The 214811-nt window shown below is 50.7% G+C and overlaps 4 protein-coding genes across 6 annotated transcripts; all 4 read right to left on the bottom strand.

Annotated features, from left to right (window-relative positions):
* Positions 1-2234: 2234 nt before the first annotated feature.
* LOC127462777 (tubulin alpha-8 chain) lies at positions 2235-13275 on the bottom strand. Its single transcript, XM_051771686.1, has 5 exons — positions 13118-13275; positions 8366-8588; positions 4878-5026; positions 2871-3551; positions 2235-2625 (listed from the first exon to the last, which is right to left on the bottom strand). The coding sequence occupies exons 1-5, from the start codon at positions 13241-13243 to the stop codon at positions 2332-2334; spliced, it is 1473 nt and encodes a 490-aa protein (XP_051627646.1). The 5' UTR covers positions 13244-13275; the 3' UTR covers positions 2235-2331.
* A 13020-nt stretch (positions 13276-26295) lies between these two features.
* On the bottom strand, positions 26296-28909 carry RABIF (RAB interacting factor). The gene is made up of 2 exons (XM_051771699.1): positions 28718-28909; positions 26296-28640 (listed from the first exon to the last, which is right to left on the bottom strand). The coding sequence occupies exons 1-2, from the start codon at positions 28901-28903 to the stop codon at positions 28395-28397; spliced, it is 432 nt and encodes a 143-aa protein (XP_051627659.1). The 5' UTR covers positions 28904-28909; the 3' UTR covers positions 26296-28394.
* Positions 28910-30909: 2000 nt separating this feature from the next.
* Positions 30910-55984, bottom strand: KLHL12 (kelch like family member 12). Of its 2 annotated transcripts, XM_051771676.1 has the most exons (12): positions 55892-55984; positions 55482-55679; positions 48226-48379; positions 47225-47442; positions 44140-44289; positions 42259-42373; positions 39633-39739; positions 38528-38723; positions 37646-37804; positions 35967-36065; positions 32866-33052; positions 30910-32492 (listed from the first exon to the last, which is right to left on the bottom strand). In XM_051771676.1, the coding sequence occupies exons 2-12, from the start codon at positions 55665-55667 to the stop codon at positions 32366-32368; spliced, it is 1698 nt and encodes a 565-aa protein (XP_051627636.1). In that variant the 5' UTR covers positions 55668-55679; positions 55892-55984; the 3' UTR covers positions 30910-32365. The 2 variants fall into 2 exon arrangements, with proteins under 2 accessions (XP_051627636.1, XP_051627635.1); XM_051771675.1 differs by lacking the exon at positions 55892-55984 and having other exon boundaries at positions 55482-55731.
* Positions 55985-73487: 17503 nt separating this feature from the next.
* On the bottom strand, positions 73488-207301 carry LGR6 (leucine rich repeat containing G protein-coupled receptor 6). Of its 2 annotated transcripts, none has more exons than XM_051771656.1 (18): positions 206947-207301; positions 162033-162104; positions 150994-151065; positions 140478-140549; positions 118816-119031; positions 110064-110135; positions 97779-97847; positions 96265-96336; positions 95041-95112; positions 93940-94008; positions 92925-92996; positions 89739-89804; positions 87454-87525; positions 85898-85969; positions 85090-85215; positions 82434-82594; positions 76795-76875; positions 73488-75521 (listed from the first exon to the last, which is right to left on the bottom strand). In XM_051771656.1, the coding sequence occupies exons 1-18, from the start codon at positions 207282-207284 to the stop codon at positions 74284-74286; spliced, it is 3012 nt and encodes a 1003-aa protein (XP_051627616.1). In that variant the 5' UTR covers positions 207285-207301; the 3' UTR covers positions 73488-74283. The 2 variants fall into 2 exon arrangements, with proteins under 2 accessions (XP_051627616.1, XP_051627617.1); XM_051771657.1 differs by lacking the exon at positions 206947-207301 and adding an exon at positions 162567-162641.
* Between the last annotated feature and the right edge of the window lie 7510 nt (positions 207302-214811).

Here is a 214811-nt window from a genome sequence, read left to right as displayed (position 1 = left end):
TTACATCTTCTCTAAGTAGCATTACATGTTACTTTTAAAAATTAAAAGCATAATGCATCTCATCTGCCTACACAAAGCAAGATTCCCAGCTTTCCAGAGCTCAGCATTCCATGAGCACAAGGGTTTCACAGAGCTGCTCAGTGCCATGCCCTGCACAGACTCATCACTGTCCATGCCTGGATAAAACACACAGACACACCACAAGCCAATTCCCACTGCATTGGCAGTGTCCTAAATATGGGTAATCCACGTGTGCAGTAATACCCAGACACTTCTGCAGGAGACAGAGCAAGCCAAGCCTCAGTGAAACCAAATTCCTCACAGAAGAGCCAAATCACTACTAAGAGATTACAATGAAGGCCAGTTCAGAAATCCACAACCCCGAAACACTGAACTTCCAGAGGAAATCATGGTGCTGGCACTTGTGGCACAGAGCCCTCTCCATGATCTGCTAGCCATACAGGATCTTCAGTGTGAAAACCTGACACCTGCAAGGCATGAAACAGCCCTTTGCACACTCCTCTCGTGGGCACTGCCATCCCACTAAAACCTGAATCTGTGCCGAAATGGAGCTGTTCTGACTGGAAGGAATGTGCTTGTCCCCTGCCAAACATTTGCTTAATCAACCAGTAAGCAGGAAAATAAGTTAATCAACAGGACTTGAAATTCTTGATGGTTATTTCTACCCTGAAACATAAAACCGCAAGGAAAAGCAAAACAAGAAACTCAGTGAAACATTGGCCACACTCAGCTGTGCTGAATGGCAGGAGGTATGACTGACACACATCCTGCACAGGAACGTGGCTGACACTGAGCCACTCACTGAAGTGGTAAAGCCCTGAGACTGCTCTCCCTATCTATGTAAAATTGGCAGCTTCCAGTTCCGAGAAGTTCAAATCAGATTGACTCAACCCAATGGCTGCAAAAACCAACAGAGAGGCAGGACAACAGGTTTTCAGCCCAAGGAATTCCTGGTCAGCCCTCACAGACCAGGCTGTTCCATGAACAGCAGCAGCCTGTTACTCTAAATTAGAGGTGATACCCTCGGTCTAGAACAAGTCCACCCAACTGGGACCAGGGAAAGGGCCCCACTTTGTGAGGAGATGGCAGATACTGCAGCATTACCTGAGCACTGAGGCTTCCAAGCAGAAGGGAGTTCAGGAATTTCACATACCCCAGCTGAGACTCCCTCCAAGCAGGTGTGCACATCTGCAGCTAACATGCTGCAAGGCTTGGCTTCAATCACATTCTGCTATTAAATCAGAAGCAATATAAATAAGGTTGAAATAGGACAGCAGGGAATTCTCCAGCCCAAATCTCATCTTTGGTATCCTGTAATCACATTCAGTATTCAATCATCATCTTGACAATTGACTATTCCACCTTTGGGGGAGATTCCTCAGTCATCCAACTCCACAGCAGTGAAGTTATTTGGTCTGTGGTTCACTGTGTGCCCAGGCCCCCACTCAGTCCATGCAGAAGGTTTCAGACAGAGGCTGTCCACATCTGAAGATAAACCTGATTAGCCAAATCCCCTCCTGTTCCACCAGCTTACACAGAAGGATGGTAATGTTCATATCTGAACCCGTGGACTAATTACTTCTACAAAACAATTAGATTTAGGGAAAACTAGTGTTTAACCCTGGCCAGCCAACCCTGAGACTTTGCTTCAGGCAAACGTTGATTCCTAAGAGCTGCAGACAGGGATTCCAGTTCCTTCTGTGGGAGGACACAGCAACACAAGGGCAACCACCACATAGGTTCTGGCTGAGGTGGGACTTTCCTCGTGCTGTGACACACCCTTCCTGGGCATCTTTCCCTTCCAGGTTCCTCATGCTATGGCACATCTTTCCAGGTTACTGCATCTCTAAGTTACTGGCTCCCATTAAATCTAAAAATAGAAGAAAACTAACCCAAATAGCCTTTGGTTTTGAAGGTGTTGCATTTTTTACAGGTAACACAAGGTTAGTACCTGTTGCCTCTTGTGACACCAGCTTTGGAGTCTCAGAGCTGATCTAACCCATCTTGCAGCAAAAGCTCCAGCTCATTTTAGTCTCATTCTGGAGGATAAGACACTAATATGTCTTCAAATAGCAATGTCTTACGGACAAGAACTCATTGAACTACAGCATGGTTATTTTATTCAGCTACCTTCCTTAAAAAGAAATTCCATCTCCTGGACTGCTGACTGCATACACTTAATGAGTATACATAGTGCTTGGACACTACCAAAGTTCTTGATTAAAGAAGTTTATTCCAATCAGTTGACATGATTTACATTGCTACTAAAGAGGCAGTAAAATGGCAAAGACTCGCAATTCTCTGTTGGATTTAATACTCTTCACCTGCATCTTCTCCATCCATTGAGTCTGTGCCCACTTCTTCATAATCTTTTTCAAGAGCAGCCAAATCTTCCCGGGCCTCTGAGAACTCCCCCTCCTCCATCCCTTCTCCAACATACCAGTGGACAAAGGCACGCTTGGCATACATCAGGTCAAACTTGTGGTCCAGGCGAGCCCAGGCCTCGGCGATGGCCGTGGTGTTGCTCAGCATGCAGACTGCCCGCTGGACTTTGGCCAGGTCTCCCCCAGGAACCACTGTAGGGGGCTGGTAATTGATGCCAACCTACAGGAGATGCAGAAGAGACCATGAGTTTCTTTGTGGTGTTTGACAGAGACTATAATCAAAGTCAGACAACAAGAGCTGAATAAAATGTGTCACTCACAAAGCTGCTCTGTATGAGAGCCCAAACCTCCACTTCCTAAAATACAACCCAGGTACCTACAGAACAGCTCAATGAGCAAATACACTCCACGGGCCCAGGACAGCGAATGAGAAGCCTGAAAAGCCATGACAGGGCTGAGACTTGCCTTAAAACCAGTGGGACACCAGTCCACGAACTGGATGGTGCGCTTGGTTTTGATGGCGGCGATGGCGGCGTTGACGTCCTTGGGCACCACGTCCCCGCGGTACAACATGCAACAGGCCATGTACTTGCCGTGGCGGGGGTCACACTTCACCATCTGGTTGGAGGGCTCGAAGCAGGCGTTGGTGATCTCTGACACAGAGAGCTGCTCGTGGTAGGCCTTCTCTGCTGAAATAATCGGTGAGTACGTCACCAGGGGGAAGTGGATCCGAGGGTAAGGCACCAAGTTAGTCTGAAACTCAGTAAGATCCACATTTAAGGCACCGTCAAACCTGAGGGAAGCAGTGATGGACGACACTATCTGACCAATGAGGCGATTGAGATTGGTGTAGGTTGGGCGTTCAATGTCCAGGTTTCTACGGCAAATGTCATAAATGGCCTCGTTGTCGACCATGAAGGCACAGTCGGAGTGTTCCAGCGTGGTGTGGGTGGTCAGGATGGAGTTGTACGGCTCCACGACAGCTGTCGAGACCTGAGGTGCGGGATAGATGGCGAATTCCAGCTTGGATTTTTTCCCATAGTCAACCGAGAGCCGTTCCATCAGCAGAGAGGTGAAACCAGATCCAGTGCCTCCCCCAAAGCTGTGGAAAATCAGGAAACCCTGCAAGCCAGTGCACTGATCTGACTGAAAGAGAAAACACAGGTGTTCGAGTCGTTGTGTGGACACCAAGCATCCCAAATCCAGCTCAAGAAAGACAGCTCTGAATTCTAACGCATACCAACTGTTCAAGCTTCAGAAGTACTGAATCTGATTTATCCACCAATAACCAAGAAAGTATCCCGTGAAAAACACTGTATTCTTGGCTGTTTTAAACCTCTTCAAATTGCTACCTCAAAATCCTCCTTACTCCCAATTCTCAGCCAAGGGCATTAACAATAACCAAGAGAATGTTGAAAGACCTACACACCATCTATGCCTTACACTGATTTGACATTCTCCACCTGCACAGAAGTGGAGCAATCCCCATCCCAGAGCTCCTGGTTCTAAACCTGCACAAGTGCCAAGCATGTATCTCTTCAGGGGAGTGAGCTGTCACAGTGTATTACAGAGCCAGTCCAGTTCAGGCTTCGCAGATGACAAAATGAGACAGCTCTGTCCTCACAAAGAGGTGCCACACAATGCTCAGCTCAATTCCCAGGACTGACAGGGACTCCCAACAGCTTGTAAAAAGAAATTACAACCATGTTTTTCAGGTCAAAGTACAGCCTGCTGCAAACTTATCTTGGCTTTAATTAGAGACTGTGGTAGCCAAGTGCTGAGAATAATTCCAGTTGTGATCTGCAAAAGGTGAACTTTTCACAAAGACACACTTAGCATTCCATATCAAAGCACCAGAGGTATACCTGGGTTGTTTTCTGCAATGAGAATTCCCACCTTTGTGACACAGATTGGGTAATGTACATGCTTAGCAGCCCTAAAAAGGGAACTCAGACCTCCTAAGCTGCCATCTGTGTAAGTCTGCCACATGATCAAAGCACTGGGGAGCCACTTACTGAGATTTGTTTCTTTTCTACTGTTATTACCATAAAATTAACCCAGAAATCATAACAGCAGGAAATGGAAACAGTCTAAACCATGGAAGGAAACACTCCTGTTTAAACTTCCTTGAAAGAGTCACAGCCAGAGACCAACCCTTTTCCAGCAGGAACCATGCGAATCATAATTTGTCCCGGCTTTCTGAAGTTGAACAAGAAACTACATATGAAGTTTTAGGTGCCTCATCAGCATTTTAGGCCACTTGAAAGCTGTATCTGACAGGAATAATCCAGCCATTCTCAGCTGGCTAAGAATGAAAGCAGATGTAGGCTAAGTCCACAAATTCTCCTACCACAAAAAACATAAAGTACAGCTTATGTATTGAATAACTATGTACTGAATAACCTAATTTCCAAATCCTGTAAAACAGGGTAAAAAAGATGTTTAAGAGCTTTCAGTAAAGAAGAATCTTACCAGTTTCCTGATACGCTCTAGAACTAGATCGATTATCTCTTTCCCAACTGTGTAATGACCTCGAGCATAGTTATTTGCAGCATCTTCTTTACCAGATATCAGTTGTTCAGGATGAAAGAGTTGCCTGTATGTCCCATTCCTAACTTCATCTGGGGAGAGACAAGATAATTATTATTACATAATATATAAATACTATTTAAAATTAATTTTCTATGTCCACCAGGTTTTTCAGACTTCTGAGGGTGTCCAGAATAAGGTACCTAAACCCTTAGAGATAAAAAGCAACCTGATATCTACCAATCAGTAGGTGACAATACTTTCTACAGCCTGAATATTGAATCACTAAGAAAAGTTAAGTTACTCCTTATAAAACTGTTCCATTTTACACCTGAGTTAAAAATTGGCCTGCCAGAGCAATTTAAAACTGGACTGTGGCAGCAGAATCATTTAAGTTTAAGACAACTTAAGGCCCATTTTGCAGCTTAGCAGCTGAAATCCTGCTTTTCCCCCTTACTTCCCAAGCTCTTCATGATGCTGCCTTGTTGCTTCTGCAGCTGTGGGCTTGCTTGTCTTCTCCTTTCCCTTCACTGTGCTTTCTGCCAAAGGCAGAGAAGGGTTCAAAAGAAACAGGAGATGCTCTTGGAGAGTTCTGCAATCATCCAAACCCTGAGCTGCAAGCTCCAGCACACACAGCTGTGTTAAAGAAACAGTGCAGATGCACACACAGCATCCCCCAGCAGTTACACATTTGGAGACTGATTTAGAGTTACAATCTCCACTAGTCCCAGAAATACACACTTATATCTAGCAGGCTAAAGCTCTGTCCTATGAGGTACAAAGACACTCAGCAGAGCTTTGTCTCTGGTTTAGCTCAAGCCATTCTTGAGTCGTGTGCTAATGCAGTATTGCATCCTTTAATTAAAGTCAGGTGGACAGCAGAGAGCTTTATGAACTACAGCTGAAGTTGCCTGTTTGCCTATATTCATTAATCTGAAAAAGAGCTAGCAAGACAAAGATAAGTAAAATTCAAGATGCAAAAATACTATTCAAACCAGTTTAGGCTGAGCAGCTCCCACTGCAGTCTGCAATCCAATATTCTAAAGTATTTGTAAGATAGCATCAAAACAAACAATTTGGAGAAGTTTACCATCCCAAATACTCATGTGTCCAGGACTTCCTGCATTACCACTCCAAATTATAAAGGATAAATATGGGTAATAAGGGAAAACATAGAAATAAAGAAAAAGGCAGCTGATAGGTGCAGTATGAGTTAGGATGGTTCTGGGGAAGTAACAAAACTAGTAGAGTTCAGAGGATCAGTCACTGGACTATGAAAGTGTGCTGGAACAAAGAATTTAGAGTTGAGGGAACAGCTAAACCAGACATGCTGTGCTTCATCTTTTTAAGTCTAGCTGGGTTAGACTTTTCAGGACACTTGTGTTGAATTCTCAGATGTCACTGCCCTATTTTGTGGTGGAAAGTTTGATGGTGCACATGTCCAGCATCCTGCTGCTTTCTCCAAGAGCAACACCGCTCTGGAAGGACAGAAATCCCTTGTGCACACATGTGGCAGCTGCAGAGCTGCCACATGCACAGGAGATGGGTTTTCATAAACTCAGTGCAGAGGGACACTCTGCATGAATGGGGAGTCCCATCCTAGCCCTGCCCAGGAAACAGGAGCAGTAATTTTCACATTAGCCAGGCAGGAATGAAGAAGGGCAGCTACCCCCCAGAAAGGCACATGATGTAACCTTGAGTATTACCAAGCTTTAAGACAACCTCTTGTCCCTCTCCCCATACTACACCTGCATCATTAACAAGCACTGAACACTCACTGCCTTTAATTTGTCCCAAGACTCCCCAGCTCCCCTTCCCCCAAGGCCAGGTGAGAGCTTTGCTACCTGCCCTCCCTCACCTCATGACTCAGCTGTTCCTGGTTGCTCAGAGCCCCCACCTGGCCAGCAGCAGAGGAGACAACAGCCACAAGGCAACAGCTCCTGGGAATATTAGTGTATGGCTGAGGGTGCTTGGGCTCATTTCAAAGTTACCAGCCTAGCACTCCCACCTTTGACCAGCCCCACAGCCCTCTGCTCCCCTCCCAGGTTCCTTCTGCTGTGTTAGCCACAGTGTGTTACACTGAACAGAAGCTACAGGAGATCCACAGTTTGAGTACACAGGAATAGCCTGAGCACATCCACACATTTCCCCCAACTCTTGTAGTGCAGAATGATAAACACAGCAACTGCACAAGCACAGACAGCACAGATCCCTGCTATGAGAGCCTCAAGTCACTACTCTAGGCAAGGCAGCCATAAACCAGCTCCAGCAGAATTACTTCCAGCACACACTGGCAAGAGCAAAACCAGGATTTGTGACCCAGGGAATAAGGGTTTTGTGAACTGGAAGCTCACATTGAGCTGGCAGTGCAGCTACTGCCCGAGGATGGGAGACTGTCAGTGGCTGATGTGTGGGATGACACCTGAACACCAAGAGCCAGCATTGCCAGAGTTTGGAATACAACTGATTTTCAGGAGTGGATTGTTATTCAAAGATAAGGTAATAGGAAGTTGAAGTGCATACTCAGAAGTCCCTGAATTTAGGCTAGTGATGAAGACCCATTTCTGCAAGCTCTACTAAAGGTACACAGAGCAGAAGAGTGCTTTGGGAAAGCACCATGTACAATAAGAAATCTGCTTAACGATACTTTCACATCTTTTAAAGAGGTTCTGCAGCACACATTATGCCATACTGTTCCAAGGGGTTATAACTGCTCCTTGCATAGCAAAAGTATGCAGCGTGTTCACAAGACCCTTTTAACTCCACAGCAGAAGATAATACTGAAATTCTTGAGAGTTCATAGTGCACATTTGCATTGCAATGAACATAAAGCCAAGCCTTTTCCATCACTAGGAAGGTGCAAGCAAGTAAAAATTTGCAGCCCCAAAGCATTTTTTCAGGGCTAGAGAAATTAATTCACAGAATCATAGAATCAGCTGGGTTGGAAGGGACCTCAGAGATCATCAAGTCCAACCCTTGATCCACTACCACTGTGGTTCCCAGACCATGGCACTGATGCCACATCCAGTCTCTTTTTAAAAATCTCCAGGGACAGAGAATCCACCACTTCCCTGGGCAGCCCATTCCAATGGCTTATCACCCTCTCTGGAAAGAAACTCTTCCTAATACCCAACCTAAACCTCCCCTGGCACAACTTGAGACCCAGCCCTCTTGTCTTGCTGATGGTTGGGAAAAGAGACCAACCCCACCCCGGCTCCCCCCTCCTGTCAGGGAGTTGTAGAGAGTGAGGAGGTCTCCCCTGAGCCTCCTCTTCTCCAGGCTGAACAGCCCCAGCTCCCTCAGCCTCTCCTCATAGGACTTGTGCTTGAGTCCCTTCCCCAGCCCCTCCATGTCCTTCCTGAGCTGAGGGCCCAGAACTGGACACAGTTCCTTAGTCAAAAGATGTGCCAGGGACTGCAGGACACTCTTACCTATGACTGCAGGTTCCAGGTCCACAAACACAGCCCGAGGGACGTGCTTGCCCGCGCCGGTCTCGCTGAAGAAGGTGTTGAAGGAGTCGTCCCCCCCGCCGATGGTCTTGTCGCTGGGCATGGTGCCGTCGGGCTGGATGCCGTGCTCCAGGCAGTACAGCTCCCAGCAGGCATTGCCGATCTGCACGCCCGCCTGGCCCACGTGGATGGAGATGCACTCGCGCTGCGGGACAGAAAGGCATCGCTCAGCACAAACAGCACTGCCCTTGCTTAGCCAACCTCCTGCACACCCACCCCCAACTCCCAGCCTGCAAAGCCATTGAAACATTGGCCTTGTTGTCTTGGTGTTGGGGGGTACTTGGCACAAAGCACAACAGAACACAAAAGCCCCCTTCGGTCATCAACAGCTCCACCCAGACAGACCCTTTTGGACATTATCATTTTTACAAGCTCGTTCCTCCTTGTTGTTCTTCAATCAGACAGGAAGAGTCTGATCAACTCTTCCAAATCCTTCAGCCACTGAATATGTAGAAAAGCTGGTGATTGCACCTGTCACTGGCCTAAGTGTCCAGAACAGCACAACCCAGACTCCAGCCCCAGGAGCACAGCCACCAGAGGCAGCAAAACTCTCCCCAAGATCCAGGGTCACCTCATTTAATGTACATAAAATCAGAATATTCTCCTGATCCCTTTAGGAAGCTTTGCCACTCTGCAAGAAAGTCTTTGTCTAACAAACCCCTTTGTATCCCTCCACTAATAAAGACCATCAGGTCTCACACCACACTGCTGCACACAAAGTGCTCAATTCCTTAACACCACACAAAACTATCTCATGGAAGCTATGGCAGCAAAAGGATCTATTCCTACCCATTTACAGATCCCCAGGTTCCCTCTGGTGTCCAGAGCATAATCCCAGCTTCTTTAATATTTCATCATAGGGCTTTGAATGGTAAAAAACAAACCACATTGGAAACATCTCGAAACTCCTGGTCCATCTGGGGCATTTTACATTCAAGTTCTGTTTTTGAGTGACAGTTGAACATGTTCTAGAAGAGCCTGCATATAGGGCAGTTCAATGTGACTGTTACCCAAAGTTATGTTCGGACCCTATGATTGGGCAAGGCAATTTTGTCCCCTGGAATTCCAGGATAAGCAGTACAGGCCAGGCAGCGAGTGGACTGAGAGCAGCCCTGAGGGGAAGGACTTGGGGGTGCTGGTGGATAACAGGCTGGACATGGCCCCAGCCACGTGTGCTGGGACCCAGAAACCCCCCCTGTGCCCTGGGCTGATCCCACAGTGTGGGCAGCAGGGGAGGGGGGGATTCTGCCCCTCTGTCCCCTCAGGTGAGACCCCCCTGCAGAGCTGCCCCCAGCTCTGGGGTCCCAACATCAGAAGGACATGGAGCTGCTGGAGTGAGCCCAGAGGAGGCCACAGAGATGCTCCAAAGGCTGGAGTCCCCCTGCTCTGGAGCCAGGCTGGGAGAGCTGGGGGTGCTCAGCCTGGAGATGAGAAGGCTCCAGGGAGATCTAGTTCCACACCCATAAGTAATGCAGAAAAGCAGGAGCATGGTCCTTTCAAATTCATTGGGAACCCCACAACATTAAAATCTGTATTCGCAAAACAAAACCAAAAAATAAATCACCTGTTCTCAACCACAGCACTGTACAGCTGAACTGCTGTTTTTAAGCTCCCATCCATCCAAGCTGTATATTCAGATATCCAGTCCACATCCTCTCTGTGACCAGCCTTACTCAGAGCTGCTGCCACATTACTCCTCTTCGAGGCCATCACTTCCCAGGCTGAAGCACTGGGCTGGTAAGGTGCTGTGATGGCAGAGGACACACAGCCCACCTACACGGTGTAAAACAGGTGACAAGAAAACCAGCTGCAGTGCCACAGAGAGGCCAGGCCATGGCAATGAATGAGGAATCATCCCTTCAGGAGAGCAGGACAGCCTGAAACTCTTCTACAGGAGGAGGAGAACATAGACCACCACAGATCCTCATTTGACTGAGGTCCTACCAGTGGCCCAAGTCTTGCTGGTGGAGCTCCTAAGCAGTTGGGGAAGGTCACTGAAAGGGTGTGTAAGGACTACACTGCACCACAGAGATGGTGGAGATGGTGAAGGGTGTAAAGGAGAAGGATATGAGAAGCAGCTGAGGTCACTTGGCTTGTTTAGCCTGGAGGAGAGATTTGATCATGGCCTATATCTTCCTCATAAGAGGAAGCAGAGGGTTCTCTGCTGACCAGGGACAGGACCCAAGGGAATGGCATGAAGCTGTGTCAGGACAGGGTTAGGCTGGATATTAGGAAAAGGTTCTTCCCCCAGAGGGTGGCTTGGCACTGAACAGGCTCCCCAGGGCAGTGGGCACAGCACCAAGGCTGACAGAGCTCAAGGAGTGTTTGAACAACACTCTCAGGGACAGGGTGGGATTATTGGGGTGTCCTGTGAGGGGTCAAGGGTTGGACTCAATGGCCCTTGTGGGTCCCTTCCAACTCAGAGGATTCCATGATTCCATGACTAGCATGCCCAAGCCAGGTAAATGCATGTCACAAGCTTTCCAACATCTCAGGAACAAGCACTACATTAAGACTACACAAAGCAACAGCAATGACTTGTGTTCCAAAGAAAATGTATGTCTGAAAGTACAACTTGGCAACACAGGCACAGACCAGGTGCTACAGATGGGACATTAAACCTTGGCATGTTTACTTTGACAAAGTACAAAGTTCAGCACATGGGGCAGTGACTCCCTGCACCAGTACAAACAGCAATAACTGAGAATCAGCCCTGCTGCAAAGATCCCGGGGATCACCACAAAAACCAGCCTGGATGTCCCACAGGGTATTCTCATCCTCAAACCATGGTAAGGCAAACCATTTGCCAGGCTACAAAAGGAGGTACACGGCCAGTGCAGGAGAAGCCTTCCCTCTGCACTGCAGGTGGGTCCAGGTTGGAAGCTCAGAGGCTGCTGTGAGGTTTAGGTTCATGTTAGGAAAAGCCTCACAAGTAGTGTGGCCCTGGAACAGGTCACCAGAGAGGTGGAAAGGGAGCTCCATCCTTGGAGGTTTTCAAAACTTGTCTAGACAAGGTCAGTCACAAAGCCTGGCCTGCTGCTACTGTTCATCCTGCTTCAAGAGTTCCTTCAACTGCTTCCCTGCAACTCTACCAAGGACTTCTAAGTAGGACATAGCTATTTAATTAAACACAAATCTTTGTCAGACACTAAAATACTCTCTGCCCATTTTGCTCTGCATGGCCTTTTCAGCATCAAGAATACTAAAAAACAGAACAAAATCCAAGCCTTGAAAGTATCATCTCCAAGTTGCAATGACAAGCAAGAGAGCTGTCACACTCATTACAGCTCAGGGCCTTCACATATCACTGAGGGGAGCTTTGTAATTACTACAGTTTAAATGTGTACTACAGACAGTGCTGGTAAGTGCTGCATTCAAGCCATAGAAGGCCACAGAATGCCTTTTTTTACTGAAGTAATGCTCTCCCTACACTTACATACATTATTTGCAAGCACAGAAACAGTTTCAGTGAAAATTCAGGTAGAATTTCTCCAGCCCAGTCTCTATCTCTGCCTCCTTTCCCTATGGGATGTGGCTCCAGCTGAAGGGCACTGGCCTGTCCTCTGTCATTGCCCTCCCAGCAGCTGCAGACCCAGCCCCCTGCACTCACTGCTGGGTTAAAGCCCCCCAGCTCCCTCCATCACACCACTGGGTCAGGCTGTAGGTCCCCTGCACTCCCCAGCATAGTATTTAAGGTCCAGCTCAGCCTGTGTGAGGTTGATGGAAAGCCAGATTTCCTAAGAACAGCTGTGCCAGCTCAGACCAAGCTCAACAGCACATCATATAGAGGAACGTGGTTTCCCTGGGATGGGACTCCAGGGAACCTGTATCCTTGGCAGAGACCAGGGGCTGTATTCAGACTCCCGATTTGACTTTATTTAAAAAGCGTGACCAGAAACAGCCCCCCAGGGAAGGGCAAGGACATCAACACACCCCATCGGTACCCTAACTTGTAACCATTTCCAGTTCAATACATATTTCCCACGCATTCGCAAGCCTACAGAAGCGGTCTTGCAACATTTTGTTAAGCTCATGTAACCTTCTGACGGTCTCTTTCCAGGGAGATGTAGAAGGCCAACACCCCCATCCCCGACTCCGGCTGTGCTGCCCAGCTCAGCACCTGAACCTTGTCCTGTGGGACTCTGGTCGCACCTTCCCGATCCCCCTTCAAGGTGACTCACAACCTGCCAGGTCATTCACCCCTGCCAGTCCTCCAGGAATTCTCCACATCAGCTCATTCCCGGCGCTCCCAACGCCTCACGCCACAGCGGGCGCCGGCAGCGAGCGGCACCTGGGGAACACTCGGGGCGGGGGAACAGAGGAGTTCCCCTGCTCTGCCTCTGCGGGTCTCCCCGGAGCTTCCCCGGGGTCACACCCAGCGGGTCTCCGGCAGCTCCCGCAGGGACCCGCGACCACGGGGGATGGCCGTGCCCGGGGCTGAGGGTCCCGCGGGCCGCCATGTTCTCGGCGGGGTCGCCACCATTTTGGGACGAGACGGCGGGAGCGACACGGGAACGACATTCCGGGGCGAGGCACGGCTCGGGGCCCGCCGGGGGCGACCCCGCCAGCCCATTTCGCCCTGCCGCCAGGGAGGGCGGACCCGCGCGTCCCGCCCCCCTCCCTCTCTTTCCCGCAGCGCACGGGACCCCCCTGCGCCCCCCACCCCGCGCTCACCATGGCTCGGGAGCGCCGGGACAGACGCGCAACGTGTCTGAGCAGCACCGCGACAGCGGGAGCCCTGCCCGGGCTCAGCCTTATATAGGGCGGGGCGGGGCGATGGGCTGCCTGCACTGCGCTCATTAGCGCGGCGTGCGCTCAGCTGGGCACCATTGGGTGGCAAGGATGTCTGTCACCTTTCTGCGAGAGCCATTGGTGGATTCGTAACCAGGGGCGGGGAGGGGGCGGGGTTTAGTCTTCCCGCCAACGAAGGCCGGAGCCACCCTCCTCAGGCTCGCGCGCGGATCCAGGATGGGATCGCTGTCCCTGGGTTGGAATGGCTGTCCCTGAGGTGGAATGGCTGTCCCTAGGCTGGAATGGCTGTCCCTGAGGTGGAATGGCTGTCCCTGAGGTGGAATGGCTGTCCCTAGGCTGGAATGGCTGTCCCTGAGGTGGAATGGCTGTCCCTGGGCTGGAATGGCTGTCCCTGGGTTGGAATGGCTGTCCCTGAGGTGGAATGGCTGTCCCTGGGCTGGAATGGCTGTCCCTGAGCTGGAATGGCTGTCCCTGAGGTGGAATGGCTGTCCCTGGGCTGGAATGGCTGTCCTGGGCTGGGATCGCTGTCCCTGAGGTGGGATCACTGTCCTGGGGCTAGGATCGCTGTCCCTGGGCTGGAATGGCTGTCCTAGGGCTGGGAACGCTGTCCCTGGGCTGGAATGGCTGTCCCTGGACTGGGACGACTGTTCTAGGGCTGGGATCGCTGTCCGTGAGCAGGGATCACTGTCCTGAGCTGGGATCGCTGTCCCTGGGCTGGAATGGCTGTCCCGGGCTGGGATCGCTGTCCCTATACCCAGAAGTTGCCTGGAGACACCCTGCGAGCCCCAGCCCTGCCGGGTGGGCACCCAGAGGCCCCGGTCCTGCAGTGCTGTCTCTGGGGTGAAAGAGTGAGATATGGGCAAACCCCTCTACAAGGAGCCTGGAGGCAGCTCCATAACAGTGCCTGTGGCAATTGCTGCTGGGATAAAGAGTCACACAGTGGAAAAGACTCAAAGGGCCAGACCTGGAGAGCCACGTAGATGCTACTAAAATCACCTTTGGCGTTTAAATGCCCCAGTTTAAGTTGGGTGTTTAGGTGGAAAGTGTAAAACCTCTGTGGTATGTCCTAATGGTTATATTAACAGAAATATTACTGAGATTGCCAAACCCACTCCCTGGGTGAGAGCAGCTGTTGCGTGTGCGGGTCTGATCTTTGGTACCTGGAGTTCTGTCCATCCTTCAGGGGCTCAGCACCAGCATCCCTTCCAGGAAATTGCTTCTTCCCCTGCTGAGCTGAGCTTCTGTGGCCTGAGAGGAATGTGAAACAATTTTAAACAATAACAAAGTAGATAATTTTTTCTCTTCATGTGCGGATCTCCACTCCTGAGAGCAGCCTGGACAAAGGTGATACTTTTGATGTGAGTGGGATGAAATCGTGTCAGGCTGGGTCTGTACTTGGCTGGAACTAGTGGTGGGAAGGGATGAACCCCGTCTCTCCAGCTGATCCCAAGGGCAGGGAACTGATGCCTGCTGAGGATGCTTCTACTGCTGTTATCAACCCCATTGTGATCATTTCAGCCCAGGGTGTGGAGTGAAACCTGTGTGGGTGCACCCTGAAAGAAAAGAAGGGCAAAAACACTCTGGAAAGCAAGGATCAGAGGATCAAGAGAGAAGGACAGAGGTGGAGGAAGGTGAAAAAAACCCCAGATAATACTGATACAATTGTTCTTCCAAAGAACAATGCCAAGTGTAATGAGTGACAAAAATGTGTGGGATATAAGAGAGCACTACACTGTCTGTATTTAACTCTCCCCACACCAGAGGGTGGCTGGGAGTGATCACACATATGAGTACCTGTGTCAAGGAATAAGCAGGCTCCAGTTCGTTCTCCTCGACAAGCACTGTGAGTGTGAAACAAATCTGCTTTTGCCCCATGAGCTGGGTGGTGGGCATCAGGGGAGAGTGTACAGCTGTGCAATTGGTTTTTGAAAGATAAGTCTTCTCTGCTTTTATGTAACCTAATCCTCAACAAGCCCAAGCTCTTTGCTTAGTGCTGGTATATATTTGAAAGATTCAATCAATATTCAACTTCTAATAACCCCCAGCCTCTTTCCAGCTAACCTCTCCCTATGCTCCAGTCAGCTCTGAGACCTGACAGAACTTATCTTTCTGGGGTTTTTTCCTGATTTGTTTTATACTGATTGCTTGGCCTAACTTCACTGGGGCATGACCTTGGCTGCAAAGTGCCTTTAGCTCTGACCATCTCCTTAGTGGAGCAGTTCTGTAAAGAAGACCAGGATAGTCCTGGTTGTCTGAGACAGAACTAAAAGCATAGAACCATGGAATGGTTTGGGTTGGAAGGGGCCTTAAAGCTTGTCTCATTCCATCCCCCTCTCATGGGCAGGGACACCTCCCACTGTCCCAGGTTGCTCCAAGCCCCGTCCAACCTGGCCTTGGACACTTCCAGGGATGGGGCAGCCACAGCTTCTCTGGGCAACCTGTGCCAGGGCTTCAGCACCCTCACAGGGAAGAATTCCTTCCCAACATCTAAATCTCTCCTCTTTTAGTTTAAAACCATCCCCCCCTTGTCCTGTCACTGTAGGTGTCCATGCCCAGATTAGAGGGATTGCAGCTGCAGTGACCATGAACCATCACAGTAAGTACTAATGAAAGATGAAAGAGGAAAACAGTTAACATATTTTAGTTTCTTTTGTTCTTTTTTATTTGAGAAAAATAGGGCAGTCAGATAATCTTTCCCCCCTCCTTTTTTTATCATCTGTTGTGCTTTTCTCAGTTGGAAAAAAAAATATCAGCACCACATGACTGATGGGATCTTCGCAAACCCAGATTTGGGAATCCCCTTCCTGCAGGTTAAAAGAGGAAATAGGCCAAACTGAATTCAATTCTTCCACGTTGCTATTGTCTTACAAATATTTCAGTGTTGTCTTTTTCTTCTTTCTCAAAGCCTCCCATTCTAGGCACCAGGACACCTGTGAGAATTTCATGTGTTCATTCAGAACAATACATTTGGTTCTGTTGTCGTGAATTACTAAGGAAATCTTCAACCTGTGAGCAAAGTTTAACCTAAACTGTATAATGCATGGAAAATAAGTGCCCACATTGATTTTTTTTCTTTTAAATCTCATTATTTTTAAACTAGTTATAGGACTTTGAAAGATTTGATTTATGCTTTTCAAATGCTCTGACCTGAAATAACACTCACACTGCTCCAACTGTCCTTTCAATTCTGCCAGTGCAGTTCAGCAGTGGGGCAAACCCTGGACTGCCAGTGGTACAGTCACACTGTGAGATTTTAGTCCTCTTTAGAAACATTACAGCACCATGACAGGAGATGGGTCAGACCCCTTGCCAAAGCAGAAATGCAGATGGTATCACTCTGTGAGTGCAGTGAGCATTCTTTTCAACTTAGCTGACAAATAAAATCAGAGATTAGGCTGGGCTGCACTGTTACAGTGTGCCCTGGTCCAGCTCCAGCTGAGCTTTTCACATGTTTATCTGCTGTACTCACTACCTGCTCTGATTTGTGTTAACAGCCAGTGGGAAATGGATTTTTGACCTGTCCCCCAGCTCTGAAAGCAGTGTTGTCCTGCTTCTCTGGATTTACTGAGACTACTCCACTGCACCAAGTATGGGTCGGACTTTAGTGAGAAAACCATGGTTTGGTGTTACTTTGTCAAATTTCACAGGGGCACTTGGGCAGCTGCAGCCTGTCCTGGCACTGCCTCAGCTCCACTCCCAGGGCTGCAACGGGTGTCTCGTGTGGCATCGTGGCCTCAAGCTGTGTCAGGGAAGGGTCAGGTTGGACATCAGAAGGAATTTCTCCACAGAAAGGGTTGTCAGGCATTGGACAGGACTGCCCAGGGAGGTGGGGGTGTCACTGTCCAAGGAGGTGTCCAAGGGATGACTGGCTGTGGCACTCAGTGCTCTGGGCTGGTTGACAAGATGGGGACTGGTCATAGGTTGGACTCGATGATCTTGGAGGTCTTTTCCAACCTGAATGATTCCATGATTCTGTGGTTCTGTTAAAGGGGATCATGGCAGCAGGACCACACGGTTGGCACTTGGGGCTGAGTGTGCCTCAGTTTCCCTCAGTGTGCCCTCCCAGAGTTGCTACACTGACAAGAAGTCCCCCAGTCCTACAGAAGCTGGTGGAGTTGCACACCTAGAAAAACATTTCTTGGGAAATGCATTTGATTTAGTCTGACTAAGCAGTAATGTCAAGCCCAAGGGGCCATCATGGATTAATTGAGCACATTCTCTTTTCCAGCTGGAGATCAGTTCTACATGCAGCATGAGAAGTTTTTATGTTTCCCCAGGATTTCTCTGTGCCTGGTCATGCTGTCATGGCCCCAGGGCACAGACTTTGGCTGCAACCCATGTGCTCAGTGGATATGATACCTTCAGAAAATGCTGGATGTGCTGTGTCTCTGTGATACAGCCTCTGTGGCTGCACTGTGGATCTGGGGCTTCTCCAGGAATTTGGATGAAACTTCCTTGAATCTGCAACTCTGCAACTCTTGCTTTCTGTCCTTTCTCAGAAGCACTTGACAAACAATGTGTGCACATTCACTTCTATCAGTGAAGTCCTGAAAATGTGACAGCCATAACCCTGTGCCTGTCTGCTGTAGCTACCTGTCTGTGCCAGGTTTGGGATGACCTGGCATTTCTGTGTCCATTTCCCAGCACTCAGACTGGCAATGGCAGGGTGCTGCATGGATTTTAGTGAGGTGCTGACTAAGGTACTGGCCCCTCCTCATCCCCAGCTCACAGGACACTCTGTGAGTGGGAGGATTGCTGAGGGCACGTGTAAAGTGAGAGTGAAACAGTCAGATTTCATCACTGAGGGGACAATGCTTCACCAAGACTTCATTATTTCAGTACCCGGGTTCATCTCCTCCTCCTCTGAGTGCAAATTCATCCCGTTTCACACATCCATCCTCAGTCCTGTGTGCTCACCCTGCCTCTAGATCTGGCTTCTTCCAGAAGTGTAGGGCCCCTCTGACTGTCCCACGAGGCAGAGACACTCCCTCCCAAATGCCTCCTTTATGGAGGCCAGAAAACCCAACCCAGACTCCAATCTGGACAATTCTTGCACAGGAACAGGGCAGACAAGGGTGGGGACTGGCAGTGAGTTCTCCTGCTCTGCTTTAAGCCATACCCTGTGACCACCAGTCCTACACAGCCCATTCCAGGCTGGGTCAGGGGGTGCCTCAGCAGCATGGGGGCCTTGCTCCTCAGTGACAGGTTTTATTCTGTGGCTCTGGATGACTCTTTCTGTCTCTAATATAATTGATTTTATTAATTACTTTATATTCTAGATGCGGGATCTGGAGCTGGTCTTGGGCATTGGCTGGGAGCTGGTGAAGGGAGGGGGTGTGCTGGCAGCAGCTGGCAGCAGGAAGGAGCAGCCAGTTCCTTAACATGGATTTCACTTTCTCCTACAGTGAATTGCACAACCAGGTGAGCAGGGACAGATCTGTCCCTCCTCTCACCTCTGACATGGCTGTGCCAGCTGCAGCCTTTATGGTCACCTGCTCATGACTATCTGGGTCGTTTGCCATCTAAAATCTTCATTAGCTACAGACACCAGTGTTACCCCAGGTATTCTATCCTTTACTTCCATTCTTTCCTCATTGCTTTCCCCAAAATGAGCACCCAGGATTCCTCTTGGTCAGGTCAGATGAAACAGCACCAGGAACACCCATGGCTGGGATCAGGGCCAGGGCTAAGTGTCAGAGGGAGGGATGGCATGACACAGTTAATTATTCACAAACATGGCCCCTTCCCTCCCTTCCTGGTGCAGGGGATGGGATTGATTTGGCAGCTCAGGGTTCTCCTGAGGGAGAGGTGGGGAGGTGCCTCCCAAAGAGGGAATGATTCCCTGACCTCTACACAACCTGGGGCTGTGGCAAATGAGGGCCCAGGGATACCTGTCACAGGAACTGGGCTGAATGTTGGTGTTGTTGTGCTGGTGCAGGTCCCCCTTTGCATTGGTGATGTCTGCTGGCTGTTTTGGTGCCGTGGGAGAGGGTGAGAGGCTGGTCTGTGTTTTAATCCTGGCATGACTGTACACAGGAGGAAACTGCTGAGGACATAAGAGTCACCCTGGCTCAGCTATTGCCTCTGAGCTCTCTCGTGGTGGCCCACAGGAAATGCCTTGGGAAGTGTGGAGGAAGGGCCTGTAGAACAGCACCACTACCCTGGGATATTCTTCCCCACCTTCAATGATTCCTGCCTTAGAGGATTCCTGAACCACCAGCCTGTATTTTCTGATCCCAGACTATGGTCAGCTGTGGGTTTTTGCTTGTCTGTTTGCTCCTGCCCCATTCCCCACGGGTAGCTCAATGCCTCGCCAGTGCCAGGAAGGTAACACAGGATCAGGAGTCCTGTATTGTTACAGGAACAAGTGGGTTTTGTGTTGGCAAGGAATTACTTCCAAATTGTCTTGACAGGGATCATGTGCTTTGGTTTTGGTGTAATCTTCCTTGTGACACTGGGTGCAGTTCACTTGGGGTCACTGGACATGGTGTAACCCTTCTCCTTGAGCCGACAGGTCTGACACCCAGCCCAGGGCTGCTGGACTTTTCCAGGGCCTCCTATTGCACAGCCCTGACCTTTGGCTGGTGCAAAATGCACTGTCAGCTCTGCAGAGGCTGGGGAGAGACAAGGTTCATGACATCAGGTAAAGCAGCACCTTCATTAGTCTTTTGAAGAGGTGGATGGGGAAGAGAAACAGGGGATTTGTTCTTTTTTTTTTTCCTCTGTAGCCTGGGAAGGGAATAGCAGGTAAGAAAAACTGTTCTATAAAATAGAGCTGGCAAGAATGAGGAAAACCAGTCCTTTCCTGTGCTGTGTGCTGAGATTTTTGTTGGTTTAGTCCTGACTGTGGTCATGTTCTGCCCAGACAGGCTCATCTGGCCATTCAGGTCTGGTTGTCATGGGCTGTGTTGTCACTAGTCCACAGCTGCAGGAACAGCCAGCACCATGTCCTTTCCTGCCTGAATGTATTGATGTGAACTAAACATATCATGGGAACAGTAGAAGACATCCAGAGTGGAACTGGGTTCACTAGACCAGGTTAAAATCAGAAACCACTGCAGCTCTCCCTGCCCCATGTCCAGGGAACAGAGGGTCACCCTGGAGCAGAAGGGGGATACTCAGCCCATTTCTATTTCCTGGGCAAGCCGAAGATCCACAAGCCCTGCCGGGAAAGGGAGGCAAACCCTGCTCTGTCCCAGGGTGGTGGAGCAGGTCGTGGAGGTGGAAGTGCAGGTGAACCGGGATGCACAGGGGAGTGGGAACAGCTCAGTGCACCTCGCTGGGCTTGAATGGCAGAGCGAGGCATTCATCTCCCCACCCGGACCTGAACATTCTCCCTGGGTTTGGCCAGGACAGGGGGATTTTTTTTTCGCAGTACTTGTGAGGGGGCAGAGCCTGGAGCCACGGGAGCACGGCCAGGTTATTCTGCACCACCCACATCATCACCGAGGGCAGGGGAGGGGACCCTCCCTCGGTGGCAGATGGGCACGGTCTGGGGGGGAAGAGCCAGTCAGAATGTTTGTTGTCCTGGTTTTCTGTGTAAATCGTTTCTTTGTCTCGTATCTTTTGTTATTAATATTGTTGCTGCTACTGGTCGTTTTCTTATCTCGTTGTTTTCAGGAAACTGTTCTTATCTTAACCCGTGATTTTAACCTTTTGTACCCCCAGTTCTCAACCCCATCCCCAGAGCAGAGCAAGAAGAGGAGGGAAAGGGAGGGGAGCGGATGGCATCTGGTTTGGGAGAATCTTGGTGGGGGCACTGAACTGGGGAGTACCATTCCTAAACCACGACAACCTTGGATCTCATCACACAGACCTGCACATTTTATCTCCAGTGCTGCACTCAGCAAACAGAGCAATAATTTGGGGAGAATGTTCCCAGGTGGAAGTGGTTAATCCACTGATTTCAGGCCAAACCTCCACGGATTCTCCATGGGGCTTTTGGAAGGTTTACTGGGTGCCAAGAAATATCTTTCATTTAGAGTTGAAAACGATCCAACTAGACAGGGATGAATTAATTCCTGATCTAAACACTCCCTGACCCAGATGGGCTGGGAATTCTTAAATATGGGAATGGTGAGTGCAGAAGACATAGCCAGAGTAGTTTTAAAAGGGAAGGCATCGCTGCCTTCCAGAACGCTGAACGTGTGCAATGGGCGTATCTCTAATGAGATGATTAAATCCTGTTTATACCTGGTCCTTCCCCCGCAGGGAGTGTCCAAATAAGTGCAGGATGTGCCTGAGTGGCCAGAGTGGAACCCCAAAGGGCTGGGCTCTGCTTTTGTTTAGCGAGGCTCCCTCTGTGACAGTCGGAGCACTTGCAGCAGTGTCTGTGCACAGATTAGCATTTCACGAGCAAGTTTAATGTCAGCATTCTCTGCCTTGATCACTTGTCTTTGTAACCACACTGTGCTATTAGCCTGGCTTCTTGGAAGTAATCCTTAAGTAAGAGTTTGGTTTAATGGCCTTCAATACATTCTCTGGTTTCAAATCTTACATGATTTGTTCATCCAACTGTTTTAATCCTGCTCCTGCAAGCACGGACTTGACTACCTGCCCTACTTTTTTTGCTCTCTGCAAGCCCACATTACCGAGGCTGCTCCCGCCCCTGCACGCTTTAAATGCTGCTTCAGCCCAGACTCTCCCAGTGCTGCTTCCTGCCCTTCCCTGCTGCTCTGCGGTACCAAACCTCCCCCTGACCTTTGTCAAAGCTGAAACAGCCTCTCCATCAACTGCACTTGTTTTTTCTTTACACTTCAAAGGTCTCCTGAATCACTCACCTACTGGCCGTGCCCTCTCTGTATTGGGGTGCTGTGTGTCTGTGCTGGATGGTGCCCCTGTTTCAAATGATGCCAGACTTTGGTACCTGTGTTGGTTAAACTGCTTGGCCCAGGTTCACTTTGTTACCTGGGATTAAACTGTCCCTAGCCTATAAATTTTGTGTTCTCCATCACCAACTTCTGGTTTAGGTACTGAAAACACATCTTGTCCTGCACTGCTACAGTAATTGGCCTCTTTTTTAGGGTCATGAATTGGCCTTTTTTTATTTTTGGGCACAAACATGCTCTGATGGCTAGAGCCCCTGTGCTCTGGAGACAGGTGGGAGAGCTGGGGGTGTTCAGCCTGGAGAAGGTTGAGCATTGGCACCAGAGCCAAACTGCACCTGTGGCTGCAGCAGAGATCGAGCTGCCATGGACATGGAGCCCCCAAATTGCTGCTGACTCCTGCAGCTACAGCCCTCCCTCTCGAGTATTCCTGATCGAGGGAGGTTCCTCCCTCCAGAGCCTGAAGCTGCTCCTCTCTCCAGGCATCCTTTCTCCTTGGCAGTTGGGTTCTGTTTGCTGAGTCCTGGCATTTTTGGCTTCCTGCCCTTTTTGGTGCCAGTCCCTTGGACCTGCCACGGCCTGGCAAGGAGGACTGAGTCGTCCTGCCTGTTTTAGAGCACACGGGGCACAGGCTGCTCCCTTCCCAGGAAAGCACGAGGCAACAAGTTCTTGAAGCCACGTCCTCATGTTCCACTGCCAGATATTCCAAATTAACCAGTGATTCTGCACGAGCTGCAGTTCTGGATGTTTGCCATGGAAAGAGCCTGCTGTTCACAGCATTCCAGGCAGTGTGCAGAGCCAGCTGTTCTGGGAGGGGAAGGATACCTGTGCTGACATGGCTTTGCCCATTTTCCCTTGCTCTCAGGGCATCTCTTCCAGCTGGGTTGGAACAATGGCAGAGGGGACTCTGGCAGCAGCAGAGAGGAGTGCTCTGCCTCTGCACTCACAGCATCAACCATCTCCCTTCCTCCAGGGAATTCAGAGCCTCCTGGAAGATAAGGAACATGAAAGGGGGAGCAGAAGCCCAGCTGAGCATACACACGCACACTCCCTGCTGCTTCCCCAGCAAGGGGAGGTGGGGGATGGGGACGAACACATCCAGGAGGGAACTCTCCCAGCAGCAGCCTCTTGCCCCAAGGATCCCATCAACTCACAAATTGCCCTGGAAGACTTGTGAAGGACAGACCCTGCCTGCAGCTCTGCCCTGTCCTGCCAGACACACCCAGGGCTGCTGGAAACACATGGCTCTGGCTCTTTGCCTTGGCCTCCTCTGCCTGGGCAGCACATGCCCCACGCCAGGCCCAACTGCATTTCCAGGCTACCAGCCTGCCCAGGGCTGTGCCCTCCAGCCCAGCCCACGGCTGACAGAGCTCTGCCAAGGAGGGAAGGGCAACTGTGTCTTTCTCCAGGCAGAAGCTGTATCTGGACAGTTCATATCTGAACCCAAACCAAAGCTGAAGCCCGCAGGAAGTGCCCCTGTGATGCTGAAGGGACAGATCCTTTGCCACAGGCTGTTTGCACCCCTGTAGCTCTCCCACTGCTGATGTGCAGGATTTCAAAAGTCGAATTGCAGCAACCGCTGGGTTGGACTGTGCCACGCTGGATTCGGTTTTAGGAAAAATGCAAGAAATGTTTTTTCCAGAACCATTTCCCTCTCTCAGGGGATGGAAGTGTTATGTCAGCAACCCCAGAACCTGATCACTCTTCCTCAGGGATTGGACGTGGGGAGCAAAGCACTTGATTTTCACCCAGTGCACGGTAAAGTCGTTTTCAGACGCCGGTGCACTCACTCCAGAGCACAGTCCAACACTCCTGCAAAAACTGGCTTCTCTCCCCCACCCAGGGGCACAGCCCCGCAGCTCAGCACCTCTCACCTGGATTGCTGGGCTGCCATCCCCCCTTCCCTCCCCTCCCCAGCACTGAGGGGCCCCGCTGTGCTCTACCAAAGCTGCCCCGTACAGACCTGGCTGCCTCACAACTCAGCACACAAGTATTTATGCTGAAATGCATAAAAGTGTTGGTTGAAAGGAGAACAAAGCTGGCTTTTATCAAAGCCCTCGTGTACTCTCTGCACTTTTATGGCAAGTTCCACTCATCTGCTGTGGTTTCCTTCCATGTCCCCAAGCAGCTGCAAAATACTCGGTGGTTTTTGGCAAAATACTCGGTGGTTTAGTGTTTCTTTGATTTTAGAGTTTGGCCTGTATTAACCTGACTCTGCAGGAGGCAGGGAAGCTTTCCCTGCACCAGTTGTCCAAGGACCCCAAAGCTATTTCCTCTCCATTGTTTCCTTTCCTCCTACTTTTGTTCCTGTAATGTCAGACACGTAAAATAGCCTTCAGAGGAATTCATAATACATTTCAGAGATCCCTGTTGCCCCAAACACTCCCCCTGCAGCACTGCCTGTGCTGATGGGGTGGCCCCTGTTCACACAGAGGTTTTAGGGAAAGCAGCAAGGTGAGCTGTGCAGGACAGGGAACACCACAACCACCCCTCCTGGCCAAGCTGGCCCTGCTTTATCAACTCACAGCTCTTCTCTGAACTCTGCTGAGCCCCTCCCCTCTGTACCTGCAGGCAGCAGGTTCCACAGAGCGAGTGCAGGTGTTGCAAGGATCACACTTTAACCCCTCCTGGCTGCCTCTATGCAGACCAGCTGGATGAAAGAGCCCTGGAACACAGCAGGGAGGCAGAACAGCAAAGTCTTCCAAGCTACTCCTTCAAAATCCATATTGTCATCACTGCTCTGCCACAGATTTCCTCAGCAAGAGGTGAGGAATCAGGAGAGACCTCAGGTGTTGGCAGGCCCAGACACCAAGGCCTTTTGCTGACTTGCAGAGCTGGGGAAAGAGGGAGCATTGAATTCCAGTCCCTGCTCCAAGCACCCCTTACCTGATCAGTGAAATGCACTTCATTTAGGGAAGAGTGTGATTGTGAGTCTGTGCAAGGCATGACTTGTGGCAGGTCTCCAGGACAGCTCAGATGATCTCACAGCCTCTGGCTGCTGAAAGGGGGAAGAACCTTCATCCTACCATTGCCTCTGGATTATCTCACAGGCTGCAAAGCTCAAACTCCCATGGGTCAGCCCACCAGCCCAAGAAAAGAAGCTTTAGCCTATGTTATCAAACTGAACATGCAAAGGGTTCAGCAGCTGCTCGGGGAAGGGGCTTGGGTGGGAATGGGAGCAGAGGGGTGAAGCTACACAGGGTGCCACTGTCAGCCAAGCCCAGACCACGGCTCTGGGGCTGTGAACCCATCTCAATACCAGAGCCAGAGCAGAGCAAGGTCTGCTTTTAACCATACTGAACACATTTATGCCATATAAACACCCGACCCATACAAACAGGCATGCCTTAAATCCACACTGGGAAGCAGTTAGACAAAATTGTTATTATTTGTTCCCCCTCCCCAAGGGGCACAGGTTTATTACTGTTCCCTGTCGTGGCACTGCTACAGCTCAACACAGAGTGGTCTTAGGAGTCAAGTCTATGCAGCCATTAAATAGAAGAACCCATTTTCAAATTAATTTAAAGTGACTTGCACATGGAAATAAGGGTTTCTGCTCTGTCTTGGTGTTGATGCAGAAAAATGGGCTGCAAGAGATGAGCCTTTCCAGGTCTTTATGTAAGTGCTTCCTGTGCCTGAGGGTTGTCTATCCTTTTTTTCCTAGGAGTTACTGCAGGTAACCAGAAAACAGTGTTTCAACATGCTGGATAAAAAGCAGTGAAAAGATTATGTTTATTTGTAAGTCTCTCTGAATTTTTATTAGCTCTCACTGACACAGGAACAGCGCAGCACTTCAGCAGCTCCCCAGCCTGGTGGTGTGTCCAGTGCAGGAGCAGCAGCTCTTCCCCCATGTCTGCTGACCAGGACATTCATCCCCCAAAGCTCCACTAACAGCACAAGAGGCTGAAAAGATCCCAAGATCTCATGGCACAAAAGCTTCGTCTCAAGAATTCCCATCAGACTTTTCACTTCTTCTTAGCACTTCCACAGCCTGTGAGCTCCTGTTCTATATTTAGGAGTCAGCAGGAAGCACACCTGGATTCCATGGAGGGCTCACCTCCCCTCTCGCACCACAGGGCAGCAGGAGCTCCCAGCACTCATCACTGAGCAGTGCTGCACTGAGGTGGATTCAAATCACTGCCATTCTGATGTGAAGGCCTTTGACCTGAGGTCTCCCACCCATCCAGAAGTGTTCTACTAACTGGGAAAGCTGCCACCACCCCCCAGCTCCGTCCCAGTGCCACCCACTACTCCCCAGTATCAGCATACATGTACTATTTTTTGAAGGTCATTTACTCAGTGTTAGCCAAGCTGATTTCCACAACCTGTTCTGCACAGTGGTGCCTTCAAAATGAAGCTTGTGCAGCACGTTATATTTAAGTAACACAGACTATAACTGGGGCATTACAGGTCAAAACATGTTCCCCAACAGACAACAATCCAAGTGAAAGTGTGAAATTAGTGACATGATCCCACCACTTTGCTGTGCCTGTGCAGAACCCAAGTGAAGCTCTCCTGCCTTCTGAGGTACATCCCCTTGATGAACCTGTTGAGTCACTGGGCTAGGACTAAGAGACAGGAAGGGCAGGAGGGAAGCAGCAGTTTTCATGTCAAATGTGCATCTGACACATTTAACAAGGGCACAGCACAGGATTCACCTCCTGCTCCAGCAAGAGCCTCAGCCCCCAGCCTACAGTTCTGCTCCTCTCCCTCCTCTGAAAAATCCTGACTGCCCACAGCAGAGGTTCCTGATGGAGCAGCCCCAGCACAGCCAGCACCTTGGTTGTTCTACATTAAGGCAGAGTCTCCAAATCTTAAAAGTGCAGGTGCTCAAATCCTGCAGGGAGAAGAGGCTTGTTTCTCCCTCTCCCGCTGTCAGGAGGCCTTTCCGGGAGCCTTGCCCAAGGCTGTGCCTGCCTTAGAGACTCCTGCCAACAAAACTGCTTCATTAGAGGAGAGAGGGAAAGGTCCCTCGCACAGCCTTGAGGCAGAAATGTCCTCGATCTGCAGGTAAAACCCACCTGGAGTTTGGTGGCCCAAACAACTCCATCATCCCAGCACGGTGACAGCTGCGCCTTCACAGCTGGGTCAGCACCCAAGTGCTCATGAGCAGAGGCACAGCACCAGGGACTCCAGAGCATCCCTGGAGAGCTGCTCTGTCACTCAGTCTGGAGTCTGCAATGGAGGATGAACTGGGCCACGATAAATGCAGGGAACAGCTGCTGCAGCCTCCTTCCATTTTCAGTCAGCTTTGTGCCCAGCTTTTAAAAGGCAGAGACTAAAACTGGTCACAACATACCAGATTGCTCTTCTCAGGTGCTTTTACAGAAGAGAAACTCTTTCCTGACTTCTTTAAAACATACACAAGTGGCTACTCTGACATGCTTCAGCATTGGTACATACAGTCACTGCACACTGCCTGTCCAACGATTCAGATCCTTTTCAGGCTGGAATCTCTTCACTCTTGCTGCCTGAAAACACTATGATCTGGCACATTTTCTTTATTTGCTGCTCTCTCAGCTGCTTTACCTGTACTGTGTTTGGTTTCCAGGTACTCAGTTCATGGAACTGCACACGTTAGCTGGAATGCCTTACACTCACTTCAGGTGCCACACACTCCCACAGTGTACAGCTGTCAGGTGGGATGAGATTCTGGAGAATGTAAATGTTAGGCCTTGGGGCAGGGAACATTCCTTCTGAAAATCAGCAGAAGATTCAGCCTTAAACCCCGCAACTGCTCTGGCTGTAGGTCAGACAATTTTAGCTGCCACGACAACTCAGTGCAGCAGTCGTGTCCTCCCCTCGCCCCTTCCCAGTGCCCACGTTCACACGGTGTCACAGAGCCAGCAGCCTGAGAGGCATCCCAGCACCTTGGAGCAACAGCAGCCACGGGGGAAGTGACAGAGCAGACAGTGGCAGATCGGGTTATTTGGCAAAACTGTCATGGTGAGATGTCCCTGCAGGTCACAGGGGACCCTCCCACCACCACCATCCCTCCTGTGTGGGAGAGGAGTTGGCTGTGCCAGGGCTGCGCTTCCTGGCGCTGCTCAGCCTATGGACCCGGCACGTGAGGCGACCAGTCAGGCTGTGGGTCAGTCACACCACAGGGCAGGCAGGCTGTGGTCAGTCAGACACTGGGGTGGTCAGTCAGACACTGGGCTGCCCAGCCAGGCCGTGGTCAGTCACACACTGGGCTGCCCAGCCGGGCCGTGGTCAGTCACACACTGGGCTGCCCAGCCGGGCCGTGGTCAGTCACACACTGGGCTGCCCAGCCGCGGGCAGTGCCCCGGGCCCCAGCCCGGGCTGTGGCTCTCAGGGCTGTCGGGGCTCCCGGCGGCCGAGCCCAGCTGCCAGCCCGGTGCCCGGGGCCGCGCTCACTCGTGGGCCACGCGTTCCAGAGCCACGTAGAAGCTGTCCTTGTCGTCCAGGCAGTGCCAGCCGATGGGCCCCGCCTCGCAGTCGGCGCACACCAGGAACTTCACGTTGCCCACGTCGCGGGTGAACCCCACGTTCTCGAAGGAGAACATGTCGCGCACCAGCCAGTGCTCCCGCAGCACATCCCCGCCGCCTCCCGCCGCCGCCGCCGCCGCCGCCTTCTTCCTCATGGCGGGCAGGAGGAGCTGCGGAGACACCACGGGGCCGTCACCGCCCGCCCGGCACCGCCCGCCCCCCCGCTCCCCTCAGCACCCCCCGGTACCTCACGGCGGGCGAAGGTGGCGGCGCCGGGCAGCAGCACCCGGGAGCCGCAGCGCTGGCACAGAACCGCCCGCAGGTTGCGGCCCTGCGCGCACACGAGCCCGGCCGAGCCCGGCGCGGCGGCGGGAGCGGGAGGAGGGGACGGAGGAGGCGCCGCCGGCTCCATCTCCGCGCAGGGCGCCGCCATGGCCGACGGGCGGGGCGAGGCGGTGACGTCAGGACACAGGCGCAGCTGACGTCACAGCCATGGCCCCGCCCCTCGCTCAGTGCGCGGGTTGTGACGTCACGCCACGGGCTACGCTGACGTCACGGCCCTGCCCCCCGTCCTCGGGCGGTCCCACCCGGCTCCTCCATCCCTGGGAGTGTCCACGGGGCTGGGGGTGAACTGGTCCGGTGGAAGGTGTCCCTGCCCATGAAGGGTCCCTTTCCACCCGAACCAGTCTGGGATTCTGATCCCCCCGACCTGATCCCGGGATGTGCCACCAGCCAGCAGCGAGGGTCTGTCTGTCGTGTGCAGCCCCGCAGGGACCATCAGGGACCGTCACTTACCGGAATGGGAGTCTGGAGACACCTGACTTTGTCACAGAGGTAGAAGAAGGAGCTCAGTTGATGCTGGACAAAGGGAAATTGTCTCCCTTCAAAGTCTCCCTCACTGGAGATATTCAAGAGCTGTCTGGACACAGTCCTGTGCCGTGTGCTCAGGGATGACCCTGCTTGGGGGAGGTTGGGCCACATGACCCACTGTGGTCCTTTCCAACCTCACCCATTCTGGGATTCTGTGAAGCTGCTGCCCGTATTTTGCGTGCAGTGGTCGCGTCAGCGTTCGGGAGAGCCCGGGTACACTCTTGCTGCTGCACACAGCAGCTCACATGGCTGCTTTTTACAGAGAGACCCCCCTCCAAACTGGGGGAGCACAGAGGGCACTGAAAGGGGCAGGGGGCTGACACTGGGAGCAATGTGTTTCCCAGGAGAGGGAAGCACAGACCAGCCTGACCCCAAAGAGCCCGGGCAAAGCAGGAGGCAGTGCCAGTGTTTACAGGCAGCAGTGCTGGAGAAGTCCAGGGGCACAGGCGACTGTGCTGCTCTTCACTGAGCACCTTTGAGCCCCTGTGGCTGTGTGCTGGTCTTGGGACCTGCTGCCAATGGCCCACTGTTGTTAGTATGGTTGAAAAGACTGAAAGAGACCTTTCAGTTGAACCACTGCTTCTTTAGGGAGTAAACCAGATCCCAGAAGAGCTCCAATTCTTGCTTTTTTTTCTGGCCATTTAGTATAAATATGCACCATCTTCCTGCTGCCTCACTGTCTCCTCACTGTCTGCTGCCAAGAACTCTCAGGAGAAGCCAGAAATGGGAACTGATGTTGAAGTATTACATAAAGGTACAGGATTTCATCAGCAATCCAGCTGCTCATCTCAGACTCCAGCCTAGGCAGTCCTGCCATGGGATGGGGGGTGAGTGTAGATTGCAGACATAACCCCATTCCCCTGTGACTTGTGCCAGTATTTCTAAGGCAGGAACAGTGCCTGGGAGCTCCTGAACCACCTGTGTGTGTGTGGAGCCAGCTTGGGCCTCGCCGAGCTGAGAGGGGAGTGGGTGCAGGAGGGTGGTGAGAAGCTCAGCAGCACCCCTGCACAGAGCCCTCCTTTTCTCCAGGCTGAGCCCCCCCAGCTCCCTCAGCTGCTCCTGCTGCTCCAGACCCTTCCCCAGCTCCGTTCCCTTCTCGGGACACGCTCCAGCCCCTCAGTGTCTTTCTTGTTGTGAGAGTCTCAGAACTGACTCCAGGATTCAAGAGGCCTCAGCAGTGCCCAGCGCAGGTCACTGCCCTGGTCCTGCTGCCTGGTACAAGCCAGGTGCCACTGGCCTTCTTGGCCACCTGGGCACACCTGGGCTCTTGTTCAGCCCCTGAGGACTAATTATTGCTGTCGACTGTAATCACAGCCTTTCCCTTATCTCTGCTGCTGTGCTCTTCTCCAACGGACCTTGCAACAAATCCCCCCGTTAGCGAGTCCTCCAGGCCTGGCTGGTCTCTGTGCTGTGGATCTCACAGCTGGAGCAGCTGTTTTTCACCACCAGGCTGAAACTGCAGGGCAGAGACACAGCTGAAGGTGGCTGCCTGGTCTAACACAGGGTTTGCACAAACCCTCTACATGGTAGTTAGGCAAAGGTCTGGAAGGCAGAGAACAGAAGCTAAACTCCCACTGGCTCAGGAAATATTTTATTCTTTATACTTTCATTAGAAAATAAACATAGGAAACAAAACCACAGAACACTTGTGTGATAGAAACAAACGCAGAAGGTTCAGAGCGTTGGCTGAAAGTGCTTAAGTCATGCTACCACGTCCCTGATCCCACCCTGTCCCCAAGCAAGGAGTCAGCAGGAAGCTCAACGAGCAGCACTACACAGAGCCCAGGCACTGTGGGGCCAAGCTGATGGCAGAGGGGAGCCTGTGCTCCCAGGAACACAACGAGGCAGGACACATGCTGAGCAGGGAGTGCTCCAGGGAGCCAGCGATGGAGCCCAAGTGTGGGGCAGGTGAGGGATAGCAAGTGTCAGAGGATGCGGGCAGGGGAATAAACAGCTGAGAACAAAGGGCAAAACGGAATCGTGGATGTTACTCCAGAACAGCCCCGGAAGCAGAAAAATCCTAGATAAAAGGAAAACCAACACAATAAACTTGAGTGAAAGGCTGCCATGGGTGTGCTGGACTCAGGTGTGTCCAGGGATGAACCCCAGTCACTCTCCAGCAAGACCGTGGTGGGCAGCAGCCACTGTGTCCCTGCTCTCATGGCCTCAGCTCAGGTGACCTCCCTGCAGGGTGGGAGCAAAGGCACGGCCGCAGCACAGCAGGGAGGGCTCCTGGTGCCACAGGTGGCAGCGCTTTGCAGCTGGGCCTCTCAAGCTTCTTGAGGGAAGTACGATGTGAAGAACCTTGCTGAGCACCTGATCAAGAGCACAAACACTGCAGCCCTGCTTCTGCAGCAGGCAGTGAGCTTCCCCCCTGCCCTCTGCCCCTGCGGCCTCAGGCTTCTGGGTCTCAGTAGTTGACAGCTTTAACCTGTGACTCCTTTTGTGTGCAGCCCTGGGAGGAACCTGCAGACACAGTGACACTGCAGCCCCCCCTCACACACACTCACCCAATCTGGCTCTGTACCCACGTGTGCTCAAGGAGCACGTTTGAACATTCATATGTACATGATGATTTGAAGCTGGAACACAAGAGCAGCTGGATTCACCCTCACACATCCACGTGGCTGAGAGTGACCCGAGGACCCACGGGGTCCTGTGGTGGCTGAAGAGGTGACCCAGTGGTATGTACATGTCCTTGGGAGGGCTCACCAGGCTGGCTGAGGCCAGGCTGGGGCATCTCTGCTCTGCCCATAGACTAAGCCACAGGAACAGCAGAGAGTGCAGCTTCTCATGACCCACTCACCCCCTTCCTCCAGCTTCCCATAGAGCCCCTGATTTCAAATGACTGCTGAGATCACACGGTTATGCACATGCTCTAGTCACAAGCAGCACAGAAAGCTGCTCTTCTGGTGCCTATTCCCACAGCATCCACAACTCTCAAGAACAGTCACTGCAAATCACTTGGGACTCTTCCTCCAGCCGAGACTTTTTAGAATGTTCTTCTCTGTGAGTTCCCTCCCGATCACTTCTCCCGAAGGACGCAGACTCCTGCGTCGCAGCGCTGCATGCCCAGGGAGGTGACCACTTCCCAGCTGTCAATGATGGGATCGTAGCACTCGATGCTGCTCAGCAGTGAGTTGCCATCGTATCTGCCAGGACAGAAAGTTACAGGTGAAGGATGGCGTTGGAGGAAGAGGCTGAGGCATTCAGAGCCCTTCCTGGGAGGCCGGACAGCCGCGCAGAGCAGGAACGGCCCAGAACGGAACGCCTGCATGAGGCTGCCCTTGCTGTCTGCTGCTGCTCTCCCGCCTGCCTGGGCCCTGGGTGGGCACGGCGACCCTGTGGGCCGTCCCCTCTTGAAATATCAGTGTGAGGAGCGGCCAGCTGAGATGGGGCGGCCGCTGTGTCCCCTCAGCTGCCCCGTTCCAGCGCACTGAGATGGGGCGGCTGCTGTGTCCCCTCAGCTGCCCCGTTCCAGCGCACAGAGCCGCGGGCCGGGCCGTGCAGGCCAGCAGTGCTTACCCAGCGATGGCGTAGAGCCGGCCCCGCAGCACCGTGGCCCCCACGTAGCAGCGGGGCGTGGTCATGCTCGTTACCGTTGTCCAGGAATCGGTGCGGATGTTGTAGGCTTCCACGGAGGAGAGATGGGCTGTCCCGTCGAACCCACCCACCACGTAAATGTGGTCGTTGAGCAGAGCCACTCCAGCCCCTGGGGAGAGAGGTGGTGGCACAGTCACGCCCAGGAGTGACACCGGCAGCACCGCCCCGGGCTCGCTCTAACAGGCTGAATAGTCGGCTGGTCAGCTCCTCCCTCTTCACAGGACATTTTGTTATCCTCATACCTCCCCCAAAAGAGCTGATAACTGTGTCTTCTGTTGTTGTTGCCGCCCTCCAATATGATAGGTGAAAACATGTCACTCCACCAAACACTGCTGACTCTCTGGCATGCGGTCACGGGGCAGCACGAGAAGTTCCCCTGGGCTGACACCTGACACAGGTGTGTGAACAGAGCAGCACCAGGCTCGCTCTGCTGGCAGGCAGCCAGCTAGGACGATTGGCACAGACACAGGTTCCTCTGGTGTTTCTGGCTCCCTGGTATCACCCAGCTCCAGGCCACAGCCAGGAGAGTGACACTGCTCCGTGTGAAGCTGGAGGAGGGATTTGCCTGACACTGCTCCTCTGGAAGGCAAGGAAATGCAAACTGGTTTCTACACCGTCGCCGAGGCAGAGGTGGCCAGAGCATCTGTCTGAACAGCTGTTCTCACAGCAAAAGCAGCCTGGCCTAACAGGAACTTATGAAACCAGCAGGAAATAACCCCCTGCCAGCCTCGGTTCCTCCTCAGCAGCCCTGTTCAGGTAAAGGACACAGTGAGGGTACAATGCCCTTGGTGGCCTTGGGAGCTCCTGCCAAGGGCTGCTGCTGTTCTGAGCTCCACCTTGGAGCAGAGTCAGCCCTGCCAGGCTGTTACCACCAACATGGAACTACTGCACTAATGAGCATCCTCAAGGAAACCAGCCAGCCACCCTGCAGCTCTAGGGCACCGATCTGCTTCTTTACAAACAGGGTATAAGAGACTTTCTGTTCCACTAAATGTACCCTCACTTTCCCTGTCCTTGCTGAGAGCACCGGGACAGCTGGGAGTGACCAGGCTGGCCCAGTGGGTTCTCTGAGAGCTTTGGTGAGAAGAACTTTGGCTAAAGGGACCAAACCAAGGTCTAATCAGGGAAGTCAGGTTCAGCAATGCAATATGGCCAGGAATCTGAGGGGTGGCCTCCCTCCAGAATCTGTTCTGAGAGGTGAAGAGAAAAAAGGAGGAGACAATCTCTGTGTAAAGCCAAGATTACTTTTAGTCCTGGTTTTGGAATTCAAAGACCTGCTCACAGAAAACTCTAGAAAGTTTTTTTGGGGGGCAAAAGAAGTCTTACAGGGTCCAAGGTCACCAGGATGGACTGACCTGATACTAGGATGAAGGTTGCAAGCACAACTAGTACCTAAGCTACTAGTAATTAGGAGTGTTAGTTCCAGAGTGGCAGCACAAAAACCTGGGCTAAAAAAGGTCTGTGGGCATACCCCCACTTCAGAGATCTTGGTGCTCCAGGTGACAGCATCAAGGAAGGAAGCAGCTGAGCCAGTGCTGGGGTCAAGAGCCTCACCATGTTCCTGCTCAGTCACGGCACCAAGGAGCTCATGCTGCAGGCCAAGGCACTGCTGCCAAAGCCTCCAAATCCTGTGGGAGCAAGCATGGACCTGGGAAATGCCTATTGTGGAAGGCTTTTCCCTTGAACTCTGCTTTTGGTCTTGCCCAAAGTCAATCTTCTCTGGTGTCCAGAGCAGACCCCCTGGGGAAAGCATCTCATCCTCAAGCTTCCTAGAGACCTCTGGGTCAGCCTCACATGGTGCCTCTGATGCAGGGAAATCTGCAGATTTTATCCCGTGTTTTATGTGGGGTCTTCCTGGGTGTGGAAAAGTGCCCAACTCCTAAATCAAAACCGTTCTTGGCAGATAAACCCACACCTAACAGGAATAGCCCTGTCACAGGAGTAAATATTTAAAGCTTGGGGTTTTGGTGAATGCCACTGCAGGCACAAGAAAGCTGAAATGTTTTTGGAGCAGAGCCCAGTTTTAGTGAGTACCCAGCACTTGTCCCTAAGCAGGAACACTGCACAGAGATCACATGGAGCCAGTGCTGCCCAGGCTGACTGAGGGGCAGTAACTGGAAGAAGCTGAGAAAAAGCAGCTTCAAAAAGGGATTTGAAAGAGGGTCTGTAAGCACAGAACTACCACACTGGGAACCGCCCAGCTGTGGAGGCACTGAGCATCCTGTCCCTGCACACAGGGCTGTGCAGGGCCAGGGTTGTTCACCTGCACGGTGTGGAGGGCAGTGCAGGAGGCCTGAGGCACAGGGTGAGAGCAGAGAGCCAGGACCTGAGCACAGAGGAGCTGCAGGAACCCCACTGGAACTCCTCTGAGAAATGAAGGAGAGCTTAGACAGAAAGATACTCCAAAAGTAGGATTTAAACTATATTTTTTCTCCTAGATACAACTGCCAACCTAAAGGTCAGATAGAACTCCAAGCAGAAGAGGCAAGTGAAGAGTTGGTGGGGGATAATTACTGTGTGACAGCATCATGTTTCAAGTCAACACCACTGGAGGGTAACACTGCTCTGGCAGTGCTGCTCTCTGTGTTCCTGCTGCACCAGGAGCTGAGGCCTTGCATGTCCCAGAGCAGAGCAGAGGTGAAGGAGCAGCCTGAGAGGGCACTCCTGCCTTCACCATGTTCTGTGCAGCTGAGGAGCACTGATCTCATACTACAGTCTGTAGTTTGTGCCTTCTGGGCTCTTCTCCAAGCCAAGCTCCTAGTTTTGGAAGTCACACAGGACTTCCTCTCCTTCCCTGTAACCTATAACCTCCTCCCCATATTCCTCATACATACCTTAGCCTGGGAGGGAGGCTGTGAAAATTAGTATTTGTTTTGGGAATTCAGCACCTAAAACCATTCCTTCTCAAAGCCAAACCACCCACTGAGGCCAGAGCATCCTCCAGGGCAGCAGAACACACCAGCAGTGACAGCTACCTCAGTGCAGCAGGACACACACTGACTCAAGGCATTGTGGGCTCTTACCTGAGCGCTTAGTGGCCATTGGAGTGACATTTGTCCAGTGTCCAGTGTGGGGGTCATACCTCTCTACAGAATTCAGGATATTCAGCCCATCATAGCCACCTGAAAGAAAAGCACAGGAGCAAACCCTGGGGCTGAGAATGTGGTGCTGCCATCAGCACAGCTCACCCTGGCGGGACAGAGGCTCCTGCAGCCAGCTCTGCCCCTGCTCTGCATGAGGCCACGTGGGAGGGCATCACATCCTCAAACCAGCACAACCAGGCAGCCCCGTGCTGCCCTGAGCTGCCTCTGAGCACACAGGCCACTGCTGCACTGCTCTGCAGATGTGCAGCTCCCAGCAGTGCACTGGCTCAGGTCTGAACAGGGAAGGCTGGGATGTCTCAAGAGCTGTTTCACAAGATACTAAAAAACCTCTGTGCAGCTTCAGCAAAGGAGCAGCATGCTGCCATCTGCCCAGGGGAACAGCATGTGGAAGAGGAATTTGTGGGGGGGAAGTGAAACCCATAAACTAGGTGGGTTTATGGTCAGGTTCAAGGCCAGGCTGGAGAGGGCTTGGAACAACCTGGTCTAAGGGAAGGTGACCCTGCCCATAGCAGGGAGCTGGGACGAGGTGAGCTGTAAGGTTCCTTCCAACCCAAACCATTCAGTGGGTCTATGAAAACAGTGTCTGGTGTATGAAATCTGTGAGTCCCCAGGATGGGACTACAACAGATGTGGGTGCAACGCTGGGTCTGCCTTTTCTGGGGCCCAGAAGGTGACCTACAGAACAAATTCCAGAGTGCTTTGCCCTCTGGCACTCTCATTATATTCACAGCTGGTGTGGGGCTCTGAAACTGAAATGAGTGCAACAGAAAGGAGCTGGAGAACACACAGCTCACATTTCTGGAGCACTACAGCCACCATTGTTTTGGGTGGTGCAGGTGCACCCTCTGTCCCTTGGCTACCTGCTGCATCTCTGGGCATTTAGCCACTGCTTAGGCCATGCAAGCCTCAGGTGGCACTGCTCATCCTCCACACTTCAGCCATCCCTCAAAGGTAGTGTGTACAGTCTGTATAGAATCATAGAATCATAGAATCAGCTGGGTTGGAAGGGACCTCAGAGATCATCAAGTCCAACCCTTGATCCAACCCCGCTGTGGTTCCCAGCCCATGGCACTGATGCCACATCCAGTCTCTTCTTAAAAACCTCCAGGGATGGAGAATCCACCACTTCCCTGGGCAGCCCATTCTAATGTCTGATTACCCTCTCTGTAAAGAAATTCTTCCTAATATCCAACCTAAACCTCCCCTGGCACAGCTTAAGACTGAGCCCTCTTGTCTTGCTGATCGTTGCCTGGAAAAAGAGACCAATCCCCCCTGGCTCCCCCCTCCTGTCAGGGAGTTGTAGAGAGTGAGGAGGTCTCCCCTGAGCCTCCTCTTCTCCAGGCTGAACAGCCCCAGCTGTATAATTTGCACCTTGCAGCATTTCCTGCAGTTATATGGCAGCTCCAGTCCAAGCCATTGTGATGGGAACAGTGAGAACAGGCAGCATTCACTGACACAGCTGGGAGTGCCCAGGGCAGTGAGGTTACACCTCTTCTAACCTGGACGTGACAGGTTGGTGCTCCCCAGGCAGCACCTGCGTGGTCACTTTGGTAAAAAGCCAGGATTTGCAGACCTCCCAGAGGTCCTGAGGTACCTACCGAGGCAGTAGATCACTCCATTGGCTACCACAAGCCCCGCTCCCTCCCGTGCTGTCTGCATGTCTCCCAGCATACTCCACTGGTCGATGTTGGGGTCGTAGCGCTCCATACTGGTGTGACGGCGGCTCCCGTCGAACCCGCCCGAAACGTAGATCATGTCTGCAATGAGAGAGGGAGGTGGGACCCAGCAAGTCAAGAGTCAGCCATGCACATGGAGCACGAGGGCCCTCACAGATTAAGAAAAACTACAGCATGGACTGCAAACCCCAGAACAACAGACCTTGGCACACTGGGAGCCAAGATGAACCCAGGCTCCTCAGCCTGGCTCACTGCACCCTGGCTCACTGTTGGGCTCACAGGCCCAACAAACAAACACAAAACCCATCTGGCCCTTAAATCTGCTTCTTGCTGTTGGATGAAAGAGAACACGCAAACCCAGTTATTTTTTTCGTGCTGCAGAACCACTGAAACACTGCCATGCCCAAACCCAAACCCTGCCCGTCATGAGCCTCAAGTCACATTTCCCCAAGGCCCTCACTCCTTCCCTGCACATGCTCCAGTCTCTCCAGTGCTGGATGACCACAGCTGTACTTGGTGCCCTGTGCTCAGTGTTGCCCAACACTGTCAACACCCTCAGAACTTCCCACTGCAGAATCCCTCACAGAGCCTCCTTCCCTCAGTGCACAGACACATGCCGTAGGAATGCAGCGGAGGCAGAGCTCCTCTCAGGATATGTGGGCAAGTTTTCCATTTCTGCACCCCAGTGGTGAGAAGGCAGAGTCTCCAGCTCCCCTCCTCCCCCAGAGCCAGCCCACTCTGCACACACCAGCTCAGGGCAAGAGCTGAACGGGCTGTTCTGCCCTGGCAGCTACCAGGACGCACCTCCAAGGGTCGTGGCTCCCGCCAGCCCTCGCCGCACGTTCATGGGAGCCACGGAGTACCAGATGCCGTCCTCGTCCGACGTGTAATCCAGGCACTCCACGGAGCTGAGCCGGGAGCGCCCGTCGTAGCCCCCGATCACGTAGATCCGGTCGTGGAGGGACACGGTGGCCACGTACCGCCTCTTACGGGTGATGCTCTGGGACAGAAGGGGAAAGGAGAGGTCAAAGGCAGGAAACAACACTGGTGCACAGAGATCAACGCTGCTCTCCCACCCTCTAATGCTGCTCCTTTGAGAAATGGCCCACTGCCCCAGAGCAGGCAGCACTATGGATTTAAAGGACTGTGTCTGCCTTCCCTTGCCCGTACTCTCTCTGCCGTGCTCTTTCCTCAGGGCCACATCTCTTTGCACTCAAATATTTAGCATTAAAAGTCATTTATCTTATGCTGCTACAGAATCTTTGATGCATCTGGGACTTTTGTGTGCCTCCCACTGGCTCCTGCAGGCACTGGTAATGGGAAAATGTGGAGACTCAGAATATCTGATGAAGCTTTTAGCCTCCAAAAAAGATCAGAATTTTGGGACACCGGGTGGTACTCGGTCTGCCCTGATCAATGATATTAAAGAAGAACCAGTTCTCCACCATTTCACACAGATAAAGGTGATTTTAATTTGGGTTGAAATACTCCTCAGTGCAGAGATTCTCTCTTTATGCTCCAAAACACTGCAAGGAGCAGGATCATGCAGCAGCCTGAAGGCTGCACTGATTACACTGTTCCTATTGACATTCCAATTATCATCACTAACCTTAAAGCTTAACACCCCCCCTTCACTAAGAAACACGATAGTTCTCACTCCCACAACCAAGATGTGGGTCTCTGCAGGCTCAGCTGATCAGGACTACGACAACCCCCTCTCACTCAGTCACTCTGCAAGCTGAAGTGGTTTCAGCATTCACCACGTAAATCCCTATAAAGAATTTCTGTCAGAAATCCTCAGGAGATTGCACAGGACAGCCCAAAGAGGATTGTCATCCAGCTGATGCTGCAGAATCAGTGTTCCCTCACAGCCTGGTCAGCCCAGTGGTGGTCAAACCCAGTCCCTTACCGGCAGGAAACTCCACTCCTGGGTCTTGGGGTCGTATTTCTCCACCACATCGATGGGGGACTGCTGGCTGCCGAAGCCGCCGATCACCAGCAGCACTTCGTTAGCTCCTGGGGCAGAGCGGGAGAGCAAGGCCAAGTCAGTCCCTGCACAGCCAAAGGGTCACCTCAGGGGAACAACCTCAAGAAACACTGAGCCTTCCCTGGTGCAAAGCTGCATCTAAATCCCTGTTTTCCTCACGGCTCTGGAGCAGGGACCTAACCTGGCTCCAGGCACTGGACTCCTCTGTGTCAGTGGGGAGGAGGAGGGAGAAACTCTTCAGGGTGCGTGGCCGGATGGCTGACGGAGGGGTCAGGAGCTGGCTGCTGGAGACCTGTTCCTCCTAACATCAGAGGCACTTTGAGAAGACAAGCCAGCTCAATTAGGTGCTGAAGCTGGCTCCTTTCTATCTCCTTTTGTGTTCTTTCCACTGTTTTTCCCAAACCTCTCACCACCCCCCAGAATCTGGAGGAGAATGCCCGCTTCCCTGCAGCCACCTCACAACACAAGGTCTCCCCTAAGCTGCAAGTAACATCCCCACCTCATTTCAGGGATTTTGTTCACCACTTAACTGAGAAACAAGTCAGGTTGTCTGAAGCTTGGAAAATTAAGTATTTTCTCAGGAATTGTTTCTTAAATCTTGTGTATCTTATTTCAAAGTTGCCTTCCCTCTACTTTCTTTTCTCTCAGATGGTCTCTGAATTTTTCTTATTTCCTCCATGGTTGTTAAATAACAGCTGTGACCTGGAGGGTTTTAACCTCCCTTGTACCTACTGCCTGGAAGGAGGGTAGAACAGAGTGTCCCCTGGGCCCCTCGGGCCCTTTCTGGAACAGGACTTTATCACTAGAGTTTAGGACTGTCCAGCTTTTCATTGCAGAAGGACTGAGCACCAAGCAACAAACATTTAACAAGACCCTCTCTGTCACAAAGCAAAAGATGAAGAATAATATAAAAAATAACTGGGAAGGATTCACAAAAGAGCTTCAACACCTTGGAAAGCCTCCTGTCCAGTAAGACAGCTAAAAGTGCAATTACTTCAGTTCCTCCCATGCAAAGTTAATACACAACTTGATCACAGTTTATAAGTGACACATTGTTGCTATCAGATGGTTTGGAATAATTTAAAACAGGTAGGGCTGAACCTTTGGTTCAGTTTTAACCTGTACAATTAAACAATAAAACAGTTTTGTGATGTCTTTTTATCAGGTGAAGCATTTCAACTAAGAGCAAAAGGAAATGTGTCTTTCTATAATCATAGAATCACAGAATGGCTTGGGTTGGAAGGAACCTTAAAGCTCATCTCATCTCATCTCATCCCACCCCCTGCCATGGGCAGGGACACCTTCCACTGTCCCAGGTTGCTCCAAGCCCCGTCCAACCTGGCCTTGGACACTCCCAGGGATGGGGCAGCCACAGCTTCTCTGGGCACCCTGTGCCAGGGCCTTGCCACCTTCCTGGGGAAGAATTTCTTCTGTATTCCCCTCTTTCAGTGTGAAGCCATTCCCCATTGTCCTATCACTACAGTTCCTGATGAAGAGTCCCTCCCTGGCTTCCTTGTAGGCCCCATCAGATATTGGAAAGCTGATGCAAATGACAGGCTGAGCTGAAGTGCAGGTCACTGAAACTGGTGTAGGAATTCCCACAAAAATGTGCTGTGGCCTGGACTATGCTGGAGCAGCATAACAACATTCCCTGTAGGCCAGAAAAGTTTGATCAATGTGTCTCTGACAAACCCAGTTTGCCTTCTTCCTTTCACGGGTAAACTGCTTTCTGTCCCCTAAAACAGGTCACGAGGGGATTTTGGGGTCCCCCTCCACCACACCTGCAGCAGCACTGGAGAGCACCCAGGGAGGGTTCCTTGCAGGAAAAGTGGTCCATGCTGGCACTGATGTGAGTGCACTGGGATACAGGCATGGCACAGACAGTCTGACAGATGCCAGTAAAATATTTTTCCTTCTTCTGTAGGTCATTCCTACTGTTTATATTGCTCTTGAGCACTCACAGCCCTAAGCCAAGCATTTTCCCAACAATTCAGTGACTGTGCTTGGTAGGAGTTACTGAAATAAAGGAAGAAATCATCATTTATTGTCTTAGCAAGGCTAAGGAGAAAACAAAAAAGCACCTATGAAGGGAAAGAGGGCCCTCTCCATTTCCCTCTTTGTGCCTTCCCCTCTCCAATTCCCTGTGGAAACTTGCTGGCACTGTAAGGCAGCTGTCACTCATCTCACAGCTCTCTCTGGACACTGATAGCTGTGTTTTCAGACAGGAAGAAACTCTTCCCACACTTCTTGGACAGCTGCATACAGGTCAAACATATCTGCAGGAACCAGCAACTCAGGAAACTGGTTTTATGGTCAGAGCAAGGGCCTGGGATTAAAGGCAATCAACTGGCACTAAGCAATCATGCTCTGAAAAAAAAGGCCCCTCTGTCCTCTGCTCCAGTCACCTCTCTGTCCCACTGGGGACCATGGGATGACGAGTTGCTACTCGTGCCCATCAGCACAATTATGAGGCACTAGACAAGGTGTCTAACACAACACCTGCCAGTGCCCTGGCCCCCCTCTCAGTGTCCTTTCCTCTGCTGCTCACCCAGACGTGCTCGTGTCCTGGGTCCTTGCATCTGGCTCCGGAGCTCGGGCCGAAGGTGGAATTTCTTGGCTTCATCTACGAGGTCTCTGCACTGGAGGCTGCAGCGGATAAAAGGCTGGGGGGAAACATGAGTCACTGGTACATGCACTGTATTTTAGGAAACCTCAGAAGAAGTGTCCTAAAGCCAACTCTTACCAGCTCAGACAGCATGAAAAGGACTTGTGTGCAGGCTGCAGTGTCCTGATGCAAACACTGCATGCAGGGAAATGCAAAGGCAACTGAAGACCAGAGTGCAGCTGAGAAGATGTGGCTTGATTCTCACAGTCTGGCACTGCAGGTTCCATAAGGAAAATGACAGCAGTGAAAAACTCTGGAAAAGCCACTTCTGCTGCATTTAAGCCAGTAGAAGTATGTCTGAGAAGGGGAACTGGCAGAGAAATCACACTGGAAAGCAGTTTGCCTCGATCTGCCCCACATGACTCAGCCTGCACCTGCCATCAGAGAAGAAACGGGGAGCACAGCACGATGAAGCATCCTAGCTGACCTACTGCCCTGACCTGTGCACAGGGAACATGGAGTTGTGGAGAGGCAGCAGAAGCAGTGAGGTCTTGTTTAAGAGTGGGGGGCACTTCACCCAAAGAACAGCCTCATCTCCTTGCACAGTGCCTTGTAATTCCCCTCCCTGACTGAGGGCCTGGACCAACCTCCCCTGAATGCTCAGGTTGCCCTTGGGTGTTTGGTGTATATGCTGCTTCCATAAGCTCAGATTTATTTGTACAGGTTCTTGGTCTTTGTGCAAGGCAGCCAGAGTGTTCAAAACCCACAAAGGGCCAATACTCCACTTTCCACACCACCCTAGGCTGAGGATGTCCCACCAGCATGTGGCACTGCCAGACTGGAGAGGGCACCCTCTGCATTCACTCTCAGGGAGCTGAGAGCCTGCACACACCATCTCAGGCTGGACTGGGAACAGACCCTTTTGGTACCAGTTTTGGTACCAGACCCTTTTCCATTAACTTCAGTTTCAGTTTGAAGTAGACCAATCCCTTCAGCTCTGGCACAACCTAATTGCCCATTGGCTGCCCTGGTTTAAGAACATCCATAATCTATCCCATCCAAGATGACTGCTGCTAAACCAGTCTTTTCTTGACGTAGAGAAATGTCCATTATTCACCACTCAGCACCTGTCAGGTGACAAGGGCCAGTAACCCCTGAGTACCTCCCATCACTGTCTAAGCTGAAGGCTGGTTTGAACTTCTCTGTGCCTTCCTTTCAAACCTTGCCTGGGGTCAGCATCCCTTCGTGTTTGGAATTAAACTTCCACTGAAAAACTTAATTATCTGTTATCATCATCCCCATTTTGGGTTGCCACTGCAGCATCCCAGCACACAAAGCAGCAGTGTTAGCCATGGCTCTCGGCCGTGTGGTGGTCCTGGGTCCACACAGCTGCTGTCCTCAGAGGTACATGCTGGCCATCTGTACCTCAGACACCTTCTGAGGAGCCATGTGTTCTCTCAGATCAATGCCAGCAACCTTCAGCCTCGGGAAGGGGAGCTGCCAGTGCTTAGGAATGAAGGCAGAAAGCACTTGGAGGTTCTAACAGATGACAACAGAAAGGTGCTGCATATATCAGCAGAGACAGCTGACTAATGGCTCTGGACGGGGCACCCTCTGGCTGCAGAGTGGGATGCTGTGGCTGCTGGCACAGCAAACCACTGCTCGGTGTGACAGTGGCACTGCGCCTGAGCAGGGACAGCTCCACAGCGTCAGCATCGAACAGCATCCACAGAGAAAGAGCTTTGCACATGTTCTGGTGGACAGCAGGAGCCCAAGCAGGGCCATGCCCTGGCAGGCAGGCCCTGCTGCCAGCCGTGCCCGTACCTCGGTGTCAATGACGTCGGTGATGTAGCGGGGGGTGAGCAGCGGCATCCGCACGTACTGCAGCAGCTCCGGCAGCGACGCCTCCCGGTCCTTCTTGGAGTGCTTCACCCAGTTTATGACTGCCTCGAACACTGGCTCTTCAGAGTCCACCTGGAAAGAGGAGGAACATCCTGAGAGACTGCAGGATAACACGGGAGCTACCACCACAGAGCAGAGAACACCCAGGCTGCTGACACTGCTCCACAGCGACCAAGGGAGTGGGAAACTGCAGCTAAGAGTCTGTCAGGGAAATCCCCATGAGCTGTAATTACAAGCACCATGAAATTCCCTCACTTTCTTTTCCTTGAACCTGCATCTGGTTATTTCCCTACAGCTGAGATCAACAATGGGCAGTTCAAGTGCCAGAGCAGTGAGTGGTACGGCAGAGCCTGGAGCTGCCACTCACTGACCTGCAGGAACTCACAGGGCAGCTCCCCAAATTCTCTGTGGAGCAGGAGCTGCAGTCCTGCAAAACACAAAGAGTCATTATAGAGAATACATATCAGAATCCTGTTTCCTTTGCACAGAGCAGTGACTGGCTTAGTCCCCAGCAGCCCTGTGCCCATGCACTGCCCTTTGAACACCCCAGCCAGACCAGCTACATTTAAGGGATTTTTTTATTTCAATCCACCTTTCAGAAACTACAAACAATTGGATTTCAGACTGGAGAACCCCAGGGCATGAATGTTACTGTTTATTTCTACTGTTTATTTTATTTTATCAGGAGTTTATTTCTGTCTCCATTTAGGACCAGCACATGCTGATGCTAACACCACTCTCAGAGATTACACTGACTAAACCATCTAAATTTGATACTGTTAGAGAACCTCAGGTGCTGTGGATATCTATGATTACCAAAAGCAAAAGAACTGTAAAAATCTCTGTAATATATAATTTAGGCTTGGTTTTGTTTTAGCACATCTATCAGACCATCCAACATAAAAGCAAATCAGATATGAATTTATTATCACAAAATCTGTTAACTGAGACTAAATATGAAGATAAAAGGAGAGCCTGTGACGAGAGGACTGAGCCTTCCCACCAGTCTATGACTGGTCCCCTTTGAAGTCCAGTTTGAAGCTGTCAGGCAGAATGTTCTGAAGCAGGGAGTCACAGAGGTTAATTATGTAAGGCCACTCTTCCACGCCATTGATTTATATTTGTTACAGTGTAATTTGGAACAGCCTCTTCCTATTGGAAATACAGGGAAAGGACAATTACAGCTCACAAAAGGAGAGCAGAGCACTGTATTGTTTTCAATTCCCCCACCTCCTCCTTAAATGCAATAATCCTGCATCGATTTATTCCCTCCTGAACTGAATGTCCTCAAATATATTTAACAGTTTTGTTGTTCATTAAATAATTTGTCCTCTGATAAATGATGAATAACACTAAATGCAGCACCACAGTGAGGACCTGCCATGGTACTTCTTGAACGACCTGGGGATTTTCTGAGGGTGCTCCCTCAGCACACTCTCATTCCACACAGCACCTCTATGCTGGCACAGCAAGAGAGATTTGAGATTTGTTCCTTATTCCAGAAGGATTTCAGTTGGAAGGGACCTTAAAGCTCATCTTGTTCCACCCCTGCCATGGGCAGGGACACCTTCCATTAGACCAGGTTGCTCCAAGCCCTGTCCAGCCTGGCCTTGAAAAAGTTACTCTTCCTTCTTCTTATAAGCCCCCTTCAGACACTGGAAGGGGCTCTAAGGTCTCCGTGGAGTCTTCCCTTCTCCAGGCTGAACACCCCCAGCCCTCCCACCCTGTCTCAAGAGCAGAAGGGCTCCATCCCTCAGAACATCTCCATGGTCCCCTCTGGACCTGCTCTAACAGGTACTTTCTTGTGCTGAGGATCTCAGACCTGGACACAGTGCTCCAGCTGAGGTTTCACAAGGACAGAGAAGAGGGGCAGGATCCCCTCCCTCACCCTGCTGGTCACATCTTCTTAAGGTCTGACAGTGTATGCACACCCCACTGCCTCCTGCAAGGCCTGAACCAGCCCTTCCAATCCACAAGGAATGTTACTCCGCAGGCCTGGCTCATTCTGCAATTCCTCATTATTTCCCGGTTCCTGCCTGAAGCTGCTGTCAGGATCACCACAGTCCACACCAGCTCAGCCCCCACAGCATTAAGCTGCAGCTTGTCAAACACCAAACACACCCAGCCTTCTCCGCTGCTGACCCCACTGCTGACCCCACTGCTGACCCCACTGCTGATCCCAGCTGGAGCCCAGTTGTTCACTGCTGTCTCACGTGCTCTTTCTCAAGCAGCCTCATTAGCAAGAGGATGTCAGTGTGGCTGAAGGCCACTTTCAATGTATGCATCAACAATTCTCCTGTGGCTACCCCCGTACTGGCTTTTCAGGAATCCCAGCAAAGGTAATCCTTACATTGGTTTGTCTCCCAGAGTTCCTGTTCCTCTGAACACTGAGTAGCGATTACTTCAAGCCCATCAACTACAGTGAACATCAGCTCTCGACAAAATCCACCTCAATAAATAATCATGCCCCGCCCTCATTACCAGGGAATGTTGAACTTATTCATAGAGAAGTTGGAAAAACATATTTGATGTGTTCCAGTCAAAAAGCAAATCCTCCAGAAACCCACCTTGATGGAACTTAAATTTGGGAACTAACTCCCTGCAGAGTCAGACCTCCCTGCACCATCCTGGGGATGACACAGGCATTCCTTGTGCTGCTGAGCAGCAGGCAAACACAAGTTAAAGCTCGGGGGTATTTCTAAAATGTAGGGATTGAGACAACTTGTCTTCTTCAGGGAAAGGAGGGAACAATGTACCAAGAACTCTGCAGAGGGAACTCACTGTGATTAACTTGCAAGAAACACTTGTGTGACAATAAATTCTTACAGAGAAACTACATGTTATTGATCAATTACAAATTAGCAAAAGAAATTAGAACTTCTTGAGAATTTTATTTCAAATTAGGAACTGTGTGAGAAGCCCATCCCAGGAGTATGGACTAACTACTGACTGGTTTCAACGTTTTACTTCAACGCTTTGCACAGTAATGGTACTTTTCAGGTTTTACCTGAATTTCATCACACTTGATGAGCTTTTCAACCTCTTCTTGATTTAAAAGGATAAACTCTTCATGCTGAACCACCTCTGGAAAATGTTTCTGGCTGAAGACCTCTGCAGCTTGCATTAGATCCACACAATTGTGTGTCTCAGCAAAATCCCGAATGCCCAAACAATTTGATGGATCCAGCTGGCTTTCTAGAAACTCACAGCAAGCTTGTTTCACACCTACGGAAAATTGGAGGGGTGAATGAGCGCTGCAGGCTTACTGTCAATCCACTGCTTTGGAAAGGGCTTCAAAGAAGAAACTTCTAAACAATAATGAAAAACCCAACTCAAATAACAAGTAGAAATACTACAGAAACACAGACATGCAGGTATTGCTTTGGAGCAGGTGAGGACACTCAGTGGCAGCCAGACAGACCATGTGCCTGGGCTGGTTTGGGCTCTGGCTGTCCTATTTAAATGAAAAAATAACATCAATCTGATACTAGGAAAAGACTCCAATGCGAGTTGTACTCACTTTCACAGATTATAAACCATAAATGTATCTGCTAGTGGATATGACTACCAAATTTCTAGGTTTTCTATGATAATTTTTGGGTAAGCTGCCTGGGATTTGGGATAGTTGCCCAGAATAGCTCCACAGGTGCACATGCAATGACATCAACCAGTTTGTTATTGACCTGTGATGGCAGGTCAAATGACATCTAGGATTTGCCTAGTATAATAATTTGACTGAGCTGTAACATTTATGTGCTACAGCCCACAATGCCTCTTTGGAATACTCCTATACAGCAGCCCAAAGCATGGAACAATAACCTGTTTTATCATCTTTTTTTGCACCCAAGTCAGTTCCTCTACCAACGAGACCACAGAGCACAAGGAAACAGGAGTTTGACGTAACTACTTATAATTCCTCCCCCAATTTCTCTTCCATTCACAGAGGGTCACACAAACCAAATACCTAAACAGCAGCAACTATGCAATATGTGCTGCTCCTTGAATTACCTTTCAGCTGAAGCAGACATGCTGCTGGGAGCAGTTCTTGGACGTTTTCTACTGTCACATGCACAGTTTCTGTATATACAAAGTCCAGCAGGATTTCCATGGTGGAGGCTGTCAGGCCCTGGATATCCACACAGGGTTTATCTTTCTCCGAGAGCTGCAAATTAGAAGGGACACACAGCTATATTTTTTAGTAATGTGATCAGAAATCCCACAACACTCAGCAGGTTTGAAAATGAGACCTGTCAGAGAGGTTTCAATAGAGATTTGTCCTTTCTCTTTTTGGGCTCACTGAAAGAATAAGAAGAAGGAGGGAATTTCCCTACAGAATTCACTTACAGGATGAGTAAGATAAAGTTCATTATGGATCAGGAGGACAGTCACACTGCACTGTAAAACCTGCCAGCTGAGATCAGAGTGAGCAGAGATTACATGTGTCATCTGTGTAAGACAACTAAACCCTCTCCTCCAAGCAGTAACTCCAGCCTTTACTCCAAAGAACAGTCCAGGGGAATTCCTCTCTGGGCTGGATGTGTGTAACACCCTGCAGTTCTCATGGGCTCCCCTCCTCACTGTTATCCCCAAACAGGTTCTGTCACCCAGTGTGCAAGAGGCCAATCCACATCCAGAGTTGAGGTATTTGATTTATTTCAGTTCTGTGCAGAAAGGGGAGCCAGGTGGCCAATCCCCAGTGCCAGCACAGGACTGGCAAAACTGTTCACTGTTTATACATTTTAGCAAACAAAGGCAATTATGCTCATTGGCTACAAATTGCCTAGTTCTCTTATTAATTAGCATTGTATCTTCTATTGGTTAATGATTCCCTTGTTTCTTATGCTAAGAAGTCCCATTCTCAGTCTTTCTCTTCCTTTGAGGTGGGAGAACAGGGTAGAGGGGAGATGGGAGGTGGTGTTTCTGGAGTTGGTGGTCCATGGGTTGGTAGTCAGGATCTGCCCCTGCCAAAATTACCTCCTACCCACTTGGAGCTGATTTCAGTACAGTTACTGAGTTGGCTTTCTTAGTTTCTTCCTTATCTTGGGGGTTCTGCCAAGTGTCCTTGTGGCCTGGAAATTTGGCATCTCTGTGCCCACTATCAGTAGCACATCCTTCTGCCCAAGTTTTGGTAACCTCCCCCAGGTCTGAGATCACTGAAGCACATCCAGCTCTAAAAGTTGACAAGGCAATTCTACCAACATGTAATTTTCCTTTCTAACACCTGGACATCATCACCACTCTGCTCTAAAATCAAACCAAACCAAACCAAAAAGCTTTCTACACTGGTCAATTCCTCATCCATTCTGCAAGCTTATGGTGAAGGTTCCTAAAAAGAATGACCATAGGCCAGAAAGTTAAGGTTAAATGTGGGTTTATCTTAAATATTTGAAAGTAAAATGACAATATATGCACTTACACAATACAGACTTTGTCCCCTGACTATTTTATCACCTCTATGATTCACTTTGGAAAACTATTTTTTCCAAGGAATGTTATCCTCTCAACGGTCAATCTTTGGGAACAGCAAATTCTGTGAATCCACCAAATTTGCACAAAACTGAGATTATATTTCACAGAGCATCAGCTTTGTGATTCAGTGCCTCCACCACAGAGCTGCAGGCACAGCACCTGATGGTTCCTGAGCAGCGGAACAGCAGGTGGGCTCAGCAATCACAGCCTGCACATCGCTGCCAGCTCGGCAGCACGGCTGGACCTCAGCAGACAACGATCTCCCTGCCACATGCTGCAAAACCAACCTGACTTCTGGAGCACCAGAGTGAGCAGATGAAAGCCCATGGCTTCTCTTGCCAGGAATGAGCCCAAAGCTGGTACAGCCAGTTGGGCAGAGACTCAGGAAGCAGAAAGCATGATCGCTGGGCTTCGAATTTGCCACAGCTGGGGAAAAAGGAGGTGATACAGAAGTACAGAAAAGAGCAGTGAAAGCTGCTCCTGCAGAGGCACTCGCTGGCACAGCAGAGAAGGGAAGGGATGTCTGCTGGGACTGAGCCCTGCCTGTGATGCAGAGATACACTTGCAGCAGAGAAGAGAAGTGCAGGAGGTAATGGTGAACCTAGAAGTAATTTGAGGGAAGAGGCCTTTCAAGCCTGTTGACTCAGTGAATAAACTTTATGACTTTCAGAGTCAGGAGGGAAACAGCAAATTACCTTGTCTGACCTGCTGTGTGACAGGCCAGGCATTGCATTCAGAAGCTAAAACCAATTCCTGCTTTGGGTCAGAGAAAACATTCTGAAAACAAGACTAAGCTGTTTGGTAGCACAAAGGACACAGATGTCACCAAAGGTCAGAACTGATCAGACAAGATGTTCAGATGATTCCAATAAGCAAATAGAGACACAGACCAAGCATATTTAGAAAAAAAGAAGTTACAAACTTCTGTTGACAGGAGGTTACAAGACCACCAGACCTCCTGGTACTTGTAAGCATCAGTTCTTCACACATCAGCCTGGAACTGGTAAAGAAGCTCCTGACCCACAACCAGTATTCAGTAATCAGGCATGCACATACTCTCTATTCTGCTGACCACGACACAAACCATGGGGACAACACTAAACCACAGAGATGATCACTTCCTGCTTCCTTTATATTTCTGCTGCGTTCCACTACTGGGTTGTTATTTTGCTCACAGTTTACTCACATGCTAAGGATGCCTGGAAGGAAGGAAGGAAGGAAGGAAGTATTTCAAGTAACTTCACATAATGTATGTGATGCAGAATTGGGATCCTAACATCATACCTTAAAGAAGGATCTCAGGGTGGAGACAACTTGATTCTGAATATAGAATTGTGAAATGGTTTGGGTTGGAAGGGACCTCCCATGGACCTTCTGTCAGTGGGAAGCCATCCCCCCTTGTCCTGTCACTCCAGACCCTTGGAAACAGTCTCTCTCCATCTTTCTTGTCAGCTCCCTTCAGGTACTGAAAGGTCACAATTAGGACACTCTGGTGCCTTCTTTTCTCCAGACTGAACAACCCCAATTCTCTCAGCCTTGGAGACTTTTCATCCCACGAGGACCCTGAGCTGAGCTCAAGCCTGTGTGTGCAGCATTAGAGAACTGCCTGCAGTGCTCAGTGCTGGGCTGCTGGGACACAGTCCTTGTTCATCAATGCTGCCCCATATTTGGACTCAGAACGCAAAATTATGGTCATACAGTGCTAATCAACACCCAGGCTTTCCTCTCTCAGGTGTTCAGTGTTTCCTTTCCTGGGTGTTCAGTGGCACCAGGCACATCTCTGTTGTTGGAATTTCAGAGCAGTTTCCCCCCTTGTTTAATATCAGAGCTCTGCTCACCAGCAGGGAGTAGAGCAGTGAGGGATTGAGCCTCCCTCCTACAAGCACATTTCTAACATTATAAAAAGCGTGCAGCAGTACAGATCTCGAAATCAACTGCAGCATCCAGGAAGACACATTTCCACAATCAAGGAGAGTCACTTCGAGGAGTTTTATCCCAGGATGACCAAGTTGCTGAAAGCCTTAAGGCAGGGGCTGCAGATCAAAGCTGTGTTGTGAAACACAATGTTGCTGTCTCTTCTATTCCATCCACAAATCACTGTGCTGGGTTTGGGTGGGGCAGAGTTAATGTCCTTCCCAGGGGCTGGCATGGGGCTGTGTTTTGGATTTGTGCTGAACACAGGGATGATAATGGAGATGGTTTTGTTATTGCTGAGCAGTGATCACAGAGAGCCAAGGCCTTTTCTGCTTTTCATACTGGTGAGGGGGCTGGGGGTGCATGGGAGGTTGGGAGGAGACAGAGCCAGGACAGATGGCCCAAACTGACCAAAGGGATATTCCAGACCACAGGACATCGTACTCAGTGTATTAAATGGGGGGAAGAAGAACTCGGGGGGTATGTTTGGGGTGATGGTGTTTGTCTTCCCAAGTCACCATCACACATGATGGGGCCCTGCTCTCCTGGAGGTGGCTGAACACCTGCCTGCCCATGGGAAGCAGGGAGTGGATTCCTGGGTTTGCTGTGCTTCCGTGTGCTGCCTTTGCTTTCCATGTTAAATTGTCTTTATCTCAACCCATCCATTTTCCAGCTTTTACCCTTCCCACTCCCTCCCTGGTCCCGCTGGTGGGGGAGTGAGTGGCTGTGAGGGGCTTGGGTGCTGCTGGGGCTCAACCACGACAATCATGCAACTCACTCTGCAGGACAAAAGGCCTACAATTTAGGAACTACGTTCTTACCCAAGGCCACTTCTCGTTTTTGCCTATACTAATGCAGATACACAAAAGTACACTGGAACAAACCCCAATTTCTTCTTACTTGCAGGGGAAGTGAAATGCTGGCACGACAGTTCTAAGATGTGGCTCACTTCGCTCCAGAGTGCAGTGACATTGACCATGTAAGAACCTGGAAACAGCAGTTGTTTATTTTCAGAATAGTATTTCTCCACCTTCTAGGGGACAAGAACCCTTCAGTTTCTAGAACACAGCCAACAAGAGAAGACAGAATAGTTTCTTTCTGAGGTGGAGACAACAATCAGCTCTTAAGAGATCCCAAGCTATGTTAACTTGACCAAACACAGACAAATGTCAGTGCACAACCGGGGTCCAGGGGAGCTAAAAATGCTCTGCAATTTTTACTACAAGAACAACTCTGTAGGTAAAACTGATGGTGTTTCAGTTCTCCCACACTGCTCAGCACAGGGGCAAAGGAAAGTGTTGTAAAGAGCCTGAGTTCATCAGGTGATCAGTGGCTTCTTGTTCTGGAAAACGGGAACTGAAAATGGGATGAAATTAATACCAAGCAAGACTGATAAGTTTTTAAAATGTTAAAGTCAGAAGTGAGAGAAGGAAGGAAACTAGAGAGACAGGGATGGGCAAAGGCAGCTCTTTATGACAATGTCTTCTGACAGTCTCAGTGCTGTCCTGCCATGCACAGATGTGGCACCAGGAATGCCACGGCATAAACCTGGGACATAACACCAGGAATGCCACGGCATAACCCTGGGACCAGTTTTGAACAAAGCCTTGTGCAGCCCCAATCTGGTACATCAGCGCAGCCAAGCAGTCCCCAGACTGGCAGGAGGGGAGCGATGAAGTGCCATGGACTGTTAGCCCATGACACCACATGGCACTCTGAGCTCCCTCGAGTCCCAGCCACGGCCAAACTGCACCCACAAGTGCCTGGAGAGTGCCCAAGCACTGTCCCATCACACCCCCCAGGACACACAGGAAGCAGGTCCACTCTGAGGCTTACCAAACTGCCCTTTCCTGGAAGGAAGCTCTCCCACAAACACTTCATAATCGCGTGCCCCTTGGCAGGCTGGTCACTTTAGTGTTTCCATGCAGAAAAACCCCAAATTTGGAAGAAATACAAACTAAGCAAAAGAAGCAAAACCCTTAAAGCAAAGGCAGTTTGCAGTGGAAGAGAGCAAGTGATCCTGTCTATTGTCCACTTTCCAAGGAAGAATTTCATTCCTAGGAAGAACTACATCTCTCAATGAAGATGTTACAATTAACACGAGGAATTAACGAAGGAACAATTAACGAAGGAAGGAGACACAGCTCAGCTCAGATTCAAAGCACATCAACCCTCAGCCTTTGTGAGCAGCCACAAAGAATGTTCTGGAGCACATGGAGTGACTGGATCTCTGCACACTGCCTAGAGGAAGTCCAGAAGTCAAAAGCATTGACAGGAATGCGGAGGCAGACCCAAAGAAGCAGAGACACTCTGCTGTACTGCTGTGCACCTGGAGCTACTGGAGAACAGAGAACTTCAGCCTCCAGGGATTGAATTTGCTTTGTGTAATTTTTGCTTTAAATTACATTTCCTTTATGCAGAGAAAGAGCATAAACCTGATGAATTTACAAATTTCACGAAGACGTGGACCAAAAAATATATTGGTATGTGATCAGGCCACACGTCTTCTTTTGGTTGCTTTGCACAGGACTGTAAAAACTGAAACACCTGCTTCCCTGACAGCACTGAGAGCAGTGGGCACACAGAGAGCTGTGCCACAGCCTTCTTTGCTGGGTAAAACAAAGAACAAAATAATTCTCTGCTGCAAGGACTCCTGGGCTAGCAGGGAGGGCTTTAGGACCTATGAGCTACTTGTTAATGTTTCTCCCTGCTAATAGGAAAGGTGGTAGGATAAGGAAAGCATCTTCTGCAAGAAAAAGCCACAAAAAATTGATTCAAACTTATAAAAGACAAAGCCAGGCAAAGCATCTGATGTTTAACAGCACAAACGAGTGCCAGTTTTAGCTCAAACAGCACCTGCCAGTGACTCAGGGAAACAGCACAAAGGTAGTGCGAGTCTCCCAGGAAGAGCCAAGGTGCTCTCAGGTGGGATCTGCTGGGTGGAGCAGATCTGGGGCTCAGTCACCCCAGCCCCAGTGCTGGAGGTGACACCTCCACAGCACGAGCAACAGCAGGCACCAGCTGCTCAGCCAGTGCCAAGGGGAGCTGTCAAACCCCCTCCTCCCTTGCACTCCCCAGGCACTGCTCGCACAGCTCCACACCAGGGCTGCTGCCCTTGGCAGGAAAGATGCCCAGAACCACAGAAACCACAAATCACCACTAGAAAAATAAGTAAATGTATCAGAACCCCCTGGTTTGGCAGCTCAGTCTGCCAGCTCGCTGGACACAGGGTGGTCCCAGCACACCAAGATTCAGGACCACAGTCCCAGGTACAACCTCCAGCTCCACACCAGGCCACAATAAAGGGCTCTGGGGCCACCATGAGGGGACCCAGAATCGCCACGAGGGGCTCCAGGGCCAGCAGGGGGGGATCCAGCAAGACCCAAGGCCACCATGGGGGGACCTGGAGCCACCATAGGGAAATCCAGGGTCACTGTGGGAGAATCCAGAGATACCCAGGGCCACCATGGAGGAATCCAGGGCCACCATGGGGGGATCCAGAAAGACCCAGAGCCACCACGGAGGGACCCTGGGGCACCATGGGGGAAACCAGAGAGACCCAGGGCCACCATGGAGGGACCTTGGGGCACCATGGGGGAAACCAAAGAGACCCAGGGCCACCATGGGGGGACCTTGGGGCACCATGGAGGAATCCAGGGCCACCATGAGGGGATCAAGATCCACTATGGGAGCATCCTGGGCCACCACGGGGAGTACCCAGGGGACTCCCAAGACCACCACAAGGGAATCCTGGGCCACCACGAGGGGGATCCTGGCCCAGCTGCTGAGCAGCTCGCCAGAGGGCAGCCCCGAGCGTCGGGCGGCCCTGCCTCCTCCACCCACGGAGCACCCAGGGGGCCGGCGGCGGCGGCAGCACCGACCTCGCTGGTGAACATGGCGCAGAAATAGTCGCTGCAGGCGGCCAGGACGATGCGGTGGGCCGGGAAGTCCTTGTGCTCCACGCGGAGGGTGACGTCGCAGAGCGTGTTGCTCTTGCGCAGGGCGTTCATGGCGTTGAGGATGGACTTGGCGTGGGAGTTGGTCATGATGTCCTTGGGGGGGGCCATGGCGCGCGGCACCTGCGGGCACAGCCAGCACGGCCACATGGCACGGGCGCCCCGCCGCCGCCAGGGGGCGCTGCCGCCCCGCCCTGCCCGCCCCTCAGCGCCCGCCCCGCCCCGCCACCGCCCACCGCGACCCCGCGGCGGCCACACCCGCCTGGGGGGGGCAGCCCGGCTCGGCTCGACCCAGCCCAGCCAAGCCCAGCCCAACGCGGCCCGGCCGCACTCACCGTCGCAGGGAGAGGTCCCGGCCCGCACACCTCGCCTGCCCCCCCCCCGCTCCGCCCTTCCCCTCTCCCCGCGCGGCGCGCCCTGATGGCGTCATCGCGCCGCGCCGCGAGCCCGCCCCCCGGAGTGCCGGGTGGTTGCCGGGCAACGGGCGCCCGCAGCGCCCCCTAGCGGCCCCCGCGGGGCCCCGCAGAGACAGGGATGGGCTGGAGCGTGTCCAGCGGTGGGAATGGGGCTGGGGAGGGGCTGGGAAGGGGCTGGAGCACCGGAGCGGCTCAGGGAGCTGGGGGAAAGCTTTCTCAGCCTGGAGAAAAGGAGGCTCGGGGGGACCTTCTCGCTCTCTGCAACGCCCTGACAGGAAGGGGGAGCCAGGGGAGGGTCGGGCTGTGCTCCCAGGGAACAAGAGGAAACGCCCTCAAGTTGCAGCCCGGGAGGTTTAGGTTGGATGTTGGGGAAAATTTCTTCCCTGAAAGGGCGATCAGGCCCTGGCCCAGGCTGCCGAGGGCAGTGGTGGAGCCACCATGCCTGGAAGCGCTCAAAAAACCTGTGGATGTGACACTTTTGGGACACGGGTTAGTGGTGAACAGCATGGCAGTGCTGGGGGAAGGGTTGGACTCAGTGATCTTACAGGGCTTTTCCAAACTTAAGGATCCTGTGATTCCATGAGTCTCAATTCTCTGTTGCAGCAGAGCCCTCACAGAGCTCCAGGCATGGGCTGTGTGGTGCCCCCCACCCCCATGTGCCGCTCCTGCAGGATGAACCCCCTGGAACTGGCTCTCTGAGGGCTGCTGGAGCCAAGCTGGGAGAGAGGCAGCGGGAGACTGCTTTAGTATCCCAGGATTTTTAAATGAACGCTATTTTTGATCTCTTCCCACACACGCATCTCAACATCTCCAGCAGATCACCTCCAGCTGACAGCCCTGAGCCACCCCCGCTCCCCCCTGCCCTCGAGCTCGCTTCCATCCTGCCTGGGGATGGATTTAAAAACCTGAATCTGTACATACGGTCCTTGTCAGCAACCTGAGATAAATTCCCAGCTAAATGTAGAACAAATTACAACTTAAGAAAATCTGTACATGGAGTTTAAGACCTTATCCTGGCCTGGGGGCAGGGTCAGTCTGTTTGGAGGCTGTATGTGGAATGAGAGTTTGGGGGATTTGTTTGACCTCAGCCATGCTAAGCAAGCAAAGCATTGGCAATACCCAGCAGCTGGAGGTGAGAATTCAGTGTTTAGCAAGGAGGACAGTTTACCACTGCCTTCAGAGCTGGCAGATGCTTGGCCACAGGGGATCTTTAAATCAGCAGTGCCTCGTTCTGTAGACCCAATTCAAGCAGAAATTATTGTGCTGGAGGCAGGTACCAGTATGTTTGTCAGACTGCATCATCATCTGGTTCTCCTGGAGCTTGAAGTCAGTAGGGATGTGTGACCAGAGTGGCAGAGCACACTGTCAGTGCATGAGAGATACAGCCTGGAGTAACGGAGCAAAGAGCCATAATATGCCTGCCCACTGCTCGTCTCCACATGCTCCTTGTTTCCCAACAGACACATTAAATTAGCCTCTGTATCCACCTCATGCTGATTTTTCAAGGATATAGATGAAATTTCTGAGAGTGTTGAAGGCCTGTTTGAAACAATCCATGGCTCCCCTACCACCTGAGCTGGTGTGGCCTCACCTTGAGTCCTGGGGGCAGTTTTGGGCACCTCAATGTGAGAAGGATCTGAAGCTATTGGAGAGTGTCCAAAGGAGGGACACAGGGATGGGGAAGGATCTAGAGGGGCCATACGAGGAGTAGCTGAGGTCACTTAGTCTGTTCAGCCTGGAGGAGCCTGAGGTCAAACCTCCTCAGGATCTGCAGCTTCCTCAGGAGGGGGAGCGGAGGGACAGCACCGATCTCTGCTCTGTGTGAGCAGTGACAGGACCTGAGGGAACAGCTGGAGCTGTGTCAGGGGAGGTTTAGGCTGGATATCAGGAAAAGGTTCTTCCCTCAGAGGCTGTTTGGGCACTGAACAGGCTCCCCAGGGCAGTGGTCACAGCCCCAAGGCTGCCAGAGCTCAGGGAGTGTTTGGACAATGCTCTCAGGGACAGGGTTGGATTGAAGAGTTGGAATGTGGTGGAATGACCTTTGGGGTAGATGGTGCTGAGTCTCACGTGCAGCAGAGCTGTTCAGGCCAGCTCTTGTTCCCCCAGGACTTCCTGCAGAATGGCCTGAGCAAAATACAGCTCTCCTGGTGACTCAAGTATTCTCCCAGCCCTGTGCTGGGACATCAGGGGCACAGTTCCCCAGCAGGTGCTCTGGCTTGGCTCTCCAAGGCTGCAATGTGTCCTGGCTCAGTATTTCCTGCACAAGGCAGGCTGGGGAAGCTGCTCTCCCACTGCCAAGCAAACCTGGTTTTCTGCAAATCCGAATGAATACACAGGGTCTGTGTCTGCAGGTCCTGTAGGTTGAGTACACTGAGATGAGGTTCCCAGTGGCCCAACCCCAGGGAACAGATAGACGGATTTGGGAATAGCTGAGGGTTCATCTGAGACAGACAGGACAGAGCCAGGCCAGGCCTGTCTGCCTTCACACCCCCCAGGGACTCCCAGAGTCAGCGTGAGCCAGGCAGTGCTCTGTGCTGTCAGAGGAATGAAGGTGTGCAAGAACTCTGGAAACACAAACCAGACGTGCCCAGGACAGAGCTTTAGCCTGAATACAGGCAAGACCATTACAAACAATTCTGATTTATGAAAAAAAAATTATTTTAAATACTTTAGTTATAAAAAGTTTTTTGGAGGCTCATGTATTTCTAGACACAAAACTGATGTGTTTTATTGTTAATTATCAAAGAAAGTATTTTATGTTGAAGATTCTGTTCTTAGAAGTTTCCTTTTTTTTCAGGACTCTCATCCCTTTGGTCTCACACCAGACATGTTCTCCATGCTTGCAGGTGTTACGGGAGGAGGGATGATTTGGAGAAGGAAGAGGAGGAAACATTGGAACTGGGTTGACTGTGAGTCACTTAGGTCAAAATTGACAAAAGCCATCACAGGATTTGGGAATATCCTTTAGAGAATGTTCATCCTCTAGAGCATAATCCTCTAGCAGCCAGAGGCACTCAAAGGCTACTACCAAGTGCCTCCTGGCTTCAGCTCCTGCATGGAGCTGCTTATCTGAGGACATGAGTCTGTTGCCAATCTTTGTGCTGCAGTTTCCAGGAGAAAAATACAATTACTGAAAAATTTCTGCTCCTGTTGCAAGCCCTGGATTAAGAAATACCTTTATTCTCTTCCCGTCCAGCTGCCCACTGGATGTTCTTCAGTTGAAAAGAAGGAAGATGTGATTTCTTAGGTCAGAGAAACTGATATTCCTGGAAAAACAGGCCAGGGTCTGCACACTCAGACTCTCCTTCGAGCCTGAGCAGCAACAGGCAGCTCCCGATTCTTCTTCAGTGCTGGTTTACCAGTTTGGGATGGGCAAGATTATTGTGGCTGTGATCATGGAAGAACCCAGACTCTTTGATCCTCCACTTCTCACACGGTAGTTTAGAGTCTGGCTGCACTGTGGAGCAAGTCAGCTGGAGACCTGGGTGAGAAACTTGTGCTCATTGTCAAGGGAGTGGTAGAAGAGGGAACGAGCCTGGGCTCCATCCTTGAGAGGTACAGGGGTTGTGACTGTCACAGTTGTGGTTCATGTTCACCCATAGCTCTCCTGAAATATTCCACAATACCTTCAACTCTTCCTTTTCCACTTTCTCTGGTTCAATACCCCTCTACAAAATCTGTGAAGAAAACACAACATCCCCCCCTGCTTTTCTGCTTTGCAGGGAAGCACTTTTATCCCTGTTTCTCATGGCTGGAAGAGGTTTGCTGGAGCTGTGAAGAGAACTGGGAGCCATCCAGCTGATACAGCAGCACAAGGTCCCTTCCCAGGCTATTGGCAAGGCTGCAGACACCTGATGATGATGATAATCATGACAATAAAACCCACCAACAACTCAGGTGAGTAACAAGACTGCAGCTGTCCATCTAGGGCAGCATTTCTCTGTGACTGCTATGTGAAATTTGTGGAAGGGAGTTTCCAATGAACCTCTGGTGGTATTTCCTAAGTGTAGAGCCAGGACAGATTGTGAGGGGATAAGGAGGAATCTCAGGCATGGGTCTTAAAAGTTATTAGTGCTTTAGACTTGGGAGTCAAACAGGAGCCTCCTCCTAGCCAGACATAAGGCCTTTGTCAAGGCTTGGGTGGTTTCCATGATCTGAACTTTTCAGATATCCATGAGGACATGCTCAAGTCTGGGAGGAGTGGCCATGTGTGTGGGCACCAACAGCATGAACAGGGAGGGTAGAGGACAAGGAGACATGACTCAGTTTGGGGCAGGAATGCTGCTGGAGGTGATGGTCACTGCCTGCAGCCCAGGGAGGGAGTCAGAACATCCCCTGCCTGAGCAGATATCCCCACGCTGTCATCTCACAGCTGTGCCTTCTCTGGTCAGAGAAGCAATGATTCTGGGCAGGGCTCTCATGTCAGGGGCACTTCTTTTAGAAGGGCCAACCATACAAAACTGGCTGCAGTTTCAGTTTAGTAACAAGATGCATCACCTGGAGGGCCTTGGCTGCTTTACCAGATTGTGATCAGCTGAACCCTGACTCCTCATGGCTGTTAGTCTTCCAGGGCCACCCCACTCTTCCTCCTTTGCTGATTTTGTCTGTAGGGGAGTCAGTATTGCCCTGGATCACCGATGGACCATCTCAAGTGATCCATTTGGAATTGTTGCAGTCATGGATGGAAATATTCATGGCAGATTCAGTTTGTTCCCCTGGGAACTGTGGGGTGATGCCACCTTCAGCTGTCTGCAATGTGGCTGTTGTACCCTTCCCTGCAACTGGAGTCAGAGTGGGAACCCTGTGATTACCATTGTCTCCTCTTTGTTCTTTATGGCATAAAATGGGTCCCATGAATGAGACTTAACAGGGAAAATACTCGCAAGTCCAACATCACTGAGACACTTTAAATCACATCTCTGATCCTCCCCCAAGACACCATTACATAACCATTATGTAAACTGTCTCCAAAAAATCTAAGAAATGCCTCTTGTAAAAATACCCCTCCTCCATTATGGAGCTATTGTGAAAACACACTGAGGAGACCAAAAATACTGCCAAGGAGCTATCAAGAGTAAGCCCAAATTCCCACAGGGGAGCCATTGTAAGTAGAACCATAAAAAATGGAAGGATCATTGTACAAATCCCTTCAAAAGGCCCCCATGAGAATACTTCCAAAAATCACACAAAAGATTTTTAATACTGGATGCTTTGTGGGATTTTTTGGTTGGTTTTGTTTTTATGGTCCTTTTAATGGGGTGTTTATTGCTATGCTTTGACATTACAGATCACTTCCAAAATGGCTTCTATGCAGTGTTATTTGGGGCAATTTTAGAATCACCGAGATGTTCCCACTAAATCCATATGGTTTGACTCTTTACAACTGCCTTGATGATTTTCACAATTGTTTCATCAGTGATGCCCTAAGGGCGTTTTCTAAATGTCTCTTCAATGGGGTCACTGAGACTTTTGATAAATTGCTTTGCTGGGGCCTTAGATCTATATATTTTCATAACTGCCTTTGGCTGTGGTTTCTGGTGTGCTGGGTCTGTAGTCCAGGATTTTTTCCAGCTTTCAGAGGAGTCACAAAATGGTTCCTGGGCTGGGACTTGGGATAATTTTTCGAATTCTTATTGGTTCTGTCCTTTAGGTGAGGGCTTAGAGTCAGATCGAGGTTCTGGATTTAGGGGATGTCTTCAGTAATATTGTAAGAGATGTCTCACAAGGGTGATCTGGGAAGCGCTTAAAACAGCCTCCGAGGATGAACTGCCCTCCAGGATGGCCCGTGTCTGTGGGGGTGATGTGGGTGTTCGCTGGATCGGATCTGTCAGGCACAATCGGAATGGCCCGAAGGAGCACAGCATCTTGCCCAGCCTCTGCTGAGGGCGCTGCAGTGACACGTGTCTGGGATGTGGCTCAGCCACAGCAGAGCTGCAGCAGTGCCCGAGCGCCACGCGAGGGCAGGGGAGCTCTGAGGCTGCTCCTGCAGCGCCACAGGGAAAGGCTCTTCCCAGCCCCGGTGTTGTAAGAACTGCATAAACTCTGTGTGTGTGTGTGTGTGTGACAGTGGCTGGAAAGACCCCTGGGGTTTCCTCTGACACCTCCAAACAGAATATAATGAATGGTCCCTCTAAGCTTCCCAGGGCAGTATTTGAGTATCAGAACCACAGAATGGCCTGGGTTGGAAGGGACCTTAAAGAACATCTTGTTCTACACCTTTATCACGGGTAGGGATACCTTCCTCTAGCCCAGGTTGCTCCAAGCCCTGTCCAACCTGGCCTTGAACACATCCACGGATGGGGCAGCCACAGCTTCTCTGGGCAACCTGTGCCAGGGCCTCCCCACCCTCACAGGGAAGAATTTCTCCCCAAAATCCCATCCAACCCTGCCCTCTGGCAGTGGGAAGCCATTCCCTCTTGTCCTGTCATTCCGTCCCTTGTCCAAAGTCCCTCTCCAGCTCTCCTGGAGCCCCTTTAGGCACTGGAAGGGGCTCTAAGGTCTCCCTGGAGTCTTCCCTTCTGCAGGCTGAACAGCCCAAACTCTCCCAGCCTGACTCCAGAGCAGAGGGGCTCCAGCCCTCAGAGCATCTCCTTGGCCTCCTCTGGAATTGCTCCAGCAGGTCCATGTTCTTCCTGTACTGAGGACCTCAGAGCTGGAGGCAGCACTGCCTGACGCAGGTGAGGTCTCACCTGAGCAGAGCAGAGGGACAGAATCCCCCCCTCAGATGCTGCCCACAGCTCGTTTGATGCAGCCCCAGACATGGAGGGTTTCTGGGCTGAAACATGAGTATGTTGTGTCCAGTACAACACTGAGCAGGATCTGGGAATTGTTCCTGTGCCCAGGCCCTGGCATGGGGCTGTGTTGCTCTCTGCAGAAGCCACCTGCTGGCTGCCACAGGGACCAGTGGCTGGAGCTGCTGCCACTGGGATCAGTCTCTTATCACTTTAACTGACTGTGCTCCCAATGGCCATGTACCTTAGGGACATCTACTCACCTCTGCACTCGTGGTGATTGTGCACCAAAGGGAGACCATGTCCCTGATATCTTGTGAGGAAGTAACTGTGGGACCCACCATGTCTCTGCCTCCCCTTCACCCTTATGGAGTGGGTTTTCACCCAGATCAAGACCTTCCATTTCACTCACAACCAAGTGACCCATAGAGGATGTCAGTGTAACCTGGGAAGGGTCATACAGTGTGTTTTGCTGTCATATCCACTGTGCTGACACAAGAAGTATGGGATGGACAGTCTGGGGCACAGGACTCGACAGCAGTGGGCCTGTGGGGCAGTTTGAAGGTTTTCTGGTTGGAGAGAGGCAGAACCACGCTGGAGAAGACAGAGAGTCATTGCCCCAAGCCTGTTGGGAACAGTGTGTGTGTCCAGCCTCTTCTACCTGGGCACCTTGAGTTAGCCAAGGTCCAATTTCTTTTTTTCTTTCCCTTTCAAATCTAGAAACTCTACAGCCTGCACTGGAACAGCCCAGACTCACTAAGGCTGGCAGGATGAATCCCATCCAGCTCAGAACCATTAGTTAACCCTCTTTGTTCTGTTTCTAGTGAGCTCTAACTTCTGGTAGATTCTGGGGTTTTTTTTCCCCCTTTTAAGAAGTTTTCATTGGAGCAAAACTGTCATTTGAAAAAAAAGGCATTTTCAGCTTGGAAGGATTTGTTTCTGGAAGGTGAATGGCATCTCACCCTATGGTGTGCACATGGTGAGGCAGCTGCAATTTCTGCTGTCGTTTTGAGCATGTGGGAGGCATTAAGAGGTGAGAGCTGGTTCCCTGGACATGGTGTTTGGAACTCAGACCCTCAGTTTAGGATGAAGGACTTTATATGCTGATTTTTTTCTCTTTCACTTGGTTGATAAAATTAACTTCACTATAAGCTCCCCTAGGCTTTGTTAACAGCAGTCATTAGGGACTGCTAGGAAGGACAAAAAGGACTTCCAGGATGTGTCTGTATTCCTGATCACAGCTGAGGCAATGGCAGAGCAGGTATTTCAGGGGGAGGAAGCTGCTGCTAAGAGTTGGAGAAAAGATCCCTGTGGAAGTGAAATGTCAGAAGCCAGGGGCAGGTGTTTGAGGAAGGTAAGTAAGAGGCTTCAGTTAAGTTAGAGAAGGAAATACCTCTTGCCAGAGCTGCTGTGTAGAGAGGGGAAAGGTTCTGTGAGTGACCTGGGGTGGGGGATTTAGCATCTGTTACTTGTGATCCAGAACACAGACCTCAAGGGGTCTGCTTCTGCAGCACCTCTTCCTGTGACATGCCTCTCCAGACTTCTGTGTAGATGATTTTTAAGGTCTCTTCCAGCACAAACCATTCCATGATTCCATGCTTTTCTCTCTGCCCCCTCTCCTTATACCAACTGCTAAAGGTATCTGCAGCTGCCTGAGGAGATACAGAACGGCCTGTGTGGTACAACTTCTCTGATGCAAAACCTTTTTGGTGTTTCTTGCTCACATGGAGGACAAGGAAGGTGGTGGTGCAGCATGTGCAGTGTCTGACTGTGGCTTCTTGACTGTGTGTTCTGCTTTGTTGTTTGAAGACTGGGATTTTCAGATAAACCTGCAGGAGAAGGGGCTCTCCAAATATCCTGAGCTCAATGCGCTTGTTCTGTGGAGATCTGGAGGGCAGGTGAGGGCTCCTGCTGTGGCATAGGAGTAAAATCCAAAGGACCAGTGCTCCACTTCAGCCACAGGAACAGCCAGCACTGCAGTGACAGGGTTGGCCTGTTAAAGAATCCATTCAGTGCTGGTGGCTTGGGGTCCATGTGCAGTGAGAGCGGCAGGTTGAGCTCTGGTGAACAGGGGAAAGGAGGCTGTGAACTGCTGACCCTTTGCATCACAAAGGTCCGGGGACCTGTGGCCCAGCAAGGGGACCCATCACTCAGAGACACAGCAGGAGCCAATGACCCCCAGAGTTTCCCACCCTTAGACTGTGAGGTGATAAAAGCCCAGGGGTTCCTTTGTTCGGGTTCCTCCTCAGATGCACCAGCTCGAGCTCTTACTTTTTTATTTAGTTATTGCACCATGATTAAATTATTTTAAGGCTCTGGAGGTCTGAGGCTCTGCTATGGGAAACCTGTGGCCAAGCAGGTGAGGAAACCTGGTCTGACTGTGTCAGTGTGGGGGGGAGCAGCTGCGCAGGGACCTTGGTCACAGCTCAGATGGTGGGAGAGTGACTTCCAGAGTGGCTCCTGGATGGGCAGACAGGGAAGTTTCCTTAACAGGCCCAACCTCTGTGTGATGGGCATGTGCTCCCCTGGGAATTGCCATTTCCTTCACACTGGCCTAGGTGCAGCCTTGTCAGTGCATCCCCACCACTGCTTGTGCTCTCTCTGCAGAGTGTGCAGGGCTTCAGCCTGGCTGTCATGGCACAGATCTCCTCAGCCTATTCCACTAATGCTTCATGTCTCAGAAAGGCTCTAGCAGGACAGGCCTTGCAGTCAGGTCAAACCTCTCATCCCCCACAAGCCTCTGGGGCTCTGGGATGTTCCTTATTCACAGAATCACGGAATCGATTAGGTTGGAAAAGAACTTCAAGACCATTGAGTCCAACCTGTGACTGAGCCCCACCTTGACAACTAGACCAGAGCACTGATGCCACATCCAGTCGTTCCTTGAACACCTTCAGGGGTGGGGACTCCACCACTGCCCTGGGCAGCCCCTTCCAATGCCTTAAAACCCTTTCAGTGAAGAAATTCTTCCTGATGTCCAACCTGAACCTCCCCTGGTGCTCCAGCACTTCAATGTCTTTCTTGAAGTGAGCCCCCAGCACTTGTTAAAAGAGAGAATTGGACTCTTCAAAGCTTTGCTCACTTGGCTCACACCTGACACCTTCAGATCTGTGGTGCAGTTTTATTTCTCTTATAAGTGATTTTATTCTGCGCGGGGTGATGAGGGGTGTCTGTAACAGAAATGGACTCACAGAAACAAGACTGTGAAGCAAGAGGAAGAAGTGGTGCAGCAAAGACGGAAAGATGGGGATGGATGGAGAATTTGAACAGCCAGGCAGTCACAGCAAGGCAAATAAGGCCAGCCAAGCCATGGAAACTGGACTGGAACCTGCTTTGCCTTTTTGTCTCTTTTTCCTTTGCCCCTAATGTAACTGAACATGTGTGTGTCCATTGTGACATTCCCCTCACTGTGCTCCTCAAATGTCTTCAATGTGGTGACAAAAGGAAATGTGAAACTCCAGCTGTGGAACTTTTCCAAACCAGAAGTATAAAAAAAAGAAAACAGAGGAGGGGAGAAGGAAATTAAGATCTAAATGTGAGAGTGGGAGAAGAAGGAAGAGAAGAGGTGGATTAGAGGGGTTGGGAGAGGAAAATAATCCAGTTATTTTAATTGATTGATTAAATTGGCAAAATTGCAGGAGAAAAACAGAAAATTAAAAGCATAAAAGGCTTTTTTTCCTGAGGGCTTGGAGCTAAAAGCACTGCAGATTTTTTGGTGCAATTGTTTTTCTGTTTGTTAATTGGCTCTGTGGGGCAGCACAGCAAAGGGGAGGAAGAGCCCAGCTGTGTAGGGCTGGGCTCCCTCTGGGCACCCCTTGAACCTCAATGGCAAATTGGGACCCAGCTTACCATCTGCTTTTTCCTTGAGGATCAGGGTCACTTTAGCTGTGTTGCTGAAGGCTGTAGTTTCCTGAACAGATGATATTAGGAAAAGTTGTCATTGCCACCAAAATGCCTCATCTGGCTCCATCCTCTGCTCCTCTCCTGGTCCAGGAAATCACCCATAAAGAAAGTGACCTTTTGTTGTTGTTGTTGTTGAGAATTAACCTCAAACCATTCCTAGGTGGTGTGGAGCAGCTGCTGGATTTTATCCCTGAACTGGCAGCAACTCAGGATCAGCTCTTCCCACACACCATGGTACAAACATGGATATAGAATGATGTTTTTAAGAGGAGGAGTCCGTTTTTGCCGCTACTCACAACATTCCTGGTCCTTTGCTTTCTCCTACATCTTGGCTGTGAAAGTCATAGCAGTAAGTGTAAACTCCCCATTATTATTATTATTATTATTATTATTATTATTGTTATTATTATTATTATTATTTCCAGTGTTTGTGGTCAACTGTATGTTTGGATGAGACCAACTGTGCCTCTCCCTCTGCTTCCTTCCTGTGCCTCACAGTGTGCTGGGAAAACTGTACTGGAGGCTGGGAGTGTGTTGGACAATGGAAGAATCAGGACCATGGGTCATGTTCTACAGGCTGAAAGTTTTCTTTGTCTCTAAGGCTGTCCCAGAGTGCTGGACAAGGAAGGGAGACAATACCCCAAAGAATATAGACTCTCCCTAAGCAAAGAAAATGCTGTCATCAGGAGTAGGAGAAAATGTGAGATTAGTTTGTAGATGGCTTTGCTGTCAACTTGATTTATGCTTTAGGAAATCAGCTAATCGGTGTAAAGAAAAAGATCTTAGAATATGTCTGTGTGATGTGACTGGTTGGCCAGTCTCCTCTGGGTTTAGGTTGTTGTTGATGTGGTGTCACTCATTACTTTGAAACACAGAGCTGTGTTCCTTGTGATGACGGCATCTCCCATGTCCCCTGGCGGGTCCTGCTCTTTATTTTGCTTTTTCTTTCAGAACACTTTGAAAAGGAATAAATAAAAAATGGATTCTGACTGTCCTGATGTTCGCAGTCCCTGTGTGATGATAGTCATAAATGAATGAACAGTTCCTTAACATTGTTGAAGTACTTTGGCAGCTTGGCATTCTGCCCTTTTACTTTTGGGTGATGGAAACTGCACTGAGTAATGAAAGAGCAGGTTTGATTTTTTAGTGGTGAAAAGGTGTCCTTTTACTCTCCATGTTTTAGTCACCAAAAGGTTCTGTCTACAGCATGTCTTCTTTCCCACTTTGGAGTTCAAACATTCTAATTAATAATGTATCAGGGGAGGTGCCACAGAAGTGGTCAAGGTGTTTAACTCTGTTTATCACTGACCAGTATTTGAGTGGGATTCTTCTTCCTCACAAATTGCAGGGAAGCTACTCCAGTTTTGAGCCATTCAGGAAGCTGGAGCTTTTTCCTGTTTTCCAGGTTAGCTTTTCACTCAGCTTTTCTTGTGATTTTTCCCAAGGATCAGCTTGACAGTTGTGTGTACAATGACATCCTCGATACATCTGAAGAGAAGATGCAAGATCTGGACTTTGCTGTGTACCTGGGAACATAGCTGGAGAGATTTTGCACATACTTCACTTTCATCCAGGGTTTAAGAAATCTCTGAGCAGGATATTTCCCAGAAAACTTCTGCTTCCCAACAGAATACTTCCCAGAATAGGAGGAAAGTGTACTGGCCAGAGAAATGAGAACAAACTGTTAACTCTTCAGCCCCTTGCAGTTCTGCCTCCTCTGCACCATGTCTATCACCTTTCAAAGTGGTTCCTCTCCCTCCTCTGGGCATGGGAAGCACCCAGGTGGAAGCAAGGCACATTTCAGATGGATCTGTGGCTTTATTCCTGGGATCCCCAGTCACCATGCTCATACCTGAAGGCTCTGAGGACAGCCAGCTCTTGGCTGCATGAGGCAGCACGGCCTTACCCAGCACAGGATGCCATGAGGTGGATGCTCCCTGCTCTGCCCTGGCTCCCTGCTCTCTTTGGGGTCCAACCCAATGTCTCTTGGAGCTGAGGACTCTGTGAGGTCATCTACAACTGCCTTGTGAGGGGAAGAAGGGGGGCAGGCCCTGATCTCTTCTCTGTGGAGACCAGTGACAGAAGCCAAGGCAATGGGCCTGAAGTTGTGTCAGGGGAGGTTTAAGTTGGAGATTAGAAAAAGGTTCTTCCCCCAGAGGGTGGCCGGTCACTGAACAGGCTCCCCACGGCAGTGGGCACAGCACCAAGGCTGCCAGAGCTCAGGGAGTGTTTGGATGATCCTCTCAGGCACATGGTGTGACTCTTGGGGATGGGCCTGTGCAGGGCCAGGAGCTGGACTCGATGATCCTTGTGGGTCCCTTCCAATTTGGCATCTTCTGTGATTCTGTGATCCATCAGTTCTCACCTTTTTCTGTACCAGTTTGCCCACTGTTTACTGTTCCACCTGGAAACTCTGACAGAGACCATGGAATGCAGCAGATACAAGGGAAACCTCCACCATGGGCAGTGGAGATTGAAGATCACAGTCTTTCACTTGGAGAACAAAGGCCAATACATTTGGTCCTCTTGATACTCCTGCTCTGGACTACACCAACCAGCACCCCCTTCCTGTGATGGAAGGAAGCAGTGTATGGGGATTCAGGTCTGGAAGCACTGTGGCCATATGGAGAAACATTGGGTCTGGATGGTAGGGAAAAGATCTCAGCAGGAATTACAGCTAACAAAATATTCACAGACAAAAAGCTAAGATGAAGTGCCTCAGTTTTGCTTCCAGGAGTCCAAACCAGCAAACCTGTTGTGAATGAGAGAGTCTGGAAGTTCCCATTCATGTCTGGGACAGTAATGGTTCTTGGGGTGTGCTTGGAAGAGATTTCCTGAAAATGTGAAAACTGCTGAGGTCACCTGCCAGACCTGATGTGTGGTCCATCCCAGTCTCAAAGATGGGTTTTCATCCTCCAAAATGTGTTTTCCTTTGGCCTCCAAGGAGGCTGGTACCAGATATTGCCATCCCATGCACGGTTTGCTCCTTGGCAGTGCTGCCATCCCAAGCATTCCCAATCATGGCCCAGTCTTCCAGAAATCACAATGTTGGTGGAAAACACAATAAGATTGAAAAAACAACACTGTAGGGTGCTTGTTCCACTGGCTTTGTTTCAGAGGAGCTGCACATCTACAGCCAGGAGGGCTGAATGAGTGAAAAATGGACATTTGAGTGTGCCTACAAACTGCCTCCACATTGTCCTGTTAGACAATGCTTCCGGGTCCCTCAGGGCCAACATCCTCCTGAAACATGCCATCTCTGCCCTTCAGGGTGTCCTGGCAGTGCCTTGCTGACGTGCAGGGGAAACCTCAAAGGTGCCCAGCCCTGACAATGGCTTCCAGAGCAGCTCTGCCTGTCACCCAGCCACCCCCAAGGCCTCTGTCTCCAATAAGCCTCCTCAGCCAAAATGCAGCCCACAAGGCAGTGTGGCCTCATCCTCCTCCCTTTCAACGTGTCCCACCACTCCTGTGCCTGTTGCTCACTCAGACTGTTGCAGTGTGTGCCCATCAGCTCAGAACTGTGACCTTATTGCACTGGGACTCCCAACCCAGCTTCACTTAAAAACCATAGAAGCTGAACAATTTGGGCCAGAAGGGACATTAAAGTTCATCTTGTTCCAGTCCCTGCCATGGGCAGGGACCCCTTTCACTATCCCAGGCTGCTCCAAGCCCCATCCAACCTGGCCTTGGACACTTCCAGGGATGGGGCAGCCACAGCTTCTCTGGGCAACCTGTGCCAGGGCCTCCCCACCCTCACAGGGAAGAATTTTTCCCCAATATCTAATCAAATCTACTCTTTGGCAGTGGGAAGCCATTCCCCCTTGTCCTGTCACTCCAGGCCCTTGTCCAAAGTCCTTCTCCAGCTCTCTTGGAGCCCCTTTAGGCACTGGAAGGGGCTCTAAGGTCTTCCTGGAGTCTTTCCTTCTCCAGGCTGAACACTTCCCAGCTCTCCCAGCCTGTCTCAATAGCAGAGGGGCTCCAGTCCTGTGATCAACTTAGTGGCCTGCTCTGGACAGGTCCACATCTGTCTTGTGTTGGTGGCCTGAGAACTGGAGGCAGCACTGCAGGTGAGGTCTCACAAGAGCAGAGCAGAGGGGGAGAACGCCCTCTCTAACCTACTGGTCACAGCCAACTTGTCCAACCATGACGTGCAGCTCACTGGCTGCTGCCTGGGGCTCTTTGGCAGCCAGACCTCTTCCAACCGGGAGCAATCCTGCTACAGGGAGGGGCCCGTTCATAAACTTCTCTCTCCCTCCCTTTTTGGCACACATCCCCTTCCAAAGGTTGGAATCCAAGGGAGCCCTGTCTCCAGTGAAAAGGCTCACAATGCCTCAAGGACATCTAGTTGCTTTTGGGAGGCTCATGCTAACATCTGGTGGCCTTGAAGAGGATCATATGGAAGGGAGGTATCCAGGCAGCTAAAGCTCAGTCTAGGAGGCAGAAGAGCAGCCTCATGAATTCTTGCTGGTGGAGGATGGGGAACGAGAACTTCTCTCTGTTCTGGGCCTGCTGAGGTTGTTTCACACTTCCCTTGGTGATCAGAAGTGGGTAACACAGTTTGACTCCTGCTTGCCTGAAGGTGGGAAGCCTGGCACCAGTATGGGCAGAACCACCTGCTAAGAAGGGAGATGGAGTGGTGTAGGTTTGCTTTTTCTTTTTTATTTTAATAATTATTGAATTTAGTGTTTGGTAGGGTGGAAAGCCATGTGTTCACTGTTAGAGATGTGGTGAAAGGCACTTTAATGAACATTTGCCAGAGAGTTTGTACTTTGGATTTATGGCCTGCAGCGGCAATGGGAGGATGCTGGTTTCTGTTTCCTGCACCTCTACAGTTCCATAAACTTTTACTGTTTCTCAGGCACCTCTTTGGTGAGCACAGAACATGCTCTGTGTTTATGCTCCCTCCTTTCCCCTGAGTAATCCTGCATGGAATACATCTCAGAGAGGGCTTCAGGGTGTGTTTGCTCTAAATGGTCTCCGATGGGCTCCTGTGGCCTTGGGGGAGCAGAGGGAACAAGTTTCATTCCTGCTCCCTGACAAGCTTGTGCTCAGTTAAGCAGGGGACTGTGACTTGTGTCAATGACAGTGGGGTTTATTTTAGAGTCTCTTCTAATTAGAGGTTTCCTTATGGAGTAAGGATATGTGCTAGGGAATTCAGGTTTATGCTGGGGATCACAGAATCATAGAATGGCCTGGGTTGGAAGGGACCTTAAAGCTCATCTCATTCCACCCCCTGCCACAGGGAGGGACAACTTCCACTATTCCAGGTTGCTCCAAGCCCTGTCCAACCTGGCCTTGGACACTTCCAGGGATGGGCAGCCACACTTCTCTGGGCAACCTGTGCCAGGGCCTCCCCACCCTCACAGGGAAGAATTTTTCCCCAATATCTAATCAAATCTACTCTTTGGCAGTGTGAAGCCATTCCCCCTTGTCCTGTCACTCCAGGCCCCTTCAGGTACTGAAAGGCCTCAATTAAGTCACCCTGGAGCCTTCTCTTCTCCAGGCTGAACAGTCCCAGTTGTCTCAGCCTTTCCCTGCAGGAGAGGTGCTCCATCTCTCTAATGAACTTGGAAGCCCTCCCCTGGACTTGCTCCAACAGGCTGATCCCACTTCTGAAGGAACATTCAGAAGAGAATTGACCTAGGATGAGTCTTTCCCAGTCCTGTGCACATGAGCAGCCCTAAGAACATGGAAGAAAATGGCTCACTGTTTTTAATGAGAACGGATTTTGAGCATCTGTAGCATATTACAAGTCTGGATCAGGATTCAAGTCTCACAACAGGCCATGTTTTTCACAATTCCCACCTAAAGACCATAGCAAAGCTTTGGATTTTGTCACTACATTTGGGGTTCCCACCCTCTTCTCTAATCCTTGGATCCCTTTCCTCTGATTTTCTGCTGATCTCTCAAGTTTTTCTTCTTGAGAAAAGACTACATGGCTCATCTGCAGAGGAGGGAAGCAGAGCCAGGCTCTGTCTGGGTAGTGTGGCTTTGCATGGGAGACCCTGTTATATGATGTCCTTAAACTTTCATGCAGCAGACTCTGTCCTGCTCATGAACTCAACCCCCTGAGCAGCAGATCATGGGGTACAGCAGGTAGCTCTGGTCCACAGGATCTGGAGAAGGACCCTGCTGGTGCAGTTCTGTTGCATAAAGGTGGGTGATTTGGCTCTTCCCTCTGGAGAAGAAGGGGGGGGAGGATGGTGCTAGCTCATGTGGACACAAGGCAATTTCCCTGCCCTCACTCAGGGAATGCACCCAGACAGCACCCGAGGCACGGCAGCCCAGCTGGGCTGGGAGAGGCAGCTGCCCAGAGAACCACCAAGGTGCTCCTCAAATGCAAGAGGACAGAAACCAGCCACTGGTCAGCAACGAGGCTCATTTATTATCTCACAAGAACGAGTGACAAACAGCTGCAGTAACGTCAGCAGAACCAAAGCTTTGCCCAGGGCCTGAGCTCTGACCGTGGGGCTCCCTGCTGCACCGGGTGGCACTGGGAGGGTTTGTGATGGAGAGGATGGATCTGGGAGATCCCTGAGCTGCAGGGAGTGAATTTGAGGCTGTTCCCAATGGCCTATGTCCTCCTGATGCCATCATCCCACAATGCTGATTTCTGTTCCCTCCTTCTACACAAGCTGCCTGCCCTTAAAATAGGAGAAGGCAAGTGCAGTCCCCGGAACAGCTGTGCTGTGTCTGGGACATGTATCCAGAACCAGCAGCCTCTTCCAGAAAGGAGGTCTGGGGGCAGTGAAGGAGCCAGACCCCATTTTCACCACACCTGAGCAGGAACCAGGTGACTACAGACAGGAGTGCCCCCCCAGCTGTGCTGTGGTGTGTGAAGCGGGGACAGAGGGAGCCCGGTGTGCCCCAGGGTGCCTCAGGCACAGCATGTGGGTTTTTCCGGGAAACTGTTTGGGTTTGGCTGCTGTGGGTTTCAGAGACCCCTTGTGAGACACTGTGGGTCAGATTGAAAGATGGGCTGAGCATCCCCAGCTCCTGGTATCTGCTGCAAGTGAGGGTCCTGCCCAACCCATAAGGCTCCCAGTGAATGAGTGGAGACTCCCAAAAATAGAGGCAGTCCAAACCTTAAGTGCACACATGGATATGCTGCTTTTAACCCACTTCTGCTCTTCCAGTTGATGGCATGGGGCAGACACCAGCCCATTTCCAGGGGTGTGTGGGACCTGCAGAGAACCCTGGAGGACAAGGTCTGAGGTCCCTGTGGGTGGCCATGTCACCGCAGTCGGACATTTCCATGTGTTGCCACAGAGCAATGGTTTTTGCTAAGATGTCTCTGCCTCAGAAGACACACTTGGCTTCACTCCTCCTGGCTGGCGATGCTGCAGGACGAGGAGGAGGAGGGGGGGTCTCCCTAACCCACTTCCTGAGCTGGTGGGGCTCTCTCCCAGGTGGTTCCCAGCAGGAGTGACCCAGGCAGGGGTTATCTCCTCCCATGGGCAGCCCTGAGTGTCTGGAGCTCAGTCAGAGCCCTTCCAAGCGAGGGGCAGCTGGCAGAGTGGTGCCTGTTGCCCAGGCAGGTATGACGGGGTTGAGGGTAGACAGGTTGTACTGGTACTTTACAGGGGGCAGCCTGTGTCACCTCGCTGGCTCCCCGGCGCTGGGGCTGGCCCTCGGCGTGGGCTGTGGGGCTGTTCCGCACGGCTGCGCCCAGGAGGGTTATAAGTGAGACGTGTAGGGTGTTGTGGGCGGGGAGGGGAAGAAGGTTATCCGGAGGCTGCTGCTGGATGGGTCTCGGCTCTCTGAAGTGATCAGTACCTCACTGTCATTGAGGCAGGGACAACGCTCAGAGAAGCCCCTCTCCTTCCCCCTGGTGCCCACTCTTTGCTGGCAGGGGATGAGCGTCATGGAGGGGAAGCTGTAGCTGTCAAGGATGGGGCGCACTCCCAGGGAATCAGGTGTCTCAAACATGTGGTCGATGTCAGAAAAGCTCACCAGAGCCTGTGTGGAGTCATAGGAACTTTTCTCCATGTCATCAGCCCCGCAGGACTGGGGGAAGCTCCCCTTGTCCTGCCCCTTCTGCCTCAGCAGGCGGAAGTCATCTCTGAAGTGGGGGTTGAAGAGCAGGTAGAGCAAGGGGTTGAGGCAGGCAGGCAGGGGCAGGACCACAAGAAGGACGGATTTGATGACCTCTGGGGTGATAAGGAAGAGGTTGAGGGTAGAGGATAAGGTGAGGAAGGCCACTGGGCAGTAGAGGAGGCAGTTGGTGAAGATCAGCCAGGCCACATGCTTAACCATGGCGCAGTCCCAGACAGCGCTGAACTCCCCCTTCAGCAGGTTGCAGTAGAGTCGGATGTAGGTGCCGGTGATAGTCAGGAAGCAGAGCATGTTTGTCATCACCAAGGCCACAGTGAAGCCCAGGGTGGCAGGTTTCCCATCTGGCATGGGATGTGGGAGGCAGAGAGGGGACGCTCCATATTCTCCAATGGAGAAGAGAGGCAGAACGGCAGCCACAGCGGACAGAAACAGGCAGCAACAGGCAGCAGCCTTGACCTTGCCTAGGGAGGGTGATTTTCCGTAGCCCCGCACGCAGGAGGCTGAGATGCTGCAGTGCACAGCAGCCAAGGTCAGCAGGAAGATGGCAGCCTGGGAGGCAAACACGGACAGGAACCCCGTCACCCTGCAGCCCGCGCCCGTCTCCCATCTGGCGCCGTACTTGGCGAAGTGGCCGTAGGTGAGGGCGTCAACGAGGGCCATCATGCTGCAGGAGACGCCGGTCAGCATGTTGGCCCCAGCTATGGAGCCAATGACGAACTTAACGGGAGAGAGGTAGCTGGGGGAGGCAAAGACAGCCAGAATGACCAGGCCGTTGCAGAGCACTGAGACCAGGACGATGACCCAAACTCCCAGGCGGATGATCCAGCTCTCAAACAGGTGATCACAAGGCTTGAAGGGACCTGGAAGACAAACCCCAAAGTTATACCCAGCAGACACCACTTGGCTCCAGTGGTGCTGCTCGGGGCGGTGGCCAGGTCCCAGCCCCCTCCTGGCCCCACCAGCCCCACGAGTGCTGAGGGCTCGCAAGGAGAATTGTCTGCTCTCTTCTGCAGCTGCCTCTTGGCTCTCTCCCTCTCATCCCCACACTGGGGAGCCTCTGGCATCCTCTCAGATCTTGTCTGGGGCAGAAACAAGGTGCAGGGAGAGGTCAAAGTGAAATGTGAGAAACCACGAACTTATCAGAGCTCCTAAAACACAAAAAAGGTCATGACTCCAGACTCACCGACACTCCTGGTGTCAGCCTGGCATTTGGGCTCCTCTGCCATTACCTGCTCCTTCTCATGTACCCCCTGGGATCAGGGAGTTAGTGCTGTGGAGATGTGTGAGGTTGCCTGGGAGGGATTGGGATGTTATAGTGAGGGGCTCAGCAAAAACAAAAACAGGATGGCAGAAGTTTTAGGTGGTGCAGAGCAAACAAAATTAGAGGAAATGGAGAAATCTTGCTCATCTCAAAGGGGATAAAGCTCAGAGCACCATCACCTTTGTTCCCAGGCAGCAGGACATGCCCTCAGTTATTGTTCCTTCATGTCTCTTTTGCAACAAACTCAGTGGGATAATTGGTGAAAACTCTGTCCCTGCCAGTGTCCCACAGCTGGCTGGATGGAACCAGGCCTGTCCAGCCTCCAGCTGTGCTTGTGTAGGACCCCACTGAACCATGAACGGGGACAAAATCAGAAGGACAAAATCAGAGTCCCAGCCTCATGTGCCCACTGGTGTGTGTGTGATGGGAGTCAGGAGAACGTGACTGGGTGCAGTCCAGCATCTCCCTGATCTCCTTTTCTCAGGAAAACAGAGCAAAGTACCCTACAGTCTGCAGTGCTGCAGGTATGATCAGGAAATCAAGGACAAGGTCTTGCCATGCAATGTTCTGGGCTGGCTGAGACAAAGTCTAAGTCATGCAAGGGAGCAGGGACTTCTGGAGAGCCAGAGTGCAGCAGGTCAGTGGATGGAGGAGCTGGTGACACCTGGGATTCCTGATCAGGCATACCCTGACCTCGTCCCCTCCTCAGGGAGGGCAGCTGCATCCAGCTGGGAGAAGGAAGCTCCTCACCTGTCCCCAGTTTGGCCAAAGCCTAACTAGGCTTCTGATCTGAAAGGTCGTGGGGGATCCTGGGGATTTAGAGAAGCTCAAAGGATCCCAGCTCTGTTCAAGGGGTTTCCCTGGCTGCTCACCGGGGCTTGGCGTGCACTGAATAGTGGGGTGAAGCTTTGATTCCTCAAGGTCCAGCTGAAGGTCGTCTGCATCTAGGTCATCTGGGGAGAAAAGAACAAGAAATGGTGCTCAGAGAGGAACAAGCACCTTCAGGGTTAACTGGGCCAGGAGCTTTTCCCACTGCCTGTCCTCCACACAGACCTTCCCAGCCAGTTCCTAGCCCACAAGTTCAAAGTAGCTGCTGGTGTCCAGTTTGTCCCCTGCAGTCACTGCTGTAGAGGGAGAAGGTCTTGTAAACGTTGGTGGGTTGCAGTGTAGCCAACCCCTCTGTTTTTAGGTTGCTCTCAACATCTGAAGTGTAAGAGCCCCAGCTCCCAGATCTGTGTGGCTGTGGTTCCCTCCTCCCAGCAAGCGTTATTAAAAGTAAATAAATACTCTAGCTTATGTGGTTACAGAACACAAAGCCTTCAAATACAACATCTCCATGGGAGCTTTCTGGGCAGGGCTTGTCCAGTGTGTTCATCAACAGGGATTTTGGAGCTTTGTTCAGAGGAGCCATTAGCCTCTTCTTGCAGAACAAATTCTTCATCAGCATCCACCACCACCAAGCAGCTCAGCGGCAAACATACAAGGGAACCCAACATTTATTGCTTAATTTTATGTCGTGTGAATTCTTGGGACTGTGGCGGCCTGCTTTAGTCATGGAAGTTCCCAGGATTTGCTGAAGGCAGGCTGGTTGCCCGTGGCTGCAGCCTCTGCATTCGTGGGGTTTGTGCAGCCAGACTGAAGAGCCCTGGGCCAGCACTGGCAGCTGCACCCTGAGCCAGGCTTGGGCTCACTGAGGCTCAGGCAGAGACCCCCTGACTGAAAGAGAAGCTTCTGGAAGGGAATGGGGCTGAGACCTCAGCCACGTTTTCAGTGTAGGACATCACCAAGGCAAATGGCATCCTCTCAGTCTAATCCCAGATGTGATTTTCTGCTTTGTTCCTTGTTCCTCTTCCCAAACTCCCGCTGACTGATAGCACTGGGACACAGTGAGGACAGCTGCTGTCCCGCAGCCCTGTCCCCACCCACGGCACCAGCACGGCCTTCAGCTCCCAGTGGGGATCTTGGGAGGGTTTTCTGCCAGCAGGAGGAAAGGGAAAGGATGTGGTTTTCTGCTTGCTGCAGCCTGGTAGCCAGGGAGCTGGATCTGTGGCTGTGGGATGAACTTCCCCTTGGATGAATGGCCTGATGCTGGTGTGCACCTGGCAGCTCAGACACTGGCCAGGAAGGTGAGTTTCCACAGTGCTGAAGATGCAGCTGAACTGAGTGGGGTTTACTTGTCTAATCTGTTTAGAAGTGGTGTCTCTCATGAGCTCTGCTCCCTGCCCGTGTTTGAGAATGTGACTGGGATTACTTGATTAAAGAATGATGACAAATAACGTGCTATCTTTAGTGCCTCCTGACAAGCTTTGTGGCTTTCTCGTCTTCAGGGAGCTTTGGAAAAAAAGCCATTTTTTAAAATCTGTCTGTATAAGAGTTGAAATATTACTGCTGCTTTGGAGCCTGGCAAGGAAACACTCACAGTGGGATGGAAAAATATTTCATCCTTGTATTTTATAGTCTTATAAATCTCCAGTGTCTTTTCCAGCCACAGTGCGGAGGCTGTGATGTGCAGTCACGATACCCAAATAACACAGACACAGACTTGCACTTTCTGTGCCCTGATGAGACCCAACCCTTGGGAAAGTGTAACCTGCCCCATCCCTTTTCTCCTCAAAGGGCTGGGTTTAAGCCCAGGTTAAACATTTTCATGAAGTGAAGGAAGATCCTTTGTTTTGCCTGGACTACTGAGCCTTTTGGGAATCGCAAAGCAATCCTTAGACAGCACAGCAAGATTAAAAGTGAAAAATGTACCTCTCTGCTGGAAACCAGTATTTCTCCAGCCTGGGAACTGTGGAGAAAGGAAAATGACTGTTGTGTCCCAGCAAGGCAGACTGCATTGGTTTGGAAGAAGCTGCTGTTTATTTGAATTTTGCTAAGGCACCTTCACTTTCTGAAGTTTTATGGAAAAAACCCACCTTGCCAGTAGTGCCCTTTCCATGGAAAACAAAGTGGCTGTACCAAAAGCAAAGTGGGAGGAAGAGGAGAAGAATTGCTGGAGAAGGGGCCTCGGTAGGTGCTTTTTTGGGACTCGAGTAGCCTTCTGAAATGACAGAAGCAAGAAAAGTGTAGCTCTAAGGACCCTCCACGGTTTGCGAGGTAGTTGCAGAAGTTCCTTAGTAACTTTACAAGTTATTGGAGGTGCTGGGCTGGGGAAAGCAGTGTCCTTATTGCCAAGGATAACTGTCCACGTGTGCTCTCTTTTCGCTTTCCAAAGCTCTGTTCCATTATTGCAAACACATGCTTGTAAGTGAATTTGCCCCTTTCTACCCTCAAACCAGTGGTCCCCAAGGGAGGTGCTGGGAGGGTGATGGAAGTGCCCCATGGTAGCATTTGCACTTTTCCTGCCCTCCCTCTGCAGCCAGTGTTGGGAGATGCCAGGGTTTGCTGGGGGATGTCCTGTGTGACAGGACCCCAAGTCACCTTTGGGCTCCTGCCCAGCCACAGGGGACAGACTTGGGGCAGGGGGTGTCTGCTAAACACTGCCAACTGGAATCCAAGGAGGCTGAGACAGTTGGGATTGTCCAGCCTGGAGAAGAGAAGGCTCTAGGGAGACCCTAGAGACCCTTCCAGTGCCTAAAGGAGCTCCAAGGAAGCTGGAGAGGAACTTTGGACAAGGGTCTGGAGTGACAGGACAAGGGGGAATGGCTTCCCACTGCCAGAGGGCAGGGTTAGATGTGATATTAGGAAGAAATCCTTCCCTATGGGGATGAGGGCCTGGCACAGGTTGCCTGGAGAAGCTGTGGCTGCCCCATCCCTGGAAGTGTTCAAGGCCAGGTTGGATGGGGCTTGGAGCAACCTGGGCTAGTGGAAGGCGTCCCTGCCCATGGCAGGGGATTGGAACGAGATGAACTTTAAGGTCCCTTCCAACCCAAACCATTCTACAATTCTATGATATCCCAAGCACCAAAAATGTTGGAAATGGGACCTTAAAAATCTGTTGTCACAAGGTAACAGAGTGATGAGTCATTCACTGACCACACTACTTTGGGCCTCAGGTGGCCATTAATCAGATGTGAATGGACACACTTGGGTGGTTGTCTGGTGTGTTCCCAGGCATCTGGGGCCCTGGGAGGATGAGAGAGAGATGAGATGGCCCTGCTCTGTGGCTGGAGTGGGATGGACCCTTGGGTGCTGGGCTTGGCTGAGGGTTGAGTGCTGGATGCAGGAGCAGGACAGGGGGCAGGAGCAACTGCCTGGCTGCTGGAGCAGGGATGTGCCATTGGGGATCCATTTCTTGTCCCTGCATGGCTGCCTGGGACAGGCTGCCTTTCACCACCCGACTGTGAGGTTCTGTGGACTCCTTTGGGAAGGCCTGGAAGTGCTGCACAAGGCTGAGAGCAAAGGGCTGGCTGGAAGCAGTGCCTGTCCCTCTCACAAGTTCTCCCAGAGCATCTGAGTGCCCTGATGAGCCTGGCTGTACATTGCCAGGACAGAGCCACAAGTTATTTTCTCTTAACTAGACCACTTTCCCTCTTGCGTGAAAGGAATGTTTGGGAGCTTTTGTCCTTTTTAATGAGGAAGTGTTACAAGGTTCATATAACCCAGCTAAATACCACCAGTGGCCATCAGAGAGGAAGAACTGGGAACAGAAATAAAGCAATGATTAATTAAGTAAAACAGCAATACCACAAACCCCTCATGACCAAGAACAGACCCGGTTGCTGAGTGGTGCAGAGGGTCATCTGCAGAAGCTGCACATCATAGGAACATGTTCTTGTGCATGTCACACTCACACCTGTGTGCTTTGGTATTTCAAGACAAATCCAGTGCTTTAACATCTGAAAATGGGAGCCTTTACAAGCTGCTAATAGTCTCATCTGGCACATCTTAGAAACAGTCAACATTCCCCTCCGGTCCCAAAAGCTCATGAAAACAGCATCCATGAGGCTGAGACTGGCTTGGAGGCCTGGGAGCCTGTGGTAGGTTTTGGCCTGCTGACAGGGCCCGGAGAGAGCATCCTTTGGGACATCAAAGGCTTTGGTACCCAGCAAGAGCAGGTCTGTGAGCAGTGCTGTGGACTCTGTTCACAAAACAGATCTTTTCACAGATGCTGTAATTTGCTGGGCAACCCCCACAGCCATCTGCACCAGGACTGTTACAGCATGGGCTGCATTAATGATGGAAAAACTGACCCGGCCGAGAAGAAATTCCTGCAGCAATGACCATGACATATGGCTCCTCTGGTCTGTCTGCCCAGTGTTACCACCAAGTCTACCATGCTTCCCAGAGCCACATCAGGCCAGTAGGAACCACAGTTCAGCCCCTGGCTGGACTTTTTACATGTCTAAAGCCTATTCTTAGTCTGTGAAGGATCAGGGCAGGAGCAGAACAGGGGGCTGGTGAGTCACCCGCTGGCTGTGTCATAAAGGGTCTTGGTCATCCTGCCTGTAACACAGAGTCCAGCAGCTCTGGATCAATATCTGTCTCCACATCCAGTCCTGCCTGCTCAGGATGTGGGAGGAGACAGCAGAGCCCCTGGCTATGGCTGGGTGCTCAGTGAATCAGGGGCTCTCCAGGGTCTCAGCCCTCTCAGACCTCAGAAATGCACTGTAGCCACTGTATTTACACAAACATATAAACAAATACAGCATCCAAGCTGTGTTCTGAAATGCTGTTTCCACTCTCCAGCAGTTACAGAGGAAGGAAGCAAAGGGGCTCGTGCTTTTCGTCACATTACTCTGAGATTCCCTTGCAGCAGGATCACACCAGCTTTGTGCTGGAGCTGCTGCTGTGCTGTGGGGCTGTGAGTGCAGGTGTGCCTTGCACTGTCCTCTGCTGGCCTCCTGGAACTGGCTTCATGGAGGTCTGTGCAGTACTGAGCTCTGGAGCACTGAATAAACTGAGTCTTGGACAGAAAATTCTGCTCAACTCTGGAGGCCTTTCTGCCCTGCTTCAGCCAGCACCTGTACTGAGCTCATTGTGTTCCCCAAATGTGTCCTGTTGTCATACCTAACCCAGACCTTTGCTGTAGCATCAGGGGATGTGCCCAAAAGTAGCACATACACAGGTCTCCCTACCTCCAGCCAGCTGCACACTCCAGGTCTTTGACTTCATTCTATTCCTTGGATTAATCCTGAAGCCCTTCCCCTAGATGTTGTAAAGAGAAATACTGATGTCCTGCCAAAGGCTCCACACTGCCCAAAAAGCAGTTGACCAAGCCCAGAAGTTGCCCCAGGTAGCCTCAGCCACGTTCCAGTGCCTTGGGCAGCCTCCCTCCATAGCCAGCAAGGCCAAACTGGCAAATGTGTCTGTGCTGTGGGGGACTGCCAGGTCCTTTGGTTACCCTGTGAAGGTTTGGATGTGCCAGATCAGCTTTTTTTCCCCTACAGGGTCACCAGCTGAAGCCCATTCACAGCAATTGGCCACCTGCATTGGAGAAGGCTCAGTCTGCCTGCCCTGGGGCAGGTGTCACTCCGTGGCTGGTGGTGGGAGCACTCCTGCAGATGCAGGACTGCACCCAAGCTCGCAGCCCTGCCTGTGCACTGATCACTGCTCAGCCCACTTTACTCACAGTGATTATCGGCGTGACCTGGAAACAATTCCATGGTCCTCTTGTGGGGATCCTCCTCCTCAGGAGTCGTGTCTTCTCCCTCCCATTGGCTGGACACCTTGAAGAAGCTGCTGCAGCTGCCATAGGCACAGCACTGGTAGGCGTATGGGACCTCCAGGACTCTGCAGAGGGAGAGCAGAACTTAAAGGTGTGTCCCCTCCACAATCTGAGTCTCCATTGCTTTGCCCTTTTTGCTCAGTTCCACATGTGACAAAGGCTGGTCTGTCTGGTGACCTTTACACTGGCGAGGGTCTGTGCTGTGGCAGAGGACTCCACGTAGGACAGAGTGTGCGCCCAAGGCACCCCATGGTGTCTCTGCCCTGCCCCACTTCTGCTGGTTTGAGCAGGAGTACTGAAGTGGAGAATACCATTCCTAAATCAAGACATTCCTAAAAACCTGTCTGCAGTTTTCCCCAGACTAAATTAGCCCCTCTTTCCCAAGACATGCACAGTCTTCAATTTTTACCACGAGGCCATGTTTTGCTGGGCATCCTTTCTTTCCTTCGAGGTGAGAAGCTTCCCAAAAGCAAGGTTCCCCTTGCTTGTTGTTGAGGGTCAGAAAGACACCTTCAAACTTCAGTTCCAGGAGCGTGGCTCCCTCCTGCCAGCTCAGGAAGGGATTTCTCAGGTCTCTCAAGTGAAACAAGTTGTTTGAATATGTCTGATTTCGACTTGAGAGTCAAACTGTTAGTTGCTAATTATAGCATGTATTACAAGGTTAATTCAAGAGCAGCTGAGCATCATCTGGACACAATACCAGGCTGTCTGTCAGCAGCTGCATTTTTGGCTTTGCTGGAAGTCAGGGAGACTGCTGATGAAGGCAAAGGAACCTCAGGTTTTCCAGACAATTAAGGTCTTCTGACAAGATCAGTAAATATGGTGAAACTCTATATTCTAAAAATATGCTTTTGTTTTATGTTCCCAAACATTTCTGCCTGAGCCCCATGAGGCTGTGGAAACTCTGTATACAAGCTTGTTTCCTGTTATAAGCTCCAAATTAGAGCCTATTATTGAAAGGTGGTAGGGAGGTGCTGATCCTCCCAGGAAGGGTAAGAATTGTTCTCAGATGATTCCTCCAGACATATGCCCCAAGAGTAAGACTACTTAATGGCAGTACCCCAAAGTTTAGGGAATGTTAATGGGTCCATCGCCTGGCACGGTTCAATGAACCACTGCTGCAGGCTCAGTTTCTCTGGTACAAATCCAAACCAGCTCCACAGCTGCCAATGGAACTAGTTTAGAGGAGAAACACCCTGGAAGTGCTGAACTTGACCCACCCTGCACAAGGGAGTGCCTGTTGGAGTGGGTCTGGAGAGGCCACGGAGATGCTCCGAGGGCTGGAGCCCCTCTGCTCCAAAGACAGGCTGGGAGAGCTGGGGGTGTTCACCTGGAGAAGGGAAGGCTCTGGAGAGATCTTAAAGATCCTTCCAGTGCCTAAAGGAGCTCCAAGAGAGCTGGAGAGGGACTTGAGACAAGGGTCTGGAGTGACAGGACAAGGGGGAATGGCTTCACACTAACAGAGGGCAGGGTTAGATGGGATATTGGGAAGAAACTCTTTCCTATGAGGGTGGTGAGGTTGCCCAGAGTTGCTGTGGCTGCCCCATCCTTGGAAGTGTCCAAGGCCAGGTTGGACAGGGCTAGGAGCAACCTGGGCTAGTGGAAGGTGTCCCTGCCAATTAGAGGGGGTTGGAATGAGATGAGCTTTAATGTTTTGTTTCAACCCAGATCATTCTGTGATTCTATGATCTTGGGTGTAGGAAACCCTCCAAAAGCTTCTGGAATCCCCTGCCATTTGGAAACCAGTCATGCAGTACATCCCAGCTATGATGAGCCAAAAAAGTCAGAAGAGAAAGCCCTTCAGACACCACTGCTGAGGCAGACTGATGTGAGAGCTCCATACTTTTCCTCAGACCTGAGCTATTAATCCCAGTGTTGGTGCAGTGGCTCATGGTCCCTTCACTAGGCGCCTGAACTGGAGAAGCTCCAGCCTTGGGAACTCATACTGGATGAGTGGAAGCATCAATTTATGCATACTTGGCTTGAAGGGAACTCCTCATGAGACCCAAGGAACAGATGACTTTGCCTGAGGGGAATTTGTGTTCTTTGGACCACGGACACCTCAGCCTGAGGGCAGGTGCCAGGCTGAGACCCACCTGTAAAGGAGGGTCAGGAGAGCCCGAGCCTGCAGCACAGCACTGTGTTCTGAGCCTTTCACAGCCTCATCTTGCTCAGTTTGACCCCTCCAGGCTCCTCATTAATCCATAGCAGACAAGACACGGCCACACAAACAGAGTTTACAGAAGGAAACCTGGATGTCATTAGCTGGGACTGCTTCTGGGAATGTTTTCCATTGAGAGGAGCCCTGAGCTGGGCTCGCTGCATGTTTGTGTGTGTGTGTGTTTGGGGTGGGGGTGATGGGCTGGGGAGCACAGCACCACTCTCCTGTGGAAGCTGTTAAAAGATGAGATGCATTAGCAGCAGATGAAGCTTCCTCTACCCATTGGCCTGGAAGGATGGAGAAAGCATGAGAGAGACAAGGAGAGCAGGAAGCTGAGTGCTTTAGGCAAATACAGGCTGTGCTGAGTGCCAGAAGTGAAAGAGCCAACACCCCAAGTACCTCATTTTGGGGAAACTCTCCTTGGTGAAGGGCTCAGAGAGAGCTGGGTTGCCTTGGAGCTTCAGATGGGTCAGTCCAGCCAAGCCATCCAGAGGCAGCGTGACCAGCTGGTTGTCAGTTAAGTCCCTGGTGAAGGGAAAGCAGAGAGGGAGACCATGGTCAGGGTTCTGCTGCCAGTGGTACCTCAGCCAAACCCTCAGCTGCCTGTCTCAATTGCTCCCTCAGTGTGATGCTGAGATGGGGCTGGGTGCTGCATGGGAGCCAGAAACCTCTGGAGATAAACAGATTGAGATTGCAATCCCTGGGAGAATGAGAGGGTGGGATTAGTGCCCGTGCTGAAAGCTCTGCCTGGTATCTTCATCTCTGTACACATACACTCCATGATAGTTTGGGTATGACTGCAGATCCCAGCCCATAAAATACCCAAAGTCTTAGTGAGGGGCTGAGGACTGAGGACCCTCCAGAGCCAGAGCAGATGGTCTGCAGTGACTCTTGCTGAAACAGTCCATCATGCTGATCTTCCCTAAAGACATCTAAAGCAGGTATGAAAGCATCATGAAATGGAAGTTTAAGTGTTCAGGGTGAGAGCAGCTTAAAGATGGCCACTCCTGCACTTCATCATCCCTTTGGTACTGATAGGAAACCTTGGGATTTGGTCTGTCCACATCAGTGCTGAGACATGCACCTCAGCACATCAGCCTTCCAGCATCTAAATCCCAGGTGTCCTGCTTGCCCAGGGAGTCAGTCTGAGGTCCTCAGATACCTCCCATCCATGGACCACTGTGAAAGAAATATCCCTGTGACTTACAACTTGGTGAGTGAGTGCAGGGTCACAAAGGCCTCCGGATGAATAAACTGGATGTAATTCCAACTCAGGTCTCTGCAAGGCAAGGACACACCAGTAAATAGTGAGCAGAGCAGGGCAGTGAAGCTGCTGACACCAGCCTGGCCAAGGGGCTCAGTGGGATCAAATGTGGGATCTTGTAGCCCCTTGGTCAGCAGCAAGTTCTGTCCCATTGCAGCTCCCTGGAGACAAGAATGTTTGGGTTTGCAAGAGCAGAAGAGTTTGCCTTGCAGGAGCTCCTCCACTGAGACCAATGGGAAAGGTTCCTTTCTGGGTTCATTTTCTGTAAATTTGGGGATTTTATGCTGACATGCTAAACCTCAGAGCAGTAGACAGGTCATGCCTTAGTGCCAGACCATTCCCAACACAGTCACAGTGCTGGGTGTAGCAAGCACAGATAGGGCCAGGGGGCTGTGGAAGGTGAACCAAGATGATTTTAGAATGTCTCCTGCCAAGTTTGGATTCACTGAGTGCCATCAGTAAGCTCTGCTTCCATCCCAGTGACTGGGCTCTGCTCCTTCTGTCATCAGGGAGAGGAACCAGCATATCAGGATGCATTTCTTCTCCTAAGGCTGACTATGTGAGCAATCTCATACCATATATTCATCTCTCCTGCTCTAGGGGAGTCAGGGGTACCTGCTCAAATGTGTGGGAAGTCGGGTGAGATGAATCCTTCCCACAGGGACCAGAATATACCCCAAAGTCATGGCTGACCTTGCACACTCAGCTGTGTGTGTGTGATTGTAGGGTGGCAGCAGAATGCTCGTGTTTCCATGTATGTCTGCAGTGTCACACAGAACATGTAAGTGTTCCTGTGCAGTTGTAAACACGGTGTATGTGACACTCATGGATCCTCGGGATGCTGGGCTATTAAATGACACACAGATTGCTGCACCACGGGAAAAGCTTTCATGTGATTTTAGTTCACTTCCTAACAGAACATCAAATAAAGACCATCAGGGCTCTTTCCAGATGTCACAGGGACAGTAGTGCCCTGCGGGGCCTTACTAGCTGTCAAAGGTGCCAAGCACTTAGGAGGTCGCTCTCTCTCACACATGCTTGGGTGCACTTAGTGCGTCGAACATGAGCTTGTGGGAAGGAAGTCTCAAACCAAATAGGATGCTCTGCATGGATGTTCCAGGACTGCATGGCCCAGGATCAGCCTGTGTATGGCAAGGGGGGCAGGAGCTCAGGTACACCGTGGTAAATCCCTGACATGAGTCCCTGGCTGAATTTAGGAGGCATGTCCACAATGTGGGCTGTGCCGTGCCAGAGCTGCAGCGTGTGGTGTGTGGGCAGGGAATGGGGGCAGTTACAGCAGGGTCTGCAGGCACAGGGGAAGCCAGAAGGGTGGTTTGTGCCCTCTTCTTTTCTAAAGGGGAGTGGCAGAGGGACTCCATAGCAAAGCCTCCCAGCAGAGACAGAGGGAGCAGGGTTGGAACTCCCCACAGCCTGACGGGGTTCACGGTTCCCCTTCCCCTGGCAAGACTCCAGCCAGTCCCCTGCCAGACAATACTTGCATGGAGCGCAGGGCCATCAGCTGCACAAAGGTGTCTGCTCTGATCTCGTGGATCCTGTTGTGCTGGAGACCACTGGAAAAACAGAAACTGGTTTGAGAAGACAGCTGAAGGCAGCGTTCCTGCTTTGTAGGGATCTTTGTCCCAGTGCAGCAGATGCAGATTGTCACAGTGGAAGTTGTTATTTGCACTTAGGAGACCTACTCTTATTTTAAGAGTTAAATGGGATGAGTAGCAAAACATCTCAGAGCCATTCTCTCATACAGGCAGCTCCAGGGCTCAGGCAGCCTCTGCTTTTGATGCCATTATGGCTCAGCAAAGCACTGTTGATATGCAGTGTTTAAAGGTGCCCTGTTATCACCAAAGACATGCTGGCTTCCCACTCTGCTCTGCCCTAAGGCTGCAAACTGCTTCATCCAGAGCAAAAGTGGAGAGCTTGGAGCCAGGGAACAGCAACGAGCTCTGTGTGACCCTTCAGGAAGGACCATGTGCTGCTGCCCTTTGCCTTTGTGAGGGTGAAGGGGGTTTGAGGGCTGAAGGCATCTCAGTGTTGCATGAAGAAAAATCCCAATGTCTTGTTGAACCCACCATCCACAACTACACATGAAGTACCTCATCCCTTCACATCTCCTTTCCAGCAGCCTCCTGCACCCCCTGGGGAAGGGGAAGGAGCAGGGTGGGGGCTCACACAGACTTTGCTGACTGACCTACATGCTTCCCACATCCCCAAGAGACATCTCCAACCACGCACCCCATGGGAAACATTCAGTGTTTCAGTTTTCTCTAGTGTGGAACAAAGATGAATAATTATTAAGATTCCTACAAGATGCCCACCATGAATTCCCAGACCTGTGGAATTAGTGTCCCCATCTGTGATCTTCTAGAAGGGGAGATGGCCACTGCCTAGTGCTCTACCTACAGCAGCTCCCCTGGGCATTTTTCGGGTAGTTAACTTGCCTTTAGACTCAGAAATAACCTTGACTTATCTCACGCAGGGACCTGCATATGGTGGCTGTAATATCTCAGCTGGTATTTGGCCACATGTTCCTGTTCCAAAGGTGGGCACTTGAGGCTCTCCTACCTGCTCTGCTGCTGGTCCCTTGGTGCCCCAACACAGCCAGGTTGGCATCGCTCCTACCTCTAGCTAAGATTTCAGCTGGGGGCCACTGGAAGCTCTGGGCACAAATTTGGGGGTGACTGAGTGGGAGAGGTGGAGTTTGGACAGAAGGGGTACTGGAACAAGGTAGAGAAAAATAATTTAGGGATGTTAAGCTGTGAGGGATCGCCTGTGTGGTGCAGGTAAAAACCTGCACACTGGCAGTTACAGCAGAGCAAAGGCACACCTGAGTTGTTTATGTGCCAGGCTGTACCACCACGCACCATCAGACTGGTTTCCAATGTATTTACCAGTGGGAATGTTGATGCCTGGTGGGAGTGGGGCTTACAGGACAATAATTTTGGGGTTAAGGGACCGAATATTAATTTTCAAGAAAATATTAATTTAAAGCATAATCCTTCTGAGTTCAGTAGCCTGAAAGAGATTTATTGTGATTTTATATTATTGTAAAGTCTGAATTTGGCATATTGTAACATTTTGTAAGAAGAAATTTTAGCAGAATGCATGAAACTACAGGTTTGGAATTCTGAACATTTGTCTTTTTTTTGTTGGACTTCCTATTTTTTCCAAACGTTTTCCTGGGGGTACTTTAGATAAAAATATGGCCAGCTCTATCTCTGTCCTCACAGCTCCCATAAAAGGCAGCAGGGTCTGTGTAACTCTCATTTTCATGTGATTTCACAGTACCCTAGTATCCAGTTTGCTAAGGCTGGATGAGCTGGTCTGGCCATCCAGGCTGGGATGCTGCAGGGTCAATCTCTCCTGCATTTTTTTTTTAAATGGAGATTCTGCTCCTATACATCTATTTTTCCAGGTTGCAGAAGATATTTATGGTAGAGATAAACCCCATTCTTGATTAGCTCTTAGTGGGACTGAAGTCAGTGAAGTGAATTCTGCGCTGTCTCATCCTTCTTCTGTTTGCTGTGGCTGGGACCTGTGAAAGGACTTGGGTGAATTAAGCTCCTAGGCACAGGGAACACATTTTATTCTGTATTTGCACAGGGGCAAAGAGTGGAGCTCTGGTCTGTTTGCAGTCCAAACAGTGAGTTATAATGCCCAGCTTTCCCAGTGCTTAGTGAAGGTTGATTTTTGTGTGTGGGAACTGCCTCTCTCCTCAAAACAGCCCTTTTGCCCCAGAGCATGGTGCAAGCGAGGACATCTCTGTACTCACAGCTCCTCCAGCCGCTGGCACTGGTGGAAACTGGGCAGCTCTTCAATTTGGTTGTGTGACAGCTCTCTGCAGGGGAAGGACAGGACAGGAATGTTAGGAATCAAAAACCAGTGCCCCTGAGCCCTCCCAAAGCAGGTACTGTTGGAGGGTAGGATGACTTCACTTCATTCTGCACAGCTGCAGAGCACTGTAACCCCAGGTGAGGGGAATCTCCACTTTTGGGCAACTCCAGGTGAGGGGGATCTCCACTCTGCACACACCTGGTGCTGGCTCTGAGTGTCTCTGTGCAAGGTAAGGGTTGCCCCGTGGTTTCCCCACTCGTCCAGCCCCAGCCCAGCTCCCTCCAGCCCAGGCTGTGGATGGATGGAGCCGGGGTGGGCTTGTCCTCCCCAGCCCCAAGTCAGCTGGGAAACCCAACTGTGCCACCTTCTGCCATGCACAGCCCCACTTTCTGTGGGTGAAGAAGAGAGAGATTTGTGCCAGAGCTCCTGTCCTGCTGCCGTGGATGGAAGCTCACAGAAGCTGCAGATGTGCCTGCAGAGCCAGGGAGGTTTTGGCCAGCCAGCTGCTCAGCTCCCTCCTGGCATCCAAACCAACTGCCTGCTCCCCATTCAACCTTTCCTGGCTTTCTCCCAAGGCTACGGAAGGGGTTGTGGCATTGGCAGGGTTTGATTCAGGACATTACAGACTGTGAAAATGTCTGGTCCCTTGGTCCCTATTCTTTTAAATGCTGTCAGTTGAAAGTAGTTCCCAACAAACTCCTCTCCCACTGGTTCATGGACAAGTGTCACATCAGCATCCAGAGTAGAGTGACTTGATAGTCAGAGGAAAACCCATCCTGACATAACTTAATGAGAATTTATTGAAGCTGAAACAGGCTGGGCAAGGAATAATGTTTAAACCCAGCTCTTTCCCCCACCAGCAGAGACTGGATTTGTGGTTGTTCAAGGGAAATTTGCCCCAGGGTAAAGTTTTGTATGTGGCTTCTCTGCCGACTTTCCAAACTTGGTTTCCATCTTTCTGCCAATAAGTTGCTGCTAAAATATTTCAATTATTTTTTTTTTTTTGCCAACCCCCTCACCAGCAGTTTTCCATGGTGGAGAGGAGGAGGGAGGGAAAAGCAAACAAAAGGTTTGTACTTGGCTCTGGAGGCTTCACCTGGTGTGAAGAAAGAGCCTTAGCTTCAGTCACTTTTCCCTGGTCCCTGTGTCAGTACATTAGGCTTGACAGGGCTGTGGCTTAGCTAACAGTGCTGGGGGGAGAACCAGCCCCAGGAGTTATTTTGGGTTCCTCCAGAGTGAGGGTAACCAGATGAAGCCCAGTATCTACGAGCAGAGCAGCCTCAGGCACTGAGGCTCTGCTGGGGACACACCAGGATGGAGGTGCTGATGGCATCGAGGGACTTCAGCTCTGCTCAGGGGAGTTTCACCTATTTCTGCTTGAGAAGAAAGACAAATCCTCCAGAGCTCAAAGAGTGTTTGGACCATGCTCTGAGGCACAGGGTGGGACTGTTGGAGTGTCCTGTGCAGGGCCAGGAGTTGGACTCCGTAATCCTTGTCGGTTCCTCCCGGCTCAGGATGTTCCATGATCCTCTGAAATCTGTGCCCTGAGCAGAAGCTCTGGATGAAAGCAGCAGGATGGTGTTGGGCTGACGACAGAGGTGACCCTGCCTGTGCTTGCTGGGTTCAGTGCCCACCCTCTGCCCCTGCTCCTAGAGCCCCCACACAGGATCTCTGCAGAGAACCCACACCATGGTGGGAGGGCAGAAATGCAGCATTAACTGTGTTGTCTGTGACCAGGTGTGTCACAGTCATAATGCCAACCTGATGGACTGTCAAGGGGCTGGCACAGCACCACGGGGTCTGTGGGGACAGGAGACCAACACATTTCAAGGGCAAGAGAGATGTAAACACGCACAAACATTGGCCCACATGCTCTCTCTCTCCAAGCTCTGAAAGCAATGCAATTAACGTCAGGAAAGTTCACTAGGGAAGAGGAACAAGGAAAAAGGTGGGGTGTCCCAATAAAACTCTCCCACGGGGAGCAGGCAGCCACAAAAAACAGGCTCTGCTGTGAGGGTTTACAGTCTGATAACTTGCAAACTTAAACAGAGGTCTGGGACTAAACAGCCTGGGCCAGTCCAAAGGCTGTGCTTTTGTGGCAAGTTATCCATTGAATTGGTCCAGGTGTCTAAAGCTGAGAGATTTTCCCTACAAGGACAGCTGGAGCCAAAAGGCTGTAATCTCCTAAGTTACAAGTTGTGTTCTTTTATTTTTATTTTTATGTTTCACTCTTGTTTCCAATTTCTGTGATCAAGAATTCACTCCTGTTGCTTTCCTGGAACAAACTTGGGTTTTTTTCAGCTTGCTTGTATAAAGACTCTTGAAAGGCAAGCCTCCTGTTGCCCTAAGGCTGCAAACTTGTATAAATCTGGCTCATGACTCATTTCCTGAGGATGTCTTTGACTGCAAAGTTGGGGATCTCAGGAACCAGGGGTGTGATTCCTGGGAATCACATCACAGTCTTTCTGAGATGTTGATTGTATCGTGTACCAAGTTAAAGAAGAAAGCACACCCTCCTCTCAGCATCATTCAGTGCCCAGCTAAGCAGGCAGAGCCAAGGACACGTGGAATCTCTGAGCAAAACCCTGATCAGGCTCTGCTGCACCATGTGAGGAGATATGACCTACTGGCCTTCCAGGTCTCTATCAGGTCAGACCTGATCCCTCACTGGATGTGAACAGGATCCTTCCTCCAGATGATGGCACTTGCTGGAGCTCCAAGTGCAATAAGCCAGTGCTGGGGCAGAGGGTTGTGTAAATGTGATGTCCTGCTGGGTTTGGGGCTAAGAGCTTCGGCATAGGTGGGAGCTCTGAAATGCTGTAGCCATTCTTACCCACCTCCCTTTGCACCCTCTCTACCCTCCTTGCATGGGGCAGACAGTCCTCACTGGTGCAGAGCAAGAAGGATGTGCCTGATTGCAGCCCTGGGACCAGAGCATCATGCTGGGATGAAGCAGCAAGTTCAAGAACAAGAACGAGCTCAAGGTGGTGATTTCTGCATGGAAAAGATAATGGGAACAAGAACCACAGGGTGGTCTTTCATAAATTGTCCTCTCCCTGATCTAGACCAGTTCCTGACAGCATTTTTCTAAGGACCAGGCAGAACAGAGACACAGGTTACTCACAGGATTCGGAGGCTGGGCAGCTGCTGGCACATCCCTCTGGGAAGGAAATGGATGCCTGCCCGGGTCAAGGTCCTAGAGGGGCGGAGGAGAGAGAAGAAATGGTGTTGCTGAGAGCCAGCACACAGACTCTGTGACCCACAAGCCCAGCTACCAGTCTCAAATAGTGGCAGGAGAGACAATATCAATGGGGCAATGAAAGGCCTGGAGAAGATAAAAAACTGGCTGGCAGTTTTGGAAACAGGTCCTGCTGCTGGACCTGGCAAAGGTGAATGTGCTTCTAGGAAGTTCTGGGGCGCTGCTGAATACTGAATTAACATGTCCTTGGCTGTGTTGAGGGCAGATGGCAGTGCCCTCTGTGGCACGCTCTGCCATCCCAGTTCCCCATTGTCCAGAGTGGTGATTTGCCTGGAGCCAGGACTGCCTCAGAAACCTGTGTGTAGGGGATGGATGGTGTGTCCCTGTGTCCCTGAGACAAGGCATGGCCAGGTCACACCCTGGGCTGGGGTGCTCCCACTTTGGGCACTGCGTGGGGACCAGTGCCCTAGGGAGGGGCCTCCAAGTGTCCTCTGAGTCCCTGCTCTCCAGAGCTTGATGGGTTAAGGAGGGGATCAGAAAGGTTGCAGGAGCCCCAGCTTGGGTGGCAGATATTTCCTGTCCTGGTCTGCAGTGCTGGCCCCAGTATGGGCAGAGACACTGGGTCTCAGCAGACCATGCTGAAGCACTGCCCTCAGAGGCTCATTCCTTCACAAGTGCAGGAGGGAAGGAAGAAAAAAAAAAAAACCAACAAAAAAAAGATTGGAGCACACTCAAGAGTACTGAGAGAGCAACTCACGGAGAGGAAAGCTGCGTTCAGGAGCCACAGGGGTGAAACGAAGCAGAAGGGTGAGTGACCAGGGAGAGGCAGAGCTGAATACTGCACAGCACTGTGAAAGTTGTCCTCACTGAAACAGCCTGGACCGCCTTGAAGGAGGAAGAGCACAGCTAGCAGGGTAAAAGGGAGAGAGGTGCCACTCACAAAACTTCTAGGCTGGTGGTGCCTTTAAGGTCCGGGAATTCTCTGATGTCCGTTGCACCATTGAGTGACCTGCAGGGAAACGCAGGGGGAGTGAGGTGGGCAGAGGACCTGGAGGCAAATGCAGCTGCCCAAGGTGCCAGACCCATCGGCCATGGCAGCAAATCTGCTTCCTCACACCCAGACATGGCATTGGAGGCCCAGCCCCAGAGTCTGGGAGCAGTCCCCGGAGCAGGCGCCTCGTGCAGTGCAGGCGCAGTGAGATGGAGCTGGGCACTTCTATGCAAGGAGACTTGGCAAGCTCAGAGCCTCTCCCAGCCACTGACATTCTTGGCACGATCTCTACCCAAATTAAATAAAAAATCCTCAAACAATTACTATGGGGAATGTAAGCAGGGCATCCCACCCAACCCTCGCTGAGTCTGTGCATTTGGATCTAAAGAATGCAGGGCTATTTGAATGATTTATTTTATTTGCCTGCGTGTGTTCCTGCAGTGAGAGGCTGGGTGAGGTTTATAAATAGAGATTTTGAGGTTGCCTCTGCCTCAGTATTTAGTGCTGTGCCACAACAGGTTGGCTGAAAAGCCAACGTGGAGCACTTGTTTTGGTCCGGGTGGTGCCCATCCCATGGTGGTGGCCCCAGACCAGGCTTAAGGTCAAACATGTGAAGGAAGCTCTGTCACTGCTGGCTGCCCAGTGTTCCTCCACTTCTCTATCTTGTGGATGAAGGCAGATGCATTCAGTGTCCTTCTGTTTGGGAAACTACACAACAGTAGCAGAAGTTGTGGTACTTGTGTGTGAGGTCTTTGCTGGTCCCGAGGCACCTGTGGAGACCTTAGAAGGCTCCAGTGCCTGTCAGCTGGGTGGGCAGGAGGAATTAATTTCTGCTTCCTTTTCAAATTTATTCTTCCTCAGAAGAAAACATCTGCAGTGTCTACTCCTTGGATCATCACCTTTGGGGCTGGCCAACAGAGTGGCTTCATGGTCCTTTATTGACACAGAGGCTCTTGAGAACAGGAAGGGAGGAGGCCCCAAAGATGCCCAATCCAACAAGGTTGGAGCTTGGATGTGTTACAGCTTTGAAGATGTGCTTGGTGAACTTACAGAGTGTGGAGCTTTGGCAAGTACTGGAAAGCAGACTGTCCAACAAACTGGATGGGATTGTCATAAAAATGGCTGCAATGGGAAAGAGGAACCAGTCAGAGTCTGCTGCACACAAAGAGAAGATGCTATTACAGGTCAAGAGCCTTGAAGCTACCAGCAGTAAGCTATGCAGGAGGTGCTGTGAGGTAGCCTTGTTCCCAGAAAACCCCAGGCTCTCCCACTAGCCTGTTTTGGCTGGACATTGGTACAGTTGAGGTCTCCTGCTGCTCTGAATGAGCCCTTTGGGGTTCTGCTGAACCAGGCAGGCTAGAAAGATGTAAAGCCCTCCTTCGACCCTGCTGGAAAACACCTTGCACTGGAGGACACCTCTTCTGACCACACATACCCACAGCACCAGCACCTTCCCTACTTGTCACAGTCACTGGAGAGAAGTGAGCTCTCCTTGTACCCAACAGGTTTTTGAGTCACCTCCTACAAGAAACACTTCCCCCCACTGACTGAGAAAGACTTCAGATGGGCAGATCCAATGGAGAGATGAATATTCTGGATGTCTGTGCCCCCATTGTTACTCCGGGGATGTGTCCAAGGGAGATGGGGATGAGGCTGGTTGTTTTGAGTGGAGCAGTGAGTATTTTCACCCAGTGTCACCATGGCTTTCTTTCCAGGTGTTGTTATTTCTGTAATTTAAGTCCAGATTGGACAAGCAGAGCTTTTGTCACTTGCCATAATTTCCAGTATCCATGTGGTTCAGAGAAGAATTACCCAAAAATCTCTACCTGTGTCTGGGCCAGAAGGGAAACGAGCTGGCAACTGGGTGTATGTGTCTGCAGAACTTTGTGTCCACAGGTCTGGGCAGACACACAATGATCTGGTGTCCCAGCTCCCTGACACGTGTAGTTGCTGCTGTAGCTGGCCAGCAGCTTTTCTAAACACAAGGAATAAACACCAGCAGATGTCCTCCAGGGCTTAGAAGGTTTCCATGCAGAGCACCCATATTTTGTTCCTTCATTGCTGCAGCAAAGTTCAGCTGCAGGGAAAGGAGAACTCACCCAATAACCTGGGGTGTAGCTGAAAAGGAGCTATTTCAGCTTGTGCTACCCCATGGATAACAAATGTCAGACTGTGGTCATGCTGACCACTGTCAGAAATCCCAACCAAAGACATCAGGAAATGCCCCTTTCTGGGTAATATAAAGATGTAGGAAACATTATTTAATTTTCTTACATTGTTTGGAGGAGGGGATTCCCAACAAATGCGTTCTCTGGAATAGCTTTGATGTTGTTGTTATGAAAACCGCTGGTGGGAGAAAAAATATCTTGTTATTAATTACTTAAATTAACCTTCTTTCCTCAACACTTTTAAAGCCAGAGAGCCTTCAAAAAAACACACAAAGCAGAAGGTGTCCCAGCTGTAGCATCATCCCAGCAAGTGAACAAGGTCTGTGGTTTGGCAGGACAAAGCCACATTTACTCTGCTTATAGCTGGGTGCTCCATATGTGACTCCACAGAACCCACCAAGGATACCAAGACTTAGGGTTTAACACTTTACAGGTCAGGAAACAGGAGCAAACCAAGTACAAACTTTTCTACCCCCCAGGAATGCTAATTTTTATGGATGGTCTCCACTGCAGCTCCACAGCTGCCAACCAGAGTGCAGTAGGAATTATCAGCCCTTGTGACTTCAAAGGATTTGTAGTTCTAGCTGGGATATTTTTGGTTAAGCTTGAGAACATTGCTATCAGCAAACTTTTGCAGGGGAAGAGAGCTCTGGGACCACAGTGTGACCTCCTGTATACCAAAGGCAGCCACAGGTGTCTGTGTCAGGGGCTAAGACCAGGCTCTGGGTGAAGCCCAGCTTGTTTAATAACACAGGAGTCTCAGTAGGTGAATAGTTGATGACTGTTTGAAATTTGCCTCTTCTTTAGTGATGGCCATTTCAAAAGCTCTCTCAAAGTGGATTAGGGACCTTATCTCATTTTAAAGGTGAGAATAACGATGATATCTGGGCTGAACAGGGAAATCTTGTGAGAATTCTTCCAGTAAAGAAAAAAGTAGTGTCAGATTTTTACTCTGAGAGTCCCAGAAACAACAGCAGCTGCTTTTGTCCCACCCCTGCCTGGCACCAGTGTGATGCAGGAGCTGTGGATCCACATCAACTTGACCCCACCTTGGGGCTTCTACCTTCATGTTTTGGGATGTTTTCTCATTTTCAGTGTCTCCTAGGCTGACCAGTTAGAGGAGGGAGAGCTATCCACTAAAAAGGTCATAAACTTTTGTAATTCCCTGTTATAAATTCATCCTAAGGGAGTTAAAACAGTTTCTGCACATCAGAGAAGGTGATACAGGGCCTGCAGAAGCTTTGCCCTCACAATAACACTGATAACTCCAGTTTGTGGTCCCAAGCTGGGGAATGGACATCAGAAGTAGCCAGAGAATAGATGGAATTTGAGTCCTCAGATGCCAGAGGAGAGCAAAGAGCTGCAGGAGGAACCTGCTCCAAGGCTGACAGGGATCTCCCACTCTCCTCCACCAGTCATGATGTGAAGGCTGATGGGGATGTGATCAGAGCTGATGGAAATCAAGGGGATAAACTGCTTTGATGTGCATGGTGGAGAGGGCTGTGAAGGAAAAGAAAAACTTGGACTGAGTGCTGTCCTCAAGTCAGAGCATGCATGATGCTTTATTGGTCACCCTCCACTGGGGAATAGTTTTGAAAAGGAATAAATAGGAAATCTCACAGCTCCTGCAGTCGGCCCAGTGTCCTGATAGCCCCGGGGAATTCCAGCAGCTCATTGTAGTTTAGATCCCTGGAAGACACAGAAGGGAAAAACATTCATTGACGCTGCTGCAGGAACTCAACCGTGTGTGTCTGTGCTGTGCAGCCACGGAAACTTGGGCCTTAAGCATGAGAGACAGGTTTTTCCTACTGTGCTGATCCAGCCACTGCCTGGAAACGCAATCTCACGTTCCTGCGGCAGGAATATTCTCTGCCTGTCAGGCAAAAGTCAGTCCAAGCCATGGCTGCTGCAGTTGGGACTCTTTCCCCCCCCCCCCCGTCCCCCCTATGCCCAGCATGGGGCAGAGCTGCTGCTTCATGTCTCCAAAGCACCCTGTCCCCTTCTGCCAGGAGCTCACCCCCGGGGGCTTTGGCTCTGAGTAATTTTTCACACCTTTCCAGGTCAAAGTGGGATTCTCTGAAGGACAAGAAACACAACAGCAACTTCAAGCTGTGTGAGCCCCATAAAGGGCTTCTCTGGGCCCCCCCTCCCTGTGGTGCAGAGGGGATCAGGAGACTATTCCCTCAGTGTTTGTCCTGGGGACACGACTGGATCTCCCTGCCCCTGGGACAGCTGTGACTGGGAATAGTGGGAACAGTGGGCTGTGGGAAGACAGGTCTCCTTCTGATGGGTGGGGTCAACTCCACATTGGAGTCTGTGAGCCAAAGCTGGAAGGCATGTGCAGGAGGTACTGACACTGTTGAGCATTAAGTCTTATTTGCCATATAGTAAAATTAGTAAAATATAATATGTTGGTTGTAATGACAAGTGTAGAGTTTACCTGCCCTGACCTGGCAACCAAAAGAGACATCTGAGTCTGAATGAAACCTCATGGGCTGTATTTGTTCTCCAAGAATGGGTTTCACCTCAGGAAAAGGATTTATTTGAGCTATGGGGCACTGCTGGCAACCTGAGAGCAGCAGCCCTCTGAAGGCACCAATCCTGCTGCTGGCCCATGGAGACTGACTGGGCTTTGGATGTGCAGCACTTCTCCTCTAGCATTCCCAGTGCTCTCCTTGGAAGGCAATTCCAGCTGTCACAGTAACATTTGACCCTGTCCTGGCCATCCCACTTACCAATTCCCTGAAGTCTGACTGCTCCCTACCTGCATGACACTCACTGAGTTTTAAGAGGTAGATACCTTGGAACATGAGAGTAATTACTGGCTCCTGGAGATTACTGTATAATAACACTTAATGAACCTCAAAGTAATTACCATGTAACCTGGATTGTGGTTTATGGAACAGAAATAACCGAGCATTTACACAGCAATGAGCTGCTGCCCAATTACCCTGTAATTCTCATCCCCTGGGCCTGGTCATTACGTTATGATCTCTCTCAGCCCCCTTCTCTCTTACATATTCTCTTACTACCAGTGCCCCTGCTTGGGAATGACTCTGGCACCACCCTGACTTTGCCCTGAAGGTGTTTACACAGGAAATGAACCCAGAGAGTCTCTCCAAATTGGTTCTTGTTCTTCCAGGACTCCTCACTTGTATGACTTATGTCTTAGGGAACACTTATCAGGGAATTACAAGATAGGGCACCAAACCAGAAGAAAATTATGGAATGAGGCTGTCTTGGGCGGATTTTGTCTTTTTGCTGGATTCCCTGTGAAGCTCAGGGGATGTGGTGGGTCCTGATCTGGCAGGGATTGTCCCCTGACACTGAGGGCAGTTTTCTCTCCTCCAGTTACGGAGGGATCTTGCTGCTGATACTTTGAGTATGGATTTGAGCAAATGAATCCTGCTCCTGTAGGGCATGGAAAGGGTTTTCACATTGTCTAATAATTGGCAGTGCTGGCAATCAGTGGGGAAGGAGCATGGGGCTCGTGATGAGACCATGAGCTCTACCTGCCCACTGTGTCCTGTCTGCCCTCTGCCCACTGTCCATCACTCTGTGATGTGGTGGCTGCTGTGCCTGTCCCCAGGACCCAGAAGTGGAACGGGAGTGATGTGTCCCCTCCTCTCACCAGCTCACATCTCTTAGATACGAGAGCTCTGTCTCTCCCAGAGAGCTCACTCTGACACACTCGGTTCTCTCCTGGGTCCAAGCAGATCAGTGGTTTTCCTCAGTCTTCTCTGCTTGATCCCAAATGGGTCTGTTTCAGAATAAATAGCCCAAGACATGACTGCTCACAGCCTCACTCTTTGCTTGTGGCTCATTATCAGCTGCTTGGATGCTCTTGGCCAGTGTCTATGGAGGCATCATGGCCTGGCTGAAGGCTCACACTGCACAGCCTCAGTTACCTGAGGGCAGGACTGTTAATGCACATCCTCTCTCTGCAGCTCAGGAAGGTACAGGGGTGGACTTCCAAAGAGAACAAGCAATGAGAAGTGCAAGCAGGGCACCACTGGGCATTTTCAAAGCGTCAGTCAAATCTAATTAACCTCCAGATCACTGCACTGGTGAAATCAGAGGGGCATTAGCAGCCAAAGTTGACCCACGGCCCCAAATCTCTGCACATAAGGTGCATAATACCTTTAACAGGCTCACCCTGCAGTGACTCCCTGAAGTTACAGGGAGGTTCCACAGAGAGCAGGAATCTGTAGAGGTCGTTCAAAGCTGGGTGTCTGCCTGCAGCACTTCCCTCCCTCGCTCCACAAACGGGCTGGGATGAGCCTGTCTGATGCCAAGGGACAGTCCTTGGAAGGGAGGGGCTGTGAACCTCATCCCCAGGTGACACTGCTGCTGTGTCACCACTGCTGTGGGATGCTTTGTGTGATGGCACGAGGCTGAGTTTCTCCCCAGCGACACCCGATGTGTCTGTGAGCTGCTGACAGATGGAAGACATTGCCCAAGAGAGAGGAGGCTTGGCTCACCTGTGATTCACTAACAGAACAAGGGATCTTAGATCTGCAACCAGTATTACTTACAAGGAGTAATTCACTGTGCTGTAATATTTGCTCCTGTCTTTCTCTAAAAATGCGTTTCCTTTCCAGCCTGCATCTGTTCCGGGCAGGCAGGTCTTTCATCAGCAGATGAAGGTTCTGTCTGTACCTCCGTGCGTGTGCAAGTACGTACAGGACCAGTCCTTCCTGAGCGAACACACACCGTTCCCAGCCCTGGCAGCATCCTGGGGCCTCCCTCCCTTCTGCACTTAGATACAAAGAGCATTCATTGTGTTCAGCAGCTCCTGCTGGGTAAAGCCCATCTCGGAATGCTGGCAGACACCGGGCTTGTTGGAAAGTGGAAATGCAACCAGGTGTAGCCGAGACGCTCCGGCCCGGCTGCCAGCAGAGACAATGTGCCCCTGCTCGCTCCTGCCAGTGCTTCCTCGGTTTGGAGGAGGTGAACCTCCCTCCTGGAAAACAAACCCAGCTCTTCTGGGGAACAACTCCCCAAGAGGTGCTTGCAGCCATCTCCCCTGGATCGTGTGCCACTCGCACCGCCCGGACTTGTCTCCAGCGCTGCCCCCTGCCCGGCTCTGCCCATTTCATGGGGTTCAGCTGGTTGGAGGAGGCTTCAAGAAGCCAGTGCCTGAGATGGTCCTCAGGTGTCATCCCTTCCCTGCAGTGGGGCCAGCCTTCCCAAAGCCCAGACCCAGACCAGGACACAAAGTTGGCTTCTCTTTCCCTTCTCCTTCTTTCCCAGAATCTGAGTCAAGCTCTGGTCCAAGAATGACCCAAACTCAGCATCCAACCCCCACTGTGGTGTCCCTGGGGAACAAGGGGAAGTTTCTGCTCCTTTAGTGTAATTCAGTTCTTGGGTCTTTCCACAGGTACCAGCAGGGCTCCATCCATCCTAGACATGGCTCCTCTGCCTGCTCTCCCGTGGTGCATCTGGCCCAGCCTGGGTGGCCAGTGGTGGGTCTCCCAAACCACCTCTAGAGCAACAGAATTTCCTCCACAGAGCACATCAGTGAACTGCCATTGTTCACAAACTGCTGGATATAGGAAATGGACCTGCTGTAGCAAACATCTCCAAGGGTCCCCTTTCTCTCCCTGCCTTATCTGAGGTGCTTGGGCAATGCTTTGTTGCTCTCAGCTCCACACTCTGACTCTTTCCCACTGCTTCCAGATTTGGGACGATGCTGGGAAAGCTGCAAAAAGCTACTGCACTGTCCCCACTGCACTGCTGTGGCACATGGGCTGGGGTGCCCAGGGAGGCCTCTTGGCCCAGCCTGGCACTGCTGGGCTCTCAGCTGCCCCAGCTCTGGGGTCTGCCCCAAGGCTTTGTGTGCCACACATGGGGTTCTCTGGCTGTGGGGTGCCACCCTTTTTGACACAAAGCAAATACAAGGGCAGCATTACCTGGTGGAAGGATGGCAATGCCACGGCCATGGCTGTGCCAAACAATAGGGAAGCCTCATAACAAACAAACAGGAACAATGAACATGGCAAAAGGGAGTTCTCCCTGTTATCAAGGGCTTTTGAAAGCATAGTCATCCAGCCAAGAGGTTCAGAACCGATGTGCAAGAGCAATGACTACAAATAATCACTGTCCTCAGCTGGGCTCAAAGTTACCAACTCTAGCACGAAAGTGGGATGTCAAGAGGAGCCTTGTCTGTTCTTCTAGTTGAAATGAAAACCTCTGAAAGGTCACCAAGTTTGCCCAAGACAGAATGAACTGGCTGGCTTTCCATTATTGTTATTGCTAGAGGGAGCCTATAGCTTCGTATTTGGAAGATCTTAACCAACCCTGTTGTTTATTTAGAAATAAAAGCAAATTGACATCAAAGGCGCAGTTATTTTGGGGTTTAATTGCCAGGGTGATTTGAAGCTGACAACATGCAGCCTGGAACTATTAATATCTTCAGTCGGGCCAAAAGGAGAGAAAGAGGGGAAAGAGTCTCAGGTCAATTTTCTGCCTGTTAGGGACTATTAGTGGTTCCACACAGGAAGCCAAAGAAAAAAAAAAAGAAAATTATATAGTACTATAAATTCTTCCATAAGCCACAAAACACCACAAATTTGCAGCTAATAAACCTGAAGATGCAGTGAGATTAGGAACTGGAGATGGGACATTTACTGACTGTTTCAGTCCCAGTGGAGTTGGAGATGTTACCATGGTGCCTGGGGGGGACTCTGTGCAGCCTCTCCTGAGGACCTGCATTTCCACCTGTCCTGTGCTGGCGTCTCATCAAGCTGCCAGTAAATGTAATTACAACTGCTGCTAGTCCTGCTGGTTACTGTGGCCAAATCAAGCACTAGGAATGATTTAATTGGTAGTCTGGAAGCCCAAGGGGGCTGTTGTGACCATGTAGTTTGACCTCCTGCCCTGCACGGGCCAGACAGCTTTACCCAGAAGCCTTACATCCAGGTCATGGCTTGTGGCTGAGCTTGAGCTGGGAAGAGCTGTCAGATTAGTCCAGAATAGGAAAAGTGCACAATCAGGTGCCATATTTTATAGAATCACAGAATCATTAAGGTTGGAAAAGTCACTTCCCATTTACACAATGATCAGAGCAGACAATGAACTTCACAGCTCTGTTCTTGGACCAGGCACAGGGATCCATGCAACCAGGGCCCTGAGCTGTGGTCCCTGTTTCCCAAAAACCACCTGTCCCCTTCTTTTCTCCATCCCCTCAACCTAGATACCAAAGCCTCTCCTGAGGTCCCTCCCATCCTCTGACAAGACAGTTTGGGATCTGATGAGGTGCCTGGGGACCCACGCTGACACTGCAGGGCTGGAGCATCAGGATGCTGAGGAAGTACCAGAGCAGTTCAGTGCAGCAAACAGGGAATCCTTGGGGAGTCAAACCCATCACATGCTTTGGGAATTGCACAGGCTGGGGTTAGCATCAGGAGACTGCACAAAAGGTTTCAAATCAAACATGCTGATGGAGAGTTGAGGTGTTAGGTAGCACTTGACAGACAATTTTCCAGGCGAACAGCAAAGCCTGCCTGGCCCTAAAAGGGTTAAACAACCCTTGTATGAGCTGTGCTGGAGATATTTCCCATTTCCTTCTTCCTGCCTTCATTGCCTAAGGTGTGCTTCATATTAATTTTCTTTCTTTTTTTTTTAATCTTCTCTCTGAAAGAGAATCCAACTCTCTGGAGGAGTTGGTAGGTTCCAGCCCTGCTCTGCATTTACAGACTCGACTAATTACCCAGATAATGGGGTGAGTGCTGTGGTAAGGGCATTTCCTGTGAGGCAAGGTTAGGCAGATAAAATGCCTGGAGCCAGAGGGTTTTGAATTCAACCCTTCTGGGAGACGTTTTTAATTTATTAGCACTATTTTTAAAAAATAAATTAAAAGGTTTTTAAATGAATGGAGATTTGCTCTTTCCAAGTGATTTATCTCCACCTGATGGGCGGAGGAGCTGGCAGGGATGTGGATGGGGAGGGAGAAGCCAGGGAGGTGGGAAACAGTGGGGTCATCTCAGGTAGAGGGGATGGTTGAGGGCTGCAGGGCCTCTCTGAACTGGCTCCCCATCACATCCTTGTCAGAGATGGGCTGGAGATGCCCGAATAATAAGAGCAGTGGGACTTTTGGGGCACATCATTGCTGTTTTGGCTGTAGCCCAGAGGCCTTCAGCATTTTGAGGTGGTCCTGGGGAGCAGCTGTTCATTTCCTATCTCTGCCTCTGCCCTGGGACCCACCTTGGCCCTGCTGTGGGCTGGGGAGGCAGGACATTGCTGGGACACTGCTGGGACACGTCTTTGCTCCCTGCCAATGTCAGGGGCTTGTCTATCTGCTTGTGCTTTTGGTTCAGCCCATGCTCCAGGGAACTCTGCCCTGTCCATGCACAGAACCACCAGGAGGGCCATAGCTCTTACTTCTGCGTTTTTCCCTTTGTCTCAGCACCTCCAAACTGAGCCCTGAGCAGGTGTTGGGGGATACAAGGTGGTTTTTGTGATGGGGGAGCCTTCAAGTCCCCACACCAGGTGCTGCTCAGCACTGCCAGCCCACTTGAGCCATGTGAGGGCACAGACCTGCCAGAGCCACTGCTCTTGCCCACCTACTTCATCTGAGAGGCCCCAGGGAGTGGCCTCCACAGGCTTCCTCTCTGTGCATGTGGCAACCAGCCCTCAGGGCCACAACACCTCTTCCCGATTGGACAAAACAGTCCTGATGGGAGAAAAAAATGCCTTCTCCTTTTCCTCAAAGCACAGATCCCATCCCAGGGGCATTTTCAGTGAGTCACTTCCACCACTGTTTTGGCAGAAGGCGTAGGAAGATCCACGAGGAACCTCTCTCCCCCTCTTTTCAGCTGCACTCTCTGCTTGCTGTCTGAGGTCTGCTCTCCTCTGCCATGAGGGCTGAGGGCTCCCTAACAGCAGGCAAGGTGGAAATGCTAAATGATGGTTTGTGTATGAGGTGTTTGGAGCTAGAACTTGGGGGCCAGCTCTGAAATTCAGTTTCCATGATTAGATGCCCTCCCCAAGGCTATCTGTGAGGCACTATACAGGTGTGTCCCCCCCCATACTTATATATGTGTTTGGCTGCATAGTTTCAGGTCACCTACCACTTCCATCCCTTCACACTGCATAGAGCAGTGACTTGGAGCTTAGTTGTGTGGAGGAACTTCCTGCATTCCCCACCCCCTCCAGCCCTGATCCATGGCACATTCATATTTCAGGGACGCAGAAGGATAAATTCAGTGCTATCACAATCTACCTAATGAGGCCAAAGTCAAGCACTACAAGGCATGAGGCAACTATTCATCAGGTTCTAGATTGCATTCAGACTGACTGCAAAGTTCAGGGACTTTAGGACACTGCTCAGCTTTCCAGGTGAAGGTGGCAAGGAGGAAACCTGGGCACAAGACCAGCCTCAATGTGGAAATTCATTCATGTCACAGGGACCACCCCATTAGAAATACTTTCCTTACACAGCAGTGGAGAACTTGGCTCCTGTGTTAGCAGACCTCTGGATGGCAATTTTCCCTTGCTGTTCCTCTGAAAGCACAGCCATGTCCTCCCTAGCACTGTGCCCCCAGCCCTGAGCACAAGGTCTGAGTGTTACCTGTCATTGCAGAGATGCTCCTGGCTGCAGCTGACTGCTCTTTACATCAGCTTTTCCATAAGCATTCCTACTCACCAGGCTTATGGCACACAACAAGTTTAATCATAGAATGGTTCGGGTTTGAAGGGACCTCATCATCTTATTTCAAGCACTCACCATGGGAAGGGACACCTTCCATTGGAAGGTGCCTCATTCCCCTGCCCTTCTGAGAAAAGACTGAGAAATTAAGTCTAAAATAAGCAGGAAATGTAGAAGTTCTTTCCATCCAAATGGCAGAAGCAGATTACGCTGCCCGATATTTCACACCATGTGTTAAACAGCTCAAAGGACAAGACACCATGGGGCAGGTTTTACAAGGCAAAGCAGGAACAGGGAAGTGACATGAAGAGCAGTGTGTCTGGAGTCTCAGCTTTTGGCACACTTCTCTCCTATTCTTGCAGATGATGGCACTTCCCTGTGACTCTTCTCCTTCATTTCACCTCCCCACTTCTCGCCCTCTCAGGATTCTCCCAGTCCACTGTGCCATTTGCTGTGGTCCAAACATTCACCTTGGCCACAGGCCTTCCCCTCTGGGCATGCCAATGGGTTGTCCTTCCCTTGGTATTTAAAGTCTCTGTGCTCAGCTGGCCGTGCCCCACTCACAGGGCAGTGCTGGCTCTTCCCTGCATCTCCTGTGGGCACCCCTGACCTTACACCTCGTGTAAAGGATTGAGTCCATTGCCCAAAGGGGCTACAGGAAGAATGTGTCACATCAGGACATCTGCACTCTTATTTACTCCATGGTTTTGGGAAAGGGCTAAGAAACGCCAAGCTTCACCCACTCCAACTGTCTAATACCTGATTTCATGGCTCAGCTGTGCTTGGGGCTTCTTCCCAGAGCCCTGCAGGGTTGCTCTGCGTCACCTCTCAGGCTGATGGGAACTGGTGAGGGAATATCACTGGGTTTCCAGGCTGTTTCGAAACCCTTTTGGGAATCTGGCCAGGGTGGCTCTGACCTACTTCCAGCCTACCTGCCAGCTTTCCTTCCCAGGAAGAGAAGGTTGGGAGGGGGCTGTGAACAGCCAGATCTTGCCCTGACAGAGAAAATTTTCTTGGAGCTTCTTTCTTCAGTTACATGCTGGTGTTTGACTGGTTGACACTTGGTGGGTGTTGCATATCTACCTTTCCCCCCCATCAGTGTGGAGAACACAGAGCTGCTCTTGCTGTGTACTTGGCAGAGCTGACTTGTGCACAGAAGCTGCAGGTCAGTGCAAGGGAAACATGAAGTCGTTCATCTGGCTTCACCCCTTTCTAGAACTGTTGCCTTCCTGAAACAACAGGGCCAAGCCCCCTCGAAGAACAGAGATGTTCCACTGGGATCTGTTTTTGCAGAAGTGCTGGGACCTGGGGTAGGAGTCCAGTGTGGTTGTACTTATGCAGCTTACACACCACTGAGACCTGTGTGGAGCAGTGGCTGCTACTTCTCTTAAAGTTTTGGCTGCTGCTTCTTTCAGAGTTTTGACTGCCTTTGATAAAAATAGAAGTTTTCTTGTCTAGCTGAATATGAGAAGAAATATTTCCCTTAGGGGAGGAGAGGTTTCTGCACCTAAAACTTCCCAGGCTCTTCTGAAAAACCTGAAACAATATTTTCCCTCTCAACTTCTACAGTTCTTCAACTACTGTGCCTGGCTTATAATCAGCATTTGGCCACAAATACTCATTTTAGGAACCCTGGAGAAATTTCTGTCTTCACCAGCCCTTACCATCTTAACTGTCTTCCAGGAGCTAACGCCCACGAGGTATGTGAGAGCCCAGTTTGGCCTCCACAAGCCAAGAAAACGTGCAAACTGTCGTCAACACAATGTAATCACAATTTGAATTAAAGGACATATGTGGAGACTGTAATTGTCTCCACATACACAAGAGCTGAGAGGTGGTAGGTGATGCAGGTCCAGCAGCTTGGCTGGGACGGTGCAGTCAACACTCGTATTTTTTGCCCCAAAGCTTGTCCAGCGTTGGTCAGCAGGCAGGTGAGTGCTAAGGATTAAGGTGAGGTGGGTGGGTCTCCTTGAGGAACATGCATTCCTCAAGGATCAGCGACTCAGAATGTTGGCTGACCTGGAGGTGAGAATGCTCAGGCCAAGGGAAGCAGAAGGCAGCTCGTTTCTTCTAGAGGACACTCCTTCAGAGCAATCAGATGTGGAGGAGAGTGGGGTGAGTCTGGAGATCTCCCCCACAGCACTGTCCTTGCAGCTACAGGCAGCTGTGCAGGATGGGGCCGTGGGATACTCCCACGCACAAGTGCTCCATCAGAGCCTGGACACGGGCAAAGCCCTGCTCCAAGGGGACAACCCTTGGAGACCAGATGCTCCCAGGGCTTCCTGCTCAGCATCAGCAGAGACAGGACTTGCACTGCCACAGCCCTCCAGACAGCCACGTCCCTGCAGCTCTGCTCAGTCCTGTCCCTGCAGGGACTGGGAGCAGGACACTGCTCTCCCCAAGTGCTGGGTGGCACCTCGGATGGGCAAAGAAAGTGCTAGAGGGGGAGCAGAGGGAAAATGAGCTTTCAGCAGAAATGTCTGTGGAAACAGAATTATCTCCCAGGGCAATGGAATCCTTTAGTCTTTCCCATGGCAAATAAGGGGCCAGATTCTCCTCGGCAGCTACATCGTGCTTGGGATGGGCAGCAGGATTGCTTTAACCACCCTGGCTGCAGAGGAAGGTTGCCCTGATGTAGGCTGTGATGTTGCTGCGTGGTCTGCCACTTTTGTAGCTCAAACAAGGTTTTCTTCCATCAGTGAGTGGAAGAAATGCACTCACTGATGGAAGAAAAGCAGTGGAAGCTGCTTCCTCCTGCAGCTCGCCTGCCTTTGTGCTGCCTGGGTGCCATGGTTCTGCGACCACCAGAAACGACTGGGGAGGAAGCCAAGCTGGCACAGTGGTGGGGGACCCATGGGTCACCAGAGGAGACCATCCATCAGCCTCCTACCCCTGGCACAGTTCAACCTCTCCCCAGCTGAGCCCTTCTGGGTGGCCCCAGGATCTGCCAGTCTGAAAGGAAGAGACAATGCCTGTCATGGTCCTGCCCTGAGGAGCGTGTCTGGGGACCAAGGGCTTGCCTGCTGCTGCCACTCGCGCCTGATAGCTGCTGTTGGCACCGTGCTGGGCACAGAGGGGCCTCGTCTCATTGAGTGGCACTTGAATGCTGGGAAGCAGCACCTCCTTTTGCCATGAACCAGACCCCCTAATTCTCTCTGGCAAGGAGCGAGGGCCTGACTCTGACCCCAAGCCTGCATGTTTCTGCACAATTGAAGGCATCAGCCACCTCTTCCAGTCTTTCAGAGCCTCGATTTATTTGCTTGCTTGTTTGTGTTTCCTCCTGGGCCAATGCAGGCACATGAGGCCCTGGCCATTCATGCAGCTGTCACAGCACAGAGTATGTGTGGCCAGGCTGTCAGATTTAACTCTCCTTGAGTTCTGAGTGAGCTGCCTGGCTCTAATCACCAAATCACGGAACAGTTTAGGTTGGAAGGCACCTTAAAGCTCATCTTGTTCCACATTGCAACCATGGGGGACACCTCCCACTGGACCAGGTTGCTCCAAGCCCTGTCCAACCTGGCCTTGAACACTTCCAGGGATGGGGCCGCAGCCTTTCTGGGCAACCTGTGCCAGGGCCTCCCCACCCTCTGAGTAAAGAATATCTTCCAATCTCAATCTACCTTCCTGAAGATGTGTCCTGGAGGAGAGTTCATTCCTGCTTCCCATCCTCCCTGCAGTCTTCTGATGGATTGCTACCCAGCCACACCAAGCATATGGTGCAAGATGAAGTCAGCTGGCTACAGGTGATGCCAGGGGACATGAGACCATCTCAAACAGGGATACCCCACAGATCCCTGAGGACTTTACTGGCCTCTCACTCAAGCCAGCTCCTTGTTTTGGCGGTCAGGTGTTGAGGAGGCTTTGGGACCATGTGCACGTGGTGAGGAAGGGGACACATTCCCTCAGCAGAGCATGTATTCAAGCTTTTGGGATTGCACCTGGACTGGACTGGTGCCCAGGGCCTCAGAGCCCCCTCCCAGCCACTCCACCCACATGCACAGATCCCTCTGCAGCAGCAGCAGCACAGCCAGACCAGCTTGCCCAGCTACAGGGAGAAAGTCCAGTCTCTCACTCCCCAGTGAGCCCTGTGCTCTGGGCATCTGCTTGTGCTGGTGCCTGGAGCCTGCCCTGCTGTTGCCCCCAGTGCATGGTGACCACTGACGTGCAGTGGGGCTGACCCCCTTTCCTGCAGGCTGTGCTGGGAGGGATGAACACACACCAGCTCTTCAGGACAGAGAATAAAACAGGTGACTCACAGGGTTTCCAAGCTGTGCAGCCCATCGAAGCCGTTGGCTCCCAGGCTTTGGATCCGGTTGTTGTGCAGGTGCCTGTGGACAAAACAGAGACGGTCAGTGGAGGTGCAAGCTGACCTTTTTCTATGGCCTGAGCTGTGGCCCAGGACATCCTTCAAGCTGAGCACAGCCTGGGCTGGGATGCTGAGGGGGCTTATAGGGTTCCCTCTCTTGCCACATGAGACACGTGCAGAGTGCAATAGTGCCTGCAGAGCAGCTGCAGAGCTCCCAATTCCCTCAGGAATTCCAGACTAATGTAGGAGTTTCCCTGAGATCTCCATCTTCACAACTGCCAGGTGACTGTGGATGAACACACTTAAGAAAGAAGTTTCAAGAAACACCCCAGAGCTCTTACCCTGGGCCCAGCCCACCATTTGGCTTCAACAGCTGTTCATGGGCACTGGGTGATATCTAAGGACACAATCATATTGGACTCCTCAGAGCCTTAGTAGCAGCAAGAAGGCTTTGAGATCAAAATCATCCTCTTAGTCACAGTCTATTATCTTTACTTGTAAAATAATTGAAAATGCTGCCAGTTCCTGGACCAGCTCCAGTTTGATTGCGATGAGAGTTGTCTTCAGTTTAATGTTTCAGAGTGGCCTGGCTGAAGTGCTGGGGCCATGCCACAGGCTGATGCACTACAGGAACAATTATTTCCCTATTTTCCTTCATCCTGGTGCTACATGCCATGAATATCTAGTGCTTAAAGGTTCTGGAGCTCCCAGCCTTAACACTGGCACTGGAGAGCCAAATGCTGGGGGTGCCCTGTGAAACCACCTGGGGTAATTTTGCCTTGGAAGCTCTGTAGGTGATAAGTGCCTGGAGTCCTGGATTCTCTGTTTCTGTGGGCCCCTCACTCCCATGTCTCAGTCTTTTGGCAAACCCAAGGCCTTAATCCCTGGATCCTTCCTCTCTGTTTGCAGAGACTCTGTGTGTGTACATCAGAGTGCTTCTCCCTCTGAAATCCCACGTAAGGGCACCTCCAAGTTCATGGAGAGAGTTCTTGTGAGCAGTCTGAGGAAAGTCTGCTGAGAAGCAGAAGACAACCCACTGCTGCCCAGCCTGCACTTCTACCAGCCTTCACTCAACCCCCTTAGTGCTGTCCATGCTTGCAGTGGTGTGGTCTGTGTGGATAAATGCCCACCGAGGAGGTAAGGTCCTCTGCAAAGGCCACTCCCTTTCCTCTCTCTCAGGGCAGAGACACCACTTGCCTTGGGGGTCCTTTTCTCCCTCGTCAATGCCAGGGATGCACCAGCCTTTGTCCAATACTGCTGCCTCCTTCCAAGAGCCTGGGGGAGGCTCCACGCTGGCAGGTGGATCAATGACTTTTTCTTGTTGCTTGATCTAAATCTGCCTCAGCTTGAAAAAATCTCTCACTCCACCTGGATTCAAGTGTGAGTTGTTTGGCTGAGCACAGGCAGCTCCCACTGCCAAATATTCTAGGGTAAAACAGGAGGGAGCTGGGAGTGGAGGAACAGTCAGGCTCTAGGGCAGTTTGGTAGGGGCTTGCAAAACAGAAACCAGCCCGAGACGGATGTTTGTCATTGGGATGAGAACATACAAACATTTCAGAGGAAGGGGAAGGGAGGGGAAAGATGTATGATAAAATATGTTTGCTCCTTTAAGCAAACGGGAAAAAAAGAAAAGGATGTTGCCTGCAAGAAAACTTGGATTGCGACTTTTAGAGGAGAAAAGAAGCTTGAGATCAAAATGAGAATTTTACAGGAGAAACTTCTCTTTGTCACAAGAAGAGAAGTTTGAATCTAGATGGTCTTGTCTATCAAATGTTACAGCTTCAGATCATACTGCCCTTTCTTTGCTTGGTGGTGCCAACCATTCTGGGTCCCTTTGAGCACTGGATACTGCATTTGGCAAAGAGAGGGGTTGGGTCTGCAGTTGCTCTGGAATCACACCAAGAGGTACCACAAGAACCCTGTGCCCCATATCCCTGTCTGCTGCAAGGGGAGAAGGGAATGCTGAATGCCAGGGAAATCCCTGGAGCTTGGTTGGGACGGTGTGACAGGACACCTTGTCCAAGCTCGGACATGCTGAGCAGCTGACTGCTATCACTGCAGTCAGGCAAGGAGACAGCATAGCAAAGCAATCACCTGCTGTGTTTATATTTGGCTCTAAAGTACTCTGTTTGGAGGCAGAGTAATTAAAATCATCCGAAGGAAGTTCTTTGTTGGTGAGAAAATTATGAGCAACCAAAAAAGGGAGTTATAAAAAATTTGCTGTCCAAGCTGAACTCTAGAGTTACCCAACCACATGGCAATAATAGAAACAAGAGAGCTGGAAAGGTAAACACTTGAAAAGACGTTCCTGTCTTCCATCCTACCTTTTCTTTTCCTCCCCTGGTAAACAAATTTTAACAAGTGGAATTGCAACATCTCCAGTCCCTGTCAATTTGAGCTCAGCCCACACGACGTTATATTCTGCCCTGTAAATTACAGCTGGTTTGATAACAACTGGAGGTCCTTGGTTCTGGGCTGTAAACAACCCTCAGGATTCAAAAATTTGGGAAATGTTTAAGCCCTTGCTATCAGAGCTAGAACTCATCGTTCTCCTCGGCAAGGATCTGTGTCTCTTCCTGTGCGGTCAGTGCTGTGGAGGGAGGATGGGTTTGGGCAATCATCCATGGAAGAGGCTTTGCCCAGGGAGGAGGACAGTCATTGCTGTTTTGTGGTTGTGCTGCTATGTTCTCAGCTATGCACTTCCATTGGAACACATGCTCTCTGCAACAGCAGTTGTCACACTGCACCTCTGGCAGGGTGGGACACTGGCCCAGGCACTCCTGCAGCAGCACGAGTGACGTGGGACAAGCGAGCTCCTCTGCTGTGCCAGGTAAACCCACGCTGTGCCTCGCTGAAACCAACATAAATGATTCGTCAGAATTCTGTAGACAGGCTGGGGAGAGATGCTGCAGCTTGGCTGGTGCCTCAGGTGATGAGAATTTAGAAACAAAGCAGAAAAAATCCAACCCTACGAGATTAATTTCTGACCCACAATAAGAAGTGCACAACAGATCCTAGAAGGAAGATCTTCTGTCCTTGCCAATAATTACGTATCAGAAATTGAGCATAAATGTGATTTTTTTCCCCCATAGTTCATGCAGCACCCCTAGTGGAATTTGTTTCATTTTAATTTCATTTCCTTTTCCATTTATTTTTCCAGTGGATTAAAGGATCCTGTAGAGCAGTCTGGTACTTAACTGAGAGACAGTCCAACACAGGCTCCAGCTCTGGCAATGTAATCTCCAAGGGGACTGGGCATTTGTCTTAGACACAAGGAAAGCAGGTTGAGCTAATGCCTAGATGCTGCTTTTATGAAGGTGCTTGACTGGATGAGCAAGGAAAGGGAAATCATGTCAACATCTGGACTGTACACTGGTGAAACCAGCTCTGGCAGGCCCAAAGTATTGCTGGTATCCACGTTGTTAACTGGACGTTGGTAACTGGAAATGGGTGTAGAGAAGAGCAATAAAAATGATCCAAGGGCTGGAAAAAACTAGGGTGGAGACTTAGAGAACTCAATCTGGTTAGCTTATTAAAAATAAGATCAAGGGGATGAGTGCAGTGTAATGTATAGGATTCTTCCTGCTTACAAACTGGGTACTAAAATGGTTCTGTGATTTAGTGGAGAAAAGAATAATAAGAACAAATGTCTGAAGTCAAAGCCAAAGAAAATTCAAATGGGAAATACGAGCTTTATTTTTTTTAACACTAAGGATGAATAACCACTGGAACAGACTACAAAGAGAAATGGTGGATTCGCCATTGCTTTCATTTTTAATGACTTCATTTTTTTCTTCTCAGAGAGGACAAATGCAAACACTTTCCATCAGTTATTTGCATTAGATGATTTGAACCAAGCTCAAATCTGACACGATATGAATTATTCCACTGCACCAGCCATTGCCATGATGAACTTGCATCTCTATTGTGGCAAAATTCTCCTTTTCCTCAACTTGGACATGGATAAGTAGAGAAACTAACTCACAAATGGTGCAAATTCCATGGATTGTTTCCGGCAGGACCAGCATGAGACTTGTCTGGTGAAGAACAAAGCTCGATCAGAAGTGACATTCTCAGAGTGCATTAGAGCATGATTTGCTTCTTCCTCAAGTGCTGGAGAGGGAAATTCACTTTTGCCAAGGCAGCGAGCCTGGTCCTCTGAGAGAAAAGGCACTTCTGCAAATTAAAAGGCTCATGAATGGGACCCAGATGTTCCAGGCAATATTGTTCTTCATGATAATGAATTGCACATGCCTGGCATTCCCCGCCAACACTGAGGTTCCCAAGAACTTCTCAGAGAGGGACTCATAACTCCCTTGCACAGGTGAGGACAGTGATTGCCAGGGTCATCCTGATGCTCCAATCCACCAGACTGGGGTTTGTGGTGCTGGGAAGCTCCGAGTCCCACATCCATCAGCAGAAACGACTGGTGCTCAGCATCCCTGGAAAGCAGGGCTCTTTGAGGTTTGCTCCCAGGCCAGGAGGAAACTGAAAAGCAGTGGTCCCTTTTGAAAGTTTTGGCCAGAGTTACACCAGAACGAGGACTAAAATGGGAAGGGGAAACCAGGAGTCTTGGAAACTGGTTTTCTCTTCCAGTCACCAAACCATGCTGTTAGAGAGAGAGCTGCATCGTGTCCTTACATGACAAAAACTGTAAGAAAGAGGAGTTCTACTAAAGATCCTTCATTTACTACATTCACACATTTGGCTGGAAGGTGCTGCTGGGTGGCCTAGGAAGGAAGCACTTGCAGGTGAGTTGCTTTTCCTTGAAAATAAAACATCAGCTGGAATTCAGTCAAGTGCTGTACTGGGGAGAACCAGTCTTATATGAGCTTACACACTAACAGGCTTTTAAATCTCTCCATGAAGGAGGTCTTGGTGTTTAGTAGCTGTCAAAAGAGCAAATCAAATGACAGGGATGACAGGAAAAGGGAAAATAGGCAGAGAATGGCATTGTGCCACTGTATAAAGTAGAATTAATTTTTGTCTTTGATACAGGGTGCAGATCTGGTCTCTCCCTCTGAAGGTGTGAAGGAACAAGCAAGTGTCATATGTTAACTTATATTCTAATTTTACACAGACAGATAGTGACAGGACAAGGGGAAAGGTTTTAAACTGAAAGAGGGTAGATTTAGATTAGATATTAGAAATTCTTCCCTGTGAGGGTGGGGAGGCCCTGGCACAGGTTGCCCAGAGAAGCTGTGGCTGCCCCATCCCTGGAAGTGTTCGAGGCCAGGTTGGACAGGGCTTGGAGCAGCCTGGGCTAGTGGGAGGTGTCCCTGCCCATGGCAAGGGGTGGAATGAGATGAGCTTTAACCCAAATCATTCTGGGCTTCCATGTTTCAAATCAGGTAGCTGGATGGGAACTGGAAAGGGGGAACTGAGATGAGGGAAGGGTGCAACAGCCAGTAACAAATACAGTGATGGCACAGAGGAGGTGGATGCAGAGCACAAGAATTAGAGGGCTCGAGGCAAAAGTAATTGGTTGTGACATGAAAACAACTTTTCCCACAGTCCTTGTTTTTGAAAGACTTGTGAGCAGGTAGACTGGGATCAGGGCCAGATTAGAGGAGAGGAGCATCTCTTTTGCATTATGGGACCAAGTTGACCCTCTGTATGTGAGGGTCCTTTTGACAGTGGATGTTCAACATTGCAGAAATGTTTGAGTCAAGCTGGTTTCCAGGAGATAAGGCTCCCTCTGGACCCAAACAGGGAAGAATTTGGGTTTTGACCTCATTTGTGTTAACTTAAGGGATTCTCTGCTATGTGATGAAAGCAAAACTACTCTAAGGCTTTCTCTATCCAGGTCCCTCATTACAGGGCAAACCTCTCTACTGCTTGGCCTGTTTTGGAGGGGTCACTCAGAGCATCTTTGCTGAGAGCTCCTTTGATGACGTCAGGAAAGGAGGGAACTGCAGCCCACTGCAGAGGTGTGGCAGCAAGGACACATCTGCAGCGTGGGGGATTTCTTGGCAATGGATCCTAAATTCACCCATGTAAGATTTTACTTGCTGACCCCTCTGGGCAGCAGGACTGAAAGAGGTGCTGTGATTCCTGGCTCAAGATTTGACTTTCTGCTGAATTCAGCTGACAGAGGAGAGGAGGGACACTAATGAGAACTGCTGTCATGCACTTTATCGGCCTGTCAGCGCAGCAGCATGGGGGTTTCAGATGCTGACTGCTAAATGAAAAATCTTTTATGCTCAAGAAAGAAGATGCTTTTTGTAAAACAACCTTTGCTTCATACAAACGATTAGCTGAAAAGCATTCATGACTATTTCTGCTTGCAGATACTAAGATACATATGATCCTGAGTAGATGAGACTGGGAGGTAACATATTCAGTATCCTATTCCCATGAGCTACCCTGATCAAATATCCACCTCCCTTCTGCCATCCCAGCACAGTGCCAGCATCCCAGCACACAGAGCACGTGTTGTTAAAACTGGAAAAGGATGGTGCCAATTACTGAGACTCATGGATTTCATGATGAGTGATTTACAGGAGGCTCTGCTCACTGAAGTGCCTGCAACCCAGCAATAGATGGGAATAAGATCAGGGAATTCCTCAGCAAAGGTGTAATTTATTAGCAGAGACTGAAGCCTTAAAGTATTCCAGACTGAGGTTGGGATACTCTGATGCTGGTGCCTTGTGGCAGTGCAGGATGGTCACCCACATCTCTCCCAAAGGCCCAAGGTGTGTGGAGGAGGAACAGCAGCACATCTCTGCACCTGGGAGGCTCCTGCCCTCAGCCATGGTCAGCTGTGTCTGTGAGTATTGATCAGGCTGAATAGAAGAGATTCCTCTGTGCTCATCCACATCTGCCCTCGGCTCTCCTCCCCCAGGGGCTCCTTTTAATACCTCTGTGGCTGGAAGTTCCCGGTGTTTATGGCAGCAGCCAGCTTTTCTCCATCTACCTGCAAATCCAGACATTTCCAGAGGAATGCATGGAAGTATCATCTGCATCCCGGTAGGGAAAGTCTCCTCTCCAGCTTGGCTGGCTTTTGGGGACATTTGTTTGTCAGCTTGGTGGGTGAGTCTGGAGCGAGGACACATCCCTGGTAGGGGACAGGAGGAACACTGGGTGACTTTCCACTGGTGGTGTGCTGACAAGGGTTTGCATGGAAGCATGGGAGAGATTTATGGGGCCAGTTCTGCCAAACACTTGTGATCCCACAAAAATGTAGCATCGTGTCCCACAGAGCCTGGCAGGATCACACATGTGTTCCCTTCCAATTGTATGTGGTGGGACATTATTCTCTCCCTTGTGACCTACTGGTCAATGACTTTTATTTCTCAAGCTTGCCTGTTTAATTAAGGAGTTGCTTCTCGCCCAGATTATGGGATAAACCCAAATGAAAGCAGCATGCTTTGGAGGCTGAAATAAAACCCCAAATGTCAGCTCACCCGCTGGGCGAATTATTAAAGCTGACTGAAGTGGTTGCATTATGGTGGCCATGGGTTGCCTTGCAGAACGAGCACTATTGTGGGTGAAAACTACTTTTTTGACTTTTCTCAAGTTGCTTTTCACATTTCTCCTAAATAAGCCTTTATGCTTTGTCTAAACAGCTGAAGTTGATGTTTAATAAAACCCTGAACTGTGCTTTGTCCAAGCACTTTCTATGCTGGATGGCTTCAGTAAACACTTTAAATTTTGAAAAGAAAATAATTGCTAAACTTTCACTAAGGCACTACATGCTGAGGTTACTTAACACCCTGGTATCAGTACAAATTACCAAACTGGAGGTGGCATTTCATGTGGATAGAGGAGCTCTAAAGCAGTTGACAATCACACCTGAACTTGCTAATCAACACCAAAGAATTAATGAGTAGCTATTTGCATATGTAAATTTCCTTTTAAGAGCAAGATAATCTACAAGCCTCTGTTGATAGAAAGGATGTCCCTCCTGAGCAGCTGCCAGAGGCATCAGTTCTTATTCTGATTGTGGGTTGTGAGTGGTTTAGTATCTCTCTGCCCCTGGAGTGAATGTTTCCCTCCTGGACCAGGTGTCCTGGAGCAGCACTGCTCTCCACATCTCCCCAAACACTGTCAGTAAAGTGCTCATAGTGCAAACTGGACAGCAACCACTGCAAAAACATCCGACCTGAAGATGGAACACAGTCATGTAAATAAGAAGACATGGGCTTGGACAAGGTGCTGAGGTTAAACCTCTGGTTTAAAATCATATTTGGTGAAAAAAAGGGGTTTTTTGGTATGCTTTCCAAGAAATAAAAATATTGCTTTTTTAACCTGACTGCAAGTTGTTGCAGTTTAATTTTTGTTCAGGTTGCTAGAAATTCCCCTAGTTTTAACACAGGGATTGGAAGAAGGAAAAGAAATAAGAAGCTTTTGGTTGTTTGATTCTTCAAGGAAAAAAAAATCTGGTTTTTGTTTCCAGATACTAATTTTTTTTTTTTTTAAATACAAAGCATTTCTTGAATTATATCGGGGAGCTTTTTAGCTCTTCAGTTAAAAGTGGGGAAACTATGAAAAAAAAATTGAAAGAGGCAATTTTAACATTTCTTATCAAATGATGGGTATTCCCCGACCCTTTGAACAAAACCTCTGCCCCAGCAGCAAAAAGCTGCTTCTGGGGAGTGACCCCCAGGTCTTCCCACAGGAGGAGGACCCCTGGGCCAGGCACGGGCAGCACCTTGTCCCAGCCAGAGGATGCAGGGGAGTAAGAAGTGGAGAAGGCTTACAGCACCACGAGGCTGCTGAGGTTCTGGAAGGCGTAATCGGGGATGTGCCAGATCTGGTTGAGTGCCAGGGTCATGGCTTGGAGCGCTGGCAGGTGGTTCAGAGCTCGGACAGGGATCTCCGTCAGGGCGTTATCGTCCAGCCACAGGTGACGCAGAGAGAGCAGCCCCTCGAAGCTCCTCTCGGGCACCACGGAGATGAGATTTGCATCCAGGCGTCTGAGTGGGAAAGAAACAGGGTGGGGATCAGTGAGAGACCGATCTTTCATTGCTCTCCCTGCCCGCAGTGTTATGCAAAGAGAGTGACGCCTTGGGATGGGTTGATGGCCAGGGAGATTGGATTAGGCTGTAAATAGTGATTAACAAAAGAAAGCATCAGTGCGAGGCTCCTGCCTATGCTGGGAGATGTCTGACCGCCAAGGATCATCCTTTATTGATGGTCCTTCGGTGCTGCCAATGGATGGCAGCTTCTGAAGCACAGTGGTTGGGCTAAGTCCTTCCATGTGGGCCCCCCAGACGGGCACTGGCCAGCTGTGGCTTGCAGCCACCCCCCGTAAAACTGAGCATCAAAGCTGCAGCCCCTGGGGCTGGGCTTGCCATGGATCTGCCTGAGCAATGTGTGGAGGCACAGCCCAGTCTGGGGTACCCCACAGCCCTCTCACAGCCCAGTCTGGGGTACCCACAGCCCTCTCACGGTCCAGTTTGGGGTACCCCACAGCCCTCTCACAGCCCAGTCTGGGGTACCCACAGCCCTCTCACGGTCCAGTTTGGGGTACCCCACAGCCCTGCCACAGCCCAGTTTGGGGTACCCCACAGCCCTCTCACGGCCCAGTCTGGGGTACCCACAGCCCTCTCACGGTCCAGTTTGGGGTACCCCACAGCCCTGCCACAGCCCAGTTTGGGGTACCCCACAGCCCTCTCACAGCCCAGTCTGGGGTACCCACAGCCCTCTCACGGTCCAGTTTGGGGTACCCCACAGCCCTGCCACAGCCCAGTTTGGGGTACCCCACAGCCCTGCCACAGCCCAGTTTGGGGTACCCCACAGCCCTCTCACGGCCCAGTCTGGGGTACCCCACAGCCCTGTCACAGCCCAGTTTGGGGTACCCCACAGCCCTGTCACACCCACGGCCGTGCGGGACAGCCAAACCAAACCGTGCTGCCAAAACCCCACGCCACAAGAGAAGGATTTGTCTGCAAATGTGAGATATGTGGCAACCCTGCTTGGGGTCCAGCATCTGAGCAGAACACCCAGAGGTACCTGCAAAGGCACTGTGAGGAGTCAGACCCTATGTCACCGTGCAGGAATTAAACTCTTGTTCTTGTGTTGCACAAGTTTGGGCCTTTCTGCCCCCTTCCTTTGCCAATGGCTTTTTTTAAAATCATGATGAAAACCTTAAGGCGACTGAATTTGAGGTTTAAATCGGTGAGAAACTTTAATTTTGAAGACTTGTTTTTGCTTCAAAATAGAACGAGAAGCCAAAAAATATTAAGCTTATTACGAAAAAAGTTTAAAAGTTAGGTTTGGAAATCATCTCTCTAAAGATCTCTTGTTGCAACAATGGTGAGCAGGATACAATGTGTTATCTGTAGATTTTAAAACCAAAATATAAGAGGAAAACACTTCACATTTGGATGAAATACCAGGAAACAATTATACCAAGGAAAAAGCAAATTTTAATTTCCATCAGCCAACACAGCTTATTTTATTTTTCCAAGCTATCTAAAGGAAAGATCTCTGAATTCAAATTGCAAAGAGAAAGCACTTTGTTTCTTATCAAAGCATGAGAGAAGGAAGTTAACAGAGCTGTCACGGCCCAGCCCTCAACTCAACAATCCTCCTAAAAGGAATGTGGTAAAGAAATTAGTATTCTTGACTGTGTTACTTACAGTACATAAAGTAATATTTTTGATTAAAGTTACCCCCCTGGCACTAGACCCTTATTCAAAGAGCACAAACATTTCCTAGGTCACAAAGCACTGCAATGAACTTCTGGTCTGCAGGAGGAGACCAAATGTCCCATCTCAGGTGGGAGCAGGGAAGAGGCCGGGTCAGACCGTGCTCCTTGCATGGGGTATGGGAGGGATTTCCTGTGTGAAACTCTCAGATGATCCTGGGAAACAGACCTTTCCCTACACCACAGAAAGAAGCATTTCCTGCCCTGGTTGGACAAAGATGGAAATTTGAACCTGGTTGAGAAGTGCAGTCAAACCTTCCTGAGATCTCCCTTGGACAAATGTCCTTTCAATGCAGTGTACAAGTTCTGATACAGCATCACCTCAGACTGAAATGATCATCTAGTATGGGTTAAATAACTTTTTTATTACTCCCATTTTGCCACATTAATGTATTAACCACCGAGGCTGGTGAGGTACTGTCTGTGATTCTGTTTTCCTGGATTCCACTACTCTTGCATTGCCACAAAGTGACATTTCCTGGTGCAAGGCTGTTCAGCTGAGAGTTTCTCAGCCAGCTCTGTTGATTCTTCTGTGGATGAGAAAAGCACATCACACCCAAATCTCACTTTCACTGCCACAGGATTTGCATTTTTGCTCAGAGGGCTGATATAGGACAATGAATTGTGAATTTTCCTGTTGAAGAGGGTGGGCATGTTTCAAGTTCTGCCTCAATTTACCAAGTGTCCCCAGGATTGCAATCGAGTCAGTGAACAGCATCATTCATCCTTCTGAGACAACAAACCCAAAGAGTAAAGAGCAGAAAAGCAAACTCTGCAGCAGCTCAAGGTAAGATTAAAGATTCTATTTGAAAACATACTCATGAAAATGTTTTAGGACAAACAAGAACTTTCTGACAAAAATTGTGTGGGAAATGTTAATCTTTTCTTATTTTTTTCCATTCCTTCCTCAGCATAAGAAGTCTGTTAGTTTTTGGCATCATAATCTGCTAAAAAAAAAAAAGGAAGTATTGCTTACTTTTCCTGGAGACATTCTTTCATCCAAATCCCTATATGTTTACTGAAAAAATTTTTAAAGTGAATGCTCAGTTTCAAGTTTAATTAATTAAGGAACAGACAATGAAAATATCCACAGAGAATAGTTATCATTTCTCAAAACAAATTAAGCTTTCAGAAACGGAGATGCTAAAGCAGAGCCAAAGACTGGTACAGCAGGCTGAGCTGGGGCAGGGACAGGGACAGGGACAGGGACAGGGACAGGGACAGGGACAGGGACAGGGACAGGGGAGCAAGGTGGAGCCCATGGCTGTCTGATTTTATGTCTCACTTTTTCATGAACTCCTGGGTGAAGACATGGCCCACAGGGGAGTTTGGTTTCAGTGTGACAGTGCCCCAGGAGCTGGGGAAACCATAAATGTCGATGGCTTTGCTCCAGGGCTATTTAGCACACTCTCAGGAAAGGCTCTTTTTTCCCTGGTCCATCAGTATGAAAAGTGCCAGTGAGGCAGCTTGGGGGCCTTGGGGGATTTTTTTTGAGGGACACCTCCCTCTGGTTAGTACAGGGCCAATAACTTGGATCTATCCAAGGAGATTGTTAATGCTCCTGGATGACCTCTGGCTTTGGACTTGCTGCAGCTCCAAGCCAGACTCTGCTCCACATCACCACACCTTGCTGGCAGTGAGAGGTCACCTCTGCAAGACTCAGATGAACCCCAGCTCTCCTGCCCCTCAGCTCTGCAGGAGCTGCCTAGTGGCAACGTGGTGAGTTGTGCATATCTGGCCACTGTCTGGGGTCATAACACATAAGACACTCTCTGGGGTCACATGCTCGGGAGGTGTTGGGGAGCTTCAGCCACATAATTACTGTCTTAATCTGCTTCAGAGTGTGGAGAGCAGAGCCCAGACAGATTCCTCAGTAGAGTGACAGGGAGACTTTCTGCTGGTAGTGATGTACTGGGCCTGAGCCTTCTCAGAAACAGCAGCCTGCTTGGACCTCAGCACAGCAAGATGCACCTATCTGGAGCCAGGGAAGTTAAAATTAGGAACAAGGAAGTTACAAGTGAAGGCATTTCATATGCAGCATAATGGGCAGGACTCCTTAAATGCCTTTGCAGCATTGACGGGGGGGACAGGGAACGTGGATTCAGTGACAGCTGCATTCCTGGCACCAAAAGGTCTCTGGGATGTTTAATTGCTCCTCAGGGACCTGCTGGCTCTTTCTGGAATAGAGGTGCATTCTTTCTAATAAAAGCTGTGCATGTGGGGATTGCTAATTGCTATGGCTTTCAGACAGCTCTCTACTCTCTTCTGGAAGCAGAAAAGCTGAAGTTCTTGGCACGGAGCTGTTAGTAATTATATCAATTATACTAAACAAAAACCAACCCAACAGTTCTCTCCTTTCTTCAGTGTGTGACTCTGGCTCTGTAAGTGTTTTGTGTTATGATTTATACCTGAGATAATTGGGCCGATTAGTGGGTAAATGGGACAGCACAGGCTGGGGCTGGCTCCTCACCTTCCACAGAGATGTTTTAATCTTTCTTTCACCAAATCACTCAGTTGGCTTTCCTTGCAAGCTTTAACCCGTTGGTTGCTTACAGAGGAAGACGCCTCTTTCACGGAGCTGCTGGAGGGCTTAGGAGTGGGACTTCATCCCACACCTGCTGTCCAACAGTGCTGTGGGTCTGGAGAGTGAATGACACACAGTGACTCCAAATATCAGCATGGACAAGATTTCCAAGTGACTTCACGGGCTCAAGCAAGGCCCTGAAGAGCATTGTCCTGCTCATTGCATTCAGAAGGAGCTGATTTTAAGTGGGACATTCAAGAACAGCAGCTTATGAAAATCACCAGCTGCTGGAAAGTCTCAGCTCCTGGCTTTAGAGCTGCATCTACTGCTTAGAGTTACAGGGCATTTATATGACTTCAAGGTGACACTGGGTCAAAAGTGCCTAAAAGGGCCTGCAGACACCTCAGACTTTATTCCATTTTCTTTTTTAAGAACTACAGGAGTGGGTAGAGAGTGAGCTGCCTGGAAGAACATCAAAAGTGCCTTGGTCTGAGGCAATGCCATCTTTGTTCCCTGAGTGGATGTTCACATCTATGCAGAGCCCCGGTGAGAGGGGCAGGTCAGCACTAAATGTGAGCATGCCTCAGCCTGCCAGTTGGTTCCTTTGCTGCAGCCTGGAAAGCAATAGAAAGGCTCAATGCCATGCTGTCAGGAAATATCCCAAATGTTGCTGCTGGTTTTTTCCTTCCTCACACACAGCAGAGCCAGTAAGAGCTGACTGTCTGGGTGCCTTAGACCAGTTATGTGCAGTAACTGGCTTGCAGTGTAGACTGGGTTGTTCCCCACAGCCCAGTCATCACAGGGCAGTGGAACCTCAAACTGCAGCCCATCCTCACAGTAGTTTTTGCAATATATTGGGCTGTTGTTTCCCTTGAGAAAGTTGGAGGAGACTTGCCACCAAAGATCACATGCAGCACTGAGTGGTGCTGGACGGGGCTGTACTCTCTCCAAACCAGGGAGTTCCTCTGCATTGTAATTCTCTGTCCACAGCAGAACACAGGACATAAAGAAAGGATGTTCTGGAGGAAGAGCTGTGGCTGTTGAAGGAGTGAGGACTGACCCAGCAGCCCTGGGAGGAAGTTCTCTGGAGTGAGGAGCTGGTTGTCTCCCTGGCCCCAGTGTGCACGTGTGTCAGCTGAACAGAGCTGATCTCACCAGAAATGTCTAATTGGTGCCTCCAGGCAATCATGTCTCTCTTCCTGTCTGAGTTTATCTTGAAAGGCTCGATTGAGTTACCTCCTCTCCCATAATAGGATCTAAGTTCCTTGTAGTAACATAAGAAGGAGATGATGTCACTGCAGCTAAACTTCTCTGATAACTTACTAACGACTGGGGCCAACGCCTCAGCTCCTTTCTCAGGCAGAGCTCCCAGACACACTGAGTCAGTGCCTGGCTGGTGAGCTCCCCGGGAACCTGCTGTGCAAGGAGCTGAGGGCACAGCAAGGGAGGCAGGATGGCTCCAGAGCCACCTGCTTGAGGGCAGTCTGTCCCCTTCTGCCACACTCCCCTGCAAACCAGCTCCACACGTGCTGCTCTTTCTGCCTGGCACAGCACCTGGTGGGGCCAGGACACACAGAGGCAGGATGTTCTGGGTCCCTGAGCCTGCCCAGATAACCCAGGGGAAGAGCAAGGGCTTCTTCCATCAACTAATATCAACTGGGATAGAACAAAGGCAGCCAAGGATTGCAGTGGTCACCTGGAAAAGGGAAACCAGGTTAAATTTCTGCTCTGCCCATTATGTTCTTGTTACCACCATGTACTGCAGACATGGTAGGAGAATGGACTTGTTGGAGTGGGTCCAGAGGAGGCCACTCTGAGGCCTGGAGCCCCTCTGCTGTGGAGACAGGCTGGGAGAGCTGGGGCTGTTCAACCTGGAGAAGTCTCTGGGGAGACATGAGAGCCCCTTCCAGTGCCTAAAGGGGGGCTATAAGAAAGATGGGGACAAATTTTTAAGTAGGGTCTGCAGCAATAGGTCAAGGGGTGGTGGTTTTAAACTAAAAGAGGGGAGATCCAGACTAGATATAAGGAAGAAATTTTTTATGATAAGGGTGCTGAAACATCAACACGGGTTGCCCAGAGAGGTGGTGGATGTCCCATCCCTGGTAACATTCAAGGCCAGGTTGAACGGGGCTCTGAGCAACCTGATCTAGTTCAAGATGTCCCTGCTCATTGCAGGGGGTTGGACTAGATGACCTTTAAGGTCCCTTCCAACCCCAAGCATTCTATTATTCTATGAATGACACATTATCGCCTTGTAGGCCTGTTTCTAAACCTGGGCTCTCTGCCCCTGCAGAGTTCACAGCCCTCAAGCAACACTCACAGGTGTTGCCTAGTTCCATTTCCAGGTTGAAAACTCTTGTGAAAACCCCAGGCAGTGAATGGAGGTTCAAGACACAAACATGTTTGCAGTTGGCTGTGAAACAAGACCTGGTGGAAAAGTTTGCAGGGCTCTGTTTGGACTGCAAAGAGTCTTCACTCCTGACTTAATGGGGCATGTTCCTCTGGGAAGCCCTCCACAAGGGATGCTCAGGAAATGAAATCAGAGCAATACCTAGACTCCACACAAAGTGCCTTTGGTGTAGACAAGAGGGCTTTGTTATCCCTGGTTGCAGACACCTCCAAAACCCCTCAGGTCAGAACGGTACAAGAAGGATTGCCAAAATCTCTGTGCAGCTATAGAAACTGCTGACAGCTGGGCAGCTGTGCCAGCTCCCCCCACCAGCCCTATCTCTGTGTGCCTGGCATTGCCCCCCTTGGCCATGGTGCCAGGCACAGGGAAATGGAGAAGGTACAGAGCCTGTGCAGAGTGGCTCCAAGGCCTACCAAGCAATGTGGGGCCTGCACATTTGCTGGGAAACATGGTGTTTGTCAAGCATACAAGCCAGCTGGGAAAGAGAAGGAAAAACAGCCCTTGGGGACAGGAGGAACAGGACACACTGTGCTCTGGGGAGAGGGGCTCTGAACAGGTCACTGCACACCGAGACACCCCCAGAGCCAAGCCTGCACTGTGTCCATCTCTGGGGCCCTCAGCACAAGAAGCATGTGGGCCTCTTTGAGGGCATCCAGAGAAGGCCAAGGAGATGCTCCAAGGGCTGGAGCCCCTCTGCTCTGGAGCCAGGCTGGGAGAGCTGGGGGTGTTCAGCCTGGAGAAGGCTCTGGGAAGGCCTTAGAGCCCCTTCCAGTGCCTAAAGGGGCTCCAGGAGAGCTGGAGAGGGACTTTGGACAAGGGCCTGGAGTGACGAGACAAGGGGGAATGGCTTCACACTGCCAGAGGGCAGGGTTAGATGGGATATTGGGAAGAAATTCTTTCCTGTGAGGGTGCTGAGGCCCTGGCACAGATTGCCCAGAGAAGCTGTGGCTGCCCCATCCCTGGAAGTGTCCAAGGCCAGGTTGGACGGGGCTTGGAGCAACCTGGGCTAGTGGAAGGTGTCCCTGCCCATGGCACAAGGTAGAAGGAGGTGAGCTTTAAGATCCCTTCCAATCCAAACCATTCCATGATTCCATGACTCTACGGTAGATGTTACCAGTTTAAATATGTTTTTCGTTCCTTGCTTGCCTTCCTATCTCCAGTTTACCTGAAGCTTCTCTGTGGTTCACTAGGAGTGCTTAAACATCAGTGCATGTACATCTGGGACCCATCTCCCTTTTGCACTGACACATCTACTGTATGGAACATCTGGGACCCATTGTCCACAGTGTCTATTGATTTGTCACCAGAGACGTGCTGTGTGCCCCAGGGACTTGTGTGGATAAGCCAGTGGGTTAAGGTTCACGAGTCCCCATAATAAAGGTCAATAGAAAACACTCTGGAATATAGGTCAATGGAAAACACTCTGGAACTATATGACTATATGACTTTAGGAGGCAGGAGTGTGTGTGTGGATTGTGGATGCGAGCTGTGATTATAATTTTTTTAGTGTCTGCAATGTGCCTGGAACACACACTGAGGGCAGTCAAGGTAGCATGTACCTCTTCCTGACAGCTCTTACAGTCTGAGATGGGAAGTGACATTGCATATGAGAGGGGTATGACAATGGAATTATGTTAAAGTGTTTGCTAGAGTCTCTTCTGAGGGACATTTGCTTATTTAAGGGGAATACTGCAGTAACTGCAGTGTAGGTACAATCTAGACAGACATGCAACCACCAGTTTCAGCTTGGTGTAAGTGATCTCTTGAGTTCTTATCCAAATGGAGCTCCTGGTGGCCCTGCTGGATTGCTACAGTCAACACAGAGAAGTTTGGAGGTGACTAGAGCACCTGACGGGCGCAGCCAGGGAGGTATAACCACTGCCAAGCTGCTGGACAAACACAGCTCAAACCACCCACCTGTGCTGTGACCTCTTCACTTGGCAGCACAGCTGGTGAATTCTGGAAGTGCTGGGGCATGGCAAGGGAGTCCCTCATCCTCACCCCCTTCCGAGTGTTGCCAACCACCAGCTCAGTGATTGGGAAAATTAGAGGGTGAAGTCTCAAGAGAGGAACCGACTCAGGGGATCATCATGGGGCCACATGATGGCCCAGCTCAAGGTTGTTGGGAGCTGAATGACCTACTTTCTACACATTCCAGGAAAGAATTTCAAAAGCTGTAAAGAGATGAAGCTGCTGCTTTTTACACACAGTGTGCACAAATGAGGCATCTGATGCATTTGATGCATTACTTTCTATGTCTTACATCACATCCACCATTCTTGGGAGGAGATAGCAATTCATGCAGACACCTGCTTTTCTGTATTATTTTCCAGTTCTGAAGTGACTGAAGTTGGCTTAACTTTTAGCTGATAGTCTGACAAACAACACAACACACTTGTCTTTCTGGGAGATGAATCCGGGGATCATTCACAGCATGGACACTCACAAGTATGAGACATATGGACATTGCCTTTATGTAAACTTCACATCAACTCATTGCTCAAAGACAGCAGATAATGGACGGAGAACAAATGCAGGCAGGGATTTATTGGGGCACTGCTAAAGAGAACTGTTCCTTGAAGATGATACATTCAACAGCCTGTGTGTGGTCTTTAAATCTTCTCAAAAAAGCTACTGAGGTCATTGTAGTGGGATAACCACATTGCATTTCATGCTTTTTTCCTCCTAAGCAGAAAAGGCTCTAATTTGACCAGCTGAGTTCCTCCTACTGACAGCACCCATGTCTGTGATGTACCCAGTAGCCATGTCTCATTTCTGACTTGCCCTCGGAACTTTGGTTATTAAGTCAAATCCCTCCAGCTCTGAAATGCAGAGAAATATCTCCCTGGTTAGAGGGTAAGCTGCTCCTTGTACTTGTATTTTTGGGCATGGTGATCTCCTCTGAAAGGTTTCCCTGAGGGCTCCACAAGTGTGTGCTGGGTCGTGGGGCACAGGGCCATGGGGGAGGAGAGATGCTCAGCTCTGCTTTGGTACCCACGCTCTGATGGTCTGTGTAAGCTTGGGGGGCTGGTTTTGACAGATAAAAGTGAGGGGTGGGGACGGGGACATTTTTTTTTTTGCTCTCCAAGGGTAGGAAAACCACATCTCGCCCAGCCTTATTCACACAGAACTTGAAATAGGGTCTTTTCATAGCCAGAAGAGAAAATCAGAGTCCTCCAGAGAGTGATTCATGCCCCAGACAGGGCTCTGAGATAACAGATGATTCACCCTCTGGAGATGCTGATCATTTTCCACTGCTGATGAGGTGAGGTGAGTAATATCTAGACAGCTACAGTCAGAGGAGACAAATCCACCTGGGCTGCCTGAGGGAGATGTGGGCACAGCAGGAACTTACTCCAAGTGAAGAAAGGTTGTGGAGTGAGGCCATGGAGGTGACTCAGAAGAATTTGATCTCCTTCTTGGTGGTATTTTAGGATCTCCCACCATGAGGGAAGGATCTAGCACCCCAGTCACAACAGAGGCACAAAGACACCAGTCTCCTGGTCTCCTCAACATCCCAACTACAAACCTGGCCCAGGCTGTTCCATTGCAGTGCCAAATGCCAGCGGGGCTGATCCCACTGCTCTTATCTCAGGGCTGCAAAGGGGAGGCAGTGAAGCTGCTTGTTGGGTCCTACCAAGAACACAGTGACCAAGCCACAGGTTTTGCCCCTGCAAAAGAGTGTGATGCATGTTCTGCCAAGTGGATTTACCAACAGCTTTTGAAAATGTACCGGTGCTCATCATTGCAGTAAAAATGCCAGTGCTCTTCAGAGGTCCTGGGCAACATGCCCTAAACAACATGGGGAGACAAGTTGAATGGCAGAGAAAGCTGCTGGAATACCAACTAAGGTCCAGCCATGCACTTGGTTTCCCAGTCTGGGATACTCTTGAACCCCAACCTGGATTTGGATCAGGTCAGTATAAGCAGAGGAATGAGTCCAAAATCTGAATCTTGAACTTGATCTATATTCTAATGCACCTTTTTCTCCTCAACCCTGGTGTGATCTTGCTAAGCTACTCCTGCCAGTCCTGGTGACAAGCACAGATCTTCCACAACAGCTGGGTGAAGTGGAGGGAAGACCTAGAGAAAGGCAGGTTGGATGACAGCCCATGGTACATGGAACCAGAAAAATCCTGTCTGCTCAAGATCTGTGCCAAAAAGCAGTAACTCCTCTGAATTTGGCTTATTATACCTGAACCAAATCATGAGAGGTGGCCTCAGGAGGAAAGCCTCAGTCCTTTCCAGGGACATCAGCCCACCTGAATCCAAACTGTATCATCTCTTCTCTGTCTGTGCACTGGCTCCACTGCACAAGCTACAGGGGCCAACATTCCATTTTCAGGTGAATCTAAGATTGTACAAGCTACACCTGGGAGGAAGAGTCATGGCAGCGAAGCCAGAGAGGGTCCTGTTTCCACAGAGCCAGTGAGGAATACTAACTGCAGCCAAACTTCAGCAGGGACTCATCACAGCATGGCTGCATCAGTGAATGACAGATACCTGCAGTACATCCAGATGTGTGGCACATCTGCCTGAAGTTTTCACTTGAATGTGGTAGATGTCTGCTCTTGGACCCTTCTAGACTATCTTCTTTGTAGAAATGCTATTAAACCCTTGAAATACCAAAATGCAGATCGGACTTCTGAAAACAGGAATGGGGAGAAAGCTCCACTGAGTCAGCTGTGCTGCTCTCCAGAGCGGGCTGTGGGGAAGAGGAGCCTCAGGGAAAAGGGGATTTCAGAGATGGGACAGGAATGTTTTGAGCAGCAAGTGTCCTCTAGAATGGAACAACCTTCTTTAGCATGCTGCCTGCACTGTGATACTTGTCCTGGGCTCTTTTTCCTGCTGCAGGCATGCTTTCTGTTGTAAAGATGTCTTTGAGAAGTGAAATTCAAGGTCCTTTGCTCTCAGCAGCAACAATCACCAAGGAAATGTTTGTGGTTGCTTTGCTTCAGTCTGTCTTCAGGGCTGCCATAAGAGCTACCTCACTGCTCTTCCCTGACTTCCCTTTCCCTGTGCTTCAAAAAGACCCTGCAGCCAGTAAATCAGGTTAAAGGGCTGAGGTGGTCTTGCCACAAGACAGCTCCTATGCCAACAGACTGTAAGTCACTGCTGTGTTATGTTGACTGTACAGATATCTGGTTTTTCCATAGCTTTTATCCTCTAAACAACCAATGGAAACAACACCTTCCAGAAACCTCATTGTGTCACGTGTGATTTATAGAGAAGAATATTGTGGTGAACAGCAAACTGTCAAATCTCAAACAGATCAAAGAAGTGAAATGAGGAATGAACTGACTGAGCTCTTCAGGACACGCTGATTCCTTCTGTCATAAGAGTTTATATGCTTGTGAGAATTTGACCAGGTGGGAAGAGTTTCCCTCCTTTGTCAACATCAAAGCCCACATGTTCTCAAATTGCTCTAAGTAATTTTTTGCATTTTAATCTTTGGCCATATGTAGAAAAATAATTTCCTGCCTTTAGGGACAGGGGATGAAGCAGTCTTTGCTGCATTTTCACAAGAGTCCAAATGGATTCTGCTAAATACATCAGAGCAGTGGCAAACCAATGGGGTGGAGGAAGTGGATTGTTTTAGTTAGAGGTACAATTAACCTGTACCCAGGGAATTACAAATCAGGCTGTTTCACAACTTAGAAGTGGGAAGTGAAATCAGAATATAATGGGAAATTACACTTGTAGAAAACATGAAAATGCTTTCAGTATTTTAAAGAACAATGTATATGACACAGTTTGCATCACATCAGCCTTGTGAAGGCATCAAATCCTTCTGCAGGGCCAATGTGAAGAGGACAGCACTGCTGTCATATGAGCATCTGCCACGGGAAGGTGCTGTTAGAGGGAATGGTGCTGATGGGACCAGAGCGTTCCTCAGGGAGACTGCAGCTGATTTCAACTGGGAACAGCAGGTTTTTGGCAGAGTGACGAGAGAATCCTCCAAATATTCCAGAGGAATGCACAGAACAAAGACTGGGAGGGAGAAAGGGGAACTAAAATGAATGCAAGGACAGGATCCCAGGAAATGGGACCTCTTGGGTTGTTTCAGGCAGTGTTTGCCAGCAGTATGGAGCATCTTGCCGGGGAGACCCAAAGAGAAAACCCAAAGTGCAGGGTGGAAAGGAGTCAAGAAGAATCTGATTTGGTGCTGCAGGGTCTTGAGTCCTCATGAAACTAAGTGCTGCTGCTGCTCTTGGAGGCAGAGCAGGGACTGGAGCATGACTGAGGGACAGGAGAGTCTGACAGCAGAGGAGGAGGTGAGTGCAATGGGGAGATTTGTCAGCAAATGTCTGGGAATCATTTCCAGATTTCATGTGCCTCAGTTGCTTTCTGTGCTTGCAAACACAAGTGCTGGAGGCTGCTGGGGCAGGAACAGCTGTGGGGAAATCTCTCAGTCACAGCTGGTCCCTGACTATTGCTGATCACTTGGATGTGACAGAAATATGTGAAAGTTACTTTACAGGACTAGATGGGCTTTGCAGATCTGTAGCCAAGACACCAGACTTCTGGTTCCCTCTTACCCCAGATTTTAGTATGGATGGACGTTGATTCACATGCTCTCTCTCCTCTGGAGCAGTTACCTGAGGGCAAATCCCTGCACATGCAGGCCAGGGGATGGGCTGGAGCTGTGGGGAACTCCTTGATTCACGTCATGTGCCAGGTACCAAGGTGTCCTGGTTTCAGGTGGGATACAATTAATTTTCTTTCCAGTGGCTGGCACAGGGCTGTGTTTTGGATTCTGTATGAAAATAACGTTGATACCACATTGATCTGTTGGTTGTAGTTGGGTAATTCTTACCCTAAGCCTTTTCTGTTTCTGGAACTCCACAAGTGAGCAGGAGCACAAGAAGCTGCAAGGGAGCATGGCCAGAACAGCTGACCTGAACTGGCCAAAGGGATTTTCACACTGTAGAACATCATGGCCAGTACAGAAACTGAGGCAGGGGAGTTGTCTGGGGGCTGCCCATCACTGCTGGGCATTGGTCAGTGGGCGGCGAGTAATTATATTTTGCATCACTCGTTATTCTTAGGTTTTATTCCTCTCTTTTCATTACAATTATCATTAGTATTATTGTAATGTTTTATTTTGTTTCAGTTATTAATGTGTTCTTATCCCATGAGATTTACCTTTTCTTTCTGATTCCCCTTCCCACCAGAGCAGGGTGGGGGGAGGGAGCAGCTGCGTGGTGTTTAATTGCCAGCTGGGATTAAATCATGACACAAGGACTTAAAGAGGACATCAAGTTTGATGCACAGGTGGATGTCACAGCTAGAAGTCATCTATACTCAACCATCACCTCAACTCATCTCATCTGTACTCAGATGTCTCCTTTTGAACTGTGTCCCTCTCCAGCTGTGAATGGAGAGGATCAGGCACTGCTGGCAGTGATCTGGCTCTGAAGGCATGTTCCTGCTTTCCAGGAGATTAATTTCTCTCCCAGTGCATCTACTTCTCTCTCTTGATCAAAAGGTGCTACTCAGACACATGGAGATGAGCTCAGCTATAGCCTCCCACACTGTTGGTGGGGGTGGGTGTGTGTCAGCATGTCCATGCCAGCTTTGTCCATAACGTTGGGGTCTGGTGTCTGTGTGAGGAGATAAGCCTGTGAAAGGAGAAATGAGCTGCCATGAGGCAGGAGAGAAATGAGGGGATGCCTTGTCCAGCAGGGCCAAATGGGACTCTAGAAGCTTTGTGCCTATGCTGCTGCTCTTACTGAGTCACAAATCCTGCTGCTGTCCTGGGGATGCCCAAAGTCTCTCAAAATCCCAGCAACTAGCTCTTGGTGCAGTTCCTCCCCAGTCTGGAAGAGGGAATCCCAGGGAAATGCAGAGGTCTGGGATTCCTGGCCACAGACTGGAAATCTGATCACCACACTGAAAGCACAGGCTGCTGTTGTGGACCTGAACTAAAGTCATAACTTCGGGAAAGCTGCACTGGGCCATTAAGGAATCTTATTCTCCTGTTGCCCCTGGGCTCAAAGCTGAGTCAGAGAACTGTGATGGCTGTCCAGAGGCCACCACACAGCCCCCCCATGCTGGAAAAGCTCTGACAGTCTTCTGGCTGGCATTAATCTCCCCAGTCCAAGCTGATGTAGGCAACACCCACCCAAACGAGCCTGACACATGCCAAGCACCTTCCCAAAGTGCTGATCTGCGAGAAATTCCCGAAAGAGCTTTCCACAGATATTTGAGAAGGAAAAATGAGGAGTTTATCTTGATCTCTTAATCCATCAGGTTTTTTCTCCTCTCTGCTTTCTCTACCTAGGCAAACTTGATAATTATAATTTATAGCACCTGCTTACTTTGAAATACCTTGGACTCCTCCTGCCTGGCAGAGGAACAGACACAGTGCCCATCTGCTTTAGGTAAGTGCTCACAAACCACAAAGTCGTTAATTAGACTGACACACGACTCTTCCAGAATACACATGGTATGTTGTTACTGCACCTATAAACCACTGGCAACCAGATACTCTGCCAGGGGATCACAACTGGATCTGAGCATTACGTAAAGCTTTGGCACCCCTTGCAGGGCTCAGAGCATTGCCATCAGGTGTGCGTGTTCTTTCTAATCCTCCCCACTGGGCTTCCCAACATGCTTCCCAGATAAATCAAGCCTGCTGGGAAGCAGCTCCCTCACACTCGGTAGGAGGTTCAGTCTCCAGAGCTTTGCCTTCTCTTCTTTTGAAATCCAAATTCCTCTTTGTATTCATCTAGTGATCTCTGCCAAGGTCTCCTTCCTGACAGCTTGGGCTGCAGGCTGTAATGCCTTCACATCCTGTAGCTGACAGGGAGCAGGGCAGGTCTGGTTCTGGCCCCACAGGCACGGCTGCAGCTTCAGAGGACCTGTGGGGAAGGGTGTTTGTAAAGACAGGGGTGTCTGATGTAGATGGGGATGTTTGGGTGGATTTGACACTTGCCCCCTCAGCCTGACTGGCATCCGTGGGGCTGAGTGAACAAAGGACATATCTGTTTGGGAAAAGCTGAACTCCTACAGTGGGTGCCTCCCTCTGACAAGGGGTGACACAGACCACAGGAAGTCCCTGATGAATGATGGTCAGTGATACACAGTGGTCCAACCTGGAGCAGCCAAGCTTTGGGTCAAGCACATGAGGTGATGGGCAATGGGCATCCTAGACCTACAAATTCCTTTGGCACAGAGTTATGTTGAATGATTGAAAACCTCCTCCTGGTTGGCCAGTCTTCCCAGCACTTGTGTGAGAGTTTGCAGGAGGAAGCCTTGTTTGAAATATTATTTGCCAAAACTCAGGACCACATCTGTCTCTGTTAGAAAAGGTATGGGATCCCACAGGGCAATGGGAACATCCCGTTGGAGAGAATCCTCAGGAGAACACCTTGACCCTCCCATCTCCCCTCAATTTGCCTGAATAATTTTTTTTGGCATTCTGTCTGTCTAGTGAGGGACTGGATCTTCATTAATTTGGGTTTCATGAGAACCAGTGTGCCTCATCTAGAGCAGTCAAAGTTAGTGTTCTCTCATTGCTGGTTTGACAACACATCTTTTGTTGGTGACACCACACCTGCCATGAAAAACTCTGCACACCTGAAGCTCATGGATTGGCAGCTCTGAGAAAGCTCCTTGCCTGAAGACAGGTCCTCAGTGGAAGGCAAGCACAGAGGGAGGCCCACAGAAGCAGAGCAGCATAAGCATGGCCTTTGTAACACCTGTTTTTCTCTTCTAGAGACAGATGTGAGAGCAGGACCCAGGCCACTGTACAGGGAGCTGCTCCTTCCTCTCCCTGGAGCTGGAGCCCTTGGTTCAGACTGCCAGGAAGCAGTGTGGGAAGGCATTTGGGCTGCACGTGCAATGCCAGAGGGCTCCAGTGTGGAACAAGCTTTCCTGGGGACCAGGCACCGGAGTGGAGAGTTCACGCCCTGACTGTGCCACCGACTGATCATTCTGGGCAGGGCACTCCTACTTCCACGTGCACCATCACCCGACAAAAAGGAGGAATGACTTCCTTTCTGCTCTCTGAGTGACAGCATTTATTGGAGTTCCTCCCTGCACAGACTTCCCTCTCCTTGAGCATGTATGTGAAGATGATCTCCTGCTGTTTGGGACTCACAAACTTGCTTCAGACTTCCAGCTGTTCCATGTCTCACAGCACACATTCTGCAGAGCCTGAGGAGCATCTGCTGCCTTCACTGCCCAGCACTCTCAGGCAGAACCTGTACTAAGGGATTTCAGTACAGGTCTGACCATGCCTCGTGCCTGGGAGCCAAGCTTGGGCCCCAGCAGTGCAGCAAAGGGACACGGCAGTTCAATTCCAAGTGCCACCAAAGCTTGGGTGCATGTGTCCTATCTCGTCCTCTTGGAATGCCCAGAAGCCAAGACAGCTGCCTTATTTGGAGATAACTGGAGTTCAATAATCATTATTTTTTCGCTTTCCTATTTTGGAGACTCCACTGACACAGTTTTTTGCTACATTTCAGCTCTAACTTTGTGCTGTGCAGGCAGTAAATGCCAGCATCTCTCTATCCCATAGTGGCTAAAACAACCCTTTCTGTCCCACTTGTCTGGCCACCTCAGCCCTTTCATGGCTTGGGAAGTTCTTCTGGTAGAGCTGTGCCCAAAACAATTGCTCTCAGCCTCCACTTAGTTTGGCTGCTTCAGTTGTAACCCTGAGAAAAGACTTTTGCATTGAGAAGTCTGCCTTTCTTCTCCTTTGTCAGTTTGTCCCTAAGGGATACACACTTTCCCTCCAAATGCTGCCTGAATCCCAGAATGGCAAACATGGACACCAAATGCAAACATCCAAAAGAGCAAGAAAATAACCAGCACTGTTATTACAGTGCTGTTATTACCAGACACTTTCTGTCTGGTACTGCTGTTCCACCCCATTCCCACTGGCTCCCCTCTTCCCCCCCTTCCCAGCTGTCCTGCCTGCTTGTCATGTGTTGCCAACTTACAAACAGAGAGTTAATATTGCACCAAGTGCCATTCCAGTCTGGTAACTCATGGGCTGTAGGGATGTGCCATAAAGCCACTTCCCCTCCTGAGTGGAAAAAAGTCGTCTCTGGGCAACACAAATACAGTGGATCTCAGATAGCCTGACCAGTAACACTGGAAACTGTGCTGTGGGTGACCTATAGGTGTTCCAGGCTGGCTAATTTTTTGGCAACGAACACACAGGAGTCTCATAAACTTGTGGAAAATGACTCAGATATTTGAAAAAGAGGGGAAAAAAATCACTCTAATGTAGACCTGCATGGAGCCTCTTGGTCTGAGGTGAGCAGCTACATTTGGAGAAGCTGTGGCAGCACCAGTGGAAACCGAGCAGAGCATCTCAGCTCTGTATTCACCTTGGGACAGAGTGATGTCCATGCTGTGCCACTCCTGTTGGGTGGTGGCTACAGAAGAGCATCTCTGAATATGAGCTAGAAGGGGAACTGCAGGACTCTGCAAGCAGTGGTTGCTCCTTCAGGGGAGCAGCACAGGATAAGACCCAGGATGTTTTCCAGGTCATGCTTCCACCAGTGTGAGGCACAGCAGTGGTACAACCTCATAACACACTGTGTGTCTTCAGAAATGTCCCCATCCACACAGAGCAGGGCTGTGCCTCACATCCATGCTGGGCTTAGTCACCAGACATGGTTCTTGGGCCTTCACCCAGCCCAAGGTTCTCTGTTGTGCAGTTTCTGTGTGAAGAGAGAAAGTTGCTCTCTACAGCTGCCTGAAAGGAGGTTGAAGTGAGGTGGAGGTCAGTCTCTTCTGCCATGTTTCAAGTGATAGGATGAGAGGAAATGGCCTTAAGTTCCACCAGGGGAGGTTCAGATTAGATATTAGAATTTTTTTTTCACTGAAAGAGTGATCAGGCATTGGAATAAGTTGCCCAGTGAGTGGTGGAGTCACCATCTCTGGAGGTGTTCAAGAGGTGTCTGGATGTGGCACTTGGGGATGTGGTGTAGGGGTCATTATGGTGGTGCTGATGATCTCGAAGGTCTCTTGCAACCTTGATGATTCTGTGATTCTGTGAAAATGCATATCATCATCTTTATCTGTATGTGCCCTCCATGCTTTCAAGTGGTCAAGCTCGAGGCACAGAGAGGGCTTGGTGTGGTGCTAACACAAGGCAGAGCTGGCTTGTGACTGCCACCTTGGAGAATACCTGTCCTGGGGGACAGCCATCCTGGAGAATAACTCTGTACTTCCCATGCTGAGGGCAGGATTCAGCTGGTTGTTGATCTGTGATCAGAGTCTTTCTGAGAGGCACCTTCTGCCCCTCCTCTAAGCAGGCAGCTCTGACAGGGCAGAGTTCTCCATTGCATGGAACACCTCTGAAATTTTTGCTTCCAGAACAGATTGCCCCCCACCCGGCTGAAGAGTTGGACCCAGCCTCTGGGGCACACATGGGAAAGTGACTTCTGGGAACCTGACTGATCTCTTATGGCTTTGCCCTGAATTCTTGTAGGCACAGACAGAACAGGATGGGTGAGGAGGGTTCACTGATGTGAGACCTACAGAAGTTACTACTGTTCTGCTGCTTGCGTTTTGTTACAGAAACCTTTCTCCTGGAGAAACCTCACTGGCACAGGTTGCCCAGAGAATCTGTGGCTGCCCCACCCCTGTAAGGGTTCAAGTCCAGGTTGGACAGGACCTGGAGCAATGTGGTCTACTGGAAAGTGTCTCTGCCCATGGCAGGAGGTTGGAATGAGATGAGCTTTAAGGTCGAACCTAGTTTCCTTCAGGTTGTCTAAAGCAGCTTATTTCTTCCTAAAATTTGGGTTCACTGTTCAGTTTCTGCAGGAAGAACACTGGATCCCAGCTGGCCTTACCTCTCCCTCACCCAGCTTTGGAGACATTTGGGGAATCCTCACTGGATGAGGTGACCTCCAAGTACACTTTGAACAGGTGCCTCTGTGCTAATTCACACCAAGCCATCCTCCCACCCTGCACCTCAAACGAACCCAAAATGCTGTGAGCAGCTTCTTGGAGTGTTTTGCATTTCTCACGTGCCATGTGGTATTTTGGCAGGGGTTGTGGGCTGAGGAGACAGAGCACGTGGGCCTCACAGCACTAGCCAAGGTGGCCATCCATCAGTGCCCCAGGAGAGGTGGCCCAAGCTGCAGGGTTGGGTCTGCAGGCGCTGAACCTTCAGAAACAAAGGTTGGGTCTATCCAGCCACGGGCTCTGGCAGCACTGGTTGTCACAGACTTTCACAGGCAGAGGAGAGAAAGGCTGAGGGGGGGAAAGGGGCCTTCCTGGGGCAGCCCCCTTGCAGTGACCTTCCATGTCATGCTTCCCCTGAAAAGGAAGTCACTCAGAAAACAACCTAATCTCCAAATCCCTGGAGTTGGGGGTCTTGACTCTGGCACCGGTGGTGATGTCAACACAATTTAATAACAGCAACAACAACCATGTGCCAATGATGTTTCAACAACAAAGGTTTCAAATCTCTCCCGGCAGAAAGAACATTCATATCCTGCACAGCAAACACTCCCATTGCAAATTAATATTTAAATTAATATTTACAGAAACTCCTACTTGGTGCTGGGAGGGCCACACATGGAGAATTGTGACCAGTCTGGGTCTGCACAGTGCAAGAAGGATGAAGAGGGTGCAGACGGGTGCAGTGGAGGGCTGGTGACTGAGTCAGGGTCCCAAGGCATTTGACCCATGAGTAGAGGTGGAAGGAACTGGATTGGTTTCACTCAGCAGAGAAGAGGTAAAGAGGAGATCTGCTAGTGATGCACAACCAGAGGTGATGAAGCCAAGCTCTTCACAGTGGTTCCAGGTGATCAAACAGAGAGCAATGGTCGCAAATCACCTTCCAGGAGGTTTAGGTTGGACGGGAGAAAAAGCTTCTTGCCCAGGAAGAACAGCCCCAGGCCAGGCCACCAGCCAGAGGGAATCTCTGTGCTTGGGTAGACAAAGCTGCAACTGCCTCACTGAGTTTTTGGGATAGTCCTGCTCCAAGGAGGAGGCTGTCCTGGAGACTCCCAGAAACTGCTCCTAACCAATGTTTTCATGATAAAAGGGCTGTGTGAGACTGGGACTGAAGGTAAGGGTTAGGGATAAGGTCAGTTTTCTAGTGGCTCAGCCCAACTCAGAACACTCTTACAAGCTTCAGCAGTGCTGCCTACACCAGCTGGGCAATTCCCAAACACACCTTCCCTAAATTCAGTGACACTGTCGGGGTCAGTTTGCAACGGTGTCTACACTCAGGAAAACTGCAAGTATTTCAGTCATGTGATTTTTAGTGAACACAGTAGCAAAAACCTGCTGTGGATATAGTTCAAACGAAAAGCACAATCACAAGCCTCAGCTTCTTCTCAGGGCTGAATTGCTAAAAGTGTTTTAAAGCATTTCTACCCTGACACAATTATCCTCCATTTGGGTAAAACAGCCCAACTCTCATGCTGACAGACCAGAGTGTCCCCTGTGCTCCCTGGCAGGTCCCTTTCCCACTGTAGTCCACAGTGGAGAGGACAGAGACTCTTTGGGTGGATATTTTCCAACGTTCCTTGACATATGAGTTGGTTCTGGTGGCCTTTTCATCACGATGCACACATGGGGAGCTGTAATTTCAACATCCTCCACCAAGACAGTGTTTCTTCCTTGAAAACTGCCCTCTTCTCCCTTCTACTCTAAGTGACAGTAATCTTTGCATAAATTGGAAAAGAAAAGGAAGAAGGAACAGAACATCCTTGACAAAGGAACTAATGACTCAAATGCTGGGAAGCCTGGGGCCCCCAAGGGATTGTGCAGCTCACAGCATTGATTTTTAATGACTTACAGAGATTGGAGGTTTGGAAGATCTCTCAGTGCCTCTGCAGGGATGCGACTCAGCTGATTGTTCTGCAACATCCTATAATTGGAAAAAAGAAAACTTTGTTAAAAAAAAAAAAGCCTGACAAAAAGGGAGGATGTTGCTGCATGTTTCTGAAGCTGTCCTGGGCTCTCACTGGAAAGCTGGAGGTTTTGGCCACTCGGGGCTCTTGAGCAAGCTCCAGGCTGCTGGCAGGTGAGCTGCAGCCCAGGCTGGCCCAGACCCTGCAGCAGAGGGGCCGAGGGGTGAGTTTGGTGCTGCAATGGGGGTCCATTTGGAGGATGTGACCAGAAAGGGGACTCTGCCCTGCAGACGTGCATGTTATCCCACAGTAACAGCAGCGCTCTCAGCCAACTGCCCCGTGTTTATCCTGGTGTAAGGCATCCCTTCCCCGCGTGCGTCAGCGGTGGTTACCTCTGCAGGGTGATGGAAATCAGCCCCTGGGCAGGTTTCCTATCCCACTGTGGGCCAGCTGCAGACACAGTGGGTGAGGAACCACTCCACAGCTGTTTGCTGAGGGGCTTTGCAGCCTTGGCACCACTTGCAGCAGTAACTGGAGCTGTTGTGGAAAAAACCAAACCAGCTCAGGCATTTCAGAGAGAGCAGGTCCCTAGAGCTGTTGGGCTGAAGGGGCAGGACCCAGGAGGACTCCTCAGACATGGAAGTGAGCATAGGGTATGGAGAAGGGTTGTGGACATGGACGTACCTATGCAAGTGATAGGAAAGGAGGAGACAGGGGTGGCAGTGCTCCTACCCCAGGGGTGGGTTTCTGAGCTGCTCTAGTGGTTGAGGCAGGGCGAGAACCAGACCCCAAGTGGTGTTTCAGATCTGTTCAGCCACTGCCCTCTCTCACTGACCTGCTGGAGAACCACACATCTGAGTTTACTGGTGTGTATCACCTCTGCATCTCTGGAAAGGTTCAGTTTATGACTCTGGACCAGCCTCTGTCCAGAACGGGGACATCAGTAGCACATGCTCCTCTGGATAAGAGAGACATCCCAGCATGGTAACTGGGCTGGGGAAAGTGCCTTAAAAAACAGTGTTTTATGTATCTGAGGTTTCTCTTTCCAAAACCTTCAGAGTGGTTGGAGATGGCACAAAAAAGGAAATGGTGCTTAGGGTCCTGTTGTAATTTACTGCCAGTGTCAAAGGCACGGCCTTAGTGGTAAGGGGCAGCCCAAAGAGCACAGATGGAAGCAAGAAACTTCCCCATTCCTGTGACTGCCAGCTTTAGTGCCAAGGATTCAGAGGTCTGACATGAAAGGAAAGTTGGAAGGAGACAGTTGTAGAGACAAGCTTTAAAAAAGGAAAGCTATAGGCCACACAACTCTTCAACTTCTGAAGAAAATGGGGACTAACCAGTAAATTATTTGTATGTACACAGAAGAAAGAGCAGGGAAACCAGGAACTGTCAGTAGGGGCTAGTGAAAAGTGAGTTTTGGATTGCCAAAGCAATCCATTATATTTCCTATACAGGGTAAAAGAGCATGGGAATGGAAAGGAAAGAATACATATCACCTACCATGACTTTAGTCAGATGCTATATTTTGTCATTCAATACAGGAGAGAAGACACATTTGGTACAAAAGGGCAGCAGAGAGGCCATACTCAATAAATGGTTCCCTTTGAAATGAAGAACATGTTTGAGGGTCTGCAGCATGTCACCTGGAGATGATATCTAGCATTGCCACCAAGGACCCAGATGATGTCTGGGAGGGGAAGGCTGGTACCACTGCTGGCAACACAGGGCTGCCCAAGGCAACCTGTGCATATGAGGAGGGGTGCAGAGAGAGGTTAGTGTGGGAGAGCTGCTGGAAAACACAGAATCCTGCTGAGAGACTGAGAGAAAGGCTCCATGGATGAACAGGGATAAAAGGCTGCACAAATACAGCTGGGCCTTGGCTTACAGTACTGCTGACACTGCCTGGGCTGGTGGGGATCCCAGGAGACCAAGGGCAGGACAGACTTGCTCTTGGGAGTGTGCAGAGACTCTGTGGGGGTGGCTAAGAGGGGGTGTGAGGAGCAGGACACCAGCTGTGATGCTTCTGCTCCTCTTGGTGCTGGGCAGGCTTTGGCCAGGCCACGCTGTCCCACCCAGGACCTGCCCTGCAGAACACAGGGCAGCAGGAGCAGCCTGACAACAATGGGCAGAAGGATGAGGAAATGCCAAATCCTCACCTGTGGGGAACCTAGAGTAGAAGTTACGGGGGTGGTAGAAAAGCATGATTGGGATACTTGAGTCTAAAAGAGACAAGGCTCAGGAGACACCGTGGGAACATCAGGCACAGAGATGTGCAGGGGACTCACACATTGGGTCAGGGCAAGGCTGGGGATGGTTGAAATGGCTCCCCCCTGCCATACCCTCCTCCTGTATCTCCTGTGCACAGCTGGTCCCTGGGCAGCACTAGGGGCCCCAGGGGTCCTGGGGCACACCGGGGGCACTCCGAGCCTCTGGCACTCTGGCAGTCTCAGATCCCTGCCCCATCTGCTCCGAATTTTCCTCTGTCCTACCCCACTCACACTACCCTGCCATTCTCAAAAGAATTCCCCTATTTACCTTCCTGGAGGATCTTCTCCCCTCCTGCTTCACACACTCACAGGCCAAGTGCAGGGACCACTGAGCACCACGAGCTCCCAGAGCCTGTTCCTGCAGGGTTCACACTGCAAGGCCAGTGGGACCCCCCTGAGATGAGTGTCACCCACTCTGTGGGATGTGTGGCTGGTGTGAATGTGCCCTGGAAAGCCTCAGTGATGGATGACAGCCCAGAGCAATGGGAAGCCTCAACACACAAGGACCAACACGGCTTCTGGGGCTCCTGCTCCTGCATCCAGGTTTGTTTCTGCAGCCAGAGTGTGCTGGGGAGATAACACACTGGGTCCTGCAGCCCAGTGAAGTAGAATAATAATTCATGTCTTTTAACAATCAAGATGCAGAGCTGAACACAGAGGGATACAGAGTGGGTCTTCAGAAAATGCTGTTGGGGTTTTGGTGGGACAGACATTGGATCCCAGTGGCTCTATGAAATCTGAGCTCAATGTTCAGGGTTAATCATTAGAAGTATCTGGAGTCAGTACTAAAGCAAAGCCCATTGTCACACTCCTGCTGCCTACCATTTATTACAAGTTCCTTCTCCAACCAGTAAAACAGACTGAGAGACTTTCCAGACCACCATCAGCATGGACTGGTTCCAAAATGAAGCCATTTTGGCACAGACAAACAATATTTAAGGAAGATGCTTCAGAGACCTCTAAAACCACTGGAGTGCTGGACAGTGCTGTTTTTCACAGCAGTGGGACAGCTAGAGAAGTTTTCAGATGCTGGGACTGGGACAAGAACCAATGCTTCTTCACACGACACATAATTAATCCAATAACTCATCATCAGAGCATGACACAGAGAGGCCAAGAAACAGTTCCAAACAGGGTTAGATAATTTTCTAGGGACAGGGCCACCCTGGTATTAAACAAGAGGTTCTTCATTCAGCCTCAAGCTCAGAAAAGCTCCATCTTTGCTCACTGGGAGCTCAGGTTTGAGCAGGAAAAGACATGCTGCACCTATCACTGTCTCAGGATGGCTTTTCTTACAGTCTGGTATTAAGGAAGCCCTGGTCAGGCCCTGCTTGCTGCAGTCAATCCTTACATATCACATTAAACCCTTCTTGCATATAATTTTTTTTTTTTCATAAAAGACATTTTCAACAACAACATACATCATGATTTTGGCAAGAGTTTGAGTAATTATACCAGAATCTGGGGGATGATGTCAAGGAGACCCCTATACACTAGCATCTTCTCTCCAAGGCATCTGATTCTTCGGGCTGCTCCCTACTGAGGTGACCAGGCTGCTACAGAAGGAGGATGGCAAAAAGGTTCAGAGGACAGCAGGGCATCTGAATTGCTGGGATAGGGTTACTGTCTAAGTGGTGGCATTTTCCCTCTGGGATGCTGCTCTTGTAGAGGATGAAGGAGGACAATGCTGTAGCTCACTGAGAAGAGTACCCTCACCAGGAGTCCTGGGCTCCAGGCCAGCTCCAAGAATGGCCCAATACATTCTGTGTTAAGGGGTCACTGCATGACTTATGTGAACAGCATTGCAAAGAGGGAACAACTCTGCAAACCAGTCATCTGCTGACTTCATGTCCCTAAAAACCTCGGGCAGGCCCTGTCCCCTCTCTGCATTCATGCTCCCCAAGGACAGGAAGCTGGGGGAGCTGTGAGCATGGATGATGGTGAGGGATCTGCATGGATCCCAGGACTGCTGCAGGGTGACTGACTGAGGCATAGATGTGGTCTGTGAACCTGGACCTCAGTCCACAAGGTCACAGAAACTCTGAGATCCCAGATCACACTGGTCTCAGCCTTTATCTGCCATCATCTGTCTATTCCTGCCCCTCCATCAGCTCCTGCCTTCAATTTAAACAAAACCCCTGGACTTCATTTGCTTTCCTATATAGCAGGGTGCTACTTCATAGCAGCCTGGAGAAAAGCTTTAAGTCAGAGCTTAAAATCTTGTGTACATAGAGCAATCCTGCACTGGTTTGTGCCATTTTGCAGTTGCTGAGTCCAATTTTCTGTCTTCAAGCGGCTGCATCAATGAGTAAAGTCCTACAGGACTTATTCGGGGGGGGGGTGTGAGGCACTGGCACAGGTTGCCCACAGAGGTTGTGGACTCCCCATCCCTGGAAGTGTTGGATGGGGCTCTGAGCCATCTAGTCTAGTAGAAGGTGTCCCTGCCCATGGCAGGGGGTTGGAATGAGATGGTGCTTGAGTTCCCTTCTAACACAAACCATTCTGTGATTCTGTGACCATGCTGGTTGATGAGCCAACTTCTGGACAAGCTGAGGACACTGATGAACATGACAAGCAAAGACTGCTCAGGCCAGCAAGTGCTCAAAACCAAGTGTGGATGGAGCACTGTCACCTTGGTTGGCACTGTTTAGGAGACACTGGGGCTCGCAGACACCGGCAGACGTGGACACACAACCTGCTACCCACAGCAGTCTGACTGGAACCAGAATAAATCAGAACTTTTCAGAGGCTGGGTTTCATTTTCAGAAGCAGGAGAATTGTTTGTTGGCAGAGATCATGCCTGAATGACCAGAAGAATGCTGGGATTGGGTCATCACACCAGGATCCTTGCACAAGAGAGTCTCAACATACATACAGCCCTCAGAGGTACAGGCCTGTGCACCATAAAATGTCCCCATCTTGGGAGGCTGAAGTGACTCAGCCAGCACAGTCAAAGGGCTGTTATTGCTAGAGGCTGGAGCCCGTGCACAGGGATTAAAGACATTCCAACCTCTGCATGTTCCTGTTCCCTCCCAATGGAAGCATCTCTTGGATGTGCCACACCATTCCTTTTGTCAAAAAGCCATTTCTGCTCTGCACAAGGCTTGGGGTTGTCCAAGAGGTAGGGTCTGTCTGGAGATTCCTGGTGTCCCAAACCATCTCCAAACCCGCCATCCTGGGGCAGTGTGGCTTTTTTGGTGATGTTTTTTGATGTGTGTTCACAAGCCAGGCTAGTCAGCACCTGTCCTGGGCCACAGGAGGTGCTGCAGTTACAGTCCAGGTGGAGAAGAGGAGGGACTGGGTGAGGTGGCCACTGGGTAGGGTCCATCCAGTCAGGAGATGTGGCATGTGCCAAGGAAGGCCACTCTTGTCAGGCTCCTTCCAGCCTACCTGTTGATGGAGACGAGCCATGGGAAGCGCCGGGGCAGTGTGTGGGTAGGAGAGGGTTCAGGCCATGCTGGGTCAACATGTTTGTGCAGGGCAGTGCTGGGCAGTGCTCACACCAGGGGCTGTGCAGGCAGGTGTGGGCAGGCAGGTGAGGGCAGTGTGGGGTCTGCACGCTCACACAGGCTGGTTGAGGCTTGCTGAAGAACGGAGTGGCAGGGTGGGCCACCCCAGCTGACTGCTGCGGGTACAGGCTCTGCAGCCAAGAGGATGCACCCAGGCATTTTGCCCTCCACATTTTGGGGTGAGGTTGTGGTTGTACTTGGAGTCTTTCCCTGTGGAGTTTGCTGTGGGATTCCTTCTTGGCTAGTAAGCGCTGCCGTTGCTGCAGCATGTTCAGCCAGGGAAGTCTGAGTGCCAGCTGTGCAGTGGAGCACTTGGTGAGGGTGGGATGTCGTGTGAAGCCATGGCAGCACAAGCTCAGACAAGCTTCCTGCCATCCAGATCACTCAGAGGTGAGGGGCATCCAGGCAGCTCATAAGGAGGTCTGGAAGGATGGAGAAGTTTTCAGTTCTCCAGGTACAGGAGGAAGGCATGGCGGGGAGAGCCATTTCGATCACATTCTTCTGATTAAGCAGGGTATTCTGCCACCCTGGAAAGCTCCAAGGCTGGGAGAGCATGGACCAAGGCTTAGTTTTGCAAGGGGAGGAGCCTGCAGAGGGAACACAAGAGCCTATGGAGGTGGTTCTGATGATCCTGGCACTGGAGCATGGACCGAGGAGCATCAGCCCCCATGGGGAAGGTGTTGGTGGTCCATGCTGCAGAGCAGAGCCCCCAAGAGAGGTGCACTCACAAAGACTCTTTGCAAAGGGATATACCTGCCAATGGAGAAGACCTCAGAGCACCAGCTGCTGCTGCTGGGCATCCACCCCCGTCAGTCTGCGCTTGTCTGAGGGGAGATGAGGAGGCCCCACCTCACCTTGCCTTTGGCTGGGGGCTGGTTCAAGGCTCCACGCACGAAGGTCTCAGCACATTGCCCCATATCACAATGTTTTGTTGCAGTGGGGCAGCCTGGCTCTTCACTTGCTCTCTTCCAAGTCTCCACACACCTGCTTCCCTGGGTGTACCCCTGCATGGTTTCTGCACAGGCCTATCTTCATGGCCACTTTCCAGGTGGTTTTTGTGCAGTGAAGCAGCCGGTGGAGGCAGAGCCAAGAATCTGGTCCTGCTTCCAGTAACTCTGGGATTCACTCCGAGGGCAGGGAGAGGACCATCTGCACAGGCAGGTTTGTGGAGGAATTCCCAGGGTGTTTCCCATTCTTTTCTAAACATAAACTAATTCTCTGGAAAGACCGGGAAAGCTCTGGGCCCCTTGACAGCCCAAGCTGCATGTGGGAGTTCACTGGTGGACCTGCACATGACTACAATTAGCTCTAAGGCTCTAGCACACTAAAATTAAATTGGGAAAATTGTTTCCAGCCCCAGCTATCACCTGTCTCCTGTGGGGACACCCCTGTCACCAGAGGTAAGATCTCTGATCCTGCTGTTAGTCAGTTCCTGAATACCCACACAGGTTTCAACTGGTTTTATTTGGGGCAGCCATTCCCAACCACAGCCATGCCTGTCACCTCTCAAACCTCAGCCAACCTGTGACAGAGCATCCACATCTACAGACACGATATGTCCAGAATATCCCTGGTGCCATCTGCTCCAAAACTTCCTATTCCTGTCTTCATATATGGACATGTGCATCCTGTTCCTTATTGCAGCAGTTGCTTGTCCTTGACAGTTTGTGTTCATCCTCATTCACCTCTCCTCCAGGTTAAGTCAGTTGACTCATTGTTCCTTTAGTTCATCACCAGACTCCTGATCCTTCTCACTGGGCTGCAGGACCCAGTGTGTTATCTCCCCAGCACATTCTGGCTGCAGAAACAAACCTGGATGCAGGAGCCCCAGAAGCCGTGTTGGTCCTTGTGTGTTGAGGCTTCCCATTGCTCTGGGCTGTCATCCATCACTGAGGCTTTCCAGGGCACATTCACACCAGCCACACATCCCACAGAGTGGGTGACACTCATCTCAGGGGGGTCCCACTGGCCTTGCAGTGTGAACCCTGCAGGAACAGGCTCTGGGAGCTCGTGGTGCTCAGTGGTCCCTGCACTTGGCCTGTGAGTGTGTGAAGCAGGAGGGGAGAAGATCCTCCAGGAAGGTAAATAGGGGAATTCTTTTGAGAATGGCAGGGTAGTGTGAGTGGGGTAGGACAGAGGAAAATTCGGAGCAGATGGGGCAGGGATCTGAGACTGCCAGAGTGCCAGAGGCTCGGAGTGCCCCCGGTGTGCCCCAGGACCCCTGGGGCCCCTAGTGCTGCCCAGGGACCAGCTGTGCACAGGAGATACAGGAGGAGGGTATGGCAGGGGGGAGCCATTTCAACCATCCCCAGCCTTGCCCTGACCCAATGTGTGAGTCCCCTGCACATCTCTGTGCCTGATGTTCCCACGGTGTCTCCTGAGCCTTGTCTCTTTTAGACTCAAGTATCCCAATCATGCTTTTCTACCACCCCCGTAATTTCTATTCTAGGTTCCCCACAGGTGAAGATTTGGCATTTCCTCATCCTTCTGCCCGTTGTTGTCAGGCTGCTCCTGCTGCCCTGTGTTCTGCAGGGCAGGTCCTGGGTGGGACAGTGTGGCCTGGCCAAAGCCTGCCCAGCACCAAGAGGAGCAGAAGCATCACAGCTGGTGCCTTGGTGCAGGTGGGTCCCAGCCCAGCAGCCTGTTGTGTAGCCTTTGCTGTCTGCCAGAGCCCAGCACCCCAGGGAAGTGCCATGTAAAAGCCTGAAGGGCGACTTGCCCTCCCTAAGTTAAGCACAAACTCACAATGCTTTGCCTCTGTCAAAAGTGAGGGGACAGGACTTTCCTCCCTGTTCCTGTGTTTTAATACCTGACATCCCAGCATGTCTTTGATCTTTCCTGCCTCATGGGCTCTTCAGATTCCCCTCTCCAGATACCTCCTTCACCTGAATGAGCTAGTACTGTGAGCATCCACCCTTCCTTCCTTGGGCTTGTAGGTGGGCTAGTGCTCTGCATATCCCCATGGGAAACACTGAGGGGTCAGAGTAAATTTCCTAGAATCACAGGATCATTAATATTGGAAAAGCCCTTTAAGATCATTGAGTCCAAACATGAAGCTAACACAGCCAGGTCCACCATTAAACCATGGTCCTAAACAGTCATGTGGTTTAGTTTCAGGCAGTCCTGCAGCCAGAGGGATGTGACAGCTCACGTGCCACCCTGTGTCACTGGGCACAGCCTGGCCGAGAGCAAGGCAAGACACCAACTTCAGCTCTCACAAGACAGCCTGGAGCAATCTTCCCAGTGCAACCATTTCCCAGATGGAAATGCCCTGGTCCTTCAAGCCTCTCCTTCCACTGGGGTCCCTCCTGAACGTGTCCCTCCCAGGGCTGCCCTGTGGTGGAGCAGGCAGGGTGTCAGTGTGCACACTCCTCTCCCTCCTGCGCCCCTCAGGGAGCTGTGCCAGCCCCGGAAGGGAGGCATGGCTCTGGGTGCTGCCTCAGTAGCTCCCTGGGCCTGACACAAACAGCGATTGATCAAAAGCGCCTTTAAAAGCTCCCGCGTCCCCAGAGTAGAAGGTTCCTCTTGTTGAAATTGGGTGGGAGAGCTGCGGTTTTTCCTCAGTTCCTTTGATTTGTTGCCTAATGCAGGGGATGGATAAATCTCTAAGCCCTGAGATTTAGGGCAGGATTCATATTTTACATCTTCAGAAGACGTAGTAAACAGCCTTATACTCTCTAATCCCGGGAGCAGGTTTGTACCTGCTCGCTCTGTATAAACTGGACCAGCTACAACAATTTCACATTGTGGCTGAGTTCAAAACATCCCCTTGGGGATAAAATGTTTATTGCAGATTTTTAAGATGGTTCCTGAAAGGGAGCAAGGGACTCCCACCTCAACAGACCCTGGGGGACTGTCATATGGATTCAAAAAGCAGTGTGACTCCACAAGCAGTGAGACACCCTGGCCTGCTGGAAGCCATGACTGTAGGTGCCACAGTAGAGCCAGTTCATCTAAGTATGGTTTGCAAAGCTTCCAGAGGACTTTTGTCACTTAGACCTTCCCCACTGGACAGCAGGGGTGGGTGGCCTGCCTGCCATGACCTTTATTAAGCAGGGCTACCAGATCCAAGCCCAATGGCTGCAATGATCCTGCATTCCAGCTGTCCCCATCACCCCAGTGGGCAAGCTAGGCTCCAGCTGAGGTCAGACTGTCCAAAGATCCCACCCTTCCCAGGGGCAGGTCACTCCAGAGCCTTGCAGAGGCCTCCTGGGCCATGCAGAGGTTTGTGGCAAGGACAGGCTGCTCCCTTTCCCCAGTGCCTGGGGGAGTGCAGGTATCTGGACCTTTGGGATGCTCCAACCCAGTCTCAATACAGCAGCAGAGCAGATGGGGGCCAGCTTGGGGTCTGAACACCACACCTGGGGGGCACCACCATATGGCATTTGGTGAGTTTGATGCAAAATGTGAAGCTCTGCAGGTTCCCCTGGGGCACATCACACAGCGAGGGGCTGTGCCCTGGGTGGGGCTGCTCATTGGTTTGCTGCAGGAAGCAGGGGAATGGGTCGCCCACGGGGTGGGACACAGCTCCCCAGTCACCAAGGGCGTGTTGACCAGCGTGGGTTTAACATCTGACACCACACCTCCTTGTAGCTTTGCATTTCCTTGCCATGGCTGCAAGTCCCCATGTGTGGCTAGTGCCAGGGGGCCAGGGGTGGCTCTGCAGAGGGGGGTAAGCTACTTACAGAATCTTCAGGTTGTAAAGGCCAAAGAAAGCTTCCCCTGGGATCCTGGAGATCTGGTTTCCAGACAGGCGTCTGCAGCGAAAAGAAAAGCCAGTGATGTGTCAACACCCTTGCAAATGACAATCCCTTGTCTGCAGAGGTCTAACAGCTCGTCCATCCTGCCTCTGTCCCCTCCAGAGGAGGCTGCAGCACCTGCAAGCTGAACCATGATCCTGAGCTTGGCAAACCTCTGCATGTCATCCCCTCGTACGGCCTGTGGAACAGGCAAAGAAAATCATAGCTCCTGCTAGACCTGAATCCAGAATTTTGGGCATCCAGAGACAGCTCATGGCTAAAGCCATTCCCTGGATACACACAGAGGTCCCCACTCACTGAAATTACAGCACAGGTACTGACCAGCCTACAGACCCTGCTCTATGCCAGGCCCTGGCAGAGAGAGGAGCAGGGGAGAGCTATTTCTGTTCATGCAGAGGGAGCACTGTCCTTAATCCTGGCCCCTTATCTGTCCCTTTTGTCTGCATGTGGCCTGTTTCTGCATCCTGCAGGTTCTCCTTTGTCCTGTGCATCAAAGCTTGATGCCATTTGATTTGCTTCCACTCCCTCATTCCCAGCCCTGCTTTCACCTGTGTGATCACAGCTAAAGCCCAGCTCCTTCAACACCCTGGGGTTTGGAACCACTGCTGTGAGGGGACACAGGGAAGGGGCTGGAGACGGGGAGTACGCTGTAGGTGCCACAGTAGAGCCAGCTTATCTGAGTGTGCTTTCCAAAACCAGGACAGAAAAGTCTAAAGTGGTTCTTGGATGAGTTATGGCTGGAGAAAAGTGTAGGAGGGAAGATGAGGATAGGGACAACACAGCCTGGGAACAACACAGCCAAGGCTGAATGAAGGCGAAGGGATGGGAGAGGAAGACAAAATGAAGAGCAGCATCACAATGGAAAATTGGTTGATCTGGGACATAGAGCAAAGAGCAGGGGACAATATTCAGAACTTACTGAAAGAATTTATTCAAGGAAACCCATGGGATTTGCCATGGTACAGCATCACCTGATCAGAGCACTCAAATTTCAGCAAGGCTCAGAGCAGGCTGGGAAATTAAAATGTATTTGGATTTTCCACTGGTATTAGAAACTGCATCACTGTTATTTACCATCAGGACCATGGTGAGGGCCTGTGGTGGAGTCAGGAGCAGAGACTCTGGAGTCTAGGCTTGACCTAGAGGAGAGGAGAATCTTCTTCTTCTCCTCTTGTTTCACCTGTGAGGACAAACCTGGACCAAGTCCCAGTACCCATCATCAGAAATCATAAAGACAGGTTTGACAACCTGATTAAGACTCTAAATTACTACTATATTTCGATAAGAAACTTCTTGTCTACTTGACTTGGAGTGGAATATTGCAGCTCCAAAACAGAGATAGTGAACATCATTTGTGACCAGGCTCATTCATCCTCACTTTCACAGAAAGTCCAAAGCAGGCCCAAGAGTTTGGGCACAGACCCTGGCAAAGGCCTTCACTGAACTTTGACAAAGCTCATTTCTTTTTAGGCATTTTGTCTGGGAAGGAGACAGGTGTGGAAGATGAGCAGTGTAATCCTGGCTGGAAGCAGAGTGCATTGCAACCAGGACTCTGCAAAGGTCAGGGGGAGGGCTGGGGCTGTTCTGGGCAGCCACACTCACTGATGGCAGAGCAGGTGGTGCTCTCCCTCTCTGTGGGTGCCCAAGTGCTCTCCCTTTCTGTCTCTCCCCTCGGGAATCTAGAGAAAATTGCTCCCATAATTAGGCCTTCAACACCATAAACAGCACAGGGTCGTCTCTTTAATGTGTGAGCAGGTTGGAACCTGCCTCTTGCAGCATAGGAGCTGCCTGGCAGGCTGGGCTATTTGTCACTTAGGGGCTGTGATTTGGGGTAATTGCTCCTTTTGATTGCTGATTTCCACATGGGAGGGAGTTGTACGGGAGGCTGGAGTGCTTGACTGGAGGAGAGGTGCTCCTGCACAGCATCCTCAGCCTGCTCCCTGCATCCATCCCACCTGGCTCTGTCTGTCCTCACCTCCCTGGAGCTCCTGGCTGCTCCAGCCTCCACTGCCAGCAGCCTATATGTACTCAAATATGCCTCTCAGCTTGTTTCCTGGCAGCTCCACATCTTTCTGTTCACTTTCCTGGGTGAGTTTGAGTGTTTGCTGGGTCCCTAAAAGGATCTGGGACCACCAGGATTAGCAGGAGAGGAGTATGGAGCTTGGATGGAGCTGAGGTTGGGGCTGGTGGCCTCAGAACGGGGTAGCAGGGAGCCACAGATGCTGGTGGGACACATGTAGAGTCAGCTCATGGTGTCTCAGCACCAAGGATAACACAGAACATAAGGGGGAAAATAACTGTGGTAGGTGCCCTGGTTTCACTGGGCACCGTCTTGGGAGAGTTTAGAGGCCCAAAACATCCCCCAGCGCCAGAAAAGGCCTCCCTGTTGCTGCTGTTTCTGTCCTTGGCCCTGCCACACTGAGACTGTGCCTTGTCCCTGGCTCACCCCTGGCCTCTGGCTCTTCTGTCCACACCTGTCCCTGCTGCTGAGGCAGCCCAACTTCTTTTCCCAAGGTGTAGAGGTCCATGCCCAGCGAAGGGGCAGGCACAAAGGGAGGCACCAATCACAACCACTGCTCCCAATTCACCTCCCAAGGCAACCAACAGTGTCACTCGGGTCTAAGATGGGCTCTGCTCTCTTGTGTGCACGCAGGTACTGGGGGGTGGGACATGTCTGTGTTTGTGCACACAGGCTGAGGTTTTGCTTTCCTAGAGGGGTGCACGGCCAGGACACACACACAGGGTCTGGAGGTGTGGAGTTTGGAGGTTTGTTAGACCTCCCAGATGCTGCATGATGCTAGGAGTGGTGCCCAGCTGTTCCAGGCAAGGTAGCATGGCTGTCCCATCCCTCCAAGAGCAGATCAGGAATGGGTAGGCCTTTTGGGGTGTCCTGTCAAGCAGGAAGTGTGACCACTGGGAAGAGATGACAGAATCACAAAATGGTTTTGGTTGGAAGGGATCTTAGAGATCATCTTGTTCCACCCCTTGCCATGGGCAGGGACACCTTACACTATCCCAGGCTGCTCCAAGCCCTGCCCAACCTGGCCTTGGACACATCCAGGGATGGGGCAGCCACAGTTTCTCTGGGCAACCTGTGCCAGGGCCTCCCCACCCTCACAGGGAAGAATTTCTTCCCAATGTCTCATCTAACCCTGTCCTCTGGCAGTAGAAAGCCATTCTCCCTTGTCCTGTCATTCCATGTCCTTGTCCAAAGTCCCTCTCCAGCTCTCTTGGAGCCCCTTAAGGCACATGAAGGTGCTCTCAGGTCTTCCTAGAGCCTTCTTTTCTCCAGATTAAACAACCGCAGTTCCCTCAGCCTGTCTCCAGAGCAGAGGTGCTCTGGCTCTCGGAGCATCTTCCTACCCATCCTTTGCTCCTTGCCATTAGCTCCTGTGCCAGTTCATGTAAGAGACTGAAGACACAAAAGTCTCCCTGTGTGAGACCCTTCCTCTCTTCATGGTCATTGGCAGTCTGCCTAGTGCTTGGTTCCTTCTGTCCCTCTCACTCACACTCTCCAGAAATCCCCCTGCCTGGCAGACAGGCACTCATTGAATGTGTCTCCAGAATTCAGATCCCACAGGAAATGCAGAGAAATGGTTCTTTCCTTTCTATTTAAAATGGAACAATAACATTTGAAGTGATGCTGCCAGTGTGACATCCACTGAGACAGCTCTTAATTTGCTCCTTCTGTGGGGAAGACTGAAGCAAATAACCCCACCGAGAAGTACTGAGAGGTGGTACTGCCTTTGCCTATGCACAAGAGGAAGAAAAGCTGCTCTCGTAGGGGTGAATATCTGGTCCACAGTATGTGAGCTCAGCTCCAGGACTGCTCTTTTTAGGACAAGCTTGATTCAGTGGGATGCCCTGCTGTCCTGAAGTTTACACCGTGACATAGGGTTGGGAGAAAGAGAAAGCTCTGGATTTAAAGTGACTGATGGAAGAGGGAAAGAAGGGGCAGGTGGAGGGAGAGGGTGGGAGCTGGATAGGGCTGGCTTGCTTCGGAAAGCTCATGGTGGATTTTAGATTCTGCTCCCCCCTCTCTTCCACCACTCCCGTGATTTCTCGGAACATTCCTCCAGGCTTTGATCTGCATTCCCAATACACTCCAAGTTGGAACAAACTCATGGTTTACCACCTCATGGTTGCTGCTGTTCAGTTACCACAGGCTCCCACCCCCTCCTGTATCTTGGGCTTCTTGGTCATGCTACAACTTCCATGGCACGCCCCAGGGCTGTGTGTTGGGCATGATCGCTCATGTCATGTGCTCAGGCAGCACGGTGATGCTCTTATCACTCACATTAGGAGGCAGGAACATTGCCCATTGGCAGGACAGGACAAACATGTGTGTCCATATCCCAGTGGAATTTTCCCCTTGCCAGATCTTTATTGAGCGTGTTGGCCGCCCCCTTTGATCTCCTGCTCCGGCTGCTTTCCCAAGCACTGCCGCTGTCAAGGCAGTGTGCCCAGACACTGCTCCTGCCTAAACAGTGTCATCACGCCAAGCGTGTGCCTTCCCCTGGGCACACAGGGGACCACGGGCCCGTGTCATGCCTGAGTTTGTTCTCGTGCTGGTGCAAAGCAGGAATGAAGCCAATCGAGTCGTGCAAGTGAAAACACGGTACAGTTGAGAAAAGAGCCAGGCTTGGACTCTTCCTTCCCACAGAGGAATCTGCAGCTGGTCCTAGTCTGGTATCACCTGGAGGTGCCTCTAGCACGGTCTTTGCTGCCTCACTCCATCCCTGAGGAGGAGACTGTGCCTGTTTCTAACTCCCCCCCATGCCTGTTCCAACTCGATAGATTGATGGCATTTGTTCTTTTGTTTACGGTCCTCAAGCCAGTTTTCAACCCACATGAATGTTCATATGCAAGCCAATTTGGATTCATTTGCCAAGTAAGATTTAATAAGACACAGCTACCTAATGAACAGCCCAATACAGGACACTGAACACCTTAATCCCATCTCTTTATATTATAAACTGTAAAGGTTTTCAGTTTGTTCCCTCCAAAACTTCAGAGGAGTTTTGACTTCTGACTCTGCTCTGGGTGTCCCACTTGGGGTACTCCAGATCAGAGTTAGTTGTATGGAAAGCAGTTTTCAGGAAAATTGGGGCCAGCTATGCCAGCTGTTGCTGAACATTCTCCCAGGTCTAAATGGAGTAGAAATAGAACTGAAAAATCTCTAAATTTTTAGAACATTCTGTATTTGATTTAGGCCTCTGCAATAACTTGGCTTCGTTTGTTGATGTTCATGATAGACAACCCCTCAGAAGCCCTTCTCTCCTGTCCCCACCTTCACCTTAGCCAGTGTCTGTCCCCACACCATGTCAGCTTGCACAAGGATGACCTTTGGAAGGCTTCATCAGAGGAATTATCCTTTAACTCTCTCTGTGCTTTTGCTCACCCACTGAATTGATGACCAACAGACCAGCACCATCCTCTTTCTAGGACAGGCGCCAACCAGGAGGACAGAAAGCCCTGGATGAAGCAGCTGGTCTCCTTTTTGCTAACAAGTTGCACCCTGCTACCTTCTCAGCCCCAGAAGCATCCTGGGAGAACCACAGCATCCAAGAATTTGGAGTTGCAGCTCCTTTCCTAGAAATGGAGGGCTGTGCAAGGCAAGGTGGCTACCAAGGGAGCAGTGATTCTGCCTCCAAATCTCAGCATGGCAAAGTAAGGTCATGGCCCTACAAGTGTTTATGTCTTCACAAGAGACCTCTGTAGCCTGCTATGTCATGGAAACCTGCCAAAGCTGCTGTCCTGGGAGTACCCTACTGCAGACATGTTACTGCACTGCTCCAGGAACTGCTTCTCACCATGGTGCCAACATGTGAAAGCATTGCCCAAAAATGCCAGCACCCCCTTCCACAGCAGAGCTGTTGCTCCTGAAGGAGTCATGCCCCACAGCCAGCACTACAAGAATGAGGTTGCCACAGAGTGAGACCCTGCACTGGACAATCCCCACAAAGGTGGATGTTCCAGATGTCTGGGAGCTGGAGTGGGTGGAGTGCTCCAACACCAGGGGGAGTGGCCAGTGCTCCAACACCAGGCTGGAACAGTGGTGGTACTCTTTAACCCCTGATGGCACCCTCATGGGAAGAGGATCGAGAAGGGGGTTCCCTCACAGGTGCAAGGGAGGAGAAAAGGACCGCTGCGTTCACATTCCCAGCATACATGTCTGCATTTTATTTCGTTTTGCTTTTATGCTGGTTCTTGGCCTTTGGCCCCTTGAGTTGCAAGAGCTGCCTGGGAAAGTGAACAGCCTGGGAGGGGAGGCCACGGAGTGGGTCCTGAGCGGGTGGGTGCTGAGCCTGCTGTGCTGCCCCGCTGCAGAGCACGGCACTCCCCGTGATGGTGAGTCCCTCTGCCCCCGGGGCCCGAGAAGAGGCAGGTGAAAGAGCCAGTGGCTGGGAAGGGGTCTGATCTTGCCGCTGTGCCCCGAAGCAAGAGGTGAATGGCAATGAACACCTGCCTTTGGCTGCAGTTTCCCTTCTTGGCACCGAGCGCTTGCGCTTGGATTCAAAGCGCGGTAACAAAGCTCTTGCCGGCAAACACATTTCAACATGTTATTATTCCCAGGCCAGCTTTCAAGATCCTCTTTCTATTCCTTCTGTACTGATTGCTCTTGTTTCTCTTGGCTCCCAACTCTGGCTTTTCAGGCTTCATTAACTGGAATTTATTAGCAACTTTAAACAATCTTCCTGCTGCCAAAAGGAGAGAAAGAAAAGAAGGAAAAAAAAGAAAGAAACAAAGAGGAGACATACTAAACTCTGGGCTGCTCCCTGCCTGTGTGAGGCCCAATTCTGAACACCTCTCTCTCTGCAGGTTTTTTTTTGGAGGGGAAGACCAGTGAGTGCCTGCTCTGGGACTGTGCCTGCTCACACACAGCCTCTCCTTTCTCCAGAGCTAGAGGTTGGCGAGGCAGAGGAGAGCACACATTGATGGGCAGAAACTGAGGACCCCTCTTGCACTGTCTCTTCAAGGGCAGCTGAGACTGGAGAATCTGAGCTGAGCATGAGTGCTAATTGCATCTGCAGCACCTTTCTGAGCAGCTCGCAGTAAAAATGACTGACTAACAAGTCCTGGCACTCCTGGGAGGCCCACTCTCATTGTTGGACAGATGAGGCACTGGCAGGGAAAATCACTTTACTCAGACCACACAGTGAGTGAGCAGTCTGAGCTGGAGCAGTCCCAGTACCCTCATCTGTGCCCTAAGCATGGCATCCTCTGTGATCCCTTGGGGGACATGTTTGGTGTCCAGAGGGGGGATGACCCCATGCAGCAATGTCCTGTGGGAGACAGCCTGGCTGGGTGACATTGTGTGGTTTGGGTGATTGCTTTGCTGTCCTCAGGATCCTCACATGCCACCTTGCTCTTGTTTTTAACTTGCATGCCCCCACCCTGGCGTGGGTATGTGCAGAGGACTAATGCACTCAGGGCTCAGGTGGATCCAGCAACCTGGACTGGCAGTGCTCCACAGCTGTGAAACAAGGCACATTTGTCCTTGTTGGCCATGGGACACCTGTTCTTCATCCACCCATTTTTGCAGCTGTTACTGTTCCTGTTCCTCGTTGAACTCCAGCTCCATCACAAGCTCAGCCATGAGTCCAGCTGATCAATGACTTTCATGGACTTCACTTTCATGAGGAGCCTGAGCTGGGGCTAAAATAGAGGCATGGAAAGAGGAGCAATCATGAAGGGTGTGAAGCACCACCTCTCCTCCAAGGGACCCTGGGCTAGTGGGGCTACATCTAACTAGAGAGAAGGTAGAATCACAGAATCATAGAAGGTTAAGGGGTTGGAATGAACCTTAAAGATCATCTAGTCCCATCCCCCCCTGCCATGGGACACCTCCCACAGCTGCTGGGTGAGAGTAGGAGGGGAGAACCATGAGGAGGAGGCAGAGGAACCTGGGCTTTCTCTAACTGTTGAAGAAAATAAGGGTTATAGATCAAGGACCAGGGGTGTCAGGAGTTCCTGGGATGCTTCTAAGCATTAGACCAAGGTTAAAGTGTCCCTAAAATATGAGAGTTCCTATGAGACCTTGAAGAGGAGATTTGAAAGACTGGGTTGAATTTGCCAAATATTTTTTGCTGAGGAATCTCTGATTTTTTTCAGAAGGTTCAAACATCTTTTTTAAGGCATCTTTGCAATAAAGCAAATATCATTTGAAATACCATTTTCTTTTCAGGTTTGACTAAAAGTAAAAGAGGAGATGTTAAGAAATAACCTGAAGATGAAAGTACTTTCTATCAGGTTAGAAGAAATTTTTGGGGTTGACCAAAGCCCCAGAACAGCAGTTTTGGCTCACCTCAAACTGAATTTTGCAAATTTTGTCTTCAGTTGCTCCATCCACACAGTTTATCAAGGATGTAACAGGGAACATAAGGGAGTGTAGAAGGCAGACTAAGGCCATAACAGTCCCCCCAAATCCCTGGGGATGAGAAACCTGCTGAAGGGCTTCCATCTAACTGAAGACAGGCACTTGCAGCAAGGATGGGCTGCAGCAGAGTCCTCTTCATTGTCAGCACTTCCCTGCCTGGAGAGGGGGCAGGCAGAGGGCAGGCAGGCAGGTATTTCTTCTCCCCAGGAGATACTAACACTGGGATACTTGGATTTGGGATGCCTGGGTTGTCCCTCACTGCTCAACAGGGGTTTCTGCTCTTCTCTCACTTGGCATGTCCCAGCATGGGCAGTTCTGCCACGGGGATGCAGACAGAGGGCTTGGTCTCCTGTGCTACAGGTCACCCTGGCAGACTCAAGGCAATATGTCCTGGGTGGATGAAACCAGCAGAGATCTGAGCTGTGGAACCTGAGCAAACTTCCCTTGAGATGTCTAAACAGGCAGGATTTGTTTGCTTGATTCTTATGCGTGTCCTGGCACAGATGGTGATCCCAGCCTGAATGTCAAGGTCCTGATGTAATGTTTTGGGATGAAAATTTGGTAAAGATATAAATGAAAAGAGCAGGGGAAATGCCAGGCAAGTGGCATTACTGGTCGATGACAGCCCTATGAATACTGTACATGCTGTCCCTGTCTAGCTGCTGTTGAAAGAATCACTTTTAATTACTCGTAGCATATAAAATCCTCCCTTGCTTGATTTCATATCAATTACTTGATTTCCATAAATAGGATTACTGTCTTACTGCTATCAAATTCAAGCAGGCACTTTGCTATGCATAGATATATGATGCTGCAGTTTGCATTTCTTTCCCCTAACTATGATGTTTTCCCCTAGTCAAAATTCCTTTCCTTCCTGGAGGAGGAGGACTTGTGGCATTTTGAACCTCTAGTAAAATGTTATCTAACAACTTCCAATTATTTTTCAGATTTTCCTGTTTAAATTTTTCCCCTTTGCCTGTTTCATTCATAGTTATTTTTGGCTGTGGGAAGCTGGCTCTTTTGGAGCCTATGAATATTTATTCACTGCTGGTTGAGACTGCTCTGTTTGTACATGACGTAATGAGGACACGGTTGCTTGCAGCAAGACAACTGCTAATTGTACACAGCAGAGGCTGGTCTGTGTGTGTGAAAAGCTTCATTACCCCCAGTAAAGGTGTTGGGTGTCCACACCTTGACATGGATGTTGACAAAATGAAAAGAGAGAGGCTGCAGGATGGATGCAAAGCGGTGAAAATCCACCTTCTTTGGGCAGCTCTGGCTCCAAAGCTAAAAGATGATCAAAAATGTCTCCTGCTCAGCCTGTAAATGGCAGCTGGGAAGGGGCTTTTGGGTAGCTGGGGTCCTTACAACTCTCATGAATGTAAACTACAGACAGGTGATGATGAGTTACTTGAAGTAAAAAACATGAGGAAGAAACTCTTCCTGTGAGGGTGGGGAGGCCCTGGCACAGGTTGCCCAGAGAAGCTGTGGCTGCCCCATCCCTGGAATGTCCAAGGCCAGGTTGGACAGGGTTTGGAGCAACCTGGGCTAGTGGAAGGTGTCCCTGCCCGTGGCAGGAGATGGGCTTTAAGGTCCCTTCAACCCAAACCAGTCTGTGATTCTGACATTTTAGAAACTACCATTTTTGAAATGTCAATGTTGTGCCTAGTGGTGGTGGCAAGATCTGGTTCAGTAAAGTGAAAGTGTCTCATTTAGACAGATTAAGCTGTAGTGACTGTTATATGCACAATAAGTTTGCAACACACATCAAATGCAGCATTTGTATTAGTATATCATGAGATGCAATAACAGTGTTTTGAAGAAACTGTGCTTCCCAACAGAAGCTGTTGTGTTGAAAGTAACAATAGCATGAGAATAACACCTGGAGGTATTTCTCATGGTCAAGTGGAGTAAGACCATACAGGTGCAATTTACTCATGCAGAAATGGCCAACCTCAATATTCTGCCCCCCGGGCTCCCATTTTTTGGGGCTTGCAAAGGATTCCAGTGGTTTCTTGTGCTGGTGGTTAATTTTCACACTTTCAGAAGTGGGGCCACTCCTTCACTGACACACAGCCACATGCTGATCCCAGGGATTGAGACTGCTGCTGTGTCTGAGTGTGCCTGCTCAGACTGCAGTGCACATTGGTGCCTGGTGGGACACCTCAGCCTCTGGGGCAAATTTTTTTGACTTCCATTGTCCAGGCTTGTTTCCACCCGAACTGCGAAGTGCGCGGGGCCTGGTGTGTCTCTGGGCTGCAGAGGCTGTGAGGGGGACCCTGTCTGCAGGAGGGTGAATGAAGCTCTCTGTTTGCTGGCTCTGCCCTGGGGTACAGTGTTGATTTTTTTCACAGAGGATTAGGTCCTCTTTTATTTTGGCTTTTGGTACATGCATCCTCTCCACCTGAAGGTGACGACCTCAGCGAAAGCTAGAGCAGCAAATGAACCCTGTCCCAGCATGCAGTCTCCTTCCACCTCAGCCTGTAGCTGCAGTGCCATCCCTGGGGGTTGTGACCAGTGCTACAGGATCCTCTCCAGCGTCCCCCCTGCCACCCTGCCCACGCTGTGCCCGTGCAGTACTCACAGCTCCTCCAGGAATCGCAGGTGACGGAGCGTGCGGGGCTGCAGCCGGCTGATGTTGTTCATGCTCAGGTCTCTGGCAGGGAACAAAAACAGAAGTCTGATCAGACACACAGTGGTTTGCACAGAATAAACCTTGGTGCCAGGCTCTGTGTCCCCTCTCTGCAAAGAGGGAAGGCAGGAGGCCTCTGCAAACAGGATTTCAACATTAACATCTGATCACAGCCCAGGCTCTGCCGTACAGAGGGATGGCCAGGAGTGGCCAGAGAGAGCTGGCTCCTTCAGGGTGGTCTGTCTGAGCTTCTCCAAGTTATGAAGCAAGTTAGGACATTTCCCAACAGCACAAGCAGTATTGCTGTCTCACAGTTTTTGGAGGGTGAACAGGAAGCCCCGTGACACTGGAGTAGGACAATGTGTCCTTAGGCCCAAGAGCATCTCTCTGTCACAACTGGTCATTCCAGCCCCCACAGGGAGCTCTTCCAGAGTGTGTACAGACAGCTGCTTTTGAGGAGAGAGCAATCCATGAGAGAAGGAGTACCTCCCATCGGACTGGTCTGCTCTACACTGGAAAAACTAGAGACCACCACCAGGAATGCGGGGTGGAGGTTGGCTCTGTGGGTGACAAACTGAGTTTAGTGGGGTGGGAGGGAATCTGGCTGATTGTGCTTGTCTCACTCTTTGCCATCCCTCATCTCAGGATAGGAAAGTAGCAAAGTCTAGAGCAAGTGGTTCAATACACAAACTGGTAGTTGGCAAAAAAAAGGATGTTTCTGGGCTCCAAAGCTGTTCATGAGCTCTCACACCTGATAGCTGCAACCCTGCCCTCATGAGCAGCTGCACATGAAGAAACCCACGCTGCTCACCCAAAGCTAGACCAAGGTGTGTCCAGGTGAGCCAGGGAGCATTGGTCTTTACAATTATGAGGGAAGACGAGGCCGAATTAAAAGCTGGCATTGTTAAAACCAGTGGGAACAGATGGGCCATGTCCCCTACCAAGCAAAGCAATCGTGGTCAGTGTCTTCTGGGGTTCTGGGTAGTCTTGTGTGAGGGCAGAAGGGGCTATTTTTGGTCGTTGGACAGGGCACAGTTTGGCTCTTTGGACTGCTGAGACCAAACAGCAGAGGCAGGCAGGTGTAATGGGACAAAAAGCAGGAACAACAGAAAAATTCACTTTTCCCTTGTGTAAATCTCACAGACTTGTGAGCCTGAGCAAGGATGTTCCCTCTCTCCCCAGTGTCACTGGGAATCTCTCTTGGCATTGGACAAAGGCATGGAGGAAGGAGGCTTGTGCCAAGGACAAGGACTGAAGCATGAAGGAGAAAAGTCCCTCAGGAGAATCCAGTCACACAAGATGGACCTCTCCAAGACGGCTCCATCTGCTCAGAACACCTGAGATCCCTGCAGGTCACATATCAAATGCTCTGGAGCATCCCAGGCTCCAGAGGGCAGGAAATCGCTTCACTGGAAAATGGGTTTATTGAAAAATTTATTGAAATGCCTTCGTAGTCTTCAGTGAAACAATGCCTGAATTCTGTTAGCAAAGAGCACAACACCTGGGGGTTACAGAATCTTCTGCATTTTTCATAGTTTTCCATACACCACCCCCAGTAAACAAACCCACCATGTTTTGACCAGCTCTATTTGGCACTGGTGGAGGCAGCTGACACCTCGGGAGGGTCAGAAGCCCGCCCTTAAATTTTCTCTGGGGAGCTGTCCTGTGACAAAACCACACACCTTCATGAGCCCTATTTGAAAATGCTCCAGGGAAACTTTCTCCTCTCCAAAGAAGTGGTGAAAAACTCACCAAAAACCTATGAGAATTCAAAATTCTGTCTTCAGAATGAATAAAAAAAATGAAGTTACTGCCTGCACTGTTTTGTGTGCAACTCTGCATTCTATATTTGGATGATCCCGGGATACAAGAGTTAAAATATTATTTTGTGATGCTTCTATTTTTATTTCTAAACCCCCTAAGGGCAGTTGCTACTTAGCACTCATTAAAACATCTTTTTTTCCTACATCAAAGTGTCTCCTGTTTGTGTTGTAATGAATCAGTCTGATGTTTTGACATTGTGGAACAATGCGAAAATAACAAAAAATAGTGTAAAATGAAAGACTGTGAAAGAAAATACAGATCTGAAACATCCAAGATCTCCTTGAAACTGCAGGGCTTACTCCTTAAGTTGCCTTCTGCTGGCAGTGTATGGAATACTCCTTGCTCGCTGCAGGAGATACTTTTCAGACCTCGTGGATCTGCCTTTTAGGTGCCCAGCCCTCCTCCAGGCATGATGGGGACAGTGCCTGCACTGCACCCCGGGGTGGGGGGTGGGCTGCAGGGATGTGCAGACCCTCAGCATCAGTCCCAGTGTGTGGCTGAGGACAATGAGAGGTCAAACATGATTTTGAATCATAGAATCACAGAATGGTTTGGGCTGGAAGGGAACTTAAAGCTCATCTCGTTCCAATCCCCCAGGCAGGGACACCTTCCACTAGGCCAGGTTGCTTCAAGCCCTGTCTAACTTGGCCTTGAACACTTCTTTCCTCCCCCTTGATCCATATCTAAAAGGAACAAAACCCACTGGTTTCTGAAGAAATCTTCCAAAATGTAGAGGTGAAATACTATTATCCCATCACTGTGGCAGCCTCACAGCTCCACAGCACGAGGCTTTTCTTAAAAAGCCCCACTCCCCCTCTCACTCTCCTGCACCCCTGGGGCTTCTGGCCATGGGCAAGTCTGAGAGAAGGGGCTCTTTCCCACCATCTCTTTGGGCAGTGAAGAAAACCCAGCCCAGATTTCTAAGGTTATTGCATAGGAAACATTCGGAGTCATTTTATTTAAAACTTACTGATGTTTTGGCCCTTTGAATGCTCTGGTGGTTTGCAGTCCTGCAGGACTCAAGCACAGCACATCTACACTCAGAACCTTGAAAAGGGGACCCTGAAAGTGCAAACCCTGTCAGCAGTCTGCTAGCTAATGAACAGCAAGGCAAATGTGGTGCCAGTGACTCCGCTTGGCCATTGACTCTCCAGTGTGACTTCCCACAGGGACCCCACTCCAGCTCCTCCAGAGCAGGGATATCACACCTGGCTTGGTGTGGTAGAACTCCTGGCCTGGCCATGGCCTGAGGACGTCATGGGGGAGACGTGCAAGGACAGATGTTGTGATGGAGGAACAAGTTCCTCCAAGGCCTGGAAATGAACTTCCTGAGTACAGCTCTGGACCTGGTGATTTTTTTTCTAGCCACAAAAGTACGAGAGATTTCTCCACAGGCTGTCCATGCTTGTGTGAGAGCTGAGGCACAGGATTCTTGCCTGAAGTGTTGTGGGAGTAAATATTTGACTTATTACTCATTTAAAGATGTTGTTGACTTGTTGCTGTGTTTTTCCAAGCTCGTGCTTTTCCTCTTAGTAAGGTTTCTTGTGTTGTGTACATCCCCAGCGCAGGCAAGAGTGGAAGTGCTTCCTGTCAGAGCAATCAGAGAAGCTGTTTATCTCTTCAAGTGTTTGGGGGTGGTTACTTCAGTCAACCACATTAAGCTAATTTAAAAGGAACCCATGGTATTTGAACCTTGTTGGATTATTTTTTTTCTGCAGCATCTGGCAGAAGGACTAAGGATTCATGGACTAAATGGGTTAGGGACTCCTCTGATCTTTGTTAGCTCTGTCAATGAATTTGACTTTCCAAACTAGGTTCTCTCTTTTGAGTGACCAGCATCCAGTGAAGTCAAACAAGTGCTGGGTCACTCATGTCTGTGCACAGCTGTTGTCATTTGCATGGAGAACCCACTCCAAACATAAGGACTGTACCATAGCAGGCACTACAGAAATGCACAAAGAATGTGATTCAAAAGAAGAAATGGGGTGCTGCAGTTTCACCCTGCTGCAGTGTAGGACCTGCAGAAGAGCTGTGCAGATTCTTGCCCGTGAGTTCATGACACCACATAGGATTGGTGCTCTGGGACAAGCCATCCCTCTCCTACCCCAAAGCCCCCCTGTTCCCCTCCTCAGTGACTGGCCTGTCTGTCCTCTCTACAAGATATCAAACAAAAATGGGAATCCTTTAGCTGTCAAATCATCCTTCATGGCTCTGCTCTGAAATGCTGCCAGTAGAGTGAACTACTCCACTACTCCCAGAACTGAAACTGTGCTGGTATCACACCACTTATCCAAGAAGCAATGTCTTTTAAGGCCTCTTGCATTAGGTGTTGAAAATACCTACGCTTTCAAATGGCACTGCACCAAAGTCATCATGGCTATAATTACTGTGATTTAACTTCCCCCCCTTCCCCAACTAATTCTAAACATTTATTGTAAGCATTTCTAACTTGTACCTGCAGGAAAACTGAGACACAGTTCATGGAAACTGAGCTCATGTGATTCAGTCTCAGACCTTACAACTCCTCTGGCCCTCGAGGGGTTCCTTAAATTATTTGCTTTGATGTCACCTTCTTTCATGAACAACCTTTGATTGTTCCCTGATTAGCTATCTTCCTTACCAAAAAATGAGGTGACACACACACTGCTTTGGGTTCCCTGGTAGGACTGCCTGCCATGCTCTCTGCTGGTGACCACAGTGTTTTAGCTAAGGAATGATATGAGCTTTAAAGATCAAAGGAATTTATCTTTGGCATCACTGCTTGGGGAGGTGGGATTCAGGCTAGGGTGGTGGGTGCTCTGAAGCATGGAGCCATGGATGTTCCTGTGGGGAGTGCACAGCCCCACGAGACTCAGCTCTGGTGAAGGCACCTGCAGGGCTTTGTGGACGTGGGTGTTCTGGGGCCAAAAGGAGAGGGTTTTATACTACAATAAGGGGGCTGCATGGAGGGCACCATGCAATACTTGCCTGAGACAGGCCTAATCAACATCCCCAGGACACACCTCTAGGGACAGCAGGATTGATGCATCTCTCACAAACTCCAAGTGCCTAAAAGCTGCCCACAAAACTGGGGAGAGACAAACCCTGCCTGTGACCTAAAAGCTCCTGACATGCCTTTCCCCAGGGGAAAAGCAAAGTGTTTCCCCCGAGATTGACTCTGGTGGGAATTAACACAAGCAGAAATGAACAGACCTAAAGCAACACAGGTTGAAGTGCCTTCGGAGTAACACAACGAGACTGTGACTGCTCGGCCAAGAGGGTTCAAAGGTGAGAGGGTTTTGGGATAGGGTTTTGGCCAAGGCCAAGCAGAAAGCCTTCAGAGCCAGATGTGTGTCTGGTCCAGATCTGAAAATCCACAGAGCTGGCAGAGATACTCTCCAGGGAGCTGTCACAGGACAGAAGAAATCCTACAGAAAGAGCAGCTCCTACCCGTGGCTGAGAGAAGATACTCCCCAAGCACCTCTCTCTACTCCAAAGGGGCAAAAAGTCTGGTCTCCAACTTCAGTCCCCTAAGGTGCTCTCCATGGGTCTCTCTGTCACTCAGCTGAATGAGAAGCCTGTGTCCTCCTGCTCCTGTAGTTGCCTTCAAGCAGAATTCTGCTCTGCAGTGTTTCTGTAAGCTCAGGTTGCTGTTCCCAGACCTCCACAGAGCCCACAGTGGGGTACTCCATGGGCTCCTGGCTTCTTTCCTGCCTCAGTGAAATCCAGTGCAATGTGGCAACACCTGGAAGTGATGATAGACATGGCCCAAGCCCCTGGACAGGACCTTCAGTATTTAGGGAAATGAACATTGTGTTCCTGTTTGTAAGGAGGCAAGGTCACCCCAAAGGACACACCAGGCTGCCATCCTGGTTTGAGCCTACAAAAAGTTACTAAGAATCCCAGATGGTGACTGTCTTCTCAACCCCTAAATTTCTCCACTCTATGAATATCTTAATATTTTTCAAGATATTCAGGATACTAATGTGCTCTCTTTCCAGCACAGGCTCAGCCTAGCTCCTCTCAGTGTTGGTGCTGAACATGAGGCTTCCTGGACGATAAAAAACATCTTCCTTACACTCAGGCAGGTGAGCAGAATTTTTTACGATTGTGGGAAGAAGCTAATGACTTGGCATCCTCTTGATTAATTAATTGCACAATTACAGCATTAAGGCCTCCCAGTCCAGCAGTCTGATTTCTGGGGGACCTGAACAAACCAGACCAAAATTCCCACCCTTATCCTGTTCTTGCAAGGCATGAAACACCCTTGTCTCTCTGAAATCCCTGGGGCTTGAGCACTGTTTCTCTCCTGGCCACTCTCATTAAAATCCAGTAAAAACACACAATTACACCACCAGAAAAGAAGCCCAAAGGCAATAGATGATGGTTTCAGAAATTCTTTAGATTATACTAGAGTGATTCATAAAGGTTCTTGCTATCTCTTTTCCTCTTTATCTTGAAATCTCCAAGGTCCCCACAAAATGCCTGAATTGCTCAGGGCAAACCTGGGGCTGACAATAGAATGGTACTTGGAGCCATAGAACCAGCTGAAATTTTTCCTAAAAGCCTGCAGGTTGAAAGTTACTCTGAAGGTAGTCTCCACAAAGAGAAGGAGAAAGGGAAGATAAAGAGATCAAAGCAGTAAGAGCTCATTTGCATCACACCATATCTGGAGGCACCAGCCCTGCTTCCACCCCATATCACTGCAATGGGCAAGAGCACGACGTGTTTCTACTCCCACCTCTCCACGTTTGAAAACAGATCAGTCATCTTGGATCATTCCCCATGTGTAGGCCCTATCCCAGATCTCCACAGTGTTTCAATAATAAAGTCTCAGCCAGTTTGCCAGGCTGAGATTAAGCCCATCCCTGCACCAGAAGGTCTTCAGAAGTCAGGTCTGTGCAGTGAGAGCAGTGACCCACAGTGAGCAGAGCTCTGATGCTACTCTGGCTACTGCTCCTCCATCTCCTCCTGTACCTGCCCTGGCTCGGCACCGTGTCAGGTGCCCTCCAGCACGGGAGCAGAAAGGGGCTGGGCAGAGGAACGATGCATTCCTGCCCCTGGGACTGGCTGATGTGAGAACAAGAAGAAATCACTTTTAGAATTCATGTGCCGGGCCAGGGCTATCAGTAAAGCCATCCCATGCCAGGGCACACAGAGTCTGCCAGGGGAAGGGCTCCCTCTTGGCAGTGGAGGAGACAGGAAGGTGTGGGGTGCACAACCCAGGGCAAGGAGAAGGGCAGGTGACTTGGCAGAAGAGGTTGCAGCCCCATGGATGAAATGTGGCTGAGGAACAGCAACCACTGTGCCGTGGGACAGGAAGGAAACTTGGATCAGAACATAAGGGCATTTTTTCCAAAAAGGTAAAATCGTGAATTTTGCTAAGTGTGTCACAGAATCATGGAATCACAAAACACCCTGAGCTGGAAGGGTTCCACAAAGATCAATTCAAGGCCTAGCCCTGCACAGGACAGCCCCAACAATCCCACCATGTGCCTGAGAGCGTTGTCAAATGCTCCTTGAACTCATGGAGATTTTCCTCCTTGGCTCCTTCTCCTCTGCAGCTGTCCTGGCTGCCCGGGGGAACATGAGGATCACAGGGGAAAGCACTTGTGCTGTGAGGAGTCAGGGAGCACATGGCTTGTCTGGCTGGATACAGCTCTTAGGAGCACGATAGGCACTGACATCTTCTGGTCTACAGGTGTATGAGTGCCCTGGTGCTTTCTGTGCCCATTCACACAGAGCTGGAGATGAGGAGTCTCGCACAGCAAACTGAGGATGAGGCTGATGGAGCCTCCTCCCCTTCCATCTTTCACCTTCTAGACAGAGCAGGCAATGCAGAGCCTGCTTTGAATTGGAGGTTGGGAAAGAACCACATTTTTCTTTTCTGTTACCATTCTGCAAATTCATGTTTTTGGTGACTCCCATGAAAGAACTGGTTTGGGTTAATGAAAATGACATAAAAGGTGTGGTTTCCACACCCCTCCCCCCAAGTTGACATAAAAAAAAAATCATCCCAGAAAGGACATTCTAAACCAAAAGTCATTTGAAAAGAAAAATGCTTTCTGTCTGGGAAATGCCCAAGCAGGACTTCTCAGGCTCTTTAAAACTCTTTTTATGTGTTAGCCTCATGTAATGGGATTTGGAGCAGGCAAGTGGAGGACCTGGGTCAACCTTAACATTCTTGTTAGTGTGAGCACATCAAACCTAAAAGAACCTCTAAACTAAAAAGAAATATTGTGGCATGAATGAGAGCAAGGAATACTTTTTTAAAGCAAGAAAATTGAGGTTGCAAGCACACGACCTTTCTGCCCACTGTGTCCTTTGGAGTAGCCACAGCCCAGCAATGTCCTGACTTTTGGCAATGAAATGGTCTCCTCTAGATCCATGAAAAGAGCCTCACATCTCCCTGTGTTCAGAGTGTGGGCTTTTTTCCTGTCCTTCTCCAGGTCTCTGCTGGGTTTCAAGTCCCCACTCACAGGGCTTTCTGGAGACAAAAATTCCTCCTGTGGGAGGAATTATCCTCTTAACACCCATTACAGCTACCAGGTAAAGGTGAACCCAAAAGCATCTTCCTCTTTGCTGCCAAGCCAAAGCCTTTTGAACAAGATAATGAGCAGTGAACAGCAAACAGGGGCAACTGGTGCATCTGTCACATTCCCTGCGCAAATGTCCTTGAAACCACTTGAAGCTGCAGCATGTCCAGCACAGTGACACTCAGTGGTGTGATTTTGTTCAGGACACAATAGTCCACTGTCAGTCTCCACTCTCCACTGGACTTATGCACTGGCCATAGGGCTATTAAAGGGAGAGAGAGTCTTGCTGACCACTCCCTGGCTCTCCAGCTCATGAATCATCTCATGGATGTTGTGGTAGCCATCAGCACTTGTCGTCAACCCCCAGCAGTTCCACAGCAGAACGGTCCTCTGATAGACCAGGCAGGATATTCAGTTGTCTCATTTCCTTTGTCTCCACAGCAGCTCTCCCAAAAGCCCAAATATGCTGGTTTGTGTCCTTGAATTACCCTCTCCTGAGGTAATCTGTGCCAAGGATACAAAGGGCCCCTGGGCCTGTCACAGTGGGGTGTTTTTACCATTCCTTCCCAGTCAGGGTCACTTCAGCTTCCAGCTGTTGGGATCCCCCTGTCACCCCAGAAATAGAGATGGATTCTGCCCCTACATATCTCAATGGCATCAGGGTACACTGTGCACTGGGCACTAAAGCCTTATACTCTTGTGGGTCTGATGTGCCATCACATCCACACAGTCCAGTAGATCCGACTGCCCCTTTCCTCCACCTGGCTGGAGGCAGGGCCCCTCTAGTCTTGGTCACAAATACTCGTTGCTCACTTCTTGTAAATATGAACTGGAGGTCCCTTCAAGAGGATCAGAAGGAACATCAACCCTCCTCTTCTGCCCAAGGACTTGCCCACTGGAAAGTGGAGTGGCATTTATCCTTGAAGAATTTCTGTGGTGGTTGTTCTTCCTCTCGACTCATGTACCCCTGCTGCTGGGGCAGAGGTGGGTTTTCCATCCCATTTCATGTCTTCTCTGTGGTCATGTAGGTAAAATCACAGGTTATCTCATAGTGTGTCCCCCCTCTCTGGAGCAGGGGGGCACTTGCTTCCAGTAGCAGAAACTCTGAAACTTCTGCCCTATGGATTGTGTGCACTGGACCTCCTCTGGATCTACAGGGGACTGCTTTTTATTTGAATCCCTGTAGATTAGCTCCAGCACAGCTGCTTCTCTCAGGCACTGGATACCTGTCTTTGTGGTGTTCCACTTGTCTCGGTGCACTGTTGGATCACCCTTGAGAGAACACCTTTCCCTCACACTTGACAGTGGCCTCCAGAGGCTGAGAGTGTCTGTCCTCTTCCCAATCCCCTGGTCAGTGCCCACATCCCAGCACAGGGATCCCAGCTGCTTGACTTCACTACTCTCTAGTTCCATGTTGTGGGCTGTGATATCCCAGCCCTGGAGCAGCCAGGTCACCAGGGGCTCTCCTGGTGACAGCTGAAATCTTTTCAGGTATCTTGCAGCTCACCAAGATGGGGATCAGGTGATTATCTCCGGCCCTGCCTCTTCCTCCTGTTCTGAGGGCCCTCCTTCTCTTCATCCCTCACTGTGCAAACTGATTTGGTCTTGGATTTCTTGTTCTGTGCAGGGGTGACTGTTACCAGCATGGATTGTTCCTCTGGCTCAGCTGCAGTTTGAGTGGCCACAGTGCCTGTTGCTCTGTTTTCCTCCTCCTCCCCCTCTGTCTGGTGCTGTCTGGTGACAAGCAGTGTCTGACAAAATAGCAGCCAGGGCCCAGCACGCAGCAATGAGTTGCTCCTCTCTGGAGTTGCCACAGCATTCTCCTTGCAAATATTCTGTCACTTCATCAGGGTCCTGTAGTTGTTCAGGAGTGAATTTCCAAATCATTGAAGCAGAATAATCCTTCAAAAACAGGCCACCACCACTGCCCTGGGGAGAATTTGATCCCAAGGTCCTGAAACTAGCAAGTAAAGCAGTACAGGTGAACTAGAGGGTTGGAGTTGGTGCAATGCTGAATCTCAGTGCAGTTTGTGTCTGTCACTACCTGGAAGAAGCAGGAAAAATTCGGAAATATCTTACAGGGGACCAAACCTGATAAATTTTTTAGTTGAAAATGTCTGAGTGGCTAATTGAAATGCTTTATGCTGACATCAAAACATTTCATTCACTAAAAGCCTAGCCATGACAATGCAATATTTAATGACAGGCAGCACCTGCACAAACTAACCTGAGGTTGAATTTGGAAAAATCAGAAGTAAAATGAAAGACCAACCGAAACAAACCCCTTCTCTTCAGACTCAAACACCTCCAATATGTTTTCATTAAAAAAAAAAATTCACCATATACGTGTGCTGTCTGGAAACTTCTGAAGAGCAGTTTTTGCTGAGGAAACTGTTACTCAGGGAAAAGTGTGGTTTTTCTGCGCATCGAGAGAGGATCCTTTCGCTGCTCACAGCATGGGTGCCAAGCACAGCCACCTCAGGGAAGGTCTGTGGCCCTGGAGGGACCCTGCTCTTGGTGCCAGGCCGTGTTTACACACAGAAGATGTTTCCTGAGCAGCTGTTCCCCATCTGGCCCCGATGGAAAGCTGATGAGTTTCTGTATTTCTCTGGCCCGTTGCTCTGAGGTGTCTGTGTTATCTCCAGCGCTGTGCATGCCCCCATAGGAAAACCCATGTGCTAGGATGGAGAGGTGGCTCAAGTGTCAGGGAGGGAGAAAGGCACAAAGAGCTGGCAGAAGGAGAAGGGCTTGGCATTTGGAGGTTGGGCTTCTTCCCCTTGCACGCGAGACATTTGGACTTGCCAAGTGTTGATGTCAGTGCTGCAGCTGTGCATCGGCCTCTCAAAGAACAGGAATCTGCTTACTGGGGTATGGAGGATTGTACCTGATCTGGCACTCCTGGACAGATCCTCTGAAGTTCCTGGAAAAGCACAAGAGGTTTGCTGGCAAGAAATAATAGGAAAAACTTCGATGAGAAGCCTGTGTCTTCCTGCCTGTGATTCCTTGGAGCAAACTGTTCCAGTGATAACTGATTTCTCTTACCCAGAAGGGGAAAAAAGATCTTAGGTCAGAGAAAAACAAGCACTTAAATATGCCAGATGCAAGCACAAGTCCTATGAGGAGAGGCTGAGGGAGCTGGAGCTGTTCAGCCTGGAGAAGAGGAGGCTCAGGGGAGACCTCCTCACTCTCTGCAACTCCCTGACAGGAGGGGGGAGCCGGGGGGGGGTTGGTCTCTTTTCCCAGGCAACCATCAGCAAGACAAGAGGGCTGGGTCTAAAGCTGTGCCAGGGGAGGTTTAGGTTGGATATTAGGAAGAATTTCTTTGCAGAGAGGGTGCTCAGCTACTGGAATGGGCTGCCCAGGGAAGGGGTGGATTCTCCATCCCTGGAGGTGTTTAAGAAGAGACTGGATGTGGCATCAGTGCCATGGGCTGGGAACCACAGTGGGGTTGGATCAAGGGTTGGACTTGATGGTCTCGAAGGTCCCTTCCAACCCAGCTGATTCTGTGATTCTATGACTTTATGCCCAAATCCGTGGCCTCATGGAGAGGGACTGCTTCTCAAATACTTGTTAGAAAGCTCTGTGGAGAGGAAGCATGCAGGTCTCCATCAGTTATGGGGGATTTATCCAGGGAAGGTTGTGTTGGGGACAGAGGCTTCCCAGGTAGCACAGCTTGGCCAAGAGGTGAGGAGAAGCCCCATCTCCATCTTGGCTGTGTGCAGCACCAAGCCCTACACCTGTACCCCCACACTGTCAGGCTGCAGCCAGCCCTGAGCTCCCCTATGCCCAAGGTCATGTTTACCACAGGGGCTGCCGTGGTCTGTTGAGCCCAGCCAAGCTGCTTTCCAGATTCAGCTCCCCTGAAAGATTCCTTGTACCTTGTCTTGCTTTAAGCACTACTTGCAGCTCTGCAGATTCCCACTACCCTCAGAAGTGCTTTGCTGGGGGGTGATCAGGATGGCAGCTCAGTCCCAGCAAGGTCTGGACAGCTACAAAGAGCCTGCTAGGGCTGTAAGCACCTTCAGTGCTGCTGTCAGTTCTGAGCCCCTCATGACAAGAAAGATATTGAGGGGTTGGAGCATGTCCAGAGATGGGAACAGAGTAGGGGAAGGGTCTGGAGCACAAGTCTAATGAGGAGCAGCCGAGGGAGCTGGGAGGCTCACGCGGCACCTTCTCACTCTCTACAACTCCCTGAGAGGAGGGTGGAGCCAGGTGGAGGTCCAGCTCTGCTCCCAAGGAAAAAGGGGCAGGACAAGGCTGAAACAGCCTCAAGTTGCAGCAGGGGAGGTTCAGGTTGGATATTGGGAAAAGTGTCTTCCCTGAAAGGATGGTCAGGCACTGACCCAGGCTGCCCAGGGCAGTGGTGGAGTGACCATTCCTGGAAGTGTTCAAAGGCTGTGTGAGTGTGGCACTTGGGGACATGGTTAGTGGTGAACAGGACAATTCTGCGGGAACGGTTGGACTCGATGATCTTGGAGGCCTTTTCCAACCTAAATGATCCTGTGATTCCATGACTGTAAGCACAGATTCTTCATGAAGGCATATGCATGAACTTGCAGCAAGCTGTGGAGAATGTGCATGCAGCACACTGGCACTGAGAAACACCAGTCCCAGACTGCAGCCAGACACAGCACAGGTGAGCGTGGCCCCTGGTTTCCAAACTGCTTCCCAAAGGCTGGCACGGTGGCAGCTGGGGGCTGGCAGGAGGGATGAGGGAGGCAGTGCTGTCTCAGGAAACAGCCCCCAGAAACACTCAAGCACTCGTCCTTCCCACATTTGGTTTGGAAAGGCTGTGCAGAAGCTTGTGTTTAAATGGCACTTTTTAAACACTCCCAGCCACGATGAGCAACCAACAAAGACAATTCAGTGTCATAAACATCCAGAACAGCCAAGGCTGTGTTCTCATGCCTGGAATGGGTGGAAGGCTCAGATCTGGTGTCTCTGACACTGCTCTAGCCAGCTCTAGTGCCAGCTGTGTTGCAATGCTGGCTGACAGATGAGGTGGGCTTCTGTGAATGTTCCCATTTGGCTTGTTGTGCACCATGAGGCCAAGTTTCTCCTCATCATCACTGCCCTGTTCTTACAAGTGCATCTTTCAGAGTCACCCTGTGAACCCAAGCTCAGGCTTGCCCCTGGGAAAACCAGGGCTGGGATCAGCTGGGAAAACCAAGCCCTGAAGTAGTGTCAGCACTCTACCTTTCCTGGCTACCCCAATTTTCAAGCAGAACCAGGTATTGGTTTTCTTTTTGGCCCATGAGTCATAGAATGTGGGCACCAGCCCCCCCAACAGGGTTCATCCTGCTGGCTCCTGTGTTGGGATGCTGTGATGCTGGCAGCAGGCAGGAGTGGTGGCTTCAGTCATTCGACAACAACCAGGGAAAAACACTGTTTCAGCTGTTGTGTTATCCACAGATTTTCACCTGTGCCTCCAAGACTGGGGTCTTGCTGCTGGCACTGCTGTACCCTGAGGGATGAGGTGGGGGTCTGTCTGTCCACGCTCAGCCTCCCATCAGGGCAGATTCCAAATGCAGAATGACAGAATGGTAGAATGATAGAATGACTTGGGTTGGGAGGGACTTTAAAGATCATCTTGCTCCAACCCCTACCCTTCCACTAGAGCAGGTTGTTACAAGCCCGGTCCAACCTGGCCTTGAACATTTCCAGGGATGGGGCAGCTACAGTTTCTCTGGGCAACCAGTTTAGAGACAAGGTCTTTGTTCGTGACAGTGTCAAATACTTTGCACAACAGCATCTGCTTCACCCAGACACCTGAGACCTTGTCTGCACTGACCCACAGAGATCTCAACCCTGTGGCACCCTGCACTCACCTTGACTCTGAGTCATCAGGTTGGGGATTTCCTGTGGGTCCTGCATTGTATCCACAGCAGTCTGCAATACCACAGGCTATCTCAGATGGCACTTAAAGCCCCTGTGTGGGAAACTGCATTCCAGTCCCAAAAGACTTGGCCAAAACTTTGGCCAAACAAAGAGTGACAGTTGTGTCCAGCCCAGGGCTGGGAAAGTGACCTCCTGGTTGTCTCTCTTCTCTTTTGTGTGCTTTGGACCTCAGCAGCCAAGCCAGCAGGGTCTTCCTCTGACCAGAATAACTGAGAGACATGGGAGAGGCAGGGAAGAGCCACGGGGGAATAACAACCTTGTGCCTGTGCATTTTATCACGGATTCAGGTGCTCTGTTACGCTGTTCACTAGCAGAGAGGTGTACTGCAAGGATGTAGGATGGATCAGGCTGGATGGGGCTCTGAGCAACCTGCTGTAGTGGAAGATGTCCCTGCCTATGGCAGGGGAGTTGGAATGAGATGGGCTATAAGGTCCCTTCCAACCCAAACCAGTCTGTCATTCTATGATTCCCCCTGCTCTACCCTGAGAGGAGCTGCCCATTGCAATGATGGGGCAGCAGGACCTCCCTTAAGGTTTGCACTTGCTTTTTTAACCTGCTTCGTGGCAGTAATTTAGTCATGACTGTGAGAAATGGTTGTTGGGACAGTGGTTGCTACCTGTGCAGGCTGGGATTTTCAAAGGAACTTAAGTAAGACCCTGAAAATTGCAAAGAGAAGCAACAGGACATCCGCAGAGCGCGAGAGGAGAAAATCATGTCATAACATAACACCTGCTGAGCAGCCAGGCAGTGTCCAGGCTTTGAGTTTAAACCCACTTGTCTTGGAGGGGGGTGTTGTGTGTGCCAAAACAAGTCAGAGGAGGAACAATCACATCATGACAGGGCTGAATACATTTAATGCACTCAAGCAGGAAAGGAAAGCAATAATTCACTCTGGAGCAGGACTGGCTTGGGATGGTCTGGCGCTGCAGATGATTTATATTTAGAGTTGGGCTTGGCAGGTGCTTTTATGGAACAGAAGTTTGGTTTTCTCTTGTATTCAACCTATCCCAAAAGTAGTTTAAACCATTCCACTTTGTGGCATGGCCAACTGTTAACTAGCTCAGCTGGGGAAGAAGTGCCTCTTCTATTTCTTGGGAGCTGGGTAGTGCTGGGTGCTGCTGGAGACATGGCACTGGCATTGATCAGAGGTGGTCAGCCTCTTCAACATCCTGCCCCCAAATATCTGAGTGGATTGGCAGAAACACTGGAGCCAGAAAGAGCTGGGCTCTTCTCCTGTTCCAGCCTTCTCCCCTGCTCTCCTGCACCCTGTGCTGCCATGCCAGCATGAGGACTGAGAATTAAAAGGCCAGTTGAGGCCACAAGCTCCCAGCACTGTGGCAGAAAGGCAGATAACATGTCCCTGCAGTGGGGCTGACCTGCCATGGGTGTCTGGGATGCGTTTTGCAGCACTGGCCATGAACAGCTGCTGATCCCATATATGGGGAAGGAATCAGGAAAAGGGAACCCCCCCATAATTCAGAAGCTTAAGTAAAACTTAAAAAAGCTCTTTTGGTATCATTTAAGTTCTGCATCTAGGGCTTTACAGAAACTGAGAAGCACTGGTTTCCCTGCTGGTACTCAGGCAGAAAACCACAAGACTGATGTTACATGCAGAGATGGGATATCACTGGATAACTCCCACCAATATCTGGAAGGGGTGTCAGAGGCCATGGAATGATCCTGGACATGGACTCTGTCTATTGGCCTTCCCTCACCACTCAGGCACCAGAGATTTTGGGGTGCATAGCCTAAGGCTGGGGTTATGCATGTCCCCAGCATACCCCTGATGCTCCCACCTACTCTGTGGGCTGGGGTGGGAGACACAATGTCCATGGAGCACAGGGACACTCTGCCCAGATAGTCTACCTGGCTGTCTCCACGTAGTAACCTGATGGCAATGTCTGTGCAGGGCAGTGCTAAAGGGCCTCCAACACATACCATCTTGAAGCTTCTTGTTAGTTTTCTCACCAGCTCCCTTATGCAATGATCTAAGCACGTCCAAGGCCATAACCCTCGGGAAGCTGGAAAATTCAGCAAGCCAGTGCCACCAGGAGAGGCCATGACAACGCTGTGCAGCTGCAACCAGTGGACCCATATTGGTTTAAATCAACTGTTTAATAAAGACATAGCACCTGCCTGGAACAGTGGAGAATTTGAGCAACGTGGCAGCCTGAAGCCGTGGGTCCCGACACAATGGCCTTTGGCAGCAGGAAGGGTGATGAAGTGTCTGCATTGCTGGTGCAGCATTTCCTGGTCCGTGCCTGCTGCACCCACACCACAAAGGGAAGGGATTGCAAAAACACCATGTGGGCAGTTGCAAGTTGCGAAAGTGGTTTTTTTTTTCTAGCTGAAAACAGATCCCTCCTCACCCCCACACAGCCCACAGGACCTCACCTCTCGCCCCGACTTTCTGCTGGCCTCGCCACGCACCCACGCGCTCGTGTGATCTGGCGTGTGATGCTGCCTGTCCTGTCCTCCTGCACTATCAAAGGCATCAGGGAGACGTTTAATTCCTCCTGATGGGGTAAATGAAATAGGGCTGGGACATTTTTATGCCCTGAATAAGGGAGAGGGGGGTCACCAACCAGACATGGTTGAGAAATCTGGCAAAAGAAGTGTCAAAGCAGGTGGGGTAAGCTTCGCCCAGGGGCAGAAAACCATCCCAGCCCAAGGATTCAGGTTCTGGCTCCCATCTGTGAATGCAGCTGGCACTCAGAAGGCAAACCCTGCCTGTTGCAAGCACCCAGTGCTTGGGACCCTCCCTGGCTCTGCTTTGCTGACAGGGCAGGACAATGGAGGCAGTTCCGGAAGCAAAGAAAGTTCCAATTCCCCCAACCAATTACCTCATGGCAGTAAATCTTCCACCTCTCTTTCCCAGTCACCGGTGAAGCCTGTCTATTGTTTGGGGAGCCTGTCTGTCTGCCCCAGCACAAAGGGGAGAACAATCAGTGGGTTTGAGTAACATCCGATGCATTAAAATTCGGAAGAATAAAGCAGGGAAAGGGCCAAGGAGGAGGTGGGTGGGGAGGAGATCTCCAAGAGGCTGCTCTGATGCAGGGGTGTCTGGTTTGCAGAGGCTTCCAGCCTGCTGGTGCAGGTGTCACTCAGGCTGGATGCTGCTCAGGGTCATGCTGAGGAGGACTGGGGACCCCTCAGTGTGGTGGTTTCCAGAGAGGGGGTGCTGCTGGCCTGGAAGGGGATTGCTGCCTACAGCATTGTCCACATCCTGCCTATACACCCTAAACCTGTCTTCTGCGAGGTCAAACTGCCTAGTCTTCTGGCAATAAAGTGGCAAACAGCCCCTGGAGGGTGGTAGATCATCATGGTGGGCATCTTCTTGTTCCCTCTGTGTTGTCCCACTGCACTGCCAGGCACTGATCTGCATCAGAAAGAAAATATTCTGTGCTACCAAGATCCAGACTTTTAGAGAATACCTCTACATTATTGCCAACAATCCTGATGGTCCTGCCTGTTTCCTGGTTGATTAAGGGTCAACGGATGCCAAAGGAGGTGCCCTCTCCAGCTTTGCAGCTTGCTGGAGCCAGATGTGAGCAGCCTCACCTTTTCTTTAGACAGCCCAATGCAGGAAAGACCAAGGTCCTGGGGGATCAAATATGAATCCAGTCCATGCTTCATCAGCAGGACATTGTTTGCCTGCTGTGTCCTGCACAGTATCTGTGCAAGAGATGAGAAGCAGCTGCAGCAATGTCTGTGTTCTGAGGCGTAGTCTGCATTTTTGGTAGTCTGGAAGAACCAGGAGCTGCACCTGTGAACTGATGGAGCTGAACTTCTTCAAAGTTTGAGTTCTTCCATCTGCAATTCCCTCTCTCTCAAGCCAAGTTATGACCAGACTCCATATCCCTGTCTTGCTAGACAAGATTACTGGAAGTAGGAGAAAGAGGCCCTAGTAAAACAGAGGGATTTCCTTAAAGTAAACTGCACGTTCTGATGAGAAAACAGAGAGAGTCCAGACTTCTGCACATCATGAGAGACTGAGGATAACCAAGTGAGGAGCAGACATCAGGCTTTTGGGCAGCCCTGATGGCATCCCATCTGACTGATGTCTGACCACCACCTCTTCCTGCCACTGCTACACCACCAGACCTGTTCTGCTGAGCACCAGATCTGTACCAAGTGTTTGAAGGGCTGAGTGCAGGAGAGCAGAGCAGCTGCTGGGGAGCTCTGGACAGGTATGTGACAGGGGACATCCCACATGGTATGCCCTGAAGAGCCCTGCAGGGTGCAGGAGGTGGAGCTGGATGTAGGACTGTGAGGCAGCTGTGGGATAGCACAGGATACTTCTCTAATTTGTCTTCTGGAATTGCTGTTCTTTCTTCTGCTTGCTGCTTTGACAGGCACTGGCTGCCATGGGTGTCTCTTGTCCTCTGCAGCCCCACTGCAGTATCGTGACACCTTTTCCTCTCTTTCCTGCAGGACAGGTAACTAACTCATGTGCAGTGCTACCAGGCACTTTTTGTACTGCCTAGGCTAGGGGGGCTTTCACCTGTAGCCCAGAGAAAGTGGCAGCAGAGAGGAGCTGGATGCTACTGTGTGGAGGCACAGCAAGGCTCTGGTTGCATGCTCAGCCCCAGATGACTCCTCTGCCCTGTTTGAGTGGAGCTGACCTTGGACACAGAGATTGAGGCATTTGTGTGGGTAATCTAGGGAATACTTTGGGGTTTGACTGCCTTCCCACTCAGGATGTGGCCACACACCTTGGGGTATGGGCAGACACCTTATCATGGTTGGAATGGTTGCTGGCAGCCTGATCCTGTGTAAACCATCTTTAGAGCCATGGCCTGATTTGCTCCAGGTCCCTGTGGTTCTTTAGGGTGGAAGGAGGCCTCTCTGGATGACAGAGGCAAGCAGCATCACCCCACGCTGGTCCGGGGTCCAGCAATCCTGTCCAACTCCAGCGTGATATTGCTTTTATTTCATGCAGTTCAATTGTACAAAACATTTCTGGGGGAAATCAGTGACTGTGCTGTTTCTTCTCTGCGTTTTGGACTCGGCTTTGGGGTCAGAAACCTTTCATTGCCTCATCACACTGAGACACAGAGACAGACAAAGTCTTCTGCTCTGTGCCTTAGAGCTGACACAGCTGCCATGGCCCACTGAACTGCTGAACACTGCGGGGGAATCTCAAACCACCACCTCAGCCACAAAGTGGTGTTTGAACCCAGCCTCCCATGGGAAGTGGTGAGTGATGGATGATGGAGGGCAGTGGGAGGAACCTCGACCTCAGCAGCTCCACAGGTGCTCTGCCGATTTCTATTTCTGAGCCAGCTGTGCCCATCCATTATCTTTAGCTGTTGTTGCTCATTAGCCACAAATCGAAGGTCAGGGGCCTTGCAGGGTCCTCTGAGTGGTCCCCGCACTGCTCCTGGCAGTTGGCAGGGCTGGATCAAGCTGCTTTTGATGGGTGCTTTTGTGAAGTGGGGCTGGGAGTGTGCCACAGCCTCTCCATCCACCAGTGCCCCAGCAGAACTACAAATCACAGAACCACAGACTGGTTTGGGTTGGAACGGACCTTAAAGCTCATCTAGCTCCAACCTCCTACCATGGGCAGGGACACCTTCTGCTGGACCAGGTTGCTCAGAGTTACATCCAGCCCGGCCTTGAACACTTCCAGGGATGGGGCAGCCACAGCTTCTCTGGGCAACCTGTGCCAGGGCCTCCCCATCCTCACGGTAAAGAATTTTTCCCTAATATCTAATCAAATCTACTCTCTGTCAGTGTAAAGCCATTCCCCCTTGTCCTGTCACTCCAGGTCCTTGTAAATAGTCTCTCTCTGTCTTCCTTGTAGGCTCCCTTCAGGTACTTGAAGATCTCAATTAGGTCACGCCAAAGCCTCCTTTTCTCCAGGCTGAACAACTAAGATTTGCTTTGCCAAATACGCTTGTAGAATGACACTTTGAGACTGGGCAAACCAGCATCAAGTTTTCCAATTATTTGTGGAGGCAAAGGCTGCAAAACTCTGAAAATACTAAAATGCTCGGTTTCACAAAGACTCTCAGAATACATCATTCTTCATGCAAACTGACACAGTTAAATAGATTGAATTGTTTGAAAGCAGTTCAGACAAAACACTGTCTTCAACTAAGAACACATGCTCCTGGCTTCTCAACTTGTGAGAACAATTGGAATATAATCTTCTAGGATTTTTTTTCCTGTTTCCTACAGTTTGTCTTTCTCCACCTACAAAGACCACCAGCCAGGAATCAGAAAGGACCTGGTGAAAGGCCAGCTAATCTGATCTGCAGGTCCAAGCAGGTGCCTCCCTGGTTCAGTGTCATTGTGAAGGAAAATATGGTTTTGTTTGACCAAACCAAGTGCTTTGACTGGGCATTGGAGGACGCCAGTCAATTCATCATGATTCAACTTTCCCAGTGGAAACTTGAGATGTCCTGGCAAACACCACTATGTTCTGAAGGAAATATTCAATTTGAGGACAAAAGCTCATTTTTCCATTGAAAAAACAAAAAACAACAAACCAAAACCAGAAACTTCCCTCTCCCATTGAGCAGCTCTTCTGCAGAACTCTGCTGGAAAAAATGTCCCAGGAGCTGCTTGTTTTGGAGCCAGATTTTCAGAAGAGTTCAGCTTCCTTGTAGGCACCTCAGCACAGTCTGCATTTCATAAGGAAGCAGCACCAGCAGTACCTGTCAACAGTGGGTCCATTTTTGAGCACCCCAGCACCAGATATACTGAGCACTTAAAAATCAACCCAGACAGAGATCCTTCAGAGGATTTATCTGGGGTTTTCTGGCTCAGGATGGAAGTGGAGGAAGGGAGCAGAAGACATGGCTCCTGAGAAGTTATTGATATTTTGACAAGGCAGACAAGTCAGGGAAGTGGTAGTAGAGGTTGACATACCTACTCTGTGTCATTATCATGATGGGGCCAGTGACCCATGCTTTTATCATCATTACACTTACATCAATTTTATATTTCAGTTATATTCACTTTTATAATAATTTCACTGTCAGTTCACAAATGGTGAGAGTACATTGCACCCACAGCAGGCTTGAAAACTCCTTCTGAAGTTGAATCTTTCCACAAAGTGTTTCACAGCGTGGGAATTGCTCAGAGCAGCAGCAGGAGGAAAAGCCTGGCAAAATGAACATTTTCCTAGCTCCTGAGTCAAAAGCATCTGAAACTGGCTGGGGCAGTAAAGCAGGACCTGCTGGAGTCAGCAAGGGAAGCAGAGATTCGAGGCCAGTGCAAGGAACTGATTCGTGGATACTACACAGAATAATATCTGCTTTCTCTTTCTTCTGCCATCTCTTTTCTGAGCTCTGGGTCCTGAACCTATGGGATATGTATTTCACTGCAGATCAGAAAGAGGGTAGTCACCACCTCTGGTCGTCCCTTTTGACTTCAGTGGACCTACCACACAGTTTTATAGACTAGATCTGGTGCAGCTTCCCTGCCATCCCTGAACACCTGCCTTGTTGATCACCCCGAGGACCAAGCTGACATCAATCTACCTGCACTGCCTCCATGAACTCTTTCTCACGTGGTCATAACATCTGTGCAGCCCACTGCTGTGTGCTGTGTGCTGCACAGGTAGCAGTTTGTCCCTGGGTTTCTCAAAACTGAGTTTTCCCTGATCTGTTCTCCTGGCAAAGCTCTGTCACCTGGCAGAGGCACAGATTATGGTGATACTCTCCCAGGCCTCGGTCCCTCCTGCTCTCAAAAATGCTCATTGATCCTTCTTTCATTCCCTTTCTCTTGACCAGTTACCAGCCCACATAAACTGAATTCCTTAAAGAGATTTTGATGGGGGCTCATTTTAGAGACTCTCAACAACTAATGTCTGTTGGACCAGATACCTGTTGGCACCTTCAATGAATGTTTTTCTTATCTCAGACCCTCCTCTTCTTATCTCCTACCACATTTACCCTTTATAATTTAATCTATTAATTCTGTTCCTTACTTCTAGCTTCACTCCATCTGATGGGCTTAAGAGTCTGCGATTCCTTGGATCGCCCTGGAACGCTTTTCAAAAGCTGGTGTTGCATTTGTCCCTTTGCATTTTTCAGACAGCAGAACTGGTTTAAGCAGTGGGCTAAGCAGGATGATTAGTAGGTCAGCAGTCTCAAATTTGGATGCCTTTAGAAGCTGTGTGAGTATCATCTGACAACTTTTGTTATTTGCCTTATCCATTTGTTCTCAGATTTGTCCACATTAAGAATGGCTTTGAGGGAAGCACCCACAGCCTGTTCTCAAGGAACAACAAAGAAAATGATTTAATTTTATGGTGATGGCCTTGTGTTTGAGCAGCTCTTCCCACCTCTGCCACCTTTTGGCCTGTTGGATTGTCTGCCTCTTCTGTGTTGGAAATATTATTAATAGCTGCAGTTACATCACAAAATTAATTGGCTATTCAATGTTGTCTGACTCATTCATCCAATTTCCCAATCATGTGAAGGGGGACAGAGGACTGGGTCCCCTTGCACAATCCCGAAACTCATAAAGCCCTTTGGAATAAGGGAATAACCTTATTTATTTATGATTTTTGTCTCCATCAGTATGTCATCAGAAGGTATGTCATTATCTCAGGAGGAATGTCACTGGCATTACCCCAGCCCGGGTAAATGAGACAACAGGTCCTTGTTATGCCAAAACAAGACTTGGCCATGGAGACACAACACCACTCCCTTCCACCCTCCCTCTGGGCAGGTGACCACAGTGGCCTGGGAGCCAGATTTGGGTTCCTTTATCCGTTGTCAGACCAGCATGAAAGCACTTGGAGAACAGCTCTGAAAGCCAGCCAGAGGGGTTGCACGTCCCTTGGCTTCGCCACCAGCACCCCTACATTCTCTTTGTGTGCAAGTAGGATGGTTTATTTCCATCATACATCAAGGTTTTGGAAATCAGGTAAGAGCTGTGAGAAAAGAGAGCATTACTCTTGATCTCAAAAATTAGATTGTAGATTATGTCTTTACGAAACTGCAACTCAGAGACATCTGAAGTTTGGCAAGAGAACCCTCAGAAGATAAAACTAGAATGATCTTTTGGACTAGAGACAGACACTTTGAGTATTTGGTGATGCCCTTTGGCCTATGTAATGCTGCAGTTACCTTGCAAAGTGTTTAATTATGTTTTTTAGAAATTTACTAGATTCCTTTATAATATGTTCTTGGACAACAGCACTATTCTTTCCACAGGACATGAACCAACCTGAGCAGCTTGTAAAATCAGTCCCAGAGTACTTGAGTTGTCACAAACTCATATGCCAAATTAGAGAGGTAAAATTCTGAAAGGTCTTCCATTAAATCCCTGGGCTGCTTCACCTCCCCAGAGGCAATGGAAATGAACCCTGAGAAATCACAGACTTGGCCACGCCAAAGCCAGTTACAAGGTTTCAGTGCTTTCTTAGCTTCATTAGCTTTTATCATCAATTAATTAAAGACTTCACCAAATGATCTCCCCATTTGTGGACTTATTAAAGAGGGGGATGTTTGAATTTCACCACCTCAGTTTAGAGGCCTATGATGTACATGCCTACATCTGAGCAAGACTTTGGATTTCCTTTATTGCCGCATGAGGAGAAACCAGTCCTTTTACTGTGTGATTCAGCCTGTTTTAGGTGTGCATTTTAGGTGGAGATAAATCATGTCCTGGTTGCTGAGGAAACATGGGATGATTTTGAACAGGTTTTTGTAATTGTCCCATTCAAAATACCCACAGGCCCTTCCCATCAGGTCATTGTGAAACCAGCTGTTTCTCACTGTGCTGGTGGAGTAGTGGTAGCTCAGGTAAAGACCTTTCAACCACAGCTTCCTCCCTACACAAGCTATTTTAAGTGATGACAGTAGCTGAATTCAAGACAATTAGCTGCAATTGATGAGCTACCTGCAGCAGAGCCACTCTTGCCCAGCCAGGATGGGAACACTGAGGAGGATAAAGCACCACGACAGCAAAACTCAACCGCTATTAACTCACTTTGTTTCCTGATTATCATCTTTCATTTCACCATCTTGCATTCTTGCGTGTTGGAAAGAGGCAGAAAGCAGGCTTTGGATTTAAACCAGCTCCTGTCTGCAGTCCTGGAGATCAGATTTAAAACCATCTGGAGTCTGTCATGTTTAGGTCCTGTTTAGGTCCCACGGCCACACGGAAGATGATTTTGCCTACTCATGGCTCTTAGTCTTCAACCAAAGCAAGGTACCTGTGCAACATGTTCTTAATGTCTTCATAATGGACTTGGATGAAGGAACTGAAGGTATAACAAGGTAAATTCCTTGGCAATGCTACATTGGGAGGAGCTATTGACTCCCTCGAGGACAAAGAGGACCTACAGAGAGACCTAAACAAATGGGAGGGCTGGACAATGATAGAATTATAGAATGATTTGGGTATGAAGAGACCTCACAGGTCACCTGGGATTTCTAACTGCTTTCAGTTAGATTTCATCCATGCTTTGGAAAGAACTTATCTTATGGGGAACAAAAAGAGTTATTCACTGCTGTGTAGTCACTTTAAGGTAATGGGTAAATAAAGAAACTAAACTAAACTAAACTCTGGGACGACAGCTTGGCTTGTACTGTTTGAGTGACCGGGTGCACTTCATCCTGCTTCCCATAATATTCCTCCATTCATTTATCTGTACAACTGTCTGGACTGACAGGTTGAGGTCTATCAATTATTTCACTCACAGTAAATTACAAAAGACCAGATTTCTCACCTAGGCCAGACTATTCCTTCCGTACCCGTCTGTGTTCAGAAGGGTTTACAGTCCCTTCTGAAAATATCAAAGGAAGTCTTTAAAGCCCAGCCAGATTTTCATTGTTGGGAGTCTCCAACTCCATCAAAAGAAGAGACAGTCTAGACAAAACACCTACAAACTTCACTCCCATCTAAAAATGTAACTGCTGTTTTTGTGGGGAACCTTTCACAATTTCTGCCCAGATCCACCCAATAAATTACATCTTTGCTGCTTTGAGTTCTTTCTCTGTTTCATGAATCTCCATGAAGACATACTTGAAAAAGCACTCCCCTCCCTCTAATCAAGGTTGGTGACCCTCCAGAGTGTCAAATCCAAGAAATATTGGATAATAATAATTGGATTATTATTATAAGGCAGCATTTCTTTGCTTTGGGAGTTATGCAGATTGGAGAACTGGAATGCCACTGACAATCTCATGGAAATTTGCCATCCGTCAGGCACTAAGAAATCCAGGCCACACCAGGATAGACAGGAAAGGTGCCTCTGTGGAAGCTCTATGTCCTGGGGAACCCCTTGCCAATAATGTCATACCTACATGATGCTTGTATGGCCATCCCAAAATCTTCCCACACTTAGCTGCCAACAGCTCCTCACAACTCTGCCTATGCATCCCTCAATGACTCCTGATTTGAGCTCTAATCCAGCCTTTTCCTATCCCATAGACCTTATTTCTGTCTGGAAAAATGTCTCTGTTTCTGTCTTGTTCTGGTTTCATCAGTTGCTCCAGTGAAGACCCACAGCACAACCTCTGAGTGTCAGATGGGTTCTTGTAGGTTTTTGTCCCTTTGCAGGTTCTTGTAAGGATGACAGACTAGCAACATCTAAAACACTTGTAAAGGAGGAAGGCGACCTGCCAGCTGCCTACACGAGAGTCTCTAGCAAAGCCAGTCCTTGGCCATGCCTTCCTGAAGACAGGCACGGGTCACCTCTGTCTGAGCCATGAGTTCCTGCACATGGATAGACTGAATGAGAGCAGGGGGTGGTCACATTCTGCCCCAAGCCCTGGCATTCCCCAGGCAGCCAGGCTCTGTGGTCAGAGTGCAACACAAACAACAGAGGTAAGTCCCACAGACAAAAATCCCATCTGAGGAATAGCTCTGACACAGTCCACTGAGGAAATCATGGCAGTGACTCAGTCTGTTGTCCCTGGGATAAATCTGGATGAGATGGGCAGTGAGATAGGAACACAGTGTTAAAGCAGATCCTCCCAATCTTAGGCTGCCAAAAGTACCCTCATCCCTGTGGTTGACAGGTCTCTAGTGTCCATGCTGGAGGGTTTGCATTTCTCTCAACAGAGAACAAGTGAGACAGGCAATTCCCTGATGGGATGGGTGGAAGTGGCATGAGAGCAGAACTCCCTTTCCACCAGATGCACACTGTTAATAGGTGACCTTGCTCTGTCCTAGGCACGGCGCCCTCCAGGTAAAGAAAAGAAAACTGTTCCTGGGGCACCATAGCACCCTGCTATGATCAGAGGCTGTTGATCTGCTTTCCCTCTGGAAAACCCTGCTGTAGCCCCACAGGGCTGTGCATCCACCAGCTCACCCAGGTCTGTCCATCTCTGGTTGCCAGTGCTGACCCTGGGACAGTGCTTACCTCCACCCCACCCATCCGGGAACCTGCTCCCAGACAGGTGCAAAAGACAACTTGTTTAAACTGAGGAAACTCACAGGCAGCATTAAATCACTGAGAATTTTGAGGGGGAAACAGAAGCTTTTGACAGCAGGACTCGGTTTGAATGCTCACACTTGGGGGAAGTTTGAAAGCTCATGTTTTGATGTCCCTGCTGGTTCCTGTGGTGTGGACAGTGAAGTGACCCTCAAGCACAGTGTTTTCAATTCCACTTTTTTTGACAGATGTGATTCAGTGCTAATCCACTTGGCTGCTTTACCTGGAAGCTGGTGAATGTGGAAGACTGAGAAGCAGGTAATTGCCAAAAACTTAGAGAGCAGTACCTGGAACTATTAAATCACCAAAGACGATGCAGATGAGATGGGTTCATCTGTATAGATCAGTCCCCACATTCCTGAAGTAGCAGCAGAGCCAGAGGAATGCAGAGCCTGCACACATCACTAATAATGAATTGTTCCATTGTGACTTGTAATGGGAAAGTTCACTAATTACAAGGAGTTTTAAATGGTGGGGGTTTACCCTGGCAATGCTCAAGACCTATGGGCAGGCCCAGCGCTCCCTGGTGCTCTCCTGGATTGGGAAATCCTGAGCAGAGCTTATGCAAACTCCCACCTCTGGCTGCCATGTGCTGGACCAATGCCTGAGAGCTCAGCACTGGCTTTACCCAACTCCTTGTGATGCTGGTGGCACGAGCAGCAGATGGGGCTTCCCCTCTGCCCCTCCTCTGGTCCTGCTTGAGGGCAAAAAGTGTGGGGCAGCAAGGGGGGCAGAGGAAGGTGAGAGGCAGGACTCCAGGGTGAGGCAGTCTGTGCCTGACCCATACTCTGAAGGGAGAAGGGAATGGAACCTCCTTACTGGGGTCCTCTAGTGATGTGTCCTCATAATGCTGGCCTGGGTTTCCAGAGTCCTGACCGTCCTTTATCCAGTGCCTGTGGGACACTGCCACCACATACAGCCAGCAAGAGGGGACCTGCAGGGGATCTGAGCTGGACAGAGCTGCCAAGGACCCTCCCTGCTGCAGGATCAGGCTGCTCCTGCTGTTCATTCCTCCCACAGCTCCAGGTAGGGAACTGACCTGAATGTTCCTCATGAATGAGAGAGGACTCCCCTCCAGCCGCTTTTGCTCCCAGCTCCCTGGTAGCTGCAGGATGTCAGAATCTTTGCAGTGGATGCTGCTCCAGTGGAAAGCCCTGAGTGGCAGCTCTGCTCCCTCCCTTCAATATGGATTGATGACGGGATGACCCCAGAATTTGCGGCCTGGGCTCCTGGGAGAAAGGCAATGGAGTGTGTGGGCCATGTCTGGAAATCAGATGCCCTGTGGGTGATTCAGTGGCACTCCCTCTGCTCATGCACCAAAGGATCACCTGTCCTGTCCAGACAAGTTGCACCAGTGTGAGCAACAGCTAAAAGCCAACAATATTCCAAAATGACAATATCTGAGAGCCCAGAGCAGCCAGGATCCACCTGTGGGAAACAGCCCTTTCTCAGGGAACATCTGGGAGGCACCACTGAAGTAATTCCATGGGCACAGTGAAACACCTTTACTGGCACAGAGAAGGCCATCAAGGACGATGGCAGGCTCCAGGATGATGAAGGTTACACCTTCTCCAGCCCCACCACTCCAAAGTCCACAAGGGCAAACTGTTGTATGCCAAGTGAGTAAGTCCCCATAGTACCTGGCCAAGGGGAGGTTAAATGCCAGGCACACACCACCTCCACCACTGCTGGCTGAGACAAGGAGAGAGGGCATTCTGATGTACCCTGCACCTTCTGTCCCCATGAGCTCCTGCTATGCTGGTCACAGGGTAAAGATTCCTGAGGTCATCACTCAGCCCTGACCTCCATGGAGGCTCCTTTCCCAACACCTTGGGATCTGCCTTTGAGGAGGATGCTGAGCAGTTGGCTTCCCTGCTCCCTGTTCTCTGAGCGGGCGTATGGCATTTCTAACAGCTCTGCAGGGCAGGACCAGCCCTGATTCTCCTCTGGGGAAGGGCTTCTAACAGAGAAGTGTGGCCCTCAAGGTGACCTGTCAGGTAGGACTGTCATGGTCTGATCCTCCATCAGGCCCAGCTGTGACAAGGCTTGGCCCTGCTGCTCTAAACATATCTGTCTGTGTCTGCTTGAGATTTGGGGCACCTCCAGAGCCTAACAGGAATGTCAGTGCTGCTCCAGGACAAAACTAGGTCTCCTCTCAGGTCTGCTTGATCATAGAATCATGGAATCATTTAGTTTGGAATAGCCTTCTAAGATCATTGAGTCCAACCACTGGTGTCAAGGCCACCACTAAAGCATGTCCCCAAAAGCCACATGCACACATCTTTTGAACACTTCCAGAGATGGTGACTCCACCACTTCCTGTGTCCAGCAGGACCAGGGAAGTGATTTTTCCCCCGTACTCAGTGCTGGTGAGGCACAGCTGGAATACTGTGTCCAGCTCTGGGCCCCTCAGTTCAGGAAGGATATTGAGGTGCTGGGGCAGGTCCAGAGAAGAGCAACAAGGCTGGGGAAGGGACTTGAGCACAGGTCCTATGAGGAGAGGCTGAGGGAGCTGAGGAGGCTCAGGGGAGACCTCATCACTCTCTGCAACTCCCTGACAGGAGGGGGGAGCCGGGGGGGGGTCGGGTTCTTCTCCCAGGCAACCAGCAGTAGGACAAGAGGGCTCAGTCTTAAGCTGTGCCAGGGGAGGTTCAGGTTGGATAGTAGGAAGAAATTTTTTACAGAGAGAGTACTCAGCCATTGGAATGGGCTGCCCAGGAAGGTGGTGGATTCACCATCCCTGGAGGTTTTTAAGCTGAGACTGGATGCGGCATCATCAGTGCCACGGTCTGGTAACCACAGCGGGGTGGGATCAAGGGTTGGACCAAGGGTTGGATTTGATGATCTTGGAGGTCTTTTCCAACCCAGCTGATTCTATGATTCTATGAATCTGTGATCTCTTCTTTTTCTTGGACTGTAGCACAATGACCCTTAAGGAGCCTCTCAATCAGCGTGGCCCGCCTCCCCTGTGGGACAACCTCACCAACACTCTGTTAAGTCCCTGAGCTTGGGCTGCCTGCAAAGAAAAGCCCAGGACACAGCCAGAGGGAGAGACTCTGCTCCCCACCTGTTTCATCAGGTAATATTTCCTGCTCCTGCAGTCTCACAGATAGTCATGGGCTTTATTAATTGAGTTTCCCCTGTAATTTTTTGCCCTCTGTCACCATGACTTTATCAGCCAGCACCATTCTGAACTGTGGTTTATCCTTTCTCTCTGAGCTGAATCTTACTGTGGAGCGAAGCACAAGCCAGACAGCTCCATAAATACTGTGCCCATCCACACATAGCCCAGACCCCGGGCCAGAGGCAGCATTCTGCATCTCCTTGGAGGTAACAGAAATGGTCCCTGGAGAAGGGACTGTGTTGGGTGACAGAGATGGATAAACTGCTGGGATCCCAGAGGATCACTGCCTGGAGATATTTGACTCCTCTTGCTGGAAACTGTAATGAACAAGGAGCAAAAAACAACAGTTGTTGACACTCTCAAGTGGAGAATAGCATTTTTATCAGAACTGAAAATTGCTGGTGGTTTCCAGCAATTTTTGGCTGATAATTATCTGTGTTCAGAACAACGATTTCCCAAGAAGAAACATTATGGCTGAAAGCTTTTGAAAAATGCCTTTTGGACTTCTGGCCTTTTCATGAGGAAATTTCAAAGACAGCAACCGTGAGATCTCAGCCAGCAGAAACTGAGAATCCAGCCCAAAGGATCCATCCTGGTTATGGGGACACATGGCAGACAGGATCTTCTCATTCCTTTTCTCTCCTGACGCAGCCCATGCGGGCAGACTTCCCTTGTGGTACCCGCGCTGACAATCCAGTCATTTCTGAACACTTTCCCAGGGAACTGCTGATCCTGCCAGCATCCTCCCTACCCTAAACCAGAACAGCCTGGGTCTCTGTGGCCAGCAAGCATCCAAGCCCTGCCTCCTAAAACAGTGAGTGATTTATAGACGAAGAGTCTCTGAGCATTTGTGACAGCAGAGGAGGAGAGCTGCTCCATGCAGTTTGCTACTTGGCTTCTTGGCTGGAACTCAGAGCCCAAGGTAGAGGATGAATACCAGCTGCATTCCTCACCATGTTCACTGCCTTCTAAGGGCAACGAGGTGCCTGCAGGGATTTGGGCTGAGATGCTCTCCAGCCAAGCCTGGCGATGGCCTGGCAGGGGGCTGGGAGCTCCTCTGGTGGGACAGGCTGTGTTTCAGAGATGCTGAGGGTTGGCTCATCTCAGACTGATGTCTGCTACCCTGAGGAGCTAGAGTATTCCTATTAACTGCAGCAGACTCTATGGTGTCACCAGAAGCCACGAGACATCAGAGCATGACAGCTCTTGCCTTGCCTTATCCTTCGGTGGGTGGTCCTCATGCACCAAGAAAAGCCTTTCTTCTGCTGTCAAGTGGGTAACAAGAGTCTTCCTGTCTCCAGCACGCTCTGCTGCCGCAGGTCCCGGCCACGCAGCTCACTCTGAAGGGTGGTGAGTCACCATCACTCCTGACTCTGCTGGGGAAAACTCCACTTATCAGTGCAATTGGGAAAGAGAGGGGTAGGGCTGGGGAGCTGAACCCTCCTGCCAGGAGCCAGGTCTCTCTTGTGGGAGTTCAGCAATGGAAAAGCTGCTGTGGATTGACCTGACTCGTTCCCCCCCCACCTCCCAGCGTAAGCTCTGTGACCCCTTTGGTTCAGGTAGAAGGGGAAACCTGATATTCTGCAGAGCCTGTGACACAGGAGAAAATCCCCATGGGATTGTCCTGGGGAGTCCCACTCCAGCACCTGGCTTCACTTACAGCCCCCCTTGCTAATGAGATGTGAGTGCAGGACCAACAACATGAGGCTGATGGCAAAAGCTGTGCAGAGCCAGAGAGTGAATGAGGATCAAAGCCGGTCTCTGATTTCTCCATGCTCTGGATCCAGGCTGCTCTGGGAGAGATCTGATTGGAAGGAGGATGAATAGCACAGGATTCTGGATCTGGCCCCATCTCTGCTGGACTGCAGGAGCACCAACACACATGAGCTCTCTCTGGTGCCCAGTGACACTGGGAGCTTGCTCCACTTTCCATTCCAGCCTCTGAGCCCTGCTAGGACACCAATTCCCAAACTTCTCCTACTGTATGCCTCAAGCACCAGGGACTTATTTTGTGATGGCTACAGAGCAATCGAGGTGTCTCATAAAGAATGGTGAAAATGTCTGATCTCACTTTTTCTGTTAAAACCACTCTGGAACAGCTCCTACTGGAGACACCCTTCCAGAGGTCAGAGCAACTTGGATTTGAGAATCATGCCTGCATACAGGACTTCTCCCATCAAACCCCAGAGCTGTCAGTGCAGTGGAGCCAGCCGGCTCCACTTCCCCTGTGTAGACAAAACCTCATTCCAAGCTGAAATTTCCTTAAGACACATCTTGTATTTCAGGATCTTTTGGAGCTACTTTCATCTCCAATCCACATATTGCAGCCCTATAATAATAATAATAGCAATAATAATAGTAATAATAATAGTAATAATCATAGCAATAATGATAATACCTTTTGTATGTACATAGCACCTTTCATCCAAGGATCTAAGTCACAATTACAGCCCCACACATTCCTGTACATTACAGCCCTATAATTCTAAGACTGTTCAAGTATCCAGACTTCAAAGGGAATGTGGATTTCCCCTCCAGCCCAGTCATGGTGCCCAACATGCTGGAGACGTTTCAAAGGTGTTTCAAAGGTGCCTTGGCAGTAGCCAGAGGTAGTCAGAAGAGCCAGAGGAGCTCTCTGAAGCTAAAAGGAGTCTTCATGGATTCCTTCCTCCCCCCTCCCTGCCACTCTCTACTCTCCCTGGGAAGTCAGCACAGCCCTGGGATCAGGATGATGCTCCCATGAGACAGCTGTGTCTGTACAGTAGGAGGTGAAAAGAAAGAAAGTGCTGAAAGGAAAAGTGACAGCACAAGCTCAGCTGGGTGACTGTAACTGTCCAGGTCAGGCAGAACCCACAGTGTTTTGGTGGAAAGTAAATTCACAGAAAAATTATGCTCCACTGAAAAAAGCTGGGGGGGGGGTGGGAGATGGTGGAACTTTTCATTGTAAGATTTTTTTTTTTTTTAAGAGGGTTTAAAGATTTTCAAGGGACTCAAAAAGGAAAGTACTCTTTTTTGGGTCAAAGTAAAATGTTTCAGGAATACCGAGAGCAAACACGTTTTGGTTTGGTTCAGTTTTAATTGCCTGGGAAACCTGAAAAAAAAAACCCTATTCATTTAACCCAAGACAATCTTTTCCCTTCTTTTTAGGTTCAGCAAAGAGCTGAACCAGCTGTTATTTACCCCCACCTGTTCAGGAAGAAGTACCCTGAAACCAAGGGAGCTTCCCACAGAAAACAGAATTGGGGTTTACAGCCCCTACGGCCAAGCTGACATGTACCAGCTGGGTTCACTTCCTCCATGGAGTTCTCCAGCACTGCCCACGAGCTTCACTGAGCTGCTGGATGTGGCTGTGAGGAGTGTTTTGGTAGCTGCTCTGACTTGTGGCTGCTCCGTGAGCGAGGAGTGATGAGGTCAGTGGACATGAAAGACAAGGCACCAAATCTGAGAGTTCAGTGCTGCTTTTCTTCATGTGGTGGATGAACAAATGGAAAGCTCAAGAATGTTTTTAATGAACTTTTCAAAGGTATTTTAGCTCGAGAGGTCCAGACATGTGACTGGAAAGTGCAGAGAGTCTCCAGCTCTTCCACAGCACTGGTTTGATCAGTTGGTCTCAAAGCACATTGGGAAGGGTTTATAAGGAGTGCTTTTAAGACAGGGAGACCGAGGCACAGGAAAAGGAGAGGGCTTGTTTGGGGTGAACCATAGGGCTGGGATGGAGCTAGAAATCAGTCCCAGTCCTTTGTATCTCCCATCTATCCCATACAAGGGAGCCAAAGCTTGTGGGACACCTGTCTGTTCCCCAAAGTCTGAGTCCTTGTGTCCCTCCACCCTGGAGAAACCCCTTCCTCAAAGCATCTGTGAGATGGCCAGTGAAAAGTCAGCCCCTGGAAGAGGAGTGGGTCCACCCCATGGTATCAGCAGTTGAGCCAGAGCAGCTGGTGTAGGAGCAGGGCAGTTTTCACAGTGTGTGCGAGCTCACCTCAGACACACCACACTAACCAGCATGGGCTGCAACACGTTTCCTCTCCCCATTCTTCAGTAAATCATGGCTTCCAGCATTCATGCTTTTGTCACTAATAAATCTTGTGCTGTCTTACACCACATGAAAGCACAACAATACCTAAACTGACAGGCACTTCCCTGCACAGGACGCAGCTGCAAACACAACCTGCAGCACAGGAACCTGCTGCTTGGCCCTGAGCTGAAGAGAAGTTCCAGGCAGCATGTATGGGAAGGCTGCCCCACGCTCCATAAAGCCCCACATGCTGTTTCCAGAGCACACGTAAAACCACTCTGAGGTGCAACAGGCACCTTGTTAATCTGTGGAACTCATCGCCCCAGGGAATTAGTGCAGCAGCACAAACCTCACCTGCACCTACAGTCGAGGTCCTGTCTTGGTTGTGATGCCTCTGGTTCTGCCAGTGCAGCACAGCTGACCCTAAAGGTACATCTCTGTCCTTTGGTATGTCCTTCCAGTTTTGGGGCAGGGCCTTGGGACAATATCTGGGACAACAGTTTGGGATGATGTCTGACCACTCCCATGCCCCTGTGTACAGGGAGAAGAAAGCCTCAGAGTGCAGCTCTGTGGATTTGCACCTCATTCTTCCCTTGGGAGCCACGAGCTGAGCAGCACAGAAGCCCTGGTTCATGCCCATAGCCAAGATGACTCAGAGTTCTGCCTGGGGAATCACTGAGTGGAACAAGGCCAGAGGAGGCCTCTAAGCTGATCACAGGACTGGAGCACCTCTGCTCTGGAGCCAGGCTGGGAGAGCTGGGGGTGTTCAGCCTGGAGAAGAGAAGGTTCCCAGGAGACCTTAAAGATCCTTTCAGTGCATAAAGGGACTCCAAGAGAGCTGGAGAGGGACTTTGGACAAGGGTCTGGAGTGACAGGACAAGGGGGAATGGCTTCCTACTGGCAGAGGGCAGGGTTGGATGGGATACTGGGAAGAAATTATTCTCTGTGAGGGTGGTGAGGCCCTGGCACAGGTTGCCCAGAGAAGCTGTGGCTGCCCCATCCCTGGAAGTGTTCAAAGACACTTCCAGTGGTGCAGAATCAGAGATAAAGCAGAACTGCAAAGATTGTTCCGTGCAACGAGTTTTTTCATGTGTTCTCTGGGAAAGACAGAAGATGAATTTCTATCTAAAAGTGAAAATGCCTTTCCTGCAGGTCTCATGCAAAGATGAACATTTGCTTTACTAAGGTTAAGAAATGTCCACAATTGCAAATTCTCTTGAAGTTGCAAGATGCAATTATACCCAGAGCCATCCCCACATCAGATAACATCCTTGAGAAGGTGACTTGTGCCTTCAGATGCCGCAAGTCCCTGAGATCCCTGACGCTCCCTAGCAGCCCCCATGCTTGCATCCCTTTGGTCTCCCACCTTATACCTGGCAGAGGAGACCACATTTCTGCTCCCCTTTCACCCCTGTGGTTCCCACCATGATGGGATGACACACAGTGCTTGGGCTTCACCTTCCCTTTGAAGGAAGGTAATGTCCCTAATTGGTGCCCCACGGCGATGTTCAGTGCTGGAAACCATCCTGTCTCCCCAGGGTCTCTTTGTAGTGGGACCTGTGGCTGCTCACAAGAAGATACAGCAGGTCCCTTGAGTGGGTCCTGCCCTTACAGGCATGTCTGACTCGCTCCCCTCCCTTGGGGGCTGCTTTTCATTTCCAAATCATTCAAAGAGGTTTAAATAGCTGCAGGAAGGCATGCAAACAAGGCAAAGGGAGACAGAGAGCTGCGGACAGCCCAGGAGACTCCTCTGTCATCCATGGAGGGGAGGAGACTGGGAGCTGCCCTCCTTCATCACAGCCAGCAAAGCCTACACTGGTGGATCTGGGAAGGTTTTGTTTTACCCCTTCCTGGATCCTTGATGCATCCCTTGATGCTTCCCTGTGTCCTCCCCTTGCTGCCCATTCCAGCACAGCTCCTGCCTCCACACGGCTGGCTCTGTTTTGACTTGACTGCAACACGATGCTTGTGCTTGGTCCTGCTCTTCCTCGTGAAGGCTGCTCCTGATCTCTTTTCTGCTCCCTACTAAACTCCAGTCCTCCTCCAAGACTCCAGTCTCTCCCCAGCCCTGGCAGTCCTCCGCTACCCCTTCCTGCTGCTTTTCAGAGCACTGCTGCTGTGATCCCTCTCCTGGCCTCCGCTCCTCTTTCTCCCCCGGGTCCTTGTCATCCAGGAAAGGCTCTCGCACCTGAGAACCAACCGAGCTCCTGCGAAGAAGGGTCTGGGGAGCAGCGTGTTCCACCGGAGCAGAGGCATTTTGGCTGCAGTGTCTGGTCTCCAAGGCAGCAGCAGCCACTGATTGCCCTGCTGCTGGCAGAGGGTGCTCCCCCCGCCCCGACAGGGGTGACAGGGACCCTCAGCCCCCACTGCAGTGAACTGGGAAGGGCTGCGCTTCCCTCTCCCTCCCCCACGCTCCTGCTGCTCCCTGACCCAGGCAGGTGCAGAAGGGGAGAGGCATTTGCAGCCCCATGGCTGCCTTTTGGCACCAGAGCCTCTGCCAGAATCAAAGAGCTTTTCAAAGCAAACCTTAAACTCCTTTAATCGCCAGCGAGAGCTCCTCCCACACAGATCTAAGGGCCATGAGCTCAAGTGTTTTCGTTGCCCCGGGCAGATTTATGAGCTTATTCTTCAAGAAAGGGAGGGAGAGAGGGGAGGCTGTGGCATATTGCTTAGCCCGGGGGGCGGGCAGGGAGGATGGGGGGAGGAAGGCGTTTGCGGTGGAAGGACGGTGCAGAACGCCGGGCTCTGCCGCGGCTCCCGGGCACGATGGGGAGGCAAAGCGGGATCGGGTCGGGCGAGGACCAGCCGCGGCTGGAGCCCGGGACATGTGGCCGGCAGCTCCCTCCATCTCCCCCAGCCAGGCTCCGGGCACGGCGGTGCCAGCTGGAAGGAAACACACGGACACGGCAGCGCCTCGACGGAGGGGACCAGGAGCGGGGCATCCCTCACAGCACCGCTGCTCTCCACCGGTCCCGGCGAGGCTGCCCCGGGCGCAGTTTGCAGAGGGAAGGAGGAGAGAGGAGGCTTGCTGGCAGTCCCAGCACGGCTGTCCATCCCACAGCACAGCCCCAGCCCCGTTTAGCTCTGAGCACCCCTGTGCTGCCTCCTCTCTGTGCTCCCCATCCCGCAGACCTGCTCCGGTCCCGCCCGGCGTGCAGCAGGCACAGCAAAGGTCTGGCTGCTCCCTCTCCTGCACAGTGACCTGGGCACCAGCTGGTGGCTTTGGGATGGGGCAGATCCTTCGTCTCCCCTCCTGCATCTCCCTTCCTGTAGCCCAGGAGCTGGACTCGATGATCCTTATGGTCCCTTCCAGTTCAGGACATTCCATGATTCTATGGCCTGACAAGTCCCCCAGCAGGAATCAGACATTTGCTCTCATCCAGCACCCCAGACACCTGTTGCCACTTCCCAACAGCCCTGCAAAAGATGCCTCTTTCCTGTTGAACTGAGAGCTTGGGGAGGTGTCATGGTACTGAAGCCACAGCCCTCTCCCCAGTCACCAGCAGCACCACTTTTTGTGTCTGGAAGCACTCGAAGGATGCAACCTTTGTTCATGGAGCAGTTCCCCCCAGAGAGCAGGCATCCAGTGAATCCCAACAGTACCCACGCTGGGCAAACAACAGAGCCTATGGCAGAGAAGGGGGCTGGGAGGTGATGTGGCAGGAGGAGATAGGAAGAGCTGTCATGAACCTCACTGGAAATTCAGAGACATCTGAACTTCCTTTTCCTTGAACCCCCAAAAAAGAGCCAACATTTCCATATGTAGCACAACAACAAAAAAACTGTTGAAAAAAAATGCTTTGGTTTGGTAGTTTTGGAGTCCCACAATGTGAATATTAAATGCTTATGGAGAAATGTAACACCAGCAGGTGAAAATATGTAAATGGAAACTTTTTTTTTTAGAAGGACACCATGAAGTGAAAACATTGAAATAATCTCTCTTGATTCAACTTGTTGCTACATTTCTACCACTCATAGTCCCATGAACACTGATCCACTTTCATTAAGCTCTTCCTTTTCAATTAAATGAGATGTTGCTTGGAAAACCATCTCACCAAACATGATCTTTAGGCAGCTCTAGGACTGACCTCACTATCAAGGCATGCTGAGAGAGCTGGGGCTGATCAGCCTGGAGAAGAGAAGGCTCTGGGGAGACCTTAGAGCCCCTTCCAGTGCCTAAAGGAGGCTTATAAAAAAGAGGGAGAGTGACTTTTTATATGGGCAGATTGTGAGACAAGACAAGAGGGAATGGCTTCCCAGTGAGAGAGGGCAGGGTTAGATTAAATCTTAGTAAGAAATTCTTGGCTGTGAGAGTGGAGAGGCCCTGGCACAGGTTGCCCAAAGAAACTGTGGCTGCCCCATTGCTGGATGTGTCCAAGGCAGGTTGGACGGGGCTTGGAGCAACCTGGGATAGTGGAAGATGTCCCTGCCCATGGCAGGGGGTGGCTTTAGGTCCCTTCCAACCCAAATGATTCCATGGTTCTATGATGAATGGTCCTGCAATTTTGGCTTTGTTCAGAGCACTCCTACCCACCCCTCACTCCCATCCCCCCTGGACCTGGGCTCCCTCATCACTACTTTGCTTGCTGAGGGGTTCAGCGTGTTTCTGCTGCTCTGCCCTGAGCCTCGAGCCCAGCCATACCACCACACAGCACCTGCAGCATCATCTTCCTCACTGCAGGGATGAAGGTCTTCTGAGTAATGCTGTGGGCCAAGGGACCAGGACATTTCAGCTCCCAGCTGGGGTGAGAGCTCAGCATTGCCCAGGGGATACAAAAGGCCCTTTGGAAGCACTTGCTCAGGAGCTGTAGTGTTTCCATGCTGCTTTTTAGTTTTTCTCACAAGCCACTCTCAAGCTGTGCCTGATCCCAAATCTTCTCTGTTTGGTTTTCTCCTCCTTTGAGGCTGGGGAGCACAGGGGTAGGAATTACTTTGCTTCTGGTTAGTGCTTATCTGCCTGCTCCAGAGGGAAACACCAGCCAGTCTGTGTCAGACTCAGTGCCAGCAGCTCTCCCTGAAACCTGGGGCTCAGGCAGGTCTTGGTTTGGACCAGCCCATTCAGATATTCCTAAGGGTTGGCATTATTAAAGCTGGGAGATGCTCCCCCAGGAGACCTTCATAGCAACGTGCCAGGAAAAAGCCAGTGTCAGCCACAGGAGACCCTGAGGTGGTAACTGGGGTTTGAACCCAGGTGTCATGACTTTAAAATCCTGGAGATCCTGCTGGCAAGGCTGCAGTAAGGATGCAGAGCACACCTGTGTCTGTGGGAAGTGCCTATACAGAGTCAGCAGCTCTGCAGGTGGACTTTGTAGGGTCCTTTTGGAGGAAATCAAATCCCCAAAAGTGGGAAAGTCTTGTTATCTCTGATATTTCAGGGTGGGAAAAAAAAGTCCCCCAAAGCTGGTAAATGGTGAACATAAACCTGTGAATCCACTGCTGTGTGCAGAGCCCAGCTCTTCAAGTGCCTCTCACCAGCTGTGTCTCCCTCATCCAGGACCCCAAGCTCATAAAGGTTTCCCCTTCCAGGCATGCTGGGCATTTCCAAGGACGAGACCATGGACTTCTGACTGTACAGGGCAGGAGTGGCACTTCCCATTGGTCTTCCAGCAGGAAGGAAGGTCAAGCAGAGAGCCGCCCTTAGTGCATCAGACCAGCCAGCTGACAGTAGTAGTATTTGGTAGTGCTGAGCTCTGTCATGGCTTGAGAACTGGAAGGGTCTGGGAACTCTTTGGGGTGAGGCTGCATCTTTGTGGTGTGTTTGGATGGGTCCTGGTGCAACACTGGGGCTCCTGTGGTGACAATGGCATGAGGAAGGGGCTGTGTGTGGATGGGCCGTGGCACTGGGCAAGCATCAGTCACAGGATGGTGACTCACAGGTCTGTGCAAAGTCACCTGGGGCAGGAGAGCAGCAATGGCCCCAGGAGGGACTTCATTTACACTTGGCATTGGGATTTTGTGCTCTCTGCGTTTTTGGCTGCTCCCTCTTTCTCCCCAGTGTGTGTGACTGTCCCAAAGGCACACAGAGGTCCCTGCCAGCCCTGCAGGAGACCATAGCTCCTTGCCAGCTCCCTGGAAGTCTAGTCACCCTCCCCACAGCTGCCCTCCTCCCCAGGCTTCTACAAGCCAGCCATAAGTCCTTCCCCTCCCCTGGTGTCCCAGCTCCTCTGTCAGCTCTTGGGGTGCTTTCCATCTTAGGGGACTGTGGTGGAGGCTGCAGAGGGGCAGATGTGGGCAGATGGGGAGATCTGGGCTGAGAAGAGTTGCCTTCAGCACTTCTTGACTTGTTCCAGGCACCAGCTGCAGCTCTGTAGTCAATCTCCAAACCTGCTGTCTCGCCTACCTGGAGCTGTGTGGGTCTTTAGAAAATGCAAACATCAAGAAAAAGGCATCTTTCCCTTGCTCTGCCCTGAGCTGGATGCAGCACTGTGTGACCTGGCTCTGCCCAGCCTCATGCCAAAGCATCTCTGACTCCTGCGAATCCCTGTCATGGATCCTCGTGGCACCTGATCCCAGAGGGTAGCTCAGAGGACACAGTGGGTAATGCAGGGTGCCAGACTCCCAGCAGGATGCTAAATTCCAGGCAGTGTCTCCAAATGTCTCTGCAAAGTGAGAACAGCCCTGAAGGCTCCTGGTCCCATTCACCTCAAAGGAAACAGTCTGGGGAATGAGAAGCTTTCTGTCTGGGAAGCCTCATGAGATGCCTGGTGATATCTGGGAGCAGCCAGGATCTGCTGCTTTTCCCTCCCCCAAATCCTGCTGGAACAGCAGCAGCCTGACAGCCTTATCACCTGTGTCATACCCCAGGTCTCTGCTGGCTTTCCAGGACCTGGAGACATTAAATATTAGGAAAAATATTTCCCGAGAGGATAGTAAAAAATGGGAAAAGGGTGATGGAATCTTATAGATACTCAAAACCCTACTGGACAAGATCCTGACCAGCCTCACCGCCTAGACCTGTTTTGAGTGTGGATCAGAGACCTCCAGAGGTGTTTCCAGCCTAAGATATCCGGGCAATCCTTCCAGTACTTCCCCATGTACCCTTGGTCCAAGCTGGGGGTCAGGCACTGCAAGGTGTGTCACATCCACAGTATCCCTGTGCAGGGTGTGTGCTGCCTGGCCAGCTGACTTGAATATGTGGCCATGGTGCTACTGCTGTTGCCTTTCCATCTCTGGGTACTTCCCAGGGTGTCCTCTGGTGAGACAGGCTCTCCACTTCTTTCCTGCCAGCAGTGGTTGGACAGGCCACTGCATCCCTAGGAGGGACCTGGCAGGCGTGGTGTCATTTTTTTTTGATGAAAGAGGAGGAGCCTCAGCAGATTGAGAGCATCTCTTCAACCCCAGTATTGCCACCTGTTCCCCTAGCAGGGGGTGGTAGCCACATGTATGGGGGAGAGAGGGGTCAGGATGCCATCCTGGGGCAAAGGGCTGCACTGAGCACCTGCACCCAACCACGGGCATCTTCCTGGTGACAGCCATGGGGACAGCTGGGGACCAAAGTGCCCCAGACCATGCAATGCAGCACTTTCACACCCTGAGGAATCTGAGGTGGGGCTGCTCCCCCAGGTCCCATGCAGGGTGTGCAGTGCTGCCAGGGATCACAGCTGAGCCAGCACTTTGAGAACCAAGCAGCTGTTCCCGTTTTCCTGTCCTCCTCCGAACCCCTTTGTGCACTCTCCTCTCTGCTACAGAGGAATCTTCCCCTTTGCAGCTCCCCTCTCCTGCACACCCAGCTTGTCTGTCCAGGGAACCTCCAGCAGCTCCAGCCACCTCTGCTGCAGCCCCAGATCAAGTCTCTGACACAGGTTGCTGGCTGTGGGTGACAGAGATGTGGTATGTGACACAAGGCTGTCAGGACTCACTGGCACATCAGCTGAAGGTGAAATCTGCTCTCTGAACAGCTCGACTCTCTTGGGTTGATGGAGGGTAGCTGAATAGCAACTGAATAGCTGACCTTTAGTGCTCCATGGCTGCTCTCTAAGGCCAGGCTAAGACACAGGTCACCCTGCAAACACGTCATGCACTGAGAAGCCCCTGTGTGATGAGCCAGGCAGGATAGTGAGTGCTGCTCCAAGAGAAATGGGCTGTTAGGGCTAGCAGGGGACCTGAAGGAGCTCAGGCTGCCTGCAGGAGCAATGCAGGGACCTGTCACCCAATGTGACAGTCCCTAGGCTCTCTGCAGGACTGCCACAAGACACCAGCATGTCTCAGTCCCTACTGGAGAGGTGCCCATGGAAAGAGGTGACACTTCTGTCCCATCTCCTTGACCACAGCTGCAAGCCCACCAGCGACTGAAAACACTTCGTTCTGGATGGGTGGGATCAGGGTTCAAGTTCAGGGAGGTGCAGGAGTGAGCAAGGACAGGATTCCTGGAGATAGAGGCATGGCAGAGGCACTGCATGGTCAGGATGAGGCATGAACACCAGCTCATTAGTGGTGAGGCAGCATCTAGTCAGAGGTGATTACAAGGATCCTTTATTTTGCTCCTGAGGAAGTCCTGCTTTCCACAGTGCCAGCAACTTGCTTAGAAATCAGAGCATGGAGCACAGGAGCTGGAAATTTTTGGGAGCAGCTGCCCACCAGCTCTCTGCTCCTGCTGCCATTCCAGGGCTTGCTCTTCAGCACTCGCAGCTCTCCAAAGCAATCCAGCATTTCTTTACATATCTGAATGTATGGATTTTAAACACGGATATCCAAGAAGAGCTTAGATCTCTCTCCAATACTTTCTACGCAATTTATGCTGATTTGCTTTGACAAACTACCCTGGCTGCACTCTTGTACCTAAGATAACCTCACATGACTCGCTGGAAGCAGTGACAGAAACAGGAAGAAACTCCAGCTCTCCAGTCCTCCACCAGTAATTCCCAGTTCATCGGGCCTTTCCCGATGGAACCAACCTCTGTTTGGTCTCTTACTGGTGGGGTTTAACACAGAAGCACCAAACGGGCTGGTTTTCCCCAAGGAGGGAGGGAGGAAAACTGCGGACGCTCCAGCACCCCCCGGGCTCGCCCCGGAGGGTCCCCCCGGGCGGGCTGTGCGCGGTGGGCTGGGGCAGGGGGGGCTCTGCTGGGGCAGGGGGGGCTCGGCTGGGGCAGGGGGGGCTCTGCCCTGCAAAGGGCCGTCACTGGCGCCACCGTGTGAGCGCCGTCGGGGGACCGACCCACGGGGAGAGTGCGGGGCCGGGACCGACCCACGGGGAGAGTGCGGGGACGGGACCGACCCACGGGGAGAGTGCGGGGACGGGACCGACCCACGGGGAGAGTGCGGGGCCGTGATCTTTGCTATCCGTGGGAGAGCGCGGAGTCACGGATGGGGGAGAAACCCGCGGGGGAGAGCGAAGCCACGGGAAAGAGCGGGGCTGGTGCAGCCCCACACGGGGCCGCGGCCGAGGGACCCGACACTCTCCCGAAGTGACGGGTCCAAAGTGACGGGAGCTGCAGGGCTGTCCCGAGAACCCCGTCCCAGCGGAATCCAGCGCTCTCTGCCAGCGGCCACGCCGCGCCAGGAGCATCTCACGGCATCCACCCGCCCTGCGGCTCCCAGCCCAAGGGGCATCTCTGCGGAGCTGACATGCGGCGTGTTCTCAGCGCAGTGGGAGCCACGGGTGCCCCGTCCTGTGGTGCCTGAGAGGGTGGAGTGGGTGCCTGACGGGGCTGCCCCTTGTCCCCGCAGTAGCATCAGCGCTGCAATGCTCTGCAGCCTCCCGTGCTCCAGTGACTTCTCACTCGTGGGCAGCCGGCTCCAAACCGAGCCCCAGGGATAGCTCTGTGCAGGTCGTGCCTCACGGAACAAGTGGTTCCCTCTCCCAGGAGAAGCACAACTTGCATTAGACATTTCTCTCGTCTTTCATGCCTTCCAGGGAGAATCATCCTTTTCTCTTTCTCTCCCAGTTAACCCAGTACAGCTCTGGCCATCCACAAGCTGCCACAAGACTGCTCCTCAGACAAGTGGGATGAGCAGACAAGCCCTTACCCAGCTGTGGCAGCTTCCACCTGGCTTTGCAAAGCCCTTCCTGCATGGGTTTGGGTGCTTTGCTCTGACAGCTGAGCACCTGCATCTAAAGACAATCCAGGGATACCAGAAAACCAGCAACACGGTCTGTATGCCACCCCTGGACACAAGTTCCCTCTCAGCACGATGAACACAACACGAACATCCCCAGTACTGTCTGAGGACCACCAGTGGTCCTTGATGACTGTGGTACACATGCCTTCCCTTGGCAGCACCCACGCTGCATTCCGAGCTGGGAGTGCCACGGTCCTTACCAGCCTGTCTGCAGCACAGCTGGAGCTGGTAACTGCAGCACTTTCTGCACACAAACCCAGGAAGCATCTTCCCCAGGGATAACTTGTCTCCCTTGAGAGAGATGTTTCCTCCCCTGGTTAAACCCTGAGATTTTTCCATGGTCAATCATCAGGATCCTCAGTCATGACCAGTCTGATGGCACCACCAAGACCACCTCTGGGGCTAGAAATGAACCCACCAGTCCGTGTGGTCAATTAACCCTTGGGGGTACTAACATCAGAAAGGCTGTTAAACATTCACATAATCAAGAATTTTTAAATAACTGAATAATCAAAAACCAACATCTACCGAACCCCTGCACCTCTTACAAGACTTTAATATTCATTTTAAAGGGGCAACTCAGACACTGCTGGTGGCCAGCTCAACCCAAACCCCCCAAAGCCCTGAGTTATCGCAGCTATTGAAATGTTTGACAGAAGGATCCCAGAGCAGTTTGCACTAATTGCTGTGTAAAAATACTCCATTATGTGCTCAGACAATCAGAATCGACCCAGCAAATCAGCTGCCCCGATCCGCTGCAATCACGGAGCAAAGCATGCAGAACATCGCAGTATAAACAGCGCTCGCGGAGGGGCGCAGGAGGAGGGGGGCCTTGGCAGGTCCTGCCCAAGGAGCTGTCTCTTTTTTGTTGTTGTTGTTGTTGTTATTTTGCTTGGTTTCTAATTTCCACAGGAAATTTAATTTCGGGAAAACGTGGCACAAGCTTCCAAGCCGGAGGAAAGCTGCGGCTGACGGAGGGGTCCGGGGACAGCAATTGCAAAAGCAGCAGAGAGGGCTGTACTTACAGGTAAGCGGTGAGAGGGCTCAGGTTGGCGGGGACCTCCGAGAGCCCCAGCTCGGAGCAATCCAGCGAGAGCATGATACCATCCTCTTCGCAGTGGCACTGGGGCGGGCAGGAGGGCGCAGCACCTTGCTGCACGGGCACTGTCTGGCAGCGGGCAGAGGAGGCCAAGAGAATGCCCCAGAAAAAGAGTCTGTCCATCCTGGCCTTGGCTGGTGCCGCCGGCCGGCTCCGGGGCTCGGCGGGGCTCGGGGCAGCGGTCCCGCCGCCTGGCACGCAGCGGGCAGGGTATCTCCCGCAGGTCGGAGTGGGGTAAGGATGCAGCCAGGGAAGGAAAGGCATTGTTGAATGATCCTGGTTATTGGGTTTCAAGGGCTGGGCAGGGGCGTGAGACACTTCAATGGGAGGAGTTAAAACTTTCTACTCTTTCCCACTCTCTCTCTCTCTCTCTCTCTCTCTCTCTCTCTCTCTCTGCCTTAGAGCTGGCAGGAATTTCATTCAAAGGGAAGAAAGGGGGGGGGGGGGGGGGAAGAAAAAAAAAAAGAAACCTCAACAAATAAAGACCTGTTCATAGCTCCGGGACCCAGGCTTGTTTTGTAACCATGTTTTTGTGAGATAGCAGGGCAGGGGAAGGCAGAGCTGGCTCCGGCAGGGCAGAGGAGTATAACTAGGGAGGTAGAAGTACCCAACCAGCACTTCAAGGGCTCCAGACTTTGGGACGCTGAAATATAACCCCAGATAAAGGCCTGTGTATCTGTGCTGGCTGTTAAGCCCAGCTGCGACTGGAAAGTCAGGGTGCAGCTGGGGAGAAGGGAGCAAGGAGCTCAGGATGAGCTGTTTGCTGGGAGCGACGGTGCCCAGGGCTGTCCGTCTGTCTGTCCTGAGCTCTGATCCTCACTCTCCAGCAGCCCTGTTGCTGTCCCCTTGCAGCAGGCAGGGGGATGGAGCAGCAGTGCGGTGGTGCAGAGCTCCGTGGTGGAAAGCCGTGCTCTTGATACAGTTTTGCCCAGATCAAGGACACATGTGAGCTGTGTTTGCAGGAGCTGCCCAGCCGATGCCAGGAGCAGGGGCGTGGGTTGCTCCAAGAGCTCTTTCTAACCCTGGGTAAAGTGGCCAGAGGCCAAAGCAGAGGAATAGCCCATTGCCTGGGAACTTGAAGCCACATCATCTGGAGCTGTGTCATGGTCTGGCTTACCTGGCTTAGTACTTATGCCCGCCCAGCCCAGGCCCTGGCGGTGTCCTGGAACACGTGGGGTGTGCATCAGAACAGGATTTCTTGCTGCTTGTGTGTCAAGGAGTTCTAGGGCAGCAGAAACACCTGCTTAGCAAAGGGAGCTGGATCTGCAGTGGGAGAAGGCTGTGAAAGTACAGCCCTGCGTGTCCTCTCTGATGGCACCACTGGTGCTCAGTGTCGCCGTGATGCCCCCAAACAGTGGGACTGCAGTGGAGTGAGGGATATGGGTGAGCCTGCTCCTACACCTTAAACCACACTGTGTCTCTCTCTCTACAGGGCCAAGGGTCTCATCTGTGACAGGGACAGCTGAACACGAAAACAGAGAGCTGCCCATGGGGCTTTAGGTGGATCTGGACTCCTGGTGTGTTCCTCCCTCTGCCTCTCCCACAGCTGTGAATGGAGGAGGTGGATGGTGCAGTGAAAGAAGGGCCCAGGTTTGGGTGGCTGCAAAGTGCCCCCACAAAGTCACCCCTCTGACTGTGACCACGCTTTGGTAAAGTGCTGCATGGCCAGAGCACAGACTGGGAGGTGCTTTCGCAGCCCTGCTTCCTCTGAGCGGGTTTTTCCTTCTGGCAAAAGAGTTTCCTGGTTGATATCCCCAATTATCTCGGGATAAAAGAGGTAGAAGAGTTATCTGGGCTCAGGAAGGTGGACCTACTCTGTGGGAGACTTGAATAGCTCCAGCTCACCCAGGGGCTGGGGTGCCTTGAGGCCTTTGAGTCAGACCAGGCATCTGCTCCCCAAAAAACTGCTCAAGACAGAGTTCAGGGTTCAGGGCTGATGCACAGACTCTGGCTGAGGGCTCCTGGGTGGGGTGATGCTGGGTCTGAAACTATTTCACTTGCAAACACGTTCAGATCCTGCAGTTTCAGGACTCCCTGTGACTGCTGCAGTCAGTGGAAACTGTCACTGAGTGCAGAGGATTTTGGTTTTGGAACAAGAACTGATTTAGTTGAAATTAAGCCGCTTCCATCATGAACAGTGCTGGAGATGTCATTAATTAAACATTTGCAATGTGTTTTGACATCTCCAAAAGTAAAACACTGCTTAGTGGGGAGATGGGCAGCCCTCTTTGGAGACACAGGTCCTCCTGGGGTTCCTCAGCACAATTCCCCTCCAGCTCTGACATGGGGCTTTAGCATGGCCTGAAATGGTTGGATTTGCTCTTACAGCAGCTGGGAATTTGGAATCAGTCTGGAGAAAGTGTCAGGCCTCGGCTCCTGGCTGCAGCAGCAGCTCTTATCTGTGATTCCTGTCCCTCTCCCTCAAACCTCAGCAGCCAACACCAACCACATCGCCAGCTCCTGGCAAATTCTCGCTCAGTGAATTCTTCTCAGGGATCCAGGGCTCTGGGCGAGCACACTATTAGTAGAGTTCTTCAAAAAAATAGATCACACTGAACAGTTTCTTATTGAAAACTGCCATTCAGCTGAAACAGAGACATTTCCTCAGGAAGGCATTGACTGCAATGACATTTTTCACATTGTTTTTGGAGCAGCATGGCCTGACGTTGGAGAGCTTTTCTCTGTGTGCCTCACTTTGCTTTGACTTTTCTGTTTGCTTTTTATTTCAGCTCGGCTGGGGTGGTTCATATCCACGTATCGTTTCTTTGAGACCTCATAACAGCTGCCAACATTCAAAGCTGTCCCTTATTCCACGTGTCACCTGGCTCCTGGCAAAACCAAGAGATTGGACAGCAAGTTGCTTGGACCAGAGAGCTCTGATGTTTCCGTGGTAAACCCGGAATTTCTGAGTAAGTCCCTCTGGGGTGGAAGTGTCACTTTTCAGCCAGCTCGCTGGGAGCAGTGTGGGCTGTGTCATTCCATTACTAAAGGCACCGGGAGCTCCCGATCCAGCGCATTCCTATTAAGGGGAGTGGATGTTTTCCTCCAGGCTCAGCCGTGTTTGTGTGTTGTCCTCTAGCGGCAGCCTGCGGTCTGGGGAGAGGAGGAGAACGCTGCTCCACATCCACCCCGCTCCGGCTGCTTTTAAAGGATGGGGCGGAGACTCTGGGACCAAACACCGGAGGGTTGTGGCTGTGTGTACCCCTGAGTGGCAGGTGACATCCCAGGCGATATTTCTCCTGCTGCCCCACACCAAGAAGTCTTCCTACAGCTTTCTTATAAGCAGAGGAAACCAAAACCTCTTGGGGAAAATTTGGAATACAGCCTAAGTGGGGTATAAGGTGCAGCTCGTGTGAGCTGCAAGAACAGCTATGGCCTCAGCTGCTCAGGGGCACAGAGGGGGCAAGGGTGGTGGGAGTGGGTTGCATTTTTCACACCAACACATGCTCAGAGGGGTCTTACTCTGGATGCCAGCCTTGGACCTGAGGAGAGCTGGGACTCCATGTACCAGCTCTGGCCAGATCCTCTCTGTGGGCCAGAAATGAGATTCCAGGCAGGCTTTGGGCTGAAGACTGTGCCTGGCAAGGCTTTCTGGAGCTGCTAGTGTTCAAAGGCCAACAGAGTTGCTGTGGAGGTGTAGCTGGGGCAGGGCTATACACCTGCTCTAGGTGACCCTGCTTTGGCAGGGGAGTTGGACTAGATGATCTCCAGAGGTCTCTTCCAACCCTGTGATTCTGTGAATTCCCCTTCTAGTTCACACCTACCTTCAATCTGTCTGGCTCAGCACTTCTGCTCCCCAGGAGGTGGCTGACAGTGGCAGCTGATGACAGAGGATGTTGGAGATCCTGCGGGGATCCGGCTGCAATCCCGGTGCTCCTGGTGCTGGTACAGCTCAGAGGCAAGAGATGGTGGGCAGTGGGCATCCCACACCATGCCTGGTGCCAGGGGCTGATATCATGGAGGTGTCCATCTGGAGGTGTGGCAGGGTGCCCTGGGCTCCCTGTGGTGGGAGCAATGCCCCATCACCGTGTTGTGCGAAGATGTGGAGCTGCTGGACTCTGTGCCCTGGGGAGAGCAGGGGACAGAGGAGACCCTGGAGTAGAGGTTCAGCACCTCTCGAGGTGGGATTGAGAAGATGTGGTGCTCCAGCAGCCACCATCAAGCTCCCACAGCTGTGGATCCCAAGGAAATCCGAGGGGTGGGCATCCCTGCTCTCCTCTCACTTGGCAATCCTAACCCAGTCTGCCCCTACTGTTGGGGGTGGGAAGGGGGGTCTAAACAGTCATGATCTTGCTTATCTCCAGTGTTTTGACCTCTGCACAGGAGCTGATAGAGGAAGGCAGTGGCTGGATGCTGCTTGACTGGAGCAGTATAAATATGAAGAACAACACGACACGGTCCAGAACTCACTGGGCGGCCCAAGCCGGAGGCTTGTTTTGTTTTAGTGTTTTGTTGTCTCTCTCTCCCCCTCTGGGTTTCGTGGCGCTTGAGCTGCAGGGCTGGAAAATTATTCATCCAAACCACAGCTCCCTTGACACCCTCTGGAAGCATCTGTGGCTCCAGACTCCACTGCAGCAGTGGGTGGGAGGTCGTAAATTCATCATCGTCACCGGCTTGGCCTCCTGTCAGGCAGGACGTGGAGCACAGAGCAGTGGGCTGTGCCACGGTCACACACTGTGGGACTGTCACAGCCACACTGAACTCAGTGGGCAGAACCTGTCGGCCAGTCTGTGTGACAAATCCCTGTCCTGTGCCTGTCCTGGTGATGAGAAGGTCCCATAGCTGCCAGAACAACTGTGCTTTAGCTGCAGTTGTCTGCAGGTTCACCTTGGCTGCTGGCTCTGCTGGAAACACCGTGGTGGTGTGTTAGCCAGATGTGAGGGCTGAGGGATCGCTTGCTCCTGGACTTATGGAAGCTTTGCAGACAGCAACATGCCTCTCCCACCATGGCTTCCACTTCCTTCCTTGTGACTCAGAGCTGGTGCCCCTTGTAGCTTTCTGCCACCAGCCCTAAGTGACAGGGACTGCTATCTCTGGGCACAGACGCACAGCAGACCCAGGAGCACTTTCCCAAGGGACTGTAGAACGATCCTGGTGCACAGCCCATCTGCTGAGGCAGAGGGACAGTGATGTGCTGGACTGAGCTCCAGTGGGGCAGGTGGCAGCAGAACTCACCCCACCAGCTGAGGGTGAACTGGGGAGTGGCCAGGTTGTCTCGTGGGGATGATGTTCTGCTCTTCTCCACGGAAGGCAAGAGCCCACAAGCTGTCCCTGGGAATGCTGTCCCATCCTGAGGCCTCTCTCCTGTGCCATCAGCTGTAGAGCAAGACGCAGACCCTCTCCAGAGGGAATAGGGCTTTTAGCAAGTCCTCAGGCATAATGAGTCTGAAACCCATAGGGTAGCTCTGATTGCAGAGAAACAGCAAAGAGAGACTGGGTACTTCCTGCCCCTCCTTATCCCTGGCAGCTGCCCCTTTTGGAGGAGCAGACCTGGCTAGGCTGTGGGGAGACCTGGGAGCTGCATTTGGCAGAGCAAGAGAGAGACTTGCCCCTGCAGACCCCTGGGCTACTGAGAGGTGATGCACAGCCAGAGGGGCAATGCCCACCCATCCAGGAGAGGCAGCCAGCAGAACAAGTCCCACACACTGTCTGTCAGGCCCTAGAGAGCAAAACTCCTGGTCAGCCACTCACAAGGCTATCACGTAGCATCCTCACTGTCACTGTGCCTGGCCCTGCTTTGCAGGTCAGGGCACTCCACAGATGTTCTTGAAATGCCCTGAGATGAGGGTCAGGTGTTCTAATGTCATAAACCGTGCGGGGACAGACAGGTACAAAGGCTTGTGGGTGTTCAGTGCAGATTGCACACCTTGAATAAGAGCCTGATGGGCACCAGGCTAAACCTTGTGTCTACAGACACCTTGGAGACGTAACCACGGTCAGCACCTGGGATTCCTGGGCCATACATAGCCAGGAGAGCCACAGGCTGTGTCCAACAGCACCAGCAGGGTGATTCTGGGGTTAGATCCAGGTCTGGTTCACCTCTCCCCTGTTTGAGGGGATGAGCACCAGCCCTTTCCCACACCAGCAGCTCTCTCGTTCCCACACAGGGACTTCTGCCTTCATGTGCTTTGCAGGTCGGTTGTGCTGAGGGTGAGGCAGTGAGGAGAGGGCTCCAAGTGGATGGGATTGAGCCTCTGGAGTGAAAGTACCAGCACTCTCACTGTCCTAGGGATTTGTTAGGGTGGACCTGCAGGTCCTGGCAGCAAGACTGCTGTCCTGTAGCCTAGGAACTATTTTCAAGGCTGGATGCAGCTGGAGGTTGAAAGCTGGACATCAGGGTTGTTTCCAGTGGAGGTCTGAGGATGGGACTATGTGCATGTGTCAGCAGGACAGCTCCTTCTTGGAGGCTCTTGGGGCAAAATCCCCAACCTGTCAGCTCCAAACTCTGGACAGACAAGGGGCATGCCATTCTTTGGACCAGGTTTGATTCTGCAGCTTGCTTGCTTGATGTTGACCACCATGTCCTCCCGTGGTGGCCCAGAGGCACACAGGTGGCTGCTGCTGCAAACCTCATGTGCAGCCAACAGCCCAACCCCACTGAACCTGGCTATGGGACTGGGGATCACTGGAAGCAAACATTTCCCTGCTGTGACCCTTATCCTACAGCACCAGTGTGGTCCAGGAATTACTGGTTATACAAAAGTCATAAAGCCATCAGGCTTTATGTGAGCAATGGGAAGTGCCAGGCTCCTCCCAAGGCAACATCATAAATCCTTTTGTGCACATGAGAATATCCACTGAGCTTCACAGGCCCTTTTTCATGTTGAAAGTATTCACTCATCCTCCTGAAGAGCCCCTGGCATGTTGGCATTCCACCAGAAGCAGGAATGTAACGAGTCACTGGATGGTCACTTGTGCAGGCTGAGCAGTGAGTGATGGGTCACATCCCTCTGGTTGGTGACCCTGGGACAAAGATGTAGTGACATGGAAACATTTTCAAACAGCAACTGGATCCAGGACAATGCAGGTCAGGGTGAGTGAGGGTGGTCATGGGTGACTCAGGATGCTCTGGGCTGTGGTGAAGCCAGCACAGTGCACACAGCATGTCCAGGGTGGGAGGAAAACCAGCCCTGTAGAGGGCTAAGGCTCTGCACTGTCTGGGTTTCCTCCAGCCCATGAGTGCTGAAGCTTGGAGCTGGGAGTAGAGCAGGGAATGCAGGGAAAGAGTGGGTGGCACAGGGAACTGAGCAGCTGTGCCTGCAGTAGGGAAGGTATGCTGAGTGAAGGGAGAGACTGCTCCCACCCTGCCTGTGGCCACACCTGGAAAGTGGGTGCAAAGGACAACGGGCAGGACACATGACTGGGGGCTGCACAGCACTGGTGGGTGGTGGGGACGGACGTTGGGTGGTGGGAACAGGAGGTGGGTGGGGACAGCAAGTGCTGAAAACATAATTTAGGAGAGGGGGAAAAGGGATACCCCATTGCAAAAGAGGCATCATCCCAGTGCTGGGAATGCTGATGTGCCCTGGGTGTCCCATTCTGGGGTGCAGACAGCAGGATCCTTGCTTTGGAAGAGGGAGAAGCTGCTTGTGGAAACATAGGGATGGTAGGATGACTGGCCAACTTCAGTCACCCATCTGGGGCTCTCTGCTCCTTATAACAGGTCTTGGGACCCCCTCATCATACCTTTTGTGTCTCCTCAGCCTGTTCCATTGGGCTCCCATTGGGCACAGTATTATAGGCAGGAGTGGGGGCCACACTGGGACAGGAGTGCTCCTCTGAGACTGCACT

The sequence above is a fragment of the Manacus candei genome, unplaced genomic scaffold (genome assembly GCF_025592945.1).
Source record: "Manacus candei isolate 608988 ecotype Guabito, Panama unplaced genomic scaffold, ASM2559294v1 h1tg000139l, whole genome shotgun sequence".
NCBI classification, from domain to species: Eukaryota; Metazoa; Chordata; class Aves; order Passeriformes; family Pipridae; genus Manacus; species Manacus candei.
Note: the sequence above shows the minus strand (reverse complement) of the source record. Positions and strands in the feature narration are given on the sequence as shown.

What these genes read in the sequence shown, in the direction of transcription:
- KLHL12 (XM_051771675.1), bottom strand. Translation starts at nt 55,706, where the DNA reads ATGTGGCCGTGCTGGCTGTGCCCGCAGGTGCCGCGCGCCATGGCCCCC. An exon ending in GCGCCATGTTCACCAGCGAG is followed by an intron (nt 48,380 to 55,481) that starts GTCGGTGCTGCC and finishes TCTAATTTGCAG; the next exon opens with CTCTCGGAGAAAGATAAACC. An exon ending in AGGAGTGGAGTTTCCTGCCG is followed by an intron (nt 38,724 to 39,632) that starts GTAAGGGACTGG and finishes CTTCTGTCCCAG; the next exon opens with AGCATCACCCGTAAGAGGCG.
- RABIF (XM_051771699.1), bottom strand. Translation starts at nt 28,903, where the DNA reads ATGGCGGCGCCCTGCGCGGAGATGGAGCCGGCGGCGCCTCCTCCGTCC. An exon ending in CCACCTTCGCCCGCCGTGAG is followed by an intron (nt 28,641 to 28,717) that starts GTACCGGGGGGT and finishes GTGTCTCCGCAG; the next exon opens with CTCCTCCTGCCCGCCATGAG.
- LGR6 (XM_051771656.1), bottom strand. Translation starts at nt 207,284, where the DNA reads ATGCCTTTCCTTCCCTGGCTGCATCCTTACCCCACTCCGACCTGCGGG. An exon ending in ACCACCAGCCTAGAAGTTTT is followed by an intron (nt 92,997 to 93,939) that starts GTGAGTGGCACC and finishes CCGCCCCTCTAG; the next exon opens with GACCTTGACCCGGGCAGGCA. An exon ending in CTGCACTCACTCACCAAGTT is followed by an intron (nt 85,216 to 85,897) that starts GTAAGTCACAGG and finishes TCCCTTCACCAG; the next exon opens with GGACTTAACTGACAACCAGC.
- LOC127462777 (XM_051771686.1), bottom strand. Translation starts at nt 13,243, where the DNA reads ATGAGCGCAGTGCAGGCAGCCCATCGCCCCGCCCCGCCCTATATAAGG. An exon ending in CCTGGAACCTGCAGTCATAG is followed by an intron (nt 5,027 to 8,365) that starts GTAAGAGTGTCC and finishes GTCTCTCCCCAG; the next exon opens with ATGAAGTTAGGAATGGGACA. An exon ending in TAGAGCGTATCAGGAAACTG is followed by an intron (nt 3,552 to 4,877) that starts GTAAGATTCTTC and finishes TTTCTCTTTCAG; the next exon opens with TCAGATCAGTGCACTGGCTT.